Genomic DNA, 288,358 nt, shown 5'->3' on the forward strand with positions numbered 1-288,358 from the left:
TTTAAAAATAAATTACATTGACCTTCAAAATAATAGGGACCTCAAATTTAATTAAAAAAATAATACCAACATTCCCTATAATTCCGATCTCCGCGCCTGTCATAGAATTTGTCACCATTGTCTCTTGATGTAATAATGCTTGAAATTTACTTATTATTATTATAATATATATTTTTTATAATAAAGCAAATACACACTTTTGCCAAGCCCAATTTTACCCTTAAAAAACTTGAAAAGACAAATATTTTGTATTTAAAAATAAAAAAGTACAATGTTATAATCATCATTTCATACCTTTGATAAACTGACAGCACAGATAGGAAATGTCAGTATCATTTTTAAATTGATAGGGAAGATCATGTTATTTAGGCATAGTTTGGATGGGAGGATTTGGGGAGACTGGAAAAAAAAAAGAGAAGACGAGGAATATTACATTTGGATGGGAGGATTCGAGGAGAAAATTAAGAAAGGATTGAAAATGATTTAAAGGGATGGTTATATTTTCAAATCTCTCCTGTTGGGAAAAGCAGGAAGGAAAGAAAAATGAATTAATGATATTTTTATAATGTTAAAATTAGTCTCTAAAATTATAACATTGACTTGAAGAATCACCTCCAAAATTATAAATAGAGGATATGATTGTAATTCGATTGCTATTATTTTTCTTTTTATTTTTTATCTATCTTATCTAAACAAGAATATTAATAATTTTTTTTTTTTTTTCTCTCTCTTGTCTATCCAAACATAGATATAAATTATTATTATTATTTTCTTAACTTTCTTTTCTCTCATACCTAATATTATCTTTTCTTTTTATTTCTCTCCTTACATATTCAAATGAAGCCTAAACATTCTAGAGGTCCTGCAATTTTGATTTTTTATTTTTAATTTTAAATTCCCCTATAATTGAAATTGGAATTAATGAGATGGTAAGCCACATGAATGCCATTGCTGCTTGTCTCAACAGTTTTTTCTACCAAAGTACAAAGCGTTATTACAAGTCATAGTCAAAGGTACAGTACTGTTTTAATATATACAACACTTTACAGTCAAAAAGTCCATAAAGGGTCCATTTGATTAGTGTCGTGATCCCTTAAAACAAGGGTTTTGGTGGTTTGTCACTTACTACTATTAAGTCTTAGGACACCCAACCCTGTTCTCACTCAAGCAAAGTATTACTGATACTCAATGACAAAAAGGTCATGAAATTAATAATAATAAGTGAAATGATTAATTAATGAATCAAACAAGCATTCCTAGGGATCAATATGTTACGAACTATAAATGCCAATGGTTATATCAGAAGAGGATATTTAAATATTCTTTCCAAGTTATATTTGTTTGTATTCCTTTGCAATTGTTAAATTAATGTCCTACTTTATATTCTGTCTTCGAATATCTTATAAAGGTTTTTGTCCTTACAAATATATTTTATCAACTCAAGCCCTGGAGGTTGAAAGTTCTAATCCTTTTGGTGCCGTTTCTTAGAAATTTTTTCTAAGTAATTACACCGTGCATGTATAATGGAGGACTATATATTTCCAGTGATATATTATAAGTTGCTTTAAGAAGACTAACACTATCATTGTTGACAAAAAATAAATAAATAAAAAAAATACCAATTCCATTCATTCGATTAGATTTGGTTTATATCAATTAAGAAATTAAAGTGTCTTGCTTATATGGGATTGAAGAGGGGATAACTTAAGACACTTATAAATTGAAAGGTCAATTTTTTTTACTTTTTTTTTTTTTTTTTTTCTTTTTGGCAAGTTATTAGAAGGTCAAATTCCCATCTCTAATACTTGTCAAAACAAACTGTAGGACGAAAAATAATCCCTATTTTCTAGTGTCAACATCAACGGAATTCGACAAACAAGTTTTTTAGGCCACCTAAAAAGAAAAAAAATGACCCTCACAGTAACATATTAGGTTGAGCTCGATCCATTTGGTTTCTATTTTGTATATATAGCTTCTATAATACACACACATATATGCCTTTTTTTAATAACTTAATTTTTTAATTAGAGTAATGGTAATTAGAACAAAAATAATCATATGTGAAGAAATGTGTTAGAGAATATAAATAATTAATACATTCTTTTTTTATATGTTTAAAATTTTAATACTATATATATTTGTGTGTGGTATATATATTGACACACACACACATATATATAGTTATGTAATATATATATATATATTGACACATGGTGTGTACGTAGCCATCGATCTGATACATATTTTCGTCTGGTTATAAGCATGATTGAGAAATGAAAATGTTGGTGCAGTGAATGAATGGGAATTAGGAAGGCAGGAGAGAGAGAGAGTAGGAGGAGGAGGACATGTATTTGTGGAAAATCTGGTTCACATCTTATCTCTTACCCATAATAATGGATGCAAGCGATAGGTACTTGTAGGATTTTGGCCTGAGAGATAAATTCAGCCACAAGTTTCCAACGCAAGAAAGAGACTCCCAAGTCGGTCTGAACTCAAGCACAAGCACCTATCAACCCATGCACGTGTATCTGCATGATCATTAAATTATACAACTCTCTAACAGATCGACCCCGCTCTCTCTCTCTCTCTCTCACACACACACACACACACACTCACACTCACACAGTCACACACACATATGTAAATCCATCTAATGTAGCAGTATGTAATAATGGTCTATCACGTCAATCCATAACAGGACTTGGCTGCATGTCCTTGGCTTAATTCTTTCAAGAAAAACCCTATGCCAGGAAAAAAACAGTACCTATAATCACAAGGCTCTTTAGCTATATTATATATATATATATATATATATATATATATATATATATATATATGACATATTATGTCAGAGACAAGTGCAAGTAACTGTACAAAATTTGAGTGACTTTTCGATTTTTGGTTAAGTGAGTTGAATCGGTTGGGTTCTATTATTTGATCAATCAAATGCAACTAACTTTTTATTTTTTATTTTTTATTTTTTTTAAGGGTGATAATATTGGTGCTTCACAATAGTAGTCTGCCACTTCAACGCTATTATCAATAAAACAAAATATCAAAAAAAAGCTCCTGTTCAGGGTTATAACGAGATTCTACCACATCTCTTGTTCCCATTCTTTAAATCTCTACAACTTTATATCTTTTTGTATTGTTTTGGCGCAAGAAATTCTCAGAAAACCCACCTTCAAAACAAATCATCCTTCCTTTCCAGCGCCATTGTCTATCAAAGTGGTCTTATATTAAGGGTCATTTCTGTCATTATAATATTACTTTAATGTTGTGTAATTTTTTAAATTTTTCTTAAAGTTCTATGTTAAAAAAAAAAAAAATTTAAAAGGAAAAAGAAAACATAATATGAAAATCATTTTATAGAAAACTTAAATTTTAAATATGGAAAAAAAACCTTAAATTTATATTAAGGGATACTTTTATTATAATCACATCACTTTACAACATCAAGAGGTTTTAGGTGTGCAAAAGTTTTGTGCCAAAAATTGAAATTGAAAGATGAGTTTTGTGCAATTTTCCTTTTAAATTTCAGCAATCCATTAGGGCCACCAGAAAACAAAACAAAAGAGTGAAGATTTAAAATTGAAAGTAGGAATGAAATTAAAATGTATATTTGTAGTATTAAACGGTTCAATATGCTGGAAAGTAATCAAATTAAAAGTATTGATAATGACAATGTATTAGATAAATAAGTTATCACATCGGAGTTGTCAGCCATGACAGTACATGCACACTGCCCTTGGAAGTTGGCAAAGTATGTATACATGATGTGATTTCAAATGAGATGGTTCATGGTTTTGAGGGAGAGATGTGACCCAAGTCTTGGGAACATGTATGGTGTCAAGCCCACCTAGGCCTACTCCATGTAGCATAACTGTTAATAAATCAACGCATTTCAATCAAGTTGACAGTTTCATGAGCTCGACACTAGACTCCCATAAATGGTTTTATCCCAACCTCCACCAAAAATAACCAGACAACACTTTATATCACACATTTCATTGTTGCATTCTCTGAACTTATCACACAAGCATTTTAGGCAATTAATTACATGGTTGATGATCCACCACTTGCCCCTAAAAATGATATTTTTAAAAAATATCAAATTACATGGTCCAGAGCAAGCTAGTTTCCCTGACATCAAGGTACACATTTTTCATCTAATAATGTGATAAAACAATGCAGTAAATGACTAGTGTTCAGGTAAATTATTATATTTTATGCTAATCAAATGCATAAAATGGCATAAAATAGTTATTTAGGAAAAAAAAAATGCATAAAATGGTATTTTCTTGCAATTTTTTTGATTCTTTTTTTAAGTATTAATTTCACTAATATTCCTTCAAGTTTAGTCAAATATCACTTTGAAACATATTTCGAAAAATATTATCACTTACATCCCAAATCACTTTTTCGTCATTAACATTGTCAAAATGAGTGTGAAATGACATTTTTACCCTCATTTTTGATGCACTTTAATTTAAAACATCGTAATTGTATAAGGACGAAATTACCCACATTGCCCTCACCTTTACTCATCACTCACACTCTCTCTTCCAGCGCCGGCCACACCACTCACACACTCTCTCTTCCAGCGCCAACCACTCCTACCACCACACCATCATTGCCAGATGAATCGACCTTTTAGCTAATCTACCTCTTCTTTTATCTCCACCACCAAATTCACTAGTGGTCGCCCTTTATCACCAATGATTTATTATTATTATTATTATTTTCATAAACAATTCTTTTGGTTTCTTGTCCTTTCCTCAGAAGGATTTGGAAAGAAAAGGAAAAATATACATGAAGTTTCCTTGTTTGTTGAATGTAGAACACATAACTAGTGAGAGAGAAATATGAGAAAGTAGAGAGAAAATAGTCATATATATATATATATATACACACATACATACACACATATACATATGCGTATGGTGTTTCTCTGGCAGTTTAGTTCAATTCATCTATGAAAATTCCTAGAAATTTCAATCTGGAACCTAAGTGGAGTTGTCGATGCATGTTTTTGGATTTCCTATAGCAGCATCTCAATTGGTTTCTTCGATTCGTCATCACAGCTTTGGTCATTGCCTTTGGATTGCTTCACCTAAAAAAGATACGATGTCGAAGTGCTTTGTCGTCGACGCCAATTTTGAGTCTTCGGACCACCAAGTTTATTAACCAAACCCTAATTTGCTCTCTTCGTCGATTGAATTCATAAACCCTAATTTTTCATTCAGGGTTTGTTCCATTCTATGCAACATCAACACACACCAAACTTCGACCTCCCAAAAGTCCAACAAGAACAATCAGAAAGATAATGAAATACTCTGTTTCCCTTTTCAACTTTTCCCTTACTACAATTTATTCCACCTCCGGACACAATAATCCATCAGAACAACAAATTATACCACTTGTTCTCAACAGAGAGGCATTGTTGATGGGTGTGTGTCCGGCGGAGATCAGGTGGTGGATATAAGGGCGGAGATCGTGGTGGTGGTGTCGCTGTTAGTTGTTGGTTGTGATGGTGGAAGCGGTTTCTTCAAGTGATTGTGGGGTGAGGTGGTGGTGACAGTTATGGGATAGGGATGGTATTGTCGCCACCGTCGTGGGGCTACAGCAACTACCAGTTGCGGTGGTGGTGGTGTAAGAGGTGGTTGTTGGGGGAGTAAAAAACATATTACCTCAAATATATACGAGTATATATATATATATATATAATTGTAATTTGCAATACATTTAGAGATAGTTTAGTCTTTTAATATATTTTTTTAGGTTAAAGATTTTTTTTTTACAAAGTCAAGGGCATTTAAGTCATTTTACATAGTGTCAAAAGTTTGAGGTGTGAGTAAAAAACGTAAAAAATGTTTGTAACATGAGTGATAACAATTTTCTAAAGTTATTTCAATATAATATTTGATCAAACCTTAAGAAGTGTCACTGAAATTAACCTTTTTTCTTATTGCTAATAAAATGCATGATAAAAAATTGACATTCCGTCGCCAAGAAGAAAGCATCACGCTATCCAATCTGTAATTTTTAGATTCCTTGTGTTATGAATAAACAATATAATAAAATGAAAGCCATTCTAGCCCTTAAAATACTAACACCCCCCAAAGATTAGACATATTATTATTTCTTCAAGAAAAATATTTTAAAGCAGAGAGACCTAGTTGGGTTTCATTCTTCAAGAATACCCTCAGATTTTGATCGGTTTGAAATAGAACGGATGAGATTGTCTGACTGGTGATGACATGTTTCTCTACTGCAATTTGAAGATCATGAACCCTAATATATGTGCCTATATCATACTCTCTTTCGAGAAATTATTAAATGGTTCAGGAACATGATCCCGACCAAAAACAACCTAACACACTTAACACGGAAATAAAAATCTAAATAAAAACATCCAATCAAAGACTTGTTACAAGTCTCTCTCTCACAGACAATTTGATAGGGAAATCACTTTGATAGGGAAATCACTGTGATTGAAGTAGTTTCAATCATATAAGTACACGTCACAAAAACATTGAGATATGGACAAGAACAGTTCAAGTTTTATATACCAAATAAATAAATAAATAAAAAGAGAGAAAAGAAGAAGAAGAAGAAAAGCAGTTCAACTTCAACCAGCAGAGTATATATGCAGTCATCCCACAACATCGAATTTAAGAGCAGCTCACCCCTTCATAAAAAAAAATCTGGCCGATTCAATCAAATTCAGATTTTTGAAACCCATAGTTATGCACTCCCAAAAAAAAAAAAGCCACCAGAACAATAAACTTTTAAAAAAATGTTGCACACTAGTCTAGAATTTGTCACAACAGTCCTTTATTTATTTATTTATTTTTTAAATTACAAGGCACATTCCTGTTCAATATATATACAATTTGTTCACATTCAGTCAGTTACTTTACATCTAAAACAGGCAGTTATTTCTTCATTCAACAAGCACTTTCCTTTGCTCCTTCTCAATTATCCCTTTTCCTGTTACAAGGATGATGATCAGTAAGTCTAAAGTGTCCCTAGTAATAACATACAAAATCCATTATATTATGCATAATCAGAAATAACTGACTCCGATCATTGTGGATTTGGAAGAACTAAGAATTCCACAGCTGACCCAGAAAAATAAATAACTAAATAAAAATATAGGACTCTGTTCTGTAGCAAATTCTTGTATCAATCACCTACTTCTATTTCTAAAATAAATAGGGCTAGAATTCCAGTTCTTAGAACCCCAAAGGAATATCCTAATGGCAATACTCTCACCTCACATCCTGACCTGGTTAGGAGTTCGAACCCCTTTGGACCACCCCCAGAGAATTTTTCTGAATTATGGTAAGAGGCCCAACATCACCATTGTCAACAAAGGTGACAAAAAAAGAACAAGAAGCAGTTCTTAGACTTTTCAGGGTTATGATTTGAGCCAGCAAAAAAATAGTGCTGTGGTTAATTGGATGCAAAATGAATCGGGCATCAACCATCCTTCATTTACAGGATAAGATATTTATGGTTGTACGTCTGATGATTGAAAGGAATATGGCTTTTGAGAAAATAATCAATTTTAATTGTCTGGACACAACAGAACGTATATATATCATGCAGTGGTCTTAACTAAGGTTCTTTGAAACAAATCACCCATGATGCTATTAACCAGAAAATGGTTCTCCTTGAAGAAAATGAACCTATAGAATGGAAGATCTATCTGAAAGCAACTTCAAGTGATCCAATGAACCAGTAAGATAACACAAAATAAAAAGAAAATAATCCGAAGCAATCACGAAAAACATATAATTTTATGTAATCATTGAATGTGACCTGGCACAGAGGAAGGGCGACAGTTTTGGTGGACCATATGTTTCACCATCTCCTTATGTGTTGTAGTTCGCCTAACTATATTGTTCCTTTCTAGAGGATAGCCACCCAATGATTGGGCCTCTCCAATAACATTTGCTGTCTGTTTGATTGGTTGATTCTTTTTCTTAGTTACTTTCCCAGCTGAAATTGCTGTGCTCACCCTTTTCAGATACCAAGTTGCTCCTGAAATCAGAAAGAACGAAATATTATATAATCCTACAACTTTAGAGGCCAAAAATATATAAGCTATAAGACTACTATTTCCAACAAATTGAAATATGCATAAAAAGAAAAAAAAATTAAAAAGAAAGAGGTTAGTAAACTATTTGGAACCAGAGTGTCAATGGAAAACAAAGAACAAAAATAAAAAGACAAAATAACTTTGACAAGGAACAAAATCAAATTGTTGTATACAAGACACTTGACATCGGCTTTAAACAAATAAGAGAAAAAGAAGAAGAAAAAAAAGGAAGGCATTTGACCTATCTCCAGACCCGGTTTTATTCTATATGCATAAAGGGGTTTGAGTGTATAAAATGGAAGAAAACTTTCTTTATTGACAAAAAAATGTGAAGTCTACTGTCTCTTCTAACACTCCCATTCTAAAAAAATTATGGTTCTTAAAATTAATTAGGCCATGGTCAGAATAATCAGCAGTAGTTATTGGTGACCACTTCTTTGGCAATAATCTTGATTTTATAAACTTCAAAAATTAAAGCACAAGCTCTGCTTTGCCAAGTAATATTCTCACACCGAAATTCAGAGATATTACCTTGGGGTTGATCAATGTTTTTCCCAGCCAACGGACCTACTTCGTGGGCATCATGGTCTGTCAACCAAAACCAAAAGAACCCATTACACTCCTATAAAGCCTAGATCATGCACTAAGATAAGAAAATAAGGTATCCAACCATAGAATATAACCAGAAGCTAGATAAGTTGGATGTCCATATACATCGCAAGGAAGTATTTAAACCAACCTTGTGCCAATTTATTGGGAATGCTTTTCTAAGAGAGGCCCTAACAACCAAAAACACTCCAACACTCCCAAACCAGACCTCATAAACTTTTTAAACTAACTGAACTGTCAACTACCATCTAAATATATAAATTCTTCAACACGCCCCCTCGCTTGTGGCCTTCTTTTTGGTCCAACATATGTTTTTTCAATTTTTAACTAGGGTGGTGGTGAGGTTTGAACTCAAGACCATTGGCTCTAATACCATGTTAACTACCATCTACTCCAAAAGCTTAAGCTATTAGAGAGGGTGTAACTTAAATATATAAATCCTTCAACATGAACAATACTAGAGGAAAAATGGGCCATTCAAAATCCATTAGAAGTTCCTACTAAAATAATAAAACTTGTTTTTTGGGATTAGAATCATTTTCTAGGTGAAAAAAAAAATTGACTACAATTTTTCCCCATTATAAACATACAATTTAGTTGGGGAAAAAAAAAAACATACGATTTGTGATTATAACTTCACTAATCACTCTCTAGGTGGAAAGAAAATTTGCCTACAATTCCCCTATGCTAAACATATTATTTGGAATTAGAAAATTTGACAACAACTTCCCTGAATTATGCCTGTTAAATGAGGTAGATGGCATATTTTAGTTATAACCAGGGATTTAATTTGGCATGATATCACCCATTTGTTTTAGCATGATAAACAACCACCATTAGACTACTATAACTTTGATTTTCTCCTTCGACCTGGCTTCTACAACGTATAGATCATGACATAATACGACATAAGATTTACCAAATGAAAAGGAGGATAACTTGGATATTTACTATAGGCAACCTCTCCACAATCATCAATTTGCGGAATCAATATAAGAACCAGAATTAATTAGAAAGGATATCGGTCATAGATTCAACTCGTACAGTTTTCTCATCTCACTGAATTCAACAGATTGAGAATTCAATAGGCTTATGTTCTGAAATCTAGGCATGCAGAAAAACTCCTACCACCATTAAACAAGGGAAAAAAATCTTTTGACCGAAGAAGTTCCCTTTCAGCGTTGGAAATCTTGAACATCTGAAGCTTTTACTCACACTTCAAACAGTCATTCTAGAATAGATGAACTTATTCATAAATTCCCTTTCACCCACATTTTATAATGTTGACTAGTACTTAATTTCTAAATCATAAATTCTTCTCATTTATTTTTGTAATATCATCTATCATGGAATCACCAAGATATACAAATTACGTAAGTTCAAACCATGTTTGCCAAAAATGAAAATCAACACTTGTTGCAAACCTAGCCTATTCCCAGGGGATTGCCAAAGTCCCCAAGTAATCACCCATACAAATAACATATAACCGTTCAAATTATCTACAGTATTTACATTTTCATATTTTATACCATCAAAATTAATATTTTGACATGCCTCCAAAAACATTCTATATGCATATATAGAAAACTAAAAACAATATCAAACTCTAGTTCAATGTCTAACACTTGCACTCGTAGTAAGATATAATGGAAGCAGCAATATGTTCTGATTTTTTAATTTCGTTCACATGCTTTATTCTCATTTGGATTTGACGTAATTTAGGGCGTATGTAAATTCAATGTAAGCTTCCATGTTTTATACAGAAGTTTTGTAAGCACTAGAAAAATAATTTGGTGACATAAATCCAAAGCCTTTATCGCTTTATCTCATCACTTCGATTCCAATTTTCTTTGCAGCTTCAGATCTCCCATTATTAACGTCATCTTAATAATGGATTCGATCTTCCAGCTTCCCCCCCATAAGTTAGGAGACTGTTCTTTTGTAGCAACCTTGAACACATCTCAGGTATCATGTTTACATTCAACCAATAAAATCTTTAAAAACACCAAAAACAAAAGTGACATGAGCACAAGAAAATTAAACAATTTCATTTCCAAGTGATTCATATCCTAGACTGTCTCAAACCCAGCCAGAAACACTTCAGCAAGCCAATTGCTATTTTAGCAAATTATCCTTAGTTGCTACCTTCATTAGCAACACTAAAAAGAATTGACTATAACAAAAATCTTTCTTTCTTTTTTTTTTTTCTTTTCCTTTTTTTGATAGGTAAGGATTTCAATCCATTGATCCATCTAGAAAAGAAATTCAATCTATTGATCACACCACCATGTGTAGCAAATCAACATCACAGCATATATAAATGAGATGACATAGCACATCAAAGTTTCTACTCTAAAAGATTGTGCAATTCAGATATATAGTGGTTCATAAGAGATCATGCCGAAGCGTGGGTAGCAATATAACATCATAAACAAAAAGGAAGTATTGTTCAAACACCCATGGGAAATATATATATATATATATATATATATATATATATATATATATATATATATAATGATTAATTTAATTACAATGATCAAATAGAAAGACGATAAGAAAAACAGAAGAAATCATACCCTTATTAGGACTGACTCTCCTGGTTGTAGCAGAAACTGATGATTGAGGAACAAGCAATGGGGCATACATATAGCAATCAGATTTCAGATAATCCCCAACCTTCTTCAGCAATTTCTTGTTCTTCTCCTCAATGGGTTTCTCTGTCTCGACTCCTAAAAACATATACAATAACATTCCATCAAATCAAAGCTTTAAAAACCCATTACCATATAACATACACAGCACTAAATAAATACATAAACGCACATATATATAATTGGTATATACTAATCTAGAAACGATTACCAGTGCTAGAAGTAGTTGGTGAGGAGAAATCAAACGTTGGAGAAGAAATCAAAGGGGCAAACATGTAAGAATCTGATTTCAGATAGTCAACAACTTTCTTCAACAGCCCCTTCTTGTTACGTTTCTTAAGTATCGTACTGTGAACTCTCAAGGCCATTTTTACAAACCCTAGACTGTGAAAGTGTACAGTTTTCAGTTTCAAATTTTCGAAGGTTCTGTACTGAGAAGGTAAAGGTTGGGGATGTTGGGGACACGTGGCTGTAAAATAAGAGCACAACGTGTGTAGGCCATCTAAAGCAGTTGCAACAGGTGGCAACACCATAAAGAACAACCGTCGTCAGAAGCTGAGAGGCAATCCCTGCTTGTGGGCCTATTTTCGTGGCGGCCCAAGAGCCCAACCGTCTAATCATTATTTGATATATGTTCTTTTGTGTTGCCCCAACATTTTGGCCCAGTTCTGTAATTGTTTTCATAGTTTTGCTATCAACCATACCAACCACCTCTAGCCAAGAATGAAAATGTGGTAGCCTCTCCTAAACTCTTCACAAATACTTTGGAGTTGTTTCATGCTGCTATGGGGAAGTTTATGTTCGACTAAATCTAATAACTCTTTATTTGAAATTTTGTATTTTTATTTCGATGCCCCGTGAACCTTCTCTCATCAAATACCATTCAAAATTTTGGAAAGCAAGGTTTATATACCTTGTGAAAATCCATTTTAGAACCAATGGTATGCACTTTCTTATTTGTATCCTTGGACATTTTAATCACTTATTTTCTTGGTGGGCATTCTATATATTTGTTCTTTGATATATGGGAAGTTGAATTAACATGTTAAAGTACTTTAAAATCTTACTAAAAGGACTTTAACAATCATTTTCTACTAGTAACACCTCCAATTTTAGTGATAAATGAGCACCACATTTCATAACTACCGTCATTACTAAATTTCATATAGTGTGAGAATGCATTTTTAACATAAATTACGACATATTTCATTATATATATATATATATATATATATAAGATTCGTAAATGAACTTAAATTAAAGGTAAACCAAGCTAACTAGCATCACAATTGAATTTCATATAGTCTAGGAACATATTTATAACATATATAAATCATAACTTGTTTCATTAAATATATATATGAGATTCGTAAAATTAAAATTAACCGAAATTAAGAAGAAACCTTAGACATTTCATAAGGATAATCATAAATAAAGTTTATGTAGTCTAAGAAACGGTTTCAAATATAAATCACAACTTGTTTTGAAATTTGTGGAATTTGAGAAAAATAACTAAAAAAATTGAATCAAAATTTCATCAAATTCCACAAACACCTAAAAATTATTTACACAATAGTCCTCTTATAATGCTCGCGACCTATTTTTTATTTACCATCAAATTAGTATTAATAGGGGTATACTAAAATGAGGGGGAGCACGGATCAAGATCGTTTAAAAAAATCAAAAGACATTTCTTCTAATGTGTGTATAATTTGTCGAAATCTTAAAAAATATTAGTGTAATTTATTCAATTATTAATTCATTAAGATTATTTACGCAATGAATCTTCTTAGAATGCTCACGACCAATTTTTTTTTTTTTTTTTTTTTTTTTACCATCCAATAAAGAGAGGCGGTGGCAATTAGGGTTGGGTATAACCAAATAAAGAAAGGCGGTGCTTCTGGTTTCTATTTACCGCCTACAAGAACCTCTGACTCCTGTTCCGAAATCTTTCGCAAAGCTTCTAAAAAACCATTGCTCCCGGAGATCACGATCACGATCACGATCACCATCTGTCGAGAACGTGGGCCCGGGGACTTCGCTTGTATTCGGATAATTTGCTTCTCTCGTTCGATCTATAGCGAATAAGGAATAAGGGTGCAGTCGACGCTCCTTTGATTTGCTTCTGGCCCTCCCAGACTAGTTGTTTTATGCTGGCTCACAACCCGCGAAAGTAGTTTCTATATACGACTAGAGAGAGAGAGAGAGAGACAGAGTCGATGGCTGTAATTGAGAACATCAATGATGTTCAAATTCGGGTGTTCGAATGGAATCAAAGAATGATTTCCAAGAATGATGTTTGGGATGACTTGGGAGGATTGTTAATACTTCGTGTATCAACTAATATGGTTGTCGGACAAGTGAAAACTGAATTGACAATAAAGAAGGTACTTAATTTCCCATTTCTTCTCCACAGCTTAGTGTCTCAAGACTCCATGGTTGATTTCACAGAAGTTTTCTTGAAAGAGAGTAATGCTCATATTCTCTCGGAAGTTGTATCTAAGTGGCTCTTTGATAATTTCCAGTTTCGTTTTCTTCCTTCAAGAAACCATGGCATCGTCATCGTTGTAGATGTTTCCGTAGAGAGTACCTCATGTGTTTTCAACTGCACTCATTCTGCAGAAGATTTTCGAGATGACGAAGAAGAAGAAGAAGAATATAACAATGGCTGCGTTGAATACGGAAACGTTGAAGTGGGTTCATCAAATACCTTACCAGTGGAGGAAAATCATGATCATGATCATGATCAAGAAGAAGAGGAAGCTGAGGACACGGACGACGATGATGATTCGATCGATTTAAATGTCGAAGAAGAAGATGAAGACTTAATGGATGATGATGATGAGGGGATTTATTCGGAGGCAAGGGATGAAGTTTTGGATATTCTAAACAATTTTCTGGATAGTAAATCAATTGTTACTGAATCCATATGTTTAAAAGAAATTGAGGTTGCAGTGAAGGTGGATAGATTGATTGATGATGGATCAAGAGCTGATAAGTGTCCCATATGTCTGGAAGGGTTGTCGGTGGGGATAGATGTTGCAACGACACCATGTTCGCATGTATTCCATTGTGATTGCATCTTCAAATGGTTACCTAGAAACAACTGCTGCCCAATGTGTCGAACACTCTGTGCTACTGTAGTTCATTTATAGTTTGTTGTTATGGAAAATACGGAGTATACATGTTTGTTTTGTAATGGCCTTATTGGTTTTATTCATTTTGAGGGTCCGTTTTATGTTTTCAATGTTATACAATTGCATGAGTCACAACAATCCACAGCATTCCAACGTTGTCTTCTCTTGATGATAAAGTCAATTAGATGTGGATGTAGTGCAGTGTGTGTTTTGAGTGTGTGAACTGCATCTCTAGCTTCATCCAATCAACTTTGGTACTTTCAATTTGGTTTACCTCATTCACACACGTCAGTGAGGCAATATTGTTGTCACAATTAAATCTAAAGCTCTGAACCAACAAGTAGTGTGAGACGCAGGTGATCCATCGAACCACAATTAATCAGAAAATAAAGAGATACAAATTAAGCTATATAATAAAGAACCATTGCAAACATGGTGCCTAGGATTCAAATATATATATCCAAAAAAACTAACATGTTCTGAATAAGTTTCAAATCAACCCATAAAAAACTACTATACAAGAAATGGAACATAGACTTCATGATTAGAACAGAATGCAACTAACACATGAGAGTAAAAACCTAAAACGTGGCTCTACATCTCTACACAGTTCAAACTAACATAAACTTAAAACCATTGAAAATGATCTCAAGGGTGCCCTTTCCATGCATTGTCCTCCCTGTTGTTCCTGAATGCGCAGCAGCCGATGGAGTACACCACAACGAGGATGACCAGGAATATGACATTGATGACGGCAACCTTCTTCCAATCGCTCTTGATGTTGTCGAGCAGCCCAGCCTTGCACGACTGGCAGTTGTAGCACAGAATGGTTGGGTCGTTGCTCCATGCATTGCAGTCAGGGTTGGTGAGTGATGGGCTTCCTGTGTTGGTCCAGTTGGTGGGGCTAACATATGTGAAATTGCAGTCAGTCAATGGCTTGCAGCAGCCAGACTGTCAGAATACGAAAATCGAATCAGCAAGCAAAAAGCACAGGAAGCCAACCATCAGAAAGAAAAAACTATCTACAAAAGAGTGTGTGTGAGATGAGGAAATACTAATTGCTAAACCTAAATGGCTTGTATAAGTGTGAGAAAGCTGATATCAGATTCTAACAGCAATGCTCACAAATACCAATTCAACGAAACTTTATCAACCCACAAGGGAGACAGGGAAGAGGAAGGAATACATGCTCTGGCTGGTTACAACCACCTAAAAGGGCATGAATTGATGAAACTAAGCCTTCATTTTTTATTTTTTATTTTTTGGACTCTGATCTCTTCTGAGATTTTCACTTTTCTAATGTTAGGGATATCTGTTAGAGAAATATTTTCGAAATATAAAAATCGAATCAGCAAAAAGTTTAGCTAGCCAACAATCAGAAAGAAAAAACTATCTACAAAAGTATGTGTGCGTGTGTGTCTGTGTGTGGCAAGTGTAAAGGCCATCCACATCATGTGATATTTATTAAAACACATTTCTTAGAATTTATAGTTGGAGATGAAGATAACCCAATTGCTAAACCTAAATGGCTTGCGTAAGTGTGAGAAAGCTGAAATCAGATTCTGACAGCATTGCTCACAAATACCAGCTCAAAATTACGTTATCAACCCACAAGGATGACAAGGAAGAGGAAGGAAGACATGTCCCAGTTAGTTACAACCACCTAAAAGACATTGAATTGATATTTTTTTTTTTTACTTTTTGTCTTTGATCTCTTTTGAGATTTTCATTTTTCTAATGTTAGGGAAATTTGTTAGAGAAATTTTGTCAAATTTATAGTTTCAAAAAAATTGGCTGCAAGTTTATGCAACTCCAGCACGATGCAGGTTTTTGAAACCAAATGCAGACGAGAAAAAAAGGATTGTTAATTTAAATGACATACCATGACATGTAGTTTTCTTTTGGGGAGGCAGGGGATATAACACAAAAAAAAATCCAGAAAATACTATCAAATCCATGAATTTCAGAATTAAACAAAAAAACACAATAAAAGAAGAAGAAAAGGAGAGTAAAAATTGTAATTTCACAACATATGAAGAGGTTGACAAACAATTATACAAATAGTAGAATGCTATGATGGCACACCACATTGAAAATCCAATTAAAGGAGATTCAACAATTAATAACTCCACAAAAAGTATGTATCTTTCACAATATGGGAATTGAAATCCAGAAACACAAGTAACTAACTACCAATCCATTTTCAAATCACAATGTTTCTGATAAAAAATTTATATGTCAAAAAAAAAGAAGGTGATGGATTTCCTTTCTATCCTAAAGTAAGATGGTCATAAAAGGCTCACAGTTTGGAAAAAAAATCTAACTACCCAGAATATTCAAGAGATTCACAAAATTTATAAAAAAAAAAAAAAAAAAAAAAAAAATTCCCCAAAAATAACAAACTTTAATTGCCTTAAAACGAGAAACAATTGCACATAGTAACTAGAATATTAAGTCATACATAAAAAAAAACAACTCATTGTTTAAATTCTACACAAACTGCAAACTACTGACCAAAAGCCACATTATTTGTGTGATCTCTGGTATCATGGAACAAAGCTTTCCAAAGGAGAGGAGGGATTATCACTATTTTGGATCTTCTCTTTAGTTACCTTTTCATTTAATTTTTTTAATTAGTCACCGAAACATATTTTAAACCACCTTTTAGATCAAATCAGAGGCAGAAAATGTACATATGTATAATCAACAGAGAAGGAAAAAAAAAAAAAAATAGAAGTGAAATAGAAACTATAGCAAAAATTGGGGGATTCCCAATAACACATGTCACTTTTCTAGAGAGTGGTGGCTTTCTTTTTTATCCTAAAGTGAAATAGTCATAAAAGACTACTGAAAACTTTTATAAATTTCTCATTACCCAGAATATTTAAGAGATTCACAAAATTGAATTATAAAAAATTCCCAAAAATTAACAAATTTTTAATTTCCTTAAAACAAGGAGCAATTGCAAAGATTAACTAAACATTTAACTCTTATATCGAAAAGCAACCCATTTTTTAATTTAAAAATAAACTACAAACTACTGAAGAAAACCACAATATTTGTGTGATTTGTAGAAAATTCAACAAAGAAAAGAAGTAAATGGTATCATGGACTGAAGATTTCCAAGAAGAATTGGGTTTATCACTATTTGGGTTCTCTTCATTTTCCTCAAAAACAAAAACAAAGAAAAAAAAGTTGGTTACCCTTTCATTTAATTTTTTAATTAGTAACTCAAAAACATTTTAAGCATCACAGCAGAAGCAGAAATTTTATACATGCAAAATTAAATCAAGAGCCAAAATAAAAGGAAAAAAAAAAAAAAAAAGAGGAGAGAAACAGAAACTATAGCAAAAATTGGGGGATTCAGATATAAAACAACGGATATATAAAATATTTCACAAGATCAAAACAAAAACTGCATTAACAAGCATATATTGCTCCATACATATAAATATATAATAAATACCTAAATGGAGGACAAGAAATAGTTGGTTACTAATTTCCCAAATTACCTTTTCATTTATTAGTCACTCAAACACAATTTAAACAACCCTTTACATCACAGCAGAGGCAGAAAATGTAAATATGCAAAATCAAATCAACAGCGAAAACAAAAGGAAAAAAAAAAAAAAAGAAGGAGAAAAACAGAAAATATTGCAAAAATTGGGGGATTCGGATCTAAAACAACGGATATATAAAACATTTCAAAAGATCAAAATGAAATACTGCAGAAACAAGCACAAACACACACACACATATATATATATACCTTAATAGAGGACAAGTGCTCTTTATAGAACTGCTCAACAGGGGTATTAGAGCCATCATCAATCAGGCTCTGGCAAACCTTACTGTCCTTCAAACAACTCTTGATTTTGTTCCAGTTCTTGGTACTATTAACCCTCTTCTGCAGCCAATTCGAGTAATCCCCCAACCGGTACTCCTTATACCCTCTTTCGGACACCGCCACTCCGGCACCCTTGTTGGTCACCACAAAAGCGAATATAGTGAAACTGAAGAGAAGCAATATGAGCAAGAACATGACGACCAAGTAGAACCAGAGGAGCCACGAAACGCGACAGCACGCGCCGATCAGGCCGGCGAGCGACACCACCATGAGGAAGACGCCAAGAACGATGATCGGCTTTTCGAGGAACCGCTCGCAGTCGGAGTCGGCCTGGCGAGAGAGCCATATTCCGGCCCCGAAAATGGGGACGGAGAGGAGGAAGGTGACGAAGTTGAGAATACCGATCAGGTTGTTGCTTACACGAAACATCTTGAATTGAATTTGTTTCTCTCACTAAAAAGGGGAATCTAGAGAGAGAGAGAGAGAGAGTTAAAAGAAACCAGAGGAGAATTTGAACAGATAGGGGGTTGGAGTGGGAGAGGGAATATATAGAAGCGAGAGAGACAGTTGGGGATATTATTACGTTCGAGGAAGATTCGAAATGTTGGTGAACTTCACGCGCTCAATCTACTTGGGAAGTGCGCGAGTGGAGATAAATGTTCAGTGCTCGCTTTCAGGTTGGTCGTGCTGATAATAATGATTCGAAATAAATTTTTGTGTGTGACAGTTTTATAATAACCGACGTACAGTTTTATAACATTGATTGAAAGATGAGCGTTGGATGTGAAGGCTAAGTAAAATTTTGACTAAGTTTTTAATAAACCTACGGTGATGAGGTAGTCTGTGAGCTAACGGTTACAGATGGCTGTGACGGTAGTGAAAAATCTGGATAACGTTATTATGATATCGTCGTTTCTGAGTGGCGTTTTTTAATTTTGGAGTGTACTAGCGCCTTATCGGTTTCAAAAATGGATCTTTTGCACGTGCTATTTTATGAGTAAATTACACTCGCCTCCTCTAAGATTGGGATAAATTACTGTATTAGCATGACCTTTCCTCTCAAGGAAACTGTCATTTTATTTTATCAAAAATATTTTTTACACTCAAAATTACATTTCAATAATTGACTAATGAAGTTAAAAAATATCAAAATAATAAAAAATAAATGGTGTGTAATTTCTCAAAATTTTAAAAAAATATTAGTGTAATTTATTCAATTATTAATTCATTAAGATTATTTTATAATGAATCCTCTTATAAGGACAATACTTGCCTATTCGCTAGTGAACAGGTTAATTCTACTGACCGATTATGTGTTTCAATAATAAGTAGGCACATCAATTTTAATGACAAATTTAACAAATTAATAAAAATAAAATAAAATAAAGTCGAATTGACCCGTTTCAATGGGGTAATTGATAGCCGATATTCAAACTCTATTTTTATTTATTTTTTTCTCTTTAACCGCCTTCTAGTTTCTCCACTATTCTTCTTCCTCTCCCATGACAAAATCAATCAGTAGGCCTGGTATTGTTAATTCTCTCCCTACTGCATCTTCAAATTGGTTTGTAAATGTACCTCAATTGGATTATATAATATATGTTATTTATAACATCTAATGTGATATATAAAATATTTTTTTCCACTAAATAAACAAATCAATCAGATTTTTTTTTTTTTTTTTCGAAAATTAATCAATCAAATTTTTTTTACTAACATGGCTGTAGCAGAAACTTAAGAAGATCTATTTGCTATTACATCAATTGCATTCTTGATCTCCAAACATACACATTCAACGATACATTGTCTATATACAAATAATTTGTACTAAAAAGCATATATGATCATGATAATAGTGATCAAATAGGGTCAGAAGTTTTGACTTCTTGGGAAGTCGTGAGAAAAAGTGAGAAAAGTAATCCCACATCCCACCCTTTGCTATTGAGTGATATATAGTCCAAGAGATTTCTATTGATTGATGGTATTCCATGAAAGGTGAGAGGAAGAAGAATAGTGGAGAGAGGACGGCGTGAATCTACAAAGGGGGTGAAAGAGTGAGAAAAGAAATACATAAGGTTTGAATACAGGCTATCCAATGAAGCGGGTCGATTCGATTTTATTTTATTTTTTTATTTAACGTATCTACCTATTATTAGAAAATATAATCAGTTAATAAAATAAATCTACTCAGGAATGAGTAGGTAAGTATTGTCCCTCTTACTTTGCGACCATTTTTTTCTCCTTTTTTATCAACAGTGTATATTCCAATGAGTATGGAGATGATGGCAAACATGTGTCAAGATTGTTTAAAAATATCAAGAGATAGGCTTGACTTTTTCTCTACAATTAATATCTTCCCTCCAACTGAATTAAATAGTAAAATCTCAGAACTCGTCAAGGAGGTTAGTTGCAAAAATGACTTTTTCATTATAAATAAATTAACTTCTTGTAGGATGAAATTGACCTGTATTTACCAGAAAAGGAAACAATTTCTTTTTGTGATTTTGATTATAAATATGGAGCCAAATTCAATTAATATTCAAATTTTACCCACACATTCATAGAAAAATGAATAGTTACCAATCCTAATAGGATGGAATAATTGGTCAAGAACCAGTCAAACAAAAAAAAGATGGTGTGTTCAGTTCCAAACTTCCAACAATGGGAAGATTAAAGCAAAATTTGGATGTCTCACTTGATAGTAGTATTTTTTGACCAGATCCAGAAATTTTTATTCAAATTCATTTGCTAGAAATTTTCACTAGACTATTAAGTACGAAAATTGTTATTCATTATCAAATAATAACAAGGGTTACCCAATAATTAAAAAGAAGACTTAATTATTATTACTGTTGTCATTGCCTCATCGTCACGGGAGTCGTATTGACATCCTATTGTGAGTTTGAAACATGTGGATTCTCTTTCTTTGCTCATCTTGTTGAATATGAGACAATCTAAGTATAATTTTGTTGCAAATTAGATTTACACGTGTGCATTTTTTGTGTGTGTGTATATATATTCATATTCGTATGAATTTTTTAAGAAAAATTCAAAAAATAACAATATCATTGCAAAATAACATAAAACTTGTACAGTCGTAACAACAATTTCTTACTTAATTTAATAATGTCAAAAAATAACAATATCATTGTAAAATAACAGAAAACTTATGCAGTCGCGACAACAATTTTGTACTTAATTTAATATCATAAAAGAGATCGTGGTTCAATTATATAATCACTTTCTATGTGACTATGCGAGTGGACGAGAGAGTTATGGACCCTATGGTTATGGTTGGTAGAAGATATTTATTTCTTAAAAGAGAAATCTATTTCGTATCTATACAATAGGACTCTCAAACTTCTTAACCAAAAAAGAAAAATTCAATTATGACGGACAAAGACAAATTGTCACCCCTAAATAATCTTTTCATTCATTTTTATCAAAGATAATTTTCATACTCAAAATTAAATTTCAATAATTGACTAACAAGTTAAGAAAGGTCAAAATAATAAAAACTAAATGGCTTAATGTGTGTAATTTATTCAATTACTATTTCTTTAAGGGTATATTTGGTTGTATGGAATTGAAACTAAAATTTGTGAAAGTTAAAAAAAAAAAAATTGAATCAAAATCTTTTCAAATTTCACTAATTTCAATTCTTAGATTCCAATAACATACCCCAAACAACCTTAAAGATTATTTACGCAGTAATCCTTTTACAATGCTCGCAACCATTTTTTTTTTACCATCAAATTAATATTAACAGGTATACTAAAGATTCAAGATTGTTTAAAAAAATGGAAAGATATTTGGCTTGACTTTTTCTCTACAATTAATATCTTCTCTTGAACAGTATCAATCCCAATAGTATGGAATAATTGGTCAACAACCAGTCAAACAAAAAAATGGTGTGTTCCAAACTTCCGACGATCCAGAACCTACCAATGTCTTCTTCTACATCTTGCTACAGGGAAAGCTCCGATGAAGATTCCGACTAAATATGAGCGTTGGATGTGAGGGCTAAGCAAAAGTTTGACTAAAGTTTTTTTTAAGTAAAACTACAGTGATGAAGTGCGCCGTGAGCTAACGGTTACAGATGGCTGTGATGATATCGTCGTTTACGAGTCCGTTTTTAATTTTGGAGTGTTCTGGCGCCTTACGTGGATGAAAATATTATCCTTTAATAATGAGTAATTTTCAATGACTTTCTTTAAAATTTGGAATAATTATTATATTTATAGACGTGACAAAATTTAACACTCACTCTAATAAGACATATATTAAGCGGGTTTGAATGGAGCTTAAACGAATTAAATAATTTCGATCGTAAACGAGTCGACACGATTAATATGTCGTGTTTGAATTGTGAAAGGTTCAATCTATTTATACATGTTTAACAAAACATGTCAAAAATAATTTTTTTATTTAAACTTCAAAATTACTATATAAACTTGTGTATTATAATTTCTTTTGTAAACTAAATATTATTTAGTAATTTAGTTCGATTGAAACTTATGTTTTTCTAATATTTATTATTTTATTAAGTATTATTATTAATTTAAATAGTATAATATTTTATTTTTATAAATAATCATTAAACGGGTTGTACGTGTAAGCTAGTGTTAAAAGTTCTATTTAGATTGAGCTATTTAATAAAATACTCTTAATTCGACAAAACACGATTATGATCGACGAACACAAATTGTCACCCCTAAATAACCTTATCATTCATTTTTATCAAAAATAATTTGCATACTCAAAATTACATTTCAATAATTGAATAAGAAGTTAGGAGAGGTCAAAATAATAAAAACTAAATGGTTTAATGTGTGTAATTTATTCAATTATTAATTCATTAAGGGTATATTTGATTGTATGGAATTAATGTTAAAATTTATGAAATTTAAAAAAATAATAATTAAAGAAATTGAATTAAATTTTTTTTTAATTTTACAAATTTTAATTTCAAGACTCCACTTACTTAAAGTCCAACACACCTTAAAATTATTTACGCAATAATCATCTTATAATGCTCTCGACCAATTTTTTAAAAAACCATCAAATTAGTATTAACAGGGTACACTAAAATGATGGGAAGCACGAATCAAGAATGGTTAAAAAAAATCAAAAGATATTTGGCTTGACTTTTTCTCTACAATTAGTATCTTCCCTTGAACAGTTATCAATCCCAATATGATGGAATAATTGGTCAAGAACCAGTCAAACAAAAAAAAATGGTGTGCTCCAAACTTCCAACGATCCAGAACCCACCAATGTCTTCTTCCACATCTTGCTAGAGGGAAAGCTCCGACGACATAGATCCGACAAGAAGGCTCTGGCAACAACCAAATCGACACGATTGGTTTCTGACAGTGGTTGCTGGCGACGACAAAAACTAAGCGCGACTCCGACGACGATGGGATCAGATTCCACCGATAATGCAGCAGTAAAGACGCACCAAGGACTACGACGGTTGATGATGATGAAAGCTTGGGAATATTAGGGCGAGGCCTTATGGTTATATTTGGTAGACTTATATTTAAATTAATATTCATAATAATTTTGGTACTTTTAAATATTATGAATTTTGGTACTTTTACACATTATGAATCTGTTTTTTTATTTTAAAAAATGACTATATTATCAGAAAATAGCATAAAACTTGAGTGGCAACAAGATATCATTGAATCATATTAATATATCAATTTTACAAAAATTAAAGTAGATTTATATTATTATTTATTTCTTTTGTAATATATTATAAAAAGAAATGTAATAAAATTTGACACATGAACAAGAAATTTCTTCTTTCGTGTAATGAGACAAGTGTTGTTCGAAATAAAATGATTAATAGCCCAAGCCTATATTTAATAATTGATAATTCAACAAATCACGTGCAATGAGTTATTAGTATCAAAAGTGACCAAGGCACCAACTTTTCAGAATTATTCAGTTACGTTTGGGTCTCTTACTTTTTAGGGTTAATTACAACGTCACCCCTGAGCTATGTAATATTGATAGCATATACAAGTTAATTATTTTTTGAATAAAGATATCTTCTGTAAAAGTTTTAATCCAAACAAGCCCTTAAAATATTAAAAAGACGAGATTACCCTTCAATGTTTAATTCATTTTTATAATAAAATATCAGAACTTATGAAAAATGAAATTTACCCTTATATATATACACAATTACATTAGCACCATCACATATAAATTATATATATATATATAATTTATATAACCACATTCGCCGTAGCCATCTCCCCAACCACAGCCACTGCTGCCGCTGCCATCTCTCTTCAACCACAATCGCGGTCATCATCTCCTTCCTTATACCTTCACCATTTCTCAACCACAGCCACCGATTTTCGTTGTCAGGATTCAACACTTTTTTTTGCCTTACTGCGGCCTCTTAGAATCACACCTAAACGTGAATCGATGATAAATCGACTCGGCAATTTGACGACCCAAAAAGAGACATTCTTTACAAATCCGCGTACTTCGACCTTGATTAGGTGGGCGAACCCCGGCGAATGAATCCGCTAATGGGCGGATCGAAGACTTAGGTAGCAATAGGGGTGCACAAAAGAACCGGAACCGTTTTTCCCGATTCTCACAGTTCCAGTTCCGATCCCGGTTCCGAATTTAGGAACCGTGTACATACGGTTCCAGTTTCGATTCTAGCCCATGGGAACCGGTAAGAACCGGAAGTGCATATATATATATATATATATTATTTAATTTTATACTAAAAAATAAGTAAAGATAAGGCTGGAGTCGCTAGACCTTAGACAATAGACACGAAAAAAAATATTTTGCCCTAAATCTCTCACTCTCTCATTTAGTTAGTCCTTGCCTCCTTTCAATCTCTCATATAAACAGACGAAGTGATAAACCCTAAGCTAACCCTCGCCTCCTTCGAAGTCTGACCTCTCAGGCTCTCATCACCTCCTCTCATCTCCTCAGTCCTCATCGCCCTCGCCTGAATCACCTCCTTTCCTTTCCTCAGTCCTCATCGCCCTCGCCTGAGTCGCCTCATCTCAAGTCTCATCTGAAGTTTTCTCGTCGATTTAGTCCTCGTCGCCCTCGCCATCTCAGATTTTATCATTAATCGTCTCCGATCTCAGATTACTCGGTAAGTCCTTGATTGATCTGTCACTCCCATCTCAAATTTCTCCTCACTCATTCATCCTCACTCCCATCTCAGATTTTATTGCGGGCAAAAATCTGAATTTTAACATTTTGATAGTTTGATAGTCGCCTCCTCTCAAGTCTCATCTGAAAATTTCAAAAATCTGAATTTTGACATTTTGATAGTTTGACATTTTGACATTCAAATTATCAGATTTTGATAGTCGTCTCCTCTCAAGTCTCATATGAAAATTTCTCAGATTTTTGTGTGTAACATATCAGATTTTATTGCGGGCAAAAATATGAATTCGGTATGCAATAGTTATTATATTTTTATGTGTAGCATATGGTGGTGTTATAATTCAGTATTTTATTTTAGTAATTTAGTATTTAGAATTTCAAACTATCAATTTTTAATTTCGAAAGGTTATTCAGATTTCAGTATGGGATGTAATATTATATAATTAAAACTATCAGACTTAAGTAGTTAAGTATCAGTTTTATTTTCTGTATTTGTATTTATTTATATTTATATTTTTGATATTGTATTTTGTTAAGTAATGAAAGTTATGAAACATTACTGAGTTACAACTTACAACATTTCAGTGTTACAACTTACAACACTGCAAAAAGGAAAAAAACCAAACAGTTAACGGTTCTCATGGTTCCATATTATACGATTCCGGTTCCGATTCCGGTTTCAAGGAACCGTCGTGAATGGTTTCGGTTCCGACCGGAACCGTGAGAACCGAAACCGTGTGCATCCCTAGGCAGCAACCACACTTATTCGACTGGAAGACATCGGATTACCACCACTTAACCAAAGCTTGTGATCCAACCGTGATTCTCGACGGCGGCGACGACCAGTGGAAGCTTCGACGATAAAGCCCCGGCGCCGCCTCCACTCTCTCTACCACTATCATCCCGGTTCGTTCTTTTAAGATAGAGATATATATATATATATATATATCTTAAAAGAACGAACTTATATATATATGGGTAAAGTGCAATAAACCCCCCTAAACTATCATGCAATTGCACAAAACCTCCCTGAATTAAGTATTGCCCCCCTAAACTATTAAAAAGTTGCATTTAAGGACATCCGGTCATTTGTTGATACCGGAAATACAAGATTACGAATTTATCCTTGGTCATTTTGGTGATTTATGGACTTCTGTTGCTAATGGTGTCAAATGAAATCTCAATAACCATAAAGAAGTTTACAACTCATCACCTTATCAACAGACAACTCCAAATTTATCCTCTCCACCTTTTCAGCTTTTCTCCATCTGTTCGCATCATCTTCCAATGCCTCTGCCAAAACTAACCTCACTGCGGGTCAACTGTAAAACATTGCATTTTCCTAGGACTATCTTTAAATAAAAACGATCAACGACTATGGATTTCGATTCCGGCGAAATTTTTTATGTTTCTCTCCAATGCCATCTCTACACTCCTCTCTCTAGCAGTTTACTGCTTCAAAGACATCCTCATTGGTAACCCTGGTGTCCATGGATTTCGGCGAGATTAATCTTTGTTTCTCTCCAACACATCTTTGCACTCTTCTCTCTAGCAGTCTTCTCCTTCATAGATATCTTCATCGACGACCATGGTGTTCATGGATTCTGTCGAGATTTTTTCTCTATCCAGCGTTATCCCTGCATTGCTCTTTTTCCAACAGCCATTTCCATAAAAATAGTTACCCATCGGCAACCATAGATTCCTGTGAGTTCGTCTATATGTTTCTCCAATGCCATCTTTGCACTTTTCCTTCTCTAGCAACCAACTATGTTTCTCCCATTACATCCAATTTGAAGGCTCAATTTGCTGAGGAACGGCAAGGTCAGAGGTTTGGGTTCGGTATTCTGCTTTAAGAAATCATTGTAGAAAGAATTTCAGTTGACATGGCTTAAACTTCAGCTTACAAGGGAGAGCGAATGCTTGCCGATTCAGCCATTAAGCTCATCTTACAAAAGATGAAGAAGACCAAACATGTCCATAGATAAAAAAACGTAACATAGATGGTTTTTAATATGGGAATTTCAGATTTATATAGTTAATTAATAGTTTCTAAAGATAATAAGGACAAATTCGTCATTTTAAAATTACAACTTAGACACGTGGTCATCATATGCTTATTTAATGGGAAGAACTGAACGGAAGCTCACCGGTGGGTAAATTTTGCAAATTTTTTGATAATTCAGGGGGTTAACTACAACAATAAAAGTTCAGGGGGGTTTATAAGGAGAGAGAGTATAGTTTGAAGGGTTTTTTTTTTTGCACTTTACTATATATATATATATATATATATATATATATATATATATATATATATATATATATATTTGCCCACAAAATTGAAGAAACATGCCTCTTCGATGGGCACAGAGAAACTTGACGGTGAAAAAGGAAACATTGATTATTACTTATCAAAAAATAATAATAATAGTATGCAATAATCCTCACTAAACCCATTTCCAATTTCTCTATTTCGTTTTTTTAGATGGGTTCAAAAAGATGTGGGTCTCTGCTTCTCTTCTCAATCCTCAGTATATATATATACATGAACGCTATTGAACTTTAGTTGATTCAGGAGTTGGAAGATATATAGAGATAGATAGATGTATGTGGGTATTGAATATTCCATCATGTTTTCGAGGTCTTAAAACATGTTGGTGGAGGTGGCAATGGTGAGTGGGTGGAGGTGGCAACGGTGGAAGTGGCGGTAGTGGTTTCTGGGGAAAAAAAAAATCTGGGTTTTCAGGGAGAGAGGATAGAGAGAAAAAAATTGGGAATGATAAGGATAATTATGTCATTTAAAGATTTGAATATTTTAAATCAAAAATTAGTATTTTATTGAAGGAAAATCTAGTCTTTTCTCACCTTTTAAGGGCCTGTTTGGATCCATAATTCTGACAAGGATGTTTTTGTTAACTTTATCAAATTTAAGGAGATGTCTTTGTTCAAAAAATGATTAAGTTGTATATAATTGTTGATATGGTATATCTTAAAGGGTGTCGTTGTAATTAATCCTACTTTTTATTAAAGCTAGTTTATCTCGTTTAATATAAATATTTATATAAAGAACTGAAACTGTACAGGCCCACTTAAGTGGGAATTTATGGGCCAAAGAGCAAACATGCAACCATTTTGTTGTTAGGGCACGGCCCATCACTAGTATCTTGGTCGGTTAATTCAAAACCCAATTGGCTGCTTAGTTGTTTTGTCACTTTTAACATCATATAGGAGATGTGATCCAAACATGATTAGTGGGAGGAGAGTTTTGGCCGTTATGATAACTATATTTGGTAAAAGATTTTTATTTTTATTTTTATTTTTTCCGGAAAGTAAAAAGATTTTTATTTCCCAAAGGGGGTAGTATTTTGTGACTACACTAACACAACACTACTCACCAATTACTTACCAAAACAAAACAATAGTAGTAGTACTCATGAGTCAATTCTGAGTCCAACAAGGACAAGAAGCTTGCAACCAAAGTAAGTAAGAAAGACGGTGAATACATTTTATATATATATATATATATATATATATATATATCTTAAAATCAGGTCGATAGGTTAAATCATTATAACTTAAATTACTTGTACAAGACGGTAGGTTAGATCGAGACTATGGCTGCGGTTGAAAGGATTCGTGACGCAGAAGTTCGTGTGTTCAAGTGGAACGAAAGCGAAACGATTTGCAGTAACGAGGTTGAAGGAGTGTTGATGGTCCGTGTATTTGAAGAAGTCAAAACTGGATTCCTAAAGAAGAAGAAGGAGAAGGAACCTGTATTTTTATTCAATCTCGACCGCTTACAGTCTCAAGACTCCTTGGAATCATTGGTGGATTTGTCTACTCTCCCCCAACAAGTTTTCTTGAAAGAAAGCAATGCTCGTATTCTGTCAACAATGATATTCGAGTATTTAGTTGGTAATTTTCAGTTTACCTCCATATTAAACTCGTCATCTCCTTCAAGAAAGCCAAAGATCGTCATCGTTATAGATGCTATTGTGGAGAGTTCTTCTTTGCTTGACGAAGACTTTCCTAATGAAGAAGAAGAAGAATGCAATAGTTGTGAATATGGAAGCATTGAACAAGAGATGGGTTCATTAAATACTTTATCAGTGGACGAAAATCATGATCAACAACAAGAAGAAGCTGAGGTACTCGACATGGACTATGACTTAACAGATTTAGAGGTTGAAGAAGAAGGTGAAGTTGACAGTGGTGTTGAATTAGAACAAGAAATTGAGGATGAGGAGGACTTGATGGACGATGATAATAATGTCTCAAACATTATAGTTGACGAGGAGGGTGATTCTTTGGATATTCTAAGCACGCTAAGGTCTAATCTACTTATTGAACCAATTGCAGCAACCCATGAACCATACGTTCTCAAGGAAATTGAGATTGCAGTGAAGGTCACGAGATGGATTGATGATGATAGAGCTGCAGCAGATACGTGTTCGATATGTTTGAAGGAGTTCTTGACGAGGGAAATGATCTCTACCACGCCATGTTCACATGTTTTTCATACGGGTTGCTTGGGACGATGGTTGCCAAAAAATAGTTCTTGCCCAGTGTGTCGAACACTTTGCGCTTCCATGGTTTATATATAACTTACGACTTTAATGAATTTGTGCTATTCAATGTACTGGCAATTAATGATGTCATAGCCTCGACCTCTTTAATTTTGTGATTCAAGTGTTATAAGTACCTTAATGTATAACTCATCGTGTTCAATAGAGTTTTTTGTATAGATGGTTTTTAGAATACTCCATGCCTTATCAAGGTTATATATTAAACCAGGAGAATGCTTTTGACTCTTATCCTGCAAACACCCTTCAAAAAAGAAGTACTAACAGATTGATTGACCACAATCATAGGTTGCCTTATGATATTATGATTTTAGTGATATTCTTCTTGCATTGATTTGAACATTAGCTACTGTTGCTGCAATTGTTTTTATGTAAAATATTTTTTTTTTCCTTTTTTCAGATAAAATATTTTTTATTTTTACTTATTCTGTGTTCGGCAAAGATCTAGATCAAGATTGAAGTCGAATTCATCGGACGAGACATGTAAAATAATTTGCAAAAAATTGATAAGTAAGTTATATTTGTTATATATATAATTTTTTCTTTATAAATATTTTATGACAGTCAAACACTAAAAAATATAAAAAATATTTTACACCCAAACAAACAAACGAGCTTATATATTTAACATTAGTTATAATCAAAGCATTGATTATGCTGTTGTTTCAAATCCAAGAAGAAAAAACTGAAAGTTTTAGAAGTATACCCATTCCAAGAAAAATATCAATGAAATTTGAAATAAAATGTTATAATATTTTTTAAACAGTAAGAAGATATATTTTTGGAAATTTGAATAATATCTACAAAACAAATACTGCAACATTCAGCGCAAACTTTGGATTTGTTAGATTATCTTTATGCCGCATCAAACAGGTGACTGCCCTGAGTCTTCATTCAAAAAAAAAAAAAAAAAAACCACCAGCATAATCAATACAACTGTTATTTTAGAGTAATTTTCAAACCAATTTTATAGAATAATATATTTTTACTGATTGGACATCTCAATGATATGTAATGTTAATTTTTGAAAAAAAATTATATGTCATGCCTGGTGTGCTGAAGATATTCTTTCAAAATAAAAAGTGAAAGGTTCAAGTAACTATACAAAAATCATAACACTGTATAATTGTAGTTGCAGTGGGTGTGTTAGTTTTTTGGCAAAATAAATAATAATAATAATAATAATAATAATAAATGAATAAGTAAATAAATAAATTACTTGTTACATGCATAGAAGTTCACGTTAAATTTATTTTATTTTATTATTATTATTATTATTTTCACTTTACCCAACCGCTAGAACAACACACACTTGCAAAGTAAGGTGATGCATCAAATTTAATTGGTCATAATTTCATAAATAGGTTAAAACCCATTCGATATAAATCAATTGACCAAATAAAAATAAAGTAAATTGTTTTGAAATTTTAATATCCTAAAAACACGACCCAATTATACATAGACGTGTGTGGGGAGTCCGGTTATATTTGCCAAAAAGTTTCTAATTTATGCGTCTGCTTCATATCCACGCAAAACCCCGACCTAGTCCAACAAGGACAAGAAGTTTGCTACTTAACTTGTAGCACACGATTTCTATATATATATATATATATATATATATACACACATCAGCGCAAGAGGTTTTTTAGAGAGTGATGGCTCTGCTTGAAAGGTTTTCTGGAGCAAAATTTCGCGTGTTTGAGTGGAAGGAGTACTTCTCCGGCACCGGCAATGAGGGTTGGGAAAACAAAGGACTGTTGATGCTCCGTATATTCACTGGTGTTGATGTTGGGAAAGACGTCACTGGAATATTCCCAATTAAGGGCGGTGATGTTTTCGAATTTGATCTCGATTACTTACTTTCTCCACACACATTACAATTTTTGTTGGATTCACTCATAGTATCCGAACTAAATTTCTTGGAAGAAATCGACTCTCGTGCTATCTCGGAAACTATGTTTACTTACCTTGATAGTAATTTTCACTTTACCCCCGTCGACTCAAACTCCACCAAGCCCAAAATCGTTATCGCTGTAGATGTTTTTATGAACATATTAATTGTTGACGAAGATTTTTCTGATGATGGAGGAGGTGAAGAAGAATTTTGCAATACTTTATCAATGGTTGATAACTATGATCAAGAAGAAGAAGAAGCTGAGGACATGGATGATGATTCGTCGGATTCAAAAGTTCAACAACATGAAGTTAACTATGTTGAAGAAGAACAAGGAACTGGAGAGGAGGAGGATTTGATGCATGATCATAATTATGTTTCAAATTTATTAAGGAATGATCATCCGGATATGTTGAGCAGATTAAGGTCTTACGTAGGTATTAAACCAGTTGCGACGCATGAAGCTGACGTTTTGAAAGAAATTGAGATTGCATTGAAGATCAACAGATTGATTGACGACAATCATAGATTAGCAGCAGATAAGTGTCCCATATGTCTGCAGGGGTTCTCGAAAGGGATGGATGTCGCAACCACGCCATGTTCACATGAATTCCACTGTGATTGCATCAAAGAATGGCTGTCATATAATAATTCTTGTCCACTCTGTCGATTACTTTGCGCCACCGTAGTTCATGTATAACTAGTTTATGTTGTTATGTAGTCTTTTATTGTGTAAGATTTTGGATCTATTGGGCCCACATCCCAATCATTGTTCATCCTGTGCAGTTCATACACAATTTGGAAAATATCAAGGAAACAGTTCATAGCAGTCACTGATTTCCTTAAAGAAAATCTATTCGCCTACTATTTATATTAAAACTGATGAGAAAATATAGCATTTTGTATTAATCTTTATTGCCATTTTGTATTAATCTTTTTGCAATTCTCCACACACATTAGTCATTGTCATTCTTATACCTTCATGTGATTGAACCCATAACCCCTCTCACATAAATTGAATTCGGTAACTACCAAATTCGATCCTTACCCTAATCACATTTGCAAGCTATCATTTTGCTACTATTATAATCTACAACACTACTAGTCTACTCTGGATTGCATGAACCTTCAACGAATAAATATCATTGAGTTGTCCAACAGTTTTCATTATGTAACAATAAACAAAATCTGTAAAACTACCCTAGTCTAGAATCTAGATTGCTCGAAACTTCAATGAAAAAATTTCATTGATTTTTTCAACACTTCCGGTATGTATTTTAATGTCCGCCTGCTGCATTGACGCTTAATTTACTATTTCCAATTTGATAAAACCATAGTATTGGGCAAAAGCAACCTAAAGGGTCATTTCTACCTTCCAACAGGTCTCTTTACCATTTAAACACCCATCCACAGTCTAACTAGGAATAGTTTCACTTTGTAATTCACACATTGAGCTCTCAAGAGCTCCAGCATGCCTGCACCGTTGAGATTGAATTATCGGCAAACAGACAGCCACGTCTTCAATGACAAATAGTGCAGTCCCTTCTTCCAAACAGGAAGTGATTAGGGCTTTTGTAGGCAGCACTAAAATAATGAATTAAAAACTGAGAATAATTTAGAAGAGTAACAACAAACCAAGCTACTTTCAATCTTTTCCCCAACAACTTGTTCAAATGCAATAACAGAGTAAACATGTTCAGGATGAGGAATCTCTGTTGGTGCCTTATTAATCCACTAACCTTCAAACAAAAGATGGATTCTATTTGAAGTTTCCATGCCAGAGTCTTTCAAAGAGATGATCTTGAATTAAAGAGGTCCTGGGAAAGTCCCGTTCTCCCTCTGCTCGTTCCACCTCTCAACCTGCATTACAATATTCAAGCCCAACCAAAAGTTACTCTGAAATGTGGAACAAAAAGATTTAAACCAGATGTAAAATTAAATCATGTTCATTATATTATTTGCTCTATGCGGTTTGACAATTCTTGATTCGACCTTGTGATTTAACCTTGCAGGCCCCTACCTATCTCCCAACTCTAACAAAATTTGCCAAACTCTAAAAAAAGAAAAAATTTAGTAGAATATTTCATTAAGCAACCAAGAAGCAGTGAAATGGATTAATTTCGTATAACCTTGACCTTGAGTGGTTCTCATCCACTTCCCAAAGAAAACATTGAGGATTTGAGCCCCAAGCAGAACAAAGTGAATGAGCATTTGTCTTATATATAATAGACAAAAAGAAAATTATATAGTTGCAATCTATGTTATCTGTACAAAATAAATAGTCTAACAAATTACTTATCAAAAAATTAAAAAATAAATAGTCTAACAAATTAAAGACAACCATAAATTATACACCCAAACATACAACAAAAGACTGTTAACACAAAACAGGCCATGAATAAGGAACTTAGCAAGCATATTACTCACCCATTCGCCTGGGCAAAGGGAACGATAGTATTTGGCAAATTTTCCGCATTCATTGGACTCTTCACCTTTTGCTGCCAAGCACCTGCAGTTTGCAATTAAATGTATAAATTAAAAATAAAGGACAATTAATAGGTTGAATGCCAGTAGTTTAGATACATAAAACTCTCAAAGTATCAAACTAGATTATAAAGAAAACAAACAATTAACTAGAACCCCTGTAACCTATTCAACCATATACAACTCTCAAGATACAATCATTACTTGCAAAAGTAGTGAGAAATGGAACCTGTGAAACTCAATGTAGCGCGTGAAACAGTGCCTGGATTGGTTTGTTGTGGGGAAACGAAAATCAGCTGGTGCGGTCTTCAGTTCAATCTGAAAGGCAACATCAGTGAAAAAGCTATAACTATGATGTAAAGCCACAATTCATTCATATAACATGTTGATAAAAAATAAAAATGAATTAATTAAAATTGTCAAGGAATGGAATAATAGCATACCTAAGGTATACATACATAAAAAGATTATTAGAAAAAAGGAAATTAAATATCAAAAGTTGGCCAAGAACTTCACAAGAACGACTACAACTAAAGCATTTTATGGATCCAAAATGAGAAAGTATCCAACCACACACAGAGTTAGGGTTTCATTTTCAGAAATGCCAAAAAAACTGTATCTTCCCCTTCAAACACATCACAGTTATCTTTTCACCCACCCGCTAGCCACTTTGGACTCTCGGATGGTTTGCAAATTCCGAACAATCACTCGCAAACCACACATATCATTTAAACCAGGTGTTTTTGCGTCATGTGAGAATCAAACCCAGGAGACCCCTTATCCACTAGGCCACCCGTTACACAAATCACAGCTAAACCTTGACAAAATAAAATAAATACATTGTACCTTCACAACAACTCTTCTGTTGACATTAAAAAAAAAAAACCCTAGTACTATTGTGAAGAAAACTCCTTTTCAGAAAAATACATACACATGCATACATAGATCGTACATATGAACACCTTTATATGTGTGCGCGTGCATATATATATATAAATATATATATCGACAATAAATATGTTGGGAATGAAAGTTCCATTCCATGTAAAACAACAATTGCATCGAAACTCCGTCAGATCCTACCAGTAGATTTCACACAAAAAAGATAGATCTATCAGAAATGAATGCATAATAAGATTGAGGGCTTCATGTCTGTTTAGATTTCGATCACAAAAATACATGAAAAAACAAGTATGAAACGAAATAAAGAGCACAAATTGGGCGTTTACCTCATCTTCCATGGTGATTAGATCAAGCAGGAGCTTCCAAACAGCTATAGAGAGAGAGAGCAATCGATTATTCTTTTGGCTTTCAGAAGAGGGAGAGAAATGTTTAATACAGATTGGGGGGAACCCTTTGAGGTTCGTTCGTCCGCCAATAAAAAAGAACCACGTTTATGAACTCGAGTGGATCACAGTCGTTCATCAGTACAGGTGTTACTATTTTGATTATCAGAATTGGGACCCGTTTCAAAATAATAAAAAATAAGACAAAATAGGAGTAATTCTTTTAAATTACGTAGCAAATTTTTGAGTAAAAAATAATAATTTTAAAGTTACATCGTGATATTGCAAATATCAAAATGCGTAGAAAACCAACCCAAAATATTTTAAAATAAAATTGTACTAATTGTACTGGTTGTAATGGACCCAAATTTTCAAGTGATTGAATATAAATGAGTGGATATGTAGTATTATCCAACAACTTGAGTTTTTGAATAAATGGACAAGCGCCCACTCATTATAGTTGACATCAGAACCACAGACACAGTCCTTGATCCGGTGCCACGCCAAGCACCCGATTTGAAAGACGTCCGGGTGAACCATCCTGAGTATGCAGAGTGGCCTGACCGCAACGAGAGTGTTGCGAGTTCAGGTGAAAAAGAATGTTAGAAGGGGTCATTTATCCCATATCGGATCCAAATTAAAAACTAATTAGGTATAAATGAGTGAGTATATGGCACTACTCACCTATTACACGAATGCAGCACTACTCATCCATTACACCAAAAATTTGTGCTCAACATGAGTTCAGTATTATGGCCACCACCCCTTCTCCCACGAAATTATTACTAAATTACAGTGAGATCATCCTCTTCACAATCAACTCACTTAATTGATTATAAAATTGAAAAAAAAATATTCTCAACCATCTTTAAAGTTACAATTTAAAGTTACAAATTTCAAAATCCTTTTCAACTTAGCGACCAGTAAGAAAATCTTTGCGACTATTGTTAAGAGGGAGATTACCGGTAACAGCAAACCATGTGTTCTTTTTTCCTTCTGTTTTTACCATGTATTTTTTATTTTTATTTTATTTTTACCTTAGCAACAAACACTCACACACCCTCTTCCCCTCAGAAAGAACATTAAAATGATCAAGCCCTATTTTACAAATGTAAATTGGAGCATGCTATATAGCCATTAATATTATCCATGTATAAAACTACGAAAAATTCACCACTGGGATGGAACTTTGGAAGATAAGTTGTCGAATTGGAGAAGGGTAACTATTAGATTTAATGAAACATGACCAAAATTTGGGATATTAAATAACCATCAAAGTTGAATGAGGCAGAAAAGTTTTATGGACAGCGTCTAATGCCAGCTTATGCACATTCACTTCCGAGCAATCATAGCATCATATGCTCCTCCCCAGACAGACGTCCCGCCAGCACTAGGTCCAGGTCCAGTTGCGTTGCCAATGCCGCTAGGAGCAGCTGCAACATTGCCACTGCCATATGGAACTATTCCCTCTCCTCCAGCCCCGACACCCATCTGAACATGGGGTCTTCCATAAGGATCAACATAGGCACCACCACCATGCACAGGAGGTGGGTACAATGGATCTGAACTCATCATGTAGGAGCTACCATAAGGGTTCGGAGCTATACATATACAGCAGAATGTTAGTAAAAGTGTGAAGAAAACATCCGAAATGCATTTACACAAAAAAGAAATAAAAATTACCATGTGCCCTCTTCTCAGCATTCAACACCTCAGCTCGCAACTTCTCCACTTCTTTTGCCATGCCAAAGAGGTTCTTATCCATTGCTTGCATTTGTTCCACCTTCTCCATGTTTAAACCTTTTTCATACTCAAATGTGTTGCTTTTTTTTTTTTTTTTCAAAAAAAAAAAAACAGTTTCAGACCCATGTAATATAGTTAGTGAACAAAAACTTGCAGATTGATTCTAAAAGGACAATCACTTGATTAGAATGCTATAATACTTCAGACTGCACACTTGTATGCAGAAATAAATTATTTTCAAGTTCTAATCGCTACCTTCTCAACCCCCCTCATTATGAATGGCACTGTTCCATGTCATGGAAATCTATGCCGCGTGGTCATTCCTGTGAAATAATGGGAGTAACAGATCTTGCATCATTTTCAGAGTAATGAAATAATGGGAGTAACAGATCTTGCATCATTTTCAGAGGAATGACAGATTACATTCCAAGTTCCACGGCATGCAACAGAATGGGTTAAAGATAATCCTAGCCACACTGGACAACTGATTGGACCTACAACATGCAGGTGCAAGATTCCTTTTTTTTTTATTATTCGACTTTTTTCTATTGACATATTTTTATTTTGTATTTGTGGGGGGATGGGGCAGGGCCTGGTGGTGCCTAAGTACTTATCGAAATATACATTGCTTTTCTTCTTCTCATTTTAGTGTAATATAAAAAATTCTAAACAATGAAATTATGTTTCAACGCCTAAAACACGTGTCTGAGAGTAAGGGTATAAGGGGAGACAACAATAAAAATTAAAAAGATAAACAGTTCAATTCACTCACCGTAACCTCTGATGTTCTTGCCTCAAACTATCAAGTTCAGCATGCATCTCCGGCAGCTTTTTAATATCAGCATGGGCTTTATCCAGCTCTTCAGTGGCACGTTGAATTTTGGCAGTCAGCTCCTGTCTAGCTGTTACCAAGCTCTGTGCTTCCATGTGTGCCTGTTGCAGGTCCTTCTTAACACTCTCACCAGCTCTGATATCTACTTCCATTTTTGCAATCTTATCCAGTAACATCCTGATCTGAATATCACTTTCCGTCTGGATGCTTCTTATGTGTGCTCTGAGTCTTTGTATTTCCTGCTGGGCAGCAACAAGGTCCTGCCTCAAGGCCACATGAGTAGCAGCCAATCTGCGGTTGTCTTCCACAAGTCTTTCTATCTCTTCCAGTTGTACAGCCATTTTGTTCTCCAAAAGCTCGGGAGGAGGAAGTGGTTCCATGGGGCGGTGACCAGTAGGAAATGGGCCATGACGCATCATCCCTGGAGCTTGGACAGAACGTCCTTCGTAAGACAATGGTATTTGCCCTCTTGAACCCATAAAAGTACAGTATAGCCTACTCAAACTAAACAAGCATTACAAGTTACTCGCAAAATCAAGATGCTGGGGTGCAGATCCCTGTTTTTTAACAATGAAAAAATGAAAGCAGTAAAAACCATGACATTTTTTTAATAAATAAAGGCACTAAAGTTATAAAGTAAATAATCATTAATGAATATATTTTAACCCATTCGTAAAACTGAAAACATTAAAAAAAAAAAAAAAAAAAAAAAAAAAAAAATTCCCCAAATTTTGAGCAATCAATTAATATTTGTACTAAAACAGTAACTCAATTAGACATAGTATCGATAAATTTTAGAGAAAAGAAATGACTAAACATCCAGAAAAAACAAAGTCCTAAGATGAACTGGAATAGAAACTGTTGGCTTGGATAATGTACAAAGTACTATGAAACCCCATGATGACATCTGTTCAAATCATCATATGTAAGAGCATCCTAGCAACCTTTGTACTGTTCGCAATGCATGAGCCAACTGCAGAGATAAGCTCCTAATTTTTTGCCTGCTAACTGCCAAGATTAATACTTCTCCGAATTTCAATATTTCTAGAACTAGAGAACATCTCTGGTTGAAATCCTTCATAGTTCATTATAGTTCTAAAATCAGACATCATTCAATCGTCTTCTGCATTAACAGGAATACAAAAAATTTCACTAATAGCATTCAATATCCAAAAAGTGTAAATACCAATGAAGAATCCAATTAGTCGCAAGTGTTTGTTTAGGACAACTGCGGACATGAACTACAGAAATTGTTAGAAAAGCAGCATTATCAGAAATTTTACTTATTATTTACCAAAGGACGTATTAAGTCAATTTTTGGTTGTTCTACATGTCAGAAACCACCCTCGACTGCAAAAAAAAAAAATGTAAAGGATTTCTAGCCTGAGGTCCACAATGTCCAAAATCATCATGCCAATCTCTCAACTTGCCCCCCACTCGGTGCTATCTTTTTAGCTTCCAACAAATGAACAAATCACTAACTCTATCCCCGAACCATTCCACTAATCATTGTAAGTCCATGCACATTGTAACTTTCTTTAGCATAGAGAATCAAAGGTCTAACAGTTATCTCTTAATTATTTCTCACGATAACAAAAAAAAAAAAAATGATGCACCGCACACTCCAACAACCATTATCCAATTAATCTGTTTTACCTCGATCCACCATAAGTTACTCTTCAAGCTCACCATCCCAATGGGGTAGTTAAACCAAGTTAACAGATGATATTATTCTTAATTATTTATTGCAAGCAATATAATACGTCCCTGACATTCACATTAATCTGTGCTTTTGCCTGTCAAAAAATCTGTTTCATTCTGAGGGATCTCTAGTTCTAACACACTCTTACCTCCACCTCCTGTGTACGAAGCTTAAATCTAAGTCATCAACATAGCGCTGCAAAACAAGCCAAGTCACACTGGCTACGGTGATATTGCCTCGTGAACTAGGCAAGCCAGGCAAAACTCTAAAATTTAAGGTCTCTAAAAAATGACCAAAGCTTAATGATCCATGTGCTTAGATCAAATGGCTCATGTATGCATACTGTTCTAACATTTTTGCAATTTGCAGGACAATTCAATCGCGTTGTCATGCAATTCATAAACAGACCCGATCTCAACTGAAAGGGTCCATGGCCTACTCCAACTATGGCAGATCACTTTAACATAACATACTTTTACAACAGCATTACAAACAATTAACTTGAATACTTTCAGCATTTATTTGATATTGTTAGAAGCTTCTCTTTTATAGAAGATTAATGGTTCTTAAAAATTGCCAACGAGTAACACTCTGACAATAAGGCTGAAAACCAAGTGTTTGAGTGTAAGCATTATGGGCCAAGCTCAAATTAGAAGAGCTGATTCTCATACTTTCTTCCAAGCTCGAGGCATATCAATCATAACATGCCATTTGAGCTGAATCTGAGTAATACTGGGTTAAACTTAGGATGCCAGTATTCTCCATCCACAAGCAGTATACCCCACGAGATTTTATGTGAATAAGATTAATAAGTACATCCATAAGTACCGGGCTTGATCCAAACCTAACACAAATGTAACATACGTGGAAATAAAGGTTCAGCTTATTGAATATGTGTTAACCATAAAGCACCATGAGCAAGCTCAAATTTGAACAAATATACAAGAAATGGCTCAATTACAAAAGCATATCATGAATATGAGCCTTTACTTCCAAATGCCAGGCAAATGATGCAGGATAATGTGCAACACATTGTTATGCCTCCTAAATTACTGCAGAAAATTTTCAGAAGTAGGAGAACTTCACTTTTCAATTATCTACCACTGCACAAACTGAAATGAAGATATTAAAAACCAACAAAAGTGCATTTAAGTTCCTCGGGGGAGAAAATGAATTTAAAACGGAAAAAAGAAGTGGGTCAAGATTCAGAAATCAAGATCTGTAAGAAGAATCAGTGTGCTTGGGGAATGGCTGTGGAGATATGCTTTAGAGAGAGACAAACCTTTGGAGGAGAGTTGTGGAATATGGGGGTTCTAGGGGTAATTGGACCATAATAGAAGAGAACAGTTTTCCCGGGGTCATTCTCTGGAAAGGTATCAGTAAAGGGTGAGATGATTAGGTAAACATATTCATCTATCAAGAATTATGTATTTGTCGGAAGAATTTAGTTGTTTGAGATACATGGAGAATTCTTTAGAGAGGCACACAGCCTTTGGAGAATAGTTGTGGCTGTGAAATCTTGGGTATTAGCGGCAATTAGACCATGGGAGGATGAACTGTTCTTGCTCATAAAAAATAAATATATAAAATAATAATAAAAAACTGTTCTTATGGAATTAGTCTTTGGAAAAAGATTTGAGAAGTGTTGGATCAATTCAGTAAACATATATATATATATATATATATATATATATATATATATATATATTATTGCTGGGCAAAGTAAGCACAAAACAAGTAAACCAACATGCAAAAACCTTCACCATATTCTCCTCTGCAGCTTGACAAACTGGACTATGGAGACCAGTTGGCCCAAACACATCTGAAAATGAATTTAAAAGAGCCCAGTTAAGAGCAGCATTCCCCCACCATTAGCGGCCTATGAATCTTGGAGAAATTCCAACAAGGAATCACTGACAGAGAAACCATAATGTTGCTAATGTAGATATATGGTCATTATTTTGCAATTGAGAATTCGAGGAAGCATGATCTTTTGGCATATTGAGAGGTGTGTAGAGGTTATCTTGAGAGAGGCTTTTCCAAAGTTGTAGTATTGTACCAAATAGAAGTGAACAAGAAATGGAGGCAGATCACCTCAGCACTTCGAATGTCGGGTGACATGAGATGAGATATTACTTCCCATGTACCAATTCATGATTGGGAGGTAAAGGCAGTTATGGAATTGAATTGTTAGATATGTTCTATAGTTCATTTTGTCAAGGACGGGGGGAAGATAGATGAGGCATAGGCCTCCAAATTTGGAAGTGGGTATTGTAAAACACTCTACAAGTTGTAATCTAACTTCTCCGATACTCCGTTTGATTGGAAGGATGGAAAAATGGAATGGAAGGGAAAAGTGGGGTGGATGAGGCATCCCTAGAGAAGGAAAGATGTCTCCCTCACTTTTTGTTTGGTTGAATGGAAAGGTTAGTAGAAAAGATGGATGGAGTGACACCTTTCTTTATTTGGTTGGAAGGAAGGGAACGAGAGTTCTTAAATTTATTTACCAATACACCCTCATTATGTGTAAGAGAATTTCAATAGGGTTTAACAAGTGATATCATAGTTGTTAAAGGCTCAAGCAAGGTCTCCTGGAGCCTAAGCGCAAGGCGCAAGCCTAATCGAAATAAGCCAATTCTGTAATAATGCATAATTAAACTATAAGAATATAAAGAATAATTAAACTTTGCAAAATAAACATGTCAATATCAAAATAAGGAATTTTTCAACATATCAATTTAATGGATTAGCTATATCAAAATACTTATTCTATATGCAAATGTGTCCAATAAAATCAATGTACAATCAGAACAATTCAAGATATACGACACAAATAGTAATGGGATATTTATATACCAACTAAGAGGATTGAGTAAATTAAGGCTCATAAATCCTTTTATATGCATATGCATTAACCAAATTAAATGCGATTACAAATCTAAAACAATTAAAAACTTAAATCATGCAAACCTTAAACATATTTATCATAAATATTCAAACTCCAGCACTAAATGTAATTAATGGAAGTAGAATTAATGTAAGTAGTGAACCATACAGTTATGAAATTTATAAAGTTAAACAATATGCTCCATTAAATATGATCATGATAAGAGATTGTACAATTTAATTTAATAATCAATAAATAAACAAGAAAATGATTGAAATATTTGGTTAAAAAACAAAATGTACTTTTTTTTAAACCTGGAACATACTAAAATGCATGAGCTTGAGGGCTTTATGCAAGACTGAATGAAGGGGCCTAGTGTTACAAGGGGAGACTTGTCCCACATCGAATTCAGATGAGAAGGGAAATGGGTTGGGTGTTACAAGGGTATATATGGGTTGGGTGTTAGCCCCACCTAATAGCTTAAGCTTTTAGGTCGGATCGCGAAGCACCCAACCAGTTGCAGTTGGTATCAGAGTCAGACCTTGATCCGATGCCACACCAAGCACCCGCCCGGAAGCTTCTGGGTGGACACCCCGGGTAAGCCCCTGACTCGACCGCAACGAGGGCGTTGCGAGTTCGGATGGAGGAGAATGTTACAAGGGAAGACTTGTCCCACATCGAATTTGGATGGGAAGTGAAATGGATATATATGGGTTGGGTGTTAGCCTCACCTAGTAGCTTAAACTTTTGGGTTGGATCGCGAAGCACCCAGCCCCTTACATCTGGCCTATAGTAGCCTAGTACGCGGAGGCATTCCAACTGAACCTTGACGAGCAAAGGGCTTTTGGAGCCTAGGTGTGCCTTTAACAACTATGAGTGATATTGTAAATAATTGAAGGATCAGATTGGTATTACATATATGGAGGGTAGTTTTTCTTTCTCCCTTCGCTTCTGGCCCGAATTTGGACAGATAAAAGAACACGAGCTATCCCTCCTTGCTTCCTCTCTGTCTTCCCTTCCTTCCAACCAAATAAGGGAATCTTCTTCTATCCCTCCACTCTTCCATCCTTTCTCAATCCTTCCTTCCAACCAAATAGAGCATAAGGCCCGGTCTCTGCAAAGGAAGTTTAAGGTTCTAAGGCTTCTTCCAAGACCGCATTTTTTTTTTTTTTTAATGATAACTAGTATAATGTTTCTGAACAAGGGTCAAGTGCAGAAAACACCCCTAAAGTATGCTTACAGTGCATATCACAGCCCTCACGTGTAAAAACGACCCTACAATTTCAATTGGTGCAAATAGGTCCCTCTGACAAATTTAAGTCCTAAGTTGACTAAATTACCCTTACTGGACCATTTTATAAAATATATAAAAATAAATAATTTTGTAAAATGACACTAATGGAGGACGCCCCTCACATGCAAAAAACACCCCTAAAGTTTTAATTTGGTGCAAATAGGCCCCTTTGAATTGTCCTTATTGAACCATTTTATAAAATATATAAAAATAAATAATTTTGTAAAATTACTGAAAATGACACTATTAGAGGACGCCGGCAATGGACAAGTAAAGATAAAAATAAAAATATAAAAGTATAAAAGTAAAGAAAAGATAAAAATAGTAAATAAAAAACAAAAATAAAGTGTAAACTAAAGAAAACAAATCTGCTCCAAACTCCAAAAACCAGTGCACGCTGATATTGGGATTTTTTTCTTTTTCTTTTTTTTGGCTTGAAAAAAATTAAAATAAAGAAAGAAAAAAAATTAGTAGAAAATAGTAAACTAAAATCTCAACAAATTCAAATCCTTATTCTACAAATTCTCAAATTTCAAAAAAAAAAAAAAGCTAATGTGCACATAACACCCCTATACTATGAGATTAGTAGCGTATATACCCCATTGGGCATTTTCGGAAGAGTAAAAGGGCAAAACGGGGTATTACAACACTAATTTATGTCAAGAGGAGTATTTTTGCACAATGTGAAAAGATTAGATGTGTTTTTTGCACACTTTTTCTAATAGGGGGTAAAAGTGCCAGGGGGTGTATACTTTTAGGGTTTTTTCTGCACTTGTCCCTGTTGAACAAAGACAATCTGGTTCCGATAAGCCACCTCTTCCCCAGCTCGTGTTGTCTATGTAGAGTGGAGGCATAGATGATGTCCCAAGTAAATTTAATGCAAGATGGTGGAGTATATGTGGGCTATTTTACTTGCCTTTTTTGGAATGAATTGGGCATCCCTAGGAACACCGTTTAATCAAATTGCTAGCTAGAGAATAGGCACAGTCAATCATAAGCACATGTGGAAGACTGGGAATATGGATCTGTAGTGCATTTTGTGGTGCGCATGGAGAAAGTGGAATCGGCAATCTCATTTAAAAGGGTGAAGGAGCCAGGTCACATTTTAAGGTTTGTAATTATGTATGTCGTGTAATTGCCCCTAGATAACAAGCAGTGGGACAAATACGAATAGATATTGGGTGAGCCGCACATACCACGTTATTGGTAATCACCACCCAATGAAAATGAACCATACAATGGAATTGGTCCACCTACTTATAAAAATTGTTCTCAATAAATTGACATGGTACATTTTTATTGGGTGTGCATACCAATTACGCGGTATGCCCGACTCACCCAATATCTTCTCAACAAATACAAAATTATGACTTTTAGACATATGGTAAGTTTGTGGTTCTCTTCCCAATGTCACAATTACTTCTGTAGGAGCAAAAAATGAAACCAAGAATCATGGGCAAACTAAAGACATGAACCCTTAAAGTGTCTAAGATATAAAATTTGTGAGAATCACCTTTCCTAATTATAATTTTATATCTAAATACATATAGAAATGATTCATTAACTAGAAGCAATAATTCAAGCTCAGAAAAATAAGTTCACCATTTCCATCAATGAATAACTTTCACACCGAAATCAATAGATTATAGCTGATTCCCTTTTTCCCTTTTAATTTTCAATAGACAAATTGGTCATTCTGGTTAATGATCACGAAAAATCCAACAAACTAGAATATTCACCCCAATGTTAAAGTAGAAGAAACCATTACTTGCAACGTTCTGTCCATAGAAACCATCTTTTCAAATAATTTAACATGCATTGCAGACAGGTTTTACCTGATTTGGGATCAAACTACACGAAGATGAAGTAAATATCTAGGTAGATAAAATGCAAGAGCTCGATCACCAATAGCATGTTAATTAACCACTATATATACACAAAGATATGCAAGTATATGATAAGATATGAGACTTCATAATTATCAATTTTCATACTAGTGAAGAGAATGACCGTGACTTTTGTGGCAGTAGGTCGTCGCCGATAAAGATCTTACCGTCGCCGGAGGTTAATCAAGTTGTCGCCGGAGGGCTCGTTGCAGAAGATCTAGGGTTTTTTTCTCCTTAGTTGTGCTTCTGAGGAAGACCAAACATTTTTCTGTTCGATTCTGGACCTAAAATATATCTTCTTGTTTTGAGATTTTCAATAAACCCCTGTATTTTGTATTTATTATCTGAAATTTTTATTGGATTAGGGTTTTTTTTTTTTTGTTTTATATATATATACAAGGTTAGGTAAATACTTTAATACGTTATGGTTTGGTATGATATGAAAACAACAGTTTTGGTATTGGTATATTTTTAGTAGAAATCGGATCCATGTTTGGTAACGATTGTTTTGTTTTTGATAATTATATATCAGAAACATATTAACACGTTTGGTATTGTCATGCATTTTAAAGAATCCAAAAACAAAACACGTTTGGGATTAGGTATTTTGTTATCAAAAATTCTGAATCAATAACAGAATACATGTTTGGTAAAGAATGTTTTGTTTTTGTTTTGAAAAGTTATATATGTGAATACAATTATAAGTTTATATGTAAATAGTTTATTTTTCTTTATGATTTGAGATAATTTGTTAAAATTAAAATATATATATATATATATTCTGCATTAGAGTTTGGAAAAAAAAATTATGAATAAATTTATATGTATAATGGCAACCAAACTACAAATCTTAAACTTTGTAATAATGAATAAATCTTCATAAACATGATTAATAGCAACCAAATTACAAATCTAACTTTGTAATAACCTTTCAATGAGAACAGATCTTTGCACTCCATTTATCTTTTTCTTTTGGCTTGCATTCCATTTAACTTTGTTTTGTTTCATATATATATATATATATAAATTCATGATAAATGTGAGAGAGAGAGATCCTTGTAGTTGAAACTAACAAGAAACAAAGTCAAAACGTTGATCTTCTTAAATTGGTCAGAGTTGAGATTTGGTGGACATTGAAGCTTGTGAATAGTTTTACTTCACTTAGATTAGTTTGAAATTTTGTAGTGGAGGTCCTTCAAATTGGTAATTTTTTTTTGTTTAGTTATGAGACCATTTCCCCTTTTCTTGAGTATTTATTTTGATAACGGACTTGTGAATATTTCATACAATATCCAACCATAAGCAGAATTGATAAATATGAATAAAGATTAAAAGTAAGCAATCAAGGAAGATCCCTCTTACAAGACTGAACAACATTCACATATATACTTCCACGTATAGTTTTGCTTTGTACATCATAATCTTAAGAACTTGAGTGTTGCACCATTCACATATATACTTCCACATATAAGGAGCTAAACATTCCTTAAAAATAATATATGTGTACACACACACTTCATTACACTTACATAAAATGTACACACAACTGGAGATCACTAATATTCATTCCATAAAATGTACACCCACTTTTTTATACTTGCACAGGCCTCCATTTGATTAACTTAGAGATCATTAGCTTTCTGGAATTGCAGCAACTGGAGAATGCTTCGTATCAATCCCACTGGTGCCACTGCCTACAACTTACTATCATGTCCTTCAATGTAGTAGCAAAAAATGAATTTGAATGTAAAACAAGACATTACCTATAATACCAAAATATAAAGCAGAGTTAAATTTAATTTAATTTATTTTATTTAAAAAAAATCCGGCATGATTTCCCCTTAAAAATGGACATTTTCAAAATTTCAAAACACAATAAACACAAGGGACACCACCTACAAAATTAATTCAATAAGGGACACCGCCCACAAAATTCATTTAACAAGGAACACCGCCCACAAAATTCATTTAACAAGGAACACCGCCCACAAAATTATTTCAATAAGGGACACCGCCCACAAAATTCAATTAACAAGGACACCGTCCACAAATTTAATTCAAGCAAGATATATCTAATCTTCTTTCAGGCTAAGCTGCAAATTTGGAGTGTAAATGACCTCATGCAAAACAAAATACATGAACAACATTAGAGAAAAATAAAATAACACACGGTAGGAATGAAATAATTAGAAGTAGTAAACAAGTTATATCTAACCTTTTTTCAGGCTAAGCTGCAAATTTGGAGTGTAAATGACCTCATGCAAAACAAAATACATGAACAACATTAGATAAAAACAAAATAACACACGGTAGGAATGAAATAATTAGAAGTAGTAAATAAGATATATCTAACCTTTTTTCAGACTTAGTTGTAAATTTAAAGTGTAAATGACCTCATGCAAAACAAAACACATAAACAATATTAGATAAAAACAAAATAACACATAACACACGGTAGGAATGAAATAATTAGAAGTAGTAAACAAGATATATCTAACCTTTTTTCAGGCTTAGTTGTAAATTTAAAGTGTAAATGACCTCATGTAAAACAAAACACATGAACAACATTAGATAAAAACAAAATAACACGTAACACACGGTAGGAATAGAATAATTAGAAGTAATAAACAAGATATATCTAACCTTTTTTCAGGCTTAGTTGTAAATTTAAAGTGTAAATGACTTCATGCAAAACAAAACACATGAACAACATTACATAAAAACAAAATAACACGTAACACACGGTAGGAGTGAAATAATTAGAAGCAGTAAACAAGATATATCTAACCTTTTTTCAAACTAAGTTGCAAATTTAGAGTGTAAATGACCTCAGTAGTAAATTTTACAAATGCCCTAAAGCTCACTCCCAAAATGACAGAGAAGAGAACGCAACAGCAACTAATACGCAGTTCAAAATATACCATTTAAGTATATATTATATACCAAATGAAACACAGAAAATTAACTAAATACATATTACATGTCATATATTACAAAAGATGGAAGTTTATTGAACTTCATCTTTCAATAACAACGATAATGAGCAACAAGAGGACAATCACAATAAACATGATTGTGATAGCAAGACATCTACAACCTAGGAAGAGCATGTACTTCTATCTACATTGTTCATTTTGAATCATTGCAATGACTCTGTCCAAGTTAGATTGAACCTGTTCTTTAACTTGTGCACCTTGGTGCAACTCATCCACCCACATAAATGCATTCACATGTGACTACAAGAAATATAAATTATACAATTAAGAAACAGTAACAGAAATAGCACCTAAAAGTTTAAAACCATACCTCCCGAGCTGGACACTTATAGAATTATCGACCATCATTTTTTGGAGTTCGAGCCCTATACAGATACATAGGACCTCTACCACATGCACATTGTGGTCGCTCACCTTCAAGCATGTACATAAGTGCCCCTACAAGTACTAAAGCATTTAATATTTGATGTCCTAATATAATTAGTTATTACAGTTATCCATAAATAAGGAGCATCTGAGTTTAATTTACGTAATATAATTAGTTATTACAGTTATCCATATTAAAATTCTACACACTATTAGACAGTTTTATAATTAGTGATTACAGTGCTCCCAAATTAGGTTGGTAATACCATCACGATAAATATCCATCTGCCGTATCTGTGTATTAGTAGCACTGACCACTTGAACATCGTCATCCACATCAGGTTCATTTGGTGAAAATTGAGGGGTTTCAGAATCAAAATTTTTATCAGATTCACCTTGGGATCTTATGAAATTATGCAATGTACAACAGGCAATGACAATAAGAACTTGAGTGTCAAAGTGATAAGGGGGCAATTGCTTCAATATAGCGAATCTCATCTTTACCAACCCAAAACATCGCTCTATGATATTCCTCAATGATGAGTGCTTAAAATTGTACACCTCTTCTCTACCACGTGGTCCTCTAGTATGTCTACGATATTCCTGCATGTGGTAACGTTGACCCCGGTAAGGGGCCAAAAACCCCAGTTGATTGGCGTACCCAGAGTCCACTGAGTAAAACTTATCTGTCATGTTAAGTACGTTAAGTATTAAAATTAACGTATTTGTAATGTTAAATGCATAAATATGGAAAGGTAATATTTTTACCTTCGGGTGGTGATGGAAAATTGAAATCCTCATTCTGAATGCACTCATTTAAAATCTTCGAATCATTAGCAGACCCTTCCCACCCTGCTAGAATGTATGTGAATTTCATATCAAATGAACACATGACCATGACATTTTGGGTCGTATCATCCTTTCTACCACGAAAGGGTATTTGTTGGTCAACTGGTACTACAACATGGATATGAGTACCATCTATGGCTCCTACACAATTCTTAAAGTATGGGTAAAACTTTGGATTGTTCTTTATCTCTTTAGGAATTTCATTCAAATCTGGGGGAACAATAATCTTAGTCCCTAACTCACAAATTAACTTTAAGACAGTATGAAGTGATATGAAATTGTGGATGTAGAGTGTTGGAATCTTTCAGCAACGACACGATTCCTTTCATTGTGAGTCACGATAAGTAGGAAAATTGCAACTTGTTCTTCTACCGTTAGAAATGTTGAATCCTTCAATCCTAACAATTTCAACTCACGACACAATACCCTAAAGGTGTTGGGGTACATCCGAAAATTTTCATAACACCTATCTTCATGTCCATTTAAGAGCTCGAATATGTAATCTTCCCTTTGTAACATGGAATCCCTACAACGTTGCTTATCAAAATGTTTATGATAGTACTCATATACGGTTGCGATAAATACAAGAATTTCCTCCTCATCATCATAAATGGTTAATATTGTCCTTATATCCATAGCTACTATCCTATTTAAGAATAAACAGAAGCAGTTATTGTAATAAAAATTAAGCAACATGGAAAAGACATACCAAATCATACAATTATCCAGCAATAATGTAAAAGCAATAGATATAGAACATAAATAGTTATCCAGTATTAATTTAAAAGCAGTAGATAGAGGAATTAAATGCAGTCTTCCAACAATAATGTAAAAACAATAGATAAGAAAAATTCATTATAGTCATCCAACAGTAATGTAAAAGTAGTTATAAAACAGTCATCCAAAAGTACATAAAAGTAAGATACCGAATAAATCACAGAGGCTGATTCATCACCCACCCAACCTTCCTGTCATCAGGAATGCGAAGAAATATGTCCCTCCACACCTTGTCCTCACCAAACATCCTTATGACCTTAGCATAATGGGTATCATCAATCCCCACTAATGTGTTGATGATCTTAACGCACTCTTCAAGCTGGGGATCCATTTCTTTTTCTTTTTTACTGGGAGATGTCACTTCAGGCATTTCGGTAAATCGAGATGGTTGACAACTAGAAGATGATTTTGCTACGGCTTTTGCAATTTTATCAGCTTTCGCGTTCCCAATATTAGTCAAACATTCAATCACTAAAGACATTGTTTCTAAAAAAGTTTATTTCTTCTGTTTTTTAGCTACAGGTTTGGGAGTAGGACTAAGGTCAATAGGTCCTTCTACATTAGGTCGTTCTACATCAGTCATGCCTGCATTGCCCTCAATGTTATGAATTTCAGCTTTATGTGTTGCACTTGAGGCATTGTTAGCACTTGGTGAGGTTTGGGTGGCTTTGTAGAAGGATGAACATGCTTGCCAGTAGCATGTGTATTCCCAAAAATCCTTACCATCTGCTCATAATTCTTATACCCCTGTTTTTTTTATTTTTTTGCCATGCTCATAATTCTTACAATTATTGTTCATCAAACCCTTTTAATACTAAATCACTAATTACTAACTGTATGTATGGTAAATAGACACGTATTGAAATACTAACCTTGCACAATCGAACCCATCTTTCAGCTTCCAACTCAATCATCCCAGTTTCACTGTTGTACCCTACACCAGTCTCAGATAATATTTGTTTGCAATCTTTATACAGTGCTCTTATATTATTGAATTTTTGTCTACATTGGTCCTTCGTGTACTTCTTTCCAGTTTCCAATAACATTGCGTCCACAATATGTGTCCACCCATTTGGATTAAAAGTCGTGCCTGTACGATTTCCTTTTCCAACCTCTTCCTCCATCAAGAGCATGAATTTCTCTTGATGGGCATCACACCAAACAGCGGCATCGGCCTGTTCAATAACTACAACATCATCACCATTCTCACCATCAAGAGAATAAATGTCTCTTGATGGGTATTGCTCAACATTGTCATCGTTCATGTCCATCTGATTATTATTAAGTAATTGAACAGTTTAGTACATTGAATTGTGTTTTGACTCATAATTCAACACGTCAATGATAAGTAAAGAAGGTACTGTCTATAAAACACTTCAATAAGGGGCAAAAAAGAAGAAAAAATGAATGAAAAATGTAATAAAACCTCAAAGTTGTTTTTGTGTGTGTGTGTGAATCTGAAGAATAAATTTATTTTCTTACAAAGTAACACACAAATACTTTGCTCCTATGAAAAAAAAAAAAAAAAATTGGATCCTCATCCTTTTACTTTGAGAGAGAGATGAGATAGAACCCGTGTTTTATCAAATTCATAGACATAACACAATTCAAAGAACTTCCACAACGCATTTCTAGATTAATCAAAGTCAAATTCGAAAATTGAAGTATACTAAATTATACAAGCCTTATTTATAAGTTGATTTAATCCTTTGGAAACATCCATTTCACCTAAACTACACCAAAACTAGAGCTACTCACTCTGAGTACCATCACAACGAGGGCAGGGAAGGGAAGGAAGTAATTACAGTTTTGTAAAATATGACTCATACATTACGGGATCTGTAAAGAAGAACAGGTGCAGAAATATAGAATCTTACAAATACGGAATACCAATAACATAATTAAAAAAAAAAATCCCACTTACAGAAACTGGAAATCGAGAATACATACAAATAAAGTCTTAATTAGGGTTAGGGTTTCCTAGTGCCGTTACCTGCAGCTCCTTCAAAGACTGGTTGCACAAAAGCCTCGAACTACCTCGCACAACGACTAAACTGAGAAGGGTTGAAGTTGAAACCACAAAATCGCGTCAAAGATATGCGCGAAAACAGAGACAAATTAGACAACAAACATAGATCTAAGAATCGAGAATACCAATAACATAATTAAACAAAAATCCCACATATAGAAACTCGAAATCGAGAATACATACAAATAGAGTCTTAATTTTAGGGTTAGGGTTTCCTAGTGTCGTTACTTGCAGCTCCTTCAAAGACCTGGTGTTGCACAAAAGTCTCGAACTACCTCGCACAACGACTGAACTGAGAAGGGTTGAAGTTGAAACCCCAAAATCGCGTCAAAGAGATGCGCGAAAACAAAGACAAATCAGACAACAGAGAGGTACGACAACCACTGGTTTGATGTTAGATCTACAAACTCTCGAAGATCTTTGCACAACCTTTGTATATCAAAGGTAGACAACAAATAGCCCCAAATCACCTCTCAGACATGCGGGAGAAGAGAGAGAAACGAGAGGCACAAATGACCTAATTTGAGAAAAAGTATGTTTTTATACCTCATATCACCGCTACAGTGTTTGGTATCACTTGATACCAGCGCTGCAGCATTCGGCCCAATCTGATACCGCCCCTACAGTGCAAAATCAACCAATATCAACAAATTCTTGATATTAGTTTTGGCCCAAATCTGGTATTGTTGTTTTTACACTATTCAAAACCAAATCAACCCACACCAAACGAGATATGAGCCTAAAACCGAAACAAAAACCACAAAACCAATATCGTTTTGGCCTTCCGAACAAGCCCTAAGGCTATGTTTGGTACTGTGAAAAAGAAAACATTAGTTAGTGGGGAAAAAATAAAAAAGAAACATTAGTTAGGATAGGATTAATTGTTTGTTGTGTTTGGTTGATTAAGAAAGGAAATTCCAGTAATCAAATTGGGAAAAAAAAAAAAAAAAACTATTGTAATAAATTTACAACCATTCCTTTTTTTTTTTTTTTTTAATAGAGTTTTTTTTTTTAATTTTTTATTTATATATTAAACTAAAGACAATTATGATATTAACAAAGTTTTATATAAAATATTAGTATTTCATTTCCTTTCCTTCCATTTTCTTCTATTTTGTAAAGGATAACAAAATTTATTTGATTACTCAATTCACCGTTTAATTTTGAATGCATTTAACGCTTATTCAATCAAGTGATTAATGATTATGATAACGCACTTTGAATATTACTGAAAACGATAAGCGCCACTTAAAATGTAATACAATTTTAAGTGATTTGAAGTGACATAAACATCATTAAATACTGAACGCCTGAAAATTGAAAAGATATCAAAAAATGTTTATTTGTTAATTACTACTTAAAAACTTCAACATTTAAATTCATCTCTTAAAATTTTCAATTTTTATCAAACAACACCTTATTCTATCCGTCCAAATCCTTCATTTTTTCCTTTCCTTTCTATTCAACATTTCCTACCAAACACATTTTTTTCTTTTTTCTTTTTTATTTCTTTCCATTACCATTCTTTTCCTTTTCTTTCCATTCCATTCCACCAAACTGACCCTGACTGATTAATTGGTTGATGATACCGATAATGTGGTATCATCGACACTTTAACAAATTAGTATGGTTAGTTTGTGTTTGATAAAACTAAAAATTAAATATTGAAAATTTTAAAGATTGAATTTTAAGTGTTGAAATTTTAAAGCGATGTACTTAATTTGATAAGCGCTGAATTCATTCAGAATTAATAATTATTGTTAGAGTAGTTGTAGCTTACTTGATACAATTGTTTTTATTTTTTATTTTTTTGTCTTTTCCGACTCCATTGGATTTGATCAGGAACTGTTTGATTGAAGTCAAATACAACAAGCGTTGCTAATAAGCATTTTTGTTTAATTGAATCTAATTGGATAATCCAATGATTTTAGTCAAGAGTGTAACTCTTTGATTAAAAATAATTAATGTCAAAAGAGATATTTGAAGAATAAAAATAAAAAATAAAGAGAGAGAGAGAGAGAGATATACATATATATTAGAAGAACAAAAATAAAAAATAAAGAGAGGGGGGCGGGGGGGGGGGGGGGGGGGGGGGGTCATTTCAATGTATTTGTAATTTTATTTTTTCAAGCAAAAAACTCCCCCTATGTTTTTTTGGTGACTCTAAGCACTTTAACATTTTTTTTTTTTTTTTTTTTTTTTTTTTTTTTTTTTTTTTTTTTTTTTCACACACTAGGGATGGCAATGGAACGATTTGGAGCAGGGAACATAACTCATATCTTTATCCCTGTTTAGAATAGCTACCACAACCCCTGACCCAAAATCATTTATTAAACGGGGCGGGGCGGGACGGGACGGATTTTGTAAAGTATCTTTGTAATTGCAATACAAATTTAACGAAAGTAAATAATAAAGCAAGATTTCAACTATGATCATAATTATTTTTCTCTTATGCGAATAAAAATAAAATTCAACTTCTCAATTGAAACTTAAGATTAAAATTATTTTTTGAATATTAAAATAATATATAAAAGTTTTCAAATTAGAATAATACAAAAGAATATTTAGTGATTGTAAAAGAATAAATTAGTATTTGCTTAATATATACCTAATATTATTGAATATAAAATAAAATATATAATATTATTGAATATTAAATAAAGTATAAGGATAAAATTATAATTTAGCAATATAAACGGGTTAGGCCATGATGACCTTTCTCATCTCCGCCCCGTAACCATGTGGGTTTTCAATCATAATTCCATTCCCATCCCAAAATCATTTAATCACTCCCATAATCATTCTAAACGGATAGGGTATTTTATCATCCCTATAAACACTAAAACTTAAGCAACACAATAAAAACTACCATGGTTTGGAACTAATGATTGGCTCTGTCTATAAATATTCTAGATTTATTCATAATCATCAAATATCTCTGGTATTATTTCTACTTTTATAGTCATTCTATATACAATTTTAAAATATTGCATTTTTCGTTATTTAAATCGTGTATCTTCATCACTTATAGTGATTTATTATTTAATGAATGACTGAAAACTGATCCACCGTCAAGAAAAATCAAATCTTAGACCTGAGATTTTTTTTCTTCTTTCTTGACAACGGAGCTAAAAGGCCCCAAAACAAAAGCAAACTAAACACCACACAACTAACCCCCAACATCCTCCTGTGCAAGCTGCTAAATTGAAGAAGGAATCGACGATAAAAGGTGATCCACCTGGGGAAAAGAGGAAAATAGCTGAGCCAAAGCATGAGCAACCCCGTTGCCAGAACGACGAACATGAGACAAATACACTGACTGAAACAGCTGTAAGTCCCTCCGAATATCATAACAGATGAAGCAATTTCAGATGGTGCCACAGTGTCATCATTCAGCACCCCTTCAACAACAGCCTTAGTATCAGATTCAAGCCAAACACAAGAAAAACCCAACTCCGAAGCCCAAAACACTGCATGCTGACAAACAAGAGACTCAGCAGCCAGAGCCGAAGAGGCAGGAAACTGTGGGAAAACAACCGCCTGAAGAACCATGCCGCAGAAATCATGAAAAACTGCCCCACCCCCTCCCAATGGCATACTCCTAGAAAAGAAAGCATCGAAATTACATTTGACCTGTCCAACCAGAGGCGCAATCCAAGAACCCACCAACTGAATGGATGAAGCTAAATGAAAAGCAGAACAATAAGACTTGGCGTCATGAAATTCCCAAAAACTTGCTACCGCACGCTCGACAACCAAGTCAGCCCCCATAGCACCCCTTCAAACACAAAATTATTCCTCGCCTTCCAAATACCCCAAGCACAGAAAGAAATCAAACTAAGAACCCCCGCCGAATCAGACGAATTTGCAGCTACCTGAACAAAAAAAGACCAACCTTCCCAAAAAGAAGAAATATTAGAATCAGAAAAATCAAAATGGAAAGGTAACAGCTTCCAAACCTGTAAACAATGAGGGCACATGAATAACAGATGCATCATAGTCTCCTCCGTACTACCACAACGAGGACACAACGATGACACACCACAACCCCTCGCCTTCAAGGATACCGCAGTGGGCAGTGCTTGATGACAGCATCGCTAAAGGAAATGTTACACCTTAGATAAAGTCTGACAACGTCATATAGAACTCCATGAACCATTAGACACCTGAACACCTAAAAAATTAGTCATCGATAGAGCAAGCTGAGAAGCTGAACGAACAGAAAACAAACCAAACTTGTCATGTCCCCAGATTGGAACATCTGGTTTATCCCAACGACTAATATGCAATTTCATAATTTCTCGAACCACAAGAAGAGAAAACAAAAGATGCAAGACATTCTCCTTCCAAGTACGGGTAGTAGAATCAATTAAATCAGCCACCCAGAAAAATGGAACACCATGTGCCAGAGGTGGATTCTTCTGAGAAAGCGTAAGAACCCAATGATCATCCCAAATACGAGTAGAAAGACCATTCCCAATCAAATACTGAGATTTTTTAAAATACCAAAATCAAATGACTTACCTATTTAAGCTAATCCCTTAAACTTTCAAACACTCTACCTTTTTGTTATGTAAGTAGAGAAAATATCACTAATACATAGGGGTCGCTGGTGGTCAAACTATCTTTTTTCTTCTAAAGATCCTTATACACCAAAAAGTACTGGCATAAAGCAAGAGAAAATTATTATATTATAATTTATAGATTGTTAGGACCCGCCCCACATAATGTAGAGACCGTGTATACACGATTTTTAAAATGCACACACATCTATATATATATAGTTACGACACATATAAATGTTGAAAACTTCTGCTTTCAAATGATGTAAAACGTAACACACGAATTGAGTCAATTAGTTGTTATTTCTCATATTATTTACTCATTAGTTGACTTATTAATATTGTGCTTATTTTTTTTATTTTTTATTTTTTTATCATTCAAAGGTTCAAAGTCCAAAAGCCAAGATGGCCGTACAGACATAAAGTCAAGCCAGAAAAGACATACAAATCTTGAAGCAAAGCAAATAAATGAAGAACAGACTCCAGATTTATGAAGGAAACAGAGCCCAACACTCTGCAAATGAAACCACCATGGGAGAACGCAACAAACTGGAGAGACCGAAAGGGCTGGCCATCAGCACGGCAACCACTCTAAAGTTACAACCACAAGGCGCTCTGACACACAACAAACCCCGCACAAGATCAAATCAAGGGGGAAAAGATTAAATCGAGGTAGGGAAAACCAAAACCGACCTAGATCAAAGATCTAATCGGAGGAAACAACAGATCCGCCTATGTGATCCGAAAACGAACCGAACATGAACAGATCTAGCCGAAGAAAAACAAAAAGGGCATAAAAAGACACCCACTCCCATTGAAGCGAGTACGGAGGCAGAGTGATGAAGAAGACGAAGGGGTTAGAGAGAGAAAGGTAGAGAGAGGTGGGAGAGAAAGTTAGGGCGGCTCTTCATGGCTTTGTCCAATATTGTGCTTATTGCGATAACTATTATATACTGAAATACATTGGTTATTTAAGTCCCCACGTCAGTTGCTCGATAGCATGAGCTAGTGAATAATCCAAGCGTTATATGCAATAATGTTTTGTGTGTGCATGGTCGACAGAGCCAACAGGGGCCCGAGGGCACTTGCCCCGACCCATGTTGGCCTATTAAAATTTCTTACTTTTTATGTATGTAATTGATGAAATACTCTAAAATACCCTCATTAAAATTGTTTCTCTTTAATAAAAAATCTCTCTAATTTTTTTCCATCTTATTCCCTTGCTTCATTTTCTTTTTTCAATGTTACTTTAATTTTTTTTTCCTTCAAAGTTCTCTCATAACATATATTTTTTTATTGAAAATTTTATTTTATCACATGTTAATATATAACTGAACCAAAATTCTAACTCCGTTCGTGCCTGTGTGCATGTACTATTTACTTAATCTATATATTAAGAACGTGCTACTTAGGCAAAAATTATATGCGCCTAAGTATCAATTTTCAATGTTAATATTGAATTTATAAGGTTAAGGTCTTTCTTATGACGTTGAGTCTCTTTTCATAATTCATGTGAACCAAATGACAGGACGGACCTACATATAGATTAGGGCTTTGAAATTTTTTTTTTCCTAATATACCTTACTAATTATTTATTTATTTTTAGTTATATACCCTTAAAATATTATTATTGCTACTTTGAAACTATTAAAAAAAAATAACATTATTGACCCTCACTTAATGGTATGGTCTGTCCCTGCCAGATACTATCTCCAATTCAATCAATAATAGGATTCTTGAGTAAGCTTCTTTTTTTTTTTTTTTTTTTTTTTTTTTTTTATTTGACAATGGCCTAAATTGAAATTGAGGTCGAGTCTATCGGGTGGAGCATGTAAAATAAAGTACCAAAAATTGACAAGTTAGTTATTTTGTTAGATTTTAATATTTTTTTTCTTTGTAAATAATTTATAACAATCAAACACCAAAAAAATATATATTATTTTAAAAAAATATTTTATATCTAAACAAACAGAACCTAAATTAAGAGCAATTAGAGTGAGAAATCAAGAAAGTTACTACAATACCAGAAATTATATAAAAGAGATGAGAAAATAGACTCGAGATGAGAAGTCATTTCCTAATGATTATATCACATACGATGTAGATATTAAATTATTTGTCATTTGTAAAAGAAGAAAATAGTATGTGCTGACTAAGCTTGTCAGACAGTGGACTGCTGAAAAATATATTTACTTATTTAAAATCTTTAATTTAATATGCATATTAAAACAATAAAATAAACGCGAATGCCCAAGCCTCCTTGTTATTTTTGTGAGTCACCCCCTTCACACCCCTTTCCCACTTACTCAACATTTTTGTTATGAAAAACAAGTAAATAAGTAGAACAAAGAACATAGGCGAGCTACAATCAAATGATTTGATTTGGGCTCAGCCCATTCCCAATCTTCAAAAAAAATACTATTTTTTTAAGCCCACACCTAGTACAAAACCAATAGGTTTGTTGGACAGTCAAGCCCAATATGAAAGGACAGTACACTACTTGATTGTGGATTTTCATTTATACCCTTTCTATATATACATTTTAATTTTTTTAGAAGATTTCATCGAATAACTTGCACACTCATTTATTTCATTTCAAACTTAAAATTTTGGGAATTGGGGCACAATTTTTCATTCAAATTTTTGAACAAATAAATATATCACAAATAGTTAGTGGACTTACATTTACTTTAACCTAAAACTAGTTTGAACAAGCTCTAATTTATTTATTAGCCTAACCTTTATTCTTACACTTCTTCACATTACTTCGCTTTTAAGCCTTGCACATCCATACACATTCACAAACTGAATTAGAATATTAAATTTTTTTTTAAAAGACTAACAATAACACAATTATAAACTCAACACTCACCTTTAGAACTTGATGACTACAAATGAGAGTCTAACCTTTTATATAGACACACTTTTCTTTATAGACACTTAGGGCCGTTTCGGAAGCCCATATATGATATTGTTTTGATGTTTTGGTTTTGGTTTTTAGGCAATATCATGTTTGGAGTGGGCTGGTATTTTATAGTGTCAAAACATTATCAGAGTTGGGCCAAAACCCATATCAAAGAATTGGTGATATTGGGTGATATGATATTGGCGATATCAACCCAAACCAAAAACATATCACCCTCGTTTTTACTGTAGCGGTGATATCAAGTATAAAAAATTCGCATATCAGAATTGGCCCATTTTTCAGCCTCACTTTCTCTCTCTTCGCGCAGCTCCTTGGAGGCGTTTCAGAAGCGATAACTCCATACACAAACTCTTCCACCATCGATCTGGCAGATCTCCTCCTCCAGTTACCTCCTTCCATTTTCGCCTCTCGGTTGTCTGTCTTCTCGCTGGTCGGATCGAAGCCCTAACCTGTGAAAATGTTTTCCCTCTTTCCATCAAGCCTTTTGCAGTTGGCCATCGGAGCAAACCCTAACCCCTAAAGAAGAAACCCGAAGTCTGGAATCCTCCATTAGAGATGCGAAGGTATGTTCGGCGATTTGTAGACGACAGCTGCTGCTAGGTTTGTTTCCAATCTATCTCTCTCTGTATTTGTACACGTATATATATATATGTGTGTGTTTGTTTGTTTGTTCGTAAAACTTACTCGGTCGAGTAAAATGGATACATAAATTTTGATTCTTATTCTTCTCACTCCCTGACCCTCTTCAGCGATTAAAATGTTTATATATATATGTGTGTATGTTTTTTTGTGTATTAATCTGTTGTTTAATCGATTCTTGATTTTTTTTTTTCATTTGATGAATGCATGACTCATCTATGCGATTTTGATGTTAGAGTTGGGCCAGAGGAGTTCAATTTTTGAAGAGGATGCCTACGAACAGGTTAGGGATTTCAATTTTGTTGATGTATTTACGAAATTAGGGTTGGGCTTTGATGTGTAGTACAAAATTGGGGTTAGGGTGGGGAGGTGACGTCTCTTTTCCTTCTGTTTGGGGCATGTAGTATATAGATTTTAGAATTCAGAGTACATTTCTGGTTTTTTTTTCAAAGACTACATTTCTGTCAAATTACAACTAAATTAAGATAGATTATATATCTGTTTAATTATTTAGAGGAATCTTCAGAGATACTTTATGGGTGGATTGATGCGTTTTGAAAGTTGGACTTGATGGTTTTTCAAATTTCATTTTTCCTTATCGATTGACGATTTTAAAAAATGGATTAATACAGTTGTATCATCAAACCACTCGATTTTATGACATATATAGATTGTAGGTATGGTAGGTTTCGACTTTCTTGTTAATGGAGTGAAATTAATTGAAGAATTGTTAGAATTTAAATGAAGAGTTGTGTTGGAGAATGAAACCAAAAATGCTAATTTTAGAACTGAAATCTCTATACTTAGAACTGTTATCTTTTAAATTAAATTTTGGATATGAAAGTAAAATTGTTAATGAGTTAATAGGCTTTTGTTTGGCTCAAATTGATTGAATTTTGAAATTATTATGGATTTTCGAAGTTGATGTTAACATGCTGTCAAAACTGTTTTGTGGCAGAATTTTTCCTCTCTTTTCCTTCAAACCTGATTTAATCGGTAAGAAAATTTATTAATTTAAATTGATAGAAGAAAAATATACTCTTTAAGCTTCCAACGGACTTTGGTTTCATGCAAATTGGTTGAGAATTTTTTTTTTTTATGAATTTTCAAAGGGAAGTACGTGTTGCTGGGAAAAACTGTTTCAAACAGATTTTTGGGCTTCCTTCTGATATATTTGTTTATTGTAGGAAGTTCGTGAAACCCTAGTGCGAATTGATCTAATCCATATTTTTTTCCTTTCCTTTGTTTTTGATAGAATATTATATCTTATTTGGAAAGTTTGTTTCTCAGGTAAACTTTTGTACATCCCTATAATTTTTGTTAGTGTTTTTTAGTTGATTTTTATTGTGGGTATGTGATAGAATGAAGTGATGTTTTCCTTTCCTATGTGTGTATTTGTTTGTGCGTGCTAAGTTATAATGGGATCCCAATCACTTCAATAATAACTGCGTTACCATGAGTTGTTAATCCTGATTATTTTATTTAGTTTCTGTTTCAATTTGTTGAGTGTTGAATGCAAAACTTTTGATAGGTTGAATAACTTGAATTATATGCTCGGGGGGTCACGTGCCTTTAAGTGACCAATTTTGCAGTGTATAGGGGTCACCTGTCTTAAATGGCCATTTTTTTTTTTTTTTTTTTTAAATTTATTATTATTGTGCATAAATGGAGGTCAGGGAATTCTTCGACAATGTAATACTTCGAAGTCACGTAGTGTTAGAATATATATATCTTGTTGCATAAAGGTGGACAAAGATGATATTTTGGGGATATAAAATGCATCAGTTAGTAACATGAATTTAATATGCACCTATTCAATTAGTGTATGTGTGTGTAAATTGTGTCTAGTTTATGTTCACTATAAGTATTGTAAATTGTATATAGTTTATGTTCAGTGTGCTTCTACAAACTGCTCTTGGGTACTAAAATATATGTAGTTTTTCCTTGTTGAGCAGCATGGTTAAAACATGATCATTACAATGACTTTGATGTGAAAAGGATTGACAAAAACAATTCATGAAGGACATGGCAGTAAGTTGTGGGCAGTGGCACCAGTGGGATTTAGAGGAAGCATTCTCCAGTTACTGCAACTCTAGGAAGCTAGTAATCTCTAAGTTAATCAAATGGAAGCCTATGCAAGTATAAAGAAGTGTGTGTACAATTTATGGAATGAATTTTAGTGATTTCCAGTTGTGTGTACATTTTATGCAAGTATAATGAAGTGTGTGCACACGTATTATTTTTAAGGAATGTCTAGCTCCTTATATATGCAAGTATATATGTGAATGGTGCAACAACAATTTATTAAGTTTGTGATGTACAAAAAAAAAACTTGTGGTTAGGTGTGTTATTTATGATTGATTAAAATCTTACAAAAAAATTTCAAGTACTTGTTTGGATGGCAATAATTTTTCTATCAGGTTGTTTGATGGCATGCCTCTCTTTTTATTTTTTTATTTTTGTTGGGGTGATTTATTGTTAAGTCTTATAAGAGAAGGATCTTCTTTGATTGCTTGCTTTTAATCTTTCTTCCTATTTATCAATTCTGGTTATGGTTGGAGATTGTATGAAATATTCAGAAGTTGGTTATCAAAATAAATATTCAAGAAAAAGGAAAATGGTCTCATTAGTTAACAATAAAAATATTAGCACTTTGAAGGATCTCCAGCTGAAAATTTCAAACTAATCTTAGTAAAGTAAACCCATTCACAAGCTTCAATGTCCACCAAGCCTCAATTCTGACCAATTCAAGAAGATCAACGTTTTGACTTTGCTTCTTGTTAGTTTCAACTACAAGGATCTCTCTCTCATTCATAATGAATTTATATATATATATATATATATATATATATAAAACAAAATAAAGTTAAATGGAGTGCAAGCCAAAAGAAAAAGATAAATGGAATGCAAAGATCTCCTCTCATTGAAAAATTGTTACAAAGTTAAATTTGTAGTTTGGTTGTCACTAATTATGTTTATGCCTCATAAACATCCCACATGATCTTATTTATACATGTAAATTTATTCACAATTTTTTTTCCCAATTCTTTAATGCAGAATATATTTTTTTTAACAAATTAACTCAAATCATAAAGAAAAATGGATTATTACATATAAACTTATAATTGTATTCATATATATAATTATTCAAAACAAAAATAAAACAGTCTTTACCAAACAGGAATCCTGTTATTGATTCAGAATTTTTGACAACAAAACTAACTTCCCAAACGTGTTTTGTTTTCGGATTCCTTAAAACGCATAACATTACCAAATACGTTTTTATGTTTTTGATATACAATTATAAAAAATAAAATAGTCGTTACCAAATTTGATTCTGATTTCTACTAAAAACATATCAATACCAAAACGGTTGTTTTCATATCATATCAAACCATAACATATAAACGTTATCGCGACCCAAACGAGCCCTTAGGATATGCTATCTAGAACACTCTTCCAAATTATCATAGATATTTTTAAACTAGAACTCTCTACTTACCAATCTAAACTATTCCAACGGGCAACGGCAGCGTAATAAAATTTAGGGGTACTGAGTTAAAAAATAAGAGAAATCTAGAATGACTGATTCTCAGATTTTGGAGTTGTCTTGATTTATGTAAAATTGAACCATCCAAGAATTGTAAAGAAAAAGAAAACGCTTTCCGGCCGTAAATAAGATGTAGTGGTTTAAACTTTGTCATGGCACATTCTGCTTTGTTAAATGGTCGTGAAACAAGTCAGATGGAACTGGTATAGTGCCAAATATTTTAGCTGCACACCGACCATAGCACTATCACAAAAAATGTACGTGAATGTTGTATATATGTAGGAATAAAACAAAATTTACAATAAGGTCAACCTGATCTAACGTACTATTCAAGATATATATATGTATGTAGATATATATATGTGTGTGTGCCTGTTTAATATAGGGCAGTCAATTAGTACATCCAATCATAGCCTGAGTGAAATCATATGGGTCGGTGTAACATAGAGTCGTGGCGGAAGCCCAAATACTCCCGGAGGGCATAGCTATCTCAGCCACAAGATTTGTCCACCCAAATCCCAAAAGTGCCAAATCACCACTTCCACTATGGATTATATTGCATATGCCACTAATCCTCCACTTCACTCCTGTTTTCTAGAGGTTTCATGCACCAACTTCAGCATCAACAACTATAAATACCTGAATCTCCATGCAATGGTCTCTAACACAATCACAATCCTCTCAGCTCATATCATATACTATATTTTTATCCAGAAATCAGTTACATTTTCATATCTTCCTTTCCGAAAATTCTTTAATCTATAGCATCACTATCAATGGCTGTGAAATTAGTAGCAGTTATAGCTCTGCTCCTTGCTACTTCTGGTCTTATATCTGGGACCAGAATTGCAAGGAAAGACTTGGGTGTGGATCTTGGTGGTGTGGGATTTGGTGCTGGAACGGGGGTAGGCTTGGGATTAGGAGGTAGTGGTAGTGGCTCAGGGTCTGGATCCGGATCTGGGTCTGGTTCTGGCTCTGGGTCAGGATCAGGTTCCGCATCAGGATCTGGTTCGGGTTCTGGGTCTGGAGCAGGCTCTGAAGCGGGTTCATATGCTGGGTCTAGATCCGGGTCTGGATCAGGATCAGGATCAGGAAGTAACCAAGGACGTGGATCAGGCCAAGGCCGTGGGAGTGGGAGTGGGAGTGGGAGTGGTTCGGGTTCTGGGTCTGGATCCGGACGCGGTGAGGGATATGGTCAAGGGTCTGGCAGGGGAAGCGGATCCGGAAATGGATCTGGTTACGGTGAAGGCTATGGGGAAGGTTATGGTGAGGGGAGTGGTGGCAACTGAGAACATGCATCCCACCATATAAAAGGAAAAATGAGAGTTAAAAATAGAAGTGTCACCATTTTGTATCTAAAATAAATATTGGTGGACTGACTACAAGTGATGTGTTTTAGTTCCTTTCATATGTGGACTTTTAGTTCACTAGTCTTTCTTGTGTGGTATGAATTTTCTATTCTTATTAGAAATACTACTACTACTACAATTACATTTCCCATCTCTTTCATGATCAATTTTCATTTACGGTTTTTTATTTTGTCATTTTGATATTATCTTTCTTCATTTAAGATATTAAAGGCTATGATTTTTAGCTGTGCTGTTATTTGGCAATGCTCGTATATATGATATCGACTTAGCAAGATCCTATTTTTTGTTGTAGGGGATTTTGTACTCCAAACATGAGATTGCGACATAAGGTAGGACTTATTCACGTCCGTTTACTCTTATTATTATTTGATAATGTAATCTTCACCCTTATGGAATACAAACCTCTTTGGTGTTGGAGAGTATCCAAATCCGAGATCAACTAAGATATGCTTAGGTTAAGAATAGACAGAGTCAAAATTAAGGCGTTTTTAATTGTATTAATGCTAAGGAAATCCTCAATTAATATCAGAAAATCGGAGAATTATTGACGAGTTCATGTATATATATTTTTGACGAGTTCATGTGGAAGATCTAAAAATACAAGTCTCCATGCTTGAGCTAAAACACCAACGAAGTACATTGAGTTTCTCGATCATTCGAGTTATTGGAAATAAATACAAGATGTGAACACCTTATACATATATCTTAAGTTCCTTGATCAAATGCACATACATATATATATATATATATATATATATATATACATATATATGCATTTGACAATATAATCTAATAGTTATGGTCTCGAATTAATTATGTCTTTTCAAGTATGTAATTTTTCTTAACAAGAAACTCACATACTTATTTGTTCGAAACTCAAATCTACAAATTTTCACCTTTCACTTTAAAACGCAGCGGTGGTATATATATTTGTATTCCTTTTAAATGGATATATTTCTCCCAAGCAATCAAGAACTTTAATATTTTCAAGGCAATTCAAAGCCTGGAATTTCTTGATAATCATAACAGGTAAGCAGGGAAAGAACTCTGTTGCATGTGTAGCACACTCAATCATTATATATACCAAATATAATACTTAAAGAATTAAAATAAAAGGCTTATCTTAATTACATAAATTTGGGTCATATATGATGGTAACTCAACTCTTACATATGCTGGCTACTACAGTATCTCTATGAAACAGTTTCTCTGTCTTACCTTCCAAAATTCCTCCTCCTCCCATCCTCTTTTTTTTTTTTTTTTTTGCACATTTAAAAGTGAAAATTAACGCTTTAGACTGTTTCAATAAATATTCATTGTAATTTCTTAACATTCAGATGTTTAATCGTTGTTTGTGTTTTTTTTTTCACATTTATAAAAAGTCTCATTAAATTAAACACATACAATTACTAATTAGCTGATGGTTCATATTCATAACGCATACTTAAAAATTTCAATCTATATATTATTTATAAAAGTGTATATATTTTTTGATTATTTCTAAACAAGTTTCACTCATTTGTTCATCAATTGTAATTTTTATTTTAATTATTAATATATAATCAAGTTAATAAGTATGCATTTATCTAGCATGAGAGGACAGTTACATTTTCTTTTTTTTTTATTTTTAATTATTAATATGTAAATAATTTAATAAGAATGCATTCATTTAGTATATCAAGAATTTCTTACATTTTCTATTATTTTATATCAAGAGAGGACTGTTACATTTTCATTTTCATTTGAAGAGATCATCTACAAAATTCATCTTATGTGTTTACCAATTGTAACTTTAACTTTTAATTATTAATATATAATCAAATCAATAAATATGCATGTATTAATTAGCATATCAAAAGTAACATTTTTATTTTTGTTTGAATTTGAAAAGTTCATCTACCATTCGTGATACAATCAATTTTTACATTATTATTCATCCAAAATTTGTAGTACATATGTCTTCTTTGAATAGCCAAAGATTGATTTTGGAATTGCAAAAAAAAAAAGCTTAAGCTCTACAACTAATCACGACATGATTTACAGGTATTATTTCCGTCTACATCTCATCACTCTTTATGTTTAACTTATCTCTTCTTGCTGGACTATTGATTTGCAATCTTTTACACCAATTTTATTTTCGTTTGTTTTACTCCAATATTTTTTTATCATTAGTTTTTAAAAATAAATTTCTGGAAAAAGTTATAGAAAATTTTAATATTAAGAGATCATCTATATTCATGATACAATCATTTTTTACATCATCATTCAGCCAAAATTTGTCGTCCATGCGTGTTCATGGAGTAGCCAAAAATTGATTTTGGGATTCCCAAAAAATTGAGACTCTACAACCAATCACAAAATGAGTTACAAGTTTTCTTCTAGTCTATATCTCACCATATTTTATGTTTAAATTAGGAAGATCTTATTCGCATTTCACTTTTTAACATTTACACTATAATTATTGAATGAAATAACAATTCTAACTCTAACTTTTAAAGTAAATAATTATTATTTTTTAAATGACAAAATTGTGTTTAGATTTCCTCTCATTATATCTTATCTTTAATATTAGGTCTTTTTTTACAAGGCAAAAAATTAATTGAATAAATTTTTTTTTGTGCAAGACCAAGAAATAAAAATTTTATTCAAAAATTATATCTTTTGATAAGACCCCAAAAAAAAAAAAAAAAGTCATTATGAAATAATTATTTCTTTTGGACATCAAAAATTAAATTATTAGTATAGAATAAATTATGTTCTTTGAGAAGACCTCTAGAAAAAAACAAATAGAAAGGAAAAAAAAACAGTAAATAAAGTGAAGAAGGTAAAAAAAAAAAAATTAAAGTTATATAAAGGGTAGTTATGATATTATAAATTCAAGGATGGTGCATTAATAAATTTAAAGACCTTTTTGTCATTTCCTTTAAAAGAAAAAAAATGGTAAATATAATTGTAATTGGAAAAAAGTGGAATAAGCCTTCCTTAAATTATCTTATCTTATCTCTTGTATGCTATCGATTTGCTATTTAACCTTTTTTCACCAATTTTATTTTGATTTGTTTTACTCTAATATTTTCTGATCACGAGTTATTGAAAATATATTTTTGAAAAAAATTATTGAAAATTTTAATATTAAGAAAATTTAACATTTCTATAATTACTCTAACTTGTAACTCGATGTTGTTTCATAGGTTTACAGTATAGTGGTTTTCTCATAATTTTACACAAATTTAGTTTATGTTTGAAGAAGTTATATGAAAAAAAAAAAAAAAAATTTCTAACTTAGAATAGAGTGACATGATGCTTTCTTTGATTCTTATTAAAATAAAGACGGTGAGAACAAAATTTTAACAAGAACGCAACTGTATAACTCATCTTCAAATTAGTTAAACCATTTTTTTTTTTTTTAAGGATGGGTAGCTTTTAAAATAGTGGAAGGGAATTATTTTTTTATTTTTTATTTATTATTATTTTTTTTTCAGAATATTGTGGATTAGAGGTATGAATTTATTATTATTGTGAACAAAAAAGGTTTAAAAATAGAAAAAATCATTAGGGGCTTTTAAAGCCTTTAATGGGGTACGAATAATTTTGTGTGCTTTAATGATACTTTTTTATGTATTTAAAAAAAAATCAAAATTTTAAGACATTTCTTAAGCTTTTAGAATAGTGTATACGTATATTACATATATAATGTTTAAAAATAGAGAAAATCATTAAGGGATTTACATATTTACTAGATGTGGAAAAAAAAGAGAAAATAATTGTGAAAAAAAAAAGAAAATAAAATTAATCATTATCATTTTTTTTTTTGAAGGACTCCATTTGTTTGGACGTAAAATATTTTATTATTTTCTGGTATTTGGTTGTAGTAAAATATTTACGAAAAAAAATATTAAAATTTAACAAAAATAATTTATCCATAAATTATCGACAAGTTATTTTACATGCCTAGAAAGATGTACTTTACTTCAACCTGAACGTAGACCTTTGTCAAATACTGACAAAGTAATTTGACAAAGTAAAAATAAAAGAATGTTTTACCTGAAAAGGAAAAATATTTTCTAAAAAGAATATTTTATGCGAAACAAATGGAGAGGTATGAATTTATTATTATTGTGAATACAAAATGTTTAAAAATAGAAAAAATCATTGTGGGCTTTAATGAGGTATGAATTTATTATTATTGTGAATAAAAAATGTTTAAAAATAGAAAAAAATCGTTAGGGCCTTTAATGAGGTATGAATAATTATGTGTGCTTTCTTCTCATTTGTGCTTTTTAGAACTCCAAAATTGACAAAATAGTTACTTCATCACGGGCCATGCACCCTATCTAGGGAAGAAGAAAGGCAAAGTTTTCAGTTTCCAAGCAAAAAGAGCTGTAGCCAAGCCGAAAGAGATGATTACAGAGATCTTGACAGAGAGATCCGCCAATCTCAATGGTCTGCGAAAACACGCGTACAATTATGGTGAAATTGTCACAAACACGGGGATTATACTAGTGCATATAAACATATTAATTGTTTCACAAGATTTCATTGGATAAACTTTTTTATACATTTATTTATTTTATTTATTTTTCCAATCATTTATTTCATTTCAACCTTATAATTTGAAACACAATTTCACATTCACCATTTTGGACAAATAAATATATCATTAACTTAAAAATCATATTGGAGATCAAAACACTCAGACTTTTACTTTTCCTTTAGTCTAAAAATAATTTGAACATGTTTAAATTTACTTGTGTTCAAATTTACTTGCCCTAACCAAACCTTTTATTCTAATCATTCTTTACAGTATTTTGTTTTTGAGCGTTTAATACGCTCCTCTGACTTGCACATCCATACACATTCAGAAACTTTATTAGAATATTAAGAATTTTTTTACAACACTAACAATCACACAATTATAAGCTCAACACTCACCCTTAAAATTTGATGATTACAAATGAAAGTCTTACCCTTCATATAGGCAGACACTTCCCTTTCTACACGGTTAATTAGGATATGCTATCTAGAACACTCCTCCAAATTATGATAGATATTTTTAAACTTTACAGAACTCTCTGCATATCAATTTCTATAAACTATTCCAACGGCAGTGTAAATAAAATTTAGGGGTAAGAGTTAAAAGAGAAATCTAGAATGATTGATTCTCAGATTTTGGAGATGTCTTTGATTTATGTAAAATTGAAGCATCCAATAGTTATAAAGAAAAAGAAAACACTTCCCGGCCGTAAATAAGATGTAGTGGTTAAACTTTGTCCTGGCACATTCTGTTTTGTTAATTGGTCGTAAAACAAGTCAGATGAACTAGTATAGTGCCAAATATTTTAGCTGCACATAGACCAGAGCACTATCACTAAAAATGTGAATGTTGTATATAGGCAGGTATAAAACAAAATTTACAATAAGGTCAACCTGATCTAACGTACTATTCAAGATATATATATGTATGTGTATATATATGTGTGTGTGTGCTTGTTTAACATAGGGCAGTCAATTAGTACATCCAATCATAGCCTGAGTGAAATCATATGGGTCGGTGTAACATAGAGTCGTGGCGGAAGCCCAAATACTCCCGGAGGGCATAGCTATCTCAGCCACGAGATTTGTCCACCCAAATCCCAAAAGTGCCAAATCACCACTTCCACTACGGATTATATTGCATATACCACTAATCCTCCACTTCACTCCTGCTTTCTAGACGTTTCATGCACCTTCAGTGTCAACAACTATAAATACCTGAATCTCCATGCAATGGTCTCTTAACACAATCACAATCCTCTCAGCTCATATCATATACTATATTTTTATCCAGAAATCAGTTACATTTTCATATCTTCGTGTCCGAAAATTCTTTAATCTATAGCATCACACTATAAATGGCTGTGAAATTAGTAGCAGTTATAGCTCTGCTCCTTGCTACTTCTGCTCTTATATCTGGGACCAGAATTGCAAGGAAAGACTTGGGTGTGGATCTTGGTGGTGTGGGAGTTGGCGCTGGAGCAGCAGGGGTAGGCTTGGGATTAGGAGGCGGTGGTAGTGGCTCAGGGTCTGGATCCGGATCTGGGTCAGGATCAGGTTCGGGTTCCAGTTCTGGGTCTGGAGCAGGCTCTGAAGCGGGTTCGTATGCTGGGTCTAGAGCCGGGTCTGGATCAGGATCAGGAAGTAACCAAGGACGTGGATCGGGCCAAGGCCGTGGGAGTGGGAGTGGGAGTGGGAGTGGTTCGGGTTCTGGGTCTGGATCCGGACACGGTGAGGGATATGGTCAAGGGTCTGGCAGGGGAAGCGGATCCGGAAATGGATCTGGTTATGGTGAAGGCTATGGGGAAGGTTATGGTGAGGGGAGTGGTGGCAACTGAGAACATGCATCCACCGTATCTAAGGAAAAATGAGAGTTAAAAATGAAGTGTCACCATTTTGTATCTAAATAAATATTGGTGGACTGACTATGAGTGATGTGTTTTAGTTCCTTTTCATACGTGGACTTTTAGTTCCCCAGTCTTTCTTGTGTTGTATTAATTCTCTATTCTTATTAGAAATACTACTACTACTTCAATTGCATTACCCATCTCTTTCATGATCAATTTTCATTTACAGTTTTTTATTTTGTCATTGTGATATTATTTTTCTTCATTTAAGATATTAAAGGCTATGATTTTTAGCTGTATTGTTATTTGGTAATGCTCGTATATAGGAAATCGATTCAGCAAGATTTTATTAGTTAGTGTAGAGGATTCTGTACTCTACCAAACATGAAATTGCGATACAAGTTGGGACTCATCCATGATGATTTACTCTTATTATTATTTGATAATGTAATATTCAACCTTAATGGAGTACAAACCCTCTTTGGTGTTGGGGAGTATCCAAATCCGAGATCAACTAAGATATGCTTAGGTTAAGAATAGACAGAGTCAAAACTGAGGCGTTTTTAATTATATTAATGTTAAGGAAAACCTCAATTAATATCAGAAAATCGGAGAATTATTTGCAACAACATGAAATTAAAAGGAAAGTGAGCAGGGAATAAAGATAAACATACAAAAGATTATTCATCTATATGAGGTTTTTGTTGCATATAATTTTAATGAAATTTCAAGCCATGAAAGGTAGAAGCAGGCAAAATGAAGTAGACTTGGATTTATCAACTCTCACAAATTAAACCTGGAAATTTTGGACCTTGACCAGCAAACTTTGACGAACCCGCTTAAGAGTATTAGATTAAAAAATATATCAGAAGGTTCATATTAGTATAGGCAACGAGGATATCCGCGCGTTAAAACCACACACACAGATATATATATATATATATATATATATATATATATTTGAGGAGTTCATGTGGATGATCTAAAAATACAAGTCTCCATGCTTGAGCTAAATCACCAGCGAAGTACATTGAGTTTCTCGATCATTCAAGTTATTGGAAATAAATACAAGAATACCTTATACATATATCTTTAGTTCCTTGATCAATTGCACATACACATATATATATATGTGTGTGCGCGCGCGCATTTGACAATATAGTCTAGTTTAATTATGCCTTTCCAAATATGCAGTTTTTCTTAACAAGAAACTCACACACTTATTTGCTCGGGACTCAAATTCACAAATTCTCACCTTTCACTTTAAAACGCAGTGGTGATATATACATTTGTATTCCTTGTAAATAGATATACTTCTCCCAAGCAATCAAGAACATTAATATTTTCAAGGCAATTCAAAGCCTGGAATTTCTTGATAATCATAACAGGTAAGCAGGGAAAGAACTCTGTTGCATGTGTAGCACACTCAAGTCATTATATATACCAAATATAATAATTAAAGAATTAAAATAAAAAGGCTTATCTTAATTACATAAATTTGGGTCATATATGATAGTAACTCAACTCTTATATATGCTGGCTACTACAGTATCTCTTTATGAAGCAGTTTCTCTATCTACCTTCCAAAATTCCTCCCTTTTTTTTTTTTTTTTTTTTTTTTTTTTTTTTTTTTTTTGCACATTTAAAAGTGAAAATTAACGCTGTAGACTGTTTCAATAAATATTCATTGTAATTTCTTAACATTCAGATGTTTAATCGCGGTTTGTTTATTTTGGTCTAAACTCTAATGAATATGGCTCTCAACCAAAATTTGTTCCAACTTTTTCAAGTTCTAAAATGTTAATTGAATCTCTTCAATAATTAGAGAAAAGAACTTGGACTACTAAAACAAAAATAATCTTAAAATTTCAAACTTAAATTAAAATATCGACTTCCATCATGCGGATCGGATAAAATTCGGACTATCTCTATGGGCGTGGCCCCTAAAAAATTATTTGCATTTAATGAAGAATCGATACTGAAACATAATACTTTATGATCGATCGAAGCACTATGACTCAATTCATTTTCAACTTAGATCCTGTGAGTCTCTTCTACTATATGTTCACACAGTGTAAGATTATATGTGCGTATTACGTAACAAAATAAAAAAATAAGGGTCTATAATTGAGGCACTATGTTAAGTGGAATTGTGGCCGGCACCATCTTAATAATGTGGTGGTTATGAGGCCTCCAGCAGAATCTCCACTGCATGACTCAGCTTTATCGACCACAAGCTATGGTATCATTTATCCAATATGACATAAGAAAAGTTCCCACTTTCATTCTATAATTCAGGCACGTTTACGTACCAAACCTTGGCATCTCCAACTATAAATAGCTCTATTTGGCTAGAGTATTGTCACTACCACCAACACATCAAAGCACTTTCTAGTAGCTGAGAGAGCATTGTGTCATAAACATTGTTTTGCTATTCTTAATACCACTTTGGCTTTAACAATGACTGGTTTGAAGTCATTGGTTGTGGTTGCTTTTCTTGTTTCAACCTATGCTATGGTGTCCGAAAGCCGGGTGGCTAGGAAGGATCTGGGTATTAATCTGGGTGGTGTTGGGAAGGATCTGGGTATTGATCTGGGTGGTGATGGGATTGGTGCTGGGATAGGCCTTGGTCTAGGACTAGGAGGGAGTGGTTCAGGCTCTGGTTCTGGCTCGGGATCTGGCTCTGGCTCCGGCTCTGGTTCGGGCTCGGGCTCGGGCTCGGGCTCGGGCTCAGGGTCAGGTTCTGGTGCGGGTTCAGAAGCGGGCTCATATGCTGGATCAAGAGCTGGGTCTGGGTCTGGTGGCAACCAAGGAGGAGGATCGGGCCAAGGCCGTGGCGAGGGGTATGGGGAGGGATCCGGCAGAGGAAGTGGCTCGGGAAATGGTTCCGGTTCCGGATATGGTGAAGGCCGAGGGTACGGGTCAGGGTCCGGCAGCGGTCATGGTAAATGAAGAAATGTTATTTTCCAAGCAAAACCAAGGGATCACTGCTTTGAATTGATAAACGTAAATTAAAGGCTCCGTGTTTTTTTGCGTGGTTGTTAAGTTTTATATGAACAATAAAATGTTGGATTTGCGTTGTATAAACATGATTCTATCCATCCCTATCTATCGTTGTCACATTTCTATGAAAATAATCTTGATCTCATAAGATGTCTCTTTGACATTGCCACCATTGGCTTAAACATGTAAAATCAATTAGGCATATTTGGAATATTTGGACGCCATTGAATTTGAGTTGGGAATTGTAACCATCATTGGTGGGCATATTGCTTCCAATAGCTATTTTTAATTGATAAATGATATTATTGACGACTTTAATATTTCGACGTAAAATTGACAGAAATAAAAATATGACGTGTTATTATAAAATTTCAACCTAAATAAGTATCATTACTATTCCTATTTGTTTCCATCAATACGTCATTTTTTTTTTTTCTCTCTCTTCTAAATTTTTCAACACTCCTTTCGTTATCTTTTCAATTTTCATAACTGTATCATCTTCGTTTCGTTTTCACAGCAACTTTTATGGTAATCAAATATAAGAATTTGATTGGTACAAAATCTAAAACAAAAACTGCAATATTTTTCAAAATTTCAATGCTTTGCAATTTTTCTTTAAATTCCTCTCTTTGTTTTTGTTTATGGAATTACATAGATCATTATAGCAATGAACAAATGCCTATCTAACTATATATAGGAGATTCAATCTTAAATATCTATATGCCTTAGAGAGATGCAATGTAATGTATCTATAAAACACATACAATTTGAAATACAAGGTGATTGAAACGTTAATCATCAATAAAGATATTATATTAAGATGAAACCTAAAAAATGTATTACAACTTTCCTAATAGTTAATTACTTTTGAATCCATTATATTTAACACATAAGTAGTCACATAAACTTAGTGAAGTAATAGATTTTTATTTGTCTAACATAAATAGCAGTACTCTTTTTAGTTTTAAATGAAATGATCAAACACATAGTTTTAAACATTATTTCTCTGATAACTGGAGAGCATTTTTAGTATTAATTCATTTGAGACAATGACACTTTATTTGGTAACGTTTTCAGTTTTGGTTTGCAACAAAATTTGTTTGGTAAAAATTATTCGTTTCCTCTTTCCTTCATTCGCATTTCAAAACTTTGTGAAACGAAAGAAATGATAAAAAGTCAAAATATAGTTACCATAGTCACAGGTATCATTTCAACAAAATTTGAAGGAAATGGTAACTACATTTTGACTTTTCACATTCCAAAACTTTTGAAAACTAATTATCATTTCCTTCACAACTCTCACATCTCCAAAATAGAGCCTAGATTTTCAAATACCGTTATTTATTATTTTTCACAATTAAAGAAATGTTATTTTATTAATTTTCAATTATACTAGAATAATAAATAAAATATTACTTTATTAATTTATTATTTTTCAATTATACTATAACAGTAAATAAAATTTAAAAAATTTATTATACGAGAATAGTAAAATTAAAAATGTTATTTATTATTTTATTATTTTTCAATTATACTCGAATAGTAATAAAATATTATTTTTCAATTACACCACAATAGTAAATAAAATTTTAAAAATTATTATATTATACTCAAATAGTAAAATTAAAAATGTTATTTATTATGTTATTAATGTTCAATTATACTCAAATACTAAATAAAATATTACTTTATTATTTTTTAATTAAACTCAAATAATAAATAAAAATTTAAAAATATTTTATTATACCCGAATAGTAAAATTAAAATGTTATTTTATTATTTTTCAATTATAGTATAATAGTAAATAAAATAGTTATAAAAAAAAAATTCACAAACATATTTTCCCAAATCTTTTTAAAAAAATTCAACAACCAAACTATTTTGGTATTGACCGAAATGAAAGCACAACTTTTCAAAACTTGTCATTTTTACCGAAATAAAATCACAGCCAAAAATGTAAACCACAGCTCTATCAAAGAATCCCTAAATTTATAAAGTCTGAATGTGAGTGTTCATTCAATGGGATATCAAACATGCCCCAACAGTTTTGGTATTAGCAGTGAAGTCAAAATCAAAATCATGACAGGCAGAATTTTCTGCCATAATTTTCACATCAAATTTGTAGTCCAGGGTGTCCTAGGACATACAACGAATCAAATCAATCACTTGATGGGTGTAAGAGCAAATTAGCTTTTTGATCAATAGCAGCTGTGCCGTTAAATAGGCATTATTATGCCTAGTAAAAATCCAGCTTAATAGACAGTGAGTCGCCTCTTGGGCATGGGGATCAAAAGGCATTCCAATTAACGACACTGTTACAATGCACAAGAAGTTTCGACCTATACCTTGCTCGGAATTAGTTCTTTAGGGAACAAGAACAGGTGGCTGCTACTTATGGGGAGCTGTAACAAAGATTTCCCGGTAGAATCTAATGTTTTTTCCTTCTTGATGCTATCTCAGAGGCCCATGCTTTGCCCGTGTCAGTCTGGAACTTCCCTGCAGTGAGATCAGGCATTAACAAAGAGCACATTGAATATAAATTACAGTTTTGAGTGTAAGAAAATACTGTGATTTACACATGAGCACATTCGAGTGTTTAAAAACCAATTCCAGAACCAAACTGATACCATACAATGTATTTGCCTCAGTCGGACACCTCATAAATAAGTCAAACAGCAGGCTCTGATTATGAAGATTGATGTGCTATAACAGACATGCTTACTGTTAGAAGAGCAGATAAATACAAGTATTATTATTATTATTTCCATGGAAAGTACTATAAACAAAAACTATTGTTTCAGAATAAGGAGTGCCAGGCAACTGTCCAGCCTCATGTGTTGGATGCCGTGGGACCCATGTGGAGCCAGCCACATCCAACAAATAAAACTGGAAATCATCCCTCTTTCAAAACAACAGGATCTCTAATTAGATAATTCAAGATAACCGAAGTATATCAAGTAAACGTCTTGTTTCCCATTACGTCTGTCACCTGCGATCCTTTATATGCAACTTTTGGCTTAAGGTCCTTTCAGAATCCTTGCGAATTCAAAATGTTGGCCAATTTCAACATTATAGAACTCCAAAATTTTTAAATTTCAATATAATACAAACTGTACTTGATTTCAGAAACCAAATATGTACCAATAGTCACATCACATTTACCACTAGGTCCACTACTCTATCCTCCTACAAATTCCAGGCGAGGTCTTTTGCTGGTCGTATATCTTACATGGATTCATCAATATATCCCAAGGTAAAGGCACGACTCGACGAAAGCATATGCATAGATACTTTTATGACCACTTCCAAATGTGTGCAGCACCCATGTCAAACGCAAGTATATGACATGGCTTATTAGATATGTCACACATGCTAACTGAAGATGAAGTTAACAAACACGTTCAAATTTACTATAAAATTTCTCAATTAACTTTATTATTATGTTCCTTGTTTTACATGGCTGATTCAAGTTTAACCAAGAGCTTATGTTAAACACTATATTATAATATACCATATAACCAAACAATAATAAACAAATGTTAAACAATTTGAACATTTAGCCATGCTCACATGAAGTGGCCATTGCTTGGTACCAAGCATGCTTATGCAGTTGGGCCACAGCGGTTACTATGTATGTCAAAGATGAGGTCTCTATTCAACCCACCTAACACTCTATACTGACCCGACTAATCCAGATAATGGCATTATTTTGTCATGTCCTCATATGGCCTCTTTCCTGAACATTTTCGATTCAAATCCAACTATTTTGTTCTCTCTATAGCAATAAATAAAAACTCTAAATATAGAAAACAGAGGTAAAAGTCTTCCAAATGAGTAAAAAACCTGTACCTGCAGTTGACTGGAAAAACTCTTCCAAATCCTTGCCTTGCTCTGCATTAAGCAATATATGAATTCAGTTCACAAAATTTATTTATATAACAGGAAAAGCATTGGTATGGCAAAGTCTTCAGTACAAACAACAAAACAATAATATTAACAACAAGAAGTAGAGAATACAATTGGTGCATGAGATTATACAATAATATTAACAACCAAGAAGTAGAGAATAAAATTGGTGCATGAAATTCTTGAAGTAGAGAATAAAGCTCTCCTTGGAAAATGGCTGTGGAGATTTGGGGTGGAGAGCCATTGGCTGTGGAGGAGGGTCGTGGTAGCAGATTTGGGGAGAGTAGAGGAGGGTCGTGCTCTCTTGAGGTGCGTGGTCCTAGGGGTGTGGGGGTTTGGAAGTTTATTCGACAGGGCTGGACTGATTTCTCCAATCATGTTCGGTTTCGTCTCAGGGATGGCAGGCGGATCAGTTTTTGGGAGGATGTCTAATGTCGGGATCTCCCTCTTGCTCTCGCTTTCCCTCGACTGTTCAGGATTGCTTCAGATAGGCAGGCCAGGGTGATTAACTATTATCATCTTGATAACAGGAGATTGGCTTGGGATGTTCGATTCAGGCGTCTGTTTCAGAACTGGGAAGTTGATGATGCCATCCGTCTTCTGGAGGTGTTGTATCGTCAGGGTGTTACGGTCGGTGATTCTGATGTTTGGATTTGGGCTCCCATTGCTCAGGGTAGCTTTGATGTTCGGTCCTTCTTCAGTTGTCTCACTCAAGAGCCTGAAGGTCCTTTCCCGTGGAAGGCCGTTTGGCGGTCTAAGGCTCCTCTTAAGGTGGCCTTCTTTGCTTGGACCTCTGTTTTAGGAAAGATTTTGACTCAGGTGATGGTCAATTGGTGTTACATGTGTCTTCAGGATGAAGAGACAGTTGATCATCTTCTTTTGCATTGTCCTTTGGCCAAGGAATGTTGGGATTTGATGCTTGGTCTGTTTGGTTTTCTTTGGGTCATGCCTGGATCTTCTAGAGGCTTGATTGAGGCTTGGAAGGGCTGTCCTGTGGGGGCTCACATTCAGGAGGCTTGGAGGGCTACGCCTCTTTGTGTTTGGTGGTGCATTTGGCTTGAGAGGAACATGAGATACTTTGAAGGAAAAGAGCTACCTATTTCTGTTCTTAAATTCTCCATTCCTTCCACTATTTTTTGTTGGGTTTTGGGTAGAGATTATAGATCCATTGAGGACATTGTCGTTTTTGTGGCCTCTTTGAAAGCTTAGTGGTTCTTGCCTTTTGTTGTTCCTTTGGAATACGCTCCCCTTTTGAGTGCTTTTTATACAAATCTTACTTATCAAAAAAACAAAAAAATTCTTGAACCTTACTAATCATGACATCTCTATGGCATGAATTATGTGCACAAAACAAGACTATCAAACTTTTAATCTTGTTGAATCATGAATCATTGTGACCTTACTATGTATGTAGCATGGTACTTAAGCAAAGTCCAAATAAACCCAAGTTTACTCAACTTTGCTCGTTAACATGATGACAAGTTCACAATTTGTTAAATGGTTATACCCATAAGGTTTATATGCACAACATATACAAGGATAAGAACCATAAAAGAATATATACATATATGACTATGGTACTATTCTTGTGAAAACATGAACTTAAATTTAGATGTTGACATCATTGTATCAGTTACCTTTTTGTCTTGGCTTCTGATTGAGAATTAAAATTTGAGTTTAGACTTTAGAGCAATCGCATTGCAACAGGTGGCCCCTTTGCAACTGTAACAATGGGACAAAACCTTGTACCTCTCTAATTGCTAATCTCTCACACAAAACAGTACACACAAAAACCAGTAAGAACTAGGGACATTATGAGTCAAGCCCAAGCCAAACCCAAGCTACTCATCTATATTACAAGCTGAACTTGAGCATGATTGGCTCAATACATGACAAACAGAAGCGGAGCTTAAACACCTTTAATATTGAGCCAAGTGAGCCTGAATATTTAATTTATAAATAAGTAATGGGTAAATTACACTGACTTACCTCTAGTTAAGCGAACTTACAAATAGCTCCCTAGTTTTCAAAATTTACATTTGCTATTCTTGAGATTTATGGTTTGGTAACACACTTTCCCTTTCGTTAACAGTCAAGAATGGTCAGTACTAAAAGTTGATTATGTCAACAAAATAAATGTTTAAAACTCCATTTTTACCTAATAAATGTGTATAAAGACAACAAAAACTATTTTAGATGTGACAAAAAATTAGTAAAATTACAACTCTGTTAAAGCCGTCCAACAACGTCTCAAAGGGAGGTCAGTATAATTTTTGAATACATATGGGAGTTCTCCATAATTCTGCTTAACTAGAGGGGATGTCAGTGTAATTTAGCCATAAGTAATATGCACTTGTATAGTTAAATATTGCATTAATACAAACTGGAGCTTATAAATTAAAACCTACAAGCCCAGCTGGACACTGAAACAATTTCAAACCCAAAAGGTTTTGCCATGACCCAAGTGCTTAATAAGGAAATCTTTCACTTCATCATGACATCAACTCATAAATTTTCTAATCTATTTACAATTGCAACATGGATGTGCAATTGTAGAAAAAAAAGAAAAACAGTAGATAATATTACAAACATTCTGCTAGGTTCAAACATACATATGCAATCATGTAAAGTAAAAAAGCAACAATGGACAATTTTGAAGCCTTACCATTTTCATATTCTAACGCTTGAAGTATCATCTCCACCTGAATGGAACAAGAATTACCAGTAGCAAGTTACACAACATAATATATAAACAAAGAACAACCAAGTAGCAAATGAATTTTGCCTTGGAATTCAACAAAACTGTTGCCTAGCAAGTGGGGTGGGGGTGGGGGGAGTTTTTATTTTTTATGAAAAAACAATATAACTACATCACAATGACGACATAACTTACAGTAGCTTTTTCCATTATACCGCAATATGAATTTTATAACAACAAGTACACTATAAGGGCATGAGCTCAGAGGGAGCGCTCATAGTAGCTTTTCCATTATACAATGATGCAAAGGTTAGCCAAATATTATTAGTCATTCTGTTGGACGCCAGCATATAGATTTTAGTATGACTCAAACACAACCACCAAGGCATCCCCATCAGCGTTTCAAATAATTTTTTATTCTGATATAAAAATATCACAGCCTAATTTATTGCAGAGACAACACCAGAATAATAGTTTCTAAAAATGAAAGAAAAATACCACATTTATAGGACAGTTACGACAGTATACTAGAAAGAATATAATAATGCAGAGCTATCCATCATTCTGTTGCATGCTGGTATATAGCTTATTAGTGCAATAAAAATATAACAAATTCAAGAAGAATGTCATTAAATAAGCCATGTTTAATGGGGAAAAAAGTATCACCTATAGATTGGTGACTCAGGTGAAAAAAAAAAAAAAGGGAAAAAGAGTAATGTTACTATGAGGTCGGCCCATGACAGTTGTCATGAGCTTTAAAACTTTTTTTTATATCAACAGGTTACCAATATTAAAGTGATCTCACTGTTGAAAAAATCATATCAAAATACCATAAAAACAAATTATATGAGATAGTCAAAGTTGACAGTTCAATTTGGTCAAAAAAAAGTCAAAAGAATGAGAATGTAAGAGTTTGACTGATTTGCGTGATCTACTGTAAATGAATTTCGATACAAAATTTTGACAATATAATCCTCATACAATACTCTTTCAATAGGTTAGATGCGCACCTCAATATTTGTACATGATCAAGAAAAAAGACAAAAAATTCATGACAACTGCCATGAGGTCGACCTCATGGTAGCATTACTAAAAAATATATATAGAAGGTAGATGATTCATAAAGATATATATCCACATCTACTGTACCTTGTCAAAGTCTTTGACAATCTTAGCTTCCATTGAAGCATTTTCTTCATACTCCATCCACAACTCATCTATCTCCTTGGCTGCAATATGCAACTTTGAATAAGCAACTGATGAATGGGTGATATTATCTAGCAACAATCAGAAAAGAGAAGAAGAGGGGGGGTAGAGAGAGTACCCCTGGGCCCACCGCCAAGTAGTTTGCACATGTGGTCTAGTGCTTCCCGCTCTCGTCGACTCTTTTCCAACTTTGGAATCCCATCAGAAGGAGTGATGTCCCCAACAATAGCTATTTAAGTAATTAAGAAGACAAGAAACAACTCAAATTCAGAACATAGAAGTATATGAAATCACAATAATAGTCAGAACTTAAGCAAAAACTATGACCTAGTAGATCACACAACGTAAAGAAGATCCTAAAAGAACCCAGTAACACGACCTTGTAGATCATCCAACTCAGGAAGAGCTCAAGACATGTTAAGATGGCATTCTACAACAAAGCTTGTAAACAGATGACCTTAGTATATATTCGAATTAAGCAAATTCAATATGTTAAGAGATTATCTGGAACGAATAGAATATTTGACGACTTTCACATAGTTCTGATTTTAACCCATTTACTATGAGAATATCTGTATCATGTTTGGGAGATTTTTCTTCCTCCAAATCATCCGTTGTAAACCAGGTACAGATCCGACCTCATGCAGTTACTTTCTGTTCTTATGTTAATTGATATTGTTCGATGATGATTTAAAGGTTCAAATTGTGAAGTCTCATTCGAACACCTTTTTATTTCCCCAAGTCATTTGAACACCTTATGAAACCTCTATTTCTCAACTCTAGCTTCACACTACAATCTTATTTAATGATTATCTTATGCAATTACTTTTCCTTTATCTGTTTGGTTGACAAGAAAATGAGGGAAAAAAATTACATCTTAAGTCTTTCATTAATTTGGGACCTGAGAGGAAATATTAGAATCTCAACTCAGCTGACCTTGTACAAGTGTACAACTAGTACTTGAATTTACTTAGATGCAACTTAAGGATGGGTAGGAAACACGTGTATTTTAATTGCTTGCTAAAACATCTGTTATCCTTTAGAGAAATCAATGTTCGACTCACGCGACTTTGATCATGGTGATCAATACAGTTGGCATTTGACTGTGCCTGGAATTGAAACTATCTGCAATAAATTTGGGAGTTTTCTTTCTTGTTTTCCAGCTCCATCTCTGACAAATAAGGTGAAATATAAAAGTAATTTTCGCGCCCAAAGTTGAAATAGAAAACAACAGTCAGTATGCTTACAGTCAATATATGCAGAAAACCCCAAATTAAATTTATTTTTTTTTATTTATTCTAAGCCGACCCCAAGTAGTTGGGAAAAAAGCCAAAATGTTGTTGACTCTAATCCTTTTCCAGTTCAAACAATAGATTTTATATCTTTTGTTTGGGAAGATTGCTTTTTCACTCGTCAAAAAGAAAAAAAGATAGCTTTTTCCTTTTCACCACAATACCTTGCACAAATGTTAATGTAATTGAAAATTTCACCACTTTATCCTAATTTACATTTGCTTCACTCCCTACACACACACACACCCCCCCCCCCCCCCCCCCCCCCGCGCGGCTAAAAAAAATTCCCCTAAAGGAGTGAATTGAATTCAGTAGTAAAAATTTTCTGAGGAAAAATTAATTGAACGTATCTCACCTTCTGCGATATCATGGACAATCGCCATTTTAATACACCTGAAAGTAGAGAAACATAAAGTAGTTAAAAAAAAACACCAGTATTGTATGAAAATTTTCTGGGGAAGCAAAATAAATAAATATATAATCCCAAAACTAAAATAGTTCTGAGGATTATAAGTTCAAAAAACCTAACTTGTCCCGGTTGATGCCGGGAATGTCAGAAGAAATAAGAGCCATTAATCCCATTCGGTACATGTGATCCGCGATAGATTCTGGATTCTGAACATCTCTTTTCACCCATCCTGCTCTCTTGGTCGTCTGATCAATTTCAAATTCAACATATGCACACATTATATAAAATTCAATTATCGTTATACATAATATAAATTCAATATAAAAATCAATTTTAATCAATTTTCAACAACCAATTGATAGCTTGAATGATTAGCAATGGGAAATATATGTATATATACACGTATATACGTAAATAGGCATGTGTGAAGTAATTGATACCTTGAGACGGTGGCACAGAGAGAGAAAATCGATGGCGGAGGACGCGGGGTTAGAGGATGGAGACGAAGAAGAAGATGAAGAAGCTTCTGTTGCCATTCGAACCCTAGTTGACGAAGAGGTGAGACCTGGAAACGATGTGAATCTGAACTGAGTAGAAGCGAGAGAGGGAGCTAAAGATTTACAGAACAATCTACACCCACTGCTCATTATAGTATTTTTATGTTTTGAATTTTTTCTCTCCCCTCCGAATCTGGTGTTCGATTGCCGATTTTTTCGTAAAGGGTTGCTGAAAGATCCCTGGGAGCTTTTTTAGCCTTTAATTGGCTATTACCAGAGAATGGAATGAAATGACCACTTTATCCTTTAATTTCTTTATATTAGATTCTTATTTAATGTGCTATATTAAAAATGGCCATTTCCTCACAGGCCTCCCAAAATGTACAGTAGCGCCTGGGGATTCAAGTGCTTACTTCTATTCAATTCAAACGATGGCAAAGCCTCTCTCTGACACCAGTTCTACCACCACAATCACTAACACCACCGTCGTCGTCGTCACCACCATTACCAGGGACGGACTCAGCAGGGGACTAGGGGGGCAGATGCCCCCCTAAATTTTTAATATTTTCATTTTATATCCTAATGTTTTTAAAATTTATGAAAATACCCCCCTAAAATTACAATGATTCTTTTTTTTTTAGCATTTTATACTTCAAATTTTGATAATTTATGAAGATGCCCCACTATAATTATAATTTGCCCCACTAATTTTTTTTTTTTCATTTTATACTTAAATTTTTTTAAAATTTATGAAAAAAACCTACTAAAATTACAAAAATAAACCCATCATATAATTTTGTATCCACAAATTAAAAATTCGCCCCCCCTCACCAAATTTTCTGGGTCCGTCACTGACCATTACTATATATCTTGTTACCATCATTATTGTCGCCGCCTTTCGTTACCACTACTAACATTTTTATTGTCATCATCACCAACATCGTCACTTTCTAACACCAATGCAGTTGTTGTCTTCTACACCACTTCAACCATCATTGCTACCTTCCACCGTTGCCGACTTCTGCCGCCATCCCATCATCACCATGGTTGTTGCTTTTCACCACTATCGCCACTATCATTACTTCCCATCAATGTTGCCTTCTACCACCACCACGCCACTGGCTTTCACCGCCATTACTATCACCACCTTTCATCATTCTGACCACTTAAAATACGAAATATATTTCATTCTAAATTTTAAAATAATCCAATCAAATACCAAAATTAATACGTCATTTTATATTTTCAATCAAACACTAAAATAAGAATTATCATTCCACTTTCATATACATTTTATTCATTTATGCCCACCAAAGTAGCCCTCCTGAGGAGAACACGGGCATTGCATTGCTACTTTTAACTAATTAATTTATATAAGATAATTTATTAGCCTAATAGGGTCAGTCTTTCTCCAAAACACGTGTTGTGCATTTTTTATCTAAAATAGTAAGATACCCATGTCCATGTGCCATACACGAGTTGTACAGACTACAGAGCACATGGGTGTGGGTGTTACAAAAATGCATAACACGTGCTTTGGAGAGGACTAAACCCTAATTTATTGGCTGACAAGAACATCTTTTATACTAGACTTGTACCTTTTAGGTTAAAAGACTGACGCTACTATTCCAAAGCACGTGTTATGCATCTTTTATACTCCGTATAAGACAATTAAAAATTAACTTTAAATTATTTAAAAGTAAAAATGTGGCACACGTTACTTTATGAAATATGATTAATAATGTGGACTGAAGCAAATTACCAAGCTAGACATAGGAGGAAAATAAATATGACTAATTATTTATTGAAAAATGCATTTAAACATATGAGGGGATTGGTAACAAGTAACAATTTCCATATACGCGAATTTTTTATTTTATTATTATTTTTTCCTGTTGATTTTTAGTAATTATTATTTTTTGGGTACAAATACTTAGTATGAAGTACTATTATAAGGAGAGAAGAATAATTGAAATTATCACACGGAGTTATTTTTATTACCAAATAATTGTCCCACGGGTCCGTTCCCAAAAAGAAAAGAGAGAAGGTTTACATATCATGAAAAGTTGTCAAGAGTGCCAACTCCACAGTGGAGGCGACCAATATATATATATATATATAGATATATATCTATATATATATATATATAGAGTCGCTCAGTTTTCATTTGTCGTCCACAAGAAACAATCCCAAAAACTATTCAAACACATCGAATGCTGAGCTGAAAGTCTCTCTGTCTCTCCTCCATGGCCTCCTTTCGCAGGCTTCTTCCCCTCCGCTCTTCCATTCTTGTATAACTTTCTCTCTCTTCAACCCTATATATATATGTATGCTTGTATATATGTGTTTGAATTTGGATATTCTGATTCATTTCTGTGGCGGTCTCACGATTATTACTTTTTGTTGCAGGGGAATAAGTTTTCTCATTTTGGTACTCGAGAAGGTTCCTTTTTTTTCTTTGTTATTGATATATTTTGTTTTAATTCCTTTCTCTTTATTTATTTCTCTCCCTCAATGATTGGAAATGCAAAGAATTGTTTTACATTTTGACACTTACTTCACTTTAGGGTTTGGAGGAAATTTTCGCAGCTATAATGCGAGTGTGTCGCCACAACAAAGAGTATTGAAACTTGAAGACGAAGATCAACCCGTGGAACTGAGTAATTTAGATGTTGATGACGAGATAGCCAAAATTCGGCGCGAATTCGATGCCGCCAAGCAGGGTTTTTCCAAAATTCCTGATGCACTGAAGGGAATGGCTAGGACGAATCCTGAAGGTATTGATGGTTTCTTGTGCTTGAATCTGAGTGCACATTTCATGAAAATGCCAATATTTGGTCTTTATTATATTGTGTTTATTGGAATTAGGTATATATGTGAACAAGAACTTGAGATTGGACAATATACAAGTTTATGGATTTGACTATGACTACACTTTAGCGCACTACTCGGCTAACCTTCAGAGTTTGATATACGACCTTGCAAAAGAGCATTTGGTCAATGAGGTTTGTTCAAGCATATTGATCGATTGCTGTTATCTAATGTTGTCAATGGCGTGTGTTAAATTGTCAAAAGTGAAGTTTCACTCTGCTTTATTTGATTTTCTGTTCTTCCAGCTCAGATATCCAGATAGTTGCTTGGAATTTAAATACGATCAAACCTTTCCTATTAGAGGCTTGTACTATGACAAACTAAAGGGATGCCTTTTGAAGTTGGATTTCTTTGGGTCAATTGAGCCTGATGGGTGCTACTTTGGTAGGCGCAAGGTATGTAAGGTTTTATTATAATTTTTAGTCTCAGAGAAAGTGAAAACCCAAGGCATTGCATGTCAATACAAATCACCCGTGCTTTGTGCAAAAGGAACTTGTACCTTCTGAAAGGCTTGGGTTCAAATTGGTTTCGTATGGGAATTTTGATATTTTCTGTAAAATTATCACTTCAATCCAATTGACAAATGTCTAATAGTAGAAAATTCCTAAAGGTTCATCCTCATTTCTTTCATCCCTCTTTATTTCAATGGTAACAAGTTATTATTTCCCACATTATGGCTTTCAACAAATATAAGGAAATAGGTCAATATCATGCATACTCTTGGCTCTCAATATTCACTGCTCCCTCATTATATTCTAATTTTTCTTAATTTTACCGTCTATATTCTTTATATTAACATTGGTTAGTCTTTGACTAAATAAATGAAAAGCATCTCACGGCAGTTTTTGCTTTTTCTATAGCATAACTTCAGTCTCCTTAACTAAGATTTTGGCATAAATACGTGCGCGCGTGTGTACACACAGACACTCACCTTTCATATTTGTTCACATTCTACCTGAAAAGATGTGCAAGTTAAGTGTGATTGACGTGTCCAATTATATGGAGAGATTTATGCAAATTCCAGTTGAAACTACCACTTATTTGTTTTATCCAAATGAACATACAGCTTATCCGGAAGGAAATAGTAGAGATGTATGGTACACGACATATTGGCCGTGATCAAGCACGTGCCCTCGTTGGTTTGATGGATTTCTTCTGCTTTAGCGAGGTTGGTTTTTATTGTTGTTACATTGCTCTCTAAATATTACTTAGCCTTTTGTGATTCATTTTCTCTTTTCTATCTTGATTGGAGTAAAAAACTTCTAATTTTTGGTTATTTGACACACTGGGTTTTACCACTCCCATCCCCACACCAAGTCATTTGATTTTGTGTTGCTTATTCATGAGTGATGCTTGGCTTAGGTGGAATCTTCTGCTCCTCTCTCAGTGGAAAATATGGTGTTTGAGTAATAGTACAGGGACACTGGATTGGGGTTTTTATAGATGTGACTTGGGAGAGGTCTACCCCCTGTGTTCTAGGATGGGCGTTGAATATTTGGGTATGGATCCCAGAATCCAACTTACAAATGTTTTTTCGTACGCCATTATCTTAGATATTTTTTTGGAGCCTCTTCCCTCAAATCTGCAGTATTGTTTTGACTTTTGACTAAGAAATCCAAATAAGATGACATCATCAAAATTGCCATTTCACGTATGGCACATAAACAGACTAGATATTTTGAAGAGTGAAAATTAGTGGATGTGTCAACTGTCAAGCAACAACACTGCTAATATATTAATCTTATTGCAGTATTCACGTGACACAATTTTTTACTGTTTCTTTTTTTCTTTTACACGTATAACTTCCTTTAGATATGCAGTTGGTCTGGTCCCTTAAAATGAATCAATATTAGTCAACACTCATACAAATAAGAAAAATTATACACGGAGAGTATTTATGTTCCAGTATGTGTAGAATATAAGCAATTGATGGAAATTTAATTAAAATGATATCAACATCAAGTTTGAATACAAGTTATCTTCGCAATTACATGGCTACATGGCTAATTTAATTCATAATATAAAATGTATTTCTATTTGCCTTAGGTTGTATGCTCAATTTCTCTGTTGGTTCTGCCATTTGTTAATTAATTTTAAAATAAGTTAGTTTGCATGCTTATCTTAACAAGTAACAGGTTTTATTACAATCAATCCATGCACTATCCTCAATCCAGCAATCATTCTATTTCTATTGATTAAAAGTGAGAATAAAAGAAAATAGTTCTGATGTCTGTTAATAAAGCCCCATTTATTGTTATTCATGTTTTGTTTGCCATGCATGCTTTTGGATGTGACATCAATTTAATTCACACCTGTGTTGCTTTTTCACTGGAATGTTGTTTTTCAGGTCGGCAGAACCTTCTCTTAATTGTTCTCTTAACTGCATGGGGTATTTTTTGCTTCGCTTCTTACAGCTGAATATGTTCTAATTTTTCATACTTTGTAGGCATGCCTTATTGCTGATATTGTACAACATTTTGTTGATGCTAAGCTGGACTTTGATGCTTGCTATGTCTATGAAGATGTAAATCGTGCAATTCAGCATGTTCATCGAAGTGGCTTGGTTCATAGAGGAATTCTTTCTGATCCCCAGAGATACCTAGTTAAAAATGTGCGCGACGTGGAAGTTCTTTTTTCTATTTATATAATCTGGTTTTGTTTTTGGCTCTCTCTTGTTTTTAACTTTCTCATGCTAGTTGCTGGGTATAATATAAGGCAAAAGCTTATCTCAGGTGGTTAATTATATCGATTTGAATTTTTTTTTCTCCAGGGTCAGCTGCTACGCTTTCTCAAGATGCTCAAGGAGAAGGGGAAGAAACTATTCTTGCTGACCAATTCCCCCTTTTATTTTGTTGATGGAGGGATGCGTTTTATGTTGGAGGTGATAGTCATATCATGGGATTCCCATCTTCACCTTTTTTGGCATCTTAATAATAGAAGCATGCTCTGTTCTTTTGCATTTGCATCCTTCTACATATGGTGAAGTTGATGGAGATTTCTTATTCACATACTTTGGTCCTTTTAACCATCATGACATTTTAACGAGTCAGGATAGTGATGATTTAATATGTTCTGTTATATATATAAATATATATTCACAAAATTCTGCTATTATGATATTGCCTTTTCATGTCCTTATTATATCAGATCCAGACCACATATAGAAACTGAATTGAATTTCGGAATGTTATTTACTGGTTGAACTACATGAAGAAGTAATCAAAGTATGAGTTATTAGCATAAACTTCGAATCATACCGACATTACTCCACAAGAAAATGTGTATCTAAACAAAGTGAAAAGGAAACTGGATTCATGTATAGCAAATTTAATTATGTTGTGTATCTGTCTATGTCTGCATGCCTCTGTATGCACATACTGGCATGCTTTCTGCTTTGTGGAATCATATGCGTCACACTTGGAAGATTGAATTGAAAATAATTGCATCCAAGATGTTTCAGGTTGGATAATTTTTCTCTATATGTTTGATGGTGAATCACTATGTACCACTTATATGTCTGCTCCTTTCTCTGGATTCATACACCTTGAATTGCTTTAATAGGAGTAAATGGCAGTTCTCTATATTATGGGATTTTAATAATGTAACATGCTATGGACATGATTATGTGTTGAGTTTATTTCTTTCATTATTGATGACTTCCTGTGAGACTCATTGTCTCTACGTAAATCACAAGAGGCTAAAATGGCAAGGTGTTACCCTTTTCTAATTTCACCTAGAAGTCTGAGCCTTTTGTTAGAACCATGAAAAGGTGAATTCTATAACCTTCAGTTTTTGAGAGAACTAAAAACTGATCATTTTTGCATATTATTATGTGCATGTTATCATTTCATACCTTCAAATACCTATTCTACACTGAAGGTTTCTTAATTTTTTATTAATTAGGATTCTTTGAGTCATGGAGACTCTTGGAGGGAACTTTTTGATGTTGTGATTGCTAAAGCCAATAAACCAGAGTTTTACACGTCTGAGCATCCATTTCGGTATTCTCTTCAAATTTTAGTACTCTTTATCTGTTCATCACATTTTTGTGGATGATAAAGAATGGTTCTATCTTGTTCTGTTGCATTGACATTCGTCTTTTATATTTGTACAATCTTGGTTCCTTTATCATCTTTTAAAATGAGTAAGGGTTTAATATATATATATATATATATATATATATATATTCATCAATAAGCAGTCATTCTTCTATCTTCTGTGTTCATTTATTTATTTATTTTTAATTTTTATACGAGAGACCACGTTTTGCTGTTAGAAAGTGACTGATTCTCTAAAATGAATTCATAGATGAAGTTTCTTAATCTATGAGGTTTCTTAACCATGATGTTTTTATATTCCCTGCCCCTCCCACTTCCAAACATAAACAAATAAATAAACAATAAAAAAAAATGAAAAAAAAAAAAAAATTGAAGATAGGCTTGCTTATACAAAGGGGAATACTTTACCTGAAAAACTATATATTCCTAGCTTTTTCTCACCCCATTCTCTTGCAACCAAATGGTATATCATTTCTTTTTCCCCTTCAGACCTCAACTCTACTATCTTTTCCAAGATAATGAAAAAAAAAATAAAAAAAAAACCACCCTTAATGATCCCTAATTGTGCTTTACTAATATATTATTTGGTGGTATTTATCATTATGTATTTTGGGTCTTCATGTAGTTGTTACGATGTAGAGAAGGACACCTTAGCTTTCTCAAAGGTGGATGCGTTTCTTCCAGATAAAGTATACTACCATGGGTGCCTTAAATCCTTCCTCCAAATTACGAAGTGGAATGGCCCTGAGGTACATCATATAAAATGCCTTAATGTTCAATCTTGCATAAAGTATAACTGGTTTTTACACGCTTGTTAAACAACTAGAACAATGAAAGAATAAAACTACTTTTAAAATTTTATATCTTTGCAATTAATTTTCTGTTCCTTTGCTCTGTTTTGTACTACATATATTTCATCCATAAAAACTATTCTTTTCTTATTTAAATAATAATTTAGGTCATATACTTTGGGGATCACCTATTCAGCGACCTTAGAGGGCCTGCAAAAGCAGGGTGGCGTACTGCTGCCATCATCCATGAATTAGAAGTATGCCCTCTATCTATTCTTTTTTACATGTTTCTTCATTGCTTCCAGCAACATTTCAGAACCTGTTTGATAATTTTGTGTGTGATATTGGAACTTTTGATGGTTTGCAAGATTTCCTACATATTAGATACTTATGTCTGAATATAGGCTGTCTTGAACCCAGAAAGCTCTATTAAGCATATTCTTGCACAAGAATGTCCAGGATCAAATCATAAATATATTTTGATCCGAGTTCAAGAAACAAAAAGTGATTGATGAGGGTTGAAAAACATGAACCGGTACTGCTATCTAGTAATGGACCTTAGTGTAGCCCCTTCCGAGTAGGTAATATTGTCTTCAATTTAGTTGCTAGCATCATACAAAGTGTCACTCACATTCTTTAAAGCCCTTTCTTAATTTGCATGAAAATTTCTATTTGAATGCCCACCCTGCAATGAAGAAATTCTGGACAAGCATAGGAAATGCATGCGTGAGTGTCTTGAATCACCCCACTATGAAGAAGTCATTCAATAACTTTGCACAAGTTGTTTTGACACACTCCGGCATAAGGGATATGCATGATGTAGTTCTTGAACTTCCAGATTCAGGAACATTCTGAATAAGCCATGCACTAAATTTATAACTGATAAGAGCTGAGTGTAGTATCTGGTAACATTCCTTCTGTGCTGATTTATAATAAGCATCTGACATCTCTGTCTGCACATTTGTCCTCTTGCTTCAGCAACCATTGGATAGTCCTCTAGATTCCTTAGATGTTGTTCCCACTAAGTATGACCATCACCTATTCTAATGTACAAGATTCTCTATTCTCCGTCAACTCTCTGGCATTGAAATCCTAAAGGACCCATATAAATGAAAATCCTCCATGGATGACAGCTTTGTCATGAATAGCGGTCCCTTTTCCCTTTGCCAACTGTTACATTCTGCAGCTTTCCATGCAGTGGATAATTGTATAATGCCCCAAATGTGACCCAACTTGTGGCTAGTATGCCGTCTTATCCCTCTAGTTCTACGTTATGTACGTGCTGACCAGTAGAATTATTGTGTTATTAAAGCTGATCTGAGTGCAGATTTGAACTTGCTATTGATGCTATAACAAGTTTGACATTTCTGTTATGAAATACCCTGAAATAGTAGCGATGTAAGTCAGGAATTATCTTCAATTCTTATGGATTCTCAGATCTGTCTTTTTGGATTATTCTTGAATTTAATTTGTGAGAGGTCTCACTCAACTTTTGTATACAGAAAATCTCTTACCGAGCAAGATTTATACTTTTTTGTTGGCAAGTCAATTAACTTAAACGTTAGCTAAAACAAGCAGAAAGTGTGGAGACATTTGGCTACATGAAAAAAGCCTCTCATCTTCAAAGATGTTTAAGAAGGTTGCTTGGCATACTCTGGGAAGCTAGATGGAAATAAACATACATAAAAGAGTACCAGGATGGAGATTAATTTGGCAAAGTATAACTCACTGCAGGGCCCAACATTAAGTGCTTCGGAAGTCATAAAATAAAGTCTCCTCTAAGGCTTTGGATAGGCAATTTTATGGAGATCAATGGCAGGAACCTTTAAAAGTGTATAAAAGGCATGAAAATGAGGGTTATAAAGCCCAAGCCCAAACCCTGATTTGGCATATGCTAGAAGACGTGGGTCTTAAATTATTGGGGGTTTTGGTCAGTTTGCATTGTTTATACTTTATGAACTTGTGGGCATTATGGTGCAATTAACCTGGGTCTTTATTTACTTTTATTTATGTTATTAAGTCATGATTTTAGAATTTGAAGAGTTTTAATTTCTCCCTCCCTTCTCACAAAAAGTGTCCACCTTTCCATTTTTGGTTATCCCAAAATAATTGTCCCAATTCAAAATCCAATGTACTATTTTTCTAATATTCCTAGTATACCCTCTTTGTCTTGGAAGTTATAAAAGCAATTAAATTTTGAAATAAGACTTCATGTGGACCCACCATATAAGGGTATATTTGAAAATTCATTCCCTACCACTATAATAAAAAATATTAAAAACTACACTCTTAAAAAAGTTAGGTTTCCGAAAATGGACACTTTTTGTGCGACGGAGGAAGTATTATTGATTATCTCCATTGTGATGCAAGATCAAAAGTTATGAGTTAACATCCATGTAATCTAAAAGTCATGAGTAAAAAATCTATTAAAGGGATGGGCTGTAATCTTGGTTGAATATTGAATGAATGAATGATTAAATGTCTTATGAAATTTTCTCAAGAGTGATTCACAAATATGAGGGTGTGAGACCTTCTTTAGGCATGATGCCTAGTTTATTGGTGCGACTTTGATAGGCTGTCGTTATTCCATATCCTTTCTCCTTGGTTTTAAATTCTACTTTCTACTATCAAACTTCTAACTCTAGGCCTTATTATTTGAATTTTTAGCCACTATACTTTTTAATTCTCAGCTAGTTGAGGCTGTTCTTGAAGTCCTGCATCACAATTACTACAGGGTTTCATAATTGTTTGATCAAAGATGACTGGATAGTGTGGTAGGTTGAGTGAAATAGAGAACCCTTAGTACTTGCTCCTGTGCCATGTTGTTGAGGGAGATCTTAGATTTTTCAACTTCTCATTAGGCATTATCCGAAGTCAATTAGTGTAGAGGTTGATAGTTGGGGTAGGGAGGGGTAGATGTGCTTGAATCATTTAGAAGTCATTTTCGCTCTCCGTGAGGAGTGATGGGCTGTTTTTGTTTGTTAGGAGCTGATTTATTGCACTCTTTGTTCCTCTGTCCTTTTCCCCTATTCAATTAGGTTTTTCTCTTCGTAGTGAAATCTCTCATCCTTCTCTCATATATTCTTTAATTAAATTCTTGTTTCTTGAAAATTTTACCTCTCCTAGCTTGATAATATTTGGGTGAGGGAGGAACCTAAACGGCACCTTTGTCTAGATCGAAAACTAAAAGACACTACATTTATCTGAACTTAATTAGGCTTTGTGGACTGGAGCAAATGATTTAGCTAGTAAGGTTGATCAAGATGTCCTCTACTTTGGGTTCATTAATGATTTATTTCGAACTGTAGAACTATTTATATTAACCAGTGCCTAGATGTGAGTGTTTGATCGCAGAGATGGATGCTAGGTGTCTGATGTGAGTTGTGGGTCTTGTGAGTCTTTGACAACCTCCAAACGAACCTGAAATGTGTAACATTAAATCTTTTGTAAACTCTGTCAGCAGAGTAATTAAGATTAAGGGCATGTTTGGGTTTTTATTTATTTATTTAGTAAATAACAAGCATGTTTAAGTGGTATATCAAGATTTTCCTTGCTATTATGATTAAAAACTAAACTTTGCATGTGTTCATTTTGGTGATTCATCTATTCTTGCAGAGTGAGATACAGATACAGAATGATGATATTTATCGTTTTGAACAGGTATTCTCCTACAAATTTGAAGAGTTTTAAGTCATATTTAAAGTGCATGTATATTGACCATTTTGTCTTTTCTTTTTGTACTTTGGGGTTTTTCTCTAATCTAACTTTGAATATAAATTCACATTTTAGTTCATATATAATGGTGTCAAATCCATGTTCCAAAGTTCTGAAAAGTGACAATTTCTGTTGAGGGCAGTTCGTTACTTGGAAAATCGTGTGTGGAGCACATGCGTGCTCTAGGCATTAGAGCATATCCATTACATAAAATATGGAATTGTAGTTGTCTTCATCTTGTTTTTTCAACTTATCGAGACTAGAAACACTGGGAAAGTTTGACTTGTTGATTTTCCTTACTTGGCTTGTCTCATTGACAAGTGTGTTAATGCAAAGTTCAAATCTATGAGTAGTCACTTTGTACAAAATAGTACCGAAGGTAGGTTATCTCCAATTACCTCGCCCCCAGCACCCTGCAATAGGTCAGACCAACACTGGATAATAAATTTAATAAAGTTAAAATTGCCAAGTGTGAGAACTTGGATCCAAGAGCCTAAGGTAGTGATATTGTGCATATGGTGTCAAATGTTACGTCTATAGTCTATACCAGTCCACCCCTTCCGGCACTCCCAATTAAGGAAGCTAATTGGGTAATGAGTGAATATTTTTTTGTTGTTCTGATTAATGATAAGTGTGATACCCCCTAATTTTGGAACACGGATTGATCAAGTCCGCGCACAAAATCAAGGGATATCAAAACAATTTAAGTATTTAACAAGCACATAATACAAAGATGAATAATAAAGAATAAATAAACCGCTGAAGAAAACTAATAAATAAATATTACTTAATGATTCTCCAACAATTACAATTCGGAAATCCCATAACTCAAGGACCCCTTAAAATATTATCCAATAATCCAATACTATTTAAAAGTACACAAGATGAATAGACGAATGACAGTCTCCCAACTGCGGATCCTCAACCTCGAGACTGGAACCTCTAATAACCTGAAAAATAAATCGTGGGTTAAACCCTACGAGCAAGTTCACTCTACCAGGCCTCTGAAAACCAATAAGCAGATCATCTCTGATCAAAACCAAACCTAATAAAGTTTTAACTTTAATAAAGCACGATATACATGTCTATATATAATTATATATACTATACTAATCACATCCATTAATAGGTTTATTAAATTTCCATACCTATTAAATAATTATTAAAATAATATTCATACCTAGACCAATCTACCATTTCATTTTATAAAAACTCCTTTGACCTTAATCCCATCCTAGTCAGTTGTCTAATCATTTAAACAACAAATTATAATAAAAGAAATACTCTATTTAATCCCAACCCGATAATGATTTAAATTGTTTAAATCACATATCCAAAATCCAAGTTTTGACAAATCATCCACGTCTTCCCCAATATTATTTTATTAATGGAAAATAATACACTAACCAGTAAGTACTAAACTATTCTCATTTAAGAATATCTAACCCTAATCCAATCCATACATACAACAACCATAGATGATATTTTAATCATCTAATACATAACAACGTAATTATGCTTTGACAAATCAACCATGCCATTGTAAATATTTTTATTTATATATTGGCAATTCAACCATGCCTCCATAAGTATATTTATTTATACATTGGCAATTCAACCATGCCTCCGTGTATGTATATTTATACATTGGCAATTCAACCATGCCTCCACAGGTATATTTATTCATACATTTAATTAGCAATTCATCCATGCTTTCCATATATGTATTCTATTCATACAAATATTTAGGTAATATATTTAATCATTTGACAATTCATCCATGCCCACACTTTAACCATGAACTAACTTTAAAATTAACAATACGCTAAATCATATATAACCATCACATGCATATTATACGCATATCATTAATTTAACAACCAGCCTATTAAGATATGCCAAATAAGAATGATAATATTAATCATCTTAAATGATTTATATATATATATACCTACACATATGTTATTTAATGTATATATGTGTTTAACACCTTCTTTAATAATCCTTGATTATTTAAAATAATATACATACATATATATACATATATATATATATATATATATATATTCATCCTTCCATACAACTCATAGACAAATTAAACTATATATACACATATATAAATAATTATATATATATATATATATATATATATACTTCCTTCCATAACAAATTATTAATTTATTATATTTACCCAAATTAGTGCAACTAACTATGTCAGAAATAGTTTCCTTTAAATACTCCATACCGGTTTAAATAGTTTTCCGACACCGTCTCACTAAAACGTAAATATCTCTTATTAGGATAAGAATCTGATAATGAAATTGGTACCATTGGAAAGAGGACGAAAAATCCTTGAATTTGAGCTCAAGAATGACCCAATTTCGATTTAAAATGACTAAGTTATGACCGTTTTAATTTCTAGTGTCGAATTAGGCCAACATGGTTTCCCACGCGCGCCCACGTGCTTACTATGCACTTGCACGCGCTGGATTGCCGCATCCAATGGTCATAAATGAGTGCGCAAATGAACACGCTCACACTAGATTATTTTCTATTAACTATAATAGATCTAAGGTCCAGATCAGCGAGTGCACCATCTTCTCATGGTCTGCAATACACCAAATAATCCCATAGTTGACCAGACCACTTCTATGGTCCAGATACACATGCGCACCAAAGTTTTATGCGCCGCGATGCACCATATCAATTCACATAAGTTTAATTAATCTAATGGCCCTAATTGGCGTATACACCCTATTATCCTACACCGCGCCGCACTGGATCAATTCTTTATTGTGCCGCCGCTCCACATGATAAGAAAATAAATCCTAATAAATTCCTAAAAATATCAGAAAAAATCCAGAAAATTACAGAACAATTCTAGAAAATAAAGAAACCATAATTAACTCTCTTGGGTCACAAATCCACCTATAGATTGATTTTAAAATATACATAACACCTATATATATCAATTAAAATCCAATAATCTAAAAATCAAATATAATAGTTTATACTTTTTAATTATTCCGATCTAACCATAATTTTTAAACAAATAAATTTAATTAAAGCCTTGATACTCAAGGTGAAATCCTTATGAGTTCTAAGAGGAAAGTTAGAGAAAACTCGCCTGAAGGTTTCGAAACGAAACCGACGCTTTAAGCTTTAATTATCTCTTCCAATTCCGACGTCTTCCTTTTCAGATCCGACCTCCTCCTTGTCAGACCTTCTTCTTCCTCTCTCTCTGTCTGTTTTATTTTTCTAACGTGTAAAATCTTTAACCCTAAAGCCTTATGTGTATTTTTATACACCTTAAATTCCAAATCCTATTCCAACTAGTATTATGAATTAAAATAATAATCTTTAAATAATTTATATCTATAAACATATATATATATAAATATATATTCCTTCCATAATTAACTCATTAGTTAATTAAATCATATATACTTATAAATATCAATAAATATATATCTATATATATATCTTTCCATAACAATTATTAATTAATTATATTTATATATAATTATATATATATATATATATATATATATATATATATATAAATATAATTGATACAAAAGTGATCATTTAAATAATTAAATAACCACGGACCTTCATTAATTAACCCAATAAGGTTTCATACAAGCCCAAGACCACATCTTTTGATCCAACTTTCCTTAAGCCCAATTCAATTAATTTAAGTAAATAAGATAATTAATTAAATACAGAAATTAAAATAACTAATTACATGAAGCACATAAACAAACAAGAATTTACAACTAAGTCATATAATACCAATAAAATCAACACACCAATAATTCAATCAATAATCAACCACACAAACAATCAATCATCATATATAATTACGAAATATAACTTAATTAAAATAAGATAATTAATCTAGCACTCAATAAAATAAAATAAATCATTGAAAAATAAAATAAAATAATTAATCTTAATTAATAAATCTTTTAAAATTATCAGGGTATTACATTCTTCCCCCCTAACAAACGGAATTCCGTCCTCGGAATTCACAAATCCATGAAATAAAAACTTTGATTATTTAATTTCAAATTTCATTATTCCTTTTATCCGTGTGGAAATTAACCCATCCACACATATTCATTATTAGCAGACACATCACGTAATTAGCTAATTCCATATTTATATAATTGATAAATATAAGTACACACTAGAGACTCTCACTGAACTAAAGCAGTTTCAACCGGATAGTGGGTATCTCATGTAAAACGCACACAAAGGTGGTTACGAGTCCTCCTTCTACCAGAGCCCACACATCCTTAAACCCAGCTACCCATCTCAATCGGCAATATACGCCTCCATCCTAACCACTGATCCTGAGACTCAAGTTTATATCATGGCCCATATATGTGTGTGTGTATGTATATATATATATATATATATATATAATCCATTATATCCACATAAAAGTAAACTATCCAACCATATTATTTCAATGGCATACTATCCAACTATTCCGTTGACCTGACACGAATAAGTAGGACTTAACGCTATGGTTAATCCGTTCTCTTATAAATATATAGGTAGGACTTAACTTCTTTGGTTAATCCGTCCCTGAAATACCACCGTCCCATACCGGTGTATTAAACCATACAATTCATAAATAAATAGGTAGGACTTAACTATTCCGTTAATCCGTCCCTAAAATACCTCCATATTATTTTATTGGTGCATAAATCCATAAAACCCATACTTCAAAATTAGGGGAAGACTCAACGATTTACCAATACCTTCTAAATCGATGTCTTACCATTTTCCTGATAAGACTCAATGATTTACCATTAGGACACACTAACGGACCGAATATAGAATACAATGAATCCTAAACTTAAGCTCTAAGTAAAAGAGTACACAACGCGGAAGTCACACAACGAAAGACACCCTAGGGACACTTGAACCTGGAGTGCTCTGATACCAACTGTGATACCCCCTAATTTTGGAACACGGATTGATCAAGTCCGCGCACAAAATCAAGGGATATCAAAACAATTTAAGTATTTAACAAGCACATAATACAAAGATGAATAATAAAGAATAAATAAACCGCTGAAGAAAACTAATAAATAAATATTACTTAATGATTCTCCAACAATTACAATTCGGAAATCCCATAACTCAAGGACCCCTTAAAATATTATCCAATAATCCAATACTATTTAAAAGTACACAAGATGAATAGACGAATGACAGTCTCCCAACTGCGGATCCTCAACCTCGAGACTGGAACCTCTAATAACCTGAAAAATAAATCGTGGGTTAAACCCTACGAGCAAGTTCACTCTACCAGGCCTCTGAAAACCAATAAGCAGATCATCTCTGATCAAAACCAAACCTAATAAAGTTTTAATTTTAATAAAGCACGATATACATGTCTATATATAATTATATATACTATACTAATCACATCCATTAATAGGTTTATTAAATTTCCATACCTATTAAATAATTATTAAAATAATATTCATACCTAGACCAATCTACCATTTCATTTTATAAAAACTCCTTTGACCTTAATCCCATCCTAGTCAGTTGTCTAATCATTTAAACAACAAATTATAATAAAAGAAATACTCTATTTAATCCCAACCCGATAATGATTTAAATTGTTTAAATCACATATCCAAAATCCAAGTTTTGACAAATCATCCACGTCTTCCCCAATATTATTTTATTAATGGAAAATAATACACTAACCAGTAAGTACTAAACTATTCTCATTTAAGAATATCTAACCCTAATCCAATCCATACATACAACAACCATAGATGATATTTTAATCATCTAACACATAACAACGTAATTATGCTTTGACAAATCAACCATGCCATTGTAAATATTTTTATTTATATATTGGCAATTCAACCATGCCTCCATAAGTATATTTATTTATACATTGGCAATTCAACCATGCCTCCGTGTATGTATATTTATACATTGGCAATTCAACCATGCCTCCACAGGTATATTTATTCATACATTTAATTAGCAATTCATCCATGCTTTCCATATATGTATTCTATTCATACAAATATTTAGGTAATATATTTAATCATTTGACAATTCATCCATGCCCACACTTTAACCATGAACTAACTTTAAAATTAACAATACGCTAAATCATATATAACCATCACATGCATATTATACGCATATCATTAATTTAACAACCAGCCTATTAAGATATGCCAAATAAGAATGATAATATTAATCATCTTAAATGATTTATATATATATATACCTACACATATGTTATTTAATGTATATATGTGTTTAACACCTTCTTTAATAATCCTTGATTATTTAAAATAATATACATACATATATACATATATATATATATATATATATATATATATATATATTCATCCTTCCATACAACTCATAGACAAATTAAACTATATATACACATATATAAATAATTATATATATATATATATATATATATACACTTCCTTCCATAACAAATTATTAATTTATTATATTTACCCAAATTAGTGCAACTAACTATGTCAGAAATAGTTTCCTTTAAATACTCCATACCGGTTTAAATAGTTTTCCGACACCGTCTCACTAAAACGTAAATATCTCTTATTAGGATAAGAATCTGATAATGAAATTGGTACCATTGGAAAGAGGACGAAAAATCCTTGAATTTGAGCTCAAGAATGACCCAATTTCGATTTAAAATGACTAAGTTATGACCGTTTTAATTTCTAGTGTCGAATTAGGCCAACATGGTTTCCCACGCGTGCCCACGTGCTTACTATGCACTTGCACGCGCTGGATTGCCGCATCCAATGGTCATAAATGAGTGCGCAAATGAACACGCTCACACTAGATTATTTTCTATTAACTATAATAGATCTAAGGTCCAGATCAGCGAGTGCACCATCTTCTCATGGTCTGCAATACACCAAATAATCCCATAGTTGACCAGACCACTTCTATGGTCCAGATACACATGCGCACCAAAGTTTTATGCGCCGCGATGCACCATATCAATTCACATAAGTTTAATTAATCTAATGGCCCTAATTGGCGTATACACCCTATTATCCTACACCGCGCCGCACTGGATCAATTCTTTATTGTGCCGCCGCTCCACATGATAAGAAAATAAATCCTAATAAATTCCTAAAAATATCAGAAAAAATCTAGAAAATTACAGAACAATTCTAGAAAATAAAGAAACCATAATTAACTCTCTTGGGTCACAAATCCACCTATAGATTGATTTTAAAATATACATAACACCTATGTATATCAATTAAAATCCAATAATCTAAAAATCAAATATAATAGTTTATACTTTTTAATTATTCCGATCTAACCATAATTTTTAAACAAATAAATTTAATTAAAGCCTTGATACTCAAGGTGAAATCCTTATGAGTTATAAGAGGAAAGTTAGAGAAAACTCGCCTGAAGGTTTCGAAACGAAACCGACGCTTTAAGCTTTAATTATCTCTTCCAATTCCGACGTCCTCCTTTTTCAGATCCGACCTCCTCCTTGTCAGACCTTCTTCTTCCTCTCTCTCTGTCTGTTTTATTTTTCTAACGTGTAAAATCTTTAACCCTAAAGCCTTATGTGTATTTTTATACACCTTAAATTCCAAATCCTATTCCAACTAGTATTATGAATTAAAATAATAATCTTTAAATAATTTATATCTATAAACATATATATATATAAATATATATTCCTTCCATAATTAACTCATTAGTTAATTAAATCATATATACTTATAAATATCAATAAATATATATCTATATATATATCTTTCCATAACAATTATTAATTAATTATATTTATATATAATTATATATATATATATATATATATATATATATAAATATAATTGATACAAAAGTGATCATTTAAATAATTAAATAACCACGGACCTTCATTAATTAACCCAATAAGGTTTCATACAAGCCCAAGACCACATCTTTTGATCCAACTTTCCTTAAGCCCAATTCAATTAATTTAAGTAAATAAGATAATTAATTAAATACAGAAATTAAAATAACTAATTACATGAAGCACATAAACAAACAAGAATTTACAACTAAGTCATATAATACCAATAAAATCAACACACCAATAATTCAATCAATAATCAACCACACAAACAATCAATCATCATACATAATTACGAAATATAACTTAATTAAAATAAGATAATTAATCTAGCACTCAATAAAATAAAATAAATCATTAAAAAATAAAATAAAATAATTAATCTTAATTAATAAATCTTTTAAAATTATCGGGGTATTACAATAAGCTTCTTTCATTTTTTAGTTGATTAACTCTTATCTTATTTATGTATCTTTTGTCATGAATACAGGCAAAATTTCATATAGTACAAGAACTACTTGGCAAAGTCCATGCAACCCTAGCTAATAGTGAGAGAACTGAATACAAGTCTCTTTTGGTGGAGTTAAATGAGGAGAGGGAGAAGTCACGCAGCAAAATGAGAAACATGTTTAATAGATCTTTTGGAGCTACCTTCCTCACTGACACTGGTCAAGAATCTGCTTTTGCTTACAACATCCATCAATATGCTGACGTGTATACCAGCAAGCCAGATAACTTTTTGTTCTATCCACCTGAGGCATGGCTTCATGTACCTTTCGATATAAAGATCATGCCACACCATGTGAAGGTAGGTTTGATTTTTCCTAAAAAAGAATTTATTCCTTTCTCTTATTTCTTTTTTATTTTCTAATGTTCATTGGGCTTGTTATCTATGCTTTTTGTTGGCGGTTTCTGTTCATAAGGAATGGTAGATATGGAAACTGTTCTACAAATAACTAAATTAAGGCTATGCGAAAAATCCTTAAGCTTCTAAAATAGAAAACACTTGACTTCCGTCAATGTTGGTTATCTGCAAATAGGCTAGCTGTCATTCTACAATCTATAGTGCTGATACATTCTTCTCTTGGTTTTTCATCCCACTGAAACATATGAAGCCATTTTATATACGGTTAGGGATTGGTTCAATAATAATATTACTAGAATGGTCAATTTTGGCAATGAATGGGCCCTCGTACGTGTGGAGTGTTTTTTCACATGTGTAGCACAATATGGTTAAGATAGACTAACCAACATTAGTGGCATGCTATCTTTAAGTTGGTTGATAACAACCATGATATGGCAAAGTAAAACCGTTCCAATTTTACCGGTGGTGTATAAAGCTGCAACTGAACCATTGGATTATAATCCAAACGTTCTCTATCAATTAGTAGATTGCCTCATAATTGCAAGATATTTATACAAGTTGTTCAGACAAATTTAGTTTACACCTTTTTATAATATCTTACGGATATTCAATTTGCAGCACCTCACAATGTGTTTTTTTTTTGTTTATTTTTTTTCAGGTTTCATCAAGCTTATTCAAGTCTCAGTAACTATATTTTAATTCATCATTGGATATGGTCAGTAAATAATGCTATTCTCTCTGGTCTTTGGTTATACATAAAGCAAATGATCATATGTTCGTTCTCCATGGTCGGTGGAATCAAGCTTATAAAGAGGCGAACGTCATCATAATGTGCAACATGATTCTTCTTTCATTCTTTGAGCTCCGTAGCTCCAAAATGTGAACCATTGTTAAGTTAAACCAAATATTCTAATGTATATCCAGACTGTGTAGAAAGAGGATCCAGATTTTTTCTTCGATACAAATATTGTACATAGGATTAAAAGTTCCATTATCATATTCAAACGATTCAATTATTTTGCAATGGAGTTTTTAATTATATTATATTGTAACTTCATATTTAGTTCCACATATTTTCTGATCAGCAGCAATAATCAGTTTGGTAGCAGTCGTAGAAACATGCGTTCGTTGTGATGAGTGTATTATGTATTAAACTATATATTTTAATTGTTGTTTAGATTGGTTCTTTAATTTCTAATATCTTTTGGGAATAAAATGCACTGTGCGTCATTGTGCAAAGATAGCCTTTTTTATTTCCTTCTTTTTTTGTACCCCTGTTTAGGCTCTGTTTTGTTAACAAAACAGAGTGGAATGATTTTACTTGCCCATATCATGGTTGTTATCGACCAACTCAAAGATAGCTTGCCACTAATGTTGGTTAGTCTATCTTAACCATATTGTGATTTTTTATAGTCATGCTAGGTTGTTTCTAGCCCATTTTTGTATGTAGATTGAACTCCAAATATGATTTCAAATCATGATTGCTTGATAAGTTGATGTTTGTGTAAAATACCTTCATTATCTTCCTTCCTATATTTATTGGTTTTTATTATTATGCTAATTATGTCACTGCAACAAGACAAGTGACAATAGCAGCAGATGATATGATATGTTGCAAGAAACTTGAGCCCCAGTGTCACTACCGAGTGAATAGGAGCCATTCACTCAAGTTTATTTTCTCTCTAAAAGATTGTCACATTTTTTTCGGTAAGTGGTTCTTAATTTGGTTTCATTTACATAATTTTCTTCTTTCTAGTTTCTGACTATGTTTTTTGGATTTCATTTGTGTGTGTGTGAGTGTGTGTGTGAGAGAGAGAGAATGTGTCAAACGCCCCATGTTTGTAAATAGCAATAGTTGATTGCCTACTCGAAATAAAATGAATAAATAGGAGTCACACAGAAGTCCCTCAACCGTTTGGTTCTTGGTAACCAAACACCAATTTCCTTGGAAGACGTATTCCGGTAAACTTTGAATCTTTGATACCTTTTATTCAAAGGGTGTGTTTGTTCATTCGCAATTCTCTTTTAACTCTTTGTACCAAACTTCCAACTTTTGCCCAAAGTTGGAAACCCTTTTCAAATTTGCCAAAAAAGGTACAAGTCAATGAACTCCTTCTAAACCCCCACTAATTATGCTTTCACGTGACCTCAAGCCAATCAAACATGTTTTTGTTTGCCCTAAAAGAGTACCTAATTCCTTTTCATACCTCGTGATTGCTATCTATAACATTTACATGAAGTAGTTGGCATGTTTACTATCATCTATCACTAGTAAAAATGCTTGTTATGCACATACATGTAGTATATATATATCTTTATATTTTTATATTTATGGAAAACTCACTTATTTGAGTATTTGATCCTGCTAAGCGTCCTTATTCATTCAAAATTCTATATAAACATACATATAGAGATAAATACTCAATCACATAAGTTTGATTACGAAGAAAAAGGGAAAGAGATTGGATGGAGTTGGAGATTGTTTTTCAGTTTAAATTAAAAGAGAGATAATCGATCTGGGACGTTTTGTACGAAAATATTTGGAAATTTGGATTATAGTTTAGAAGACTAAGAGCATAATTTTAACTCTCTTTTACAAATGAAAATTGTATATAAAAAAATTAAAAAGTTATAAGTAAAACTGAGTTTGATTTTCTAAAAATATGTCTTTTTATAATGAATAATGATGATACTCATACCGAACACTTACAGTGAATTGATTGGCTATTTATACCAAATACCTCCTTATTTGTTGCATAATTGAGTAATTAAAATAGTAGATCTAATAATTCACTATAACTAAGCCGTACAAAAACTATTTTCCTTTTATAATTAGGTTTTCATAAAATAAATTTTGAAAAATTAAATCAAATAATCTTTTTTATAATTTCAGTTCTGTTAAAATTAAAAAATTGTTCTCACTGCATCTAGTGTCCGTTTAGCCTATTAGATAGAATTTCAATCTTGGGCAAAAGCTAAAATTGGAACTTTTTGTAAGCAGAGGTAAAAAATATATAGAAAGAGTTTATTGATAGAAAAAAATATTTAAAAAAAGTATTGTATATACTGCATCACCAAACACTATTTAATCCTCCAAAAGTAGCTGACATCTATATATAAAAAGTAAACAACCCTTATTTAGAGATATTTCTAGCATTTTCGTATTTTGTTATATATTAAAATGAGTAATGTTATGCACGCTGAATTGGCATGGTTGAATCAATCACAAGAGTCCAAGAGTTCTGATCTGGTCTGGAATGTGTGGCCAGTTTCGCTACTTTCATCCATTTTCAAAGACTTTTGTGAGGCTTAGGTGTTGTGGTGTTGTGTTGCTGCTGTTCTTTTCGTGGTGTTTGTTTTCTTTGGGTTGCAGTTGTAAAAAAAAAGAAAAAAAAAAAAAATTGAAAACACTACACCATTTATAATTAGTTGGGTAATTTTTGTGAGTGGTTGGTAGGGGTAAAACCTATGTGTGTGTGTGTATATATATATATATATATATATATTATTGAAAATTGAAAACTCCCTTTGCCCCAATGGTTCTTTTGGTTGCCACGTAATAACGAGATACTAGAAACAATTTTTATTGGAACAAGTCAGGCAGTTCGCTGTTAGTAGTTGGTGAAATTACTATTGACCCTGCAAATATAGTACCCTGGAGATATTGTTTCGCACGTTCGCTATCTACTCAGCAAATTTAGTACTACCTTATTAAAATGAAACGACTTTTGAAATTCGAAAATACCAGGACACACTCCTGACACCGTGCGACAAATCGGGAAGGAATATAAACTGGCCAAAAGCATAACATCATGAATTTTCTCCAATTGAAAATTGACCATGTACATACACAAGGTCCATCCATCAAAAAAGCTAACACAAGATTGTGAGTAGATGAGAACGTGAACTTGTACAGTTCACCAACTCTTTTATCTTTAATCCCCTCCCCCATCTACCTGTAAAATTCGTACCCAATATTCTACATATACATACAGTATATATATATATATATATATATATACCATCATATAGAAGAAAAAGAAGAAGAAGAAGAAGAAGAGGTGAGCAATTTCACCAGAGAAAGAATGGAGAAACCTACAGTTTGTGTTCTTGATGCTTCAACCTATGTGGGTTTTTGGATTCTCAAAGGATTGTTATCCAGAGGCTATACAGTTCATGCAGCTATTCAAAAGAATGGCAAGATCTCTCTCTCTCTCTCTCTCTTCCTTATTTGGGGATGAATTGTCGTTAAATTTGCATCTTTTTTCTGGATTTTTTTTGTTTGCAGTAGAGAATGAGATGGTGAAGAAAATAAGGGATATGCAGAGATCAGAGAATAGATTAGTGGTGTTTACTGTGGATGTGTTGGATTACCAAAGCATTCTTGAAACTTTGAAGGGCTGTTGTGGCTTGTTCTGCTGTTTGGATACTTCTGATAAATATGATGTAAATTGAATATTGTCAAACACTGTGTGTGTGTGTGTTTTTGTTTGGGTGTGTGTGTGTGTTTTTTTTTTTTTTTTTTTTTTTAAAAAAGAAACTGATTAGAGTCTATTTTGGTGGTATGGGTAGGATGAAGTGGTGGATTTTGAGACAAGAGGAGCAATTAATGTGGTGGAGGCATGCGCACAAACAGAGAGTATAAAGAAGATTGTTTTCAGTTCTTCTTTAACTACAGCAATTTGGAAGGACAATATTTCCTCTGAGAAGGATGTAGATGAAAGGTCATGGAGTAACAGAGAGTTCTGCAAAAAATTGAAGGTTTGGATCTCTTTTCCTTTTTATTTAATCTTTATTTATTTATTTACCTCCTATTTTTTTATTGCAAAAGATCTAAATTCACTTGTTATATTCGAGACCTATAATTACTCTATTGTTTCATTTGCTTGAAGGACATAGGTTTAAACAAATTCTTAAATTATCAACAAACCAATACACTCCCAATTGATAGTTAATCTCCCCAAAAAAAGATGGTTGGTTTCTTTCTTTTTCAATTTTAATATGATTTTTTGGGGGGGGAAATCTTATCTTGGGCTTTAATGATATACTAGTCAATTTTAAAAAACCATTATTGTAGCTTGTGCTAATTAAATCATTTGTATATAAAAAATGGGCAGAAAAAAGAAGGTAGGCGTGGCACGTTTACGCCCTTTAATTTGTGAATTATTCAATCACACTTTGTGCTAAATCATTGTACAACACCAAAAATCAACTTAAATCAAGTGATACTATTTCTTTCATTTTCGATTTTAACACAGATTTTTGTTTTCTTGTGGGGAAATCATATCTTGCCTTTAATGACTAGTCAATTTTAGAAATTTTCCTTTATTCGAATCTTCATCTCTCACGTAATGGCAATCAATTTTAGAGTTGTCCGACTTAAACATTTATGGGTCAGTGAGAAAGGAAAAACAACTTCCACCATTTTGGTTCATTGAATTTAAGATGACTAGAAAGATTCCCTACAAGAAAACACCTGGACCACCAATAATGTCGCTTCCAAAGAGGTGATTGGAGTGGTTTTTTTGGCGTCATACAACAAAGATTTTGCACATGGTGTGATTGTATAATTTGTAAAATTAAGGGCTTGAGCGATCCTCGCCTACCTTCAATTTCTGCATTTTTATGCATAAATCGAAAAATAGGATAAGAGGTTAATTATAAAAAATGATTTACAACATGCTACAACAGTGGCTTTGGTCCTGTTGAAAGGCTTCTGAGTGTGTATAAGCACGCATGCGAACATTGTTTGTGAAAAATTATTTAGAAGGTGAAGTACTAGGTAGACACAATAAATTACTCTATAGCAATTTGTAATAATATCATTTAATAGTACTAAACTTAAGATGACTAGTTAAAAAATAGCAACTGGTTGGGCTAAGTTTTGACTCCAAATGCTTCATGAAACCACAAAGCTCGATTTGATTACAGATGATCATTTCCAAACTTCATTGAGCTATAAATTCCGTATGAATTTGTATTACACTACTTCAATTCATAATAATTCTTGATCTTGATTATCTTTGTTGGTATTCTGTAGTTGTGGTATGCCTTGGCGAAGACACTGTCTGAGCAGGCTGCTTGGGCTCTAGCCATGGACCGGATGCTTAACATGGTATCTATCAATGCTGGACTCGTTCTTGGACCTGGTGTTGCCCAACAAAATCCACAAGTGACAATGTCATATCTTCAAGGTATATATATGGAAGATATATATAACATTGATCACTTTCATTTAAAACTAGTTTTTTTTTTAAATCTTCCATGCTGATTGATAATTATAAACAGGGGCGGCTCAGATGTATGAGAACGGAGTCCTAGCATTCGTTGATGTGAACTTTCTAGCTGATGTTCATATCCGAGCTTTTGAGCAACAGTCCACTTGTGGCCGATACTTCTGCTTCAACCAGATTGTGAATACTGAAGAAGAGACTGCAAAACTTGCACAAAGCTTGAGCCCTTTGATATCCTTACCACCTAGGTAAAGAAACAATACAAAAGTTTCTAATGCATATATTATACTACCACCATTTTTAAGCCGTGTACGCATTACCATCCTCTGAATTTTGATGCCTTGTTATATACAGGTACGAATGCCAAGGGGGCGAGGTACATGTTGACAGACTAAGAAACAAGAAACTAAACAAGCTGGTTGAAGGCACTGCGTATTAGCATTGGCTACGTCTTTATATGTGTATTTTTCTTTTTTCTTTTTCTTTTTCGATTGTCATTCAATTCGAGCATGCCAATGTCTAGCTGAGATTTGGGAAGCTTGGATCACCCATTCTCTGGTTTGAGAGGGTGGGAATTATCAATATTGATATGAAACATAAGTGCAGTTTCTTTGATTGAATTTGTCTTAGATGTGTTTTTTACTCTGTAATTAATATTAGTAGTAATTCTTATTCAATGATGGAAACATATACCGTATTGGTATATATGTTGCTGTTGTTTCACAAATGAAGGGTAAAGTTGGCATGTAAAATCTAATGAAGCAAAGATGCTTCTCCAAACAGGTCATAGATTAATTATGTTATTCTAGTCGATTGAATCATTGAAATGATATGTCCATGAAACAAGAGCACACGAATAAACAATGCCCCATAAATATGAATTGGTCCAAGGATTTCTTTTGTACCCTTTCTATGCCTGCTTCACCCAATCCTGGTAAAACTGTTTCATAAGCTTGGCCCATTTAATAGAGATTTTTCCAAGTTTGGAGGGGCATGGCACGTTTTGTTACGGTGTGATGAAGAAATGGATCGAAGGAGGGAACGAGCTTCTCTCACTTTTTGTCTGGTTGAATGAAATAAATAATCTTCTCACTTTTTGTCTGAGTGAATGAAATAAATAGTAGAAATGATGAATGTGATGACACCTATTTTTGTTTGGTTTGAAGGGAGCGCGAGTTTTTGTATCGTTTTATCAATATATCTTCATTATATAAAATTATAAAAAATTAAGTAGTTTTTTAAAGGTTAAAATTTGTTATTTTATATATTTAAGTAATTTATTCACTCTTTCCCTTTCTTTCTTTGGCCCAATTTTGGACTGAAAAAAAAATTAAAGCAATTCCTTCCTATTAAACAAAAGAATGCTCAATCCATCCCTCAAACCAAACATAGTAGAGCACACATGTTTAATAAGACAAATTAAAACAATATTATCACTTTATAAATATTCATATATTCCATGCATGTGTGAAATTTTGGAGCACAATTCATATACAGTGGACCAATGGGATCTCATCATCTCCAAAGGTTGAACATACAAGAAGAATGTAACGACCCAAACCCGAGGGTCCGAATCGCTAACCGAGTCCTTACCCAGACTCGAGGTAACGCAGGGGTACTACAGTCATTTCACATTAATTTAATGATTTAAGGTCCACAAAGGGTAAAACCGTCATTTACTTGAGTCATTCCATGAATTAAAAGAGGTCCGAAGGCCTTATAGTCAAACCATGTCATTCTAATACTCTTAGAGTTCACAGGGGTATAATGGTCTTTTTGCATGGCCATAAAATAACAACCCAAAAGGGTAAAATAGACTTTTACTGCATTGAAATAGTGATATAAAAATCTTCAGGGGCAAAATAGTCATTTTCTAGTCAAAAACAACATTCATACCTTTCAGGGGTAATTCTGTCATTTTCTAAGGTTATTCTGTACTTTAGTTGGGGTCTGGGGGTCATTGGGTAATTATCTTAAAATATATATATATATTTTTTCAATTCATCTAACCAGTTAGGAGATTTCTTCTAATAATCTTCTAACCGATTACATGAATGGCCAGAAGAAAAGAAATCGTAAAAAAAGATCTAACCGGTTAGGAAACCTTATCTAACTGGTTACTTAAGGAAAATTATCCAACCCCCTTCTCTGTCCCTTCACATCTAACTGGTTACGAAGGATCTCCTAACCGGTTAGATGGGAAAAAACCCATCAAACCAACGCACTGCCCCTTTTCATCTAACCGGTTACAAAAAACCTCCTAACCGGTTAGATGATGCCCACAGAATGATTCTAACGAAATTTCTGATTTCCAGCCCTGTCAAATACAATTCCCAACCATCTGAACATGAAATTCAAGGTTCCATGAACATCATCAACCATTTAACATTACATAAAATTTATAAATATCATCATTCATACATCTTTGAAACATTTATACAAATACAAAAGATTATGATTACATTACAAAATCATTGTTCATACTAGTCCATTACAAAAGGTGTCAAAAGTTCATCCCTACACTTTAAGCTTGCGGGGGTACATCGTCTACAATGTCCTTGCCATATCCTGAAAATGATAAATATGGAGTGAGCACAATGGCTCAGTAGGGGATGTCTAAAACATTAGCCTTGGGCTCCCTTGAGTCAACAAATAAAGAATAGAGAAAGGAATTCGGGGTCATGCACGGAAATACCAATAAACCACAATCAACTCAAACATACCATCATGCCATGAATGTCATGCTTTCCCGACCCCAAGTTCCCGGTCTAACTTAACATACACTGAAAACCACTAACCGACCTTACCGAGGTGAGATTGATTAGCCATCTGTAGTTCCAAATCCGGCAACTAATTGGGCCTAACAACCAACTTTACACGTTGGAATCCGGTACGCGCTCCCTTTAGGTCGAATTAGCTCTTGGCTCACGAAACCCGGTTCCTTTCATACAATCACATTTTTCAACCATTCTCAAATCACTTTCCTTTTGAAAAACAACATTTCAACCACAATTCCCCAACCATGCTCATGCCACGAATGAAGTGATGCATCATAGAGATTAATACTTTCATGCTTTCAAAGTCATAGCAACCAAATTACACATTTAATCAACAACACATATAAGCATGCTTTCTCTATTCAACATTCAACACATTTCAACTTGAGATTTATCATTTAGAACAAGTAAAACACGGAATCAAATAAAGAAACTCAAACAAGAGATAAAACATAGTACTTTAAAAATCCCTACCTTAAGAATGTAACCCAAGCCCTTAACTCCTAAGCTCAAAAATCCCTAAATACATGCAAGACCAGATGAGAAATGAAGATCTTGAAGAGTAGAACAACTTTCCTTTGTGCTCCCTACCTAGATCTTCCTTTAGGTAGCTCAAACCTTAGAGAGAAGCTTGAGATTTAGAGAGAGAAAGTGAAATGGAGGAGGGAGAGTGTGAGAGTGACGAAAATGGGAGCAAGAGGAAATGAGGTGGTGGTCTAAGCTTGGCCAATCATCTCCTCAAATGTGTGGTTAAAAATGGGTCAAAAGTCCACCCATGCTCAATTGCCAAAAGTACCCTCCAAAGATTACTAAAATTACACCATGCCACAAAATATCAATCTCCACCCACATGTCACATATGTATACCCATTTAACACATTAACTCACATAAAGATAAATGCATGGTAATTGGGAAAACAACACCGGGACCACACGGCATTCAAAACAAGAAAAGACCCAAATACCCAAAAATAAATTTTCAGAAAATGGAAAATGACAAAATTCAGAAACATTACAAAGAATGTATATGACAAGATAAATATTTATTGATTTATCATTCATTAAAATCAGAAATGGTTATAAAAAATAAATAAGTAGCTGGACTCGTGGATAATTAATTATTAAATATTTTATATAAACTAATTAGAATATAATTATATTTATTAAATATAGATATAGAAAAAATAAAAGTGGGTATGCAATACTTACCCACATCTTACAAGGCCCAAGGCCCAAGGCCCAAGGCCCAAACTTTCACAATGCCTAGTGCTTGGCCTAGCTTAAACCCAGTCCAAACACAATTAGTGGCTGCCTAAAAAGTCACGTGCACATGCACGTGGTCTGCATTTCATTTTCATCCCCCTGTTTCCCTCTTGAAACCCATCTCTGTCTCCTTCCCTCTCCCTCTCTCTACAATCAAAACTCGAACGATCAATGAACGGTGATGGCCATTCCAGAAATTCAAAATCTGAAAGACGAAACATGGGAAGAAAGAACCCTCGACCTCCTCTACGACTCCAAGATCGAACAAGGTCTCTCTACTCTCTATCACTGGAACCCAGTTTTCATCGATTCATAAGCATAACATTTTCTTTTATTTTCTCAGATTCTGAGAAATCAAAATCTCGAAAAAGTGCAAACAAGAAGCACAAACTGCGCTGGATGAAGAGCCCCATGGTGATTCCAGAAGTTATCCTCGAGCTTCAAGACGAAGCTTTAAGAGAATCTGCTCTTCGATGCCTTAGCACTTTTCTTCTCGAGGTTCCAAACATTCAATCTCATTTCACACACATATATACATATAGATATGCGTGTTTTGGTTTCTTAGTTTGAATTCTTGTTAGAACCAATTTAATTCCAAAAATGTGTTTTCTTTTGTGATTTATGTTTGCTGAATTGGGTGTTTATTGCATTGATCAGCTTCTAGTTTGTGTAAATTTCACTGAATTGGGATTGGAATACTTTGTTGTTCTCCAGTTTGATACTATTAAGTAATTCAATTGTAAAACTTTAGGCTCTTCTTTAATTAGGAATTTCTTAATTTGGTACTTTATTGCATTGGTAAACTTCTAGTAGTGTTTCTTTTTCTTTTTCTTTCTTTTTTCTTTTTTCTTTTTTTTTTTTTAAAAAAATTTAAATTATTATTTCATTGAATTAACCTGAATTTGGTCTCAGAAATTTCAGGTTTTTCTTGTTGACAGAAAAGAGAAGAAGATCCAATTAATTACGACCGGACTGGTTACTTGTTGTATAATTCTTGCAGCACAATGGCCATCTTATTACAGGTCCAAATTACAGTTAATGTTGTCGTTTTCTCTTTTTCAGTTCTTTTACTTTACTTGTGCAAGCTCAGTTGTTGGGTAAGAAAATGTCAGAGGAACACTCAATGCTTGAATTTTATTATTCAGTTAGGTAGGAAATTGAGAAAATAAATTGCTTAACTGAACCTAATACAATTGTGTGGCTGAGTTAAGTTCACTTCTACATTTTTTGGAAACTGAAAAATAAGAAGAAAAAAGAAGAAGAGTAGAAAGTGTGAGATTCCAAATTTTGGTTTCTCTTCTTCACATTCATAGCATCCAAAGGGTGAAGAGTATTCTTGGTTCTTCGAAACAGGAAATTCTGGCGTTTGCCCGAATGGTGGCTGATGAAAGTCCAACTGCAAGAGCATCCAAGCGTTTCCTTAATGTTCTGACCCTCTTTCAGGTTGTCGTCACTAATTAGTTACTACTACTCTTGAGGTCATTTTTTCTGCTTATCAGCCATTTCTTTGATTTTTATCGGTTCTGTTATCTGATTTCTTATTCCCGTTGCAGTGCATTGCAGCTAACAAAGAAACAAGACATACTTTTGTCAAATGTAAGATCCCATATCACTGCTCATAGCTTTAATCTTATAAAAGGATATGGTAAATGTTGATTTTCATAATGAGGTTTCTATGACAATTGTTTTCTTCCATGCTTAGTATAGCTTTTTTGCCCAATGTCCTGATACAACTGATATTGGTTGAGATCCCACTGGAGACATTTGGGAATGTTCGAGCTGTTGCCCTATCTGTCATCGGCATTCTGTGCCAGGTAAACATCTTTTTATCACTTTCATCACAATGTTTGTCTATCTCAGTGACTTGAAGTTGAATGATATGGTTTTTTTCTTTCTTCATTTATTCTAAAGGTCAAAGAACCCAAGATCATTCAATGGGCTCTTGAAAGCAATATGGTGGAAGTCTGCCAGATAAGCATAGAGATTGGAAATGAACTCTCCAAAGTGGTGCAAGTTTCCGTGCCATATTAAATTATTTCCTTTATCTTCTTTAAATGCTGTGCATCCATTTTATCCTTTTCTATTTATTTATTTATTATTATTATAATATTTTTGTGGGTCAGTGGGGTGAGTGAAGCTCTACAAAAAATTAACTAAGGCACCATGTCAGTAACCCAAAACAGGCAAAATATCAGAGCATTTTGAAATGCATATATTAAATTCTATTGTTTCCTATGTAGAAACCATTGTTCTAAAGTATAAAAACTAAAAAGAATGAGACTGGATGTTACGAATTTATAGTTTCTTCTTCTTCTTTAGTTATGAATTTCATTCTTTAGTACTCACAAATATTCTGCTTTAGATGTCATATAAAACACATATATCATATGATGTGAACTTATTAGCGTGAAATAGTTTCTTTAATTGGTTTAGAAGCTCTGGCTGTTGATTGTGGACCTGTTCTTTGCACATTTATGAGTTTTTGTGCTTCAGACATGTATGGGATTTTACATAATAGATACACCACTCACACTTTAAGGCCTGATACCCAACAGTAGGCATTACTGTGTTTTCTTTGGATTTGTCTTGTGGTGAGCCTCTAGGCATATGCCTCGTATTCCTTATATAACACAAAAATGTAGTAGAAAGTATTGATGCACACACAAAACAGCATTATGTTACCCAAAAAAAAAAAAAAAAAAACCTTTCCCGTGTGTTTGTTTTGCTCATGTGCATATGTGAGATTAGACCAAGTCTTCAAACATTCAAGTCACAACTTCGCACCTACCTGAACCTCTGAGGCATGGCACCTGTTGATTAGTTTCGAAGCCATATTAGAAATTTAGAACAATTATATCTAATTCGCAGTGGAAGGTCTAAAGATAAGGGACTGTTGAGTATGAGAACGTGAGTTTTGAGTTTTTTTGTGTTAGAAAAGCTATAGGTTAGGCTTACCCCTTCCAGCACCATTAATTGTCGGTACCCCTACTGTATAATGGAAAATGGAGATGGATGGTCCAAAGATGATTGCTGACTAAAAGCAACAAAACCACTGGAACTGAATCTAGATTTGTTGCCATTCTAATTGGGAGTTCAATTAGATGCATGTTTAACAACAAAAGTCACAGGGGATAGTGAAATGAGATTAATTTATTCCCTTGAGATGTGCCAAGGAAACATGGCCTCTTAGTATTATTATGTAAAGGAATCCTTGTCTCTGAAAAATGACTTCTCTTTTTGCTTCCTGCGTGTTAGAGACCTTAGCCGCCATATGCTGCTGTACAGAATCTGAATATAGCGAAGAATTTAACGGGAGGGAAATTTTAATTTATCATATTATAGGTTTAAATATGATTCATTAGTTGCTTACCTCAGAAATTTGTGGACAGGTTGGAATGCATATTCTTGAAGCCATACTGCAAACTGACTCAGGGATGTCTTACATTTGCAGTCCGACACATAATCATCTGCTGAAGGGATTGATGAACGCGTGGGATAATCTGGTATAATTAGTTGATGTGCAGAATCTCATTATTCTGATTACAGTTACATGTTCTAGAAATAAGTTTATCCTTCTAAAATGTTCTCCTTTTCGACTTTATTCACGAAGGTCACTCGTTTTGCTGCTGGCCAAGAATTCTCTCCTCGGCTCCTATTTCACATTATTCGATGCTATGTCCTTCTATGTAGATATGAGAGGTAGGTTGCTTCAGTGAGCATATCAATTCTGCAAGAGTCGCTCTGTTTCATCATGCATCTTGCTCTAGTATGTGCAAATGTTCTCATGCGCAATTTTTTTTTTTTTCCATCTACCAGTTTTCTTGTTCATCTTTGATATTTGCTTATGAATTCTTAGATTTGTTGAATTAATAAAAAAATCATCTACTATTTTTATTGAGTTCATCAATTTGTTGTTATGCCAATAGCTATATCTGATATATGATCATTCCCATTAGGACAACTTCATTTACTCCGTATGTTTACCAGGGGATTTAGTATTGTAATGGAGAGCCTACCTGATCACATCAAAGATGGTTCTCTTGATGACATTGCAGAGGTATGTCATGTTAACTCACTTGAGTTTTCATCTTTTTCTCCTCTTCCCTTGTTCCCCAAACTTGGCTTTATAAAAAGCATTGAACCACATGTTTTGTTCATCTCACTCTATTATTTTCTGATTCTCTTTACTATATGTCCTCTTTGGCGATTTACAGGAGTTCCCGGTAATTAGGAGTCTGGTGCAACTCCTACTACTGATTGTTGGTAAAACCGACGAATGCTGCCCGGTATCTCTACCCCATGACTTGCTGCTGTAGTAGGATGAATGCGGTAATTCAAGAAGAAAGAAAGGGTTGTCACTGTCATGTTGGGTGTTGCTTCTATCTTTTCTGGCTAGAGCTTGGATTCTTCTGGTTAATCATGTAGATGTAGTGACAAATTCTTTGTACTGACCCAATGACAAAAAGGAGGACAATAGAACTCAATGGGTGTTTTGTTTACTTTCCAAGGAGTTTTCATTGCTTTAACTTTAGACTTTTCCAGACCAAAATTTCTTTCCTCTTGTCGACTGAAACACATGATAGTTGGAGGAAAAATTAATGAAGATGTCTTTTATTTTTATTCTTTTTGTTAATTAAAAATAATAATAATTTCTTGAATAAAAGATTTGCAAATTGAATTTGAAAATGATAAAAGAAAGTGGAACATGAATATTGTAATCTAATACTTTTAGTTAAGAAAAACGGAAGAACTTAGAGCCTGAATATGATATATGATATAGATACGTCAACAAGAAGGAAGTTACATTCCTATCCCAATCCATAGAGTGAAAAAATAAAATAATTTATATTTTTTAAACTTGTCAAGTCATGCTCGTACAAGGTTATGAATGAGTTTGGGATTGTCTCATTCTTGCCCATTATACATAATTTCATAAAAGTTAATTATACATTTTTCTCTTTTGATTAAAAATTTATAGTGATATAATTTTTTATTAATTAATTAATTGTACCGAAGGTGAATGTAATTTATTTAATAACATTTATTATATGTATTTTTGAAAATTCTTACCAATAGAATATCTTGACTGAGGTTTGTAAAGTTTTTACATTTGACTACAGACGACGTCGTTGTTACGAGAAAGATAAAAGAGAGGTTTCTGGAATCGCAAGAAATGTTTTTTACACGATTCACCCCAATCCCCCACTCTTGAATAAAACCATTGGGGAGAGAGAAAGAGGGGTTTAGAGAGAGAAACAGAGATGGTGTTGATCCAACCAGAGCCGAGTGAAGAAGAGAATAATAAAGTCGATGCCACTCAGAAACCAAAGCCATCAAAAGCTTCAACAACAACGGGAGCAGATTCAAGCGCCGACACGGCGACGGTGGCGACTGGTTACGCCTCCGATGGATTCGAAACCGCCAGCGAGAGCGAAATCAACGACGACGGGGATGAACATCAACATCAATCTCCGCCTCCAAATGACGACTCTTTCGAAGATTCATCCAACGACGAGGAACGGAAACAGGTCAGCGATTTCTCCTTTCTTTGAGTCAATTTGTGTGCAGCGATTTTTAATCTGGTTCTGGAAAAAGTATACTTTTGGATCTTTCGAGAGTTTCTGGTATTGAATGTTGTTAGGGTTTTATTTTTTTGGATCAATTAGTCATTAGTTTTTTTTTGTTGTCCCAGACCTCGTTCTATGTTTTAGATTTTAATTAATGGTTCAATTACTTAATGAGGTTAGTTTCAATGCCATGTTTGTACCATTAATGGTTTGATTGGCTGCCTACCCAAACTGAATGAACCATCCAGAGCACCATTTGGTTAATTCCGTCTAGTTAATAGGAATAAGCGTGAAAATCAGGAGTCAAGTTTCAAAATTATAATGAACAATTGCCAAAGAAGATCCTAGGTCTGAGGCATGTGCTAGAAGCTAACTATGCCACAGGGCCGAAGGAGAGTGTGGTGCATTTAGCTTGTTGGACTGCAATTTGTTGTCATTCCATGGGCATGTAATTGTTGTGGTTCATTGCACCCATGCACTTTTCAAATATTTGGACTATTATAATTGTTTAAATCTGGTACTTATGTCGGTTTTAAAGTCTCGTTGAATGCTTCTTTTATAAATAGACGGCAATGGATCATGACGTGCTTTGAGCAGCAGGAAAAGGTATAAAATCATGTCTCTACTGTGTTACGGAGTATTTTATTTTAAATCTGTTCGCTTCTGTAATCTCCATCTATTTGTCTTGTTTAATTTATTGTGTTTAACTGAAGCAGTTGGAGTCATGCTATGCATTATTCAGAGTAGCTCTCTGACTTCAAAAAAGATTTTAAGTCTTCCTCGTTTCTTTGTGAAACAGAAAGCATTGGCACAAGCAAATGATGCAAAATTGGAAGGCAATAAACTATTTGCAGATGGGCAATATGAAGATGCATTGTCAAAATATGAGCTTGCTTTACAAGTGACACCAGACATGCCCTCATCTATCGAAATACGTTCAATATGCCATGCAAATCGTGGTACATGTTTCTTCAAATTGGTATGTTCTTCTTGTGGATACTTCTAATAGGATCAATTAAATAATATTTTCACAAGAAGATATTGTGATTGTAGTTTGCTTCAATTACAGCATGCACACACGCAACACATGTATGTTTTTGTTCCGTCCTATCGGGATTTGGGTGCATGTGTTGGTTTCCTATTTATGATCCTTTTCTAACTGTTTTTATGCGCATAATATATATCAGGGAAAATATGAAGACGCGATCAAGGAATGCACAAAAGCGATAGAACTAAATGCTAGCTATGTGAAAGCACTGCTTAGAAGAGGAGAGGCTCAGGAAAAGCTTGAACACTTTGAAGAGGCTATTGCTGGTAAAGTTGGATATGAAAAAAATCTGTGATGATACCTATTATGTTGCTTACCTTCACTATCCATATTATATTCTGTTTCATTAGAACTCTCTGTTTCCTTTCTCTGTCTCTTGTCTTTGTCTGCCTCTCAATGACTATTTGCATTCATGGTGATAGCATGTAAGAGTTCTATTTTTATTTTGGTATTCAGTTAGTTACCCTTATTTTGTGTTTCCATTTGTTTTTTCTTTTTAATATTTCTTTTAGATATGAAGAAAATCTTGGAGTTGGATGAATCACATATCCAAGCTAGGAGAACCATATGTCGTTTGGAGCCATTAGCGGCAGAAAAGCGGGAAAAGATGAAGGAAGAGATGATTGGTAAGCTCATATAATAATACACTTACTGTTCTACTATTTTGTTTCTTTTATTCCATTCACTTTCTTTAAGGCTATGATTGGTACGGTGGAAAAGAAAAGAAAGGATAACATTAGTTACGAGAAAAGAAAGGAAAGGAAATGATAGTGTTAATCACTTATCGTGTTAGAAAAGAAAGGAAATGAAAGGATAGTGTTAATCACTTATCGTGTTTGTTTGATTAATGAAGGAAAAGAAAGGAAAGGATAATAATCATGTCTGGGGAAAGAAAGGATAGGAAGCTATTTTAATGAAATTTATTACCATACATGTAAAGTGAGATCTGACTTGTATAAATAAATCATAGAAATTTCATAAGGCTGCGTTTGGTGTGCATGAATAGAATGGAATGAGTATTACCATTCTATTGTTTGGTGTGACACAGTGACAAGGTGAATTGTTATGGAATGAAATGATTATTACTATTCTATTGTTTGGTTGACTATCATTAAATTTGAAATGGAATGATTTTTCTCAAAAATACCATTTTAATTGGCTTACATTACTTTTTAATAAAATCAATCTAATAAATATTTTGACGATAAATTATGGGATGTTGTAAGATGCCCAATACTACCATTGAAAAAAATAAAGAAAAACCTTAAAATTAAATAAAATGACAGTAAAAGGGAAAATATCTAAATTCCCAAAGACACAAGCACAAAATCATAGCCACTTCCCAGCCCCATGGTGACAATAGTGTTCTAGAATTGGCTTTAAATCTTGGACAGATTCAAGTTTTATAATTAAACCAATCCGCCATGATTGAAGACACAAATGAATTTCTGAGTACAATTTTATTCAAAAAAGAGTTGAATACTTAACCTAAGAAGCTGATGTAAAGGCTAAATATATATATATTTAAGGTTGAAGGTCCTGCTACTTTTTGTCAATGGCAGCCCTGGGTATATTTAGAAGAGAGGGAAGGTGAAAAACTTTTACCATGTCTGATAAAGAAGGTTGAGAAACGTGAAAAATGGAATGTGTAAGATTTTTTGTCTATGCGAAAGATTTTTGCTTGTTATTGAAATGTGATGAAGGACTTATTGGGAATATTACAAAAATATTTAATCTTGCTATGGAATGGAATGGCCATTCCATAGGTTTAGTAATGGAATGGATTTTCATTCCATTCCATTCCTGCACACCAACAGATGAATGGTTGGAATGGACATTCCATTCCATTCCATTCTTGCACACCAAACGTAACATAAAATGATTTTTTTTTTTTAATAAAAGATGGGGAAAAACTACTTGGGTTTAATTATACTTTGCACGTGTACACTCTTATTATGCGGCAAAAAATCAAAAAATTATGGTGAAGCATCTCATAGCATAGAGCCATAGACCAAACTGTTAAATACTTTTATGTGAGCAGTACACGGTGGCAGTTGAATACTTGTACCTTTCTCGTGGTGAGGAGATTGTGACATTGTGACTTCAAATCTGATTAACACACAAATATCATATATATATATTTATATTATACCTATAGACTCTTGGCGTTTTATATATAAATATATATCTCGCCTAATACAGGACCTAAACTGCCACCTAAAACAATAGACTATTTGTTAGAGATAGAAAATAACAATTAAGAATACAAAAAGAAATTTTGTATAAACAAAGTTATCATTAAAATATACTAGACTTTCCTTCCATTTCCTCCCATATTTGGGAGGATAACAAAACCAATTCATCAAGCTTTAACATATGATACGTATCCCTCCAAATCCTTCCATTTCCTTTCTTTTCCTTCCAAAATTTTATATCAAACACAAAAAACATATCCCTCCATTTCCTTTCTTTTATTTTCCTTCCAGTTCTTTCCAACCAAACTGGGTGTAAATTGACGATGATGATGGTTTTCTTTAATTGATAAATTCTTCTAGTTCTCTTTGAATAAAAAAAAAAAGAATTGAATTTTTTTTGCAGCCACTATCTGGATGTTTTATTGTTGCATTTGGGACCCTAACTCTTTCAATAAGCCAAGACATTCTAGATTTCTGCCACTCCAATGCCCTCCTCTCTTGATTTGTTTTCATGCTTCACTGTCTCCTTTCATATCTACTTGAGTCTTGGGGAGTGGGGGACTGAATATGTAGTAGGTAGTGTTTGTGCTTTTGGAAATGAATTCACCTGTTTTTCATTCTTCAATCTTCACATTCACTGTTCTATTTTGTCCGCACTTATTTTTTCATTACTTCATCACTTTCTCACAGTCTGAATTACTCTTTGCCGATTTGAGCAAACGAACGCCAAAATGAATAGCGATAGAAGTCTTTATTGGTATAACTATGGTTTAGACGACCTCATACAAAAATGGGCAAACCTAGATGCTCTCTTTCTGCTGCATGGTTTGCACTTGCTGTGATTCAAGTTTTGGCACCCAATTTAATGAGGCTTTAGTGTACACATTTGATAGGGGAGATTTACTACTACAAGAAATCATGTTCAAATAGGTGGAAAAGATTTGCACCCAATTCCTGAAGTAGTAAGTTTCATGCACTTCAAGATCTCATCTATGAGCTCTGCGTCTGATGTATGGGTGGCCTAGACTTCTTAAGTGGGTGTGGGAAAACTCAATTAGTCCTTTTGGGTGAACCAGTCCTTTGACAGTGGTATCAAATGCCCTGGGTTACTACCTTGCACGGGTCCCACCTGAAGGAGTGGGTCCTTGTTGTGATGGTAAAAGGGTATGTGCGAAGGAGTCTGTCATGGGCATGTCTTATAAGTCCCAACATTGGTTCTGTACAGGATGGTCATACACTTCTTAAATAGGTGCGGAGAATCCCAAAAGTGACTAGTCCTCTTGGGCGTGAAACTGGTCCTCAGACATTATGCTTCCTTTTCTTTTTAATTAACAACCAAGGAAGTACCAACGGGTAGTGGCCTAGTGGTATCGACCTCTTACTTCCCAAAGGGAGGTTAGGGGTTCAAGTCTCAGAAGAGACAAGTGTGTGTGAGTACCAACTCGGAAAAAAACAACAACCAAGGAAGTGGTGGAATTTCTTTGTTCTTGCTGCTTCAAACCTTTTACACCTTTTTCTGCTGCAAGATTTTATTTTCTGGTCCAAAGTCGTGGTCATTGATGATCACTACATCATGAATGCATTCTCATAGTTTTTCCTTTGCTTGATTCAAGGAGACTCATTCATTGACTTCTAATTTGTGGAGCCCTTCATTTCACTATGTTTTCACTGGTTTTATCTACTGGTAGATGTTGCCCAAGTCTCCACTTTGAGGAAAGTTGAAGTATAACAGCACATCCTGTTCAAATTTTAATTGAGAATTTGTTTTTTGCCTACCAAAGCTATTTCTTGTTTAAAAGGTATTGATGCAATAGGTACTAGGAGTTCAAAATGATTGGATAACACTGCCTTAAAAAATTCGTGTGTATTAAAAATAGCACTGGTATATTTCTTTATATGATTGTTCAGTGAAGTTGGCTCTGATATTTATGTTATACACACTACTGTGAACTTGGGTCAAACTTTACCCCTTCTAGTCATCTGCTTATTTTTAATTTATTTTTTTGTTCTGGCTAGAGTTGAGAATTACAAATCAAGGAAAACAATATTCTTGCAACTTCACATGATAATATTTTTTTTTGATTACCTGTATATACTCTCTTATAAACTTCATCATGATTTTATGTTCTTGAGCAGAGAAGTTGAAGGAAATGGGGAACTCTGTTTTGGGCCGCTTTGGGATGAGCGTCGACAATTTCAAAACTGTTCAAGATCCAAAAACTGGTTCCTACTCTATTTCATTCCAACGCTAGTTGTGGTGGTTTGTCATCACTACATGCTCGTCATTATTGGAAGCAGTAGATAGATTCTGGAAGCAGATGATGAAATGATGTGCAAATATGGAGTCATGCAGATGATGGAACTATATATTTGAAAATTAGGTGTGGCTCCATTGTGAGAGAAAATGGAGTTAGGCATTTCCTTTACATATATGAAACCCTGGATCTGTACTAAGATTTTTCTCTTGTGCAAGTTTGTGTTATTGTTTGGTGCAGTGCATCTTTCTTGCTTTTTCTCATGAAAATTGCCAAAAAATTTCTTATGTTATGTTTGGGAGCACGGAAACGGTGCGTTGGATTTGAGATTGGAGGAAGTTTAGTTTAAAATATGTAGTAAATTTTCCCCTATCCCAAATTAAAGGGGTGGATTCGGTTCTACCAAACATAGCAATTTTGTTTTTGGGTTGTGACTTGGTATTCAGACCGATAAAATTGGCACAAAATTGGGGCTTGTCATGTGTTATTTTATTGTTTCCTATTCTCTGGATTTTCCATAGTCAATTAATGTGAGATTTAAAACATTAAATTGGGGCTTGTCATGTGTTATTTTATTTTATTGTTTCTTAAATTCTGTATTTCCCATGGTCAATTTATGTGAGACTTGAAACATTCATTTATTTTTTATTTCCTAATTTTTTGTTTGGTTTTGAATGTTCTTTCACCACCTCACTGTCCCTCTATTCGTAATACCATGTGATCAAACAATTTTATTGGTTACCAGCAAAGTGAGTGATGTACATACAAATTAAGGCAATTGCTGGCACTGTTCTTTTCATCAGACTGGAAATATAGTAGTAACTTGCACTAAAACTTCGACACAGAATAAAGAACAATGAGGAAGTGAGTTAGTGTAAGTAAACTTCGACTGAGAGAACACAGAACAATGAGGAAGTGAATTAGCGGAAGTAGACGTCGGGTCAAGAGTACAAAACATTGGAAGAAATTTAGTACAAGTGCTCTCAAACATAACATAAGAAACTTTTCAGCAATAAGAATATGGAAAAAATTTAGTACAAGTACTTTACTTTTCAGCAACAAGAATTTATTTGCTTTATCCTTCGCATGGTTTTCAATCCATCAAATGAAAAAATTTGCAAAACTGTTACTAACTTTTACAACAAGCATGTTGCAAAAAAATATTAACTTGTACAACACTCCATACACAAAAACTGTTGTTACAATTCCTCAAATAGTTAAGAATTTATAAATAACAAAATATAATTGATACACAAGACTCGTTACATTTCTTCAAAAAGTTTAGAATTTACAAAACAACAAAATACAATTGGTTTAGCTAACAAAATATCAGCTTTAGTTATTATATCTATATCTGGTCTGGCACCAAAACTGTCGCCAGTATCGCAGAATCTAGCGGTATGTGACAAAAATCTTATTAGTGGCGCCAGTTACTGATTACAGGCAGTATCGAAGGTATCCTTCTGTATCATGCTTGTAGGGCATTCTTATTGCCAACTTCTTGCAAGGGCTTCTTCTCTGCTAACATGGCAGCATGCTGCTCCAAGTACTCTCTGCTATTCATCTCTGTTAATCTGCATAAGTAGGTAGTTTTCTATTGGTCAGTTACAAAAACTAAAACAACCACATCTAGACAAACCACAAACCACAAACCACAAACCAGAAACTTAAACAAGCACATCTAGACTAACCACAAACCAGAGAATGAAGTAAACTGCATAAATCATGGACCAAATGAGACAAAAGCATTTCAAATGCAAGCTATAACGGGCAGACACTTGCCCTCTGACCCAAAAGCTTAAGCTGTTGGGTAGTGCCGCATACCCACCTATATAAGTCCGTGACCTTCTCCATCCAGATTTTGGACAACCCTGCCTACCCGGAGGGGACCCGGACACCTCCTAGGCAGAGGCTTGGCATGACACCAGATCAAGGACGGGGTTTGGCTCTGATCCCACTATAACGGGCCGGACGCTTGCCCTCTGACCCAATAACTTAAGCTTTTGGGTAGTACTACATTAACAGTGCTACATACCCGCCTATATAAATAAGCCCATGACTTTCCCCATCCGGCTTTGATGTGCGACAAAAATCACTAACACAAGCCAACAAACAAACAAGGACAATTCCAAAGAATATTGGCTAAGACTTCATTTTAGCATGGAGAAAAAGTATAATAGTAAGGAAAAGTAGATTAAAGGTATATACAAAATTCAAATAAAGTTTGACCATTAAAATAAAAGAGGAGGGGGAGGACACCAAATGATGTGTATATGTTTTCATATACATATCTGCACACACACGTATACATGTATATATGTCGTGTTCTTATTATATCTTTCTCTGTGCAACACGGATGACAAATATTATATGTTCTATATGTTATAGTATAAAATAACTTCTATATAGAAATTTATATATTTTATCGCTATGTCCTCCAGTGTCTACATGTTCTTTTTTTATTATTTTCTTGTGTCGGTGTCCGTGTCCGTGTCCGTGTCCGTGTCCTGTGTCAATATCCATGCATTTTAGCAAACCAATCTTGAGAAGCTCCTTTTACTTTAGGGGCAGCTCTAGTTTCTTCCAACCTGAAACACAATCTTCTGGATGTACAAGAACTGAAATTTTCAAAACAACTCTACCATCGTTGACTTCTAATATCTACTAAATGGGGTCAAGGGCAACTGCAGAATTAAACTTTCTGAAGTTACACAATAAGATAAGCATTCATTTTTAAATGTTAGAGTATGTGTTTTGTTGTAAGAGTATCAATTTCAAAAAAATCATCAATAGTAGGTGCAGTCACTTGGTGAAGCCCCAAGATGCAAAGCTGAGGACGCTAGTTCCCTATTTCAGCAACTTTGATCCATGAAGACCACACCAGGCATTAGCCTTTTACTTACTCATAGACTCAGCACTGACAGAATTCTATACAGAGATAATTATCAGGATGGACAAATACTCTCTGTCACACACTGCCATTTCAACATACTTCCTAAGGGATTCATTATAGAAGAATGGATGGTAAGTCCAATATAAGGTAAATGATACACAAATTCCAAATTGGATGATACCTGCTCATGTTTGAGCCTATTGGATGGACCATAAGCATGGTAAACATCCCACCATATTCATGTACACTCAACCCCAAAATGAAAGCAATTGATTTACAAATACAATTGATATATTCCCTGAGAAAGTTTCAGCTAGTTGAATGTATTGGGTGGCATATGGTGAAAGGTATTGAGAAAAGGAGGGAAATAGAGAGTTTCCATCTTGGTATAAATTTGCCAGCATGATGACTTAACAGTTCAACTAGATAACATAATTCCTTATTTAACCCACCAAAACAAAAAAAAAAAAAAAAAACCATAATTCCTTTGCTACATCTGAAAGCAAAGTTTTTGCAAATTACCATACCTGCTAATGGTGCGATCTTTTGCAAATCCTAATTCATTGTCCACACAAAGGTCAACAACATCATTTTTCCTTGATCTAGAAGAGGTTCTAGGAGCCATTTGTTGGGCGTCAGAGATTGTAACAATCCTTGCAAAAAGTTCTAGAGGAGTCCCCTCCGCAGTACACAATAATCTGGCTTTATTCTCATACATCACCTGTAATAGCAATGGAATGAAAAGCATCAGTCTAGTACCAAAGAGAACTCAACCACTTGAGCATTTAGTGCGCTGGTAGGAGCAGCACAGAGTTTGATATCTCATGCAAATGAATACTTGTAACTTTATGATATGGACCTTCCAAGAGGTAAAACTTCAGGGAAATTTTGGGGGGTGTCCATGGAGCCCAAAATTTATATTCATTTTGTATAAAATTAAGTTTTTAAACTAATGTCTATAAAGAAACTAAGAAGAAAAGGCACTAACATCTACTAGAGTGACAAACCGATATGCTGCTGTCCTGTTGTCGAGCCCAAAAAGCACACCTTCCAAAGCCAGGGTATGAAATTTTTCTGTGAAAAAGTAATAAAATTTGAATTAAATTAGTCCAATAGAAAGTAAGATAAAATTGATAGATGCACCCAAATATTTTTTAAGAACTGCAATTGCCCCCAAGTTAAAAGGTTTGACCACCACAACCGCAATTGCCCTGATCCAAATGGCAGTCTTGGAAAATAAACATAAATAATCAATTACAAAAATGGGTTTGAACAGAGAAACAAAGAAATAACCTGGAAGTTTATGATAAAATGAATAACCAAACAGTATTATAGTCTCACGCACTGTCTTGATCCAGTTCTGGTCAAAATTATCTTCAAAATTATCTAAGTTCTAGAGCACATTTTCTGATATGAAGTAATCAACTCAACTAATTTAACACCTCATCCCAACTCAATAAGCAATAACCTTTCAAACCCACTCAAACAAGAAATGACTTACTGAATAATCCAAAATAGTCTGCAGCTCCAAGAGGTTTGTCACAGAGTTCCTCGAAAGGAAAATATGCACATCCATTAGCACCCAGTGGAATCTGACCAGGGAAAGAGCAAAATTATTGACTAAGTAAACTGCTTTCATAATGCCTCGGTTAAACAACAGAGAATATTATGAAGGGACTTATAAGCATGTACATGCAATGTCCTTCCCATAACGACTTCCACTTCTTGCGGACCAGCTGCTGCATGTTTACCAATTAATTGCTGAAACTTTTCCTTTAAAAAACCTGACAACTCCTTCCCGACAAAGTAGAAACCTTGCTGAGCCTTCAATTCAGGTGAAAGTATGAAAGATTATTACCAGAATCAAAATAAGGAATTGTCAGCTAGAATTGCAAAAATGTGAGTCTGACATTTTAAAATGGAAAGAATTGATATTGTACCGAAGTCATTTTGCGGTAGTCTACTGAAGAACCAATTTCATGAACTACACATCTTTCCTACATCAAAAGAAGATTAAGTAATCAACTGAATGCAAAAATTATTAGGACAGGAAAATTGAGGCATTTGCTCTTACAAAACACCAGATTCAGATCCAGGTCAAGTAATGGCATACAAAACATAAAAGGTTTGGTTTGGAATGAGGACAGAGAAATATTTATTTCAATTGCAATTAAATGTGTAACAGCTTGGGCAGCTGGAGCCCTCCAATTACCACATTCGGCAAGAAACATCCATTCACATACCTTCAAAGTGGAAATGAATGGTAGAAAAAGATCTCTCTGCAGTCCACCTTCATAAAGTTTATCTGGGGCACGATTTGAAGTAGAAACAAGAATCTATACTTGTCTCCCACCATAAATGCAGACATAAAAATGTTATTTCCAGTAGAAAATCCATGGATGGAAAGTATACAGAATTTAGAACTCATTATATAAAGGAGGTTAAATTACTTACCACCCCGTTGCTGAATAAATGTCCAAATAACCGGTTTAGTATCAATGCATCAGCAACATCATTCACCTATTAAAAGGTGCACAAAATGTAACATAAAAAACTAGCTAAAAAGTACAATTAGACCAGATTTGATCTATGGCAGGAAACACAAAATTATTGTACTGTCTCTAACATACCATAAATTCATCAAGACAGAGCAAAATTGATTCATCAGCTATCTCGTCTGCAACAACTTCAAGGGGATCTGCCAGACCTTTGTGCTTCTGCAGTTAAATTAAACATTACAACAATCAAGTTAACTTGTACTAATGCATATAGCTGTTAAAAGTCCACAAAAAGAAGGCACTATGTTCTGTTGTAATCTTCAGGATGGAGCCACTGGTAATTAACTGTATGATTTAGCTACACCACTGGGCTATTAACCCAGCTAGTATAACCTCTCCTCCCTCAAAGGGGAGGTGAGGGGTTCGAGCACCATAGTGGGCATTTGTGGGGGTGTGCGTGTGAGTATTTACCTAACCACAAAAAAATAAAATAAAATAAAAGATGAGAGAGAGAGAGAGAGAGTGATTTAGCTACCTTGACCACCAACCACTAACCCATTGGATAATCTGATGTAAATGTTAAAATACCGGGAAGTACTTACAGTGCGAATAAGCAGTCATACACAGTATAGCCTAATTTTAATCACAAAGAGGATTTGTAACAATCCTGTTAACTACTTACCAAAAACACCTAGTATTAGCTTTGCAGAAAATATGAATAAGGTTCTTACTTGCAAGCGGCTATGGACATTCAACATGAAATCATGAAAATGGATCCTCTTCTTCCTCCAGTTGCAGGGCCTAATAAAGTGCAAACAAGTAGAAGTAGACATTATCCAGTAATGGCAATTGCTATATTTCTCCATGTTATGCCTATAATTTACTACTTCGCATTCAGCAGATATGATTCCTAGTTTCATATCAATATTAAAGTAACTTATAAGGAAAACCAGATTATATAATAAATCTGACAGTCGGACTTACAATTGATCAAAGAACAAGTCCATCAACATAGTTTTTCCTGTGCCCACCCCTCCATAAAGATAAAGTCCTTTCACAGGTGAGTATGAAGATTGTGGCATAAAACGGGACCAAAACCACCTACTCCTGAAAATGTTCTAAGGCGTGAATAAAGGATGAAATGGTATGCAAAACAAACAATATGATAATTTGACAACTCCAGTTCATAAAGAAAATTAGAAATGATGTTCAAAACAAGAAGAATATGATCTGTCATATCAGTAAGTGATTTGGTATGTTGAGAACTTCAAACCATATGAACAGTTTACCTCCCAGCTTTATCTGAAGAAGCATAACGATCCAACCGGCAGGTGTCAGCTGACTCAACAAGCCCATCATACAGTCTCTGAAGTTCTCTTAAGGTGCCTATCTGCAAAATCACTGTCAGAATATTCTTCTGAAAAAAGAATACAGAAACAGGTAAAAGAGACATTGCCCTGAGAATCCAAGAGTTTAGGCACCATTCTTTTAGTAATTTACAAGTGCTTTTTCTTGTTTCCAAAAACTGAACTTGGTTCAATTTTTAAGTTTTAAAAAGCAATTTAAGTACTTCCATGAGTCTTATCAAATAGAACACTAAATTAGAACCAACAAAGCCGCCAAATTATTTAATTCTGATCAGTAACAGACATCAAATGGGTGCAACAATAATTTTCCAAATACTTGCAACCTAAAAAAGAAAATTCCATTGTAAGATGAAATTTTTTCCATCAGGGCTGGAGAAATTTAGCAGATTGTGATCATTTCTCAAGTTTCAGAAAGCAATATGCGATATGAAGATGTCATCGTCAAAATAATCATAGAGGCTGAAGGCACATATACGATATAACTAACTACCTAATTTTCCTTCTAGATGTCAAACACAAACAAGCAGGATCTAATTCTTTGTCACACCTGGCAACTATCACCATCCACAAGTTCACCTGCAGCAATTCTACGCTCATACTCAACCAGAGGCCCCGCTCTGCCTTCTTCTGTGATGGAATCAATGAAACCAGAAACAAGCAAAGATGTAAACTTTATGTTCAAGATTGTAAATAACGAAAGGAAATTGCATATACAATCGTCATAAGAAGACAACCTCCAAAAGCAACCTCTGAGAACAGAGCTCTCTGGATCATACAGGAAGGATGTGTGTGTCTATAAATGTCAGCATTGTGGACCAGTTTGTGAAGAGACCCAAGATTGACATCCACCAAATCCTTTTGCCTTCTCACAAATCCACTAAAGAATCTATCACCATGATACCACCGATAAGCTGATCGAAATTGACGAATAGACCGGACTATTGTTCTCATTTTCAAACCAGTGTACCAATCAAAGTTGCAGAAACTTAACCACCCCAATGAAGATGAGCTTCTGGAGTGGTCAAGCCTCGAAATTCTGAATTTAAAAAAGAAGAAGAAGTAATTATAATCTTAATAGAAACAGCATGGTTATTCTTTTCCACTATAATACATTCCAGAATAGAATCAATAATATATTCACATTGTTCTCATAATTGAAAAGAATTATTCTGGCCAACAAAATAATTGATTCCTCTAATTGAGCCACAAAAATCACAAAGAAAGTATGTGCTTTCGAAGAAATTAAAAACCAAAACTCAAAGAATGTTCAATCAAATCGTTTCATTGCAATCTGAACTCAGACCAAGTCAGCCCAAAAAGTTAAAAAAGAAAAAAAGAAAAGAAAAGAAAGAATATAAACAAATTGAAAGTTACATTAATGCATAAAAGGAAATAATATAAACCGATTGAAAGTTGTGCATAAACAGAGGAATCCAAAAGAATAATCAGACGTACCTGACTCGAAAATTTAGCTGAAGAGCTCTCCCAAATTCTCACTCACTGGGTCCTGTTCTCCAAGAAAATGGCCGATCTCTATACTTGTATAGTTTATTAATTAAAAAAAAAAATACAGACCAGAAAAAATACGGACCAGAAAAAAAACAAAAAACTTTATAGTTTTATATTTGACCTCTTTAGACCTCGTTGGAAGCACCAAAAATGAAAGAACCCTAGAGAGGGACAGAGCCTGTCCGATATTTTTTGAGCTCTTTCTTTATCTCCTTTTTTAAGTAGAATACTTTTTGACCCCTAAATTGTACTACTATATAGGAGTACCAAAAAAAAGTATATATATATATATATATATATATATATATATAATATAGAACAAAATAAAATGATGTATGGTAACATAGATGAGTTGACAAAGATTTTAATTATCCGTTGTATCATATCTGTGTTCTCTTCTGATGATATTCAAGTAAAATGCATGATTTTGTGAATGAAGAGAATTTGAGTGTGAATTTTATTTGTGTCAAAATTGGGTTAAAAAAAGGTAAGGTGAAAGTCAAACAAACTAAAGGAAACAAAAAAGTAACCCTAATATTTCTTCACGCCGACACTTAGAATCTTCCTCGTCCACGAACGCATTAATTTAAGACCACCTTCAATTGTTGTGTGTGTGTGTATATATATATATATATATATTGTAAATCTAACGTCCGATATGTTTCGTGATAGATTTATACAAAAATTTTAAATTATTTATATTTAACTAGAATAATTGTTTTATACGTTTTTTTCTGTAAAAATTTACTTTTTAATAACAATAGGGCAAATTTTACGAAACTCTCAATATTATTAATTTTTTTATCAAATACCCCTAACCTACTTTAGAAAAGTCCCAGTACTATGAAATTGATTACATTGTACCATGTCTGTAATAGAAAGACGAAACTACCCTTCTTATATACCAAATTAATTAAAAAAGCTAGAATAGGTATTTTATCAATTACTAAAATACCCTTAGTAACATTTAAGTCCCCAAAGCACAAAACGACCGCGTTTTGTGTGTATATATTATATGTATAGGTATATATAATATAGGTCCAGGATAGAGTGAAGAGGACGATGATTGAAGCTCAAAAACCGGCAAATTGGTAGTGTTGATGTCTCTGGCAAGACTAGTGTCGCTGAGATTCCAAGCTAGGAGCCTCTATGCTTCAATCCAAGTGGTTTTCGAAACAGAGAACCCAACAAACATATCTGCAGAGACATAGTTTGCTATGATTGGATCTCTGTAGGTAAGTAACGGCTGGGAAGGCTGAGCCGTCTCAGTCGAAGCAATTGTGATGTTGGTTTCAAAATTTGATCCATCGAATTCAATCCAGGCATGTATGTTCTGCCCATTTCGCATATCTACAGGGATGAGATCACTACTATTGGTGGAGTTATAGTACCCAGCTCTAATTGTGACCTCCGATTCGATGTTGTTCAGGTCAATTCTGATTGTGATTGTCATATGGGTCGTTGAATTTCGGGTTTCGGCCGATGTCGAATTCTAAGACGAGAAGGGGGGCGACGGTGGGGACGGTGGCGTTGGAGAAGAGGCCGAAGTACTGCCGGAGATGGCGCGGGGGGTGAGTTAGAGTTGGAGAGGACAAAGGCGAGGCCGAAGCCGAGACTGGAACTAATCTCTGGTAAGATGGAGAAGATGAAGGAGGTGGAGAAGGAAGAGGTGGTGGTGGAATTGGAAGTGGGTTTCATTGGGATTCAAGATCGGTGGAAGACTCGGTTAATTGAGAACTGGTTGGAGTCGGTGGTGAGTCTGACGGTGGAGGACTCGAGCCGAGCGTCGTCGGTGAGGTAGAGGTTGAGGTTGGAGGTGGCATTGAAGGAATTGAAGAGGAAATCGAGGGCAACAGACAAAGGGAGGAGTGTTAGGAGGAGCAGGAGGGGGGCAAAAACGCCGTCGTTTTGTACTTTGGTGACTTAAATGCCACCAAGGGTATTTTAGTAATTGGCAAAATACCTATTAGGACTTTTTTGATTGATTTGGTATATTAGAAGAGTAGTTTCATTCTTTTATCAGACATGTGCAATGTAATCAATTTTTATAGTGTCGGGGTTTTTTAAGGAGGTTAGGGGTATTTGATAAAAAACCTGATAATATTGAGGGTTTCGTGAAATTTGCCCATAACAATATTATGCCTCGACCCTACATAATTTTTACAAAATTACACTTCTGGAGATAAAAAAAAAAAAAAAAAAAAAAAAAAAAATTTACACTTTTGGAGATAAAAAAAAAAATTAGACACATGACGATGTATATTTTACACAAAAGAATATTTTAACAAAAATACTATAAGAGAATGATTTAGACTATTAAATTTGGGTAATTTCAGTTAATTTTTGTGAATGGAATTTGATTAATATTTTTCAATTTATGTGAATGGAATTTGATTAATGTTGGAAAATATTAATGCGAATAAATAAGCAATTAAGAAGAAAAGCAATCATATAAATAAGTAATTAAGAAAGAAAATAATTATACGAGATAACACGCTATATATGTAGTTCCGTAAAATCTTTTGCCTATGTCCACAGAGCATGCTCAAAATTTTCACTATAAATGACGATGGGTGTTTACAAAGGATTCTATCCCACCATGCGACGCACACAGAGATATGCATAACGCTTAAGGTATTATACAATCTAGTATCTAAAGTCTGTGGATCCAAGTTTTACTTTCGATAGATAATGTTCATGTTTCTATCACAGCTTGCACTAGTTTTGGAGATCGAAGTTTCTTCAGTTGCAATCAATGGAGTATTCCATACATCGATTGTGTCCAACATTGCTTACTGAGATCGAAATTTACACAGCTTCAACCGATCAGAGTATTCCCAGTCTTTGATCGGAGCCACCACAAGCTGCTTCTCAACACCTAAAGCATCCCGCAATTGTTTAACACTATAGTTTACTTGTCTAATAAGGGACTAACCATATATTCTACTGTGACAACGATAGTCTATTTGTTCCTTGGTGTTGGAAGAAGTGGGTGTTTCAGGTTGTTTGGCAGCGATGGAGGATTGAATAGTTTCAATATTTTCAAGTTCAACGACACGAAGATTTCAAGTGAAGAGACATAGTCTTGACTATCAGAATGGTTGTTAAGACCGTTACTTTTCAAGGAATTTTGTACATGCATTGTATGGTTTGCAGTTAAATCTCATAATATTATGTTTGTAATACATTTTGATTTCAATAATATGCATATAATTTTATAATGTCTTTTCTATGTCGGTTTAGGAATTAGGAGACACTTTTCTTAGGGTGGTAGAATATCCTGTCCCATTTGGTTTTATTCTTATACTTTATTTTATATTCAATAATATTAGTTTTATATAAAGTAAATTTTAATTTATCATTTTGTATTATTAACCCCCGGGCAGCGAGTCTATTCAATCGATTCAATTACGAAACCGTGATTTCATAGTTTTGCCCAATAATTTATACATAGATTGTATATGAAATTAAAAGACCAAAATACCTTTTAATTATCCATTTATATGAATATTTATACATTTATTTTGTTTCATTTCTTCTTCACCACATTTTATCTACTTCACACAAAAAGAAATATTGCTCCCCCACTCAGAAAAAAGCTTGCCTTAGGCCGCATTAGTAGGCCTCTTCTTCTGATGCCGATATGGACTAACAATAATGTGACATGTGTCCAAAAAAATTAAAATAATTAAACTTGAATCATGCAGATCTTTTCATAGGTCATCCAAAAGAAAAGATGATTTTTTTTTTTTTTTTTTTTTTTTTGAGATTTTCGCTCACGCATGTGTGAGTCCCGGTAGAGCTCTCTCTCTCTCTCAATGGCGATTCCTTCTATTTTCCCACCAAATCGCGATTGATAATCACCATCTCCCCAATTCTAAAAGCCTAATATCATCATCTCTTTTGCCAAGTGCGCCTATCAATCTAAACTCAGCAAACTAGCTGCAAGAGGCATCAACCACAACTCAAAACGAAAACAAAACTACTGGGGAATTTTAGGCATGAATTACATTCCAATTCATTGGCATCCCAAATGAGATACTTGAGTTGAAAGATAAAAAATTGAGCACAAAAATTCATCAACAACCAAATTGTAGCTTTAATCTAATAAATAACCCATTAATGAATTGGAAATTTATACACAAAAACATTATATCACCCAAATGTTAATATAGAAAGCAAAACCGTCATATTGTAATCCATTACATAAGAAACTAAACAAATAGTCCAAAAAAAAAAAAAAAAAAAATGGTAAATCAAACCCCAAACATATTTTATAGAAATTTTAAAGAAGTCAATTCACATGAATAGTTATCGTCGGGTGTCATTCTAAAGACGGGATTACAACAGATATGGCAGGAATGTGGCTCCAAATTCCAATAGGCCTTGCCTTCAAAGCAAATTAGCATTTTGTTGTAGCCATCCATGCCTTGGTACTCTTGTTACGCTCTAGTGGTGTGCATCTTTGATTCTTGGAATTGCTTTTTCAATTGAATTAGGTACTGACGTCGACAAAAAGGATTAATTCTCTCGTTGCTGATTGGCATCTATATCTATACCAGTCTGTCTCGAATAATCTCTAAACTTTAAAATTTGCAATTAAAGTTTAGGGTTTGAGAATGGAGGAGATCAGCAAGCTGTGGAGGTGGGCTGGCAGAAGAGATGATAAATATTAGGGTTTCAGAATTAGAGAGATGGTGGTTATCAATGGTGATTTGGTGGGAAGAGAGAAAGAATCGTGACCGAGAGTGAGAGAGAGAGCTCTTTACCGGGACTCACACACATTTGAAAGAAAATCTCAAACAAATAAAAAAAAAAAAAAAAAATCCTCTTTTTTTTTTTTTTTCTTAGTTTGATACTCATACACACATGCCTCCACGAAAACTTGAACCCCTGACCTCTCTTTGAGAAGTAGGGGCTTGATACAGCTAGACAACTATTGGTAAAAAAAAAAAAAAAAATCCTCTTTTTCTTTTAGATGACCCATGAAAAATACGCATAATTCAACTTTAATTATTTTGGACACATGTCATGTTATTGTTGGTCCATATCAGCATAAGAATGAGATGCCTACTGATGTGGCCTAAGACAAACATTATTCAATAAATAATGAACAATGTTTGCCTTAGGCCGTATAAGAAGGAACTTCCTTCTTATGATGAAGTGGCCCAATAAAACATCAACATGTGTTTAAGTTTTACAAGAAGAAAAAATAATAATGACTACAGGCAATTGAAATTGACGTTTCCTTCGTTCTCTCTCACGCAGGGATATATATTATTTTCCTTTTGCAATTAGACACAAAAGAAAAGAAGATGAAACATGAAATGTTTTGAAATTTAGGAGAGATTGGGATGAGAAAAGATAAAAAAGGAAGTTGAATAGGAAAAATTTTAAAATTTATATATAAGCAAGAAGAAAAAAAAAAATTTAATTTCTACATCAACGAAAAAACCTAGAAAAAAAAAAAAATCAACAGATGTTTAAATCTATTAATAAGAAAAAAAAAAATTGATGACTACAGGCATATATATATTATTTTACTTTTGTAATTAGATACAAAAGAAATGAAGTGAAATTTAGGACAGATTTAAAAATAATAATAAAATAAAAAATTTTAATTTCTATATCAACGAAAAAACCTAAAAAAAAGAAAAGAAAATGAATTCATGATATATATATTCTCCAGAACAATGTTTGATTTTAGATTTTCCCGAGACGATTGCTTGTATATATGTTTGTTTTTCCGGAGACGATTGCTTGTCGAAACATTTTTTCATAATAAGTACTTTTATCCTTATTTCCTCCCTTAAATTCAATTGAAACTTACTATCATCTATGAAGCACGGACACTCCTCCCAGGGGTCCCGTACCAGTGTCGGACACTTTTCGGACACCGACACCCGTGTCCGAGGCTCGGACACTATTCGACACTTCTGTGAAGTGTCCAAATATTATTTTTTATTGGACACGCTTGTCCGAGGCTCGGACACACGGTCCGACACTTCTGTGAGACAAAATTTATTTTCTCTCACTCCTCTCTCAATCTCTCATCTTCTTCAATTATCTCTCTACATAAACAAGATATATATATATATATATATATATATATATATATATATATATATATATATATATATATAAGTAAGTTACATGAACAAGATTTTGTGAAAGACTGAAAATATATATGTTTATTCATATACATATTTAGTTCATTATAGTTATGTCTCTTCTGCACATCTTCGTTTGGAATTTGGATTAACTTTATTTTTCATTTATTTTCAGTTTTGTCTTATCTATATTTTTCTTATAACAGAGATGAAATTATTGAAATTGATTCTGTTCTTTGTTGTTGTTTTATTTATCTGTACAAGATTTTAGTAATTATATTTTGAATATATATATATATATATATATATATATATATATATATATATATAATTTTATAGGCGTATCCCTGTCGTGTCCGTGCCCTATTTTTTTGAAATTTGTCGTGTCGCCGTATCCGTGTCGTGTCGTACCCGTGTCCCGTATCCGTGTCCGTACTTCCTAGACTATCATAAATTTACCTTTGTTAAAAGTTACAGATATATAAAACTCATCTTCAAAATGTATTCTTTTCTTTTATTTCTTTATTTATTTTTCTTGGAGATGAAAAATATATAAAATTGTAGTTGAAGAGAATAGAGAGAAAAATAATTTGGTTGACTGAAACTTTTTTATTGACAAGAAAAAAAAAAATTATGGAGGAATGACAAATATACAAGGAGAAAAGGTTAAAAAGGAGTGAAAAGTTAAAACTGAAAAGTGGTATGTTTGTCTACAAAAATTTGTGTGTTTAATACACTATAGGAGACTAGGGAGTGCAAATAGCATGTTGCCATGTTGCACTCAGTCATTTTATATAATAGTCAATTATATCATTTTTCATATTACACGCGCGCGTATAGGTGCATGGAAAAGTGAGTAAAATTTTAAGTCTACTCAATATTTCTATAATTATCTAATCTTTTTTTATTTAAACTCGTCTTTTTGTTTCTATGTTATTATTTTTTCATGCTCTTAGTTTTTCCCTATTCTACTCAATTTTATATTTTTCACCTAACAACAAAAAGAATCCTTCCAATAAAAGGAAATTTATCAAATAAGGTAACAATCAGCTAACAACAAAAAGAATCCTTTCAAGGAAATTTATTAAATAAGGTAACTAGTAAAGATATATATTAATGTTACCACATGTATACTATCAGATATCATATTCTCACCTACCAAAATTATTGAAGAAACTGTGGAGGCTGTAAAATCCTCGAATGGCTATGATGGCTATGAAAAGGGTGAAGATGAGCAGAGACGAGTTATCACCATTAAACCTTCCGAACAATCTCATGATCAACATACTATCAAGACTACCAGTCAAGTTGTATCCAAGTCTTTGTCCGCCATGTTCGCACTTCCTCAATTTGTCAAGCTTCACCTCACTCGCTCCCGCCAATTCAAACTCGTCCTTTCACGCTCGTGCAATAACTCTTCGAGGGGTCTACCAATGGGGAGTCTCTTCGTGTCGTCTTGCGGCTGCTTCAACAAAGCAGCAACAGCGAATGACGAAGATCGAGATGGAGGAGAAATTGACATCTTTATTTCCGATGACATGTTTGATTCTCTTGAGGAGAGGGAGCAAGTCAGTATTGTGGGCTCTTGTCGAGGCTTGGTGCTGTGTTATGCTAGTATGCACTTGGCAAGTCCATCGACCACTAAAACCCTATACTTGGTGAATCCATCAACCAGAGAAGTGTTTACATTGCCAGACTCACCGCATAACAAGACTACTACTCATTTTACATGTCGTGGATTTGGCTATGATGCATCCGTTGACGACTATAAGGTTGTTCAAATCTCGACCACTTCTTCTTCCGGTGAAATCTTTATGATTTTATATTCACTCAAATCAAATTCTTGGAGAAGGGTTGGAGATGTTCCTTCCTTAATGAAGGTTAAGTTCTACGATTTAGGAGGGTTGTTTCTGAATGACAATCTCCATTGGTACGTTCAACACACGATCATTTCTTTTAGTTTAGCTGAGGAAAAATTCGGGTTTGTTCCATTACCTGATGATGATGTTTTAGCACAACCATTTATTCCTGGTTCATTCGAAATTGTCAGAGGATATCTTTGTTTACTGTACCAAGTTAGTCTTCGCATCACATGTTGGGTGATGAAGAAATACGGCAGCAGAGAGTCTTGGACTAAATTCGAGTTTGCCGACACAGATTCATATAATTGTCAATGCAAGCCTTTGAATTTTTCCATTAACGATGAAGATTTATTTGCTTTTCGAAGAACCGAGTTCTCTATATGCAATCTAAAAGAGAAAACACATAGGTTTGTGGATTTGGACAATATTCCTGGATTTTGTGATGAAATAGTAACTTGTTTGGAGAGCCTTATTTCACCAAAGTGTATATTACAATATGATTTAGCTGAACATGCAATAGATCATAAAGAAGGTGAAGAAAATAAACAAATTTTGATTTTTGACTATCAATTCGTTTTTTCCTGCTTTATTTTTCCCTATAAATGTACAACCATTTTTGTTATTCAAATTTCATTCCATTACGGTTAGAAAATATAATTAAAAAATTCTTATGTGTGTATATAAACTTTATTTATAATGAGGTGATATCCAGATTTTTAGTATTATTATTTAATGCCAGCTTCATCTATTTAATTTGATGATTTTGATTTCCGGTACTAATGCAAAAGAGCCACATGCATGCTTAGTCCTCGTTAGTTCTAATTTTGAATGATACAAGCACTTAACAAAATTGAATTTGAAAAAAAAAAAAAAAAACATGACACTCGTGGAATAAAAGGAAATTTATTAAAGAAGGTAATTAGGAAAGAAATATATTAATGTTATCATATATCAAACATCATATTGTTGGACTAGGATCCTCTAAGTTAAAAACTCTCTACATTATGAATTAATAGGACATGAACATGTGGTGTTTTATACAAATCAACAGTTTATATCATGCCACATAGTTTATTAAATTAAATTGCAAAAGTGATGTCGTTACACTTTCTCCTTCGATGTTTTTTCAATCCTCTGCAAATCAATCTAGAGAGGCCCTCCTATGGATTTCCTCTCTTTGCTTTTATGGCATGATTTTAGAGTTTGATTTTGATTACAACAACCTTACTTTTAAGCCTTTGTTACAAGTTATCAATTTGTCCTGAATTTTAGGATTTTGATTTTTTTTTTTTTTTTTCTTGGAAAATCTTGGGAAAGTTTGTATTTTAAATTCTGTATAAGAATTTTGCTGATAAAGTTCTTGCTTGGAGAAAATTATATCAAAAAAAAATTTTGTGCATATTAGGTTGTTTGTTTTTTATTTGGTGAATTTAAGTGCATATGGTTTTCCACTCCATAACCTAAGATAGAGAGCACCTTGAGGAATCAAACAATTACAAAGCATGCATAAACTCAAGGTGATAGGGCCGATCTAGGGGATAGAGTTTTCAGTCCAAAAAGAATATGAAAACCTCCTCCATACAATTATAATGGGAGTTTTCAGACTTGTGTGGAGAGAGAATGAGTGAGAGATGCTATTAGTGGACGGTGTGTTTTCTGCACTTCTAAAACAACACCATTTTTTAAGTTTTATTCAATTTTATGATGTGGAATAATATAAGCCGTAGATACTAAGAACGCCACATGCCTATGTCCTATTAATTAACTTAGAATAATGTAGAGAATTTTTAACTTAGAATATCCTAGTCCCATATTTCTTACCTACCAAAAATTATTGACTGGTGAATGTCCACCATTCTGCAAAATCCTCGCATAGCAAGGGGGGTAAAAAAAAAAAAAAAAAAAAAAAAAAAAAAAAAAAAAAAACAATATTTTTGGTTGTAAAATCCTCTTTGGGCAAGTTGAGGCATGGCTAGGTTGAGGAAGAAGATCAACCAGTTATCACTTATCACCCTTCTTTTTGAAGGGCAATTCACCGGCTTGGACAAAGTTAATTGTTTTTACAAATATGTTTGGGTTTGGATTAAAAAATTTCAATGGTGCTAGCAACTCGAACTCAACTTGAATCCAAAATTTAATATTATTTATATATATATATATATTTTATTTTAAATATATTACATATATAATATTCAAATTTTAATCCTTTTTCTCTTCTACTTTCTTTGTTTACCCTTAATTTAGTATATGTTGATATTTTGGATAATTATTTTTCTAAGAGCCATATGTTAGAATACTCTTTTGTGTAAAATATACCATGATGAGTAAATTTTTTTTTAGATGAGTAAAATATTTCAATAGCTTACAGTTTACAACCGTTGTGTATATTTTTTTTGTGTAACTCTAATGTGTAATATGATAAATTTACATAAAAATTTTGGATTATTTTTTAGTCACTATCGTCTGGACCCTACATAATTTTTACAAACCTACCTAATATAGGGTTGATTTGTTAATGGAATGAAAAAGAAGAAGGAGAAAGGAAATATGTTAATGTGACTGTATAAAAATATTATATAAAATACATAACAATTTTACACATTGGTGAAGTAATAGTGTATCTTAACATACAGCTGGAGATTAAAAAAAAAAAAAAGTGAATAATTTGCACAAAAGAGTGTTTTAACAGACTACTGATGATGCTCTAACTCCAACCATTGTGTATATATATATTTATTTTTTTGTGTAAATATGATGCGTCATAATAGATTTACACAAAATATTTGGATTATTTATTTTTAGCTCCAACTGTTATTTTATACCTTTTGTGTAAAATTCATCTCCCAATAACAATCAACCTGTATCATGTCTGGACTTCACATAATTTTTACAAACATACTTAATATATGGTTAATTCGTTAATGGAATGAGAAATATGGAAGAGAAATGGAATTTGCTGATGTGACTGTGTAAAAATGTGATGGTGTGACAATGTATCTTAATAGACTATTGGAGGTTAAAAAAAAAAATTACACATCATATGTGACAGATTATGTTTTACACAAAAAAATATTTTAACAAATGGAGATACTGTAAAATTGTTGTGTATTTTACAAGTCACATTAGCATATTTCTTTTCTCCTCCCTCTTTCTTTTTCCATTAACGAATTAACCCTATATTAAGTAAATTTGTAAAAATTATATAGAGTCCAAACATGACACTGATGGATTGTTATTGAGGGAATTTTTTTTTTACACATTAGATTTATACAATATATATTCACACAACGGTTGGAGATGTTCTAAGAATTTATTTATAATTTATTAAAATTTTTTAATAAATTTTTAAATTTATATGTTTAGGAATAATTTAATGGGAAACTAATTTGAAATCATATTAATTTTTTAAACTTTATAATCCCAAATCTCAACATGAATTGCAAATTCAAGTTTAAATATGGAAGAATAAGTTGGGCTCAGACAAGGTAAGTACGTATTCTAAGCAAATACAAAGGAGCATAATTGCTGAGTATTATGCTTTAATTCTAACCTAAAAAATTATTTAGTAATAATCAAATTCACCAGTTTTAAGTGAAAATAAAAAATAACGAGTTTTAGACCAAACAATTCATATTCTAAGCAATTCATGTTAAACAAAAGAATCCTTTTAATAAGATGAAATTTATTAAAGGGTAAATTGCCAAAAACAATTTGAATCATGTTCGAATTTGTAAATAACCTCCTTGAAATATATTTTATTCATAATACCCGCTCAAGTATCATATTTTGTTGCAAAAATGTTCCAATGCCAAATTATTTTTCATAAGTAACTATAATACTATTTCTTATTGAATTGTATTTGATCTATTTTTCTATTTGAAATAAAAAAAATTTAAAAAAAAATATTCATACTAATTTGATGACATATATATTCTCCATTAAATTTACATAAATTTACCTTTAATTTTTTAAATTAATTATTTAAATAGAAATCTTAAGTAGAAATCTTTAAAACAATTTAAGTAATTTCTTAATTTTTCACAAATATATTGTATGAAAAAGAATGTATTGTTTTAGGGTAAAAAAAATTAAACCTGCTATAATAAGTTTTATTATAAATAGTAAAATTTTAACTAGTTAATCATTTTGTAAAATAAAAATTACAAATCTATTTATTTTATTCTATTTTTATGATAAATTGATATTAATAATAAAATTAAAGTAAATGGTATAATTAATATTTAGATTAAAGAAAAAAAAGTAAATGGAATTTAAGAAGAAATGGAATTTTAATGGGAAAGGGTACAATAGATTTTTTTGATCACTTTATCCTTAATTGTAACAAATTAATAATTCATGAGTTATTTGCAAAAAAAAAAAAAATCGCACTTTATCTTTTATTAAGAATGGTATCTAGGAAAAATATATAATTAATGTTACCAATATATCATCAGATATCATATTCTTACGGACAGAAGATTATGAACATTCGAAAACAAAAAGAAGAAACTGTGTGTTGGCTTGAAGAGGGAGAAGAAGATGAGCAGAGACGAGTTATCACCATTAAACCTTCCATTCGATCTCATGATTGACATTCTATCACGACTACCAGTCAAGTCTCTTGTACGGTTTAAGTGTGTGTCAAAGTCTTGGACCACCATGTTCACAGATCCCCACTTTGTAAAGCTTCACCTCACTCGATCCCGCCACTTCAAACTCGTCCTTGGACGTTCGTGGATGAACTCTTTGACGAGTCAACCAATGGGGAGTCTCTTCGTGTCGTCCTGCGGCGGTTTAGTCGAAGCAACAGCGAACGACGACGGAGAAGGTGGAGCAATTGACATCTCTAATTCTTATGAGAAGAAGGACTGGGTCAGTGTCGTCGGCTCTTGTCGCGGCTTGGTGTTATGTTACGCGTGTTTTAACACGCTATACTTGGTGAATCCATCAACCAGAGAAGTGATTAAACTGCGAAACTCGCCATTTAACAAGACTGATGTTGTATCACGTGGATTTGGCTATGATGCCTCCCTAGATGATTACAAGGTTGTTCAAATCTCCGCCCCGTCTTCTTGGTGAAATCATTGCGAGTTTTTTACATTCCTGCTTTATTTTTCCCTTTAATTTACTACCGTTTTAGAAAATATAATTAAAAATTTATGTGTGTATATATGCCTATTTATATAATGAGGCGAATTTTTATTTTTATTTATTTATTTTTTTTCCAGAGCCTTGCTTAGTCCTTGTTAGAACTAATTTGAATGGAATACTTGCATTTGCCAAACTTGAATTTGGATCAATGAATTCATATTTTTAGTAGTCTTTGTTAGTACTGATTTGGAATTGAATGTTTGCACTTGGCCAACGTTGTAGAGACTATATGAAATTTCACAACTTAATTGTGGAAATTGGTGAAAGGAATATCTCATTTAACTTGAGACTTAACTGTGAAGAATATACATATGAAGCTTCTTTTTCGAAGAAGTTGTCATAAAGTTTTACTTTCATGATGAAAAAAAAAAGAAATTAATAATTAGAAAAATCAATAAAAATTGATTGATAAAGTTAAATTGATTGAGACTCACGTAGTAGTCTTGACTTGGCCCGTATGAATGTAAAAAAAAACTTTTTTTGATGGACTTTTTGTCTTAAAAAATAAAGTTCAGTCTCATAAAAAATAAGAACCACATGTTGATATATGACCAACCTGACTCTCTATTTCTATTTGGTTCACACATTGGGAACTCTAGGAATTTTTCATAGTTCATTTTCCTTGAGTTGACAAGTTCTTCACCACTTGCAGTGAATTGCTTAACCGAATAATTTTTAATTGGCTATTTATACCAAATACAACTAAGTGAAGGACTTCACTTTCTTATTTGTTGCATAATTGATCAATTAAAAAAATAGGTTTAGTAATTTACTGCAACTATACAGTGCAAAAATCATTTTTCATATGATAATGTTGAGGCTGGCTGATTAGCTATGAAGCACGGACACTCCTCCCAGGGGTCCCGTACCAGTGTCGGACACTTTTCGAACACTGACACTCGTGTCCGAGGCTCGGACACGTGTCCGACACTTCTGTAAAGTGTCCAAATATTATTTTTTATTGGACACGCGTGTCCGAGGCTCGGACACACGGTCCGACACTTCTCTGAGACAAAATTTATTTTCTCTCACTCCTCTCTCAATCTCTCATCTTCTTCAATTATCTCTCTACATAAACAAGATATATATATATATATATATATATATATATATATATATATATAAAAGTTACATGAACAAGATTTTGTGAAAGACTGAAAGTATATATGTTTATTCATATACATATTTAGTTCATTATAGCTATGTCTCTTCTGCACATCTTCGTTTGGAATTTGGATCAACTTTATTTTTCATTTATTTTCAGTTTTGTCTTGTCTATATTTTTCTTATAACAGAAATGAAATTATTGAAATTGATTCTGTTCTTTGTTGTTATTTTATTTATCTGTACAAGATTTTAGTAATTATATTTTGAATATATATATATATATATATATATATATATATATATATATATATATATAAAATTTTATAGGCGTATCCATGTCGTGTCCGTGTCCTATTTTTTTAAAATTTGCCGTGTCGCCATATCCGTGTCGTGTCGTACCCGTGTCCCGTATCCGTGTCCGTACTTCCTAGCTGATTAGAATGCCGGAAAGATTAACAGCAGCACTAGCAAACAAAGAGAGCATATATAGTTCTCATGTCCTGTGTTTCTTTCTTTGGACAATATTTGTTTTCAACATTTCTTTTGCAAACTACTTTCTAGGTCTTGATTATCAGAATAGTTGTGTAGTTAATAAGCCAATCGCGGTTACTTTTGTTTTTGTATTTTGCAATTAAATATCAGAATATTAAGCTTGTAAACTTTGTAATTAAATTTTAAAATATATTGAACAGAGATTCATGTCCAAATAATTAAAAAAAGACTTGCTTGTTGCTGTGATATTAAATTTATAATATATCTTGATTTTCATAATATGCAAATAATTTGATTTCACCAGGAGGCTCCTTCCTCATTTATTCTGGGGAGAGATTTTTTAAGTTAGACCTATGTCCATCCTAACACACACACACATACATTTCAAGTGGGACCAACTTATCTAAGAAGATAAAGGTTCAATGAAATTAATAATCTTGGCCAGTCACTATTTAACATGTAAATAAATAAAACTTTCACATTTCGGAATGCATCCTCAGATGATTGGCGAGGGACCATTTATTCGTGGTTCGTTTGGAATTGTTAGGGGATGTCTTTGTTTATTGTACCAAGTTACTATTCGCATTACATGTTGGGCAGGGGCGGAGCCATGAATGGGTTAACCTGGGCTATAGCCCTGGTCCAATTGAAAAAAAAAAATAGTTCTACTAAGCCCATATACTACTTTTCATTTTCCTATCTGTCATTCAGCCCATCCATAATAAAACATTTAGCCCCGTCCAATCCAAACATAATGTTGCAAACCTAAATACATTGTTACTTTGACCTCTCTTTTTCTCAATCTACAGAACCGTGTGAACAATTTGAATGTTCAAACTTATAAATAATTAAAGCCTTCCGGTAAATCACAACTTGGTATCAAGTAACAGACACTTAAACTCTACTCTTTTGAACACAATTTTAAAGTGAAGAAGTAGCTCTGTATGTTTCTAATCCAAACCCTTCTTTGCTTAAAAAAAAATTTCCCAATAAATCCTCTACTTGAAATTTTTCTTTAGCCCTCCTTACTTTCAAATCCTAGCTTGATGTTGGGTGATGAAGAAATACGGCAGCAGAGAGTATTGGACTAAATTTGAGTTTGCCGACACAGATTCAAAGAATTGTCAATGAAAGCCTTTGAATTTCTCCACTAACAATGAAGATTTATTTGCTTTTCGAAGAACCAAGTTTGCTATGTGCAATCTAAAAGAGAAAACACATAGGTTTGTGGATTTGGACAATGTTCCTGGATTTTGTGATAAAATAGTAACTTGTTTGGAGAGCCTTGTTTCACCCGAGTATATATTACACAATATGCTTTAGCTGAAGAATAGATATCATAAAAGAAGGTGAAGAAAATAAACAAATTATGATTTTTGACTATCAATTTGCTTTTTCCTGCTTTATTTTTCCCTATAAATGTACAACCATTTTTGTTATTCAATTTTCATTCCATTGCGTTTAGAAAATATAATTAAAAAATATAAATGTATAACTATTTTTTACTCATTCATTTAAATTGATTATCCAAATAATTTAATTTTAATAAACAAATTTAGACAATTTAATGAATTTGAATATAAATTGTCACCCCTAAAATTTAATACTAGCTTCATCTATTTAATTTGAGGATTTTGATTTCCCGTACTAATGCAAAAGAGCCATGCATGCTGGCACTTTACCAACATTGAATTTGGATCATTTGAAAAGAAAAAGAGAAAAATAAACATTAAGTTAAACAAGGATGACACTCGTGGAATAAAAGTAAATTTATTAAATAAGTTAATTAGGATAGAAATATATTAATGTTACCATATATCAAATATCATATTCTTACCTACCAAAAATTATTGAGTGGTGAATGTCCCCCATTCGAAAAACAAAAAGAATAAACTGTGTAGACTGTAAAATCCTCGCATGGCAAGGGTTTTTTTTTTAAAAAAAATAAAAATAAAAATAAAAAATAAAAAACCAAAACCAACAGTTTTTTGGTTGTAAAATCCTCTTTGAAGGGCAAGTTGAGGTAATGGCTAGGATACGAGGGAGAACAACATAGACGAGTTTTCACTTATCACCCTTCTCGATCTTTGAAGGGTAATGCACGGGCTTGAACAAAGTTAGTTATTTTGATAAATGGACTTGGTTGGGTTTGGGTTAAAAAAATCTCAATGGTGTTAGTAACTCGAGCCCAATCCGAACTTAAATTTTAATATTATTTTAATATATATTTTTTATTTTAAATATATTATATATATAATATATTTTATATATAATATTCAAACTTTAATCCATTTTTTTCTCTTCTACTTTCTTTGTTTACCCTCCTTAATTTAGTATATGTTGATACTTTGGATAATTATTTTTCTAAGAATTTGTTTATGATTAATTAAAAATTTGCAATAAATTTTAAAATTTTTGTGTTTAGGAATAATTTAATGTGAAACTAATTTACGATCATATTAATTTTTTTGACTTTATAATCTGAAATCTCAGCATTAATTGCAAATTCTAGTTTAAAAATAGAAGAATAAGTTGGGTTCGGACTGAGTAGTTAGGATTGAACAACAATAGTCAATATGTTGGGCTGAGTAGTTAGGGTTGAACAACAATAATCCAGGTAAGTATGTATTCTAACCTAAACTAAACTATTATTTAGTAATAAGCAAATTCAACAGTTTTAAGTGAAAATAAAAATAACCAGTTTTAGACCAAACAATTCATGTTAAACAAGGAGGACACTTGTGAACCTATGATATCTAACAAAAAGAAGCTTTTTAATAAAAGGAAATTTATTAAAGGGTAAAGTGCCAAAAAAATCTTGAATTATGTTTGAATTTGCAAATAACTCTCTTGAAGTATATTTTGTGCATAACACTTTTTGAAGTATTACATTTTTTTGTAAAATGCCTAAACTATTTTTCATTAAATGACCATAATTTATTTTCTTTAAATTAATTATTTAAATAGAAATCTTAAGTAGAAAACTTTAAAACAATTTAAGTAATTTCTTAATTTTTCATAAATATATTACACTAAAAAGAATGTATTTTTCTTTAAGTAATTTATTAATTTTTCATGAATATATTGTATGAAAAATAGTGTAATTTTTTTAAGATAAAAAATTTTAAACTGAGTATAATAAGTTTTATAATAAATAATAAAATTTTAATAAGTTAATCATTTTGGAAATTTGTAATTATAAAATTTTTTATATGTAATATTCCTGAATTTTATGATGAAGTAGTAACTTGTTTAGAGAGCCTCGTTTCACCCAAGTCTATATTACAATATGCTTTAGCCGGAGAATAGATCATACAGATGGTGAAAGTAAACAAAATTTGATTTTTGACTATCAATTTGCTTTTTCCTACTTTATTTTTCCCTGTAATTTTTACCGTTTTAGAAAATATAATTAAAAATTTATGTGTTTATAAATGCCTGAATTTTTTTTTATTTTTTTTTTCCTTCTTAGTGCCAGCTTTAGATATTTTGATGATTTTGATTGCGGATACTAAATGCAAAAGAGCTATGCTTAGTCCTTGTTAGTACTAATTTGAATGGAATACACTTGCACGTGCCAACATTGAATTTGGATCAATTAATTCACTTTTTTTATTAGTCTTTGTTTACATTTCTTTTGCAAATTACTTTCTAGGTCTTGATTATCAGAATGGTTGTGTTGTTAATAAGCCAATCGTGGTTACTTTTGTTTTTGTATTTTGCAATTAAATATCAGAATATTAAGCTTGTAACTAAATTTTAAAATATTTTGAACAGAGATTCATGTCCGAATAATTCAAAAAAACTTGATTGTTGTGATATTAAATTTATAATGTATCCTTTTTTTTCATAATATGCAAATAATAGAACTTACACATTTCCGAATGCATCCTCAGATTTGCCCGGGACCACTCCGGGTTAAGTATTTAAGTTTCTGTGCACACCTTTAGGCACACGCAGTTGGTATTAACAAAGTGATAATTTATGCCAACTATATATTTTAACCTCCATCAAGAGAGATCTTTTCATACATAATGAAAACTGAGAAGACAAATAATACTCATAATAATTACATGAGACCAAAACCCTAGTAGGGTGGAGGTAATCTCATATCAAGGATGTTCTTGTTCCTCCAAGAGCCTTGATCTTTACCCTTTGTGCCAAATACTCCCAGAAATCCTATATGATCAACTTCCTATGTTAGGCTGGCTTCTTGAAGACGTCGGTTCATAAAACCTTTCAAGCTCTTGGATTCAGGAAGCTTTGCGAACCCTCCGCTGAACTTTCACAATGAGGAAAGATGTGTCAATATTGATCACGAGCTGCTGGCTTTATCAGAGATCACCGTTAAGATGTTGAACTCACGCTCCAAATTCCATGAAGATTCGTTCTTATGGTTGATACTAAAGCTGTATTCCTGGAAGTAGCCACCGTAGGAGATTATGGATATAGTGGCTCTGAAATTTTTCAATACACAAAAAGGTTAATCCCAACACTTGATTCCTACATATTTACGTTAAAAAATAAATAAATGCAAAACGTCAAGAAAGCAAAAGCCACATAAAACAAAAGCTAAAAGTAGCTCTCTCTTTTTTCATTGGCAAGAAAAACACTTAAACACGCTTTTTACCTACACCCGGGCTCGAATCACTCCCCTCCTCTTTGAGGATGGGGGAGGTTATACCATTGGGTTAGATTCCCTTTGGTAAGGGGAAAAAAAAAAACAAAAGAAGTAGCTCTCTTTCAAAGAAGCAAGCAAGATCTAACAAATATTACATCTTATACCATGGGCATACCCTTGGCAAAGATAAAAGGATCATACTCTGACCCTCTCCTGAAGGAAAATAGGGTCGACTACTTTTGCAGCTATATGAATGGAAATGTCTTTCTCATGTGTGCGTTGAATCACCTGGCCGTTCACCTTGACCGACTGTATAGTGAATTCATAGTATGAAACAGCAATAACAATCTGCTATCCTTTTATGCGAGATTTAATACCAACTTCACATGCAATCCAAAATTAACTATGCCCAGAAAACTGTCGATTATAGAAAATAAAATTGATGGACACGATCTTTCATGGAACACAGCAGATTGTTGAATTGACATTGATGCCAAGATCAAGAAAGTAAGTTCATCACTACGTACTATCAGTCATATTTAACTCATTAAAAATCTCATCGTCTTGGCATAACAACTGCTGAACCACGTCATCTGACAGTGGCAAGACTTTATCAAATAGGATTCACAGTAAGAAAATATCAATGCATATCCATCTGCCATTTTGCCACATTATTTGCATTTAAATGTTTGTCCAGAACTAAGAAAAGAAATGGAAACAGAATATTTTCATTTCTATCAACTGAAGCTGGTATCACCATAGTCAAGATTCCATTTCTGAAATGTGTCAGACACCAATGATGCAGAGATCTTGAACTGATTATGCTTTAAAAACCAAACAACAATTTGAGGTAAATTAAATAATAGCAAGTGCAGCCTCCATTAATAAACACAGTCACAGTTTATACATCTATACCACATCATATAAACAAGTAAATATCATCAAATGTTTCTTTCTCCCTACCTTACAGAAAAAATATTCCCTATTGGCATCACTTCATATTATACTAGGATTATTGATCACCACCGATTATCAAATCTGTCCTTTCTGGTACCATTATTCATTAATAAAGCATCTTGCCTTTCAATATTCGGCGTCAACCAAGTCAGATATTGTTTTCCCCAACCACCTTATCTACTGTGTTGCAGTGTATAATAGGCAAGCTCCACAAAACAATTAAGGGCATCTAGATCTCAACTGGTTGGGTAGCCTTTGGGCTCCACGGTATGGACAAATAGCAAAGGGGTATGTTGGATGATTCAAGAATTGCATGTTCTAAAACAGGGACCCCGTGTTTTGTCATTGGAATTGTGGCATTATGATTCTTGGCTTGACAATTATCAAAATTGTGAACACAATGCATTTCATATAACTTATCCGAAACTTCGAAAATTATTTTAAGAAACCCAACTAAGTGGACAGAAAGCGAACTATTAGAAGGAAATGGCAAAAAAGTATAAAAAGAAAAGAAACACAAATATGGACGATTTTCAATTAACTCACCTACATGCCACAGAGTCAGATATAGATGTCTCAGCAACTTTGTCCACCTTGCGAATCATTGCACAACTGTACCAGAAAAAATGAAATCATTATAAATTATTTTCTTTTTCTTTCCAAATATGGAATCAAGCTAGCTAATACCCAAACCTTAAGTATGGTCTACTAGATGCACATGGCCTCCTTAACAGACTTGGAATTTTATGGGTCATCGCTAGGAGATCTTATATTCCAGATAAAACCTGACATATGAAGACAATAATTTTCAAATCTATTATGAAATTCTCAAAGCCCGCACGGCACACACCCCCCCCCCCCCCCCCCCCCCTCTCCCCCCTCCTCCTTCCTTTGGTCTCTTCAAGCTTAGCTGAAGAAACGTAAAATGAATAATGCTATTCACCTAGAAGTCAGAAGGGCCAAAATAGACAATTTGCGTCTTCTAATTAAGGTACCAAAAAGTATTTCGTGCACCCAACTTTAATTTTGTGAAATAAGGATTCAAGCCACAGCTATTGAGGTCAAAGGAATCATCAATGGAACCTATCTTGGGCAGCAATGTAGGTTAGAGAAGAGTAACCAAAGAATGAAAAGTATGAGGGGGAATTGAGGAATTCAGAATCCTGACATGTTCCCATTTTACCATCCAAGGGAACATTGAAGACATAAACTAATTACTAGGTTGATTATGTCAAATCTCGGTTGAGAAATTGTCTAAAGTAGGTCCCTTAGTGCCAATGCAAGTTTGCCATACCAGACATTATGACATTTATAAGCCATCCTTAAAGGTCAACCATTTGGTACTTATGTAAAAATACAAAATGCTTCACCTTTTAACTCCTGCTGTAAAAGCATTGTGAAGTACATGATGAGCTGGATCAAATGGATCATTAAAAGAATCCGGTATTATTGATCCAAGAAAACTGCTTGATCTTCTGCCTCTGATAAGGATTAAAAAAGTAACAAAAAGAGATCAGCTGACTCCCTCAGATAAACTAGAAGTTTTAAATAGAGATAAAAGTATGTACTGAATGTAACTTTGTAATAACATGTGTGATATTAAAAATATAAGCAGTATTATGAACTACTGAATGTAACTTTGTAATAACATGTGTGATATTAAAAATATAAGCAGTATTATGAAGAGATGACTAACATAATCCTGAAAAATAAATTGTTAATAGTGATGAAAGGTAATGACGCAATGATTCAAAAATGGGGAAATGCAAGAGAAAAAGAAACAAGGAAAATGAAATATTCATATACATGCCTTCTACAACGGAAAAAATCCGATAATGTTCATTCGATGTATTATAGGCTAGAACGTAAGACCCCCCTCCCTTTTTCTCTCGAGATGCTGAAGGGACGTATTATAGGCTAGAGCGTAAGAAGGAATTCAAACCCTTCCCCCCCCCCCCCCCCCTCCCTCCTTTTCTCTTGAGATGCTGAAGGGACAAAAACCCATGTTCACGAAGTGTTTACAGGGAAAGAAACAAGGGAAGCCCGAAAACCCATGTTCATGCAGTGTTTGCAGAGAAAGAAACAAGGCAAGCCCTACCAAACCTACTCTCATATTACCCAGAAACGTAATACAAATAGAAGAGAAGGCCCGATGTCTGAAAGCCCGTAGAAATTGGAGTTCAACATTTTCAACTTTACAAACATCTCCATCCCTTCAAAAGAATGTTGGTTTAGTACTTTCTAGTAGGGCTGCAAATTAACCGAGCCATTCATGAACAACTCGGGCTCGGCTCGGGCTCATTCATTTAGTAAACGAGCCAAGCTCGAGCTCATTTTTAGGCTCGTTTAACAAACGAGCCGAGCTTGAGCAATTGCAAGTTCGGCTCGCCAAGCTCGTGAACAGGCTCATTTAGTTAAAGGGCCTATTTTTTAAAATTTGCTAATAATATTTAGCCCAAATACTTATTCTAAAGGCCCATGTAGTTGTTTGTGTTTATAAATGTGTCCTATATCTATTCCACTAGCCGATAAGCCCACAAGCCCAATAATCCATAGATTTATAACCACCGTTGGATTACACTTATGTTGCACATGTTATAATTTAAGAAAATAATAAAAACCCTAGCTCTACTTGCAAACGGCAGCCACATGAGACCTCTCAACATTCATCACAGATCCACAGCTACTCTAGGCAACTGATGCGACGATCTTAATCAAACAACAACAAAGGTTATTACTCTCTCCCTCTTTCACAATCATCTTTGCTCTCTTTCCCAACCATGTTCTCTCTCTTGATAGCCATTTTTTTCCTTTATTTTGACAACCATCTTCTCTCTCTTTCAGAACCATGTTCTCTCTTGATAGCCATTTTTCCCCTTATTTTGATGGAGTTATGAGGGAATGAAGAGTACAAACTAATTTTATGAAGAACATAGACTGATTGTGGAGATGATGAGGATTGGAAGGCTGATTTCATAGTATGTGAGCTTGAGCCGAGCCAAGCCCGAGCAAGTCAAAGCTCGGCTCGGTTCATTTGCAGCCCTACTTTCTAGTACACCAATATGGCCACAACGGTGCCACATGCCACACCTTACCCACCCTCCAGCTTTTATTTAAAATCTTCCTTCTCAACAATTCAGCAGTTGCATCAGTGATTCAGGCATTACACAATGAACTTATAACAAGGAAAGCAGGGTAAACCACAACTACCCTGACACCAGGTACCACATAGAGATCCAGAGTCTCCAATACTCCTTGAACATGCAAAACCAATTAGTAAGCACCTTAAGTCTAGATTATTGATGGACAGATTCTTTACTACAGCAGCATCCAGCCAAAATAGAAGCCCTATCTTTCAAGGAACGTCAATCCATCATCACGTCATTCTGCCTAAGCCCTCAACACCTTAAACAAGAGCTCAGCTCAAACTTCGTCCACAAAGCCATCCTCCCCAACACCCCCCCCCACCCCCCCCCCCCCCCCAAAACCGAAACAAACCACCCATCACCCCAAAAAAATAGATAACACTCCACTCGGCGTAGCATACTCTGTGGAAATGCCTCCTTATTTTTAAATCCAAAAAGTTCTGAAGATCTCCTTATTTTTAAATCCAAAAAGTTCTGAAGATCTAGTTTTAAGGAGCAGCACCCCACACCAAGGTTCGTGCCAGAACAGGACACAATATGTTTAGTTGTGAATTAAAATTTTTATAAGATTACAATTGTGAAGGCCAATCACAGTGAGTCCTGCATATAAATGGCCTTACATAAGAAAACTATCACAAATGATGAGAAATTATGTGGCATACTGACAAGGTATTGGATCAATGTTCCCACCTTCGATTAATAGCAAACCCCAGAGAAAAAACATGAAGAGCACCTGAAGAGCTTGTGGCTACAAGAATATCTGGAAGTTGCAAGGATGGCCCAAATGACAAGGAAAATATAGCTGATGGGTATGTTCCCCTCCGAAAGCTATACGACTGCTAAAGACAGAATAGTTAGGTTCCATAGATGAAGTACAGGACTAAAAAGAAATATGAGGTAGTAACGGCATGCATCATTAATAACGTCAGGCAACAGAATTGCGGTAAAAAAAGGAGTGACTAGACACAAATTTGATAATTAATTTAACTTATAAAACTTGCTCAGCTACTAAAAGGTTACTGTGTCGTGAACATCTATCACAAACAGCATTTCAATGAATCGAATCTTTTTCTTTCTTTTCTTTTCTTAAATCTAAAATGATGGGATAATCAAATGAAGACTACTAGTCCTTCACTTTCATGCAGCGCAGGTGTGACAGTATGCAGCATGCATATACTAATTCAAGTATTCTGAAAAAAAAAAAAAAATACACATTGAGAATCCCATCAAGTAGATGTTGCGAGGCTTCACCTTTGTTGCTTCTGAGACTAGATGAACTCTGACAATGGTTCCCTGTTCAGATGCTGTTGCTATGTACATCCCATTTGAAGAAAGAACTATTGCAGCCAGTGGTGAGCAATGAGCATCTATCTGCAATTTTCAATTTCAGTAACTGAAATGAAGTACAGAATGAAAAGGAGGACTTGCTGAATCATGTTGAGCACCAATCAAGGGAGAAATGCAAATATAAAAAAATAATGCTCTATAGTAATTAAAGTACAATTCTCTAAGTCCATGTACAAACTGAAAAATATAACTGGGCAATAAAAATATATCCGATCACAGGATTAATGGCATAACTTCCCCGGCTATTTATAAATAATTTTCAAATCACTAAAATTTTAGCTGATAACTACCTGAAATATCAAGACACCCCAAACTGTCAAATTACTGCTAAGAAATTCACAGTCAAGGAGTTGGAGCTTTTCAAAAATCCCAATTTACCCTTTTGGATTAATTGCATAAAATATTATGAACTATAAGAAAATTTCATATTACCCCTTTGTTCCGGGGGTAACGTGCAAATGGTTACCTAATAACAATTAGGCCTTACAACAACAATTGGCCTTATTATACGAACTTTTAATAGTTCAGGGCTTTTTATTTTTTTTTTTCCAGAGTTCACATGCAACTTTTCACAGTTCAGGTGGAATTGTGCAATTGCCCCCAATCTATATAACAATAGAAATAAAAACAAAATATTACAAATAAGCTACTGGAATGACAAATTGACAATCCCCAGCACCCCATACTAAAAATAAAAAATCTCAATTTTTCACTTTCAAGATCCTTGTTTTGGATTTTATTTGCTATGGATTACTTTTTTCCATACATCTGACCCTCTCTAGATCCCGCAATGGTGGGAGACTCGTGCACTGGGTTTGGCCTTCCCACTTGCTACACACCCCCCCACCCTCACCCCCCTCATTTTTTCTCCAAGATCTTGCTCTCAGCCTAGGTGTATAAGATGCCAAAAGCTTTCAGATTCTTTTGTGTCCTCTCTTTGAGGTAAGACTGGTTGAAGCCTTCATGTGAGCTTCCTTTAGGAAATAACTTCCCTTAAAGCTCCTCCCCAAGTGTCTTCTAGCAAGGATTATCGAGCAGGAAAAATTACTTGGTGAACATCTGCAGAGCATTATTTGATTGAGGTTTTATCTATGGGGAAGAAGTCTTCACCGAGCATTACTCAAGCGAAGTTTATGCAAAGGGAAATATATCCATTTTTTTTTTTTCTAACTCCTTACTGAGCATTATTTGGGCAAGACTTATCTGTGAGGAAGACCTACTCGCTGACCATTTTCTTCAAGTGAGGTTTATTGTGGGGAAGAACTCTTTCGTTCCTTGCTAAATTCCCTTGAAAACGTGTGGCATTGACACATAGGATGCGTACAACACCAGCCACTTGAGCTATTATGCCGATCCTTCATGTAATACATTTCTTCCATGTGTGGCTAGAGAAGCCAAGTACCCACTTACTTCATGAAAAGTAAAAAAAAATATATGCATGGATGACTTTCAGCACAGGAGTTTTCAATTCATATCATGTACTAAGCATTTCATAAAAAAAGAGACAGTAAATCAACGTGTCACAACCTCACAGTGCGAATTTAGTTCCATAACATTGTAGACTAACACAGATCCTTTGGTTGTGCTTGCTGGAAGAGCCAAAAAGCAACCATCCAAACTTGGGGAAAATGCACAAAGCCCTGAGAAGTAAATAAAGATTAGCATACACTCATGCAAGACTCATTAAGTATGGCATCTGAATTGCATGATTTCCTAGACAATTCATAAATCTATCATGGTGATACTTTAAAAACTATTGTTACAAGATGCTAATCATAATTTAAAACACATTTATCTATCATTATGATAAGGAACAGAGAAACTCTACAATTAGTCAACAAAATAAGAGAAATTAAAAGCAAAAATATTATTCTGCATTGCCACAATTGAACAAATTCTGAGTGTTGATACAGGTGCATATTTCAAAGAAAATAAGTTACATCCTCACCTTTTACATTCGGTATCGTATCAATTGTATCCAACATAGAAAGAATGTTGATGTCATATATAAATGTCTTCTCTTGCAAAACAACAATGAGTCTGCATGCAGCAAAATATTACTTTAACACAAATATAATAATAATAATTATAGTTTTATGGATGAGAGAATTGTACATACAGTATGTTCAAGCCAGATTCCTACTGATTACCAGAATTGTCTACAGTCTAAAGATCGTAAATATAATAACCAAACTGAACCGTAATTTTATTTCTTCTTTTTTTTTTTTTTTTTTTTTTTTTTCATTAGTTTAAATGTAGTAATAAGAAAAAGAAACAAATGACATATTTTTATTAGAAGGAATCTCCCTTTTTTCACTTAATCTAATTTAGTATGAAAAATAATAGGGTTTTTTTTTTTTTTTTCATTGACAAGAAACACACTCATTTTGTCCCTTTGGGGACTCGAACCCTCACCATCCACTTTGGGAGGTAGAGGAAATACCACTAGGCCAAAAGGCCCTTGGTATAATAGGGTATTTTTTAAATAAGAATAGCATCATACATTACATTGTTATATAACATATGGTGTATTGTAATGTGCATGGCATGCCACGTACTCCTAAGATTTGGAAACGTTTCAAGCCAAATCCTTGTATCTTGAGACTTAGGTTCTAAGGAGGTTCGACACTTAAGCACACGCCCGCACCAGATCCTAGAAACAACTCAGAGAGATACTAGGAGAATCTCCTACCCACACTATAGCATCCCAGTTCGGACAACAATGTTATACCATTGCTCATTGTTAAGGCAGGGCTTGATGTATAATTCCTGTGTTTGGCTTCATTCAGGAAGTAGGACACTGCTATGTCTTTTCATTTCCAAGTAGCATAACATACACCATAATCCTAGAATCAATAAAAAGCATATGATATATATTTTACCTTTTTTTATTTAAACGGACAGCAACGATAGAAGTTAAGAAAGTTAGATCATGTAGACAAGTCCCGGTTGTGGTATTGAACAAACAGAGACGTCGAGGGGATAAAGATGGCTGTTGCATGCACATAAAACCACATTATATAATTGATCAGAAACAAAGAAAAACAGAAGGAAATAATATGTTTACTGAAAGTACGATGCCATCTCAAAGGACAGATTGTAGACAGCACAAGAACCTGTTCACCCGCTCCCACAATGGCAAGAAGATTTGAGCTAAAAAGCATTTCAACTATATTGAATGCTCCAACAGCTAGCAAAAAAAAAAAAAAAAAAAAGATATAATTATGATCATTTTTTATAGAGAAATTAATTTACCACTAGTATATCTCAAATGAATGATAAACACACAACATTCAACTTCAATGTGGAAAAGCTTCGCAAGTGGAATGAAGTAGCGGAACATCTTATGGCATGACAAATGCCAACAGACTTTTTTTTTTTCCTTCTCTTTACAAGTGATAAATATCACTACTTCTGAGAAATTTTCATTTGTCCCTTTTTTTTTTTTTTTTTGAATTCTTTTCGGGCCTGCGGAGAAATCAATCCAAAATGATAATAAAGTGGTACCAAGCAGTAAATTCTTGACTGCAAACACGTCTTTTTCTTTATAACATGAACTCGATAAAGCTCTATACTTTTGAAAAGAGAAATTAAATTAGAATTCAAGTTGGCCTGTTGACCAGAAAAGCAAAACACTGACTTAAGCGCCTGCGCGCGCGCGCACACACACACACACACAGATTGTCCACGCAGTTGAAATCGATTTCAAGTATTTAAAATTGTATCTTGTTCCATGACTTCTGCCTTTTCTGTTATGCCTTTTTCAGCATGCTCTACAGAAGCTGCTACATATTTTTCTAGTACATACATTAGCCTTTTTTTAATTCCAAAAAAGGCAAAAACCTACTAAAAGTTTTGGGTAAATTACACACGGGTGGAACATTTAAGGTTTATTACTTTGACCTCCCCTGAGATTTGGAGCCTATTGTCACGTTCTGATTCCTAACGACGCCATGAGGATAAAAGACACGCATGCTAGTTGGCTAAGAACATTCATTGACTAGGAATGGTTCCAGGGAAGGGGCGTGCAGGACCATAAGATGGTACATCTTCAGAGTTCAGGCAGGTCGACTCGGTTCAGTTCGAGGTGCTTGTCGCTAGTCATGGACTTAACTATGAAGAAGGGAGTTGGCCATCCCTGCACAAACTAGTCGGGAGCTGGAGCCTTTCCCCTGATGAGACCAAGGCAGGTCGAAACCAGTCAGCATGTATCCTTAGGAGGGTAGGTCGTGGTGGCTGACCAGGGCGCTTGCGCGAGCTGAAGCAACGCCTTGGTGCCGCACGGGCCGTGCCGCTACACCAAATTTCTAGGCCCGTGACAAATGGTATCAGAGCAGGACTTGGGGTAAAGCACAGAGGTGTGCCCCCTTGTCGATCCGGGGGTCTTGAGAATGAAGTGGGTGCACTAAAGCGTCAGTGGGCAATCAATGCTGTTGGAGGAGAGCCTCCATCTCCCCAAGAAGACGCGTCCTTTGAAGCAGGAGGACCGCGCGCATCGGATGGCCGGGGGGCCGCGCGCACCAAAGTTCTTGCAAGTTCAAGAGGCGTGCAAACCGTTGTGAAGGGCGGGTATCAAGTCAGCCGGAGGGCCCTTGTTTGCTCAGGGTATCGCGGAGGCGGCATAACGTGGGGTTGCGTCCCAAATAAGTGGGCGTCCCTTTAGCCCGAAACCCTATCATTAGGCGAGTGCAGCCGGGGGTTGTACAAGGAAACGATGGGGCAAGCGAGCATACCACTTGGAGGAGAGAGACTTTGGAATGTTGGACGCAGTGGAGTCAGCGCCGCACTGCGACGAGGGCGTCGCAGGATTTGGGTGGGGGAGAATGTCACGTTCCGATTCCTAACGACGCCATAAGCATAAAAGACGCGTATGCTGGTTGGCTAAGAACATTCTTCATTGACTGGGAATGGTTCCAGGGAAGGGGCGTGCAGGACCTCAAGATGGTACCTCTTCAGAGTTCAGGCAGGTCGACTTGGTTCAGTTTGAGGTGTTTGTCGCTAGTCGTGAACTTGACTATGAAGAAGGGAGTTGGCCATCCCTGCACAAACTGGTCGGGAATTGGAGCAGTTCCCCTGACGAGGCTAAGGCAGGCCGAAACCAGTCAGCATGTATCCTTGGGAGGGCAGGTCGTGGTGGCTGACCAGGGCGCTTGCGTGAGCTGAAGCAAGGCTGGGATGCCGCACGGGCCGTGTCGCTGCGCCAAATCTCTAGATCCGTGACACTATGCTCAACCTGCCTTTTTTGTCCGTTCAGAACCGTGAATTTTTTTAATAAAGTGACTATGTTGCCCTTGTATTATATGAAAAGACAATAATAGGCTTAAGTTTTGTAATGAAATTACTAGATTACCCAACACTCGCTCTCTCTATCCTTTTTTTTTTGAAACCCACTTGCTCCACCATGGCCAACCTCCACCCACCACCACCATCGCCCTCCTCCTCCACAAACAAAAGCCTCCAGTACACCATCGCCCACCTCCTCCTCGAGAAAAAACCTCTTTTACAATTTTTATCTATCTGAAATTCATCCGTCTTTGTAAACATGCATGTGTATACATAGCATATCTAACACCAACACAAACACGCACATATATCAACTGTTTGAAATCCTAATCCTAGTATTTCCTACCTCTAGTTAACCCTTTAATCCATCATAAATCCGCATCTAACCATGTGGTTTTCATTCCAATTTTCATACTCAATCAAAATCCTCAAATAAATTCTTGAAAACTTCTCATGAATTGACCATGTGGTGTTGAGGAAGAATGGGTTTTGCCGAATCTGCCGATGGGTTTCTTTGCAAAGCATAGGTTTTTTTTTTCTTTGAAAAGAAACTTTTGTAAGAAAATCCGTAGTTCATTGATGCATTTTATCCATTTATATAATATATACATGTACGCACATATGCATATATATATGTACACACATATGCATCTATAAATAGACCCGAATGCTTTAATGACCACAACTTGACATCATATATTAATTCATCTAGTTTGCTTCTGTGTACCACACCAAGCATGGCCCAAATTTCTGAATAAAGAATCTGCTGATTATGGATTGTAGCATCTGAATAAGCTATTGAGGAAAGAGGAGAGAAGGCAAAGCTAGGGTTGCCATGGTGGTGGAAGGTGGCGGTGGTAGTGGGAGGTGGTTGAGAGAAAGAGGTTGTGGAATTGGCTGAGCGGTGGATGACGGTGAATCTCTATGTTGGAACTATAGAGAGAGAAACAGAGAGTCCTTTGCTGCTTGCATTATGACACCAAAGGCATCATTATACATGCAAGGACCTAAAAGTCTTTTTAGTTTAACATATATATATATATATATATATATTTTTTTTTTTGATAAGTAAGTTTAACATATATTTACAATATAATATATTATTATCATTGAAGGGTACTGTTGACTACTTGACTTTTCACTCTCAATGTTAACATCCGTCAGCTGATTAACGGATTTCGGAGAGGATTGTGTAATAAAGGCCACAGGCTCAAGGGAGGTGAATGTAATTTACCCAAAAAAAAATTACAACCCTAGATGTTTTACCCAAAAGGCTAGGACCATGGACCATATATGAATGATCCCTGTTAGTCTTAGTTAATACATAAACCACGTGCCTCGTCACTGCTACTAATTGAAATGCCATATAAGAAAATCCTATGCCATGTTGACAATCATACTGATAAGGTATACAGAACTCAATGACCAATGCTTTAATAGCCCCTAAAATAAATTTTGCAAATGGATTTTTCCTAAGAACAAGAGATTATAAGTCCCAAAAAGAAGTCAATTACCACCCCTGATTTCAAATGAATTAAATAATGTGGACAAGATGAAGATCTCAACTACACAGAAGGACATTTGACAAAATTGATGCATAATTCCCATCATAAAATATCTAAGGCCATCTATAATTCTATATTCCTTGTTTGTCTTTACTCTTTATGCCCACATTTCATTGGACTTCACATTTGTGGTCTGGAGATTTCTTAGCTCTTAGAGTTGCATGAAACCACCTATCTCTTTGATTAGAATTATGTTGCTCATTGAAAGTATAAATATATTTATATATATCTTTCAAACATCAACCAGCTCAATAATGCAGTTTAGAACTTAAATTTCCGCACCAACAAACCCCACCCCCCCCCCCCCCCCCCTGCCAAAAAAAAAAAAAAAACAAAAAAACAAACAAAAAAGTTTCCATCCATTGCAAGACAGGCAATCCAAAACTCAGAAGTTGAGTAGGTAGACTATTTATCGAAAAAAGAAAGAAAAAAAAAAAAGTAATTCAGGCTACTTGTGTTAAACATCATAGAGGAAGCTATCCATTAGAACAAACACCTTCAAACAAGTTATTCTCTACTTTTTCCTCGCTAAGTATGAGGCAGACAGCCATGTCCCAACTAGGACTTCAATCCTGAACATCCCAGATCAGCAAGAATACCACTAAAGCAAGAAAGATGGTGAAACCGTGAAACAAAATATTCCTGCAGCCCTGACCAAGGACGGAGCCACATGGGGCCGACTGAGGTGGCAATTGTTCTAACTCAACTTTTTATTTATTTATTACTATTATTTTTTCATAAGTTCAATTTAAAAAAAAAAAAAAAACAAGTTGTGTTCATGTTTCGCAATAATTACAAAGTTGTCCCCATAAACTTTTTTTGTGCCCAATAAAATTCTCTCACCTCTTTATTGTAATTAGCCCCTTCTCTTTTCCCTCATCTCTCACAAACTCCCCCTCCAACTCTGTCCCCCTTGCTCCCACTAGCATAAATTCTTGATCTCCATCACCTACCTTGACTAGGGCTACAACTCGGGCGGGCTGGTAGTCCAACTCAAGCCCAACCTGACATATGAAATTCTCAACTCTAACCCGACCTCCAACCCTACCTACTCAACCCAAGCCCAGCCCATCCTTGATTTTTAAACTTGGGTTTGCAACTTGGATTGAGATTCTGGGTTCAAAAGTCGGGTTAATTCAGGTTATACGTATAGTCAATCTCCACACCGAAAATTTAATATGATCTTGAGTTAGTTTCATATTAGAATGCTCCTAAGCACAAATTTTTAAAAAAACTTAATGCAAATTTTTTAAAAATTACAAACAGATCATTAGGAAATTAATTCTTTGAAGTGTTAACATACAATAAATTAAGAATGAAACAAACGAAGTTGAAAAGAAAAAGGTGATCATAATTTGATTATTATATATAATGGTTGTATATGTTTGGTCGAAGCAATGCCCATTAGGAGAATGTCTTTCTACGTTCCCCTCGGTCGTGAAAGCGCTTTGTCCCCCAAGTTTAGGTCAGGGCTCAGGCCCCATTACTATGGTATGGTCAACCACCACTCTAAATATAAATGAGTACTTCTAACCGACCACCTTTTCAAAAAGAAGGGCATGCCGGGCGTACTAGCCAGCTCAATATGATTTAGGCTCAGTGCACTTGAACCCAAACCCAACCCTAATTACGTTCAAGTTGACACTTTTTAACTCGAATCCAACCCTAATTATAAAATGGTTGCCCAAGCCTGTGAAAAATCGGGTTGGGCTCGGGTTGGCCCACCCAAGTTTTTTTTTTTTTTTTTTTTTTATACATGTAAAAGTTGATCCATTAACAAAAGAAACTAAAGTTAGTTGTCATGGTCAAAGCCTGTCACTTCTTATGTGACTTGTATAAATGATCAACCAGAATGCCACAAAAGTTTCCGTCTTTCTTATGAGAAACAAATAGCAACATGTTCAAAATGATGTTTTAATTTGTAGTTGCAATAATTCCAAGAGGGATGCTTGTCTTGCATTTTTAGAGAGATCAAGGGTCACTAGAATCGTAAGTAGCTATCTTGCAAATTGACTGTAAAGAACCAACCCAAACCAATGACTAATGCCAAAAAGGTGAAATCTGCTTTCACTACCATAGTCATGTCCACGTAAAATGTATTGTAAATTTGTCTCATGATCATCATGCACCAAAACTAGGAGACCAGTTCCCGTTATTTTCTTTCAAAAGTCATCTTTTATGCAGTATAAACTTCTTCACGAAAAAAGATCTTTGTATATCTCACACAATATACTGTTGCTCCTCTTGGATGGAGAGAAGCTTGGAGCTATCCAATTAACTGAAATTGACCTCATGTACAGCATACTGTTGTTATTACAAATTCTTTTCTCAATGATACGTGCAAGGTATTAATAAGTTGATCAATTTATGATTAAAAAATTCTCACGTCACCTATAACCCTGGCTAAAGTAATTAAGCCATTTCTGGTAAACATAAATTAATTTTTTTTTAAGTTTCCACAAAAAGAAAAGGAAAACTCATGAATGTTAAATTTCTCATTGAAGAAAGAGGTTTCAAGAAACATGTATAAACCTGGAAGCATCACCCATTTCCTTATCAAAAAGCATGTTATAATTTATGTTACAACATGGACTCTTCAAAAGTAGGTGAAGAACCATGTCAAATACACAACACTAGGATATGCACCTAAAAAGCATATCGAATAATTCTATTTTCTTATATTATAGCTTCAAAATGAGAGAAATGTCTATATTGAACACTATGTTACATAAAGAGTTTTTTTACTCAAGAAAAAAAAAATACATACATACATACATATATATATATATATATATATATGAATGTTTAGCAATGTCCATGTAACTTAGTTTTAATAAGGGTTACTATGAGGCGGCCAAAATCCAAAGTAACAAGTTATATGTGCAAAATTCCAAATTCAGGGAACTAAAATCAAGAAATCGCATACTGATGAATATGAGACAAGCACCTCTCCTAGGTATGCAATACTCGTGTCACTGCTTCTTAATTAAAGACAAACTAGCAAAACAGTAACTTGACATAATTTAAAATTAAATAACCCCTCAGTCACTCCCTCCCACCCACCATCCTCCAACTACCATCCATCATCCATTCTCACAATCGAGCAAAATAATCGCCTCAGTGAATTGCGAGAGATCATTAAGGCACGTCCCACAAATATCTCAGTGAGATGCGAGAGATCATTGAGGCATTTTCCCACAAATATCTCAGAAGTTGTTTGTGACTTCTCAGTTTCATGTCTCGAAGAGGCTTCTGAGAACACACTTTCAAGTGTTTTCTATGAGAAATTGGAAGTCTTTCAACATCCGAAACCATTAAGTCAAATTAAAATTTAGAACACATCCAACCCTACCCACTAGATCCTAAATTCAAGCTATTATCAATTATTCAAAATGTTCAGTAGCTAATTTCAAAACACAAAATTATTTAGTGTCAAACCAACGGCAATAAAAAAAGAAAATCAAAAACAACGGAACAATAATGATAATAATTGCGTGTGTATACATGCATAAGTTGCATAATATACTTGCCTCGTTCATACAAGAGCCTCCCTGTATTCGAATTGAATAATTTGAACCCATCCCTCGTTCCAATTGCGAAACAACTACGAAATTCAACAACAACAAAAATACAAAATTATTAGTTCACACAATCAAATAAGCTAATAAAACCCTAATTCTGAAACGAAACTGACATAATTTTCCCAACACGCACATACACACACTTGGATATATAGAGAGATATATACACCTATATTGCACGTACCTGGTGTCCTGATTGAAGGATGCGCATAGAATTGGATGTGAAGAGGAGTGGTTCGCCATTTTGAAGTTTCCAGCTACCTTTTTCTGTCGAAATTTGCTTCATCGGTTTCAGAACGTACAAGTTTCAGAACACACACAATCGCTGAACTTTGACGTTGAGAACACACTACTCTACCTACAATACAAAATACACAATGACTCGTGTAGAGTCCCGTGGGCCTCAGATGTCTGGGCCGACTGGACTATGGGCTTTAAACCTTCTTTATAGCAAAAGGTCGACGTTCAGATAAGAGAGCCCGGCCCCCGGGTAGACACAGTGTGTCTGAAAATATAGGGTTTTACCGTTTTATTAAGTCAAGCCCAAAACGTTTGTTAAGAACAAATGTGACAATAAGAACAAATGTGACAACTGAGATTTTTTGTAACAAAAAATGTCAATGTCATTTTTTTTTTTTTTTAAATAAATAGAAGATTGATAGTTTGAATCTCCAATGAAACAAAGAGAAGTATGTGTGACAAAAAAAAAAAACTCGTATTGAATTAAAAATCAGACTGTTAACTCTTGTATCTCTAATTATATTAGAACAACTATAAAGACAATTTTTACTCCAAATATGCTTAGAAGACATTACCTAACATTGTTTCATATAAATTGGGGCGAACTTAATCTTTGCATCATTTTTAATGAAAAGTATGCATATTATTACAAAATATATAAAGGTGAGATCTAATTTTATCCAGTCTGTGCTGCCAATATAATGTTTGTGGAACCAATTTATATAGTTAATTTGTCAATGAATGTTTTTGTAATTTTAAAAATAGTTTTCAAGAATTTAGAGAACAAAAAACTGTTTTCAGATAACTACAAAAGATAGTTCTATGAAAATAAACATTTTTAGAATTGAATTTTCAAAAAAATAAACAAAGCAGAATTTTTGCATAATTTTTTAATTTTTAATTCCCTGAAAACAGTTTTCTTTTTTAAGAATTATAAAACAAATAGACCATGTAGGTTCATAATTACTGTGTAAGCTTAGACGTGTCGTCTAATAATTTCAGAAAAATTTTAAGCCCACAAGAATAAGGCTACTAGGTGGTTATTTCGATATTAGTAGTTCTTTCTTTTCAGGCTGAGGGTATAGTGGCCCTCAGATGTCTCGGGCTACTGGACTATGGGCTCAAACCTTCTTTAAAGGCTGAGGTGGGCTTCCTTATAACATGGGTTTGATGTTGAGTAGGCCCGAGCTTGTATTTATGATTTTTACATTTTGGATTAGCTTGGGTTGATTACAGGTGAAAAAATACAAAATATATGATCAAACATGGATTTGAGATTGGAAAAAATATAAATTTCAAAAAAAAAAAAATTCAATAAAGGTTAAGCACTCTGTCCCATTTAACATTTTAAAAATAATAATAATAATAATAATAATAAATAAACACGAGATTCAGTCTTCATGCAAAAAAAAATGATCAGTCTTCATGCATAAATAATAATAAAAAATAGAATTTATGCTACCATAGGCATGAAATTACAGGATATATTATCATATTAGTATGATGGACTCATGCAAACTAATTAATAAAATACTGGTTTTCAATCCAAATATGCGCCTTCTAAACATTTGAATCCAAATGCTTGACATGCTTAATTTCAAAATTCAAATCTCTAGTTATATATATATATATATATATATATATATATATATATATATCTTAATGAATTATTGCTGGACAATTTTTTCTATTTTTAAAACATGTTAGAGCAGTTCAACATAACAGTTAATTGAAAACACCCAACATACTAATAAGTACTAATTTCTGTTTCATTCTCTGTCAACAAGTTTTTTACCACAACATGCATAATTACAACCCAAAGAACGGTCAAATATTAGTCCAACACACTTACATAGGTACATCCCAAAAAATATCTCAACTACAAAATATGTGCGACCACACATAATTACATTCCATCCCACATCATCATAAGTAATCCACAAAAAACAATGTTGTATCCAACTAATGACATCCCAAAATATTATGCAAACTAACCCACATATCAAAAACTAATGAGCTTCAAATGGATCCCACATCACCAAAAACACACTGGGCCATCCTTCTTCAACACCTTATCTAGCGACCTGAAAGGCTGAAATATTGGAAGAGAAACAAATATGTTAAAACTAAATGACAATCATGACAAATATAGCAACATTTGACAATTTGAATTACCTGACTAAACATAAAAGAAATTAAGTCATACGTCTAAGAAAATTAATTATGGAAGATGATAACGTCAAAAATGACAACCATGAAATGTTAGAAAAGTAAAAACTGAGTTATAATATTGAAAAAATAGGACACTTAATTGGGGAAAAAAAAAAAAATTACAAATTCATGCATTCAAGACACTAATAACTACTATCTGTGCAATAGTTTAGCAATTTCTAATGTCTAGGCCAACCCATTAAAACAATATATATATATATATATATAAAGCAAGATGAGAAATTATTGCAAAGACACTAACTAGTTTCGAAAAATAAACAACTGAAATCCGTAGCATATACCATAACAACCAACGAGTTTAATAAAATGTTTTAAATCAATCAATTTTACAAATAAACACTTTAAAAGATGACGTGTGAATAAAATTTATTGTCACACTGTCCAGTAGAACAACGGAAAACGATGACTATTTTTAAAAGGAAAGTGGAGATTATGCTTTGTTCATACTGTTGGGTTTATTTTCCATCTATATGGAGGAAAGTCTAAGTGGGTTTTATTAAAAATCCAAAGCCCAGCTTTTAGGGAAAAGAAAACCCTAAGGAAGTTAGTATAAAAAGAGAGAGAGGTTAGCCGCAAGTAGAAAGAACAAAGAAAAGAAAAACGCAGGTTTTTCCATTCTGCCCAGGTTTGATCAAACGTCCAATGCCGCTTCGTTCGTGGTCCGATCGAGCTGAAATTTGGAGAAGAGGTTCATGACTCAATGAGTTAAAATCTGAACGGTGAAGATCAGATTTTGAGCTCGGGAACAGTGATTCGTGCCCATGAACAGTAACCGGGTTTTTTGGTATTTTTCTCTCCAATTCTCTTTGTTTTTTGCCAAGATTGTTGCTATCTTGATGAGATATTTTGTAGCCTCTAATTGCAATTAGAGAAGACTTTGTGTACCCATTATTTGGTTGATAGTGGAGATTTTAACTGGACTAGGTCCCGTGATTTTTCTTCCTCACACTGCGGAAATTTTCCACGTAAAAATTGCTTGTGTTCTTGTGGCTTGGTGTGATTGATTTGTTCTCTATTATTTTCAGCACATATAAAAGTAGAGATTTACTATATTTGCTTGCATATAGGGAGAAGAATTATTCCGTTGTGTTTGTTTATCGTTATCTCTCCCAACAAAGTGGTATCAGAGCTCCAAGTTGACAGATTGTCAGGTTGGCAGTTTGAGTTATGGAAGCAAATACGAGTAGAATGATTAATCTAAATGGTTCAAATTATCACATATGGAAAGGAAAAATGGAGGATCTTCTTTATGTGAAAGATTATTACCAACCGGTGTTTAGTGCTGAAAAACCAGAAAACAAATCTGATGTGGAATGGACTTTGTTACATCGACAGGTGTGTAGGTATATCAGGCAGTGGGTAGATGATAATGTTTTGAACCATATTAGTGGAGAGACGCATGCACGTTCTCTATGGAGTAGCTTGAACAGCTATATGCTAGACAGACTGGAAATAATAAATTGTTTTTGATTAAGCAGATGATGGCTTTAAGATACCAGGACGAGACTCCTTTATCTGATCACCTGAATACATTCCAATGAATTATTAATCAGCTGGCTAGAATGGGTATTAAGTTTGATGATGAGATACAAGGGTTATGGTTGCTTGGTTTATTACCGGACTCGTGGGAGACACTCAGAACTTCATTGTCTAACTCCGCTCAAGAAGGTGTAATTATAATGGATATAGCCAAAAGTTGTTTGCTAAATGAAGAGATGAGAAGAAAAACACAGGGATCCTCTTCACAGTCAGAGATCTTGGTTACAGAAAAGAGGGGGAGAAGTAAGAGCAGAGGTCCGAAGAACAGAGATAACAACAGAAACAAGTCCAACAAGTTTGCAAATGTTGAGAGTTATCATTGCGGGAAAAAGGGACATATCAAGAAATATTGCAGGTAATTAAAAAAAGAAAATAAGAATGAGAAAAGGAAGGGAACGAAGAATGGAGATGACAAAGATGGTGATGACAGAGTTGCTACCACCACTCCTGCAGACTTCCTCATTGTTTATGATGATGAGATGATAAATGTTGCATATCATGAGACTAGTTGGGTGATTGACAGTGGTGCCTCCATTCATGCTACATCTCGGAAGGATTTCTTTACATCTTATAAATCTGGTGATTTTGGAACAGTAAAGATGGGCAACGATGGATTGGTTAAAGTCATTGGAATTGGCGATGTGTATCTGAAGATGAATAATGGCACGAGGTTAGTTCTCAGAGATGTGAAGCATATTCCTGACATTCGCTTGAATTTAATTTCTACAAGTAAACTTGATGATGAAGGGTTTGCAGCACTTTCAGTGATGGTCAGTGTAAGCTCACTAGGGGTGTTATGGTTGTGGCTCGAGGCATAAAGCACTCTGCATTGTACGTTCTGCAAGCAAAGATCTCCAACGACATTGTTAATGTGATGGAGGATAATGATACAACAGAGTTGTGGCACAAGAGACTGGCTCATATGAGTGAGAAATGATTAGCTCTACTAGGGAAGAAAAGTCTACTATGTGGACTGAAAAGTACACTTCTGAAAATGTGTACTTATTGTTTGTCAGGGAAGTAGAGCAGAGTCTCCTTCAAGAATTCCTCTCATTCGAGAAAGTCAGAGATACTGGATTTAGTACATTCAGATGTGTGTGGCCCTTTGGAGACGAGAACACTTGGTGGGTCTAGATACTTTGTGACCTTCATAGATGACTATTCAAGGAAGTTGTGGGTATATACCTTGAATTCAAAAGACCAAGTGTTGGCAGTGTTCAAGCAATTCCAAGCCCTAGTTGAGAGACAGACTGGGAAGAAACTGAGATGCATTCGTACTGATAATAGCGAAGAGTATTCTGGTCCTTTTGATGAGTATTGTAGACAACAGGGTATCCGGCATCAAAAGACAACTCCAAAAACTCCTCAGTTGAATGGCGTAGCACAAATGATAAACAAGACACTGGTTGAGAGAGTGAGATGTTTGATTTCACAAGCCCAATTGCCAAAATCTTTTTGGGGGGAGGCATTGAGCACAGTTGTTCATATGTTGAATCTTACACCCTGTGTTCCTCCACAGTTTGATGTGCCAGACCGAGTTTGGACAAGTAAGGATGTATCATATAATCATTTGCGGGTTTTTGGGTGCAAAGCATTTGTGCATCTCCCCAAAGATGAAAGGTCCAAACTTGATATAAAAACGCGACAATGTATATTCCTTGGCTATGGCCAAGATAAGTTTGGGTACAAACTTTATGATCCAGTTGAGAAGAAAATTGTAAGAAACAGAGATGTTGTGTTTGTAGAAGATCAGACGATTCAGGATATTGAGAAAGCAGGGAAATCTATGTCTCAACAAAGTGATATCTTGACTGATATGGATCCAGCTCCTCTGAAGAATTTGCCAACTCAGGTTGAGAATGATGGTCAGGATGACCACCAGTGTACAGGTGATGTGAATGTTCCCTTACAGGTTCAGGAAGATGTTAAGACTGATGAGCAGTTGACAGCGCCAGAAATTCCACCAGTGAATCCATCCAGGAAGTCTGCCAGAGACCGACGTCCTTCCACTCGGTATTCAGCAGAGTAGTATGTGTTATTGACTGACGGGAGAGAGCCCCAGTGTTTTGCAGAAGCCATAGAAGATGAACAAAAGACAGAGTGGGTTGAGGCCATGCCAGATGAGATGCAGTCATTGCATGATAACCACACCTTTGAGTTAGTGAAGCTACCTAAAGGAAAAAGAGCTTTGGAAAACAAGTGGATTTACAGGAATAAGCAAAATGAGTTATCTTCATAGCCACGGTACAAAGCTAGATTGGTTGTGAAAGGGTTCGGTCAGAGAAAAGGTATTGACTTTAACGAGATCTTCTCTCCAGTCGTAAAGATGTCATTGATCCGTATAGCACTCGGCCTAGCAGTTAGTCTTGATTTGGAAGTTGAGCAGATGGATGTGAAAACTGTTTTTCTTCATGGTGATTTGGAGAAAGAGATTTATATGAAACAGCCAGAGGGTTTCAAAGTAAAAGGGAAAGAGGATTATGTGTGCAAGCTGAAGAAAAGCCTATATGGTTTGAAACAAGTACCGAGACAGTGGTATAAGAAGTTTGAGTCTGTTATAGGGGAGCAAGGCTACAAGAAGACAACTTCTGACCACTGTGTATTTGTTAAAAAATTCTCTGATGATGATTTTCTTATTCTACTGCTTTATGTGGATGACATGTTAATTGTTGGCAGGAATGCTTCAAGGATTGACCAGTTGAAGAAGTAATTGAGTAAGTCATTTGCTATGAAGGATTTGGGGCCAACAAAGAAAATTCTTGGCATAAGAATCAGTCGTGATAGGAGTGCCAAGAAGTTATATTTGTCACAGGAGGAGTATATTGAAAAGGTGCTTTAGAGGTTCAATATGGACAACGCTAAAGTGGTTAGCTCTCCTCTTGCTACCCACTTCAGACTGAGTACAAAGTAATGTCCTTCTACAGATAAGGAAAAGGAAGACATGGGAAGAGTTCCTTATGCCTCAGCAGTAGGAAGTTTGATGTATGCAATGATTTGCACAAGACCAGATATAGCCCATGCAGTTGGTGTAGTTAGTCGATTCTTGTCAAATCCGGGAAGAGAGCATTGGAATGCAGTGAAGTGGATCATGAGATATCTTCGAGGCACTTCCAGTTTGAGACTTGGTTTGGGAAACGGACAACCATTGTTAGTTGGCTACACAAATGCAGATATGGCAGGGAATGTGGATACTCGTAAGTCTACTTCGGGTTATTTGATCACTTTTGCAGGTGGGGCTGTAGGTTGGCAATCGAGACTTCAGAAGTGTATTACTCTTTCTATGACAGAGGCAGAGTTTATTGCAGCAGCGGAAGCGACTAAAGAGTTCCTATGGGCAAAGAAGTTCTTGAGAGAACTTGGTTTCAAGCAGCAGAGGTATGTGTTGTTTTGTGATAGCTAGAGTGATATTCATCTTGTTAAGAATTCCAGTTTCCATGCAAGATCTAAGCACATTGATGTACGATACCATTGGATCAGAGATGCGTTGAACAATAAGTTACTTGAACTTGAGAAGGTTCACACTGATGATAATGGCTCTGATATGTTGACAAAGACATTACCAAGAGAGAAGCTTGAAGTTTGTTGTTCGATCGCCGGGATGGCGATTCCCTCCACATAGTCGGAAAGGAGGAGATTTGTTGGGTTTATTTCCTTCTATATGGAGGAAAATCCAACTGGGTTTTATTAAAAGCCCAAAGCCCAGCCTTTAGGGAAAAGAAAACCCTAAGGAAGTTAGTATAAAAAGAGAGAGAGGTTAGCCGTAAGAAGAAAGAACAAAGAGAAGAAAAACGCAGGTTTTTCCATTCTGCCCAGGTTTGATCAAACGTCCGATCCCACTTCGTCCGTGGTCCGATCGAGCTAAAATTTGGAGGAGGGGTTCACGACTCAATGAGTTAAATCTGAACAGTGAAGATCGGATTTTGAGCTTGGGAACAGTGATTCGTGCCCGTGAACAATAACTGGGTTTTTTGGTATTTTTCTCTCCAATTCTCTTTGTTTTTTGCCAAGATTGTTGCTATCTTGATGAGATGTTTTTGTAGCCTTTAATTGCGATTAGAGAAGACTTTGTGTACCCATTATTTGGTTGATAGTGGAGATTTTAACTGAACTAGGTCCCGTGGTTTTTCTTCCTCACACTGCGAAAGTTTTCCACATAAAAATTGCTTGTGTTCTTGTGGCTTGGTGTGATTGATTTGTTCTCTATTATTTTCAGCACATATAAAAGTAGAGATATACTATATTTGCTTACATATAGGGAGAAGAATTATTCCGCCGTGTTTGTTTATTGTCATCTCTCCCAACACATACAAAATCAAAATGTTTCCTTCGTTTTTGTATGAACAAAAACGAAAGGAAAAAAGCTCATATAGCAGGTTTTCCACCCAGAAATCCGACAATTCATCACAAATAGAAAGAATTCAAGCTGCTCCCAACGGATCGGTTCAGGCGGAACACCTCTCACCGGCAATTCACTCAATCTCTAATCAAAGTGAGGTGCACAGGGAGAGAGAGAGAGACCGGGTGCGGGTGCGGGTGGGGGTGGGGGTGGGGGTGGGGGTGGGGGTGGGGAACAAAGTAATGTGAATTTTCTGAAAATTGTTCAAGATATTTTAAATTTTTAATAGTATAATCTAAAGGGCATAAGTGACATTTCTCCTAATTTTTAATGCCCTTCTACTTTTAACGTTCATATTGAGTGTCACTGTAATAATAAGGGCCATACTTAACCAGCGAGTATAATAAACCTAAACCTCATAGGTGTGAGTCTACTTAATTTGAATGAAAAACACACACACTTTGTATTAGTTATGACCACAAGTAAGATTTCATTTTTCAATTTCTTCTGGTCAAAAAAAAAAAAAAAAAAAAAGACAAACAAACTTAATTTGGATCAAAAACACACTTCTAGTGTTTATATGTACAACTGGGTTACAAAAGGTTTTGGTTAGTTGAGAGAGCCAAGGTCGGGTCTTGTCGGTGGTGTAAGAGGAGGTTGAGGACAAGCTCAGCCAACCCTTTTCCAGAGAACGGGTGGGCTAGCGCTCTTGCGGTTTTTAGTTAATGCTTTGATAAGCTAGTAGAACTTGCACGTTCCACAAAACTTCACAGAAGGTTCTGGCTCGCGCGAAGAAGCACCAAGCAATAAATTCTTGACTGCAACACAATGTCTTTTTCTTTATAACACGAACTCAATAAAGCTCTATACTTGTTTTAATTTATTTAAAAAAATAAAAATAATAAAAAATAAAATAAAAACCTTATAATTGCATATTAGAACCTGCAATACATCTTAGAGAATATGTAAATAGCATTGTTGTTCTAACTTTTACACAAAATTAGACATAAACATTGAAAAGAGAAATTAAATTAGAATTCAAGTTGGCCTGTTGGCCAGAAAAGCAAAACACTAAGCACAGAGAGAGAGAGATTGTCCACGTAGTTGAAATCTATTTCAAGTATTTAAAATTGCATCTTGTTCCATGACGTCTGCCTTTTCTGTTCCGACTTTTTCAGCATGCTCGACTGAAGCTGCTACATATTTTTTTGGGTGAACTACATTAAACTTCCCTTTTCTATCTGTGTTTTTTACTAAACCCCCCGTTTCTATTTTTTTGTCAAAAAAATCCCCCTCAACTATTAAAGGGGGGTTATTTAACTAACTTCCGTTAACTAATTATTAGAGGGGGGTGATTTAATTCTCAAATATATATATATATATATATATATAGCAAATAAATTTTAAGAAAAAAAAACCTAGATTTATATTGGAAAAAAAAAATTAGGCATTATTTCTGGTAGTGTCCCTTTAATAAATCTATAGAAAATGAAAATAAATAAAAACCAAATAAATGAATGCACAATATAATTCTCAAAAATATATATAGCAAATAAATTTGAAGAAAAAAAAAACATAGATTTTTTTCCTAAATAATAATATAAAAAAAACCTAAATTTATATTATCTGAATGCTAGATGGAAATGAAAATATATTTAAATAATATTTAATGATACATATTATATATACCATTATATTATGATACAAATTATATATAATATTAAAATGATGGGTAAATAAAAGAAGTTGAACAAGAAGAAGAGTACATGTTGTTGCAATGGTTTTTTTTCCAATATAAATCTAGGTTTTTTTTCTTGAAATTTATTTTCTATATATATATATATATATATATATATATATATATATATATATATATATATATTTGAGAATTACATTGTTCATTCATTGATTTGGTTTTTATTGATTTTCATTTTATATGGATTTATTAAAGGGACACTACCAGAAATAATGCCTATTTTTTTTTTTTTTTTTTTTGCCAATATAAATCTAGGTTTTTTTTCTTGAAATTTATTTGCTATATATATATATATATATATATATATATATATAGTTGAGAATTAAATCACCCCCTCTAATAGTTGAGGGGAGTTTTTTGACCAAAAAAAAAAAAAAATAGAAAAGAGGGATTTAGTGCCCTATTTTTTTAGTACATACATTATAAATTTTTTAATTCCCAAAAAGGCAAAAATCTACTAAATGTTTTGGGTAAATTACATACGAGTAAAACATTTAATATTTATTACTTTGATCTCTTATGAGATTTGGGGCCTATTATTAACAACAAAAGTTTTTACAACCCTGGATGTTTTACCTAAAAGGCTAGGACCATGGACCATATATGAATAATCCCTGAGTCTTAGTTAATGCATGAACCACGTGTTGGGAAACGTGCAAGATTTAAAAACTTTTTGAGAGATTTTGATTCATAAATCTTGATTCATCACATAGAGACAAGTTTTATGTAAAAATAAAATATGATGTATCATTCAATTAACAGATTGAATACTTACATCAAAGGTCTGAGTAAACCTTTAAATCTTTCCTCTAAAGTGAATGTTCTTACTTATTATAGATCCCTTAGCAAGATGCCTTCTCCTTGAATTTCCATCTTCTTGGTAATTGTTTTGCATTTAGGAATCACTCATAAGCCTCCATGAATAACTTTAGAAAATTAGGCTTGTGAGAGCCTCCATTAGATGAGAATATAAACCCTAATTTTCTAGAGAGAGAAAATATATTCATTTTTCCTTCTCATCAAAAATCACCCCTAAAATATACATAAACCATGTATATTTATAGGCAACATAAAGATAAAGAAAAGGAAACAACAAATCCTTCTTAATTTCCAATTCACATCTCTCAAATCTAATATGATTCCAATATCAAGTTGGGCTATGAGTGAGAATCCATTGGGCCTATTATTTTATTGGCTACAATGAATTAATAATTGGCCCGATCCATGGACCTAATTCAATTAATTCATAAATTAATTTCTACTCCACTAAAAGAAATTAATTGAACTCCAATTAAATAATAAATAACCTCTAAATCAATATTGCACTTTGACCCCTCTATGCATAATTAGTTATCGGATAAATAAAACCATCAATCAGACTACTTAATTAATATATTTATTTTGGTACCTTTAATTATTTCTGGCTCGATCACAATAAAACATTTGTTTGACAAAAATAATAATTTAAATAAATAAATATATAATAAATCATTTTGTCTAAAAACACACGAAGGCTTTCGAATTTACTTTGTGATCAACCATAATCAATACAAAATAAATACAAGTAGCAATAATGCAAATATTGAAAATATAACCTTCTAACTATTAATTACATAACTACCCAAAGTATCGGTCTAAGGATCCCAAAAAATCTGCCGAATAAATCAAAGTAATTATTAATTAATAAAAGAGTCTATACTTTTCTCATACTTAAGAGTCAAATGCCATGACGGTGATAGGGAGCAATTGCATACGACGGCTCTCGCAATATATCTCAACCTAACGCGAATCCAGTTCAAGTCTTAATTAATTATGAGTTCATCCATAATTACCCACTATGAACAATTTATGGTAACTATTTATATTCATGTATTGATCGCCATCACATACATATATAAATATCTCTTGTAAGTGGACACTATCAATTTTATAATGAATCGAAACATAATACATTGAATTTACCAATTGTATAAAGTATAAATATTTCAAAAACGTTAGGAACATATGTCACTTTAATCCAGATAGGAATTTGCTATGCCAGGGCATATAAATCCCAACACCACGTGCCTCATCTCTGCTATTAATTGAAATGCCATATAAAAAATCATATGCCATGTTGAAAATCTAACTGATAAGGTATAAAGAACTCAACGATCAATGCTTTAATAGCCCCAAAAATAAATTTTGCATATTGATTTTCCTAAGAGCAAGAGCTTATAAATCTCAAAAAGAAGTCAATTATCACCCCTGATTTCAAATGAATTAAATAATGTGGACAAGATGAAGTTCTCAACCATACAGCGGGACATTTGACAAAATTGATACATTATTTCCATCATATAATATCCAAGGCCACCTATATTCCTTGTTTTTTCCTTTACTATTTATTCCCACATTTCATAAGACTTTGCATTTGTGGACAAACGAAAAAAAAAAAAAAAAAAGTTTCCATGCATTGCAAGACAGGCAATCCAAAAGCTAAAGTTACAGATTACATAACTAATTACTAATGGAAGCAAACCGAGACATAATTCTCTAACTGAGGTCATACTGTTGAGGCATCTTATGAAATTCTCAACCTAACCCAACCTCCAACTACTCAACCCAAGCTCAGTCCATTCTTAAATTTTTAAACTCAGGGTTGTAACATCGGTTGAGAATCTGGGTTCAAAAGTTGGGTTAATTCAGGTTATACATATGGTCAATCTCCACACCGAAAATTTAATGTGATCTTGAGTTAGTTTCATATTAGAATACTCCTAAGCACAAAAAAAAAATAATAATAAGAAATAATAAATAAATAAATAATTATAAAACTTAATGCAATTTTTTTATAAAAAATAAAAATAAAAACAAATCATTAGGATATTAATTCTCTAAAGTGTTAACATACAATAAATTAAGAATTAAATAAACGAAGTTGAAAAGAAAAAAAGATGATCATAATTTGATGATTATAATATATATATATATATATATTAGAATTCGTGTATGGGTTAGGCTCAATATCTAAACCCAAGCACAATCCTAATTACGTTCGGGTTGACGTAGTCAAGTTATAACACGTTCTTCGTTATATAAATTTGGTTTAAAGAGTCCATTTCCTTAGCAAAGAGCATGTTATAAGTTATGTTATAACATGGACTCTTCAAAAGTAAGTACCATGTCAAATACACAACACTAGGATAAGCACCTAAAAAGCATATCAAATAATTCTATTTTCTTATATCATTGCTTCAAAATAAGAGAAATATCTATATTGAACACTATGTTACATAAAGACCCATGAAAATAAATAAATAAATAAATAAATATATATATATATATATATATATATATATATATATGAATGTTTAACAATGTTCCCGTGTCCTTCTGTTTGAGAATTTAACACATCCAACGCTTGGGTACACACCCACACCCAAAATAATAAACAGAGTCCACGTAACATAGTTTAAATAAGGGTTACTCGCCAAAATACAAGGTAACAAGTTCTATGTGCGAAATTCCAAATTCAGGGAATTAAAATCAAGAAATCGCATACCGTATAATATGAGACAAGCACCTCTTAATTAAAGACAAAACTAGCAAAACAGTAACTTGACATAATTAAAATTAGATCATCCCTGTGTCACTCCCACCCACCATCCTCCACCTACCATCCTCCATCCGTTCTCACATCAAAAAAAATAATCAAATATAGCTAAAAGGCTAGATAGCCACTATATCATCTCAGTGAGTTGAGAGAGATCATTGAGGCACTTCCCTTAAATATCCCAGGATGTGAATTTTCATTTTTCATGTCTCTCAGAGGCTTCTGACAACATACTTTCAAGTGTTTTTTCTGAGAAATTGGAAGTCTTTCAACACCCGAAACCATTAAGCCTAATTAAAATTTAAAACACATCCAACCCTACCCACTAGATCCAAAATTCAAGCTATTATCAATTCTCCAAAATGTTCAGTAGCTAATTTCAAAACACAAAATTAATTATTGTCAAATCAACTGCAAAAAAAAAAAAAAAAAAGAACGGAATCCCAGTTCAAGGACAAGCCCATTATCCAACCCAGTGGGCAGGCGGCCCAGGCGTTCGAGAAAGAAATACCCCGTCTGGGTCATCTCTCCTTACTTGCCATATAATGCTGCTCTGAAAAGCCAGCGCCGAGCCGGTCGCAACCTTCGATCGCCTTAATGCCCCCACTTGGGTCACAAGCTCGACGTATGTTTAGTTCAACTCATCACCATCTAAAGAACACGAGCTTCGAAGTCTGCCAGGCGTGGAGACCTTTGGTACCGGCTGGCGGTTGGAAAGGATTTACCGGATTTGAACGCGCACGTCACGTTACTAGACTTTGCCTGGATGAATACTGATTGTAATTTTGGTGGTTGGAAAGGGACAGGTTCAAATCCCACGTTGCTAGTGTAACGTGATCTGAGCCATCTGAGCCAGATAACTAATCACTCACGGGGTATATTTCTATACGGTTGCCACAGACGGCGCCAAAGTGTAGGTGCAAAAATTCGTTCAACTTTGACAAGTCAACAAAATCTCTACAATTACTACATCCAAAATAATAATAGAGAAAAAATAATGAACTAGGGATATTGTATAGAGATGAGGGGTATTTTGATGATATAATCGAACCTAGGATTACCTATATTACCTACGTATTCCGCTTCATGGAGCGTGGGAATTAAGTCAGAACGTAATTCTGATGATGAGAATTGGATCTCTATTTGGGGGCTTTGCCCTTTTTTCTCTCTCCCCTATTGAGGGTCCTAAGCCCTTTTTATATTAGAAAAAACCATAATCGATTCCTTTTAGGACTCGCATTGCTTGTCCCTTAAGAATCTAAATTACATCATACTATCATTATAACAAGGATTTACATTATTTGGTTTCCATATATTATAATCCTTCTTTTAATAGAACGGTTACTAAAATGGGTTTAGTAATATATTCGTAATTGGGCTCGGGGTCTCATCATCTCGAGCCTTCTTAATGAGTTCAACCCATTATGCTTAGTTCACCCTACCCAAGCTTTTTGTAGAGGTCCAATATGAAGGTTTAATAGTCTCAGTATTTGTGGTGGTCCCCTTATGTGCTGATGTGTCTTGTCTTAATTGGAAGGGGAGATTTTTACCCCCACAGGAATATTTTAGTCATTGTTAAAAACCGGTGGAGGTGGATGACAAGAAGTTGAGTAGGTAGGCTATTCATCGAAAAAAAAAAAAAAAAAATGAGGGAGGGGGGGTGCTGTTGGGTTTTAATCAAATTAATCCATGTAGAAATCAAAATACTTTAATTAATTAAAGAGTAATTTAGACTCGTACCTGATTGACGATTAACGTATATATACCTTTCGAATATCCATGTAATTCTCTGTGAATTCTGCAATACATTATAACATTTTACCCCCTTCTGAGAGTTGTCGATACGATAGGTCTGAATAAGGGTTTTCAAAAAACCCTTATAGATAACAACAATAGGGGACGGCTTCTCTACAAATAAGCATACCTAAGTCTCCCTTCCTATCATGGAAACTTAAATATTAATGGTTAGAATTAAATTACACCAAATAAGTTGGAAAACCACAATCGAACGGTATAAAAACCATACTACCAATTAGACCACCAAATTAGAAAGTACAACCCAATCCATTAAGTATTAATAATTACATTGCAATCCTACTTTAGAAAACGTAGTACATAGGACCATAAAATAATTTTTATTATTTAAATATATATATTTAAATTCCAACAATCTCCCACTTGGTCCATGCACTCTAAGTTTTATAAAATGACACTATAAATTGCAACACACTTTATAAAAGTCGAGTGGCCACTCATTTTTTATTATTTAGAAAACACTATTATCGAAATTGATGGATTGAAACTTTAGAACACTCTCCTCCATAAACTTCCTCAATAGTGGATCATGAATGCGTAGACAAGTAATATATTAGTCTAAACTATTCCATGGTCTCAAAACGACTCCATCTAGGATTTAAGCAAATATAGTGGTTTTTACTGTATTTCATGGGATGTGCAAACTGCATGTGGTCTAAATGCACACCTCATTATCCGTCATATTTCATACCATTGCAGTATATCACCTGAACATATTACAGCAAACCGCCAACCTTTTGTTCAGTGTGAGGGTTTACCGTTATGGAGCAAATCCCATATCTAATCCAAGCTATCCTCGTGGAGTGTGAAATACTCCCACAGGCAAACTTTAATATTTATGTTTGGATTTACTAATGTGGTGTCAATCTCACATCTAGTCCAAACAACCTCACGAGTGAAATACCACTCTTAGACAAAACTTATATTTGGATTTACTAATATGGTGTCAATCTCATATCTAGCTCAAACAACTGTATGAGTGAAATATCACTCTCAGACAACCTTTAATAATTATTTTGGATTTACCGATGTGGTGTCAATCTCACATCTAACCCAAACAACCTCATAAGTGAAATACCACTCCCAGGCAAACATAATAGCACGTGCATAAACCATATATATAAAGATAATAATAATTATGCATCATAACTTTATTTTGGATGCAAATAACTGTCACCATAAGGTGTAAACTGGAGGAAAAAAACTGTCACCACAAGGCGTAAAGAAACTAACTGCAATGTAGCATATATAAAAGAAATACCAGACATCATAACATAATGACTCTCGAACACCTATCTGAATCATGTGCTTTATAAATACTTTATTATCTTCGGCTGAAAACCTTTAGTGAAAGGATTTGCAACAATCTTTCTGTAACCTTATGGGGAAAACTTAATGGCACTTAAACCATTAACTTTTTCACACTTTAAAATGTACTTTATATCAATGGGTTTACTACGCTTGGTCACCCTTAAATTGTTTCCATATATTTAATTAATATAAGCCTTTGGAGAAAGTCTAAGTATTCCAGTAGTGTGATCCCTATGGATCCTAATGCCAAGGACATACTTTGCATACCCATGTCCTTCATGTCAAAACTTTACATAAAATTTTTAATATCATGTATCACATGAATGTCATTATTACCTCGCAAAATATCATCAACATATAAGACAAGGAAAACAAAATGACTCCCATTGAACTTGAGGTATATGCATTTATCTATAACATTCTCTTTGAACTTACAATTAGTAACCACTGTATCAAAATTTTGAATACTACTGTTGTAAAACTTACATCAGCCATAAATGAGTGATAATAAAAGAATGACTCTTAAAGAGTCCTTTAATGAAACTGGAGAAAATCTCAAAGAAATCAACACTTAACTTTTACTTAAACACTTGGCCATCAATTTTTGTCTTATATCCACCAGACACCTCAAAATCACCAACTATAGTATACTTCCAAGCTCTAGAAGATCTCCTAAGCTAAACTGGCTTAGGAACTAGATTGGAAACTAAAAGAAAGGCCTACAAAGAAGAAATAACTAAATGAGTGGGAATAATTGAAAGAGTGGGAATTAGAGCTTTAACTGAAACTACTACAGAAAGTGGAATAAAGCCTGAAATAAATAGAATAGATGCTGAAAATACTTTTTCTGCAAAAGAAACTACAATATCTTAAACTCCTACTGGATTCGCCACTCTCATTAAATATGCATGACATATTCCACTAATCTTCATAGGTCAATAGGATGGTAAAATCTTAAATCCTTTAATCTTTCAAGATGCCCAATAAAATAATCATTGACAATACGAGTATCAAGCTCCTTGATATCTGCATTTTATAACTTTATGTCTATAAGACATCTCCATACTTTCTTTTTTCTGTAACTTTATTTGCGCAGGAGAACTAGGAATGGTGAACTGTGGCACAATGCCCTATTTTTTAAGTATGTATTGAAAGTACTACGATTTACACTCTCATTACCATTCTCTTAATAAAACTCACCACCTTAGTCCGATCTTAAAACCATAATCATCATACCCAACTACTTTCAACTTTAGTTTGGTATATTTTACACACATTAAGTGCTTCGGACTTCTGGTGAATTAAGTACATAATCATACCTTGAGAACCCATCAATGAAAACAATAAAATACATTTACCGCAAATGAGCTATAATAAGAAATGGACCACAAAATTCGGTATAAATATAGTCTAAAAGACCAAATGACCGACTAGCCTCAAAATTGCATTTCCCTGCATCTGTCCTTTGACACAACCAATGCATAAAATTTGTGACCCAATTAATCTCATCCTTGACCAAGTGTTCAAGTCTATTTGGAGAGACATTCCACAATATCCTATGCATAGCATAGATGAATCCTCTCTAACCAAAGCACGATTTTATTCAGAAGGTATCGAGTCTATAGAAAAACAAGAAATAAGTAGGATCACACCCGAATCCATCCACCATGTTTATACCTATACTTTTACCAAGTTAGGCTCAAATATTAACATGGAAATTTTCTTTCCTACTTTGTTTTTCTTTTTACCACAATAACCTTTTTCTTTAAATGTCCTATTATTTCTATAGAATCAATATTAATCATTCCATGATCAATGTCTTTTCATGTATTGTTCTGCTTTTCTTTATTCTGCTTAACCTTATTCACTTTATTGCCGCCTAGTTTATTCTTGAAATGATTCTTGTTGTCATGGCAAGAAGAACTGACTCAGTTTTAACACCCTTGGGTCGTTCCCCTTCAATCACACAAAGTTCTAACAGTTGGTTGATGCCACATTTAACTTTGAGTAGGTTTGTGTATATACAGTGACTATGGTTCTTGATGCTTACATTATGCCTGTTAGTATCAATGTTGGATATAAAACTGAATCTGTTTATGTATATAGCTGATTTTGTTTATTGATGCTTACACTATGCCTGTTAGTATTAGTAATGGGAATATGGATTTAGCTGATGTTTGCTTTAATTGTTGATATTATCAACTGCTGGATGATTGGATAGTATACACCGGTATGAGACGGTGGTATACTAGGGACGGTTTGTTTTCAAAATACCAAAACCTACCTACTCTGGATTAAGAATTGGATTAACTAAAAGTTAAGTCATATTAATTGTAGTGTCATGGCAACGACTAGTTGAGCGACACTACTAGGATTCAGGATGGACTTTAAATATATTGTTACGGTACCTCGATATAAGCTTGAGTCTCAGGATCGACGGTTAGAGAGCGTATATGCATTAGGATGCATATCTGGATACGATGATTAAAGGTGTACCCTGTTTAGGTTTAGGTACACATGCCCACTTCGTGTACGTTTTAGCATGTTACCTCTATTCAGGTTGAGACCGGCCTGTAATCTAGTGAGAGTCATTTAGTGTGACTAAATATATATATATATATATATATATATATATATATATATATATATATATATATATATATATATATATTTACGGGCTATTAGCTGTTGTTGAATTGTTTAGGGTGTACATGCGTATCGGGCCTCTTTTTGGATTGTAGTAGTATAGAACTTGCGCGTGGGCCTGACCCACTTCTATTTTTCAGGTACACGATAGTTCTAGACCTAGACGTGTTTGTGCTGAGCAGAGGTTTCTATTCACTCTTCCGACGATGTAGGATTCTCACCATAGTTTATTTCTGGATGTTTATTTCAGTTGTTTTACTTCAGTCTGGATGTTATTAGGGGTCCATTAAAGATAGATTCCCGAGTTGTAAACTGATGGAGTTTTGAAGTTTGGATTTAATGGATTACAATAATTATATTTGGATTTTATTTTAGTTTCTTTCAGCTTAAACTTCATTATAAAAAATTAATTGTTCGATATCCCTCAGGTTTGGGCCTGGGCCTGATCAACCCGTGTCTCGGATCCGAGGGGTATCACAGTTGGTATCAGAGCACTCCAGGTTCAAGTGTCTCTAGGGTGTTTCGTATTAAGTCTTCCGTGTAGCATTTTCTCTTGATTAGAGCTTAAGTTTAGGATTCATTGAACTCCTTTACGGCTCGTTTAGAATGTACTGATGTCAAGTTTATTCTGTAATTTCAAAATGTTTGGCACTAGGAAAAGGATGTGGTCCTCGATAAAAGCAAAGCGGGACCAAAAAAAGAGGAAGGTTACTCCGATGATTCCTCTACGAAGGCCGACCAAGAAGGCAGAATTGGAGACCAGGGAGTTGATTCCAATAGGTATTGCATCAGAGTACAAGTCAAGGAAAGTTTCTTGCGTGCGGGATTGGCCACCATACTGTGGACCTAACACAACTTCGGTGGTGCTCGAAGTTGAGCCAAGCGGAGAGAAAGACCCCGAAGAAGATCAGGATGAAGGAGATACCAGAGCATCCGAGATGGAGGGCACCGGAGTTCAAGGATGACTGCTCTTTTAAGAGTACTTTTAATTACTAATAGTGGATGAGGTATTAGTAATAATGTAGTACGGATTTAATCACGTACGTTAGGATTATGTTAAAGAACACCTTACAGTTATTTGTTTGATAGTTTTGGTTTGAAAAGTTCTTAATAAAGTAAACTTGTGGTTTTGGCTATCTCTATTGTGTTTATTGGAAGTTGTGTTGTGATGCATACATGAATGGTTTTATTAAACTATATTGGAATGTGTACGTTGCGATAAGGAAGGAAAGTCAGTCACAGTAGGGTGATTGGTTTGTGGGCAAGCAAACAAAGTTTTGCTTATAGGTTCATTGTCTTGCGATAGGATGATTACCAAGGAGTTATAAAAGAACTTGTGTAAACTCATTATGGTAGGTTTAGTATAGAAGGAAGATTCTCAAAATAGAGCGACGTTCTAACTCTGAATAGATTTCAGAGTATTTTGTGTACCCTCTGTGTTTTGCTCTACGGAATAGTTGGTATTTTGGTTTGGATGGTTTAGTTGGGACACTAAATATTTGCAGGCTCAGATTCCTAACCAATCTAGTGATTTTGGACATGCACACTTATACGGTGTTACTTGGGGTGGATTGGTTATCTCACTACCATACCCAAGTTAATTATTTTGAGAGGTCTATTATGTTCACTATACATGGTCAGGATATGTATGTTATAGCTGTGCAACGTTCTGATGGGGGCGGTAACACTTATTTGTTCTATGTGGATGAGGAAACGGAGGAGGCGGTTACTGTATCATTGGATCGTATACCAATTGTACAAGACTTTCCGGATGTATTTTAGGAAATTCCAGGGTTGCCACCTAGTCGCGAGATTGACTTTGTGATCGACTTAGTTCCAGGCACTACACCTATTGCTAGGGCACCTTATAGGTTGGCACTAATGGAGATGCGTGAGTGGAGGGATCAGATTCAGCAGCTACTCAGCCAGGGTTTCATTCACCGAAGTACTTCACCTTGGGGAGCACCGGTCTTGTTTGTGAAGAAGAACGATGGTTCGTTTCACCTGTGTATAGATTACAGGGAGTTGAACAAGGTTACTATTCGTAACAAGTACCCTCTACCCAGGATCGATGATTTGTTTGATCAGTTACGGGGAGCCACATACTTCTCCAAGATTGATCTGCGTTCTGGGTATCATCAACTGAGGGTTAGGGAGCAGGATGTTCCTAAGACAGCGTTTCTCACGAGATATGGTTCTTATGAGTTTCGTGTCATGTCGTTTGGGACGACTAATGCACCTGCAGTATTCATGGATTTAATGAACAGAGTCTTTCGGGCTTATTTGGATCAGTTTGTTATTGTCGTTATTGATAACATCTTGATCTATTCTCGATCGGAGGACGATCATGCTTGGCATCTACGTATAGTCTTGTAGACGTTTCGTGAGCACCAGTTATATACTAAGTTCGAGAAGTGTGAATTTTGGCAGCGAGAAGAGAAGTTTCTGGCTCACGTGGTGTCAGACAGGGGGATAGCGGTTGATCCAGCCAAGGTTTCAGCTGTGGTAGAGTGGGTACAACCTACTTCACCTACCGAGGTTCGGAGTTTTCTCGGTTTGGCAGGATATTATCGTCGGTTCATCCAGGGGTTCTCCAAGATAGCAGGACCACTCATTCATCTAACCAAGAAGGGTGTACAGTTCGTGTGGGATGAGCACTGTCAGCGAGCTTTTAATAAGCTGAAAAGGAAGTTGACTTCTGCACTGATCCTGGCTACTCCACAGAGCGGGATAGAGTATCTTGTCTACACAGATGCTTCGTTGTAGGGTCTTGGATGTGTTTTAATGCAGGAGGAGTGACCAATTTCTTATGGATCTCGGAAGCTTAAGCCTCATGAGCTTAATTATCCAACACATGATTTGGAGTTGGCAGCAGTAGTCTTTGCCTTACGTATTTGGAGGCATTATCTGTTGGGTGAATTATTCAGATTATTTAGTGATCACAAAAGTCTGCAGTACTTGTTCACTCAGCAGGGGGCTGAATATGAGACAGCGTAGATGGTTGGAGTTTGTGAAAGACTATCACTTTTCTATACAATATCATCTAGGGAAAGTGAATGTGGTAGCGGATGCACTCAGTCGCCAACCTGTTGGTAGTCTTTTTGCTTTATTCACTACTGAGTGGCATGCTTTGAAGAAAGTAGATGAGTTGCCGGACACTTTTATGGCTTGTATGGTAGTTACACCTTCTATTATTTACAAGGTTTTGAAAGCACAACTCACGAATCCGCAGTGCATTGGCAAGGTTGCAGAGATAGCTTTCGGAGAGGTTCCATTCTACTATGTTAGGGCTGATGGAGGTTTGAGGTACAAGGGATGGTTAGTGGTACCTTCTGCGGATGATTTGAGGAAGGATGTGATGACTGAGACTCACCACTCTGAGTTTTCTATTTATCCGGAAGGCGATAAGATGTATCAGGATATGAAGAGGCAGTTTAAAAGGCAAGTATGAAAAGGGACATTGCTCTTTTTGTCTCCCGATGTAGTACTTGTCAGATGGTCAAGATTGATCATCAAAGGCCGCCAGGAGTTCTACAGCCACTGCCTATACTGGAGTGGAAATGGGAGAGTATTTCTATGGACTTTGTGGAAGGGTTGCCAAATTCCTTCAAGGATCACAACTCCATTTGGGTTATTGTGGACAGACTGACGAAATCAGCTTACTTCTTGCTTATTCGCACTGACTTCACTTCGGAGCAGTTGGCGAGGCTTTACATTTCAGAGATTGTGAAGTTGCATGGCATTCCGTTGTCTATTATATCGGACAGGGATTCGAGCTTTGTGTCAGGATTCTGGAAGAATTTTCAGCATGCTTTGGGTACAGAGTTGCATCTTAGCACTGTTTATCATCCTCAGACTGATGGACAGACTGAGAGGGTGAACCAGATTATGGAGGATATGCTTCGGTCCTGTGTTCTTGACTTCAAGGGCCATTAGGAAGATTACTTACCACTTGTGGAGTTTGCTTATAACAATAGTTTCCAGAAAACTATTGGGATGGCACCATTTGAGGCATTATACGGCCGACTGTGTCGATCGCCTGTTTGTTGGATGGAGGTTGGCGAGAGTAGATTTTTGGGTCTTGAGTTCATCAAGGATACTTCTGAGAAGATTGCTCTTATTAGAGATCGCATGTGTACTGCTCAAAGTAGGCAGAAGAGTTACGCGGATCGTCGCACACGTGCTTTGGAGTTTCAGGTTGGGGATTAGGTGCTACTCAAAGTGTCGCTTATGAAGGATATAATACGCTTTGGGAAGAAAGGGAAGTTGTCACCGTGATTTGTCGGTCCATTCATGATTACGGATCGGGTTGAAGCTGTTGCTTATCGAATGGCACTTCCGGATAACTTGGGTCGCGTCCATAATGTGTTCCATGTTTCCATGTTGCGGCAATTTCTGCGAGATGAGGATTGATATCAGCATATTGATGTTGGGGAGATTAAGTTGCAACATATTTGGAGTCACCGTGTCATATTGTCGACCGGCGGGATCAAATCCTTCGTAACAAGGTTATCCCTTTAGTGCGTGTTCGGTGGAGTCATCACAATGGGGGTGAGTCCACTTGGGAATGGGAGGAGGTCATTCGCTCGCAGTTTCCTGAACTATTAGAAGAAGGTAAGAGCGAATTTCGAGGACGGATTTCCTTTTGTTAGGGGGGAAGAATGCAATACTCCTAATTTTAAAAGGATAGTCCTGGTATTTATTTTATTATTTCAAATGCATTTTTACTTGTTGACGTGCATATGTGTTAATTTTATTACTTTAATTGTTGGTTTATTATTTACTTGTTTTCTTTGTTGGGGTTCTTTGTTGTGATTTAATTGAATTTACTTATTTAAATTGTTCTATTTTAGTTGGTGTAATTATAGTAATTATTTGGTTGTTTTATTTAACTTAATTAGTTGGTTGTTTTAATTGATTTAAGTTAACTGATGAATTGTTTAAATGCATTTATTTTATTAATTATAATTGTTTTCTAAACTAAACGTGACTGTAGGGTTAGTTGCATGTATGGTATACACATAAGTAGCCGACATTGATATTATAAACTAGTTGGGTTTTATGGGCCGAGTTTCAGTTTAGGGTTTAAGTGGACTTAGATTTAAGGTGGCCTATAAATACATGTAGGGTATCAGTTTAGGGTTGAGAACCCAATTCACGGCATACAGAAAACAGAGAGACTTGTAGAGGAATCTGGGAGAGAACAGAGAGGGGAAAACCAAAGGATTACCGGAAAAGTTTAGAAGAAAGACGTTGAGATTTTGAACCAAATCTCACAGGCAAGTTCTATCCTTACTCTCTCCCTTAGGCTTTCGTGTTCTTTGCATTCCTAATCAGTTTTAGGATTAATTGAATGTTAAAAACAACATCTGTTTGTGTTAAAACTTGGATTATATCAGTATGTTTGTATGCTTATTAAACCTGTTAAAACGTGATTTTTAATTGCATAATTCTTTGTTTAAATCCATGTTAATGATGTATTAAGGGCTTAAACATAGACTAGGAACATACTGGGGTTTGGTTTCAACTTCTGGGAACCATAACTGTGAGTTATAGAAGGTGCAGAGTACGTCGGAGGAAGAAAAGACGAGGCAGAGTGGGAGAGAGCCGGCTCTCCCTTGGAGAGAGCCGGCTCCTTTATGATGGGAGGCGGCTCCCAAGGTGTGGGAGCCAGCAAAGAGCCGGCTCCACAATTTTAGAGCAGGCTCTTTGCTCCATTTTTCTTTTATTTTCATTTTCTGTACGTTTTGCATGCAGTGTATGAATTTTGGAGATTTCAGATGAGGTTTAGGTTTGTATATGGGAAGTTTTTATAAAGCCTATAGTTATATTAAGGCTCCAAGAGTCATGTTAAGAAACTAATTACTTATGGTAGCTTGGACAGTATATGGTTTAGACAAATTAATACACATATTGTTAGAGTTGGAAGATTTAAATTGTTTAATCCTTTTGTTAACAAATTTTCCTGTGACGGATAATATAATTGAGGCTTGTATCACAATACACTATGATCAGGTATTTCAATTATGCTATCTGGGGATGGGTTGATGTTTAATGGAACTATGGTTTAACTTTAACAATTTATTTAATTAAGGAGCAATATGAACTAAGTATGTTTATGTATCCAGTTTATCATGCTTATTATAGATTAGTGGATGATTATATGATTATTGTTAGTAGCCACTGTTGGGGGAATGGACTTTGTTGATGTTTACTCTAAATGTCTGTAATATCAACTGTTAAGTGTTGAATGATAATTTGAAATAATTTTATCATTATACCTGATTGAATGAAACAACCTAAACTGAGTAGGTTTGTGTATATACAGTGACTATGGTTCTTGATGCTTACATTATGCCTATTAGTATCAGTGTTGGATATAAAAACTGAATTTGTTTATGTATATGGCTGATTCTGTTTATTGATGCTTACACTATGCTTGTTAGTATCAGTAATGGGAATATGGATTTAGCTGATATTTGCTTTAATTGTTGATATTATCAACTGCTGGATGATTGGATAGTATACACCGGTATGGGACGGTGGTATACTAGGGACGGTTTGGTTTCAAAATACCAAAACCTACCTACTCTGGATTAAGAATTGGATTAATTAAAAGTTAAGTCCTATTAATTGTAGTGTCATGGCAACGACTAGTTGAGCGGCACTACTAGGATTCAGGATGGACTTTAAATATATTGTTATGGTACCTCGATATGAGCTTGAGTCTTAGGATCGACAGTTAGGGAGCGTATATGCATTGGGATGCATGGCTGGATACGATGGTTAGAGGTGTACCCTGTTTAGGTTTAGGTACACATGCCCACTTCGTGTGCGTTTTAGCATGTTACCTCTATTCAAGTTGAGACCGGCGTGTAGTCTAGTGAGAGTCCTTTAGTGTGACTATATATATATATTTACGGACTATTAGCTATTGTTGAATTGTTTAGGGTATACATACGTATCGGGCCTCTGTTTGGATTGTAGTAGTATAGAACTTGCGTGTGGGCCTGACCCACTTCTATTTTTCAAGTACACGACAGTTCCAGACCTAGACGTGTTTGTGTTGAGCAGAGGTTTCTATTCACTCTTCCGACGATGTAGGATTCTCACCATAGTTTATTTCTGGATGTTTATTGTAATACCCCTAATTTTCAAAAGGATAAAATGGGAATTTAAATTTTAGATTTTGGTTTTGATTTCATTTGTGTTTAATTTTATAACTTAGTTGTTTAAATTAATTGCTTTAATTGGTGAAATTATTTTATGTGTATTTGCTTAATTATTATTTATGTGTTTAATTTAATTGTTGAATTGAAATTGTTTTAATTTAAATTATCTGATTAGTTTGTGGTTTTAACTATAATTGTTTTATTTGTGAGTTAATTTAATTATTTGATTAATTTATGGTTTAAATGGATTATTTGTATTATTTGGTTTTATATATAGTGTAAATTTAGGGTTTTCTTTTGTGAGTTTTAGCCGTCATATGTTAGGATTGGAATTAGAGTTAGGGTTTTATAGACGGCTATATATATATATATGTTCTTTTACGTCTGTTAGAAAAAAAAACCCTATTCACGAAATAGTATTTTTAAAGGAAAACAGAGAGAGTCTCAAAATATAATCTGTGAGGCTAAAGGAGAAAGACTGGAGGAAGAACCAAGGGGTTGCTTCTGGATGGAACCAGGAATTAATAGAGGAAGGGAACTGTGAGCAGAGCAGAGGGGAAACAGACTTAGAGAATTCTGAAACTTAAACTTAGAGACGACGCTTAAGGTGTCACACCGAAATCTAAAGGCAAGTTTCATTCTCTCCTTCCTGTAAACTTGTATTCTGTGCATTCTTTATAGTCTCCAGGGTTAATTCAACCTTAAAACTGATGGTTGATGCATGTGTAACAGACTGTAACATGTTGTGTTTAAAGAACTGGAATCGGTTTCCTACATACTGTGTTTGTTTGTGAATTGAGATTTTTGTAAATTAATTCATAGTGGAAGGTGAAGAGTTTCTAGGAGTCTAGGAACTTAGACGGAACCCTAGGAATGTAATTAAACTTTAAAACGAATATTTATGCATAATGAACCAAGCTAAAATCTGTTTTTACGTTTTGTGTTTCTGAAATTATTCTTTATTTCAACTGTTGCGACTAAGATTTAAGCTTCTGTAAATCAAATCCTAAGGGGATGTGAGGAGGTTCTAGGACTGTGTGGATGTAAATTGAACTCTAGGAATTTTAAAGATCTGTATCAAAGGTGGGACGGATGGTTGGAATGGCGCCGGAAGCGAAGCCAAAGGTCAAAGACGAAGGAGCAAGCTCTCAGGGAGAGAGAGCCGGCGCCGGCTCTGGAAGATAAAGAGCCGGCTCCCATGGGGGGGAGCCGGCTCCCTTGAACAGATACCCCTTCGGGGGTATTTTCGGAATTTGTTTTGACCTTAGGGCCTTAAACAGAGTTTCTGAAAAGTAAAAGGGGTTCTAAATACTTAAAAATTTACCTATTGGAACCTTTAAACAGTTGGTTTATGCTAGGGTTTAATAATTCCAATCTATCACATACATTGAAAAGGAAAAGAAAAAAAAAAAAATGAAAAAATTGCATGAAAATGTGAACACATCCACCTACAGTATCTCGACAAAAGTATACATCAGTTATTCGTGTGTAGCCCATGGAAAAAGAAATTTCTGTCAGTGTAACCATTAGTGAGATCTCTCCTGCTAGGTCATCGTCCAAGAGTTCCTTTGTTAGTGGTGTTGACTGGAAAACATGCTCAGAAATTTGTAGTAACAAAATGTTCCATTCTTGTAACAGCATGATTAAAGAGCAGCATCATCCGCTAAGTCGATAAGACCTCCCTCTGAAAGCGAGGCCAGTTGCCCCTCCACGGGCAGGCGTCCCAGTTCGAGGACAAGCTCATATCCAGCCCAGCAGGGACAGATTCAAATCCTGGCCCAGCGGGCAGGCGGCCTAGGCGTTCGAGAAATACCCGACACGGTATAGGTCATCTTTCTATTACTAGCCATATTAGTGCTGCTCTGTAAAGCCAGCGCCGAACTTGTCTCGAAATCGACGGAGCTTGTGTTCACCATAAATCGACCAGTCGCAACTTTCAATGGCCTTAATGCCCCCACTTGGGTCACAAGCTAGAGTAACCAAGCTCGGCGTATGTTTGGTTCAACTCATCACCATCTAAACAAAAGAGTTTTTATATAATTATTCGATGTGGGATTAGGTTAATATTGGATATGATAAGTGATTAGGTTTATTGAGTCAAACCCAAAACCTTTGTCAGTTTGATACTGAGAATTAAGGACAAGTGTAACAAAACTGAGAATTTTTGTATAAAAAAGCTATATCAACATGGTTTAATCGAATTGATATATCATTTTTTAAAAAATATAGAGGATTGATAGTTTGACTGTCGAATGAAACATGTGACCGAAAAAAAAAGGTATTGAATTAAAGATCATAATGTTAAGCCTGGTTTGTATAATTATATTAGAAAAACTATAAAGACAATTTTTAGTCCAAATATGCTTAGAAGACATTCCTTAACACTGTTTCATATAAATTGGGAAGAACATAATCATTGGCATCATTTTTTATGAAAATATAATGCATATTATTAAAAAAAATATAGAGAAGTGAGGTCCAATTTGATCCACCATGCTGCCCAGATAAGGTTTGTGGAACCAATTTATATAAATAATTTATCCATAAATGCTTTCATTGATATAACATCTATTCATTTTTTAAAAGATAATTTAAAATTTGTTTGATTTGTAACTCTAAAAATCGTTCTCAAAGCAAAAAATTATTTTCAAAGAACTATAAAAGATAATTCTAAAAATAATAATAATAAAAAAAACATTTTTAAAATAGAATTTTAACAAAACTGTTTTAAAAAATATTGAACCAAACAAAATGAGTATGGGACCGCTGCGATGGCAATGGGGTGAGTTAGGGCAGGTTTCTCGTTCGTCATCCCTGTTTAAATTTGGCACTCACAAAACCGCCTCATAACCGATTATTTTTTTACCCCCAATCCCCATAACTGCCTTGCCCCATCCCCACTTGCCCCGCCCCTGCCCTGCCCTGCCCCGTCTCGCTCCGCTTTAGAAGATAGGAATGAGTAGGATTTATTTAGAAGTGTATATATAATATGTTAAATTGGTAAGTACAATAACATGGCAGGAGCTAATAGGAGTAATTTCATATGCAATCGGGGCGATTACGGGGCGGGGGTACCCCTCCCCTGCTCCAAATCTGGCCGATTTTTTTTCCCAACTCCCATTCCCACTCCATTTAAATAAACGGTTCTCCAAACCTGCTTTAAACTGGACATGGGCGGTTCTCCACTTGATTGGGGTAAATTGCCATCCCTAGGTATGACTTGAAAATAACAACTTTTAAGCATGGAATTTGAGTAACATTCATTATTATTCTTGTCTTAATTTCATATGAATAGAATAGACTGTGTTCGTTCCTCATGACCCTTTAGTTTCAAACTTTGCACCTCTGCCGACTCCACCGCTTCACGTAAATTCTCTTTCTCCTTTCTATTCTATTGCAAACTATCTGTCCCTTTAATATTTAACTTTTTTAAATCATTAATTATGATTTCATCTCATGTTAGTTTCGGATGCCTTTTTTTGTCTCTTATCCTATATTAACATTTCTTTTATCACCGTTAGGTTTATTTTTATTTTATTTTTTGCAGGGGAGATCAGATTTTAAAGTTCAAAAAAGATGAATAATAATTTAAAAGTTAATTGTTAATAAGTAACCTTGCAAGGATAATTTTGTCAAATTTGTTAGAATTTTACTATAAAAAAAAAATGAGATAATTTATTAGGACAAAGTTACCCTCCAATTCTCTCACTACATCATTCATGCGGTCATACCTCGTCAACATCCCTTTTTATCTCTGTAGCATATAGCAATCTCACTCCTCAAAAGAAAATCGCGGCTCTTGAGATGCAATATTGAAGAAGTTGAAGCAAGCTATGAGGTTTATATGATGATCAATATTATGCGCAATCTTTGCCAAAAAAAAAAAAAAAAAAAAAAAAAACAAACACTACCCTAACGTATGAGCTTTTTGAAGGAGACCACATTATTATAATTTAAGGACATTGTTGATTTTTCATTTTCAATATTAACATCCGGATTAATGGATTTACGGGAGATTTGTGTAATAAAAAGCAAACTCTACATGTGTGTAATTTGACAAAAGGCTAGGACCATGGATCATATAGGAATGATTCCTGGTAGTCTTAATTGATACCCTGGTTTCAAATTAATTAAATAACATGAACAACGAGTGTGAATCTCAAGTACACAACATTTGACAAAATTGATGCATTATTTCCATCATATAATATCTCCCCCTCTCTAAAAAAAAAAAAAAAAAAAAAAAAAAAGGGGTCCTGTTTTAAAAATTGTGATCTACATGCTTATATTTCTTGTTTTTGTCTTTACTCTTTATTCCCAACATTTCATAAGACTTCGCATTTGTGGTCACCATTGGAGATTTCTTAGCTCTGAGAGTTACAAGAAGCCACCTCTCTCTTTAATTAGAATTATGTTGTCAAAAACTTTGGTGCTCATTGAAAGTATAAATATAATTAAGGCGAAATGCAGAAAATACTGTTAATGTATTTTTTGCTTAGTACTTTCACTTCTCAGTTGAAAAAGTGCGCTAAAAATACTTCTATTCTTTTGTAGAAATAGCCCTCAATAAAAAATCTAACATTAATATTGTAATATTCGTTTTGTCCTTTTATTCTTTTGAAAATTTCCAATGGGATGTGTATGCTAATAATCTCATAGTATATAGGAATGTCATGTGCACATTAATTATAGTTCATCTCACTTTTAAAAAAAAAAAAAAAAAAAAAATCTCACTATAAATTTATGCTACCATTGTCTCATCTCATGTACAGTTCAAACCTCAACCAGCTCCAATAACTGAAATTAACAATATATAAATCTTTCAAACGTCAACCAGCTAAATGGCTGAAATGACTGAAATTAAGCCATTTCTGGTTCGCATAATTTTTTTTTTTTTTTTTTTTTTTTTTTTTTTTTTTTTAAGTTTTCACAAAAGAAAAGGAAAACTCATGAATGTTAAATTTATCATTGAAGAAAGAGGTGTCAAGAAACAGTTATAAACCTGGAAGCATCTATACCGATAGAAGTACACCACACGTTTGGTTCAAATATAAACAAGAGAGTTTTTATGTAATTATTCGATGTGGGATTAGGTTAATAACAGTATGGTTAGCTTTATTGAGTCAGCCCAAAACAATTTGTTATCTTGACACTGTTAATTGAAAAATAATAATAAAAAACAATATTGAATTAAAAATCAGAATGTTAACTCTTGTATTTATGCATGATGATAACATCATTTTATTATTTAAGATAATTTAGAGCCTACTTCGATTGTAATTTGAAAATCATTTTAAAGAACTCAGAAGACATAAAATTGATTTCATATAACTATAAAAAGCATCTTTATGAAAACAAACATTTTTATAAAAGTTTTTAAAGAATGGTTTTAAAAAAATTGAACCAAACAATATATTTGTACAATTTTTTTAAAAACAATTTTCAGAATTACTGACGAAGAGCACCTCCGTTAAAATACTCTTTTGTGTAAAATATACACTGCCACCTATGATGGATAAATTTTTTCCATCTCCAGCAGTTTGTTAAGAATTACCATATCATCAATGTGTAAAAAGATTGTGTATTTTACACAACATTTTTACACTACAATATCAACATATTTCCTTTTTCATCCATTTTTTTCGTTCCATTAAAAAATCAACCATATATTAAGTAGGTTTGTAAAAGTTATGTGGGGTCCTGACATGACACATGGTTGATTGTTATTAGGAGATATATTTTTACACAAAAGGTATAGAATAACCGTTTGAGTTAAAATTAAATAATCTAATTTTTTTGTATAAATTCATCATGACACATCAGATTTATACAAAAAAAAGTATATACAATGGTTGGAGATGCTCTAAGCGGGCTCAAACCTTCTTTACAAGCTGAGGTGTAACACCATCATTGATAGGTTCATCATCCACCCAGCCAATCTGAATTTGGAAAATTTTATTTGTGTTTGAGGTTGGGTAGACTCGAACTTCTATTTATGATTTTCAAAATTTTGGATTAGGTTGGGGTGAATACAGGCGAAATATACAGAATACATGGATTTGAGATTGGGATTAGATAATTTTTCCAATTAATTTTTGCTTTCGAATTACATGACAAGTATTGAGATAAAGGTTTTTTAAGAATAGAAATGCTATTCTTATTCAATATTGAAGAAAGTTCTTGTTGAACACTATTTATTAGAATAATATAAGAAAAACTTCAATCCACTAATACACTAGTGTTTTGAATTATTATCGTTACCTTCTTTTTAGTTGCATATGTGTTTAAAAAAAAAATAAATAAATAAATAGGCTTCAATATGCGCCTTCTAAATATGAATTCAAATGCTTGACATTCTAATTTCAAAATTCAAATCAAATACGTGATGATGAAAATCCAACCAATGTACAGTTAGATTATATTCGCAATCTCAAGAAAAAGAAATAAATTAAAATTATGAGATTATATTTTACTAAGAGCCTCCTAGTTCTGGTAGATTATATTTTATTATATTTTATAGTTCTGGTAGTTCTGGTAAATTAAATATGGTAGTTTTGTTAAAATTATGAGATTAATAGATTATATTTTATTAAAATTATGAGATTATATTTTATTGCATAAATTCAAGTGCCTTACTATACTGTAACAAGGGAGTTTGTCCCACGTTGAATTCCAGTGGGAGAGTGACTGGGTATTAGCCCCATTTAATAGTTTAAGTTTTTTAGTCGGATTACGAAGCACTCACCCGTTACAATTGGTATTAGAGTCAGATCCAATCCTTGATCTGGTGTAACCCAATTTACATTTTTAACCCGAGGGCTCGGGAATGGCCTGATTCAATAACAAGGGAGTTTGTCCCACGTTGAATTCCAGTGGGAGAGTGATTGGGTATTAGCCCCATTTAATAGTTTAAGTTTTTTAATCGGATTACGAAGTACTCACCCGTTACAATTGGTATTAGAGTCAGACCCAATCCTTGATCTGGTGTAACTCAATTTACATTTTTAACCCGAGGGCTCGGGAATGGCCTGATTCAATTTGTTTTCTTTTTTGGTATTTATTAATTTTTAGTAATTAGGTTTCTTTCCTTATTTTTATAGAATATTCCGAGTAAGTTAATTTTTTAGTAAGTAGATTTCTTTCCTTATTTTTATAGAATATTCCGAGTAAGTTAATTTTTTAGTAAGTAGATTTCTTTCCTTATTTTTATAGAATATTCAGAGTAAGTTAATTTTTTAGCAATTTCCTTACGCTGCTAGTTTCCTTTCGTTTTTAGGATTTACTTTATATTGATAGAATTTTCATTTATAAATAAATGTATTTAGGATTTACTTTATATTGATAGAATTTTCATTTATAAATAAATGTATTGCAGAGCAATTGATTCATTCAATTATCAATACAAATTTTTCAGAAATTATTTTTTGTTTTGTGGATTTAAAACATTTACGGATTCAAAGTAATCTGTTTCTCGTAAATAATTTTATCGCTTTTGCCCCCATCTAATAGCTTAAGTTTTTTTAACACAACCCCCGTGCAGCAATCAAACATGACACCTATGCAGGGGAAGCATCATTCACTGCCAAACGGATGCAAAACAAAAAAGGTTTTGGTTAGTTGAGAGAGCCCGACCGCGGGGTATCGTGCTGTAGGGAGCTTGAGGGTACAAGCTCGGCCAACCCTTCTCCAGAAGGACGGGCAGGCCAACGGCTTTTGGTCGCTGCTCTGTCAAGCCAGCAAAGCTCGCGCACGCCCCAGAAACTCTAACAAAGTTTCTGTCTCGCGCGCAAGAAACCACAGAGCACGGTAACTAGTTACTCGCACCTGCACAGTCCCCCCTTACAACCAAGTCCTTACTGCTCCCACATGGGTCACAGGCTTCCGTTACGAAGCCCAGTACCATACCATTTTACCTCATTCTTATATAAACACAAGAATTGTTCTATAATATTCCGATATGGGAACCAAAAACAGCCTAATTGCGTTCTCTCACTATAAATTTGACCTCCCAATTGCTGCTACTATGTTGAGAGCTATAAACATGGGAAAAGTGACTTTTCCAAATCACTTCTTTCTTTGGAAGGTTGTTTTAGTAAATTAAACACGTAAATATTAGCAATTTTACTTCTTTTTTTTTTTTTTTTCCTCATAGAATAATAAATAAAATGACCTTATATCGAGCTATATATCTACATCAGACAAGAGATGGACCCAATACTCTGATTAATTCAATCAAAACCTCAACATATATTAGTGTTAGACTCTCCATCGCATTTAATTCATATAAGTTGCATTTTTTAAAAATGGGCAACTATATGTTATTCATACACAAAAATGATACTATAATTTATATTGCATGCGTTACCAACATTTTCATCTTAATTAATCGCTTCGCTTTCTTTAATTATTTTTCTGACTTTAATTAAGTACATTTGATTGCATGCGGCATCAACCACGTACTTAAACACAAAATTAGAGAATATAATGAATATTGAAACACGAGTATGATGGACTAAAAACTCCATACACATGCATGAATGCACGTCATTATCTATTATTGATTCTCATTTATCAATAATGATGGAAGGATATGAATTGGGTATAGAAGTAATTAATATTTGACATTATTTACAGAAAAATAACTCTTTTTAGATTTATTTAATTTTGAGCATTATTGCTGCATCTCCTAAATCGAGAGGATGTTGAATCATGCATTAATATGTGAATGAAGAAGGAGACACTTCACATGATTCATTCAAATATTATGTCGTGAAATTTACATCTAAGCGTCATTCGTTATTTTTTTAATTTAGAAGGATGCATTATTTTTATTTAATTTTACCTTCAAAATAAAAATTTATAAATAATTTGTTTTAATTAATGAAGTTAGTGGATGCTGGTCTGTAATCTGTATCCAGAAAGGAGCATGGCACGCGAGATAAAAGTGCAGCTGAAGAAAAATTGGATTATATTAACAAATCTCAACTCTCAAGAAAAGGAATATATTAAAAACATGACGATTATATAATATTATCGACACCTAGGCGTTACCCATTTCAATTTAATTTGGATAAATAATAGTAGTACGTATTGTTTTATCACATAAATCCAAATCCATTGCTGATATTAATATATATACCCTATATACAGACCATGCGAGACCTTATTAATTTAATATACAGTGATCACTTTTTGTCTTCTCTTATGGCTTAAAGTGATTTCAGTGTTTTGTTTATATTAAGACCAACCATCCCTAAGACCTGCAGATCTTATGAAGTTAATTAGAATAATTAGTTCAATCCTATTCTTGCTCGACCCTTTTTTTCTATTTTAAAATTTCTCCCTCTTTTTGGCAAAGTTTAACTATTTTCTAACATTTTACTACCTAAAAAAATGACAAAACTTAGGGGCAGTTTGACAATCACTTTTACTTCGTATATTTTACTTTTGATCATGTAAAAAAAAAAATATATATATATATATAACGTAAAACACTGTTCACAATATATTATACACACACACATATATATAAAATGACATTTTAACTAATCATTTAATTTTTTAAACTTACAATACTTTTTTACTAAACATGTTTTCATATACTTTTATTTTTAAAAATCTTGCAATAAATATACGTTAGCAAACAAGCTTCCAAATAAATATTGAACAAATTTTAAAGTTAAAATATTATATTTGTTTCGAATCAAAGCAAAAATATAAAATAACTGTGGTTGCCAAGTAAAACCTTAACTTGTTACTACATAAATATGACTACAAGTGAAAGATTTCATCAATGATTTCTTGCATGCTTTCCTATTGTATTGCTTTACTGTCATTACCAACATGAGGGGATTGCAAGCCTGTTATGCAGTCGCAAGTTTATGTGGAAGATCAGTTGGTGGTATTCCAAGTTATCAGTTTCCTTCTTTTTTATTGTATTGGATCCTCTCTTGCTTGGGTTCCTCGTGGAGAAAATTTGGTGGCTCATTTGTTGAGTAGAAAGACTCTAGAAGCCAAGTGTGGTGACTTGGAATGAAGCATATGGTCCCGTAGTTGTTAAATGTTCTGCTCCCTGATTATTCTTCCCTTTCTTCTATTGTTTAATCTCTTTGTTGGTGGAAAAAAAAAAATTTACCAACATGGAGAATACTAACACTTTCTTTTGAATAAGAGTTGTGATATCATGATAAAAAATTAATTATATTTACTTGAATTTATATTAATAGAAAATTATCTCATTATAAAAATTAAATTTATATTAATAAAAAATGATATCATTATAAAAGTTAATGTCGTCGATAATAACATTCTTCACTCACATTAATAAAAAAATAAAAATATTCAATGTGATTTTCTTTCGTACACTTTTATTACGGGGTATTTCTATTTGAATAATTGGTCAATATTCGTGTTTCTGATGAATTGAAAAGCATGGGATACATGATGACACAGAATTGGCGTGGCTAGATCAGGTGCAAAGATACCCAAGTGATAAAGTTGAGGCGGCCCTTATAATTGCATCATTACACACACACACACACACCTTTATTCCCTGTGAAGATTCTAGCCTAACAACTCCCTAGTCATTTCTCCCCCTAACTCTATGAATGTTCCCAAATAAAATATATAGTATGATAAGCATTTTAAATAATAATCAGCCACAACTTTTACACAACCTCCAATATGCCGATGATTTAGGAAGCTTTGCCGTAATTGCTCTCTCTTCCCCCACCTTCAAAGATATAGTACTACATAACAATTGGTAACACAAATCAATCGGACAGCCCCAATTTGAAAAAAGAAAAAGTAATAAAGCCCAATCTAAGAAAATGTCAAACTCAAGCATCATGCCAAATTGCAATAGAATTTTTGGGGGAAGATAATTGGGCCACCACACCTAGGCTCTACAAATTAGTACTAAGTTTATTTTTCTTCTTTTAAAAGACAAATTGTTTTAACTAGTCCACCGAACTTGTGACTAATGTAAATTATAAATATTAAAAATATTACTTATATTAAAATGAATATATGATGACTTTGAGAACCGTGACTCATAAATTCAAATATAATTATTTATTTTAAAAATTGTAACTCACAAATATTGTGACGGAGGAAGTAACTTTTAAACATATCTTAATCTCATATGAATGAGATTGATTATTTTGAATTATGTTTCTCTATTCTTTTCACTTCTAATATACTATCACTTTTTAAAATCATTTCTAATGATTTCATATCATATTAATTTTGAATGCCCTTTTGATCTTTAATTCTATATGCAAATTAACATTTCTCTTCCCACTGCATCCATTAGTTTTTTTTTTTTTTTTTTTTTCTCTCCACATTTTAGGGAGAGACTAGATTTTAGTAACCAAACCTAAAAAAGTTGCTCTAAAGTGACCATAAATTTTTAAAAAATTGAATAGTTACTAAATTTAAAAATTAATTGCTAATAAGTGACCTTTCAAATATAATTTTGTCAAATTTCTTAAAATGTCACTAAAAAAACATTATGAGATAATTTTATAGTACAAATTTACCCTCCAAAAAATCTCCTACAATTCTCTCAAAGCACCATTCATGCGTCATCCTCGTCTTCATCCCCTTTCTATCTCTATACCAGATCGATAACAATCAACCACTACGAAGAAAATCGTCCCGATTGAGATGCAATATCACTACTACTTTCTGGATTATAATATATTGAAGATGAAGAAGTTGAAGAAGCAATGGGGTTTATATGATGATCAAAATTATGCGCAATCTTTGGCAGAAAAATAAAAATAGAAAAGAACACATGAGATTTTGAACGAGATCACATTAATTTTGCATACGAAAAGAATGAGTTGCAGCTCTTGAGACAACTGAGAAGTCAGAATATCATTACAAGATCAATATATAACAATTTCCTTCAAGGAAGGTCTCCGTTTGATGCAAAAGATCACTTCGAATTACAATTTGAAACATTCTCGGTGGCACAACAATGGAGGAGAAAAACATTTGAGATTACGATTGTGGTTAGAATAATGATTTAGAATCTAAAAGCCTGATAAGTTAGATTTATATGAGTGTGAATTAAGAACTGACATTATAATGATGTGGAAGTAGGTAATGGAAATGGAGGAACACATCATTTTTTGATAGTTTAGCAACTACACGTGTGTGTGTGTGTGTGGGTTTTTGCAGGGAGAGTGGATTTAAGTTGGCGTTTGGAATATCTGTTAACAAATGTACAATACAATAAAGTTTTAAACTTGTTGACTATTCTTTTTTCTGGACTTTGAAGTCAATTAGAGTAATTTTTTAATTTATTTTTATTTTTCAGATTTGATCACTAAATTTAAAATTTAAAATTTAAAATTTTTTTATTTTGATTTGCCAACTAACACCGGTGTAATAGGTAGGTGATTCGCGATCTGATTCAAAAGCCAAAAGTTTAACTTATTAGGTGGAACTAATAGATAACTGATATATACTCAATCACTCTCCAATCTGGATCCAATGTGGAATAGCTCCCATTTGTTACATTTTCCTTCACCTGAACTCACAACGCCCTCGTTTGTGGTCAGATCACCTTGCCTACCTAAATGGCTCTCTTGAAATTCAGAGAAAGAATATGAGAATTAAAAAACTTTATTCGATAATTCATTGATGGTGTTACATCCAATTTATAGAATAGGGTTGAGCTAAAATCGGTAACTAATTACAAACCAATTAACCCTAAATCAAGGAGTAAATAATTCAATCCTACAGCTGTACTATAAGAGATAAAATCTCAACACTCCCCCTCAAGTTGGTGCATAGACGTCACACATGCCCAACTTGTCTAAAATTTTTGAAAACATTTGATTTGAGACTGTTTTAGTGAGAATGTCGGCTAGTTGATCTTTAGATCGAATCTTAGACAACTCCACAATTTTCCCATCCAACTTTTTCTTAATGAAGAATCTGCTTATTTCAACATGTTTCGTACGATCATGTTGAACTGGATTATAGGCAATATCACATACTATTTTATTGTCACAATATAGTCGAATAGGTTGTCCAAGAAGATAACCCAAATCCCACAAGAGAAGTCTTAACCACAATATTTCACAAAGTGCAAGCGTCAGACCTCTGAATTCAGCTTCTGCACTCGAGTGAGCAACAACATTTTATTTCTTGCTTCTCCATGTAACAAGATTACCTCCTACAAAAGTAAAGTAACTAGAAGTAGATCGCCTATCATCTATAGCTCCAGCCCAGTCAACATCAGTATATGCAGCTATATTTGATAACCAACATTTCTAGTAAACAAAATTCATTTTCTAAGAGCAGATTTCAAATACCTCAAAATGTGCATAACTGCATTCATATGTTGCTTTCTATGATCATGCGTAAACTGGTTAACAATGCTCAATGCATAAGCCAGCAGATCTGGTCTCTTGTATGCTAAGTTCATCAATCTCCCTACAAGTCTTTGGAATTTTCCTTTATTAGCAGGTACTTAGTTGGACTCAACACATAACTTCAATCATTCTTCCACTGGTGTCTCAGCTGGTTGATATGCTGTTATGCCAGTCTCTTGTAATAGATTTAAGGCATATTTTCTTTGAGATAGAAAGATTCCTCTATTAGATCGAGATACTTCGATCCCAAGAAAATATCTCAAAGGACCTAGATCTTTCATTTCGAATTCTCTGGACAAGTAGTTCTTGAGAGCCTTTATTTTTTCAGAATCATTCGCTCTAACCACCATGTCATCTACATATACAATGAGTGCACTGATCTTACTCTGTTGTTTCTTTAGAAATAACGTGTGGTCTGAATTACTCTGATGGTAGCCAAAGGCTATCATAGACTTTGTGAATCTTCCAAACCATGTTCTTGGAGATTGTTTCAACCCATATAATGATTTTTTTAACCTACAGACCTTCCGACTATACTTTTCGGGTATCATGCATCCTAGTGGGAGATCCATGTAGACTTCTTCAAATAATTCACCATGCAAAAAGGCATTTTTCACATCGAATTGTTGTAATGGCCAATCGAAGTTCGCAGCTAAAGACAACAAAACAAGAGCTGTGTTTATTTTGGCTACAAGTGCGAATGTCTTGGTGTAATCGATTCCATAGGTTGGGTGTAACCTTTTACCACCAATCTTACTTTAAAACGTCCAATTGTGCCATCTATTTTATACTTCACAATGTAAAATCCATCGACATCCAACTAGTTTCTTTCCTGGTGGAGGATCAATGAGTTCCCAAGTTCCATTTTTCTGCAAGGATTTCATCTCCTCGTTCATAGTTGCTTTCCACCTAGGTGGGGTCAGGTAAGGCTTCCTACATACTGTTAGGAATAGATACAGTAGAAAATTGATTTACAAATGACAAATTTGATTATGACAAATGATGGTTTGACACATAATTGCTCATGGGATACTTAACTTTACTAGAAAGTTCGGGTTCATATGTGGATTTATGAATACCTCTAGTGTGATGCGGTGGTAATTGTCTTCTGAATGGCTCAAGCACTAAATCAGGAACATCCTCAGCAAGCGATTGGTTTAATATATAAGTTGCGAGGGACTCGAACTCGAACGACGATGGGGTTAGCGCCATACTTTCCATTTTTGGGCATTCATCACCACTTTGATCCAAACTTATACCACTCGAATCCAATTCACCTGATTCCTGATTGGTTGGTCCAACTTGTGAGTCTTGAACACTAGAATCGCTGTCCTCAAAAGTGTGATAATCATAATCTAGAGTCTGAATTTCGTTCTGGTACTCCCCCTGAAGTTCAGACGTAGAGGAAAAGTACATCGAGTCTTCATGAAAGACAACATCCATTGTGATAAACATTCGATGAGTGGGAGGGTGATAACAGCGATACTCCTTTTGATGAGTAGCATATCCGAGAAAAACACATTACAATGCTCGATGAGTTAGCTTATTGCATTGATACTTATGGAAATGTACAAATCCTACACAACCAAAGACATGAGGAGGTAGATTTGGGACAGTTAGGATAACAATTGCGTCAGTGAGAGCCTGCAATGGTGTCCGGAAGGCAATAGAGGTGGAAGGTACTTGATTGATTAGATATGCTGCAGAGGTAAGTGCTTTTCCCCAATATGATAATGATATATGCGCTTCTGTCAATGAAGCACGAATAACCTCCAATAAGTGTCGATTTTTTGGCTCTGCAACCCCGTTTTGCTGAGGTGTATTAGAACAAGTGGTTTGATGAATAGTTCCATGTGCTTCCAAATACTGCTGAAGGTCAAAACTCTGATATTCTCCACCATTGTCACTACAGAGAACCTAAACATGTGCATTGTATTGAGTTTCAACCATTTTATGAAACTTCTGAAATAATAAGTTCACTTCACCTTTGGACTTCATCAAGCACAACCAGATTATCTTGGTACAGTCATCAATAAAAGTAACAAACCAACGGGATCCACCTAAAGTAGTAACTTTGGACGGATCCCAAACATCAAAGTGTATAATCATAAAAGGAAGTAGACTTTTATGCAAACATAATGGATACGAAACACGGTGACTCTTTGTTAGTTCACAACAATCACTGCGGAAACTAGAAACATCAAATTTTGCAAATAAATTAGGAAATAATTTTTTCAGATAACCAAATGAAACATGCCCCAGACGTCGATGCCACAGCCAGATTTTATATTTTTTTTTCCTCTCCTTCAGAACCATCCACTGTCAATGCTTGTCATAGCTTATCGGAACTTTTGGACATCAAGTCCAAGTAATATAGTTTCCCTCGCCTAATACTACAACCAATCATCTGCTTTGTTTGGATATCCTTAAACACACAAAAATCAAGCTCACCCGGATGCCTTTCAGGTCGAACGCTTGGCGTGATACCGGATCAAAGGCTGACTCTGACTTTGATACCAACGGATGGGTGCTTTGCAATTCGACCTAAAAATTTATATATGTACTTAATTACACTTCCATTCAAATTCAATATAGGATAAACTCCTTATTACAACAGTCTTTTCATACTAAACAATTTTATAGAGACTATTGTATAGAAACTAACTACGTAAGGGGGTTTTCCAATTGAATCAATGGCAACAATCTAAATTACTTTATATGGACCAGATAAAATGCATTCAATGGTTATAATTAGGTTAGTTTGGAAGTTTAATAATTAATACTATTTAATTATTTAAATTAAAATTTGATAAATAAAAAGGCCCACCAGCCAAAGTCAAGTACGGTCTAAAAAGAAGGGAAATTTTTTCTACGATTTGTCCCCTTTATAACGGGATTTAGACTCACAAATTTTATTAACACAAACTTAATTTAGATAAAGATCATATCGATAATCCTATTATAAAGTTTGTGGGGCAAAGATCCGGAGAAAAGGATCCGGATTCGTTTTGAATGGCCCATAGTTGTTCAAAACAGTCCCACACGTGCCTAGGTTTTGAAAGTGGAGGCCAGAACATTGCCACGTGGATTCCTTAGCTATTAAAAGAGACAAAAGTAACTATTGTCACGGTTTGGATTCTCACTAAGAGCACCCTCATATGGTTTGGTGGCTCACGCAGCCCTAGCCCTAGCCCTAGCCCTGTCCATCTATATATACATTATCCTTGGCCCCCAATTCTCTCACACAAACCCTCGCCATCTCTTCCTGTTCCCCTCTCTCTCTCTCTCTCTCTCTCTCTCTTACATCTTGCTTGTTTCTCTCTCTTGTTCCTCGTCCTACTCTCTCTCTCCAGCCCGTCGTTCGTTCTAAGAAAACCTTTTTTTTCATATTCTTCTCAAGGACATGTAAGGTTTTTCTTTCTTTTATTTCCTTTATGTTACACAGATTGCCTTTTTGATTATTGGATTCTTGACTATATAACTGGGTCTATGTTGATTCCATATGTTATTATCGGTTTTTGATTGGGGTATCTTTGAGCCTGATGTAAATCTTTTACTTAGTAATCCATATTTGTAACCCAAAAAAATAATTATATACATGTGTGTGTATATATATATATATATGAAATTTGGTGTAAAAAAGATTGGAATACTGGTGGGTTTGTGGTGACATCTCTGTTTTGTGGTTTTGCAGAGTGTTGATGTTGTAATGGAGACCAAAGGTGGTAAGAAGAAATCTAGCAGTAGTAGTAGTCGTAGCTCTCTGCAATACGAAGCCCCCCTTGGTTACAGCATTGAAGACGTTCGCCCCAACGGTGGTATCCAGAAGTTCCGATCTGCTGCCTACTCCAACGTAAGAATGCACAATCATTAATTATCTATATATATCTATATATATATGCAGGTATACACACACATATATATATATGCATCAATTGTATATACTGATATATGTGTTTTCTGATCAATTGCAGTGCTTGAGGAAACCATCGTGATACGTTTTCAGAAGATAATGCGGCCTCAGTAGATTAGGATTTCCCCCCAATTTTCCTTTTATATTGTGCACTTCTTTTTTTGTTTTGAATTCAGTGATCAAACAGAGTTCAGATTTAGATTTTCTTGGCGACCATTCGAGGCTTGTTCATTCTCTAAACCATGGCTGTTTCACCTATTGGATTCGAGGGCTTCGAAAAGCGCCTTGAAATAACCTTTTCCGAACCATCATTATTTTTTGATCCACAAGGATTGGGCCTCCGAGCCCTGACTCGTTCCCAACTCGACTCAATTCTCGAACCTGCTTGTTGCACCATCGTGGCTCAGCTCTCTAATTCCGACTTTGACTCATACGTCCTCTCCGAGTCGAGTCTGTTTGTGTATCCATTCAAAATCATCCTCAAAACATGTGGGACTACGAAGCTTCTCTTATCGATCCCACAGATTCTCAAACTCGCTGAGTCACTCTCACTCGTTGTCAACTCGGTTAAGTACTCGCGTGGGACGTTCATTTTCCAGAATTCCCAACCTGCCCCTCACCGGAGCTTCTCAGAAGAAGTCAATTTCCTGAATACCTTCTTCGGTAACTTACCCTCAGGCGGGAATGCCTTTATTCTTGGCAATCCGTCCTCGCCGAATCGCAACTGGCACATTTATGTTGCCTCCCGGGGCCCACCAAGATCACCGTTTGATAAGGACGGGACGGCTGTGATTTGTCTCGAGATGTGCATGACGGGTTTGGACAGGGACAAAGCGGCGGTGTTTTTCAAAAAGGATGGGAATTACTCGTCTGGTGAAATGACCAAAAGGTCCGGAATATCTGACATAATCCCGAGTCATGTGATATGCGACTTCGAGTTCGATCCGTGTGGGTACTCTATGAACGGAATCGACGGTGCAGCTTACTCTACTGTGCACGTGACCCCAGAGGATGGGTTCAGTTATGCGAGTTACGAAGCTATGGGGTTTGACCCTGGTTCAATTGGGTTCGAGGCATTGGTGAAGAGAGCGCTGAAGAGTTTCAACCCAGCTGAGTTTAGCGTTGCGGTCACGTGCTATGGAGGTGGTGCGGAGGAGTGGGTTGGTGACGTGGAGGGATACACATGTGAGGTTGGGGTGAAGCAGGAGGTGGCAGGTGGAGGGTGGGTAGTGTACCGGAGTTTTGCTGCTGGTGAGAGGGATAGTGGATGCACAGTTGGCTCACCCAAGTCTGTTCTGAATTGCTGGAAGGAGATGGCGGAGAAGGAGGCTGAGATGGGTGGCGGTGTGGTGGTGTGTCCATGTGTGTCATCAGCTTAGGCCATAGGGTTGTTTTGGTAATTATGTCGGTTTGTCGTGGTTCCTTTTGGCATCCTACTACTAAAATTTGTCTTTTGTGTCTTTAGTCCTTTTGAATAAGGAGTTGTTTGGCCGTAGCTTTTGTCCGAGTCTCATTTTGGCTTTGCGTTGGTTTCAAGCTCTGCTGTTAGATCTCTTTTTGAGACTCGGAATTCTATGTAATGATTGAATATTAGTTTTAATGATATGGATTTTGATTATTGAAATCATCTGTCTATAATAAAGTGAATGAATCATGGCCTACCTGAAAAACACTTTTACTTTTTTATTGCAAATTGTTACAGATGTTGTTTTTAATTTAATTGATCATTTATTCCCGCCACTCACATGACAAGGGGGTGATTATCAAAAGATTGTGTTTGATTGTTAAAAAAAATTGTAAATTTTTATATGCCTAAATCAGAGCACTTTTTCTATTGCATCCAAGCTTCCCTTGAATGATCCTAAGTATATATAGCTCATTTTGTTTGAGCAAAAAGTTCTTGGAGTCAATTGTTCTAATTTCGAGTGGACGCTCTTAACTCCGACTGTATTTTTTTTCTTCTTGAATGATATGGTGTTTTATTTAGTTTCAAAAAAAGAAAAAAAAAATTCTAAGTTTGGTGTCAAAAAAAAAAAAAAAAAAATCCAAATATATGTCACGCTTTGTCTTAGGGTGTATTATTATACATTGTACTTAATTTGAATCAACCCATAGATGATCTTGTTTCAAGGTCTAACATAAGCATGTTTGCTTAGATCATGAGAACCCCAATTCTGTTAATTTGATTTACTTGTTTATAAAATTATCCTCTTTTATTATTTAAAACATGATTTTACATCAATGATGTCAAGATTTTATTATTTTAAACTCTCACAAAATTTTATGTGAACATTTTGTTATTTTAAATTCTCACAAAATTTTATGTGAACGAATTAATTATCGTCTTTCAATCATTAGCCAACGTATAAATTTATTTATTGTTGATATATGGTGTATAGTAACTAAGATAGACATTTTGGATGGTTATTAAGATCTCAAAAGACAATCTGATAGAGTTTAGTCAACCAATACTATAACATTATATGAACATACAGATCGAGATTCACGCGTGCCCAAATTACAAGACATATTAATATATTGTCAACCCTAGTTCTTATTTCTTAAATTATATATATATATATATATATAGATACTCTCGCATGCTAAGTGTATCTATATTACCACCTGTATTTTGACCTATTCCATTGATTTCTTGCAAGATCACTGACATAGCTACTGAAAAAAAAGAAAAGAAAAAGAAAAAAAAAAAGAAACTTATTTAATTTCCATCACAAAAATGAATCTTTCTATGTTTTGTTGTTTTTAATAATTAGTTATAAGCACATAGTTCGCATGTTACGTTAACCACCGACAATGATATTAGCGTGCGTATTAGACACCATGTAATAGTCATAGCAAACAAGTAATGACGAAAGGAAGAGGTTTTGGGCTTTACTTGCGCCACTGAGTTATTGTTTTTATACCATATTACTAAGTTTTTAATTTTTTTTTTTTAAAAGATTAAATCAAAACCCGTGGTGCAGCTTTATCACACTTATTTTAAAACTTTATTACTTTAATAATGAATTTCACGGTTAAATTTTATCAATTTTAACTCACCAGTATAATTGGTGAAATTTAAAGTATAAAATGAAATTATTTTCATAAATAATGATGTGTAGCTCTTGTGCACTGTTCGATAATATAGAGAAATTTGATCCGTTTTCTGTCACTTTTTATTTGTATGCATCACATCCCATGCTTTTTGTCGATTCATTGTATTTTTTAGTAGTCACAATTGTTCAAACTTCTATGAAGCTTGAAGATTTGATGCCCCAATTATCTTTCTCCCTCTTCTTTTCTCTCTCTCTCTCTTATCTTTTTATTTTTAAGAAGATAATATTTGAAAACTATTGAACAAACTAAAGTGGTTTTTATCTTTTTGGTAGATAAACAAACTAAATTAGTCGAAACTGATACGAGTAAAACGTGTCAGCTCATCACCATCCATCGAAAAGCCCATTTGAAGAGAGCAAATTAAACAATGAAACGAATCCATAATCTGGTAACTATATTGACCAAAACTGCAAAATATAGTACTCCGTAATTCTTTTACATTGAAGTCGGTAAATCACAATTATGAATGGACATTGCACTCTGTTCTTGTGTTTAATTCCAAATACTGAAATCCATATTTGCTACTACTACGATACCTTAGATTTGTTGATTGACAACTTGAAGTGACACAATGGCCACTCTGCAATGCATTGGATATGGTATATATGAGAACATGGCATCCGAATGACTCGAGATCTAATGACAATTTTATCATTACATATAACACAGAGTACTTCCTCCTCCTCACCATGATCATCAATATCAAGTTCAAATCTCACAGGCTCTATTGTCTACTGAAAGTACTCCCTCATTGCTCGTGCCAACAATGACAATTTCAAATCTTGATCATACTTGTTGTCCAAGAAAGGACACAATGACAATTCCAAATCTTGACTATACTTGTTGTCCAAGAAAGGAGTTGTTTCCCTCACAATTCTTCCTATTTCACCATGGGTCGAACCAAAGTCTGAAAACAATTTCGACAGCATCATCCGATTAAATTTATGATGAAGTCGAAACCAACGTTCTACCTGCTCCTCTGCAAGGTTTATTGCTTCAAATTCAACGTGGGGGTAAAATCAGTCCATTTACAATGTATATGTCCAATTTGGATAAATTCTGACCGGAGTTACAATATCTATTGATTGTGAAACTAGCCTGATAAGTGCTTAAATGTTGCACATTTCATTACCTAAGTTAGGGTATTTAGTCTTTATATTTATCTTATTTTTATATTTTATTTCTAATTTATGTTTATGTGTATTTCAGGGCAATAAAGTTCAAATGGGTTTAAATTAGTCAATTATAACATTATTGTAGGGAAGCCAGAACATCGGGACAATAGCCAAAACCTGCGTTTGGATGCCATGCTACTGGCAGCAGACTAATTACGGGATTGTCTTATTTTAATGGTTACAGGATTCGCTTATTTTGTAACCTATTTGGCTCTAATAGGCTTGTTATTTAAAGCCCAGTGAACCATTATTTTTTAGGGTTAGTTTTAATTTCATTATTTTAATAGGGAGTTTTTATTATTTATTTTATTAAGTTTTATTTTTGTAATCGATATTACGCTCTCTGAAAAACACGCGAAAGAGGAGAAAGTTAGGGTTTGGAGAAAAAGCGCAGAGAAGAAGAAAAAGCTCAGAGAAGATAAAACAGATGATAGGGATTGTCTTGTCTTCAACTCCATCAGTCAAGAGTGGCTGATTCTTCTACTTAGGGTTGGATAAACCCTAAGCATGTAACCTAACTTTTCTCTCTTTTACTATTTTAGGGATTTAATTTATATAATTTTTGTTATAGCCTTAATATATATATATATATATATATATATATATATAATAATTCTTTCAATTGATTATCTTTGTTAATCTCATATTGTCTTATATGTTTTTGAATGATAATTGATCTTTACACTTGATTTCTTTGTGAATTGAATCATGTGATGGCTATGCATTGTATTAATTAGATGTAATTGTGTTCTGATTTGATGGAAATTGCTTATATTAGATGGGTTGTACTACACAATTAGGTTAATGTCTAGATTAAATAGTTTAATTTCATATTTGATTAGTTTAATTTAAGGTAAATTAGTTAATTACAATTTTATTATTAGGTAAGTAGACAATCCATACAATTGTTTGAAATCCATGCTTATTGTCACAATTGCATATTCTCTAGATTAATGTGTGTTAAATTTGTAACTTGGATTGATGAATCATGCTTTGAATTGGTGAATTGCATTACACTTAGTTTAATTGTCATTAGGTAGTTGATTCATACTTGAAATTGATGGTTTACACTTTTCATTGCAATTGTTAGCCACATTTTAATTACATGTTATTATTTCCCCAATTAGTTGAAAGTTAGTGAGTTAGGAAATGTATTTAGTGGTGAATCATACACCCTGAGTCTTTTTCCTAATATTTTAAACTCTAATCTTTATTTGCATTATTTAAATTAAAATTAGTTTTAATCACAAAACAAACCGGCCTCTTTTTAGCAATCACTTAAATAATAAAGTATAATTCAATTTCGAAAATCTATAATTGTTTAGATCTCTTGGGACGATTTCTTCTCGCTTCATACTTCATAGTATAAGTGTTTAGTGATTTTATAAATTTTAAAATATGATGCCCACTTGATATTATTTCTATACCTAAAGTGTTGTGCATTATTTTGTGCACACGCTAGGTAGCATCATAGTTTTGGTGCCATTGCCGGGAATCAAACGGTTTTTAAAAGAATTGAATTAGATATTAATTCTTTGTTGATTGTTTACTTTTAAGTCATTTTAATTTTAATTTTCTCATTTGATTTGTTAACTAAGTACTTGAAGCAAAGTGGAGCAAACGTTGGACTTAGAAGCAATTAAAATTTTTTTTTGAAGTTACTTAAGGACCATTGTAAGTTTTATTTAATTTTAATACTTTAATTATTTACCAATTTGCATGCTTTGGACAGCCCAAGTGGGCTTAAATTAAATTGTTTTATTTTTAAGTCCAAGCATACCTTCTTGTAGAAGGCGTCGGCCCGTGTGGAGACTTTTATTTGTTTTAGTGCATTGATATTTTTTGAGGAGTTTGGGAACATCGTATATGGAGGTTGAAAAATTGAAGTGTTGGTGTGTTGACTTATTCTAGTGCATGCATGGTTGTAGATCACTTAGTTGTCCTGTTACTCCTATAAATCAAAATCTCGAAGTTTCCCTTCGGCGTTTAAATTGTCTTCTTGGACAAATCATCCCAAGTGAGTCTCAAGAATAAGTAAATGCTGCTTTCATTCATCAAGGGAGCAACTCTTATTCTAATACTTAAAATCCGGGGTGGAAGAATTATCCAAACTTTGCATGAAAAAATTAAGGAGATAGTGCAAACCCTCCTCAAACTCAAGGTTACCAAGCAAAGTATGTTCCTCCACATCTCCAAAATAAGAATTCTTAAGGTTACCGTCCTTCATTCTATTCTCAAAATATGAATCAATATTCTCATCCTCAAGTATCAAATTCTCAATCCTTCTCTTATTCTTAAGCATCAAATTCTCAATCTTACTCTAATCCAAATCAAGCGTCTCCTAAGAGTCTTATTTTTGAAGATAAGGTTTTGGAAGCCTTAGGTGATCTTCGAAAAGATAATCAATTGTTTCATTCTCACTCTCAGTCAATTGCAAAGCTTGAAGCTCAAATTGGGCAATTAGCTAATTCTTTAAATGTGAGAGAGAAAGGTAAGTTGCCTAGTCAAACTGATACTATTCCTAAGGGGCAATTTATGGCGCAAGCAAGTCCTTTATCGGGATTTTCTGGAAATGAGCAAGTTCAAGCAATTATTACTTTGAGGAGTGGTAGGAAAGTAGACAATAAGGTAGAAGTACATAAGGATGATAGTGAACTGAAACAACCAAGTGATTTCATCCGTCCCATTCAAAATCCTATTCCTATTTCTTTGGATGCTAGTGGTTCCAAAAAGAACATTCCATCATCTTTATCATCATCTCCCCAATTAGAGAAGCCTTATGAGCCAAAAACTCCATTTCCTCAAGTTTTGAGAGAGACTTCATTATTTGGGAGACAAGAAGGAAAAATTCATGACATGATGGAAGTGTTTAAACAAGTGAAAATTAATCTTCCTCTTCTAGATGCAGTTAGGCAAATTCCACCATATGCAAAGTTCTTGAAGGGCTTGTGCACTTAAAAGAGGAAGAACAAGGGAAGGGACTTTAAGAAAGTGCTTTTAACGGAACAAGTGAGTTCCATCATTCTGTTTAACATTCCTCCTAAGTTCAAGGATCCGGGTGCTCCGACCATTTCTTGTGTTATTGGAAACCAAGAGGTTCGTAGAGCTCTCCTTGATTTAGGTGCAAGTATTAATCTCATTCCATACTCTGTTTGCAATTAGGATTAGGGGACTTGAAGCCAACATCGGTAGTCATCCAACTAGCCGATAGATCAATTAAAAAACCGAGGGGAATTGTTGAGGACATCTTAATTAAGGTTAATAAATTTTATTTCCCGGTTGATTCTGTGGTACTTGATACTGAGCTAGTCCCTAATCTTACCAATCACATTCCAGTCATCCTAGGAAGACCATTTCTTGCCACTGCCAATGCCACCATTAATTGTAGATCCGGCATTATGGACATTTCTTTTGGTAACATAATGGTTAAGCTTAATGTTTTCAATATGAGTCAACATCCCACAGATGAAGACAAGTGTTTCCTAGTAGATATTTTGGATGAAACCATAGAGGAGACTCTTCCATGGATAAGAAGAGATTCATTATATATATAGAGATATTACAATAATAGAGAATTTCAATACCGGACCATGCACACAAACTCTTGACCGTGAGATTCCCTCTCGCCATCAGTGTTCACTCTACCAAACCTGTAACTCACTCCCACCATCAACGTACTCCCTTATGAGGCTACATCTCTCTCAACTCATAACTCTCAACAATAGCCTAAGTGTTTATTTATAGAGTCACATGCCCAATTCCTTTGTGGATAAGGATTACAATTTCTTAGAGCCTACTTCACGTTTTTATAAAAAATTACCATAAAAAATACACTCTAAAATAGAAACTAATAATAATAAGAATTTGAGACATAATTCCTAACAGGAACCTGGGTCAGACTAGGTTGTGTGAGCATGTTTGGAATTGTTTTCAACAGCAGTGTTCAGAATTTTAAAAATAAAAAAATATGTTCAAATAACAGGCTTTATAGTTCTTTGAAGAGAGAGAAGAAAAAAACAATTGAATTTTTCATTAAACAATTCTAACAAACTGTCAACTGAATATGTTTTTGTACAATTTTCTAATTTTTAGTTCTCAAAAAATAAAATTTTTCTAAAAAATTAAACCAACATAGAATTTTTGTGATAAATCCTTAAATCATTATTCTTTAAGGATATACACGAAGTTTTTGAAAATCACATAACAACTTTCCAGTAATTTCTTTGGTCATGTTTTCCTGTTACTAATGTAAGTACTAGCCATGATTCGACCAACCGGATGGATAAAGCTAACTTTTTTTTGTGTTGATACAGATCTTCTATATGTAGGTTCAGTACGTGACAAGACAAAGATAATAGAATCAAGCAAAGTGTATTTGAAGTGTTTCTGTAAGTCCTCCAAAGGAATATGCGATGAACCTGCTCAGGGTGCTCTTCTCAGTTATCTCCTGCAGTTATATATTTACAAAACTGAAGGAGACTTCAAAATCACCCGAGGATGTGAGACTTCACAATGACTCCTTTGGGACCTAGCATCCTCGCTTGTGTGACCCTCATGGTCTTATGCACACTTCTTCCACTTTGAAATGGGGATTGACTCTAATATCATATGTTAGGACCCGTCCCACACTCTGTATATACTATCTGCTTTGCATATTTTAAGTACTTATATTTTTCAAAATATGTACACACGTGTAGGAGGTATCCCTCCTTATAAGTGCCAAAAACTTTCCCCCTCAGGCAATATGAAACATTACACATGTCAACTTTTTACGTGAAAAACTCTAGAAAGGGAAAAACTAAGGGATCTAGTTCAACCATGAACAATCCACTACGAGAAAAGTATAAAAAAAGATGACGTCATGAAATAAAAACCAAAATGAAATTCCTAGCTTTTCCATGTAAAAAGGTTTTATTGTAGGATTGTCATTGGGTAGAACCTAAGTCTAAACTAACAAAACATAGATTAGGCTTGAGAAGGTCCAAAAAGGCCCAACTTGAATCTTTGACGAAGCAGCCTTGAAGTTGAGAGTGTTGAAAGCAGTCGTTAGAAGCCCAGTGGGCTTCAGTCTCTCTGGAACACCACTTCGATATAGCCCAATTTATCCAGCCCAAAAAGAGAAAAAAAAAAAAAAAAAAAAAAAAAAACCTCTTTGAAGCTTCATGGCTTGGCAGTTAAATAGCTTGAAGCAGCAATTGCCTCTCTGTCTCTCTCCCCCTCCCACGCGAACAAAATCAAAGAAATGGGAGGGCCCAACAATGGTAAACTCTCTCTCTAGCTTGATGTTGTAGATCTGAAAATTCCGATCTCCCCATTTGTCTTTTCGCTTAATTTCTGCAAACCCTAACTCTAATTTTCTCGCTTTAGCAGATCCCATCACATTGGACAAATCCGACAAGATTTTCGTCGCCGGACACCGCGGCCTTGTCGGATCCGCCATTGTCCGGAAGCTCCGCCTCCTCGGCTACGCCAACCTACTCCTCCGATCCCACTCTGAACTCGACCTCACCCGCCAATCCGACGTCGACGCCTTCTTCCACTCCGAGAAGCCCCAATTCGTCGTCCTTGCCGCCGCCAAGGTCGGCGGCATTCATGCCAACAACACTTACCCTGCCGATTTCATCTCCATCAACCTTCAAATCCAAACCAATGTCATCGACTCAGCGTATCGCCACGGGGCCAAAAAGATCATCTTTTTAGGTTCCTCTTGCATTTACCCCAAATTCGCACCCCAACCGATCCCAGAAGACGCTCTGTTAACGGGTCCATTAGAGCCCACCAATGAATGGTATGCTGTTGCAAAGATCGCTGGCATCAAAATGTGTCAAGCGTATCGAATCCAGTACAATTGGGATGCAATTTCTGCTATGCCCACCAACTTATACGGCCCCAATGATAACTTTCACCCCGAGAATTCGCATGTGTTGCCGGCATTGATGCGGCGGTTTCACGAGGCCAAGGTTTCTGGAGCGAAGGAGGTGGTGGTGTGGGGGACAGGGTCGCCATTGCGAGAGTTCTTGCACGTCGATGATTTAGCCGATGCTGTGGTGTATTTGTTGGAGAAGTATAGTGGGTTGGGTCATGTGAATGTGGGGAGTGGAAAGGAGGTGACAATTAAGGAGCTTGCTGAGCTAGTGAAGGAAGTGGTAGGGTTTGAGGGGCAGCTTGTATGGGATACTTCGAAGCCGGATGGGACGCCGAGGAAGCTCATGGATAGCTCAAAACTTGCAGGATTGGGATGGATCCCGAAGGTATCACTTCGGGATGGGCTTGTTGATACCTATAAGTGGTACTTGGAGAATGTCAAACACTAATGCAGGTGATTACACTCGAAATGTGTTTTTTAAATCAGCTATAAACTCGTTATTTTATCACAGCACTATTATTATTCGTATAGTCACTGAGATTGATGATCAGCATTAATTTTGTGCTATTATTTATGTAGTAGTGTAATTAGTTGTGCAATGTTTTCTGAGATTTGTCACTGTACCAGGATTGAATAAGCTGTTTTTAATTCAGGATAAAGGGACTTGGTGTTGCTTATGTAATTGAAAATTTTCTTATTGCCCCGTCATATATAATTGTGGATGGTGTCTACTTATTTGTTTTGCATTACCGAGCAAGGAGATACATTAAGTGTGGTCTTGCACTCAGATGCCATTCTGTCCTTAATCCCCTCGCCCTTGATCTTGATTGGGATTGTGAATTTTCCTTGTATTTGTCACAGTTTTCTTTCATTATTAGTATTTTTATTATGTTAGAAAGCTTTAGATTTGTGTCGGTGCTTTCCTTTTATAATTAACTTTAGCTCACACCTTCTTGTTTCATTTTGTCTAAATAAACTAGAAGAAATGTTGAAGAGTAAAACACATTGTTTTGCATGCTCTTCAAGATATTTTGTGGGTTTTTTTTTTTTTTAAAAAAAAACTTTTATTACATATGTTATGTTTATTTAATATAGTTAATATCCTTCTTTTTTTTAGAATGAGGCAGTGATTGATGCATTTTACTTCTAGTTGTGGGGTTTGGTAATTTAGGAGAACATAGAGGACTGTTTTGCTTCTGTCTTAACTGTAGAAGAGAAAATTTGATTCGCCTATAGTAGTAACGTGTTCATACAACTATACAGGCAAGATAGAATATATGGCTTGATCTTTGGTGCAACAGACAATAATTTGTATTATATATTTTGAAAACTAAAAGAGAGTGAGGGCATTCAATTGAACTCAACTTGACAAAGTTTTGATAATACTAATTAGGCTGGGCACATGAATCCTTTTTAGCAATCTATATCTTATACTTTTAGTCAATCAGAATTATCTTTGCCCCTCCCCCCTCCCTTTGCTTGTAATGTTTTCAACTTCAACTAAATCATTTCTTCCTTATTCTTATCTGTTTGTGCTTCTTTGACTTCTCTAAATGAAATTGTCATGTTGTCCATTTGTGTGCTTAAACCTATTTATCTCAACATTGTCACTCGAGCTATGCTTTTACTTTGTGGGCAATCATTTTCTTGGTTGCCTATAGTCATAGAAAACCTCACTCTAGTTTACTATGTTTTTGAAAGAATGATAACATAGTCCCAATAGAATAAATACGAATTAAAAGGGGACATAATGTTTACTTGAACCTTCATTAGCATGTCTACTTTTGTAGTTCCTTGCTTATTATGTTGAGAATGCAATTCTTTTTTGTGAACTTTCTTTACAGAATGAATCTATACTTGATTTGAAATTACTTATCATAATAATAATAATAATTATTATTATTATTATTATTTTGAAATAACAGCATAATTTTGGGAAGTAGATATGGTGAGATTAAGTAGATCATTAGTAGTTATGTATTGTTTAATTAGCTTTCCAGGTTGCATCTAATTAACAAAATGATATTCTAATTTGATGTCTTTATGTGAGTATGGAAATCATGAATGCTCCACATATGGCACTTATCACAACAAAATCTCGAATTTACTTGAGACAATTGTGAATTATCAAAAAATTCAAGAAATTTTAAAATAGTACATATTAAGGCTCAATGTGGCTTGAAACAGGATTGTGCAAGGTCTCAAGTTCCTACTAATTTTTTTAAAAAAATAAAAAATCTTTAAATTTGCTTTTCTTTGAACTTTTATGGCCTATGACTAGAGTTTGTTTTAAGGTGATGACCAAAATAAAAAACTAATTAACTAGGTCTCCCATATGGATACACTAAGTTCAACCTTCATCTACGCTCTTTGTGTTCCAAATAGCAATGTATTGTCTCTGTGGGACGCCCATCCTTACCTGAACTTTTAGAAAATATAACAAGAGGACAGAGACTGAAAATTTCCGCGTATGCACCTTCCATGTTTCTTCAGTGGGACATTTATTTAGTGAAGGGGTTCTGTGCCCAAGTGTTTTGATGGTCAATTGAAAGTGAGAGCTCAGGATCTTTAAAGTTTGTGGCTTCTGTTGGTGGTTGTTAAGTTAATGCCATGGTTGATGGATTTCACTACTTTGTCATTTAAATTACTATTGTCTTATACATAATGCATATTGCATTTGCATTGCTAATAATGCATATCAGCATTTTTTTAGCACTGGATGAGGCATTGATTGTTGAATACTCCATATTTTTGCTCTATATTGTAGAAATTTGATCTCAAATTCACATGTTGCGGCTGTTTTGCAGTATTTGACCATTAGGGTTAAATTAAAAAATATGCACGATTGTCTTAATATTTTATATATTAAAACCATATACAGATTTTTTGGTGCATTTTTTATTGCAATAAATTCTATTATTAATTACTGAATTAGTATGCTAAATATGCAAGTTTCTAATCTCTCTTGACATTATAAAGTATAGGCGGGACCAGTACTATGTACTGGCTTTCTTTTTATAGCCATGTCAACATCAAGATTGGTAGTTTGTGATTTAATCCAACGACCTGCTTCATGTTTATAAGGTTTGGATTTGATTCTTCAAATCCTTCGTTAAGGTGGTGGGGGCTAGACTGCAGGTAGGAGCTAGATGTAAAAAGGGCTTATTTTAGGGTCTCCATAAATAGGGTTGTCTAATGTCTGTCCTTTGTACTACGCATGTGCTATCTTCATGTTTTTCTCCTGAATTCTATCTATCAAATATGAGAAGGTAACAAACAGTGCTTTGATTTCTGATCACTTCGGAAAATCCTTGAGTTTTATTTCATTTGTGGATGAAAATATGAGGGAATATTATTTTTATTTTAAAGCCCCTCCCTCCATTAAAAACGTTGATTCCGTTGTCACTTAAAAAAAACCGGTATATATATTATGTATAATTTTTTTATTTAAATATGTAAATATGAGAAAAAATTATTATTATTATTATTTTAAACTTTGCTGTATCTTGAAATGGCTAAATATAACCTTTTCATCCTCAAAAAATATCAACCTTGCGAGCTTGTAATGATCCCAAAAAAAAAAAGGACTATTAATAAACATGATTTAGAAACCATCGAAATAAATCCCATCACTTACAAGGGACTATTAATAAACATGATTTGGAAACCATCCAAACAAAGTCCCATTACTCGTACAAATCATACTTGTATTGGATATCTTTAAATAAATGATCAAGCACACCCTTTTAAATAAAAGGGTAAAGTATAGCAAAATTTTTTGAAGTTTGTCAAAAAGACACACAGATGAAACTTAGTCTATTTTAGGATAAAGATACTCACTCCCTCAAAATTTGATACAGTTACCAAAGACACCCAAATGGTAATTGTAGGTGTAAAAATTCGCTTAACTAAAAAGTTAAAAGAATGAATTCGACTCACTCAAAATAAAAGAACAATAATCAGAACAATAATTCAGAGAAAAGTTTATATTGCTCTATCTCTTTATTGGAGGTCCATGCCTCTATTTATATACAAAAAGATGGTGGAATTATAGTAGTATTCGCTATGTTTGTCCTCCAATTCATTCCATATATCATTCTTTATTTACAAAGTTCTTTCCTTATACGATTCTTTCTATGCAAGACATTTCCCATGCAGAGCTTCTTTCTATGTAGGATTCTTTACCATGTAGGACTTGATTAATTGAACTAGACTCGGATTATAATTAAATGGGTCGATAGTGACTTTATACAGGCTTGTTCTCAATTGGGCTTTGATGGGCCGGAGGAAATTTATTGAGATAACACCTTGCTTTAACGACGTGGAGGCTTCTTATTGGAGGATGATTTTTCCCTCTACACTTTGCCCCCAATTCCCTCCTAAATTGAACTACGGCTCCTAGTTAGAAGGGAATTGATTTTGCAGGGTTGCCAACTTTTGCAAGAGGCAGTTTAAGAAGTGACCATTGACATTTTGACCAAAAGACTTCCTCAAAGCTTGCTCTTGCCTTCACTGCGTTCACTGTTTCATTGTGATACTAGGTTAGTTCTTCATCCATCTTTCTGATTTCGTATCATGAGCACTTCCTCCACCCACGACCACATAGAGATTATGGACTCCGAATCCACACCATCGTCATCTCCTATTCTTCTTAAAGTTCCTCCTCATAGGGTTCTCATCCCTCTTGAGTCTGCGAATGAATTTGCTGTGCGAATAGGCAATTCCTCACCACAAGCAGAAGTATCCACTTCTGGATCAGTTAGTATCTTCTCAAAAAAGGAAAGAGAAATGATTTTGTTCGTCCGGCATATCGAGTTCACCATTGACGAGGTAATGGAGGAATATGAAATCCCCGAGGGAGTGGAAATTGTTGAATACCCGAAAAACGCTGATTTCAGTTCAGGTGAGGGTGTCGGAGAGAATGAATTACTTTTGTCCGTTAGGCACCTTCATGCTCTTCATTTTCCCCTTCACCCCTTTTACCACCTGGTCTTCAATAAGTTAGGTATCGCTCCTCTTTAAGTAAACCCTAACTTTTTCGTATAATCTCGGCTCTTCTTGTTCGCCGAAGGCTAGAGAGTCTTGACTTGACTCTCGCTAACCTATTGATCACCTATTTTATTTCCAAACATCAGACCTAGCTTGGCCACTATTATCTTACTTCCTCACTTCGGCAGAGGATATGTACAGACCTCCCCACTTTCGAGAAGAGATGGAAAGAAAGAACGATTATTGTTAAAGGGAATTGGTTTGTGTCTCAATCGAACAAACTTCCCATCCCTCGCAAATTTGGGATATTAGGTATGGAAAATTTTCCTTCTTTTCATAAAAAATGCTTCGGCTACTTCCCATGTCAAGTTTTACTTTTCCGTCATACTTATGAATTTCTTGGTGTTTTTTCAGCAACGTTCCCCTCTTTTGTAGCCAAAAAGAGGCTTGCTTTCCTCAAGGAACAAGTTTGGAACGACCCCCCTTTTGTAGAAGACCTTCTTTCTTCATCTAATCTCAAGGAACTTGTTTCTAGCGCTGCATTTGCTGATCTTATGGATTTGTCACTCCCTTCTTTCGACAGTTTTCCTTTAATTGATGAGGAAAAGAAGAGAGCTGAGGCTGTTAAAAGGAAAGAAACAGAGGACTAGCCCCTTGCAGTTATTCGTTAGATTGAAAATGAAAAGGAAGCTGAGGAACCTCCTCTGAAGAAAAAACTCAAGCTAAACCCTTTTTCCTCAAGCAAGGGCAAGGGCAAGGGCATCAACCTCTCCAAAAGTAAGGGAAAGAAAGCTGGTGAAGCTGATCCTGAAGAAGAGGTTAGGGCTTTTGTCCTGGCAGAAGCCGTAGAGGCTTGGAGGCCCACTTTCTCTAGGGCTGACAAATCAATTCTTCATTCTGGAGACTCGGTAGTCACTGATCCCTCTGCTGCACTAGCAGTTGCTCGTGGGATGTGGCTACCCAAAGATGAGGAAATCATAGGTAATATGGGGTTAGAACAATTGGTCCCTTCTGCCCATGTCCGTGCAATGGAGGTTTGTCCTCTCCCTTTCTCTATTATTACCTTACTTTCTTTTTACTTTACTTACACCCGTATTGATTATGTAGAGCATGTACCATACCATGGCCTTATGTGCGACTGCTGAAGCTTAGTCAATTTGCATTTGAAAGTTGGAAAAAGACTTGGTTGCTGCTGAAAAGAAGCTCTCCCATGCGCATATGAATGTAAAGTCATCTTATGATGCAAGGGACGTGTACAAGGGTCGCCTTGCCACTGTTGAAGCCAAGCTGAAGGAGCTGGAAGCTGAAAACCTTCGATGGAGGGACGCAATTAACACTTGCACAACCGCTGGAAAACAGATGCAGTAGCGTTATTCCTCCTTGGTACGCTTGTCCAGTGCAAGGGCTTTCCGGTTCGGCTTAGCTCAAGGCTCAGGCGATAAATCAAAGGACTTGGATACTTTTGATGTAGATATGGAGGTGTCATTCCCTTATGCCGAGGGTCCGAAGGCCCAAGAGGCTGAGGTTTTATTCGCTGAGATGGTGAAGTCTAACAAAGGGGATCCTATAGTTCAAACCCTTCAGTTCCTCCATCTTCAGTGTCTAGCCCAAATGTGGTTGATGCTTTTGATTCTACTCCTTTTGATCCCAAAAGGAAGTAATTTCTGTAATATTTGCCTTGAACTTTTTGTATTGTGAACAATGGTTACTTTAATTTTCTTGATTTGGCATGCTTATTTCGAAGAATTTCCATACTCTTGAGTGTTTCAATGTCGTATATTTTTCTGAGCAATTTTCCATGCCTTTGAGAAGGATTTGTTCTCTTCAGGGGCCCTCAGACTCATTATGGTCCAAGGACACAAAAAATGATAGGTAACAAGAAGAGAGTTCCCGTGATATCTAGGTCACTAACTGGAGATTGTGGTATCACTTGGTGATTTACCTATCAAGGGAACCTTTCTTGTTATGTATTAGCTTAGGATACGTGTATATCACCAAAAGATAGGCTCAAGAAAGCGGTTATCCTGATATGTAGGTCTCTGATTGAGCGATTTTATTTAAAGATCCATTTATCAGGGGGCACCTTCCTTGGTGATCAACATTTATAGGATGCAACCATATATAAGACTCCCTTTTCTTGTTTGTTTTCGATGTGGGACAAACTTTTCATGGGCTTAGCACTGTTGGCTATGTATTAGGGCCCAAGAGTAAGACATCTATAAAGAGTACTTGCCCCCATTTTGGTTTTAGACCTATTGGTCTATCCTCGGACTCTTGAGATTCGAGGTTTTAGGTTCCTCAGTAGCTGTATATGCTTTAGAGGAAAATTTTAATGTCTTCAGACGCATGAGGTCTGAAGCATGGAGTCCCTCAGTAATAGCATATGCCTTAGAGGAATTTAGTGATACGTTCAGACTCTTGGGGTCCGAAGCATGTTGTTCCTCGGCTATGCACCTCAGAGGAATTTAGTGATACTTTCGGAATCTTGGGGTCCGAAGCATGTTGTTCCTCGGCTATGTGCCTCAGAGGAATTTAGTGATACTTTCGGACTCTTGGGGTCCGAGAATTTAGTGATACTTTCGGACTCTTGGGGTTCGAAGCGTGTAGTTCCTCGGCTATGTGCCTTAGAGGAATTTTTCTGATATCCTCGGACTCTAGGGGCCTGGAACGTTTAAAAGAGGAAGAGGCTATGAAAAAGAGTCACCGAGACTATGTAACTTTCCATATATGTGATTGGAAATCTATTTGTCTCAGAGACTCGTTTTACGGCACTTATCTATAGTATGGAATGGGAATATTAACTATACACTCTTTTTATCCTTAATCGATGTTGGACAAAATAGAGTTAAATATCAGGCCAGGAATTCTGGGCTTTAAACAAAAAAGAGTAAATTAAGAAACCAAGAAAACGAGTAACAGAGACTGGCTAGATCCTCATACCCGTAGTGAGAAGTTTGTTTGTCTCAGAGACTTGTTTTCTGGCGTTTACTTATATGGGCACACAACTATACTAACCACATTAGTTTTCTATACTTAGTCGATGTGGGACTAAATAGAGTATAGGCCAAATATCTTGGGCTTTGAAAAAAAAGTAGATTATTGCAAAGAGTGCCCACTGGTACTAGGGCTTAGGCTCAATCCTTGTTGGGCCGTCCAAATATCTTGGGCTTTGAAAAAAGAGTAGATTATTGCAAAGAGTGCTTGCTGGTACTAGGGCTTGGGCTCGATCCTTGTTGGGCCGTCTGCGCCACCAGTAGGTGGACAACTTACACATCCCTTTGTAGAATAAATATTGGTTGTTTTTTCTTTTCGTAATATCTATTAGGGTACTAATCTTGCCCCTTTTTACGAAAGAAAATAGAATTGCATTAAAATAAACAGTATCCTGCATCGAATAAATACAAAAAATCAATCAATATATTTGTGTGAGTTATCTAATCTCACATCGCAATGGAGATCGTTAGGTACACGGGATCATGATCCATTCGTGTATTCGACGTTCTCCATCTTTTGGATATTCATTACATTATGCATTTACAAAAGAAGATGCAAAAAGATGTAGTAAACCAAGAATTTTATTAAGTGGGCCATAAATGACCTTATTCATAGAAAAATAGAAGAAATGAGTCAACTTTTTAATGATAGTACCTTTTGAGGTGTATTGCATTCCATGGGCGTGCAATCACTTGCCCATCAGCTTCAGCTAGCCTATAAGCACCTTTCCCTATTACCTCTGTAACTCGGTAGGGTCCAATCCAATTGGGTTGCAACTTCTTGACGTGTGCCTTTTCCTACTTCAGCACCCAATCTCCTACTACGAAGCTTCGGAACCTAACTCGCTTATTGTAATTGTTTCGCAATTGTTGTTGGTATGAAGCGAGTCGAATTGCCACAACATCCCTCTTTTCTTCCAAGAGGTCAAGGCTATGTGCAAGCTGCTCATCATTATTCCCTTCGAGTGACAGATGTGTCCGAATAGTTGGTATTGCTGACTTTGTTGGGATGACAGCCTCGGATCCATAAGTCATTGCAAAGGGACTCTCCCCTGTTGGCCTTCGCGGACAATCGAAGATGGTCCGATTAGTTATCTCAGCCTGCCCATTCCCTTGTGGATGGCTTATTGCAGCTAATTTCTGTCTGATTCCATGCTTGGCAAAGAACTTCCTCGTGCTCCTGTTGTCCAGGTTCTTTCCGTTGTCCATCATGATGACCTTCGGTACTCCAAATCGGCAGATTATGTTGTTCCACAAAAAGATTTTCACTTGCTCATGAGTTACAATTGAATAGGCCTCTCCTTCTACCCATTTTGTGAAATAATCCGTAGCCAATAACACGTATTCCTTTTGCTCCAGAGCTTTGAGTAGAGGACCTACCATATCTATTCCCCACTGAGCGAATGGCCATGGATTTGCCATTATATGCAGATCCTCAGCCAGTTAATGTTTCATTGGGCCGTAGCGTTGACATTTATCACACCTTCGGGCATATTCTTCAGCGTTTTTAGCCAAGTATGGCCAAAAATACCATTAAGTTAAAACTTTATGAGCGAGGGCTCTTCCGCCGGAGTGGTTGCCGCAATCCCCATCATGTATTTGTTTTAATACCTCAAGGGATTGTGCGGGAGTTAAACACTTCAAATACGGGCCTGAGAATGTCTTTCGGTATCATTGCTTATTAATGATGGAGTATTTGGTTGCCACAAGCCTTCCTTTCCTGGCCTCATCCTTTTGATCCGGGAGGATTCCATTTTTGAGATAGCTTTCAAGTGGATCCATCCAGCTCGGCTCTCTTAGAATCTCTGAGATCACCGTTACCGGCAGCTTAGGACCTAAACTAGGCTCTTCCAAGGTATCAATAGGCACGATTCGGATCAAATCTTTATCTGAAGATGAAACCGTTGTAACTAGTCTGTCGACTTCAGAATTCTTTTCTCTTAGTAGTTGGTGAAATTCGATTTGATCGAATCCACGCGTAACACTTTCGACAGTTTCCTTGTACGCTTTCATTCTTTCTTCATTTGGATGATATTTTCCTGTTACTTGATTCACAATGAGTTGTGAGTCACTAAAAACTTTTAAACACTTTACCTGGAGTTAGTTTGCCAGCCAAAGCCCAACTAACGAGGCTTCATACTTGGCTTCATTGTTGGTGGCGGGAAAATCCAAACGGATTAATTGTTGTAACTTTGTTCCTTCTAGAGTTGTAATGATGATCCCTGCCCCTGCACTAGCTAAGTTTGAGGAACCATCAACATGGAGCTCCTACTGTGGTTCTAGGAGTTCTAGCTCTTCAGGTTTGTCTTCATACTCTAGGAGGAAATCGGCCATGGCTTGTCCTTTGTGTGACACCTTCAGCTCGTAGGTTATGTCAAAAGAACTAAGCTCGTTGCCCATTTTGTAATTCTTCCTGACAAATCTGGCTTAGAGAGGATAGCTCGCACGGGATAACTTGTGAGGACCACTATGCGGTTAGATTTGAAGTAGTGACAAAGCTTTCTCTTTGCATATACTAAGGCTAGTATGATTTTTTCTTCCTTGCTATACCTTGTTTCGGCATCAATCACTGTCTTGCTTATGTAAAAGACTGGATGCTGATTCCCTCCTTCCTCTCGGATCAGAACTGCACTTGTGGCTATGTTGGAAATTGCTAAATACATAGTGAGGACCTCTTCAGGCTTTGGGGCACACAAAATAGGGGTTTAGTCATGTAATCCTTCAGTCTAGCAAGAGCTTCTTGCTACTGAGGTCCCCATGTCATTGTTTTTTGAGCATATAGTATCAAAGAAAGGTTTACATTTATCAGACAATTGGGATATGAAGCGGCTAAGAGCTGCTATCCTACCGGTTAGGATCTGTACTTCTCTGCGAGTTTTTGGCTCTTTATTCTGTACTAGGGCTTGGCCTGAACCGGGCTTATCTCTATTCCTCTTTTGTTGACAATGTGGCCGAGGAATTGTCCTGAAGAAACTGCAAAGGAGCATTTGGAGGGATTCAACCTCATATTATATTTTTTTATAGTGTCGAAGACTTCTTGGAGGTGTTTGGGGTGATCTTCCTTCTTCTTACTTTTGACCACTATGTCATCGATGTAAGCCTTAACTGTCTTGCCAAACATCTCATCGAAGATCTTACTGACGAGGCACTGGTAAGTTGCCCCGGCGTTCTTAAGTCTAAAGGGCATAACTTTGTAAGAATAAGTTCCCTTCTCTGTGATGAAGGATATTTTTTCTTCATTCTCTGGATTCATGGGAATCTGATTGTATCCTGAGTATGCATCAAGGAATGTTAATATTTCATAGCTAGTGGTAGCTTCCACCATTTGATCTATCTTTAGTAGCGGAAACTATCTTTAGGATAAGCCTTGCCTTGTTTAGATTGGTGTAATCTATACATACCATCCACTTTCCGTTCTTCTTCTGGACCACTACTATGTTCGAAAGCCATTGTGGATAATGCACTTCCCTGATGAAGCTCGCTTGAAGTAACTTATCTACTTTTTCAGCAATGATTCTATTTCTTTTAAGAGAGAACCTCCTATGTTTCTGTTTGACTGGTTTGTATGAAGGATCCATCTTTAGGTTATGGCATGATACTGAAGGGTTGATCTCTAGCATATCCGAATGGATCCAGGCGAATGTATCTGCATTTCTTCAAATGACATTAATTAACACCCCCCTTTCTTCGGCTGAGGGGGACAAGCCCATATAAGTGACTTTCTGTGAATTATCGAGGATAACTTCTATAGTTTCAAGAGATTCCTCGATAAGTTTTGCTGTTTCTGCCTCCGCTTTGGCTTCTGAGCACTTGGGCAGAGGGCTTTGTAATTGCTATTTAGCAACTCCTTCAGGGGCTGTATCTGATTTGGATATCTTAACTCCTTTCTTTGCTTCCTTCAATGTCAACATGTGACATTCTTTTTGCAGCCACTTGATCTCCCAAAGGTTAGTGACTTCTTTCCCATCTGGAGATAGACATCGCATGACCTGATATAGAATAGATAGCACTCTATTCATTCGGTGAATGAAACCTCTTCCCAAAATGAGATTGTAGGAAGGATGGATTTCTGTCAAAACAAAGTTTTCTTTCAATGTCCTCTTCGCAGCAGTGATTGATAAGTCGATTATCCCGATAGAATCCACTTTTGTTCCATCGAACCCCATCAAAGGATTAAAAGTGGCTCGAATTGATGATGATGGAATCTCTAACTGCTCAAAAATTGCTTTTGTTATAATATTGGCACTGCTGCCAGGGTTTACCAGGACTCTTTTAATCATACAATTTGCTACCTAGAGAGTAATAACGAGTAGATCTTCACGGGGAAGCTGCACTCTGGATAATCTCTATCTCCGAATCCAATGCTAATACTGCCCGAAGTGATGGTATTCACCGAGGATAACTTCCTTAACTTATGGATAACCCTTAGTCTGGAGCGGTACACCTCTTCTGACTCTTGGTCTTCCTCCAATTTTTCATGTATTGCATGAATGACCTTCACTTGATGACCTTCTACCTTTCGAGGATTAACTTTCTTTGGCCTTGTATGCTCCTTCGGCCCGAGATAATCTACTAGGTCTCCTTTGGCTATCATGTTTTCCACCTGTCGCCGAAGGGATCTACAGTCATTGGTTGTATGCCTATAATCCCTATGGTATACGCAGTGTTTTTTTTTGTCCCTCTGCTCCAAGGGTTAGCGCATTGGCTGAGGGACTGCGAATCTGACTTTATTTTCCTGGAATAATCGAGCCAATGTGGTACGGAGAGGTGTTTCTCTCTCCTCGGTCTTCTGTCTTTTCTCAGGTATTTGAGCAACTAGGGCAGAGGCATACTGATTTATTTGACTTTTTGAACTCGAAGCTTTTTCCAGAGGCTTATTTTCTACCATGATGAGGGTGGCATGTTGCGCTCGGTGGGCTACATTCTCTTCAAGTTGAATGTAAATTTGTGCCCTGACATTAAGAGTTTGCATATCTGGAGGAGAGTATTTGACTAAAGAGGTATGAAACGTAGTCCCTTGGATCATGCCGATCTTAAATGCTTCTACAGCAGTCTTAGGATGACAATTTGCTATCTCTAAAGACTCCATGTTGTATTTGGACAGGAAATCCTGTAACGCTTCCCCTCTCTTCTGTCTGATAGTGAAGAGACTAGCAATAGTCTTTTTCTACTTCTTATTGCCGCAGTATTGTGCTAGGAACATGGCGTACAGAGTTTCGTAGTTTGGGATGGACTTGTGTGGCCAATTCTTAAACCATTCCGGTGCAGCTCCTGTTAAACTAGTTGGGAAAACTTTGCACATAGACGCGTCATTGTGGTTATCCAGAGCCATCTTCTGAGAGTAGTGATCGAGGTGACGGGAAGGATATCCTGTACTGTCGAACTGAATGAAGGCCGGCATGGTGAACTTTTTAGGTTTGTCAACATAGTATATCTGATCGGTGAATGGAGTCTTCACCAGAGAGGCCTTATGCTCCCTGGCCATCTCGGAGGGCTTTTGGATCCTCAGGAGCTTCTTTTTGTCAAAAATCTCCTAGGCACGCCATTTGTCCATACTGTGAGTTTGCGGCTGGATTCGGCCTGTTCATCTTGCGCGCGATGAGGGTGGTTGTCCAAAGCTACTGCCTCGGTTCTTGTCCTCTGCTCCTGCCGACTCTCGTTGGCTTGAGCTTCGTTAACAGGAGGAGTATTGTGGTTGGGGGGGAGCTCCTACTATATTGACTGGTGGTGGCTGTGGTGCTATCTACACCATGGCCGTCTGGAGAGCATCGTTCTTTTGCTGAAGCAATGCAATCTGAGCCGTACTGGCCTCGTTTGCTTGACAGAGGGTCTCGAACTGCTGCAACAACTCGTCTCGCATCTTTTGTATAGTTCTATCTATTGATCAGTTACGGTTGTGGCTCCTCCAATTGACATCCCTAATAGCATAAAAAATTTCAATTCACGTGTGGGAATATATTTCTATATGCTTCCTATAGACGGCGCCAAAGTGTAGGTGTAAAAATTCGTTTAACTAAAAAGTTAAACGAATGAATACGACTCACTAAAAATAAAAGAACAATAATTAGAACAACAATTCAGAGAAAAGCTTATGCTGCTTTATCTCTTTATTGGAGGTCCATGCCTCTATTTATATGTAAAAAGATAGTAGAATTATAGTAGGATTCGCTATGTTTGTCCTCTAATACATTCTATATATCATTCTTTACTTACAAAGTTCTTTCCTTATATGATTCTTTCTATGCAAGACATTTCCTATGTAGAGCTTCTTTCCATGTAGGATTCTTTACCATGTACGACTTGATTAATTGAACTGGACTTGGATTATAATGTAAATGGGCCGATAGTGACTTTATACAGGCTTGTTCTCAATTGGATTTTGATGGGTCAGAGGAAATTTATTGAGATAACACCTTGCTTTAACGACATGGAGGCTTCCTATTGGAGGGGGATTTTTCCCTCCATAGTAATGAATTGACATTTTTGCCCTTTGACTTTTATATTGTCCAATTTGAATGTTGAAATTACATTTTTAACCTATATATGTTTGATATATATATATATATATCTCAATAATTTGTATATACACATATATAATCAACGGAGAGGACGGCGCGTCCTTTCGCACGTCGATAAGAACCCGCTGACGATTGTGGCCTGTTTTTCGCCGGCGCATGATTCTTGTATAGAGCTTCGACGAGTCGATGGCAGAGAGCTCCGCCGACGGCCGTGGCCCACTCCTCGCCTACGCATGATCTTCTATAAAGCTCCAGCTATTCCATGGCAGAGAGCTCTGTCAACAGTCGTGACCCGCTCCTTGCCGACCAGTCTAGCTTCACTGCCGGTATATTCAATCCATGCTCTCTGTGAAGCCATCGCCATCGTCGAAGCTTCCTGTCATGTTGTCCTTGCCATCACCTGTTTAGTCCGCGTCTCGTTAGGCAATATTTTACTGGTTAAGTCCATGCTATCCATTATGTATAAAAGGTTCCAACGAAGGGAGCCCACAAGGTGTGGCTCAATCTCAATCCCATCAGTATGGGTTGGTTGGAAACATAGGTTTGATGAAGTCAATCTCAATCTCAATCCCACCCCAATCAAACCTTTGAATCAATTGAAAATTTTGCTCATCCTCTCACCAAACTCAACAACCCAGTTGTTCTTCTGATTTCATCAGTTGGGTTTTGATTTGGGTACCAATTCAAGACCCCGACGCCCAACATCTATCGCCTGATCAATAACAGGACTTCTGAACTAATTCAAGACCGAATGGTCGGGTGTGGTGTTTCGGCTTGTCGTCCTCGCTGTTGTCTTCTCCGCCGCAGGCGGTACTCTCCCGACCTCTATGTTTGCTTCTCCGCCTGCTCCCCCAGCCTTCGATGCTCCTGCTTCGTCTCCCTTCGATATCGCCGTGCCAACGTCATTCTCTTCAGCTCCGGGAGAATCTCCGTTATTGACTCCCAATGGCGCCGCTTTGAATAGATTGACGATCGGTGGATCTGTGGTTGGTGGTGATTGTTGTGTGTGTGTGTGTGTGTGTATTGAAGGGTAATTTGGTTATTTAAGTATTTTGAAATTTTATAATTAAAATTAATAAAATAGTGAAGGGTAAAATGGACTTTTCACATGTTTTAAGGTTTTGTTTGGATAACAAATTTAACAAGGGGGTGTGATTGTCAAAAAATAGCCAAATTTTCATTTGCTTGTCCTTAACCCAAACCTCAGGGGGTGTCACTTTACTTTACCCTAAATAAAAAAAGTCTCCACGATTTAAATCAAAGTGAAATAATAAATCAAAATTAAAAATGGGAATATCTCAGAGTCGGTCTTGATTAAATCAAAATAGGGTCGGCGATGGACATCACGATAATTAGTGGTTGAGAAAAAAACTAGTGCGTCATGTCATGCGTGTAGACATCGCTAGCAGGAAGCTCCAGCGACACCCATTCATGTGTACATCGAGAGGTGGGGGAACCTCCTTTTAGAGTTCTATGGCATGCTTCCCTAGAGATGGTGTGTACGTTGTGCCTAGGCACAAAAACTATGTTAGGCATTCGTCGTGTGCTTCTTGGCGTTTCAGACGTGTTAAATGTCGAGTGGTGTGGGGAGTGGTCATCGCGATGGCGTTTCGCGGGTTTGCTCTTTTGTTCATGGTGTGTGGAGTAATTGTCGCGATGGCGCTTCGTGGGCTCGCTCTTTTGTTCATGTTACTTGACGCGGTTCACGTTAGGGTTCGGTTTTTTGTGAGGAAAGCATTCGCCTCCCACGTGAGAAGGTTGGCATGTGCTTCCTATTCAGAGACCGGATTAAATAGGAACTTAGAGCATCTCCAATGCCCTCTCAAAGTCAAAATATAGCAAGTGCATGAAAATAAAGCACTCTAATAGCTTTTCAAAAGACCTCTCATATTTTGAAATTGTCAAAAGTATTGCCAAATATAACAACTCTTAAACTCAAAATATAGCAAGTGGATGAAGATAAGACATTCCAATAGGCTTTCAAAAGACCTCTCATGTTTTGATATTATCAAAAGTTGTTAAAATAAAAATAAGATACTTTAATGAGTTCTCAAAAGATGAAATGATTATTGTTTCAAAAAATAAAATTTTAAATGAAATATACCATTGAAGCATAATTGTAAAAATATAACATTTTTACACTTTTAACTCTTCTCAAAATATAAATGTTACATGAATATATAATATTTTATATTAAAAATGCTCTTTTGTAAAAGTTTTCAAAAACTCGGAGAATTGAACTCAAAGATTTCAACATTGGATTCAACTCCAGTTTCTTTTTGTTTTGATTTTATTGTTAGTGGAATTCACTGCGTCAAAGTATAACACAACGACGAAGTGTAACACTATGTAATAATAATATAATTTAAAATAATCATATAAATAATAATATAAAGGCATTGGGCATGAAATGATTATATAACCCAAATAATGCTTTTAGAATTTACATACTAGTAAAACGATAGGGTGAACAGTGAACTCATGAAAGGGCTTGTTTAGCATTCAAACGAAATAGACAATTAAAGCAGAGGTTGCAGACTGCAAACTCTGCCATTGAAATAGAAATTGCAAACTGCTAATTGACGTTGCTAACAATAGGCTGGTCCTCTCTCTCTCTCTCTCTCTCTATATATATATATATATATGTATGTAGTACTAGTTTTATAAACACACTGACGTGATACAGTCTGCTGGGAGGACAGCTTCTTCCTGCAGTGTAATGACACTTGACTGGATAGTTTTTATTACCGCAATAAAAACTGGCTCAGAATTGCTGACAACATATCTAACACAATTCAACTCATTCAATGCATCAAAATCTTTACTATCAACAAAATGGTGGTGTTGAAAATCACCATCATTTTCTCATGTATAAATTCACAACTGTAGAATATGCAATCAAAACATGAATGCTTCCGTACTCTTCGTCAAGTGGACAGAACCTTCTCAAGCCCAATACAGTGTCTTGAAACTGTACAACTTCAAACTTTAAATTTTGTAAATACATCTAATCTATTTCAATTATAATTAATTAAAATCTAAAATGCATATTTTGACAAACAAACCGACACAGTGAACAGTGATTTTCATGGTTGAATTCTTGTCCCAAAAATAAAAAAAAATTGAATGCATAAATGACCTGTGAAGCTCTTTCCGCGAAGTTACAATAATAGGTTGGTCCCACCAAGAAAAATAAAATCCATGAAAACAAAGCAACAAGTCACGGCCAACTTCACGTGCATGTGTAAACCAAAAATTGAAAATCAATTGCAGTGCCACAATGACATGACACTACCCCTAGACCCCACTAACGAGGTCATCTATCCATCCCATTATAAGATCAAATTTCTTGTCTTGCCCTTAAATTTTTACGGAGTATTTTATTTTACTCATACTTTACATATACTCCGTATATCTATATATAGCCTAGGGTACCCTAGGGACTGCTGTGTCAAGATCAAGATCATCTACCAAACTCCTGTCACATTAATTAGTCACCTCCCTTCAACTACCATACAGGCCGCAACAGCCAAATCATAGTAAGAGAACTGCATCATGTGAGAACCACATGAGGACTACATTATCAAACCCTGAACTTATCAATCTAATGAAAAAAATGATGGATGCACTCTAATTTTTTTTTTTCCTCACTAAAATTAAATGACAAAAATATTTTTTATACTTTGATTAATTAAAATGTTATTGCTGTAATTTCATATTAAAGTAAAGTGTATTAGCTAGAGTACATTTATCACCTCCCAACATTAAATTCAGAAGATGATGATATCACATATGAAGCTCTAACTGCAAAATCTGGTAAAATATTAACAAATGAGAATGGGGATTTCAAATGGTTCCCATTTGCAGAAGAAAAAAACCGAAATGACATAGAAAAAAAAGGAAACAACAATAGTTGAATTTAACTGTATAATAATAAACTGAGTGTTAACACTGATGTTTAATTTGCATCTTTAGAAATGCATTACAGAATAACATCATCAATGGTAATCAGGAACTAATTTAAAGGGTTAAACTGTAAATATTTAAAATGTCCAAGGCCAAAACGGGCAACAACCATCTCTCCTCATTCTCTTCTCTTCTCTCTCTCAGGAAATGGAGTTTGCTTCAAGAAGATCACAATTCAATAAACAAGGAGAGAGAGAGAGAGAGAGATTTTTCTTCAGAAACTAAAAGGAAATGAATAGAGAGGCCAACCTGTTGAAGAAGGACCTTTAGTAGCCATTTCATATATATAGACATGATGATATGAGCCCTCATGAAGTGATACAGAAAACTATATATATGTGACAAATATAAATGTAATATAGATTGAGCCGTCCCGCCAATATCACATCACCACCACCACCAGCACCACCCTTCAATCCTTCATCAAAAGCCAATACTACCGACACACGGGAGAGAAAGTTGCAAGAATTGAAACTGGAAAGTGGGGTTTTGAGAACCAGCCCAAACCATTAGTAGCTTTACAAACATTCTCATGACCAAAGTTTCACTAGTAGTAGCAGCACAACCCACAGCTACCACCACCATATTCCCAAAATACCCTTGTAGCCACCCCCTCTGCAGCTGCCACTGCCGCCACCACCACCACCACCACCACCACCACCACCACAGCCCTGGCATCACAAAAACACAAAAAACATAAGACAGATACAAAAGGGCTTTGTGGGGGCTTTTAGCTTCCATCTTCAAGACAGCTCAAAAGGGCTTTGTGGGTACATTTTGGTGAAACTAATCATACAAGCAAAAGAAGAGCAAAACATGGTTTGGGACTTGGGAGGGTTGGGCACTTGGGTCGAACCATCTTCTTGTTTTCCCATGAGGTAGGGTTTGATGGGGTATTCTTGTCCTCTCATGAAAATAAGAGAGAGAGAGAGTCTTAAGGGACAGCTAGCTCAGGAGGACATGAAGGCATTGCATTCTGTTTTGTATGTGTAATGTGTGTGTGTGTGTGTGTGAGAGAGAGAGCATATATATGTCCGCCGTGTAAACTGTGCACAATGAGACCGTCTGTCTGTCTTTGGCATGATGAGGCCAAGTTAATGAGAGCATGAAACAAGGGATTGGTGTTTGTTTGTACGGTTAGGGCATGGGCTTAATATTCATTGCGCTTTAACCCAATCCTCACCAAACCACTTACCCCCAGAAGCCCACTTAGCTAGATTTGCGCAAGCGACCTCTGTCTTCTACTTGTTCTTCCCCCCACACCCTTCACAATTCACATAATCCCATTTCTATCCCCCACTTGGGGTACATATGTATATATTTTCCCATATATAGTTATATACACACAAGTAGTATGTGTATGTACTATATTATATATATATATATATGTATAAGTAATCTAATTCAAACTCTTTATATGATATACTGTAGTAAGTTTTTTATTAGTGAGATCTGGCTTTTCTGACAAAAACAGGCACCACTTTCGAGGTTTTCTTGAGACTGCCACCAACCCCAACCCCAACCCCAACAGTGGTTACGATCTAATTGGTCTTGTCTTCAAGAGGTCGCTTATTTATAGTGGTAGTAGCAACTAAGCATCTACACTTAGCTACTTTCTTCAACAAATTAGTTTGACATCTCAGTCAAATGTAGAAATCACATTGTGGGCTCCATTTAAAAAAAAAAAAAAAAAAAAAAAATGGGACCCACTCAAAGATTTTAGACAAACTCCAATTTCACCGACTAAGTTTCTCTCACATATAGTAATTACTTTCTTCCCTCTAATTTCGGAGTACATATCAATACTATGTAGAGGAAAATAAAGTAAATACGAATGGTTGTTGAAATAAATGGGTAACATGGTCATTTTGGCGTTGATGGGTAAAAGTACTCCGGACTTTACGTGTCCATGTAGCACAGAAAAGTGTCATGGCCAACATGTGATGTGATTTACCTTATATGGGTCTGCTATTTGAACATCAATGTTGCTTCTGTACAGTAGGGGCATAGCCGTTAATATGACCCATCTCTAGGCCCCTTTAAGTTACTCCTGGTTAAATCACAATCCTTGGATTTATTAATCTTTTAGTGACAATATTACCCTTCAAGGTGAGAGTGCGAGAGAAGCAAATGAGATGCATTTTGGTCATTGTGAAATTGGAATCAAGTTGATTCTCCTCGCTTTCCTAACCGTACAAACAAAATGAGAATCTTGTGTTTGGACAGAAGGAAAAATATGAGTAGATGGGCCACGTGTACGGTGATGGATGAGGGGGGTATATCACCAGTAAAGCAACACTACATGTATGTGATTATTTGGGTTTCAAAATCCAGGTCCAAACACTATCATAATAGAGAACAGCATTAGACAGAATGTCTGAGGAAAAGTCAGAAATCAGAGAAAGAGCAACGCATTTTTCAGGCGAAATATGCGTATGGAGAGAGAGAAAGAGAGTACCTGAAGCACAAGAATGGCAAGCACCAAGTCCAACACGAAGATGAATCAAGTACCCCTCCTATGATCAACGGTCCTGATTAAATCTCTGATCTGAATAAAGCAACAACACAAAAGAATTACAGTAGAATTGGCCGTATTGTGGAGTCACACGGTTATGATTGAGGACTGTTTGGGTGCGTACAACCAAAGAAGCTTTGTGGCATTGGTATAATACACCAACCTTTACCAAACAAAGGCTTGGGACAAGAAAAGGCCAAAGAAACAGTGCAACACTATATAAGAAACGTTTCAGAAATCTGAGCTGACGAAGAAAATAAAATTTTTCAAAAAGTGCAAAGATATCAATCGTTTTCCCTAGAGATCTTCTAAGATCAAACACTACTTTTGTGGATATGATTATATATAAGCCCTGCCATATACAGCATTGGTGGACTACAACACACCATTATCAGTTTCTTTCTTCTTCACTGTTATCATCACAGCATAACATTACTAAATATAGATATATATGTGTGTGTATATATATATATATATAGAAAGAGAGAAAGAGAGGACAAAGTGTAAGAAATCATGGGTACCTTTCAGATTTTACGTAGAAGCATGAAAAATAGTGAATCCTTTTCTTCTTCACTGCCATATATGGGTAGAGGTTGTAAACATGAATTGTTAGAGGAGAGAATGGAAGGAGAGGCATAGCAATATATAATATATAAACACAGTCATGGCTTAATTGTTGAGTAATAAAGTTTTAGAAAAAGCAAAGGTTTTATATATATATATATGTTTGAAAAACTTGTTGAAAGCTCGGATTTATTAAATCAGCATTTGCTACTCTACCCTGTAGTCTGGGGATGGTAAAAGGATAGGGTGAGGTTCAAAGACTTTTTATTGATTGCAGGTGGCACAGTCACTTTATGCCCTAATTTCTATAAATATATATATGGATCAGTTTTCAAATACTTGATCGCCTAAAACATTAATTGTCCTTTTCATAGGCTTAAATTACAAGGTATGCCACTACTTGATTTTAGGAAATGGATTTGATTTGCCACCACTACCCCCACTAACCACAAGTAAGCAATGTGTTGGGTCAGTCTTAGAAAATGAATCCCAGTATGATATAAAGGCCGGGGCAGATATTATTTTTATGTTTTTTTGAATGGTAAAAAATACACACTTTTATTTATGTTCGGATTCGAAATTTTCTTGTTTCCATCCCGGGGTAGTTACGTCATTGGACTAGAGACTCTTTGGTGAGGGCATCTAGTGCGAAAATCGGCGGTTTTAGTTACATCATGGGTTAAATTTGATTGATGTAGAACACAACAGTCACAATCGTCCATAGCATAGCATGCCCACTTTTTCACTTCTAAGTATGACCCAGTCTAAATCATGGTTCAGTTTGATCCCTTCCTTGGTCAGCTCGAGCTCCTGCCAAATCCATAAACATTAACAAACAAAAAGAACAACTATTCAATTACGAAATTTCACTTTTTTTTTCTTTCTATAAATGGCAATCTAATGGAAAATTTAAATTACTGTATTGATGTTTCTTCCAATCCAGCCTCTACCCATAATAACCTTGTATATTTCTTAAATTTTAAAAATGTAATGAATTCAAAAGAAGAGGATTTTCGTCTGTGCGGAAGGGACCATGCGCATGCATTTTGATGTAATTCGACCTGAGTCTCATGTTGAACTCCGTGCCAATGTATGGTCTATCTTTAACCGTAAATTGTGCACCAAAACCACATTGTTATAGGACATTCCCTTTCTCAAAATCCTACCTCTACTATTCATAATCCTCAACAATTAAAGCCAGTGATACCATTTGCTACATGTTGGCCAATTTAAATCACACACACACACACATATATCACTATCACTCAAAAAGATTAATTTGGTGAGCTAATTAAGCCCCCTAATAGGTTGTTATTAGTAGTACGTCCCTCCTTTTGTAATTCTGTAAAGAACCAATGCCAGTTTAATTAAGTGGTTAAAATAGAATGAGCTCATAATCTGATGGAGAGGTGTAGAAAAAGTATCATGCATCCATGAAAGTTCAAGTAAAGAAGAGAAAGGTTATAGTGGTGGTACCAAAAAGCCATCCACAGACATTTTTATCTCCACACACACTTTTTATTTTATTTGTTGGGGCCCACCAATATATGCATTGTCAGTTTTAAAGCAGCCGTTTTCTCTGAAATTTGAGATTCAGAGTTCAAACCCTTATATAAAAAAGAAAAAGAAAAAAAAAATAAATAAAGCTTTTGTAGTATGAGTAGCAGACTACTACTTATAAAAAGATGATTTTGTTATGATGAGACCACGTTGTATGAGAGGAGGGGTTGGAGGCCATGTTCTTCACCTTTAATTTCTTAGTGTGTCCACGTGACATCACCTTCTTCTTGCTCAAACATAAAATATATATGCACATATATATGATCCTAGTGTGTGTGGTGTGTGTGTGTGTGTGAGATCCTGCATGATAGTATATATTTGTGAGTGCCAGCCACATGGTTAAAAAAAGTGGACCACGTTTTGATGGGGCTGGTATTAATTTGGATAAAACAAGGCGAGTATTGTTTTTTTTGGCCACAGCAACATCTATCAATCTAAGATGGGTTGTGGTGAAATGTAGACTACTCAACTTTAGCATTCTCAATTTCCCAGGAAAAAAAAAAGGTTCAAATTAAATAAAGTGTTGGTTTTTCTATGAACATTTGAAAAATACTTTATTGTATTTAATTTATTTGAGAAAAATGGTTAGAGTAAATGTTTATATAAGCTTCAATGACCATGTATAAGACTAAACAGTTTTTTTTTTTTTGTTTCGATAATTAAATAAGACTAAACAGTTACATGTATATTACATTACTTTTAGACATCTACAACTCTCATAACTTCTGGTTTAATCACTTATAAGATAATTTATACACATTACCATTTTGTTTGAGGGCCCAGTCCAGCCTGGTCCATTTACAGGTGGGGCTTGGGCTACCACATTCTGGCCTGTTGGGTCAAGCCCAGCTAAATGATGGGCTTATGCCTATTGTATAACAGACATGTAACCCAACATAAGCCTCAACAACAATAAGCAGCCCATGAAGCCTCACAATGGGGCGAATATTTATGCTATAATAATAGTATATTTCATTATATCTGATGGTAAATCAACCAACACCCGCTAGCGTCTTGATCGTTTCAAAGTGTGATCTTATTCTCATTTTAATCTAGAAGTGATTTTCGAAAGTTGTAAAGAAATTTTGCTGCTATGATTAACTTGTAATCTGATGTAGACTTTAAAGATTTCGTGTTGATAAGTAAAAGAATATCACCCTAATTACTCTTGTGTTTAAGTGTGTTCTCAAAAATAAACAATCAGATTTTTTTGAAAAATCTCTTAAAAAGCTTCAATGATGAGTAAAAGATGAAAACATTGATTTTCAATTGAAGCCCCCATAATCTCTTTATAGGGTTTAAGAGGCCTTACAATAAGTGAAAATAGCTTTTAAAATCATACAAGGATTGCTCTACAAGTTTTGGTACAAATAAGAAACTAAAAAGTTATCAAAATCTGATTTTTTGCACATCCAGACAAATCCAACCAGTTGGACTTGATGGTACAACCGGTTTGATTTTTGTTGAGACATGTTTCTCGTCAGAAAGTGCAACCGGTTTGATTTTTGCCGAGATCTATTTTTGCTAAGAAAATGCAACCGATTTGAACTTGAAGTGCAACCGATTAGACTTCGTTGAATGACAAATCCAACCTAAGCTCTCGTACCCAACCTTGAAAATATTCACAAGTGTTCCTCATACACTTACCTGAACTACAAGATGTTTTTAATGGATGCACACAACAATAAAAGGCACTTGCTCTTTAGCTCCAAAAGACCAAGACTTAAAGATAAAGAAAGATTACAACGAATTCATTAGGTTTTGATTCCGAAATTTGCCCAGATTACAATTTTATATCTCGATCACAATGATAAATTATTGGGTGCTCTAAGAGATCCGATGCCACCATCGGCAATAAATAAATAAACAAATATATATATATATATATATAGAGGATCCAACATTAGATGGGTAAGACATTAGTTTAAAGTATGGAACAGTTATGTTCTACTCCCTCTGTCCCAGTTTAGATGTCACTTTTGGAGAGTAGGAATTTTTAAGGGGACATGTGGGACATGCTTTATCTCCTTGAAAAGTTACTAATTTGCTCTTCTAAATTTTGAATATTCAAGTTTGAAATTTTAAACTTCAAGGACATATATGGAAAAATTTAAAATATATTATTTAAAAAAGAAAAGTGACAATTATTTTGGGACAGATCAAAAAGAAAAGCATGACAGTTTTTTTTTTAGGGCAGAGCGATTACAATATAACACAAAGTGAAAAAAAAAAAAAAAAACAAAAATTGAAGGCCCTTTGTTTCATTCAATCATATTGTGCCTGCATTTACATTTATTTGTTCCATTGGAAAGTCCAACCCCAAACCTTTCTATTAGAAGAAAGAAGAGATACCAATAACCAATTCGACTCTCTTTAACGTGCACAACATCTTATTTTGTCTCTCAAACCATTTCAGTACAGGGCAACTATGGTTGGAAAAAAAAATTATAAAAAATACTCTTGCACAAAAAATAAAGTCTCGCTAAAGAAAATTACAACATAGTGCAGAAAACTGTAAATAGAGGTGGGACAACGGTAAAACTCTCCAATCTTTAACTTAAAATTTTCAAAATCTGCATTGGCGGTCATTAAAGATCATTTAAGAGGAAAGAAAAAGAAAAGATACTACTACGTACGTTAACTTAGAAGGCAAAAAATGTCTCCATGTGACTAGAAGCTGTCCTCGTGTTCTAACGTATTTTTTTATATTAAATTATAAAGAAACTCACGCGCTAAACATATTTCAACAAATTTACTACTCCTAATTATTTTATAATTTTTGATGAATTATTTTTCATGTCAAATAACACGTTTAACAATAGAGTAATCCTATTCGCATCTTTACATTTTTTTAAGTTGATGATGTGAAGGTTGTGTATTTAATAACATAATCAACATCAAGATAATCTACAAAGATCTTGTTTGTGTCACTAAGCCCTCTATGAAATTTAATGTAAATGAAAATTTAGTAAAGAAGTCGAAACAAAAAAGTTTTTTATTTTTTATTCCCAGTGAATAAAACAAAAAGTATGCTATTCAAATGTTTTCAAGTGAGAATGTATTATAATATTTAATTTAATCACTAGAAAAAGAAGCTCATATATATCAAAAAAATGTTGACTTTAAACCTTATCTATATATACTCACGTGATTAAATTAATAGTTTATACATTTATAATGTAATAGTACTCGAATGAGAACCTTTTTTTTTTTCTTTTTTAATTTCTTTACATCCCCTGTGATTCTTTCTTCTTCTTCTTCTTTTTTATTTTTTATTTTTATTTTTATTTTTAATTTTTTTTATATGAATGTAATGTAGACAACGTTTCTTTCATGGATATAAACATTGCTTCTAACTTCCAAGCATCTTGAATAACAAATAAATAAATAAATAAAATAAAAAGTAAAACTAAACTTGATACCATATCACGAACCTTCCCACAAAATATGTACATATACATTTGGAGGAATAATTACTTGTACTAAATTTTTAGTTGGAAAGTTCTCATATTGACAATATTAATACATGCTATGTCCATAACAATAGGGATGATACTTTTGCATTATTAATCCAACTATGATACTTGGAAATGAGGTCTTTATGTTTCTTTAACTGCTTTTTAGATGCCAATTAGAGAAAAATATCCATCACAGTTGAGAAGATGATCTTTTATATTCTTGGTTGGAATATAATCTTAGATGCTATTTGTACACTTGATTAACGAATTTATGTTCATATGTTTTGGGGGTGAATCCAAATTTTTGGCCTTGGCAACATCATTGGATTATGTCAGACTATGATGTTTTCATTCAGCTCAGTTGTTTTTGAAATAATTTTAACTTGATGAGCACAGAAAGTCAACTTGAACTCGACTCCATATACTTATAAGTTATTTTTTGAGTTTATAAAAAAAAATTATTTTAATTGAACGTTACCCCTATTTGGTAGAATACCCAACTCCCCAAATGAGTGTGCCTATATTTGAGTTTACCCTCCCCTAATTTGCCAAGAGAAAAAAATATATATATTTTAATTGTTTCACTATATTTTGTTATTTCAATTGTTTACTATATTTTGTTACTATTGTTTTGATATCATATACCCAAAACTATTTATTCTTTGCAAACTACCCCCTCAGGCTTAACTTTGTCCCCTTAAAATTATTAAAAAGTTTTCAACTAACACCAAGAATACAATTCAAGTTCAACTAATTTTAGTTTATGAATGAAATGAGTTGAGGTATTAAATGAACCAAGCTTAACTTTGTCCCCTTGAACTATTAAAAAGTTTGCTACTAATGTCAAGAATACAATTCAAGCTCAATTAATTTTAGTTTTTGTACAAAATGAATTAGAGGGAATGAGGCTTTAACTTTTTGCATCCCTAATTGGAATATTTGCAACCCTAATTGGAAATCCTAACTTTTTGGCAGTTTTTATTTTATTTTTCTCAAATAATAATAATAAAACACATAAATATTTATACAATATGAAAATTGGTGAAGCAAATTGCTTCTTATATATTAGCTTTATATGGAAGCTATATAGCAGAGGATAATACTATTATCAATAGGATTGAATCTTAATGCAAGTGAACCAACCTTGAATATGGTGTATCAGAATCCTGTTCCTTTTGCTTACCATCATATCCAAAAATTAAAGGGAGATAATATATATATATATATATATATATATATATATATATATATATTTTTTTACGAAGAAACTATTGTTCTGTTGGCTTAATTCCAAAAGTTAATCATGTCATCTTCGGAATGTCTGCTGATCTACTGCATTTAAAATTCCATTGACAATGCAACAAGGAATCATTCCAGAACAACGGTTATACATTACTTGATCATAGAATCAATCTTGTGATTAATAGCACCTCCAGCTAAATATGCCATCTTAAAAAAGAACTAAATATTTGGGCATTTGGGACCAAGATTCGAGTCGTCATATTCAATAGTATGTGACCAATTAAGATGTATCTTTTCTTTCCTTTTTTGTTCACCAATGTTAGATTTTCTAATGAGGTTACTTTATTTGCACAAAATTCTACATTCTGCATTCAAAGACGATGGTGATGTCAGGTCTTCGTCAGATTTCTTACAGCACACTATAATTCACCAAATGATACATGTTTTGAAATTTCTTGGCGGGTGACACAAGGGGATTTGAACTCTCGACCACCAAAATATGATGTGAAAATCTTTGTCGTAAAATTATCCCTTGAGATTCACATCATCTCACCATATCTGTTGATATTTAGGTAGAATCAATCTTCTGCCTAATAAATTCCCATAAACCCTAATTTTAAAATGGTAGAGGCATCTGATTTTGTTGTTCATTTTTGACGGAAACTCAGTTCATTTATTCAAATCAAGTACCTAGATATCTTCCGGATGAACTTAAATGAATTGACCGAGGACCAAAATGGCATGATCACACATTCACACTAAAGAACAAGATACTTCAAAAAAGAGATTGAATCACCCTTTAGCAATTAGCATCCATAGAAGTTATTCTTATACCTATACTATGGAAGAAAAGTTGCAATTGTGTTTTTTGAACTTTTAGGAAACCAATTCACATGGAAGAATAAGATTTTGAATTCTGAATGTTGCTTTTGTTTCCTGTTCAATGTTTCTTTCGGTTGCTTAATTTCAAATATAACTAAATTCCTTTGACCTTATGTCCTTGCTTAAACAATATTAATCGATCATTTTTATTTTTTTTCGTTGGTCGATCATTTTTATAAGAAACTCGAACTATCTGTTTGGCTCACAAAGTGGTCTGAGGTCGCTAGCCAATGAATGGCTGACCTAGAACGCGGGCGTGCCAGAGTCGTGATGGACTCGAATATTTCTTGCCAAACTATTCCTATTGGGTCAGGTCACCGACCTAAGGTGATTCAGGCGAAAGTTGGAGAGTAGGAATGACCCTCTCCTTAAGGTTGCTATTGCCTTTAAGAAAGGACTTTAAACATTTAAGATGAGTATCAATTAAAAGCAACTTAAACTGAACAATAAATATACCTGAATCTGCAAACCTTTCTTCATTGAACTTGACTGATAACAATGATGAATGAATTACAAACTCTTGATTGAAATGGAAACTAAAGTATTGAATGCTGAAAAATAACTAAGTACTAAACTGATAGTGCTAAGCTGAACTTGCTGAAATAAAAGCTAAGTGATAAACTGAACTTGATGAGATAAAAGCTAAGTGCTAAGTGATATGAATGCTAAAGGTTGAACTTCAGAAATGGTCTTGGACCTCTTCCTTGTGATGCTTGAGTGGGTATTTATAGAGGCTTCTACCTGGTGTTGTCCCTTTCAACCGTTTCTCTAGAAATTGATTGGTTGTAAGCTGAAAGTGACTTTTCCTAACCACTAGCTGGAAAGGTTGACTAACTTGCACATCCCTCTATAGGCAGATACAAGTATGTCTGACATGGTATTTTTGACTAAATGGTGCCTATTCTTTCATGCTTGATGATTTTGGTCTTCAAGCCATTTTCAGCTCTCTGCACCTGTCATGTCTGGCTTGATTTGTACATTAGCCTGGAGTCATCTGATTACTGACAATCCTGACTTCCCTCATCAGATGTTGGTGAGAACCTTCCATCTGTAGTTCTGAACTTCTGACATTGTCAAGTTGTCCTTTTCTATTTGAAGCTTTCTTCAAACTTCTAGACCTGACTTGTTGGGTTCTTGAAACATTGGGATTCACAACCGGTCTTCATTTGAATTACCCCAAAGATTCCTCAAGTGATAATGACCCGAGACCCCTGATCATGACCATATTTGGTCATAAGTCTTGATCATGGCCATAGTGACTAGAAATCTTGGTTAAGATTCATGATCATGACCATTATAACCGAGAGTCTTATGATCATTGTGACCGAGAGATATAACGATCGAGACTCTTGATCATGGCTGGTTATGAGTCTTTGGAGAGACTTTGGATTGTGACCATTATAACTGAGGGTCTCCTGACCATGACCATTGTGATTGAGAAAGTTGTGACTGAGAGTATTTTGGCCTAAGACTCATGATCATGATGACTGAGACTCTCATAACCATAGCGACCGAGAAGGGTTTTGGCCTAAAACTTATGACCATGAGACTGAGACTCTCATGACCAAGATGACTGAGAAGGCTTTGGCCTAAGACTCACGATCATGAGACTGAGACTCTCATGACCAAGATGACTGAGAAGGCTTTGGCCTAAGACTCACGATCATGAGACTGAGACTCTCATGACCATAATGACTGAGAAGGCTTTGGCCTAAGACTCATGATCATGAGACCGAGACTCTCATGACCATAATGACTGAGAAGGTTTGGCCTAAGACTCATGATCATGAGACCGAGACTCTCATGACCATAATGACTGAGAAGGTTTGGCCTAAGACTCATGATCATGACCATAGTAACTGAGAGTCATAACCATAGTGACTGAGACTCTCAATCATAGCCTGTTATGAGCTCAAAACCTCATATCAGGCTTAATGGCCTAAAAATTCCACTCTTCTTCATTCTCAGCCTTAAATCGGATCACCATGATTAGAAATTAATCTTTCGCCCTGATGATCGGACCTTGTAATTTCTGACCACGTGGCATGATTGCCTCGAATAATATTTTAGGTGTTAACAACTGCCCCCCAACTCTATGAAAATGGGTTCATACCAAATTTTTGTAGAGTTGTATTTATTTAGGCCAGTTTTTTGTGTTCGGCCCGGGACCAATCAAAGCTAATTTTGCCTTTAATGTATGGATAATTGAACCCGAATATTAACAAGAAAAAAGAAGTGTACAATTTCATTTCTTATTTACAATGGCCATTTGTACCTAGGCCATATTGAAGCGTCCAACCTGCTCAAGCTTCAAAAATATCCATTTAATCCAAAAGAGAGAGAGAAATGAACTATGCAGCAGCTTCACGTCGGTCTCAAAATAAAAGCAAGTCCCATAGGAAAAATGACGAAGTGTGGATCATACTTGCCGCCCAAGAAGCATGCAAGTTTTCATTGCAAGCATCAACATTGTCACCCCCACCGGCGACGACGTCACCGGAGACGATGCTCCCACCATTTTCCATTACCCGTACGTGTACCTAACAGTTTTGGGCTTTGCCATTTTGGGTAAGTTTCAAAACTGATCTTTTGAGAACGTTGGTGAAGAAAGACCAAAAGTTGGCGAGCTTCTAGGAACTGCGTGAGCCGATCTATGCATGATGCTGTAGCATCCACCCAACCATCAACATGCAAACCCATTTTTTAATGGGCACTGACCAACCAAGGAACGAACATGATTCATGGTTCATACTGCCAAGCATCGCAACGTGTTTGCCATGGACCGTCGCCGGCCAAGAAGAGATTGTCGCATCGGTTATATTCTTCATGAAGTCACCGCTGCTGAACCTATCACCGTGGATAGACTCAGTGCTGGAAAACATGTGAGCTCCATCGCAAATACAACGCGGTCATTCTCTTTGGCGACGTCACCGCCGGAGATGGTACTTACGCCGTCGTCCATCATCATACCCAATAGTTTTGGGTTTTGGGTGAACTTTAATCGTCCCACACGTCGGTAAAGAACAGTAAATTTTGACGCCATTAAATCTGGCGAGAAACGCAGTTCATTCCAGCCAAAAGTGGGCGAACCTCCTGGAACTGCATAAGGGACTCCTCCGGCGACGGGTCTGTATCGTAAACGGGCTGCCGGTGTCCTCACGCTCCAAAAGACTTCGACCATTCATCCCCAGACCGGTGTTGGCCGTGAAATGCATCACACTAGTGGGTTTCTTCATGATGTCGTCGCCGCTGAACCCACTGCTGCAGATAGATTCGCCGCCGGAGAAAAACATGCAGGTCTCCATGCAAGCACAACGTTGTCACCCTCACCGTCATCGCCCATCTTCTGTTACAATAACTACAGCAGCCACCTTTGTTGTCATCAAACCTGCAAATGGCGATAATCATGTTCAAACCATTTCCAACCTTCCTGTCTGGCTCCTCGCGGTTTTGGGTTTCAGTGAGCTTCAAACTGACCCACGTGGTGACTGCGAACTGGTGCCGCCGATCAAGATGACACCCACCCATGCACACCATGGTTCTTTGCTCATATCGTGGTGACGACGGCGAGCTCTGCAAACTGCGTGGTTGACTGTGCTTTGCCGGTGATGGGTCTGTTTTGCAAAACTACAACTCTCAGGTGATGGTTGCAAGCTGCGTACTTGTTTGTCCCCAAATAAGCGTCGATCATGGAGAAAACGGTCGGCATTGGTGTATTTCCAGATGAAACTCTCGACTTGGGTGGGCAAAATGGAAGTGACTGAAACATGAACTCCTTGTCGCAACAACCATTCTCATTGGTGACATTGGCGAGCTCTATGACAGATAAAACCATGACGTAACCATGATCTAGCTTCCGGCCATGCAGCTCCTCCAGCGACGGCGACGGCGACCCATTTCATTAACTGAGCTGGACTTCGGAGCCTTGATCACAGAGTTTCGCCGGCGTCAAAATGATTGCAAGGCGAGGACGGCGACCGGTGGTAGCTCGGCTTTCGCCGGATTCGAGGGAGACATGTTGAAACTGGGTACGTTTTCAATGCTATTATGCTTTTTGTAGATATATATATCTGCAATATGAGCATAAATATACACATACATATATGTATAAATTTTTATTTTATACAACACATATGCACGATGCAATATCATGTGCCCAGCAAACCCATTTTTTAATGGGTGTTGACCATTTTAAATTAAGTTACTAGTCAGAGGTAGGTGCTATCATGTACTTGAGCACGTGAATGGTCCTTGGTGTCTCATCTCAATCGGCTGGCTGTTTGGGAGCTCGATGCATATCTTTTTGGATATAGTTGTGTACAACACGCAACTAATGCAGACATGGTGGTTTGCTCAAATCCACGTGCTTAACATTAATACCTTCATATGAGTATTGATTTTTTATTCTGAAACCAAAATTAAGTATATATATACCGTACAAAGCACAGCTGCTCTATCAGTTGAAGCTAATAAATTGCTGGAGTGGCTAGGAACCCTTTCCCTGCTGTCGTACTTCTCTATAGGCAAACATCAACGCCTACAACTTCAAGTCCCCATAATGCTTAGCTTATATTTCCCACGTGACCGGTCATTTAACTGTCAATTACTGTCCCAACAGTTTTCATTTATCACCGGCTACCTGCTCCCATTATAAGTTTATGTTAATGAGTTCAAAAAAACTCATTATTGCTACGACATTTCATCCAAATACAGCTTCCACAGTATATAAGAAATTCTTTCACCACAGAACGATTGTTCCTCTTTCTTCTCAAATTCTTAGTGAGCACATTTGTTCGCGAGACACTGATAGTTCTGTAATCCTTGAGGTGATGAAGAAAAAACCCACCATTAGAGGAGTTGCTCATTTGACCTTGAATAAACTTTGATCTGTTATGCACTCAATCAGGTTCCTCGTTTTTCTGCCACCCCTCTTGCCAGATTCTAGATAACTGGTATCAAAAGAAATTCAATAATTGCCGCCGCAAATACATCGGCTCCGGCCAGTGGACCAGTGAGATTTTGAAATGAAATTTCCTCTTCGTCAGTAAACCAAAATTTTGACTTCCATTAACCTTTTCACTGGTTATTCTCTAATTTCATTCTTTCCTTGCCTTCAGCCAATGGGTGGTAATAAGAACACAACGATTGTCGCTGAGAACACGGCAATTCCGGCCAGTAATAAATCTTCCAGTCGGGCTGGGATTGTTCAAAATCTCGTCAACGAGATCATTGCTACCGATATTTTCAGCACTAGTGAAGTGTTAGCCAGTGTCCTAGGTGCTGACTCCTCACCTAGAATCGGCCTTGCTCCAGCCTTCAGAGATAGTCCACCAACCTCACTTCTTCCCTACTGTCCCTTAGCTGAGGAGCAACTCCCATTTCAGCGCGAGTTCTTTAATCTTGTGGATTCTTCCAACCTTTTCAAAAATTGCCCGATCCCTCAAAGTGACTGGATTGATTGGGTTGATCAGGTTGAATCTCACTACGGAGCATTATGGAAGGAGGTCGGCATTTATGATGCCATCATTCTTTCAAAAAATCGAATCTCTATCGATAAGGAGGCTCTCGTCTCATTACTCTTTTTCTGGTCGAGTTCCACCAATGCCTTCCATCTTCGGTGTGGTATGATTGGCCCGACGGTGCAAGATATCTGTTTTCTTACCGGGCTCAGGCCTCACGGTACAGAAATAAATTCACTTCTCATCGTTCCTGAAGTAGTTTATGAATATCCAAAGAAACCTGACGCTTCTGAGCGCATTACTACCCATGGCCCTTTTATTAAAGCCAGCAAAGGTAAAGGAACTTCGGTTTCCATCGCTGAACATATTTCTTTCTTGGTGTACTGGCTGAACAGGTTCTTATTTTGCGTTTCTTCGCTCACAGTCACTAAGGAATTTACTCAATTGGCCCTTGCTCTTCACTCGGGCGAGAAACTTGCTCTCGCTCCTTTTTTGCTTTCTTATCTTTACCGTGGCATCGGGGAATATGTTGCTTCCAACTTCAAAACCTGTTTTGGGCCATTATGGCTATTACAACTTTGGGAATACGCATATTTCCCTGAGCTTTACCCCGATCTCGACTTGTCGACCGCTGTTCCTGTTCCCGGCTATCATTATGCACATATTCAACCAGGAAAAAGATCGTTCAAAACCATGTTCTCCTTTTTTTACAAACTCCCTGCATACCGGGCCAGTCATCTTTTCTTGCCATTCTCTCCTAGACCGAGGCGACCTTTGTGGCTTTTCTATCCCCCTGCCCAGGCTCCACCGAGTTGCCAAGACGAACATACACAAACCTGGGCCAGTTTCTTGATTACTAGGGACATCTCCTATGGATGTTCAAGAATGGGCTCTCCAAATAGTAAGTGTGGGGTGGAGTATTACAATCCCCCACAATTTGCTAGACAATTTGGTCTCACCCAACTCGTTCCACTTCCGCCTTTTCGATCTTTCAATACTTCTTTCTTGGAACGAGTAGTCTTCACCTCAAAAGAAACGGTGGATAGAGTATCCTCCCGGTTTCACCGTCTCTGTAACAAGTTCTCTTTGCAGCCATTTTTGGAAAATCCTGATACTTCTCCATCCTTTGACTACTGGTGGGGAAACCATATTGCGGAGGTTATGGTGGAGGATTCTCGCACTATAACAAATAGGATTGCCTCCATTTTTATTAAACCCCAGGGAGCCTCGACCAAGCCATCAAAAGGGATCAGTGTAGCTAATCCTGGTTCTCCCAGCAGGACGAAAAAATCAAAGTCATCCAAAGAAGGTACACACTCACACTTACATATATATAAATACCAAGTTCTATGCCTTGGATCATAAGAATATCTTTTCCTTTATGCAGCTGTTGACTTCTATGACCCATTGGGAGTTTCTGATCATGAGGCGGAAATGCCTGAGGCTGACGAGGAAAACGTGGTGCTCCCCAAGAGGCCTAAGGTTTTCCTTATGAACTCTTCAAAGCATAATCTCTTAGAACTTTAGCTTACTTATATGTACCACCTAATACCTCTTTTTTAACCTCAATGGTATTCCAGGTGACCAGGGCAGGGAAAGGAAAAAAACAGGTTACCTCAGTTAGGACCACCAACCCTTTACCTCTGATCGATGAAGAGGAGGAAGAAAATCCTGATCCCTTGATGCCATCGACCTTCTCAGTTGAGACAAATATCTCTACCAGCCGTGAGGTAACTATGCTTTGTTTTTACTTTCAGTACCAATGTACCTTGCCGATTCTAATGGCATCTTTATGAACAAGTTTCCTCACACTCGGCTAGGTCGTTGTCAAGAGATAGGATCAACATTTGTGATGACATTGCGAATGCTGATCACCCTCGCACTAGTGGAGTCGAGTGTCAACAAGCCACTACTCAACCAAACACTGTCTTTCATCAGTTTGATGGGGCTGAGGTGATTTTTAAGATGATCTTTCAGTACATCTCCCATATATCTTTATCAAAGTTAGGCATTCAGAAACATTCTTCTCTTGCAGGTTGCCCCGGGCACACAACCAATAGTTCCAAGCCCTTACTCTGCACCAGCGTTTGCTACCAGACGCACCTTTGGCCACGTGACTCGGCCTTCTCCAGTTGGTGTGAGTATTTATGACTTATTCTCTCATTCAAGCCTTGACTTGTTTTACCAAATTCCTTTCATTCGCAGGCTGGCTCAAATTCTCAGTCCCAACCGCCCCTTCAAACTTATAGCACGATCGATGACTTTGATGCCTACTTTTCCGAGATAGCGGCTGGGTTTGATCTAGATCCCTTGATGAGTGAGCCAGTTGTTGTGCCTACGTCTTCCAGTCGTCCGCCAGATGTTGAGGGGGCAAAAAGATTACTAGTCGCCGTCGTGTCCCGAGACCTCTCTGAGATGCCAAGTTTGGCTGCTGATGTAACTGATGCCATGTCTGTCTTTATAGATCATCATGACTTAAATCAAGAACAGATAAACCATCTTCAATCTGTCCAGAGTCGATTCCCGACTCTCGTCTCTGATTTTCAGCTCTCCTCTCAGAAGGCTAGTGAGCTGTCGTCTACGATCTATGAAAAGCTGCAGGAGCAAGAATCTTTGATTCAACAAGAGAAAGACAATGTTTCCCATTTTCGGACCTTAAAATTAACTCATGTTAGGGAAAGCCAAAGAGCAGCAGAGATCGAACGAGAGATAGAACGTCTCAAGATGGAGTTGACTGGAACTGCCCGGTCAAGAGAAGGACTCGCTATTCAGATGAAGGAGATTTATCAAAAGAATGTGGAAATTGATCAGCAGAGAGAATCGGTCTCAAAAGAAATTCCTCAACTGAGGGCTGAGAAGGCCAAAGAGGATGAAAAAATGGCCATGTCTAAGAAAGAGTGGGATGAGCTCAGGAGTCATTTTGTTTATCTGCAAAGAAAATGATAGGTAATGACTCTTATAAACTTTTGTACTCAATGAAAACAACGAATGAACTGCATGTCTCTATGGCTTCTAGTTATCTAACCATATTTGGTTTTATTCTCCATTGTCTCCCACATTGTAGGATAATAAGTTTTTAAGTATCGGCCATTAATCGGTCGAGGGTGTATTTCCCCGTCAAGATCTTGCAAATGATATGCGCCTCCTTTTAAGACTTTGTAAACCACAAATGGACCTTCCCAATTTGGTGACCATTTTCCATATTTTCGATCATTCACACCCATTGGGAGGACAATCTTCCAAACCAAGTCACCTTCACCGAAGATTTTGGCCCTAACACGCTTGTTATATGCCCTTGCTACTCGCCTCTTCTGAACTTGTATGTGGTCAAGAGCCCTTAACCTTACTTCGTCTAGGTCCTCCAATTCGACCAACATAGACTCATTATATTCAGCAGGGGTCAAATTGTTTTGCAATGCGAATCTCATTGACCGCACAGTCACTTCCATAGGCAAAACTGCATCATGACCATAGGTGAGCATGAATGGAGTCACACCTGTGCTTGACCGTTAAGAAGTCCTATATGCCCAAAGTGCTTCTGATAACAGTTCATGCCACACCCTAGGGTTATCTTCCACCATTTTTTCAATGATGCATTTTAGCGTCTTATTAGACGACTCGGCTTGACCATTTCCTTGTGCAAAGTGAGGGGTTGAGTTTAGGAGCTTGATCCCGTACTCTGCTGCAAATGCCTGCACTTCTTTGGCAACAAGGGCTGAACCTCGATCAGTTGTGATTGATTCTGGGATCCCAAATCTATGAATAACATGTTGTTTGATAAACCGAATCACATCTTCTTGGTGCACTGACTTCATGGGCACCGCTTCGACCCACTTGGTAAAATAGTCAGTTGCCACAATGATAAAACAATGTTGTTTAGAAGAAGGTGGATAAACTTTCCCTATCAAATCCATAGCCCATCCTTTAAAAGGCCATGGTTTTATGATTGGTTGCAATTCAATCGCAGGGGCTCTATGGATTGGCCCATGCCTTTGACACGCTTGACATCCTTTGGCGTATGTGATACAATCTTTAAGCATCCCGGGCCAGTAATAAGCGTACCTTCTAATCAGCCACTTCATCTTTATTCCAGCTTGGTGAGCACCACATATCCCTTCATGGGTCTCTCCCATTACTTTCATGGCTTCTTTCTTACTGACACACCTTAAGAGTAGGTCATCTTTAATGCTTTTCCTGAATAGGTCTCCATCAATCATCACAAACTTAAGAGCTTTGATTTTTAGCTTCTTGTCAGCCTTAGGGTCTGGATTTTTGAGAAAATCGACGATCGGTGTTCTCCAATCATCCTCTTCCATATCGTCTTCTACCTCGATTGTAAAGACCTCCGCCAACAATTCCTCCCTCGCCTTAACTGAGGGTAATGATCTTCTCTTTATTCTGATCAAATTCTCCATTATTCCTTCTGGCACCCTAACGCCAGATGTTATTTGAGCCAAATCATTGGCCTCTTTATTATGCAATCTATAAACATGCTTGACCTTTACCTCTGCAAATTCTTGTAGTAATTGCATGGCTATAGAGTGGAATGGTTTGAGGTGCCAACTTTGGCACCTGAAATTGCTGGACAACTGACCGATCACCAGACTTGAATCACCTATGATTTCAACGGTCTGTGCCCCCATCTCTAAGAGTATTTCAAGACCAATAATCAGAGCTTCATATTCTGCTTGATTGTTAGAACATTTGAAATCTAGAAAGAAAGAATATGTTGTTTTCCTGCCATTTGGTGCAATTATTACAACTCCAGCTCCCCCGACATCATTTGCGCTGGATCCGTCAAAAATTAGAGTCCAAGGAGTTAGTTGAATAGCACATAACTCCATTGCATCATAGACTCCCGGATCAACATCCAAGCATGGATGGTCAGCTAGGAAATCAGCAAGTGCTTGGCCCTTCACGGCCCTTTGAGGCACATATTGGAAACTGAATTCCATAAGGGCCAAGGACCACTTGCCTATTCGTCCAGAAATTATTGGACGAGAAAGCATATACTTAATTAAGTCAGTGGCACAAATCACATAAACTAAAACAGGTAGCATATATATTCTCAATTTGTGAGCAGCAAAATACAAAGCAAGACACATTTTTTCGATTGGCGTATATCGACGCTCAACCAGTGTCAAAATACGACTAAGGTAATACACCGCCTGTTCTTTCCCTACTTCATTATCCTGGGCTAACAAACTTCCGATTGACTCATCCGCGGCTGAAATATATAACTTCAGCGGCTATTTCTTCCTAGGTGGCATAAGGACAGGAGGGTTAGCAAGATATTCCTTGATTGATTCAAACACATGTTGGTGATGCTTTTCCCATCGAAAGTCTTCCTCTGATTTGAGCTTTAAGAGCGGAGAAAAGGTATGGATCTTTCCAGCACGGTTTGAAATAAACCTTCCCAAGTATGTGATTTGACCAATCAGTCTTTGTAACTCCTTCTTGTTGCGAGGTGGTTGAGCGTCGATGATCGCCCTAGCTTTATTCTTGTCGATCTCGATACCCCTTCGATGCACCAAGAACCCTAGAAAGTTCCCAGCTGTCACTCCAAAGGCGCATTTAAGTGGGTTCATCTTCAAACCATGGGTTCTCATTCTCTCAAATGATCTCCTCAAGTCGGCCAGATGTTTCGCCTTTGTCGCTGATTTCACCACCACGTCGTCAATATATACTTCCATAAATTTCCCAATCATGTCATGGAAGATTGCATTCATAGCTCGTTGATAAGTGGCTCCGGCATTCTTCAAACCAAAGGGCATCACCACCCATTCGAAAGTGCCTATGGCTCCCGGACATCTAAATGCCGTCTTGTTAACATTATCCTCTGCTATGAATATCTGGTTGTATCCTGAGTGACCGTCCATGAATGACAGAATCTCATTCTTGGCGGCCGCATCAATCAATTGATCGGCCATGGGCATTGGATACTCATCTTTTGGAGTAGCTAAATTTAAATTCCGGAAGTCTACGCACACCCTAATCTTTCCATTCTTCTTAACCACGGGAACGATATTGGATAGCCAATCACAATACCTTGTGGTTCGGATGAATCCTGCTTTGAGTAACCTCTCAATTTCCTCCTTCACTTTCATAGTCACTTCTGTTGACATACGTCTAGGCGCTTGCTTGAACGGTCTGAAACCTTCTTTTATAGGTAGTCGATGCTCAACTAGCTGCCTTGGTAATCCCGGCATCTCAGTGTAATTCCAAGCAAAACAATCCTTATATTCTCTAAGCAACGAGATCAGTTCAGCTTTAAAGTCAGGTTCTAGAAGATCACTTATGTAGGTTGGCCGAGGCTCTTCCTCTGTTCCCAAATTGATCTCTAACAAGGGATCCTGAACATCGGCTTTCAGATCCTCTAGCTTAGCTGGGGCTGCATCTAGCTCTTCTAGCCGAATAACATCTCGACAATCCCCTGACTCACCTTCTTCTATGATTTCGGCCATTTGGCCGACATATCACTCCACAACATTGCCCGTCTTTCGGCGAGATATGCTCTCAGCCGTGCCATGCTAGCTTTAAATGCTAGCATTTTCTCCTTCTCCTTTTGGGCTTGGTCCATTAATAACCTGTTGTTCATCAACTTCAACTATCGGCCTTGGCTCGCAGATAACACTTGGCCTCGATAGTTCCTTGAATAAATCGGATAAGTCCCCGTCTGTCAGATTTTTCCTCATCGTCGCCTTCTCAGGCTTGCCATACTTGTCACAACCAATAAGCCTCACAGGACCCATTTCCTCCTCATATAAAACTGCATCAGCCACATGGACCCGAGCTTCAAAAGGCTTATTATCTCCCCATATGACTTGGATTTCATCCCCATCCCAGAAAATCATAAACTGGTGGAGGGTAGAAGGGATGCAGAAATGTGGGTGTAACCAATCACGCCCAATCAAAGCGTTGTAAGCCGCCCCTGCGTCGACCACGAAGAAAGCAGTCATGGTCTTACATCTTCCAACTGTCATTTCCAAGGTGACTACCCCTCTGGTCCTGGCTCTGCCCCCCGTGAAATTACTGACTGTCAAGTCAGTGGGAATCAAGTCATCTTCCGTTTTTTGCAACAACCTCATGGTGTTCATCGGAAGGATATTAACCGCAGATCCATTATCTATCAGTGCCCGAGACACTGGCATCCCTTCTAGGAACACTCTGATATAGAGTGGTTTCAAGTGTTGAGACATTGCCGCAGAAGGCTTCTCAAAAATCACCCTAGCCGCCTGATCTCTCCTAATAGTCACTGACTCATCATCTCGTGGTTTAGCTCTTATCACAACGACTTTCTGTTTCTTGTCTTCGGTGATCGACTCAGATGGGTTCTCTATAATCTCCGGAACTTCCTGGCCTTCATCAGCTATCACCTCGACGTCTCCCTCCATGGCGGAGGGTTGATCAGGCTTAGCCTAAAAAATATGAGGCAAGGTAAGAACCATATTGCAATTCACAATTCCTTCAAATGAACCAAATTTGATACCTTTTGAACCATCATCCTGGTCATCCAGGTCGAGTTCGTCATCACCAAATCCTGCTTCATCTTCAGCTTCTTTCATGGAGGAAGACGCACATTTCTCTTCAGTGCATCCATTTCCGTCTGCACTATCTTCCTTGGATTTTCCTTTCGGATCACTTTTTGAATCTTGCTTGATAGGTTCTCTCCTAAGCAAAGTCACCTTCCCTGGCTGTGGAGCTGAATATTTTTCTTCCATTCTCTTTAACTCAGTTTTCATCCGCTGCCACCGTCTTACTTGAGTGCGAGTCATGAATGCTGGCGGGATATCCCTGACCCTAGAGAACTTTGGATGACTCACCCTTGACCATCGACCGTCATCAGTGACTGGTGGCTTGACCATCCTTTGCCTATGGTTTGGGTGGTTAACTGATGTCTCAGCCTGGCGAGCCACATTTGAGTCATGCTCCCTCGGCTTCCAGACAGCATGAGTAAGATTCCTTGACCAACTGTTGGAGTTCACTTCTCGCCTTCGCTTGTGATGCTCATTGGTATTAGACCTTCTATCAGGCCATGTTAATCGACTTGTCACAGGCACCCTAGACGAGGGTGACCTAGGTCTGTCTTCATGACGTGAACTTCCAGGACGTCCCCGAGTGTCGCTGTGGAACCTCTCTCGGTCCCTTCCAATGTCTGTCTTGCATTTAGGGCATAATCCTTGCTTGATCAGCGCTAGTTGAGCCTCCCGCAACACCTTTTCTAAGTCATCCTTAGACCTTGGAGTTTCCTTAACCATCGGCTTCTTTCCTTCAGCCTTGCTTTCTCTGTTAGCTGAAGTATCCTCAAAATCAATTCTTCTCCGTGGCCTACTGGCCATTGAGATTTCGACCATGTTACTGCTGACCAAGGCTGGGAATGGATCACTGTCAACGCTCATCACCTCTTTCTTCTTCTCCAGGAACTTCCATGCCCCCTTCTCGCTCTGTGCCTGAATCACATTACGAAAGACAACGCAATTATTAGTTGCATGATTCCAGGAGTTATGATATTTGCAATACTCTCGACCCTTGATTTCATCAGCTGAAGGTATTTTATGTACCCCAGTGACTTTGATAATTTTATCAGACAACAGGTGGTCAAAGATTTGCTCTGCTTGACTTATATCGAAAGCATATTGTTCGCCAGCCTCAAAGATATTCCTTTTGGCTGAAGATGATGAGGGTTGAACACCGCTAACAGTCTCTAAGGGCTTAGCTAAAGCTTTACATACATATGGTTTTTTTGAAACAATTTCAACAGCATCGACCTCTAGGTCATCATACACTGTATCAACCATGTGTATTTCATAATTAGGGTCCTTATAATAGGTCCCCCGAGAGGAGTTTTTCCTCTCGTTTTCCTCTCGTAAGATTTTTTCATATTTGGTAACCCTATCGGCTAATTGGAACAGATCTCCAAAATGAGTACCCTTGAACTTCTTTCATAATTCAAAGTCTAAACCGCTAAGGGCCAAGTTGACAAACTCTTCTTCAGGCAAAGTAAGTTGGCACCTATTTCGTGCCTTCTTAAACCTAGCCAAAAATGTCTCAACATCCTCATTTGGCAACTGATGGATCCTAGATAGGTCGGACATAGAGACTTCTGGTTCTGTCCTATAGAACTGATCATGGAACACATCCTGCATCTGTTGCCAAGTGTGGATGGAATTTGGTGGCAAGTTTAGATACCACTTGAAGGCAGTCTCAGTGAGGGTGTTAGAGAATAGCTTCATTTTATACCAATCGTTGTTGCTGAGTGGCCCACATTTTAATGTGAAACGGCCAATGTGCTCAAGAGTCGATTGGTTGCCTTCTCCTGAGAAAGTTGCAAAGTTTGGCACCCGAAAATTTTGGGGAAGATCCATCCGATCTATCCAGTCAGGAAATGGGTGCCTAAAAGTAGGTCGAGTAGCCCTTTTTAAAGCTGGTCCATACTGTTCTTGTATGACCTCAGCCAATTGCTCCCTAGTCATGACCATAGGCGGGGCTTGGTTCTGAAAAGGAACATTGGGCCAAGGGTTATGTCCCTCTTGCCCCCCTGGGTTCGCAGCCTGAGGTGGCAAGACTTGAGGTTGAAAATGAAGAGGTCGACCATTAGGTTGGTCATGATTCCTCCATCTTGGTTGTTGGTGACCATTCACTCCTTGCTCTACTGGATGGACTTGTGGTGGAATTGGAGCTACTGGTCGATGACCATTAACCATGGGATGTGGTTGGGCACCTCTTTCTGGTTGACCAACTTGTTGAGGAGGAAACTGGTCCACGGGTCTATCATTCTGGTTTTCTAACCTAGGCGGCTGAGCAATGACCTGCCTATCAATACGAGTCACTAAGGCATTAATCACCTCATTCAGCTGTTGGAGCTGAGTATTAGTCATGTGGGATGAAGCCACCAATGGCTCCATATTTTTGTTGATTTCCCAAGCGACTTGGCGTTGGGAAGCCTCCACTCTACTTTCAAATCGTGTCACCATATTGCTGACACTTTCGGCCGCCATTTGGTGGCTGGCCTGATGTCCCTCTTCATGCTCAGACCCGGAATCTTGCATGATGGGAGCAGGCTGATTTTCTTCCTGATCTTCCCTTTGAGGGTTAGCTTGTCCAGCTGAAGTTTGAGTCTGTGACCTAGTCTTGACGACCATTCACAAATAAAACACAGGTCCCACCGGGCGTGCCAAAGTTGTTTGGCTCACAAAGTGGTCTGAGGTCGCTAGCCAATGAATGGCTGACCTAGAACGCGGGCGTGCCAGAGTCCTGATGGACTCGAATATTTCTTGCCAAACTATTCCTATTGGGTCAGGTCACCGACCTAAGGTGATTCAGGCGAAAGTTGGAGAGTAGGAATGACCCTCTCCTTAAGGTTGCTATTGCCTTTAAGAAAGGACTTTAAACATTTAAGATGAGTATCAATTAAAAGCAACTTAAACTGAACAATAAATATACCTGAATCTGCAAACCTTTCTTCATTGAACTTGACTGATAACAATGATGAATGAATTACAAACTCTTGATTGAAATGGAAACTAAAGTATTGAATGCTGAAAAATAACTAAGTACTAAACTGATAGTGCTAAGCTGAACTTGCTGAAATAAAAGCTAAGTGATAAACTGAACTTGATGAGATAAAAGCTAAGTGCTAAGTGATATGAATGCTAAAGGTTGAACTTCAGAAATGGTCTTGGACCTCTTCCTTGTGATGCTTGAGTGGGTATTTATAGAGGCTTCTACCTGGTGTTGTCCCTTTCAACCGTTTCTCTAGAAATTGATTGGTTGTAAGCTGAAAGTGACTTTTCCTAACCACTAGCTGGAAAGGTTGACTAACTTGCACATCCCTCTATAGGCAGATACAAGTATGTCTGACATGGTATTTTTGACTAAATGGTGCCTATTCTTTCATGCTTGATGATTTTGGTCTTCAAGCCATTTTCAGCTCTCTGCACCTGTCATGTCTGGCTTGATTTGTACATTAGCCTGGAGTCATCTGATTACTGACAATCCTGACTTCCCTCATCAGATGTTGGTGAGAACCTTCCATCTGTAGTTCTGAACTTCTGACATTGTCAAGTTGTCCTTTTCTATTTGAAGCTTTCTTCAAACTTCTAGACCTGACTTGTTGGGTTCTTGAAACATTGGGATTCACAACCGGTCTTCATTTGAATTACCCCAAAGATTCCTCAAGTGATAATGACCCGAGACCCCTGATCATGACCATATTTGGTCATAAGTCTTGATCATGGCCATAGTGACTAGAAATCTTGGTTAAGATTCATGATCATGACCATTATAACCGAGAGTCTTATGATCATTGTGACCGAGAGAAATAACGATCGAGACTCTTGATCATGGCTGGTTATGAGTCTTTGGAGAGACTTTGGATTGTGACCATTATAACTGAGGGTCTCCTGACCATGACCATTGTGATTGAGAAAGTTGTGACTGAGAGTATTTTGGCCTAAGACTCATGATCATGATGACTGAGACTCTCATAACCATAGCGACCGAGAAGGGTTTTGGCCTAAAACTTATGACCATGAGACTGAGACTCTCATGACCAAGATGACTGAGAAGGCTTTGGCCTAAGACTCATGATCATGAGACTGAGACTCTCATGACCAAGATGATTGAGAAGGCTTTGGCCTAAGACTCACGATCATGAGACTGAGACTCTCATGACCATAATGACTGAGAAGGCTTTGGCCTAAGACTCATGATCATGAGACCGAGACTCTCATGACCATAATGACTGAGAAGGTTTGGCCTAAGACTCATGATCATGAGACCGAGACTCTCATGACCATAATAACTGAGAAGGTTTGGCCTAAGACTCATGATCATGACCATAGTAACTGAGAGTCATAACCATAGTGACTGAGACTCTCAATCATAGCCTGTTATGAGCTCAAAACCTCATATCAGGCTTAATGGCCTAAAAATTTCACTCTTCTTCATTCTCAGCCTTAAATCGGATCACCATGATTAGAAATTAATCTTTCGCCCTGATGATCGGACCTTGTAATTTCTGACCACGTGGCATGATTGCCTCGAATTATATTTTAGGTGTTAACACTATCACTTTCTACTTTGAAAACTATAAAATATATTAATGAATTATAACATTTGGTGATCAAGGTAATTCATTTATTTTAAGGTGATCTAATTATATCATGACACATTAATTATGTATATATATAATCTTTTTACTAAGAAAATCAACCACTCAAGCAACCACCAAATTCAAGAATAAAATAAACAATGTAACAAAAATAAGTGACATCAATGATTCATATGGAAATTAGAATGAAAAACCAAACTGATAATAATCTCTACTAATAAAATCAATATATTTTGCTCTCAAATTTTTGGGACAAATTAAGAAATTAAGAGAATTCAACAAAATAATAAATTCAATTGTTATTACTAAAAAACCCTTTCAAACACAGGTTGAAAATCGGATGCTATCTGAAAAATACCTTCCCAAATTACCTGAGAAGACAATCTCTCTCGTTGTTGTTATTTTATTCGCCACACCAATTATCTTTCTCATTCACTGTGCCACACGAATCACACAATTTTTTTAAATATATATTTTTTCTCCTTTTTGTTATGCATGTTTAACATGTCCAACTCAACAATACACACGCTCGTGACACGCTGCACACAGCTTCTTTTTTGTTCCCACTTAAGTCGCGTGGGTGGATTCCAAAATACATACATACATATATATATATATATATATATATATTTGAAAAATCATTATAATAAAATTGAACAGAAATAGCTACAAATTACAATTGTCCACGTTGTCATAGAACAATGCGGGTCAATCCCGATAATTTTGTTTGAGTTAGACAAATTCCTACCATCAAGTACTTTGGCCATGAAACAGGGGAAGTACAGAGAAAGAAAAATGACTACCGAGTCTATTTTAGTAAAAAGCCACAATTTTACTTTTTCATCCAAAAGTTTGCATCCGATGCACCTATATGGGTGTATTTTCTAAAAAGTCATTCCATTTTATAAAAATTTAAATAGTTGAGTAGTGCTTATATGTCCTTGCATATATGCTCAATGTCTTTACGTTCGAATTTCGTGTAGGATAAGACTTCTTTAACACTTATACTTAAAGAGGAGGAAACAATAGTGTTTTAGCCTAGACATGAAAAAAAATAAATGTACAATCCTCAAAAACAAAATTTGTATATATATCTTACAAAATAATAATTCAATCATCTTAACTAACTAATAACGGGTCATATAAGTATTCTTACGTCTTAAATATTCGGGTTAGTATTTGTTGGGTAGAATTAAAAAATAACAGTAAGTTCAAATTTAAATTTTTTTCTAAAATAATGATAAGTAAATTCATTATTTACGTGAGTAAGAGAGTTAGGTCACCATTAAAAATGGCAGCGTTATCACCATTTACTCACGGAAATTATGTGGGGTCAATAATTTTTCTAAAACTAATAAATTAAGAATGAGACATATGGTGTGAAAGGGACATGGATGTTTTTTTTGGGGTACGCAATACCAAGTTAGTGTTACTACTTGACCCCAACTTCAAAACAATTGACCTTTGAATTATTGAGCTGTGTTGGCCCCCTCGCTTTGAAGAAGAATCACTCTTATAGCGTGTGGAGAACATTCAATTAAGGTCCCAATCCCAAGTGTCTCTCTCTATTTATATTTAGTCAAGACAAATCTTGAGCATATTTATGAGAATTAAAATACTAAATCAAATAGTATATAGTACTGTTAACCCACTTGAGGCTTTTTATGCACGAGAAGCTTAATTAATATAAAATTAATGAAAAATGTTTCAATCAAAATGTCAGCTTAAACAACAATATTTGCCTTGTCTAATGGAAGAATTCGAAACACGTGCCACATACACACACACACACACACACACCGTGTCTTTGTCTGTAATGTATATGAAACATGAATCATCATATTTGGAGTCTTATTTTAGACCATTAACGACTAAAATTACGTCATTTGATAAATAAACCTAAGTCTGAATATTATATATATATATATAATTAGAACAGGCCCCCTACTCGGTTTTCACATGGCTACGGTCAATTCTCTATTCTCCCGTAATTTAGAATTTTTTAATTTAATAATATGCAAAGACCCACCACATGCATGGAAATTACCTTATTACAAGAAAACTTTGGTCTCTTTACTCCTATATAAGGACCATCTCCTCGAAACATTTCATATAACTTGATCATACAGTCCTTTATTTCCTTACCTAGCTAAAAGAAAACACAATCATCCTCTCTCTCTCTCTAGTAATTTTAATTTCACACACAATCTCTCTCTCTCTCTCTCCCCCCACACACGCATTTACTTAAGATCATGAAGGTTGAAGTACAGAAAAGATATGCCTTGCTACTTGCAGCAAAGGATTCTGAGTATGTGAAGGAGGTGTATGGTGGCTACTTCAATGTTTTTGTTGCAGCTTTCGGGGAAGAAGGCGAGAGGTGGGACTTGTTTAGAGTCGTTGAAGGAGAGTTCCCGGACATGAGTGAGCTCCAAAACTATGATGGCTTTGTGGTCAGTGGTAGCCCTTATGATGCTTATGGCAATGACCATTGGATTCTCAAGCTTTGCTTTCTCTTGCAAACCTTAGACTCCATGCATAAGAAAGTCCTCGGTATTTGCTTTGGACACCAGGTAATTCAAATACCACTACTTTTCACATTCTACATATTTATATTTGATTCATTGAAAATGAAACTAATCCATGGTTATATATATATAGGTTTTGTGCAGATCATTGGGTGGAAAAGTTGGGAAGGCAAACAGTGGTTGGGATATTGGACTAAGAAAAGTGAAAATTGTGAAAGATTTCTCGCCATGCGGTTTCCTAGAAGGGTCGGATGAAATCCCAGCGGCCCTTTCAATCATTGAATGCCACCAAGATGAGGTATGGGAGGTTCCGGTGGGTGCTGAAGTGATTGCATATTCAGATAAAACGGGAGTGGAGATGTACACTATTGGAAACCACATTCTAGGAATCCAAGGTCATCCGGAGTACACCAAGGACATTCTTAATAATCTCATCGACCGTCTTCTCAAAGCCGACTCTATAGAGGTACTAACTTGTTCCATCTCTTTCACTCCACTCAATTATAAACTTAATTTTCCATTTTTCTCATACAAATTTTTTGATTTCTTGATTCTTAATTACAGAAAAGTTTTGCTGAAGACGCCAAGGCGAAATTGCAGATAGCCGAACCGGATAGGAAGTGTTGGGAAAGAATCTGCAGAGGCTTCCTCAAGGGGAGATGGAATTAACTAGCTTGCAAGCTAATTAATTGCATATATAACCATACTTTAATTATGTACTCTCCTTTCAGCTCTTGTTTTGTACTTTTACTGTAACCAACTTGTTTATATAGCATAAACAAGTCCCATACCATGTATACTCTTTCATCTGATAATGAAGAAATAAAATTTGAAAATTTCGTTGTTTCTTGTAATATATAACGTGTGTCTACATCTCAAATCTGCAAATTAAATTTCAGCAACTTGTTCGGATATTTGGATAATATGCGAAAATTAACATTGTTGTATGAGAGGAAGGACCAGTCTGTCCGTAATTTGATACAGAATATTTGTTGTCTCAAAAGGGACTTGAAGCATAAAAAAATTCTACTCTACGATGTCAAGGATTGAGACATGTCATAATAATTAAAGTGGGTTTCATTAATTGAAGTAGGTATTTGACTTAGTAACATAAACATTCAATTCAGTTCACTATATATGTTAAATCTCATTCAAAATTTCATGGAAAAATAGTTGTTCACGGTTTATCTAATTGACATGAAATAGTTTTAATGAAAATTACTTACACTTTATTTTTTGTAAGTTCAAATGTCACTACGATCATTACGTTCAGTGATATTGTTATTTCTTATCGAATACGGAGTACAAAATTGTGACTGAGATTGCAGCAGGTTAGGCACAATGGGGACAAACCCATTCTAAGGGGACCTATATTGCATAGAAATCCACAATTTGGCAAGATTCTATGTATCTGTGACATTATAAAATTGCACGACTTGACAAATATATTGCTGGAGAAGATTGGAACCTCATTCTTAAATATAAGGAATAAGATCTCTCCACAACAACGTTTGAGAATTTAATTTACAAAAGTATGCATCAACCCATATTCGTCTTTTCCCTTCTTGTGGCCTGACCATCTTCTATCCATCGAAGATCTGAGATGGTATAGATGTGGCTGCAAATGGGACAACCTTTTTAGTTCATTAAACATTCAGGTTTAGGCCCAATTACAAGATATTTCTCGCTCCTAAGATTAACAAATTTAATTTGCACCCGAAAACTAACCAAGCTGTAGGACGTGTATTATTTGGAGCCATTTTCGAAACTCGTCAACATCATTTTCCCTTCCCTTTAATATCCAACTTCCTAACCCCCACTAAGCCATTGTCAAGTCCAAAAAACAAAGAAAAAAGAAAAATCGCACCGGTCCATGCAAGTTAAATTCTCTTGTGAGTTCAACTAAAAATGATGATAATTAGTATTTCAAATGTGATGGGTCTCAGCTGATAATGATGAATCTCATTTAACAATGACAATCATCATCATTAATTGTGCATCAAATTACTTTATTAGACATAATACAAATTCATGAGTTCCTTCCAAGATCTTAAAATCTAACGGTTAAGAATTATGATAACATAGACGTGTGATATAAACAGACATTATCTGATGGGAGGCGTGATCTGAGACTAGCAATTATTAATTAATTGACTTATTTTTCAATTTGCTTATTTTAACTCCATAACATCATAAATATATAAAGAATTTTATTTAATTTATGTGAACATACAAATACGATGTACTATCATAACAAAAATGGCTTTGATATTAGTAATGGCTGAAACAGCTTCACTATTGATTGAGGGATGGATGCATTAAGGGCTCGCAGCCGTCTGTTAATATACAAAGGGAAAATATTTCAAACTTAACAATAACTTACCATTACAGAACTAGAATATTATGAATATATAATTTCTTTTTTGTCCTTTTTGGAATTAAAATGTAAAGTGAAAAATTACAAATTAGATATTTTGGAGTGTAGATGTATAACAAGAAAAAGTGCTATTTTATGCATTTGTTTGGGGGAAATAAATTTTTTTTTGAAAAGTGAATTTCAAATTTTATATATAATATGAACAGTATTATAGACCCATAAAGATAATGAGCCAAGAGAAAGACAAACATTTGCATCCAATAGAATGACACATGCTATTATTATTATTATTTAAATATGTTAAAGAATTAAATTTTTTTTTAAAAAAATCTTAATTTTCTCTCTTTTTATATTTAAAAATAAAAATGGATACATGTTATTCTACCGTTATGCAGCATATGTGGTGTGGAAGAGATTCCTCAATGGTATGGCGGCAAATACTGCTTGTCATGATATTATTGTGCTAAACAAATGATACATGAACCTTGCAAGAGACAAACACCCTCAACTTCTCATTTATAAAATCAATTGTAAATAGTAAAATAAATATACAAAAGTTTGTCAAAACATCGACTGCTGTGTCACATGTTGCATGTGACTTCTTCAATAGGGGCAAGGATGGAGGGAGTTAAGGGTCAGGGGAGCACCCTGGTCATGTGCTCCCTTAAATTTTCTCCATTTCTTATGTCCTATTATACATATATATTTTTATGAAAATGTGGAAAGTGCCCCCTGAATCTTCTCAGTAGAATTCTATATATGTTTCTTATTTTTTTTTCTAAATTATTTCCTTAATCTTTATATTCTATATATGTAAATTAATTTCATCCTAAAAATATCACTATTTTTTTATATATATATATATATTCATAAATATTGATTTTTTTTTTTTTCGTCCTGAATGAGGTTTATGTATGATCTAATTACATGACATGACAGTTCCTGAGCGGGGTTATGTATGATCTAATTATATGATATGACAGCTCCGTTCCTGAATGGGGGTTATGTATAATTTAATTATATAACATGACAGATGCATTTGAGTGGTGAAAATAATGATTTTCTTTATGCTTAAGGAAATAAATATGATTAGAGACTTTACCATTTTTAGTCCACTAATAGCCGTTGGGCTTGAATATAAATTTCTCAGAAAAATGCAGACTTTCACAAATATGTGGAGTTTCAAAAAGACCGCTGTTATGTAAAATTAAAGAATACGCACGTTCGTTTGACAACTTAAAGTAACGTTGTATCATCATGGTTATGACCCAATCAATGCCTGGAAAATGACATAGATACATAGTACTTGGATCTCCAAACTTCGAATGAGAGACATCACTCCATCCTACCCAGTCAAGCGCTTCCAAGACCTGGCCTATATATATATATACCGGTCAAAGTCAATAAGAACACTTTTATATATAGAAACAGAATTGAAACTTCATTTACACCGGTCAACAAATAAGATCCAACGAATCAAGCAATTAAACCATGTTCACAACCCATCATCAATACCTTTATTTATATATGTATCTGTTTATTGGTATTTCTTTGATTCAATTGCACTTGACTTGAATTTTAAATAAAAGAAACCCCACAAATGCTTTCACAACTCAGTAGTTGGGTTGCTTTTTATTGTCACAGGGAGCTCCACTTTGAGCCTCTGCACCCTCTAATTTTTAATATAATAATCTAGTTCAGAAAAATAATAATAATAATAATAATAATAATAATAATAATAATAAACCCTAAAATTACTCTTAATAATTGAAGTTCAATTTTAAGGACAATTAATTATTTTATTTTATTAAATAAATAAATAAAAAGTAGATGCAAAGTATAAAAAAATGAAGTTCTAATATTATTTTTCTATAAAAACCAAAAGACTTATGTAAAAGACCTTAATATAAAAGAGGGAAAAAGAAACTTGTTACAAATGCATAAGAAGTAAACGAACCATGTACACGTTAGAAGGGTCCAACAACCAATTTAGTCATTAGTCATTAGTCAATAGTCAATATGAGCTAAACACATGTATTAATTAAGTTTCCAAAATGGAATTTCATAAATTATTGTTTTTATGATAAATATTTCAAAAATTAGTTTAAAAAAAAAAAAAATAGAATTGGGAGTGGCCGGCGTTTTACCTGACTAATCAACGGAATTCGTGCAAGGCATTCCCTACACAGATCGAGTAAAGTTCAGACCGTGTCCGTAAACGTGACCTCTAATAAATTGTTTGTACGTAAGAAGAGTCGATCATCAATGCCCAATTATTTTTTAACTAGGCCAATCGTTGAAATTATTACATAAATTAATGTTGTAGATGTAGAATTTTTTGCAGAAATTAAATGTTCAGTGCTTATTTTCTGAGGTTGGAAAGTCCAAAAGTAAGAAAAGACTCCAACGGATGAATTTGTGGAATAATTATAATACAATCAGTTCAAAGTAATCTCAATGAAAAGACTGTCTAAGTCCCAACCCAATGTGACTTCCACATATCTTTCTTTGTCATATACTTTTCAATGTACAACAACATTCACTTTCATGTATTTGAAAAGTAGGAGACTGAATGTGATGATCTCTTCTTTACCGTATGATTTACGGTGCATTGACAAACTAACAAATGGATGCAGTTGGTCAATGTTTATTCTTTCCATTTAATGTGATATAACAAATTCTAAGGGCCCACCTGAATTTGACATTAATATATATACATACCACAGTGCTTAATTATGTCACAATTAATGTCATTAATCGGTCAAGACAAGGAAAAGAAGAAGATCGACTTTTGGAGAAAAATTGCATACTTGAAAATGCCCGCGAAATAGAATTTACAAAGGTCAATGTCATGCGCCCATCAAGGGAACACTAATGTGAATTCGGAGACAGGTAACTGACCAAGTTTCCAAACAAGAGGCTTGCAAAATAGTGGTGCTAAATATAGTCTAACGCCTGCTATATGAAACGAATGTAATGAAACGAATGCTATATGAGGTCTACTTCATTAATTGCATCGTGAAATTTGGCCAGTCATTTTGATCGGCCTCTTAGTTCTACCTTGATCTACTTTATTACATTCAAAAATGTAATTAAGTTCAATTATTTTTAGCTAACTTCTTAATTTCACTTTGATTCAACTTCATTATATTTAAATGATGTAATTAAGTTCCGTCAGTCATTTTCGTCGGCAATGCCGGTCATGAGTGACAAAATTGCAAACCTATGTCACTTTTGTCATAAACTTATACTTGTATATAGAGCACTTAATGAACCCAACCGTGTATATCAAGTACAAATAAGCCCAACAACCAGACTCAACAATATATTAAATTCGATTTCAGACAGAGGGGGGAGATATGAAAATGCTAGAAATAACCTATGATAAGATTATTAGACTCTTATTTTAGATGGTATAAATTATCTTTTCTCAAAGGAGAGGTTGGACGTTCGAGTCCAGTGGGTTCAAAAAATATGTGTGTTGTGCGTTTGTAAAAAAAAAAATACTTGACTAATTTTCTGTTGGAAGTAGATGTTTGCGCTCATGTACTTCCTCTTTTTTACGAGAGTGAAAAGATTATACATATCATTGAGTTAGAAGCCTTTTAGTGAAATAGAGAGATTTAAACTTAAAAACTAAAACCATATTAGTCATTAATTAATAAATAAAATAAAAAGTTTAAGCTTTCACAGAGAAAGATATATATAATTGGTTTGGTAATTTGGTTCAAGGCAGTGGTCCGATTGGGTTGGGAACTGAGTGAATGTGTTCTTTTCTGGGCTTAAAAAAATAATAATAATCAATAAATAAATACATAAATAAATTTTGCACATGGGGGCAGAGTAAGTTTGGACCGAAAACCAAGTAAATTAAAAGTAATTTCCTCCAAAAATACAAGACAAACAAACAAAATATCATAAATTCGGGTTAATATTCAATTTGTCCAACTTTAACAACAGTCAAATTACCGGTCCAATTCCGAACCCAAATCCGAACTCAAATTCAAGTTTAGTTTGGAATTTTTCTCGCCCTCTCACTTTGGAGAAGAACCACTCTTACAGCGCGTAGAAATATTCAATTAAAGTTTCCTTTATTCATTGTTAGTAAATCTTGAGAATATTAAATACCAATTAAAATCAAAGACTAAATATATATTGTTAACCCACTTTAGGTTTTCATATGCATGAGAAGCTTAATTAATCTAAAGTCAAGAGGCTTCTTTCAAATGTTAGTTTAACATTTAAATTAAGGGCTAATTTCATAAAATTCTTCTTATTTTTAAATTTTGATCATAAACTCTCAATATATTTCAGAAACTCCACAACATTTTAAAAAGTGATTAAATTACTTCCAATATTTATGTCTACTCCGTTAACCCATATGTGAAATGACAAATTTAACCTTATTATTTAATGTTAAATTTAAAACTAAAAATAATTTTTTTAAATTACAAAAACACCTTTTAATTATTTTTTGCCCTCGCCCCCTCTCCCAAACTCACCCCTCTCTAAATTATTTTTGTAATTTAAAAAAAAAAAATTGTCTTAAATTGAATATTAAATAGTAAAGTTAAATTTGTCAGACCCCAATACATAATTTTCTTCATTAGCATAATTTAATTTTATTAAATATGATTTGCATATGAACATTTTTACGTGCACTTACATTTGGTAGCATGCTTAGAGTGGGGGTATTTTGAAGTTTTGGTGTGTGTTGAGTTTACTAATGGCAGCCAATTGAAGATATTATTATTATTATTATTATTTATTTGTACAACAGGTGGTGCGTGGGTATTGGTGTTGGTGTGTGTGTGTGTTTGATAATTGTAAGTGTAAATGCATGTGCCCATGAGGTGATAAAATTATATATATATATATATATCTATATATATATATAATTACAAAGTATATATTATCAAATGAAGATTTATGTGGAAGTTTCCACACTTTTCTTTGCCGGTGCTAAGTTTCTAGATATATATTATTTATGATATTAAGTTGAATTAAAGGCTTGAAGTAAGTTTTGTGGTTTGATTAGTATATGCATATATTATTATATTATAAGGGAGGTGATGTTTCAAGTTTTCTAGAGAGAAACTTGTTGCCAGCACAAGGCACATGCAACACAAGACGTAGGCTTTATAGATATACTTGTGTTCACGGATAGAAAGAAAAAAAAATTTTAAAAAGTAAAAAAAAAAAAATAATTAAAAAGAGAAAGAAGCAGCCAGTTGTACGACCGGGAAAAAATACAGAAAAACTGAAAAGAGAAAGAAGAAAAGAAAAGGAAAGGGTTGCCAGAGAAAGCTCAGTAGGCAGGCACGGAAAAGGAAAGGACCACATCGACAGTATCGAAGGAAAAATAAATTTGGAAAGTAACCAAGGTGAGTGTACTCACTGGAAGTTTATAGTTGAATGTGCATATTGAAGTATTGAAGATGTTTATTTGATGTGGAAATGCTTATATATATATTATATAAGGTCGCCTGGAAGGAGAGTAATATATTATGTAAGGTCCATACTTTGGCCTAGAAGAAGAGTACTATATTAAATATGGTCCATACTCTGGTCAAGAAGGAGAGTACTATATTTATATAAGGTCCATACTCTAGCCTGAAAGGAGAGTACTATATTATATAAGGTCCATACTCTGGCCTAGAAAGAGAGTGCTATATTTTAATGATTGTAAAGTTGGAAGTTATATGTTAATGTAATTTAATTGAAGTTGTCAGATAATATTTGTTTATATTATGCTGATGTGGTAGTGATGCATTCACTGGGCTTTAAGCTCACTCTTTCCATATCTATATTTTTTTCAGGTACCAGGTTGGGTTACTACTGCCAGGTCTAGAGTCTTAAGTGTGAATAATGAAAAGAACAATGGAACGTCTTTTGTAAAAAATGTAAATTTTGTAATAGAATTTAATATTTTATCGGAACTTGTATAATGGACTTATAGTTTGTTTTTAAATTGTGAACTGTTAAGCAGGTACTCTGATGTATGTTGAAGTCTTATTTAAAATGAGGTTAATGCAAATGGTTAGATACATTTCAATTGTTCAATTTATTTAATAAGTGTAAATTGGGTTGGGGTGTGTCAACTTTTGGTATCAGAGCCTAGGTTTTCTAGGTTCTAGAGGTAGTAAGAATCTAGACTGGCAGTGGCAGTAGGAAGTGTGTAGTAGAGTCATTTATTTGACTTGATTTTATACTAACAAATATATGTGGTGATTATGTATCATATATATATGTCGTTATATTTGAGATTCATTGCAGATAAAAAGTAATGAAACGAGGAAGTGGTTATTATATAACTGAGGAAGAAGTCTCTTATGTTCCTATTGAGGCTGAAGTATAATAACCTATTCAGGGTAATATGAGAAGAGAACAGGAGTAGTTAATTGGTATGCAGAAAATAAATAAGGCTATAACGGACTTGGCAGAACAAAATAAACAATTTATAACAACTCAAATCATAATGCAAGAAAGGCTGGAGAGGCAACAGAAAGGAAAGAAAGGCTCTGATTATGAGAGGTTTATAAAGTTAACACCTCCAGAATTTTCAGGTACTACTAAACCAGAAGAAGCAGAGGGGTAGGTAAGAAGAATGAAATCAATATTTGCAGTGATGGGTGCAACAGAAGACCAGAAAGTGAACTTATCTACATTTATGTTAAAAAATGAAGTTAGTTATTGGTGGGACATAACAAAATATTTATTGCTTACTCGAGGAGAAAAAGAGGTGTTATTCTGGAGTCCATTTGTTAAATCTTTTTATGAGAAGTATTTCCCTCTAATTTACAGAAAAGAGAAGGAACGGGAATTTATTCTCCTAAAACAAGATAGAATGTCTGTAACTGATTATGAAGTTTAGTTTACAGCTTTATCGAGGTTTGCACCTAAGTTGGTATAGAATGAAAAAGATAAATGTACAAAATTCTAGGATGGTTTAGTAGCGGCTATTAAGTTTAGAGTTTCAGTTTTTGAGGAAACAAATTATAATAGACTTGTGAATAAAGCAATGATTGCCGAAAGGAATGTGAAAAAATTACAAGAAAGAATGAAACGATTTAAAAGAAATATATATGAGCCATCACAACCAAGAGGAGGTGAAGGAATTTCAAGTCAGGGAGGTCAAAAGTCGTGGTATGGAAGGGGAAGGGGTAGTGAATCTCAAGGGCAGACAACAGGTATTGGAAGAGGTCAACGGTTTTCCGAACAACAATCTATACAACAAGGTAGCTTTGGAGAACGTGGTACTAGTAGGGGTTGTTTTCAGTGTAAAAGGGAAGGTCACCAGAAGAAGGATTGTCCTGTGTTGAAAGTAGAAGAATGCTATCATTGCCATCAACCGGGTCATCGAAAGAGAGACTGTCCTATATTGATAGAAGTGACCTCAGTGGGTAATGTTGCTGGTTCTGGTAAAGGTTTTGCACAGGGCAGTTCGTTAAGAGGAGGTAAGGGTGCTACAAGTGGTTCACAAGCTCAAGGAAGAGTGTTTGCTATGACACTTCAGGATACTCAAGCAACATCAGAAGTGGTGATAGGTATACTTTCTATTTTGGATAGAAATGTTACTGTGCTTATTGATCCTAACTCAACACATTCATTTATTGTATCATCTATTGCTATGCATTTGGGTAGACCACTTTTATCACTAGATAGTAAATTATTTATTTCTACACCAATGGGGGAAATGGTAGTGGTTGCAAATGAATATCGAGATTGTATGTTGCAAATGGGAGATAGACAGTTAAAAGTGAATTTGATACCATTGAGCATACCAGACTTTGATATCATTTTGGGTATGAATTGGCTATCTGCGTATCATGCTTTAGTAGATTGTTTCCGGAAAGAAGTTGTATTTCAGATACCTAGGGAGCCAAAATTCAGATTTACCGGAGAAAGAAATGTTATTCCAAACTGTCTCATCTCAGCTATACAAACTAGAAAGTTGTTGAAGAAATGGTGTCAAGGTTACTTGGCTTATGTGATTGATATTGAAAATAAAGATATGACACTTGAAAATGTACCAGTGGTAAAGGAATTCACAGATGTGTTTCCAGAAGAATTGCCAGGGTTGCCAGTGGACAGAGAGGTAGATTTTACCATTGAGTTGATATCGAGAACAACCCCAATTTCTATTGTTCCGTATCAAATGGCACCAACAGAATTGAAAGAGTTGATAGTATTTTTGCAAGATTTACTGGATAAGGGCTTCATTCGATCTAGTATTTCACCGTAGGGTGCACCGGTGTTATTTATTAAGAAGAAAGATAGTACTATGCGGCTGTGTATTGACTACAGATAGCTAAATAAAGTAACCATAAGAAATAAGTATCCATTATCACGAATTGATGATCTGTTTGATCAGTTGCAAAGGGTAAAGGTGTTTTCTAAGATTGACTTGAGGTCAGGATATCAGCAGTTAAAGGTAAAAGATAGTGATATTTCAAAAACTGCTTTCTAAACTCGATATAGCCATTATGAGTTTTTGGTAATGCCTATTGGGTTAACCAATGCTCCAGCAGTATTTATGGATTTAATAAATTGAGTATTTCATCCGTATGTTGACTCTTTTGTTATTGTCTTCATCGATGATATTTTGATATATTCTCAGAGTGTGGATGAACATGAAAAACATTTAGGAATTGTGCTATAGATTTTACGGAAGAAACAACTTTTTGCTAAGTTCAGCAAATCTGAGTTTTGGCTTGATAAAGTTGTATTTTTGGGGCATGTGGTATCTGGGGATTGTATTTATGTTGACCCATCAAAAGTAAAAGTAGTGGTGAAATGGGAAAGGCCTACTAATGTGACAGAAGTCAGAAATTTTCTGGGATTAGCATGTTATTACAGAAGATTCATCTAAGTTTCTAGTATTGCATTGTCATTAACGAAGTTGACCTGGAAGGAAGCAAAGTTTGTGTGTAGTGAGGAATGCCAAAGAAGTTTTGAAGAATTGAAGAAAGAGTTAACGTCAGCTCCAGTGTTAACTATTCCGTGTGGTGGCGAAGGTTTTGTGATTTATACTGATGCTTCACATCAGGGTCTGGGATGTGTTTTGATACAGAATGGAAAAGTAATTGCATATGCCTCTAGATAATTGAAGAATCATGAATTGAATTATCCTACACATGACTTGGAGTTAGCTGCTATTGTTTTTGCTTTGAAATTATGGAAGCATTATCTGTATGATGAGATTTGTGAAATATTCACTGATCATCAGAGTTTGAAATATTTGGTTACACAGAAGGACTTAAATTTGAGACAAAGGCGTTAGATGGAGTTAATCAAAGATTAGGATTGTAATATTCACCATCATCCTAGAAAAGCCAATGTTATACCAGATGTTTTGAGTATGAAGTCTTCATGGAGACTATCTTGTGTGTAGTGAGCACGGGTGGCAAATATTCTGGAGTTGAGATTAATGGGAGTTGAATTGACACTTACTAATAATGGAGCATTCTTTGTATATGTTACGGTGAGACCTTTATTGCTTAATCAAATTAAGGAGTTGCAAAGTCATGATGTATTCTTGGATAAGAAAAGAAAGGAAGCTCAAGAAGGTATGTAAACTGAATTTACAATTGTGGATGATGGAACTTAGTATTTTAAAAGTCGAATTTGTGTCCAAATGATATTTCTTTGAAGAAAGATATTTTAGATGAAGCCCACAGTTCTATATATACTATACATCCGGGTAGTTCTAAAATGTACAGGGATTTGAAGGAATGTTATTAGTGGAACAATATGAAGCGTGAAATTGCAGAATTTGTAGCAAAGTGTTTGATATGTCAATGGGTAAAAGCTGAACATCAGAAACCAGCGGGGTTATTGCAACCGTTACCAGTTCCACAGTGGAAATAGGAGCATGTAACAATGGATTTTGTGACGTGACTTCCAAGATCAAAACGGGGACACGACTCCATTTGGGTTATAGTTGATAGATTGACGAAATCAGCTCATTTTCTGGCAGTGAAAACTATTTATTCTACTAAGAAGTATGCTCATTTGTATGTTGATGAGATTATATGTTTGCATGGGGCTCCAGTTTCTATTGTTTGTGATAGGGATCCGAAGTTCTCTTCTAAATTTTGGTGTAGTTTGCATGAAGCCATGAAAACTTCTTTGAAGTTCAGTATAGTTTTTCACCCGCAGACAAATGGGCAGTCAGAATGAACTATTCAGCTTTTGGAAGATATGTTGAGAGCTTGTGTGCTGGATTTCAAAGGTAGTTGGGATGAATATTTACCGTTGATTGAATTTGCTTTAATAATAGTTATCAGTCTGCTATTGGGATGACACCATATAAAGCATTGTATGAGAGGAAATGTAAAACTCCATTGTGTTGGGTGAAGTGGGTGAAAGAAAGTTATTGGGTCCAGAATGGATTAAACTTACAACATAAAAAGTGAAGGTAATTCAGCAGCGTATGAAAGTAGCATAGGATAGACAAAAAAGTTATATGGATGTACGAAAAAGAAGGGATTTGGTGTTTGAGGTTGGTGATTTTTTTTTCTTCGTATTTCTCCTTGGAAGGGTATTATGAGATTTGGAAAGAAGGGTAAATTAAGTCCCAGCTACATTGGACTGTACAAAATTCTGGAACGGATATGAGCAGTTGCGTATCGGTTGGAATTACCAGAAGAATTATCAAGATTACATGACGTTTTTCATGTGTCTATGTTTCGGAAGTATATATTAAATCCATCTCATATTTTTGTTGCAGAACCAATAGAGTTGAAGGAAGATTTGACTTATGTAGAGGAACCGGTGCAGATTTTGGATCGCCGGGAGCAAGTGTTGCGGAATAAAACTATATTACTGGTAAAGGTTTTGTGGAGGAGTCACACAATTGAAGAAGCGACTTGGAAAAATGAAGAAACTATGAGAATGCAATATCCTCACTTGTTCAGTATGTTTCAAGCATTTTAATTTTGAGGGCAAAATTAATTAATGGGGGGAAGAATTGTCAGATCCAGTACATAATTTTCTTCATTAGCATAATTTAATTTTATTAAATATGATTTACATATGAACATTTTTACATGGACTTACATTTGGTAGTATGCCTAGAGTGGGGGTATTGTGAAGTTCTGGTGTGTGTTGAGTTTAGTAATAGCAGCCAATTGAAGATAATAATAATAATAATATTATTATTATTTATTCGTACAACAAGTGGTGCGTGGGTGTTGGTGTGTGTGTATGTTTGATGATTGTAAGTGTAAATAGGTGTACCCATGAGGTGATAAAATTTTATATATATATAATTACACAGTATATATTATCAAATGAAGATTTATGTAGAAGTTTCCACACTTTTCTTTACTGGTGCTAGGTTTCTAGATATATATTATTTATGATATTAAGTTGAATTAAAGTCTTGAAGTAAGTTTCGTGGTTTGATTAGTACATGCATATATTATTATATTATAAAGGAGGTGATGTTTCAAGTTTTCTAGAAAGAAACTTGTTGCCAACACAAGGCACATGCAACACAACACATAGGCTTTATAGATATACTTGTGTTCACGGATAGAAAGAAAAATAAATAAATAAAAAGTGAAAAAAATATTTTAAAAAAAAAAATTAAAAAAGCCAATTGTACGGCCGGAAAAAAATAGAGAAAAACTAAAAAGAGAAAGAAGAAAAGAAAAAGGAAAGGGTTGCCGGAGAAAGCTCAGTTAGCAGGCATAGAGAAGGAAAGGACCACATTGACAGTACCGAAGGAAAAATAAATAATTTAGAAAGTAACCAAGGTTAGTGTACTCACTGGAAGTTTATAGTTGAATGTGTATATTAAAGTATTGGAGATATTTATTTGATGTGAAAATGCTTATATATATATATTATATAAGGTCCATATTCTGGCTTAGAAGGAGAGTAATATATTTACATAAGGTCCATACTCTGGCCTAGAAGAAGAGTACTATATTTACATAAGGTCCATACTCTGGCCTAGAAGGAGAGTACTATATTTACATAAGGTCCATACTCTGGCCTAGAAGGAGAGTACTATATTTTAATGACTGTAAAACTGGAAGTTATATGTTAATGTAATTTAATTGAAGTTGTCAGATAATATTTGTTTATATTATACTGATGTGGTAGTGATGCATTCACTGGGCTTTAAGCTCACTCATTCCATATCTATATTTTTTCAAGTACTAGGTCTAGAGTCTTGGGTGTGAATGGGAAAAAGAATAATGAAACGTCTTTTGTAAAAGATGTAAATGTTATAGTAGAATTTAATATTTTGTCGGAACTTGTATAATGGACTTATAGTTTGTTTTAAATTGTAAACTGTTAAGTAGATACTCTGATGTATGTTGAAGTCATATTCAGATGGTTTGATACATTTCAATTGTTCAATTTATTTAATAAGTGTAAATTGAGTTGGGGTGTGTCAAAATTTGTCATTTCATAACCAGGTTAACGGGTCGAACACGAATATTAGAGCAATTTGATAAATTTTTAAAGTGTAAAAAATTTTCTAAAATAAATTAAGAG

General features: G+C 34.8%; 19 protein-coding genes and 2 long non-coding RNA genes across 30 annotated transcripts; 12 read left to right on the plus strand and 9 right to left on the minus strand.

Annotated features, from left to right (window-relative positions):
* Positions 1 to 6,799: 6,799 nt before the first annotated feature.
* On the minus strand, positions 6,800 to 11,811 carry LOC132279569 (uncharacterized). Of its 2 annotated transcripts, XM_059781584.1 has the most exons (5): positions 11,582 to 11,811; positions 11,296 to 11,448; positions 8,639 to 8,695; positions 7,828 to 8,049; positions 6,800 to 6,993 (listed from the first exon to the last, which is right to left on the minus strand). In XM_059781584.1, exons 1-5 carry the CDS (start codon positions 11,736 to 11,738, stop codon positions 6,947 to 6,949), a joined length of 636 nt encoding a protein of 211 aa, XP_059637567.1. In that variant the 5' UTR covers positions 11,739 to 11,811; the 3' UTR covers positions 6,800 to 6,946. The 2 variants fall into 2 exon arrangements, with proteins under 2 accessions (XP_059637567.1, XP_059637568.1); XM_059781585.1 differs by lacking the exon at positions 8,639 to 8,695.
* Positions 11,812 to 13,589: 1,778 nt separating this feature from the next.
* On the plus strand, positions 13,590 to 14,525 carry LOC132278035 (E3 ubiquitin ligase BIG BROTHER-related-like). The gene has a single exon (XM_059779867.1). It carries the CDS (start codon positions 13,590 to 13,592, stop codon positions 14,523 to 14,525), a length of 936 nt encoding a protein of 311 aa, XP_059635850.1.
* Positions 14,526 to 14,918: 393 nt separating this feature from the next.
* LOC132279568 (tetraspanin-8-like) lies at positions 14,919 to 18,884 on the minus strand. The gene is made up of 2 exons (XM_059781583.1): positions 18,277 to 18,884; positions 14,919 to 15,458 (listed from the first exon to the last, which is right to left on the minus strand). Exons 1-2 carry the CDS (start codon positions 18,781 to 18,783, stop codon positions 15,156 to 15,158), a joined length of 810 nt encoding a protein of 269 aa, XP_059637566.1. The 5' UTR covers positions 18,784 to 18,884; the 3' UTR covers positions 14,919 to 15,155.
* A 14,626-nt stretch (positions 18,885 to 33,510) lies between these two features.
* On the minus strand, positions 33,511 to 35,856 carry LOC132279571 (cytochrome c oxidase subunit 6b-2). The gene is made up of 4 exons (XM_059781588.1): positions 35,700 to 35,856; positions 34,700 to 34,788; positions 34,414 to 34,495; positions 33,511 to 33,846 (listed from the first exon to the last, which is right to left on the minus strand). Exons 1-4 carry the CDS (start codon positions 35,709 to 35,711, stop codon positions 33,793 to 33,795), a joined length of 237 nt encoding a protein of 78 aa, XP_059637571.1. The 5' UTR covers positions 35,712 to 35,856; the 3' UTR covers positions 33,511 to 33,792.
* Positions 35,857 to 36,838: 982 nt separating this feature from the next.
* Positions 36,839 to 46,412, minus strand: LOC132279572 (protein FLX-like 4). Of its 4 annotated transcripts, none has more exons than XM_059781592.1 (4): positions 46,268 to 46,412; positions 38,272 to 38,835; positions 37,440 to 37,579; positions 36,839 to 37,357 (listed from the first exon to the last, which is right to left on the minus strand). In XM_059781592.1, exons 2-4 carry the CDS (start codon positions 38,808 to 38,810, stop codon positions 37,089 to 37,091), a joined length of 948 nt encoding a protein of 315 aa, XP_059637575.1. In that variant the 5' UTR covers positions 38,811 to 38,835; positions 46,268 to 46,412; the 3' UTR covers positions 36,839 to 37,088. The 4 variants fall into 4 exon arrangements, with proteins under 4 accessions (XP_059637575.1, XP_059637572.1, XP_059637573.1 ...); XM_059781589.1 differs by having other exon boundaries at positions 38,272 to 38,888; XM_059781590.1 differs by having other exon boundaries at positions 38,272 to 38,888; positions 46,225 to 46,412.
* A 14,445-nt stretch (positions 46,413 to 60,857) lies between these two features.
* LOC132279574 (uncharacterized) lies at positions 60,858 to 63,522 on the plus strand. Its single transcript, XR_009471352.1, has 3 exons — positions 60,858 to 61,205; positions 61,481 to 61,527; positions 63,200 to 63,522. It is a non-coding gene; the product is annotated as an uncharacterized LOC132279574 (long non-coding RNA).
* A 1,917-nt stretch (positions 63,523 to 65,439) lies between these two features.
* Positions 65,440 to 66,296, plus strand: LOC132278646 (cell wall protein IFF6-like). The gene has a single exon (XM_059780485.1). It carries the CDS (start codon positions 65,571 to 65,573, stop codon positions 66,081 to 66,083), a length of 513 nt encoding a protein of 170 aa, XP_059636468.1. The 5' UTR covers positions 65,440 to 65,570; the 3' UTR covers positions 66,084 to 66,296.
* A 5,585-nt stretch (positions 66,297 to 71,881) lies between these two features.
* LOC132279576 (uncharacterized) lies at positions 71,882 to 72,740 on the plus strand. Its single transcript, XM_059781595.1, has one exon. The coding sequence runs from the start codon at positions 72,056 to 72,058 to the stop codon at positions 72,533 to 72,535; it is 480 nt and encodes a 159-aa protein (XP_059637578.1). The 5' UTR covers positions 71,882 to 72,055; the 3' UTR covers positions 72,536 to 72,740.
* A 2,115-nt stretch (positions 72,741 to 74,855) lies between these two features.
* LOC132279579 (glycine-rich protein 5-like) lies at positions 74,856 to 75,631 on the plus strand. Its single transcript, XM_059781599.1, has one exon. It carries the CDS (start codon positions 75,005 to 75,007, stop codon positions 75,494 to 75,496), a length of 492 nt encoding a protein of 163 aa, XP_059637582.1. The 5' UTR covers positions 74,856 to 75,004; the 3' UTR covers positions 75,497 to 75,631.
* Positions 75,632 to 77,581: 1,950 nt separating this feature from the next.
* Positions 77,582 to 85,804, minus strand: LOC132279580 (uncharacterized). The gene is made up of 8 exons (XM_059781600.1): positions 85,499 to 85,804; positions 85,179 to 85,303; positions 85,005 to 85,042; positions 83,476 to 83,586; positions 83,301 to 83,380; positions 82,119 to 82,155; positions 79,397 to 79,438; positions 77,582 to 78,043 (listed from the first exon to the last, which is right to left on the minus strand). The coding sequence occupies exons 1-8, from the start codon at positions 85,703 to 85,705 to the stop codon at positions 77,976 to 77,978; spliced, it is 708 nt and encodes a 235-aa protein (XP_059637583.1). The 5' UTR covers positions 85,706 to 85,804; the 3' UTR covers positions 77,582 to 77,975.
* A 1,835-nt stretch (positions 85,805 to 87,639) lies between these two features.
* On the plus strand, positions 87,640 to 106,801 carry LOC132279582 (uncharacterized). Of its 2 annotated transcripts, XM_059781603.1 has the most exons (14): positions 87,654 to 87,846; positions 87,965 to 87,998; positions 88,123 to 88,332; positions 88,424 to 88,560; positions 88,672 to 88,821; positions 89,493 to 89,594; positions 90,873 to 91,037; positions 91,197 to 91,307; positions 92,330 to 92,427; positions 93,110 to 93,233; positions 93,443 to 93,532; positions 96,891 to 96,935; positions 105,383 to 105,700; positions 106,416 to 106,801. In XM_059781603.1, the coding sequence occupies exons 1-14, from the start codon at positions 87,802 to 87,804 to the stop codon at positions 106,443 to 106,445; spliced, it is 1,659 nt and encodes a 552-aa protein (XP_059637586.1). In that variant the 5' UTR covers positions 87,654 to 87,801; the 3' UTR covers positions 106,446 to 106,801. The 2 variants fall into 2 exon arrangements, with proteins under 2 accessions (XP_059637585.1, XP_059637586.1); XM_059781602.1 differs by having other exon boundaries at positions 87,640 to 87,846; positions 88,424 to 88,821.
* A 2,704-nt stretch (positions 106,802 to 109,505) lies between these two features.
* LOC132279583 (cinnamoyl-CoA reductase-like SNL6) lies at positions 109,506 to 112,610 on the plus strand. Its single transcript, XM_059781604.1, has 6 exons — positions 109,506 to 109,954; positions 110,046 to 110,203; positions 110,330 to 110,518; positions 111,798 to 111,951; positions 112,046 to 112,238; positions 112,345 to 112,610. Exons 1-6 carry the CDS (start codon positions 109,843 to 109,845, stop codon positions 112,427 to 112,429), a joined length of 891 nt encoding a protein of 296 aa, XP_059637587.1. The 5' UTR covers positions 109,506 to 109,842; the 3' UTR covers positions 112,430 to 112,610.
* A 1,751-nt stretch (positions 112,611 to 114,361) lies between these two features.
* LOC132278524 (uncharacterized) lies at positions 114,362 to 115,479 on the minus strand. Its single transcript, XR_009471063.1, has 2 exons — positions 115,242 to 115,479; positions 114,362 to 114,558 (listed from the first exon to the last, which is right to left on the minus strand). It is a non-coding gene; the product is annotated as an uncharacterized LOC132278524 (long non-coding RNA).
* A 667-nt stretch (positions 115,480 to 116,146) lies between these two features.
* LOC132279585 (uncharacterized) lies at positions 116,147 to 120,650 on the plus strand. Of its 2 annotated transcripts, none has more exons than XR_009471353.1 (11): positions 116,147 to 116,299; positions 116,374 to 116,528; positions 116,969 to 117,052; positions 117,384 to 117,473; positions 117,584 to 117,626; positions 117,738 to 117,844; positions 117,942 to 118,037; positions 119,420 to 119,533; positions 119,641 to 119,729; positions 119,987 to 120,087; positions 120,245 to 120,323. XR_009471353.1 is itself a non-coding variant. In XM_059781607.1 (11 exons), the coding sequence occupies exons 1-11, from the start codon at positions 116,212 to 116,214 to the stop codon at positions 120,344 to 120,346; spliced, it is 1,038 nt and encodes a 345-aa protein (XP_059637590.1). In that variant the 5' UTR covers positions 116,147 to 116,211; the 3' UTR covers positions 120,347 to 120,650. The 2 variants fall into 2 exon arrangements, 1 of the variants encoding a protein (XP_059637590.1); XM_059781607.1 differs by having other exon boundaries at positions 120,018 to 120,087; positions 120,245 to 120,650.
* Positions 120,651 to 121,213: 563 nt separating this feature from the next.
* On the plus strand, positions 121,214 to 127,334 carry LOC132279587 (uncharacterized). The gene is made up of 5 exons (XM_059781608.1): positions 121,214 to 121,558; positions 122,397 to 122,576; positions 122,785 to 122,911; positions 123,158 to 123,271; positions 126,977 to 127,334. The coding sequence occupies exons 1-5, from the start codon at positions 121,292 to 121,294 to the stop codon at positions 127,090 to 127,092; spliced, it is 804 nt and encodes a 267-aa protein (XP_059637591.1). The 5' UTR covers positions 121,214 to 121,291; the 3' UTR covers positions 127,093 to 127,334.
* An 867-nt stretch (positions 127,335 to 128,201) lies between these two features.
* LOC132279584 (uncharacterized) lies at positions 128,202 to 135,574 on the minus strand. 2 transcript variants are annotated; one of them, XM_059781606.1, is made up of 15 exons: positions 135,309 to 135,574; positions 134,588 to 134,889; positions 134,401 to 134,477; positions 133,776 to 133,876; positions 133,471 to 133,593; positions 133,218 to 133,287; positions 132,619 to 132,705; positions 132,443 to 132,508; positions 132,232 to 132,324; positions 131,929 to 131,985; positions 131,681 to 131,812; positions 131,490 to 131,580; positions 130,977 to 131,062; positions 130,516 to 130,709; positions 128,202 to 128,669 (listed from the first exon to the last, which is right to left on the minus strand). In XM_059781606.1, exons 2-15 carry the CDS (start codon positions 134,802 to 134,804, stop codon positions 128,564 to 128,566), a joined length of 1,500 nt encoding a protein of 499 aa, XP_059637589.1. In that variant the 5' UTR covers positions 134,805 to 134,889; positions 135,309 to 135,574; the 3' UTR covers positions 128,202 to 128,563. The 2 variants fall into 2 exon arrangements, with proteins under 2 accessions (XP_059637589.1, XP_059637588.1); XM_059781605.1 differs by having other exon boundaries at positions 134,401 to 134,480; positions 135,309 to 135,573.
* An 18,302-nt stretch (positions 135,575 to 153,876) lies between these two features.
* LOC132279590 (autophagy-related protein 18b) lies at positions 153,877 to 170,941 on the minus strand. 2 transcript variants are annotated; one of them, XM_059781611.1, is made up of 11 exons: positions 170,769 to 170,941; positions 170,534 to 170,607; positions 163,272 to 163,345; positions 163,038 to 163,147; positions 162,104 to 162,195; positions 161,683 to 161,795; positions 160,060 to 160,179; positions 159,499 to 159,647; positions 157,033 to 157,143; positions 156,209 to 156,274; positions 153,877 to 154,541 (listed from the first exon to the last, which is right to left on the minus strand). In XM_059781611.1, the coding sequence occupies exons 1-11, from the start codon at positions 170,825 to 170,827 to the stop codon at positions 154,400 to 154,402; spliced, it is 1,110 nt and encodes a 369-aa protein (XP_059637594.1). In that variant the 5' UTR covers positions 170,828 to 170,941; the 3' UTR covers positions 153,877 to 154,399. The 2 variants fall into 2 exon arrangements, with proteins under 2 accessions (XP_059637594.1, XP_059637595.1); XM_059781612.1 differs by having other exon boundaries at positions 159,499 to 159,644; positions 170,769 to 170,940.
* Positions 170,942 to 213,888: 42,947 nt separating this feature from the next.
* On the plus strand, positions 213,889 to 216,151 carry LOC132279596 (S-adenosylmethionine decarboxylase proenzyme-like). The gene is made up of 4 exons (XM_059781617.1): positions 213,889 to 214,019; positions 214,309 to 214,467; positions 214,589 to 214,608; positions 214,769 to 216,151. The coding sequence occupies exons 2-4, from the start codon at positions 214,324 to 214,326 to the stop codon at positions 215,904 to 215,906; spliced, it is 1,302 nt and encodes a 433-aa protein (XP_059637600.1). The 5' UTR covers positions 213,889 to 214,019; positions 214,309 to 214,323; the 3' UTR covers positions 215,907 to 216,151.
* A 7,843-nt stretch (positions 216,152 to 223,994) lies between these two features.
* LOC132279598 (GDP-L-fucose synthase 1-like) lies at positions 223,995 to 225,382 on the plus strand. 2 transcript variants are annotated; one of them, XM_059781619.1, is made up of 2 exons: positions 223,995 to 224,080; positions 224,190 to 225,382. In XM_059781619.1, exons 1-2 carry the CDS (start codon positions 224,062 to 224,064, stop codon positions 225,131 to 225,133), a joined length of 963 nt encoding a protein of 320 aa, XP_059637602.1. In that variant the 5' UTR covers positions 223,995 to 224,061; the 3' UTR covers positions 225,134 to 225,382. The 2 variants fall into 2 exon arrangements, with proteins under 2 accessions (XP_059637602.1, XP_059637601.1); XM_059781618.1 differs by having other exon boundaries at positions 224,013 to 224,080; positions 224,187 to 225,382.
* A 36,958-nt stretch (positions 225,383 to 262,340) lies between these two features.
* LOC132278037 (uncharacterized) lies at positions 262,341 to 263,936 on the minus strand. The gene has a single exon (XM_059779869.1). The coding sequence runs from the start codon at positions 263,934 to 263,936 to the stop codon at positions 262,341 to 262,343; it is 1,596 nt and encodes a 531-aa protein (XP_059635852.1).
* A 9,115-nt stretch (positions 263,937 to 273,051) lies between these two features.
* On the plus strand, positions 273,052 to 274,314 carry LOC132279604 (gamma-glutamyl peptidase 5-like). The gene is made up of 3 exons (XM_059781625.1): positions 273,052 to 273,513; positions 273,602 to 273,934; positions 274,033 to 274,314. Exons 1-3 carry the CDS (start codon positions 273,196 to 273,198, stop codon positions 274,135 to 274,137), a joined length of 756 nt encoding a protein of 251 aa, XP_059637608.1. The 5' UTR covers positions 273,052 to 273,195; the 3' UTR covers positions 274,138 to 274,314.
* The last annotated feature ends 14,044 nt before the right edge of the window (positions 274,315 to 288,358 follow it).

This window comes from Cornus florida, unplaced genomic scaffold, assembly GCF_030987335.1.
Source record: "Cornus florida cultivar Cherokee Brave unplaced genomic scaffold, ASM3098733v1 CherokeeBrave_3.0.0_Hap2_Chr10, whole genome shotgun sequence".
Lineage (NCBI taxonomy): Eukaryota > Viridiplantae > Streptophyta > Magnoliopsida > Cornales > Cornaceae > Cornus > Cornus florida.

Coding starts and splice junctions, on each gene's coding strand:
- LOC132278037 (XM_059779869.1), bottom strand. CDS start 263,936: ATGTGTCTTGCTTTGTATTTTGCTGCTCACAAATTGAGAATATATATG.
- LOC132279572 (XM_059781592.1), bottom strand. CDS start 38,810: ATGGGTTCAAGAGGGCAAATACCATTGTCTTACGAAGGACGTTCTGTC. Junction 37,580..38,271: donor CAAGAACATCAGAGGTTACG/GTGAGTGAATTG, acceptor AAAAAAAAAAAG/CAACACATTTGAGTATGAAA. Junction 37,358..37,439: donor TGCTGAGAAGAGGGCACATG/GTAATTTTTATT, acceptor GTATATGTATAG/CTCCGAACCCTTATGGTAGC.
- LOC132279585 (XM_059781607.1), top strand. CDS start 116,212: ATGGCCATTCCAGAAATTCAAAATCTGAAAGACGAAACATGGGAAGAA. Junction 117,845..117,941: donor TCATCGGCATTCTGTGCCAG/GTAAACATCTTT, acceptor TTTATTCTAAAG/GTCAAAGAACCCAAGATCAT. Junction 119,534..119,640: donor TGAACGCGTGGGATAATCTG/GTATAATTAGTT, acceptor TTATTCACGAAG/GTCACTCGTTTTGCTGCTGG.
- LOC132279580 (XM_059781600.1), bottom strand. CDS start 85,705: ATGAGCAGTGGGTGTAGATTGTTCTGTAAATCTTTAGCTCCCTCTCTC. Junction 82,156..83,300: donor TTGTCAAAGACTTTGACAAG/GTACAGTAGATG, acceptor TGTTCCATTCAG/GTGGAGATGATACTTCAAGC. Junction 79,439..82,118: donor AGCGTTAGAATATGAAAATG/GTAAGGCTTCAA, acceptor TGCTTAATGCAG/AGCAAGGCAAGGATTTGGAA.
- LOC132279584 (XM_059781605.1), bottom strand. CDS start 134,804: ATGAGAACAATAGTCCGGTCTATTCGTCAATTTCGATCAGCTTATCGG. Junction 131,581..131,680: donor TTATGGGAAGGACATTGCAT/GTACATGCTTAT, acceptor TTCCCTGGTCAG/ATTCCACTGGGTGCTAATGG. Junction 131,063..131,489: donor AGACTATTTTGGATTATTCA/GTAAGTCATTTC, acceptor ACTTTTTCACAG/AAAAATTTCATACCCTGGCT.
- LOC132279583 (XM_059781604.1), top strand. CDS start 109,843: ATGGAGAAACCTACAGTTTGTGTTCTTGATGCTTCAACCTATGTGGGT. Junction 109,955..110,045: donor TGCAGCTATTCAAAAGAATG/GCAAGATCTCTC, acceptor TTTTGTTTGCAG/TAGAGAATGAGATGGTGAAG. Junction 112,239..112,344: donor TTGATATCCTTACCACCTAG/GTAAAGAAACAA, acceptor TGTTATATACAG/GTACGAATGCCAAGGGGGCG.
- LOC132279568 (XM_059781583.1), bottom strand. CDS start 18,783: ATGTTTCGTGTAAGCAACAACCTGATCGGTATTCTCAACTTCGTCACC. Junction 15,459..18,276: donor AGCACTTGTCCTCTATTAAG/GTATATATATAT, acceptor GTATTCTGACAG/TCTGGCTGCTGCAAGCCATT.
- LOC132279569 (XM_059781584.1), bottom strand. CDS start 11,738: ATGGCCTTGAGAGTTCACAGTACGATACTTAAGAAACGTAACAAGAAG. Junction 8,696..11,295: donor GAGAGTCAGTCCTAATAAGG/GTATGATTTCTT, acceptor TTTGGTTGACAG/ACCATGATGCCCACGAAGTA. Junction 8,050..8,638: donor AAACATTGATCAACCCCAAG/GTAATATCTCTG, acceptor TTCTGATTTCAG/GAGCAACTTGGTATCTGAAA.
- LOC132278646 (XM_059780485.1), top strand. CDS start 65,571: ATGGCTGTGAAATTAGTAGCAGTTATAGCTCTGCTCCTTGCTACTTCT.
- LOC132279587 (XM_059781608.1), top strand. CDS start 121,292: ATGGTGTTGATCCAACCAGAGCCGAGTGAAGAAGAGAATAATAAAGTC. Junction 121,559..122,396: donor ACGACGAGGAACGGAAACAG/GTCAGCGATTTC, acceptor TTTGTGAAACAG/AAAGCATTGGCACAAGCAAA. Junction 123,272..126,976: donor GATGAAGGAAGAGATGATTG/GTAAGCTCATAT, acceptor GTTCTTGAGCAG/AGAAGTTGAAGGAAATGGGG.
- LOC132279596 (XM_059781617.1), top strand. CDS start 214,324: ATGGAGACCAAAGGTGGTAAGAAGAAATCTAGCAGTAGTAGTAGTCGT. Junction 214,468..214,588: donor GATCTGCTGCCTACTCCAAC/GTAAGAATGCAC, acceptor GATCAATTGCAG/TGCTTGAGGAAACCATCGTG. Junction 214,609..214,768: donor TGCTTGAGGAAACCATCGTG/ATACGTTTTCAG, acceptor CATTCTCTAAAC/CATGGCTGTTTCACCTATTG.
- LOC132279579 (XM_059781599.1), top strand. CDS start 75,005: ATGACTGGTTTGAAGTCATTGGTTGTGGTTGCTTTTCTTGTTTCAACC.
- LOC132278035 (XM_059779867.1), top strand. CDS start 13,590: ATGGCTGTAATTGAGAACATCAATGATGTTCAAATTCGGGTGTTCGAA.
- LOC132279590 (XM_059781611.1), bottom strand. CDS start 170,827: ATGGCGAACCACTCCTCTTCACATCCAATTCTATGCGCATCCTTCAAT. Junction 170,608..170,768: donor TCCTTCAATCAGGACACCAG/GTACGTGCAATA, acceptor TGAATTTCGTAG/TTGTTTCGCAATTGGAACGA. Junction 163,346..170,533: donor GAGGCTCTTGTATGAACGAG/GCAAGTATATTA, acceptor TTTTTTTGCTAG/CTGTTGGAGCATTCAATATA.
- LOC132279576 (XM_059781595.1), top strand. CDS start 72,056: ATGGCTGTGAAATTAGTAGCAGTTATAGCTCTGCTCCTTGCTACTTCT.
- LOC132279571 (XM_059781588.1), bottom strand. Junction 34,496..34,699: donor CGCTACATTGAGTTTCACAG/GTTCCATTTCTC, acceptor TGCAAACTGCAG/GTGCTTGGCAGCAAAAGGTG. Junction 33,847..34,413: donor CCCTTTGCCCAGGCGAATGG/GTGAGTAATATG, acceptor ATTGTAATGCAG/GTTGAGAGGTGGAACGAGCA.
- LOC132279604 (XM_059781625.1), top strand. CDS start 273,196: ATGAAGGTTGAAGTACAGAAAAGATATGCCTTGCTACTTGCAGCAAAG. Junction 273,514..273,601: donor GTATTTGCTTTGGACACCAG/GTAATTCAAATA, acceptor ATATATATATAG/GTTTTGTGCAGATCATTGGG. Junction 273,935..274,032: donor TCAAAGCCGACTCTATAGAG/GTACTAACTTGT, acceptor TCTTAATTACAG/AAAAGTTTTGCTGAAGACGC.
- LOC132279582 (XM_059781602.1), top strand. CDS start 87,802: ATGGCCTCCTTTCGCAGGCTTCTTCCCCTCCGCTCTTCCATTCTT. Junction 91,308..92,329: donor GGATGCGTTTTATGTTGGAG/GTGATAGTCATA, acceptor TTTATTAATTAG/GATTCTTTGAGTCATGGAGA. Junction 96,936..105,382: donor ATATTTATCGTTTTGAACAG/GTATTCTCCTAC, acceptor TCATGAATACAG/GCAAAATTTCATATAGTACA.